General features: G+C 42.6%; 1 protein-coding gene, 3 long non-coding RNA genes, 4 other non-coding genes and 12 pseudogenes across 23 annotated transcripts, besides 15 other annotated features; 6 read left to right on the forward strand and 14 right to left on the reverse strand.

The window, feature by feature from the left end:
- Nucleotides 3104-3605: an enhancer, noted in NCBI's record as "H3K4me1 hESC enhancer chr1:149205365-149205866 (GRCh37/hg19 assembly coordinates)". NCBI's record gives its function as "activates a minimal SCP1, AML or CMV promoter by ChIP-STARR-seq in naive H9 embryonic stem cells {active_cell/tissue: H9 hESC(naive)}" and the evidence as "EXISTENCE:reporter gene assay evidence [ECO:0000049][PMID:30033119]".
- On the reverse strand, nucleotides 9678-9751 carry TRN-GTT22-1 (tRNA-Asn (anticodon GTT) 22-1; annotated as a pseudogene).
- On the reverse strand, nucleotides 12897-13031 carry RNVU1-23 (RNA, variant U1 small nuclear 23; annotated as a pseudogene).
- Nucleotides 20405-21336: an enhancer, noted in NCBI's record as "H3K27ac-H3K4me1 hESC enhancer chr1:149222669-149223600 (GRCh37/hg19 assembly coordinates)". NCBI's record gives its function as "activates a minimal SCP1, AML or CMV promoter by ChIP-STARR-seq in naive H9 embryonic stem cells {active_cell/tissue: H9 hESC(naive)}" and the evidence as "EXISTENCE:reporter gene assay evidence [ECO:0000049][PMID:30033119]".
- Nucleotides 21337-22273: an enhancer, noted in NCBI's record as "OCT4-NANOG-H3K27ac-H3K4me1 hESC enhancer chr1:149223601-149224533 (GRCh37/hg19 assembly coordinates)". NCBI's record gives its function as "activates a minimal SCP1, AML or CMV promoter by ChIP-STARR-seq in naive and primed H9 embryonic stem cells {active_cell/tissue: H9 hESC(naive and primed)}" and the evidence as "EXISTENCE:reporter gene assay evidence [ECO:0000049][PMID:30033119]".
- Nucleotides 21794-21957, reverse strand: RNVU1-18 (RNA, variant U1 small nuclear 18). Its single transcript, NR_004400.1, has one exon. It is a non-coding gene; the product is annotated as an RNA, variant U1 small nuclear 18 (small nuclear RNA).
- On the reverse strand, nucleotides 28307-28380 carry TRN-GTT6-1 (tRNA-Asn (anticodon GTT) 6-1). The gene has a single exon. It is a non-coding gene; the product is annotated as a tRNA-Asn (tRNA).
- A 53-nt stretch (nucleotides 28381-28433) lies between these two features.
- On the forward strand, nucleotides 28434-29517 carry LOC107985108 (uncharacterized). Of its 2 annotated transcripts, none has more exons than NR_197590.1 (2): nucleotides 28434-28510; nucleotides 29277-29517. It is a non-coding gene; the product is annotated as an uncharacterized LOC107985108 (long non-coding RNA). The 2 variants fall into 2 exon arrangements; NR_197591.1 differs by having other exon boundaries at nucleotides 29280-29517.
- Nucleotides 31088-31587: an enhancer, noted in NCBI's record as "H3K4me1 hESC enhancer chr1:149233351-149233850 (GRCh37/hg19 assembly coordinates)". NCBI's record gives its function as "activates a minimal SCP1, AML or CMV promoter by ChIP-STARR-seq in primed H9 embryonic stem cells {active_cell/tissue: H9 hESC(primed)}" and the evidence as "EXISTENCE:reporter gene assay evidence [ECO:0000049][PMID:30033119]".
- LOC105369140 (NBPF member 6 pseudogene) lies at nucleotides 37222-49052 on the forward strand (annotated as a pseudogene). 4 transcript variants are annotated; one of them, NR_160531.1, is made up of 6 exons: nucleotides 37222-37387; nucleotides 37604-37813; nucleotides 40058-40160; nucleotides 42787-43022; nucleotides 48257-48718; nucleotides 48819-49052. The product of NR_160531.1 is annotated as an NBPF member 6 pseudogene, transcript variant 4 (transcript). The 4 variants fall into 4 exon arrangements; NR_160529.1 differs by having other exon boundaries at nucleotides 48580-48718; NR_160528.1 differs by lacking the exon at nucleotides 48257-48718.
- On the forward strand, nucleotides 58866-64209 carry FAM91A3P (family with sequence similarity 91 member A3, pseudogene; annotated as a pseudogene).
- Nucleotides 83741-84365: an enhancer, noted in NCBI's record as "H3K27ac-H3K4me1 hESC enhancer chr1:149285989-149286613 (GRCh37/hg19 assembly coordinates)". NCBI's record gives its function as "activates a minimal SCP1, AML or CMV promoter by ChIP-STARR-seq in naive H9 embryonic stem cells {active_cell/tissue: H9 hESC(naive)}" and the evidence as "EXISTENCE:reporter gene assay evidence [ECO:0000049][PMID:30033119]".
- On the reverse strand, nucleotides 83929-84074 carry RNU1-143P (RNA, U1 small nuclear 143, pseudogene; annotated as a pseudogene).
- Nucleotides 84366-84989: an enhancer, noted in NCBI's record as "H3K27ac-H3K4me1 hESC enhancer chr1:149286614-149287237 (GRCh37/hg19 assembly coordinates)". NCBI's record gives its function as "activates a minimal SCP1, AML or CMV promoter by ChIP-STARR-seq in primed H9 embryonic stem cells {active_cell/tissue: H9 hESC(primed)}" and the evidence as "EXISTENCE:reporter gene assay evidence [ECO:0000049][PMID:30033119]".
- LINC02591 (long intergenic non-protein coding RNA 2591) lies at nucleotides 84882-89495 on the forward strand. Its single transcript, NR_111933.1, has 2 exons — nucleotides 84882-86648; nucleotides 88956-89495. It is a non-coding gene; the product is annotated as a long intergenic non-protein coding RNA 2591 (long non-coding RNA).
- Nucleotides 84990-85614: an enhancer, noted in NCBI's record as "H3K4me1 hESC enhancer chr1:149287238-149287862 (GRCh37/hg19 assembly coordinates)". NCBI's record gives its function as "activates a minimal SCP1, AML or CMV promoter by ChIP-STARR-seq in primed H9 embryonic stem cells {active_cell/tissue: H9 hESC(primed)}" and the evidence as "EXISTENCE:reporter gene assay evidence [ECO:0000049][PMID:30033119]".
- TRF-GAA9-1 (tRNA-Phe (anticodon GAA) 9-1) lies at nucleotides 85011-85282 on the reverse strand (annotated as a pseudogene).
- Nucleotides 87928-88428: an enhancer, noted in NCBI's record as "H3K4me1 hESC enhancer chr1:149290176-149290676 (GRCh37/hg19 assembly coordinates)". NCBI's record gives its function as "activates a minimal SCP1, AML or CMV promoter by ChIP-STARR-seq in naive H9 embryonic stem cells {active_cell/tissue: H9 hESC(naive)}" and the evidence as "EXISTENCE:reporter gene assay evidence [ECO:0000049][PMID:30033119]".
- Nucleotides 88429-88929: an enhancer, noted in NCBI's record as "H3K4me1 hESC enhancer chr1:149290677-149291177 (GRCh37/hg19 assembly coordinates)". NCBI's record gives its function as "activates a minimal SCP1, AML or CMV promoter by ChIP-STARR-seq in naive H9 embryonic stem cells {active_cell/tissue: H9 hESC(naive)}" and the evidence as "EXISTENCE:reporter gene assay evidence [ECO:0000049][PMID:30033119]".
- A 2932-nt stretch (nucleotides 89496-92427) lies between the features above and the next one.
- Nucleotides 92428-92498, reverse strand: TRV-CAC8-1 (tRNA-Val (CAC) 8-1). The gene has a single exon. It is a non-coding gene; the product is annotated as a tRNA-Val (tRNA).
- Nucleotides 92499-96380: 3882 nt separating this feature from the next.
- On the reverse strand, nucleotides 96381-96453 carry TRV-CAC4-1 (tRNA-Val (anticodon CAC) 4-1). The gene has a single exon. It is a non-coding gene; the product is annotated as a tRNA-Val (tRNA).
- Nucleotides 96568-96777: an enhancer, noted in NCBI's record as "active region_1607". NCBI's record gives its function as "activates an Ori minimal core promoter by ATAC-STARR-seq in GM12878 lymphoblastoid cells {active_cell/tissue: GM12878}" and the evidence as "EXISTENCE:reporter gene assay evidence [ECO:0000049][PMID:35858748]".
- Nucleotides 103789-132690, reverse strand: PDE4DIPP3 (PDE4DIP pseudogene 3; annotated as a pseudogene). Of its 5 annotated transcripts, none has more exons than XR_001737706.2 (7): nucleotides 131525-132165; nucleotides 130756-131291; nucleotides 113224-113459; nucleotides 112076-112127; nucleotides 110729-110916; nucleotides 106722-106944; nucleotides 103789-103960 (listed from the first exon to the last, which is right to left on the reverse strand). The product of XR_001737706.2 is annotated as a PDE4DIP pseudogene 3, transcript variant X1 (transcript). The 5 variants fall into 5 exon arrangements; XR_001737707.2 differs by having other exon boundaries at nucleotides 131471-132165; XR_001737708.2 differs by lacking the exons at nucleotides 130756-131291; nucleotides 131525-132165 and adding an exon at nucleotides 124377-124742.
- Nucleotides 130487-131419: an enhancer, noted in NCBI's record as "H3K4me1 hESC enhancer chr1:149332654-149333586 (GRCh37/hg19 assembly coordinates)". NCBI's record gives its function as "activates a minimal SCP1, AML or CMV promoter by ChIP-STARR-seq in primed H9 embryonic stem cells {active_cell/tissue: H9 hESC(primed)}" and the evidence as "EXISTENCE:reporter gene assay evidence [ECO:0000049][PMID:30033119]".
- Nucleotides 138371-138926, reverse strand: UBE2D4P2 (UBE2D4 pseudogene 2; annotated as a pseudogene).
- On the reverse strand, nucleotides 139289-197037 carry H2BP2 (H2B histone pseudogene 2; annotated as a pseudogene). Of its 3 annotated transcripts, NR_160914.1 has the most exons (3): nucleotides 196614-197037; nucleotides 172080-172596; nucleotides 165682-167696 (listed from the first exon to the last, which is right to left on the reverse strand). The product of NR_160914.1 is annotated as a H2B histone pseudogene 2, transcript variant 2 (transcript). The 3 variants fall into 3 exon arrangements; NR_160915.1 differs by lacking the exons at nucleotides 165682-167696; nucleotides 172080-172596 and adding an exon at nucleotides 139289-140456; NR_160913.1 differs by lacking the exon at nucleotides 172080-172596.
- TRR-CCT7-1 (tRNA-Arg (anticodon CCT) 7-1) lies at nucleotides 140901-140971 on the reverse strand (annotated as a pseudogene).
- Nucleotides 160031-160589: an enhancer, noted in NCBI's record as "OCT4-NANOG-H3K27ac hESC enhancer chr1:149362195-149362753 (GRCh37/hg19 assembly coordinates)". NCBI's record gives its function as "activates a minimal SCP1, AML or CMV promoter by ChIP-STARR-seq in primed H9 embryonic stem cells {active_cell/tissue: H9 hESC(primed)}" and the evidence as "EXISTENCE:reporter gene assay evidence [ECO:0000049][PMID:30033119]".
- Nucleotides 167130-176120, forward strand: FCGR1CP (Fc gamma receptor Ic, pseudogene; annotated as a pseudogene). The gene is made up of 6 exons (NR_027484.2): nucleotides 167130-167210; nucleotides 167606-167626; nucleotides 168439-168693; nucleotides 172824-173078; nucleotides 174500-174783; nucleotides 175682-176120. The product of NR_027484.2 is annotated as an Fc gamma receptor Ic, pseudogene (transcript).
- Nucleotides 177420-177609: a silencer, noted in NCBI's record as "silent region_1255". NCBI's record gives its function as "represses an Ori minimal core promoter by ATAC-STARR-seq in GM12878 lymphoblastoid cells {active_cell/tissue: GM12878}" and the evidence as "EXISTENCE:reporter gene assay evidence [ECO:0000049][PMID:35858748]".
- Nucleotides 193918-194553: an enhancer, noted in NCBI's record as "NANOG hESC enhancer chr1:149396107-149396742 (GRCh37/hg19 assembly coordinates)". NCBI's record gives its function as "activates a minimal SCP1, AML or CMV promoter by ChIP-STARR-seq in naive H9 embryonic stem cells {active_cell/tissue: H9 hESC(naive)}" and the evidence as "EXISTENCE:reporter gene assay evidence [ECO:0000049][PMID:30033119]".
- On the reverse strand, nucleotides 194773-198364 carry H3-7 (H3.7 histone (putative)). Of its 2 annotated transcripts, NM_001355409.3 has the most exons (2): nucleotides 197942-198364; nucleotides 194773-196977 (listed from the first exon to the last, which is right to left on the reverse strand). In NM_001355409.3, exon 1 carries the CDS (start codon nucleotides 198351-198353, stop codon nucleotides 197943-197945), a length of 411 nt encoding a protein of 136 aa, NP_001342338.1. In that variant the 5' UTR covers nucleotides 198354-198364; the 3' UTR covers nucleotides 194773-196977; nucleotide 197942. The 2 variants fall into 2 exon arrangements, with proteins under 2 accessions (NP_001342338.1, NP_001359034.1); NM_001372105.2 differs by lacking the exon at nucleotides 194773-196977 and having other exon boundaries at nucleotides 197897-198364.
- Nucleotides 196696-197196: an enhancer, noted in NCBI's record as "H3K27ac hESC enhancer chr1:149398885-149399385 (GRCh37/hg19 assembly coordinates)". NCBI's record gives its function as "activates a minimal SCP1, AML or CMV promoter by ChIP-STARR-seq in naive H9 embryonic stem cells {active_cell/tissue: H9 hESC(naive)}" and the evidence as "EXISTENCE:reporter gene assay evidence [ECO:0000049][PMID:30033119]".
- A 1408-nt stretch (nucleotides 198365-199772) lies between the features above and the next one.
- LOC105371209 (uncharacterized) lies at nucleotides 199773-227178 on the forward strand. Its single transcript, XR_922028.2, has 2 exons — nucleotides 199773-199813; nucleotides 226987-227178. It is a non-coding gene; the product is annotated as an uncharacterized LOC105371209 (long non-coding RNA).
- RPL22P5 (ribosomal protein L22 pseudogene 5) lies at nucleotides 222323-222789 on the reverse strand (annotated as a pseudogene).
- Nucleotides 227179-245206: the final 18028 nt, after the last annotated feature.

Here is a 245206-nt window from a genome sequence, read left to right on the forward strand (position 1 = left end):
GATTATAGGCATGTGTCACCACACCGGCTAATTTTTGTATTTTTAGTAGAGACAGGGTTTCACCATGTTGGCCAGGCTGGTCTCAAACTCCTGACCTCAGGTGATCTGCCCGCCTCGGCCTCCCAAAGTGCTGGGATTACAGGCATGAGCCACCATGCTCAGCCCACTTGTACTTCTAAAGAAGTCTTCAATGGGTCATAAGTCAGCAAGGTCATTTTGAGAAGTTCTGTGTCTGATGTCACCTTCAGAGCTGCATTCTTAGCTGCAGCGTCAGCAAAATGGTTGCCCTTGCTCTCCGGAATATCTAATTTTGAATGACCAGGAACTCCTTTGATGATGGCCAAAGATTCAGGTTTTCAAATTGCTTCTAAGAGGTCAGAGACTTACTGGTCATTTTTCATGGCTTGAACTGATGAAATCAGAAACCTATGTTGCTTCTAAAGCATTCCAAAATCATCACCTACTCCAAATGCACCTCTGCTGCCAGTGTAAATGTTAGGCTGAGGTGAGAGGATTGACTGAGCCCAGGAGTTCATTTAGGTCCAGCCTGGAAAACACAGCGAGACCTCATCTCTAGAAAAAAAACAAAGAATTAGCTGGGCATTGTGGCACGCACCTCAGCTACTTGGGAGGCTGAGGTGGGAGGATTGCTAGAGCTGAGAGATTGAGGCTGTGGTGGGCCATGATGGAGCCACTGCACTCTAGCCTGGGTGACAGAGTGAGAATCTGTCACAAACAATCAATAAATAAATCTCAACCGTTTAAAATATCAATGACAGATTTGCTTGGCCTTTTAAGTGCATTGCTGAATTCTCCAATCTACATTTTTAGGAACAACCTGGGGAATGGCAACATGGAGGTATTTGGCCAAAATGCAGACCCTTTCATTGTCTGCTTCAGTCTGTTTTTAAGAATCCTCTAAAGGATTATTCCAATTTGCCCTTTTCAACCATTTAATGGCCCTGCCTTCTTACCCCAGCATGTGAATTAATTGATAAAGATCAGAATGTCCAGGCTCAAAAGTTTGGGCAATTAAGTCAAATTACCTCCCAAACACTATAGGATCTTGGAGGCTGCTTTAGAATTAGAAGGGGAAAATGTATTTAAATTTCAATCAGGGAAATCTTTTTTTTTTTTTTTTTTTTTTTGATATAGAGTCCTGCTCTGTCACCCAGGCTGGAGTGCAATGGTGCAATCTTGGCTCACTGCAACCTCCATTTCCCAAGTTCAAGTGATTCTCCTGCCTCAGCATCCTGAGTAGCTGGGATTACAGTCATGTGCCACCATGACCGGCTAATTTTTGTATTTTTAGTATAGATGGGGTTTCACCATGTTGTCCAGGCTGGTCTTGAACTCCTGAACTCATGATCTGCCCACCTAGTCCTCCCAAACTGCTGGGATAACAGGCGTGAGCCACTGCACCCGGCCCAGGGAAGTCTTTTATGATATTCTTAATTCACATTTTGGTGAAGCAGTATACAGAATGGTAGGCTCCCTTCTTCCTGTGGATTTTACCTTGAAAGGGGCTGTCAGAACAGAAGTTTCAGGGAAGGGACCAGAGCCCTGGGGACTTTCCTTAGGTGATGGTGATGGAAGAAGAGGCAAGGCAGGAAAGGAGGGCTCAGGTAAGGGAGACTATGCAGGTACAGGGGCAGGAGAAGAAGGAGCAGTTGGGGGCGAAAGAGACAAAGCCTCCTCAATATTTCTCAGTTCAGAAAACATGTCAGTTTAGCTCCTTCAGCTTACTTCCTCACTGGAGATAATTTTCTCAGTTCTTTTAGAAATTTCTAGGTATAATTGGAAGTAAGTCTCCCATTTAATTTGGTTCTAAAACCAAATTTTTCCAATTGTGCACACTAATAAATTATTTTAAGCATTTCAAAATATCCCCATTTTCTTCATTCTGCTTATGATTTTTCCTGGTTAGGTGGGTCCAGTTTCTTGGATATTTACAAGAGAATGCCTCATAAGTGTTATACATAAACCCAGCTGATGTTTCTAAAGGTGGTTGTTTCTTCGCAGTGTGCTAAATTTTGAAGCTTGATTTCCCATAATTCAGGAGCTTTTCAGATGACCAAGGCCTGCGATGTGTTTTGGGTCACAGTGTGGTGCTTATGAAGTCACTCCTACAGATAACACCGGAGTTGTGTATTGCTGTCTCAGTGGTTCCCACTGTTTCTAACCACCAGGTGGCCACAGAGTGCATGTGCTATGAGGGACCCATCCCACATATGCCCTCCCAGAAGAGCAGGAAAGGGGGTTCATAAAGATGTTCTTCTGATAGGGAGTGCCCTATGAGGCCACCTTCACATGGTGAGTAATGACCCCGACACCTCTGCAACATCCCCGATCACTTGGAGCACCTGAATGGATCAGCGGGAGCAGATCACTTCTTTTCTTCAGGGCAAGGGAACACACCTCCGTGCACTTTCCAGTTAAGAACAGGAACTAGTCACAAATGAAAAGCTAAGTCCGAATGTTCAAAACAACATGCTACATAAAACGAAACCACCAGAGCATACCTGCCAATACCTTGGCCCAGATCTTCCTGCTGAGGAACAGAGGCAGAAAAGGCAGAAGCTCTCTGGGGAGCTCTTTGCCTGACTGTGACCCAAACTTTCTGTCCTGACGCAGAGGTGGAAAAGGCAGTTATTTCCCCCTGAAACTCAAATCTCTTACTCACAGGGTAAAGACAGAAAACCTCCGTTCTAGAAAGGGAGAGCTGGAAAGGACACTCAAGCAAACTCCAGGCCTTCAACCAAAGAGTGGGAAGGTCCAGATTTCAGGAGGATTCACCACTTACTACTGCCCAACTCTTTCTCTCAGAGTCAGAACTCAAGGGCTTCAGATCTGGCCAGGCACCCAGTCCAGGAGGAATGTGGTGTGATCTGAGAGATGAAAATACATGCCCCCTTAGAGACTAAGGCAGACTCGAAAGTTAAGGAAACAAAAGTTAGCTACTTGTCCAGGGTTCAGGGCTCATCTGGCATGGCAACTTCCTGAATTCCTATGGCTACAGGAAAAACCACACTCTTGCTAAACTCCTTAACAATAGAACTAGCAAGCAAATTGTCAAAACCTTCCCAGCCCTTCTCAACTGGATTTACAACCCAGATCACTAGACCTCTGATGGGACAGAAGAGTGGCCTTCCATTCTCTCCTGATAAGCAACTGCGGATATCAAGCCAGTTTCAGCCATGTTACAGGGACTGCACACAAACCGACTTGGTGTCCAGCAGTTCACCTTTTGACATAAAAAGCCAATTTCCACCTTATTTTAATGCTAAAATCCCTTCCCAATGTGAAGATGGGGTGCATGTTACATATATGTTTACCCTTTGCACATGAGCTCAATACCCCTCAGAAATGGCGTTTCTCCAAACCTGCTGAATATGTATAACTCCATTGTGTGATACACACCCTGTGAGGCACTAAAACCAAACTGCCCTCTCTCTCTCTCTGAAGAGAAAGCACCTTTTCAAAGACACACACCAGAGACTGTCTCTTCCTGGACTGCAAACTGATCTCACCAATGAAATTCTTACTACTATGTAGCCACCCTGGAGGCCTTTGAGAGGATAGTCAGATGGTCAGAGATGAGTTGCTCTGAATCCTGCTCCCAGGGCCAAAAACGTCAACCTAGAAGGAAGGGGCTTAAGCACAAAATATGATTTAAAGAGTTTATTTGAGCCAATGTGAGGATAGTTGCCTGGAAGGCTGAGACCCAAGCAATCTTGGATATGGGTTCTGTTTGGCCTTTGTTACAAGCAGGTTTGTAAAGACCAAAAAGGGAGACAGGGAGTTGGCTGGTAGAAAGTTGCTTATCAGGAACTCCCACTGGTTTACAGAAATAACATTGATTAGGGATTAGCTATACATTGTTCAGCTACAGGGAGTGAGAGATGGTGTCCAGTGCATGTGATTAGGTTACTTTATAGCTAACTGTGGCAATAGCAAGCAGTTTCAGTGGATGAATACATAGCTCAAAAGTAGGGAAGTGGCCAGTGGCACTGGCCCATGCCTATAATTCCAACACTTTGGGAGGCCGAGGTGGGCAGATCACCTGAGGTTAGGAGTTTGAGACCAGCCTGGCCAACATGATGAAACACTGTCTCTACTAAATATACAGAAAAAAAAAAAAAAAAAATAGGCAGGCATTGTGGTTCATGCCTTTAGTCGCAGCAACTCAGGAGGCTGTGGCAGGAGAATCACTTCAACCCGACTGGAGGAGGTTGCAGTGGGCCAAAATCCTGTCACTGCACTCCAGCCTGGGCAACAGAGTGAGATTCCATCTCAATACAATAAATTATTTTTTAAAAAAATTTAAAAAGCAGGGAAGTAGGATGTGGTTGGTGTTTCATTTTAATGCCTAGCTCTAGGCATGGTAACTTGAAAGCGCCCATTTTCCTCACATGAAAAAGTTCTTTTCTTTCTTTTCTTTTCTTTTTTTTTTTTTTTTTTTGGAGACACACTCTCACTTACTGTGCCACCCATGCTAAAGTGAAGTGGCATGATCTCTGTTCACTGCAACCTCCACCTCCAGGGATCAAGCGATTCTCATGCCTCAGCTTCCTGAGTAGCTGGGATTAGAGGTGCCAGCCACCATGCCTGGCTAATTTTTGTATTGTAGTAGAGATGGGGTTTCACCATGTTGGCCAGGCTGGTCTCGAACTCCTGACCTCAGATGATCCACCCGCCTCAGCCTCCCAAAGTGCTGGGATTACAGGTGTGAGCCACCATGCCCAGCCAAGACCATTAATTTAATCTACAGCTAAATCTATTATATTTTCATGTTACAAATTCAGCAAGAAAAGTTTTCCCTAATGAAACATCACATTTAAAGCATAAGTAGTTAAAAAAAAAAAAAAAAGTAAGAGACAGGGTGTTGCTGTCATCCAGGGGAGAGTGCACTGGTGCAACCACAGCTGACAAACCTGGAAATTCTGGGCTCAGGCTGTCCTCCCAGCTCAGCCTGAATTTTAACTTTTTAGACGTGACATCTTGTCCTGTTGCCCGGGCTGGTCTCCAATTCCTTGCCTAAAGCAATCCTCCCACCTCAGCCTCCTGATTTGCTGGGATTACAGGTGTGAGTCAACCAGCCTGGCATTGCAAAAAAAAAAAAAAAAAAAGTCAAGAAATTATTCTTATTCTTTATTTTATTTTATTTTGAGTTGAGGTCTTACTCTGTCACCCAGGCTAGAGTGCAGTGGTACAATGATAGTTCACTGCAGCCTGGATCTCCTGGGCTCAAGTGATCCTCCTGCCTCAGCCTCCCAAGCATCTGGGACTACAGACGTGAGCCACTGTGCTGACTAGTTTTTCTTTTAATCAGCTCATTTTTTAAAATTTGTAGAGACAGGCGTCTCACCATGTTGCCCAGGCTGGTATCGAACTCCTGGTTTCAATCCTTCTTCCCTCCTCAGCTGCCTAAAGTGCTAAGACTACAGGTGTGAGCACCACGCCCTGCTTAATTTTCATATTTTAATTTTATATACGTAATTATTACTGTCCTTAAGATAACTGGGGCAGTAATCTCCTTAAAGTTTTAGAGACTTAATTTATCTGTTCACTCCACTGGAAGAGTATGCCAATTGGTTTCATAAGAAGATTTATTTATAAATCAGAAAAATTCTTTCCACCAAACTAGGGGTCATTCAAAAGCAAATAATTGCCTTAAGTAACATCATTTAAGGTGAAAACAGATGCAGTGGTATCTATTAATAATGCTTCTCAGTGTGGGAAACAAACTGAAAAAATGAACATCATTAGATCCTTGGAAAACCCTCACTGCTGAAAATCTGAGTAATTCTGTGATACCCTTTTGAGTCTTCCAGGACATTCTCTTTCCGGAGCACATAAAAGTGAGTAAATCATTTTTCATCCATTTTCATTAAGAGCTGAACTTCCTTGATGTTCTGGAGATTATTAAATTTGATTTGTGGCCAGGCGCAGTGGCTTATGCATGTAATCCTAGCACTTTGGGAGGCCAAGGTGGGCAGATCACTTGAGTTCAGGAGTTTGAGACCAGCCTGGCCAACATGGCAAAAACCCATCTCTACTAAAAGTACAAAAATTAGCCAGGCATGGTGTTACATGTCTGTAATCCCAGCTACTCAGGAGGCTGATGCACAAGAGTCACTTGAACCCGGGAGGCCAAGGCTGCAGTGAGCCAAGATCGTGCCACTGCACTCCAGCCTTGGTGACAGAGCGCGACTCTGTCTTAAGCAAAAAAAAGTTTTTATTTGTATAGTTGTGAGAAGTGCTTATATTGCTGACTCCATTGCTTATTTGTGATCATATAAATCTCTTTTCTTCTTTCTCTAGTGTGATTTAAACTTAATCCTTAAAGAACATGTATTTCAGCTGGTTAGAGTTTTTTAGCTAGTAGAAACCTGAGTATATGAATCAAAGAAAACTGCTCCTTACATGCCACAGACTTAGTTTTCTTTCTTTCTTTCTTTCTTTCTTTCTTTCTTTCTTTCTTTCTTTCTTTCTTTCTTTCTGTACTAAGATTTATTTTAGGTATAGTAATTTGTTAAAGCCAAGAGCTCCTATGGAATGAAGTTAGATGGGAGGGGGGCATTGAGTAGTAAGGTCATCCTTATAATAGAGATGCCACTCTTGCAGATATTGACAGCTATTGGGCCCAAAAAATTGTAACCAAATGTTGGAAAGACAAGATATGAGCAACTTCTGATTGCTGCAGTCTCAAATATCAAGAAATACCGTTATCCTCAGGACAATGAATACACAATCAAAAAAGACTCACAGACTAGATTAGCTGTCATGTATCATCAAACAGGGACTGGATCCTTGTCAAACACCACCCAACAGAGATTGTCCCCAGAAATTCACTTCATAACATCAAAACCAGAAACCCACATTGATGCCACTGATGGCAGAAATCAGTGATGCAAAAATGAGAGAGAGAGAAAGAGAGAGAGATAGAGGAAGGATTTGTCCAATTACAATGCTTAGTATATAAAAGCAAATGAGATCAATTTTTGCTCATGAACACAGAAGAACTGAGGGAACAAGAGCCAATAGCTCTAAGGATCCAAGTCTGCACCAGGGGCCTGCAGGATTCTGTTGGCTCCCATGATGGGTCTCAGATGGGCTAATTTTTATGGACATAGCCTCTGAAAAAAATTAGTCAAGAAATAATATACAGACACTTATCTGCATGCCCATTCTCCATTAATATAGAAGGGAAACTGGCATTAGATGGTTTTCATCAAATAAAAGTAAAATCAAGATTTATAAATAAAAGAGGAAAGAGGAGAAAAAAATGTCTGGGACCATTGTGATTTTGCTCCCTTTGGATAAGTGACTTGGCAGAAGGCTGTCAAAGAGGTCACTGTGACCTGTCTTCTCTGGACCAATGTGACTTGGTCACCACAGGAAACAATTACAGGCTGGGCACAGTGGCTTATGCCTATAATACCAACACTTTGGGAGGCTGAGGTGGGCGGACCACTTGAGCTCACGAGTTGGAGAGCAGCCTGGGCAACATGATGAAACTCTGTCTTGGAGAGCAGCCTGGGCAACATGATGAAACTCTGTCTGTACAAAAAATACAAAATTTAGCCGGGCATGGTGGTCCATGCTAGTAGTCCCAGCTACTCAGGAGGCTGAGGTGGGAGGATCCCCTGAGCCCAGGGAGGTCGAGGCTGCAGTGAGCCATGATTACACCACTGCACTCCAGCCTGGGTGACAGAGTAAGACCATGTCTCAAAATACATAAATTAAATTTGAAAAAGAAACAAGGCCAGGCACAGTGGCTCATGCATATAACCCCAGTACTCTGGGAGGCCAAGATGGGAGTATCACTTGAGCTCAGGAGTTCGAGACCAGCCTGGGCAACATAGTGAGACCTCATCTCTAAAAACTACATACATATATATATTAATAAATATGTATAATAAAATATAATATATAATCAAATATATACATATTATACATAATATATAATTGTATATATTTACTTTCAGATAATTATAATAAAATATGTATATATTTTATTATATATACAATAAAATAAAAAAGAAACAATTACAGATGTTGGAGGAGTTTAAAATATCTCAGCCAGGTGCAGTGGTTCAGGCTGGTAATCCCAGCACTTTGGGAGACTGAGGCAAGAGGATCACTTGAGCCCAGGAGGCTGAGGCTTACAGTAAACTATGACCATACCACTGCACTGCAACCTGGGCAACAGAAAAAGACCCTATCTCAAAAAGTAAAATGTCTTAGAAGTTTAGCTGTCCATCCTATGCAACTGAATACCTGTGTGTGATGTCCACCATGTCCTCCTGTTGTACCTCCCCCTTACTTAAGCCAGGAAGGCACTTGTCCCGTTATTAGAATATCATTGGCACATGGCCAGGCGTGCTGGCTCATGACTGTAATACCAGCATGTTGGGAGGCTGGTCAGGAGTTTGAGACCAGCCTGGCCAACATGATGAAACCTTGTCTCTACTAAAAATACAAAAATTAGCCAGGTGTGATGGTACAGGCTTGTAAGCTGAGATCACTACAATGCACTCCAGCCTGGGCAACAGAGCAAGACTGTGTCTCAAAAAAAAAAAAAAAAAAAGAAAGAAAATAATATTATGGGCACATATATAGAAAGTTTGTTAAGCCGGGTACGGTGGTTCACACCTGAAATCCCAGCACTTTGGGAAGCCAAGGCAGGCGAATCTCCTGAGCCCAGAAGTTGGGGTTCCTGGGGCCAACTTGGGCAACATTGCAAGACCCTATCTAAAAAAAAAAGAAAGAAAAAGAAGTAGGATTTGATGGTGCACATCTGTAGTTCTAGCTATTCTGGAGGATCACTAGAGCCGGGGTGGCAGGGATGGGCGGTGAGTTTGCAGTGAGCTGAGATCACGCCACTGCACTCCATCCTGGGTGACAGAGCGACACGTAGTCTCAAAAAAAAAGGGAGGGGGGGGGAGAAAATCTGTTGTGTCGGCAAGTAAATGAAGAAAGGGACGTTATTAGAGTTGAGAAATAAATTGGAATATGATTTGGTACCTTTCCCACAGAAGATAAGTTTGCTAAATGTGCTGAAATTAGAAGCATTATATAAGACCCGGTGCAGTGGCTCATGCTTGTAATCCTAGCACTTTGGGAGACCTCGGAGGTGCCTGAGCCCAGGAGTTTGGGGACCAGCCTGGGCAATATAATGAAATCCTTTCTCTACAAAAATACAAAAGTTAGCTAGGCCTTTCGGAAGCGACAACTGATTGTGCCACAGAGACACAACCCTAGTGGCTTAGGACTCTGGGAAGATATAATCTCCCCCACTTATCTAGTGATCGATAATGCACGAACGCTTTAAAAGCTGGAGCAGGCGGCTGGGCACGGTGGCTCACACCTGTAATCCCAGAACTTTGGGAGGCCGAGGCGGGCGGATCACGAGGTCAGCTGATCGAGACCATCCTCGCCAACAAGGTGAACCCTCCCTCTCTACTAAAATACAAAACATTAGCCAGGCAGGGTGGCGTGCGCCTGTATTCCCAGCTACTCGGGAGGCTGAGGCAGGGGAATCGCCTGAACCTGGGAGGCAGAGGTTGCAGTGAGCCGAGATCGCCCTACTGCACTCCAGCCTGGCGACAGAGCAAGACTCTGTCTCAGAAAAAAAAAAAAAAAAAAAATCTGGAGCAGGCTTGGAGCAGCAGCCGTCCCTCAGTGGGTTCTAGCCACCAACCTTTAGATTAACAGCCGAACGCTCTAACCGATTGTGCCACAGAGACACGTAGTGTACCTTCTTCTGGGCGCTATAGGAAGGGTGCACTCACCAAACATTCCCCAACCCTCCCATCCTCAGAGCCCACCAGACAGTAGGACTGTGCAAGGCCTTGGAAAACCGGAGAGATTACAGCGGTGAATTGTGTTGGTCTCGTTGGAGACCCGCAGGTTGGGAGATTCTGGAACCAGGACGACCTTGCCCCTAGCCTGCTTTAGAAGCCCCCGGAAACGCCCCGGCCCCGACCCGGACCTGAGCCACCTGGGGGCCTAAGGGAAGCTGAATGCCCAGTGGGCTCCCGGGATGGCTCTTCCCGTTCTTTGCGCAGCCTTCACCCAGTGAGGGAGCCTGTGCCCACCCTGCCCAGTCACTTTCGAGGCCGCTGCGGAACTTCCGCTGCCATCTTCCGATCCTGTGTCCCGCACTGGGACACAGAGCAGGGATTGTGGTGAGGGTGGCTCGTGGGTCCTCTCGCGGAGAGCAGGGTCTGGCACTTACCAGCGCGCACGACTAGGACTTGTTGAATTAATCCATTGCCCCTTTAGCTTTTAGTCCTTTGAAGGGCCCTGAAAATGGAAATCATGAAATATTTTTCCACGGGGAAGTTTTGTTTTGCTTTTGAGATAGGGTCTCGCTTGGTCGCCCAGGCTGGAGTGCAGTGGTGCAAACACTGCTCACTGCAGCTTCGACCTCCCGGGGGCCATCGTCGCCTTTAGCTTTTAGTCTCTTGAAGAACCCCAAGAATAGAAATCATGAGATTTTTCCATGGGGAAGTTATTTTTTCAAAGGGTCTATTCACGTTGATTTCTCAGCATCCCCTGGGGCGGGCAACGGGCAGGGCCTCCAGTGCACCTTTCTGCCGCGGTGGAGCCGCGGGGGCTCAGCTGGGCGGTGGTAGGGTCCTGAGGCAGAAGGGCAGGAGCGGGGGAAGGGAAAAGTAAAAGCAGGGAAAGAAGCCGGGGAGCGGTGGACCAGACATCCAGACCTCCCGAAGGCCTCTTGCAGAGGCACAGGCTGGATCTTCTGGAGGTGAGAATTGTTTTTTGTTGTTGTTGTTGAAGCAGAATAGGGAGGAACTGAGGGGAAAATTGAGAGAGAACACGGAATAGCTCCAAACGCGAGGACCTATAACTCCCAAACAATAACATCTTCCAGAAGAACTAGACAGAAAACTAGGCATCTGGGAACCCTGAAATCCCAGGAGAAGTAGCATCATCATGACCCTCTGTGTTCCTTTTGGCAAAGGACTTGCTTCGTTTGTACAATTGTTTGTGTTTGTTAAATAAATAAAACCCTTTTCATGTATCTTTGAAAGTACATTGGCTCTATTATTTTATGGTTACAAATAATGCTGCAGTCATCATTCTTGTACACTTCTCATTGGCCACTGGTGTATTTCTATAGTGTAGAGGCCTGGAGAGCAGTTGCTCCAGCATAGTGTTTACATGGTTTTTATATCATTCCATTTTCTTTCCTTTCTTGGCTTATTATCTATAACTGTTTCTTTCATCTGGTCCACCGCTCCCTAGCTTCTTTTCCTGCTTTTGCTTTTTCAGTGATGGCTTTCGGGTTTCCAGAATACATCTTCATCAGTGCCATCAAGTGACATTATACCTCCCCTTCTGGCCATTATGCTAGTGTTGTCATGTAATTTGATTTTAGACATGTTACAAACCCCAGAATCCATTATTATTGCTTTTGTTTAATCGGTCAAATTATTTTAAAAGATTTATATAATAAGAACATATATATTTAACTATGTACATACCAATTTCCAGTACTCTCCATTTCTTTATGTAGATCCAGTTTTCTGTCTGGTATCCTTATCCTTAGGCCTGGGGGACTCCTTTTGCATTTCTTGCAGTGTGGGTTGCTGAGTTCTTTCATTTTTTGTATGTCTTTAAATGTCCTCATTTCAGTCACATTCTGGAAAGATTTTTCATTTCGACATAGAATTCTAGGAAAACTTTATTTCTTTCAGTACTTTAGGATGTTGCCACTTTGTTTTTGTAAAACTGGCATAAAGTGGGCTTCCTGTACTTGTTATACAATTTTTGGAATGTGTATTTAAATTAAAAACATTAAAATGGGCTGGACGAGGTTGTTCATGCCTGTAGTCCCAGCACTTTGGGAGGCGAACACAGGAAGATCAATTGAGGCCCAGAGTTGGAGACCAGTGTGGGCAAGATAGCAAGACCCTGTCTCTCATACACACACACACACACACACACACACACACACACACACACATACGTACATACATTGTGAATGTCCTAGATTCATCTTAAGTTCCACCAACAGTGCACTTAAAGTAAAATGTGCCCAACCTGAGGGTCAAACCTATCTGCTGATGTGCAGTCTGTGTTTGTGAGACATTCTCAACAGCATTTGCTTTCCCTAGCATAGCGGTTTTCGTGTTTTCCTCATACCTGAATGTCTTAAGTGCAAAACCTGTCAGAAATCATTTCCTTTGCCAAAAGATTCTAAAATACTTTTTTTTTTTTTGAGATCAGCTCACTGCAACTTCCACTTCCCACGTTCACAGGATTCTCCTGCCTCAGCCTCTGGAGTAGCTGGGACTACAGGCTGCCGCCACCATGCCCGGCTAATTCTTTTGTATTTTTAGTAGAGATGGGGTTTCACTGTGTTAGCCAGGATGGTCTCGGTCTCCTGACCTCCTGATCCGCCCGCCTCAGCCTCCCAAAGTGCTGGGATTACAGGCGTGAGCCACCATGCATGGCCAAGGTTTGACTTTTATACACTCTTCTGAAAGGGGGGGTTGGCTAGTTTGAATTGCGTCGCGGGAATTTGCTGGCGCAAAACTCGCTGGGCAGGCTAGAGGGCTTACAGAAGCAGAAAGAAGGCAGTTAATCAAACTGACAGGTCTTGCAACGCAAGCATAGCTGGTGACCTTGCAGCTGCACTGAAGGGAAGTCAGGAACTTACAAAACCAGAAATGGTAAGGGGGAAAGAGAAGGTAGTAAAGGCATTTGTTGTTTTTTCCTCTTATCCTTATCCGTGCTAGGGGCGGACTGTGTAGACAGAGTCTCTGGAACTCATTCCCTGGGGCTCTGTCTTTTCAGACAGTGTTATCAAGGATCTGCTAGGGCTCTATCTATTGCTGGTCTTGGAGTAAGTCAAGTACTGTGAAGCTCAGTTATGCAGCTGAGCTTCACACATTAGGGGAAACAACAAGAGAACAGCACATCTGGAGTGCAATGGATGAGCCTCAAACTTAGGACGAATCACTTTGGTAACCATAGGATTTCCCCTGCCAGATAAGTGGCAGTCCACATACCTCCGCCCTGCCACAGCTCCATATGCCTCACCCTTTACACCCACGGTTACTTGCCCTGAGAACCACCCCCGCCTATCCCCAACCACCCCAAGCCCTTCTAGCCCTAACACACAGCTGGGACTCTCACATCCACCAGCGGTCCTGGACTTGCTCCTACAGCACGGGGAATTCTCCCTGGCGAAGCAGCAACCCTGTGCTGCCTCATCTACACAGAAATGCCCTATCGGTGATGTCACCGACAGTGCCTTTCCCAGTCCCCTTCTGTTCTTCCGCCCCACCCTCTGCCACTCAGCCGACCAACACGCTGCCGGAGCAGGCGGGGGAAGTGACGTCTGCCTGTCCCTCCTTTCCTTCCCGCCTTGTCCTTTGGGGAGGTGCGCCAAGACCCTGCATCTAGTCTCTCCCAAAGAGGTGACTACTTAACCTGTGCCCTGCGGAGGAACCTTCTGGCGGCCAGCTGGAAGCCTGTGCACCCGTCTTCAAATAAAGGCTTTTAATTCGCAGACTAGAACGTTTAGGATTACAAAGAAAACTGGTTCCTTTCAAATCTGGTTATGTTTGTGAAATAGCATTCCGCTTAAAATTGGAAGCCCTTCAATATCAGGGAGAAATCATATCTATGAAACTAGAGAGGCAAACCAGCCATCCTTACTGGTTTTACCAGTAGTAGTGTTATAAAGAAAGTTGTCCAATTTCATGAATCTTGTAGGTTTGGTTTTTTGTTTTTCAAATACAGTACTGTACAAAAAGGAAGCGGAATGTGGTTGCAGTCTTAATGTAATGCCTCTCTGGGCCTGAGAATTTGAAAAGGTTCACACTCCTCATAAAAGTTCTCTTCTTCGCCGGGACGGACAGTGGCTCACGCCTGTAATCCCAGCATTTTGGGAGGCCGAGGCGGGTGGATCACCTGAGGTCAGGAATTCGAGACCTGCCTGACTAACATGGTGAAACCCCGTCTCTACTGCATGGGAAATATTTATGTATATGCAACAAAAGGTATTTGCCACCACACATACATCTCCCTGCTCAGCTAAATATGTCATCTAAAGTGATGTGATTATCTAGTACAACCTTAGCCAGTGAATAAATAGCTTTTTATTGAGCTGCAAAAGAGGCTGCAGTTTCAACAGCAGTGTTTTTCTTTCTTTTTCTTTCGAAGACAGTGTCTGGCTCTGTGGCCCAGGCTGGAGTGCAGTTGTGCCAGCACAGCTCACTGCAGCCTCGAACTCCTGGGCTTAAGTGATCCTCCTGCCTCAGCCACAGAGTCACTGGGATTACAGGCCAGAGCCACCATGCCTGATTTTCATCAGCAATGTTTCCTGAGGTTACAGAAAGATTTGTAATCCTGGGAGGAAACAGTCCCCTGAAGCAAAGTGTTCTCCCCCAAAAATGCAAAGAGCTATCTTCTTGATAGCGAGGCAGATAATTCTCAGGTTTTGCCCCACAGAATCTCTATCTAAAATAGAGCAGTGGTCATGACTAGTGAAAAGTTTGAGGGAACTCGCCCAATGTTGGGTTTCTTCAGAAATATATATATATTTACATAAATATATATTTATATATATATATAAATATATATCCAAATATCCTAAAAGACACTGCCCTTCATCATTCCATGCTGTTAGACATTTATAGGACCATGGATGGTGATCTCCTCCAGACAAAAATAAATGCTGGTGCAGAACAGGTAAGTGTACTATAATTTGAGTACATCAGCTTTTGGGCATTTTAAACCATGGGTCAGACATGTTAGAGCAAGGGACCAGGTTGATAGCAAGAGGGAGTGTTTTCCTTTTAATTTTCCAATAGCAAAGTGATGTTTGCCACTGTCATTTCAGAGTGATATGACAATTTGTTGTTGTTGCTTGGTTTTGTGGGGTTTTTTGTTTGTTTGTTTTTGAGACAAGGTCTCACTGTCACCCAGGCTGGAGTGTGGTGGCATGATCAGGGTTTACTTCTGCCTTGATCTCACGAATTCAAGCAAACCTCCTTACTAATCCTCCCAAGTAGCTGGGACTACAGGTGCGTGACACCACACCCTGGGGTGTGAACTGGGATTTGATGTTTTCAGTTGGCTCCCTAATGGAATAGGTTCCTTTACTATTCTGGAATACAGATTGTCATTCTCGTGTGCATTATATTTCTACTACCCTGCTAATTTTTTTCTTTTTTTTTTTTTTCTTTTTAAGATGGAGTCTTGCTGTGTTGCCCAGGCTCTATTGCAGTGGCAGGATCTCAGCTCACTGCAACATCCACCTCCTGGGTTCAAGTGATTCTTTTGCTTCAGCCTCCTGAGTAGCCACCCGGCTAATTTTTGTATTTTTAGTAGAGACAGGGTTTCACCATGTTGGCAGGCCAGTCTCTAACTCCTTACCTCAAGTGATCCACCTGCCTCGGCCTCCCAAAGTGCTGGGATTACAGGCATGAGCTACCACGCCTGGCTCTCAAACCATTTTGAGTAAGCAAAGACAGATATGTCTGGCTTTTTAGTACGTTGCTGAATTAGCCTCCAATCTATATTTTTAGGAAGGACCTGGGGAATGGCAACATGGAGATATTTGGCTAAAATGTGAACCTTTCATGTTCTGCTTCAGTCTCTTTTTGAAAATCCTTCCAATTTGCCTTTTGCAACCAGTTAGTGGCCTTGCCTTCTTCACCATCATGTGAATTAATTGATAAAGGTCAGAATATTTGGGCTCAAAGATTTCAACAGTTAAGTCAAATTTTCTGCCACACCCTGTGGGATCTTGGAGCCTGCTTTAGAAACAGAAGAGCGAAATGTATTTAAATTTAGATCAGGGAAGTCCTTTATAATCTTAATTCACGTTTTGGTGAAGCGGTATACACAATGGTAGGCTCCCCTCTTCCTGTGGGTTTGGGTTTTACCTTGAAAGGGGCTGTCAGAACAGAAGTTTCAGGGAAGGGGCCAGAGCTCTGGGGACTTTCCTCAGGTGATGGTAATGGAAGAAGAGGCAAGGCAGGACAGGAAGGCTCAGGTAAGAAAGACTATGCAGGTGCAGGGGCAGGAGGAAAAGGAGCAGTTGGAGGCGAAAGAGACAAAGCCTCCTCAATATTTCTCAATTCAGAAAATGTCAGTTTACCTCCTTCAGCTTATTTCCTCAATGGAGGCAATTTTCTCAGTTCTTTTAGAAATTTAGAAATTTAGAAATTTAGAAATTTCTAGGTCTCATTGGAAGTAAGTCTCCCATTTAATTTGTCTGGTTGTAAAACCAAATTTCTCTCCCTTTTTTTTTTTTTTTTTTTTTTTTGAGACATGGTCTCACTATGTCACCCAGACTGGAGTGCAGTAGTGTGATCTCAGCTCACTGCACACTGCACTCACTGCTTGCTGCATGACAGCCAGTAAGTCCAGGGACAAGGTGTAGGGGCAGGGAAGGTGACTTTATTCCAGAGAGCCACCAAACTGAAGAGATGGTGAACAAATATTCTAAAGAACCATCTTAAATTAATATGATTTTCAGGCTCCTTGTACGTTAGGGAAGGGAGGAAGAAGGAGGTGGTTGAGGTGAAGAGGTCTGACAATGACAGACTTATGGGCTGCAGTGAGAGCCAAAGGGGATGGTGAAAATTCTTTGTCTTTTGTCAGGTCACAATGCTCTTATAAATCTTCAACATAACACTGTTACTTGTGCATACAACCTCTTTATCTTTTCAGGAGTCAGTTTGGGGAAGGGATTATGATCATCTGTGTTTTAAAGTTAAACTGTAAGCTAAATCCCTCCCATAGATAGCTCGGGAGGGGCCTATCTGCAGAAATAAGGAAAAGCAGTTGGCCTGAAAGATATCACCACAGGGCAGGAAGGGTTAGGAGCAAAATGCAGTTAGTCATGCTAAGCCTCCTTTTCATTGCTATGTATTTAATTTACTTGAACACATAATTTTAATTTTATATATATATATATATTTTTGAGACAGAGTCTCACTCTGTCACCCAGGCTGGAGTGCAGTGGCATGATCTTGGCTCACTGCAACTTCTGCCTCCCTGGTTCAAGCAATTCTCCTGACTCAGCCTTCTGAGTAACTGGGATTACAGGAGCCCACAACCATGCCTGGCTAATTTTTGTATTTTTAGTAGAGACAGGGTTTCACCATGTTGGCCAGGCTGGTCTCGAACTCCTGACCTTGGGCTCCCAAAGTGCTGGGATTACAGGCATGAGCCACTGCGCCCAGCCTAACTAAGATCATTAAACCATTCTAATTTGTCAAAAGAGTCACACTGATTTTTGAAAAATAATGTAATGGGCTGGGTGCAGTGGCTCACGCCTGTAATCCCAGCACTTTGGGAAGCCGTAGAGGGCAGATCACAAGGTCAGGAGTTTGAGACCAGCCGGACCAACATGGTGAAACCCCGTGTCTACTAAAAATACAAAAATTAGCCAGGTGTGGTAGTGTGTGCCTGTAATCCCAGCTACTCAGGAGGCTGAGGCAGGAGAATCACTTGAACCCGGGAGGCAGAGGTTGCAGTGAGCTGAAATTGCACCACTGCACTTCAGCCTAGGCAACAGAGTGAGAGTCCATCTCAAAAATAAAATAAAATAAAATAAATTAAAAAAATAATAACATAATGAATTTTTTCATGTCTTTATATATTAAATATTTACATTATTTAAATTGTTCAAAAGCATCAAAGATTCCTCTCTATCAACTTCATTTCATTTATTTTATTGTACCAAACTATCAAGACCATTAATTTAATCTACAGCTAAATCTATTATTTTTTCATGTTAGAAATTCCACAAGAAAATTTTTCCCTAATGAAACCTCACATTTCAAGCATCCTAAGTAGGCTGGGCGAGGTGGCTCACACCTGTAATCCCAGTACTTTGGGATGCTGACAGGTGCATAACTTGAGGTCAGGAGTTTGAGACCAGCCTGGGAAAAATGGTGAAACCCTGTCTCTACTAAAGCTATAAAAATTAGCTGGGCATGGTGGCATGCGCCTGTAATCCCAGCTACTCTAGAGGCTGAGGCAGGGAAATAGCTTCAACCTGGGAGGCGGAGCTTGCAGTGAGCTAAGATCGCACTACTGCACTCTAGCCTGGGCTACAGAGCAAGACTCTGCCTCAAAAATAAATAAATAAATAATCATAAGTAGTAAAAAAGTAAAATGAAATAAAAAATAAGGCACAGTGTCTTGCTCTGTTATCCAGGCTAGAGTGCAGCAGGACAATCATAGCAGACCAACTTGGAACTTCTGGGCTCAGGCAATCCTCCTGGTTCAGCTTGCCTTGCATTTTTTTAGAGATGGGGTCTTGCCCTGTTGCCCAGGCTGGTCTCCAACTGCTGGCCTAAAGCAATCCTTCTGCCTCAGCCTGTTGAGTTGCTGGGAGTACAGGTGCAAGACATGCAGCCTAGCATTGTAGTAAAACAATTTTCAACAAATTCTTAATTTTCTTTCTTTTTCTTTTCTTTTTTTTTTTTTTTTTTTTTTTTTTTTTGAGTTGGGCGTCTTACTCTTTCACCCAGGCTGCAGGGCAGTGGTGCAATAATAGTTCACTGCAGCCTGCCTCAGTCTCCCTAGTAGCTGAGATTACAGTCATGCATTATCATGCCCAGCCAACTTTAAAAAAATTAGCTAATACTTAAAAATTTGTAGAGACAGGGGTTTCACTATGTTGCCCAGGCTGGTCTTCAACTCCTAACCTCAATTGATTCTCCCTCCTCAGCCTCCTAAAGTGCTGGGATTGCAGCCATGAGCCACCATACCTGGCTTAATTTTCTTATTTTAATCTTATGTAAGTGATTATTATTGTTCCTAAGATAATTGGGGCAGTGACTCCTTTAAAATTTTAGAGACCTAATTTATCTATTCACTTCACTGAAAGAGTATGCCAATTTGTTTCATGAGAAAATACCCTACATTCATAAAGCAGGAAAATTCCTTCCACCAAACTAGGGGGCATTCTAAAGAAACAAATTTTGCTAAGTAACATCACTTAAGGTGAAAACAGAGACAATGGTATCTATTAACAATGTTTATCAGTGAAGGAAATAAACTGAAAATATTAACATCATTAGATCCTTGGAGGGCCTTCATTGCTGAAAAATCTGAGTAATATTGTGATACCCTTTTGAGTCCGGCAGGACATTCTCTTTCCAGGGCATATAACAATGGGTGAATAATTTCTTTTCATTCATTTTCATTAAGGGCTGAACTTCCTTAATGTTCTGGAGATTATTAAATTTGATTTGTATAGTTGTGAAAAGTGCTCATATTGCTGATTCCATTGCTTATATGTGATCATATAAATCTTTTCTCTCCTTTCTGTAGTGTGGTTTAAACTTAATCCTTAAAGGACGTGTATTTGAATTTTTCAGCTGGTTAGAAACCTGAATATACCAATCAAAGAAAACTGCTCCTTACATGCTACAGATTTAGTTTTCTTCTTGTACTAAGATGTCTTTTAGATATAGTAAATTTGTTAAAGCCAAGAGCTCCTATGGAATGAAGTTGAATGGGAGGGGGGATGTGGAGTAGTAAGATCACCCTTGTAACAGAGATGCCACTCTTGCAGATTTTGACAACTATTGGGCCCATAAAACTTTTACCAAATATTGGAAAGACAAGATATGAACAGCTTATTATTGCTGCAGTCTCAAATATCAAGAAATACCATTATTCTCAGGACAATAAATAGGCAATAAAAAAGACTCACAGACCAGATTAGCTGTCCAAACAGGGAGTAGATCCTTATCAACACAACCCAACAGAGATTGTCCCCAGAAATTCACTTCATAACATCAAAACCAAAAACTCACACTGATGGCAAAAAATAATGATGCAATAATGAGAGAGAGACAGAGAGAGAGAGAGAGAGAGACCTGTCCTATAGCCATACTTAGTGGGTAAAAGCCAAAGAGCTCAATTTCTGCTCATGATACTTAATAGAACAGAGGGAACATGAGCCAATAGCTCAGTGGGTTCAGATACGCACCAAGTGCCTGTTGGATACAGGATTCTACTGTCTCCAATAATATGTCTCAGATGGACTAGTTTTTTTGTTTTTTGTCTGTTTTGTTTTTGTTTTTTATTTTTTGTTTTTGAGAGAGAGTCTCCCTCTGTCGCCCAGGCTGGGGTGCAACGGCACGATCTCGGCTCACGGCAACCTCCGCCTCCCGGGTTCAAGCGATTCTCCTGCCTCAGCCTCCCAAGTAGTTGGGACTACAGACGCACACCACCACGTCTGGCTATTTTTTTTGTTTTGTTTTGTTTTGTTTTGTATTTTTAACAGAGACAGAGTTTCGCCATGTTGGTCAGGCTGGTCTCGAACTCCTGACCTCAGTTGATCAGAAGTAGGTGAGGTCAGAAAACATACCCTGGGAGAGGCTGGCACAATGCCCAGATCCGCCATCGCTAGGCCTGGGGTTTTCTTCTGTAGTATTCATGTAGTGCAGGGACAAAACCAATTAGATACTTCTGGGAGTTAAAAAGAGATTAATTTGCCGGGCGCGGTGTCTCACGCCTGTAACCCCAGCACTTTGGGAGGGTTCACGAGGTCAGGAGATCGAGACCATCCTGGCTAACGCGGTGAAACCCCGTCTCTACTAAAAATACAAAAAATTAGCCGGGCGTGGTGGCCGGCGCCTGTAGTCCCAGCTACTGGTAGGAGGCTGAGGCAGGAGAATGGCGTGAACCCGGGAGACTGAGCTTGCAGAGAGTCGAGATCGTGCCACTGCACTCCAGCCTGAGCGACAGAGCGAGACTCCGTCAAAAAAAAAAAAAAAAAAAAAAAAGATGAATTTACAGTGTCATTTGAGAAGGGGTATTAAGGAATTTGCCAGGGTACTGACGCGTGTCAGGTGCAAACTGCAGGTTGAGAGAGAGCTAAGTATTTTCTGTCCATGAAGGTGATAAGCGAGGGCCTGAAGAAAGAGGAAGGGGGGAGGACACTGGCGCCAGAAATAGGAAAGGGCTGCTTGGGGGTGGGAAGGATGGGTCGGGGTGCTATCTAGAAAGCTGCCTGGCAATGGCTGTGGGATGCGGAAGCGAGACATCAAACAAGAAGCTGTCGCTTAAATAAAGTCTGAAGAAAGACTAGATATGTAAACGGCAGGAGATAGTAGGGAAACTGGACCCGTCTCCTCATAAAACTTCCCGCCTTATATTTCAGGGAGGATCGCAGCGCATTTCGGCCAAGACAGGTGAGACTGCGGTTTTGACCTGCGGGCCTCGATGAATTGCGTTAGGACACCTGGGCTCCGGGAGAGCCGTTCCACTCCGCAAAGTAAGCGTGTTATGTCTACAACCCAACGGGGACGCGCTAAGAGCCCTAAAGGCCCTGCTTTCATCCCAAAGAACAGCCCCCGCCTGCGTAGTTTGTAGCCGGCTCTATGAGGTGAGAACACATTCCCCGCTAGCACAGAAATCCTACAGACTCCTGAGGGGGCTGCAGCTAGAAGCAGAGGCTGTGTGAAATGTGACTGGGGGCTAGGGAAAAACACGTAGATTTTCACAGACCCTGAGAACCCAAGAGACTGCAGACCATGGGCAGACAAATCTCTGCAAAAAGCAGCCCCGCCTAGATAAAGGAAGAGCTGTGCGGCCTTCGCGCTAGCTAGCTTGTGTAAAGGTCGACGATTCTTATTTCTCCCGGGGCGGGGAGAAAGCGACATATTACTACTATTTCTCAGCCTTCGACTGTGAGAGTAACGATTAAGACTAAAACACAAGCCAGTAAAAAAAACAAGTAACCCTTGCTGTGTAGACTATTCTTTAAACTACAAAAAATCAGGGGAAAGCGCGAACGCAGTCCCCCACTACCACAAATTATGCAGTCGAGTTTCCCACATTTGGGGAAATCGCAGGGGTCAGCACATCCGGAGTGCAATGGATAAGCCTCGCCCTGGGAAAACCACCTTCGTGATCATGGTATCTCCCCTGCCAGGTAAGTATGAGATCTTGCACCTCCGCCCCGCCACAGCCTCACACGCTTCACCCTTTACACGCACGGTCACTTGCCCCGCGCAGCCCCCCCCCCCCCCCCCCCCACCCCCAGCCCTCCTAGCCCTGACACACAGCTGGGACTCTCAGGTCCGACCAGCGGTCCTGAACCCGCTCCCACGGCACGGGAAATCCTTCGTGGCGCAGCAGCAGGTGGGGAAGCAGCAGCCCCTGCGCTGCCTCATCTACATAGAAGTCGCCCTATCCGTGATGTCACCGACAGTGCCTTTCCCAGTCCCCGTCTGCCTTTCTGCCGCTCAGCCTACCAACCCGCTGCCGGAGCCGGCAGGGGGAAGTGACGTCTGTCTCTCCCTTTTTTCCCTCCCGCCCCGGCATCTGTTCTCGCCCGAAGAAGCTGGTCCTTAGCCTGCGCTGCGGAGCAACCTTTCAGTGGCCAGCTGGAGCCTGGGCACCGTTCTTCAAATAATGGCTTTTAATTCTCAGACGAGAACGTTTAGGATTACAAAAGAAACCGGTTCTCTTCACATCCTTATCCTTGTCATGTAGCATTCCGCTTGAAATTGGAAGCCGTTCAATGTCAGAGAGAAACCATATTTATGAAATGAAAGAGGCTTCTCAGATGACTGCAAACCAGCCTTCCTTACTGGTTTTATCACTGGTAATGTTATAAAGACAGTTGTCCAGTTTCATGAATCTTGTAGGTTTTTGTTTGTTTATTTGTTTGCTTTTGATGTTGTTGTTGTTGCTGTTGTTTTCCAACTTCAGTATTGTAGAAAAATATGCTGCCCCAGAAGAGATGATTGGACACTCTCCAGCGTGGTGTTGGACTTTGTCATCTCTTGCACAGCCATCTCCAGACCTTAGTGTTTACCTCACGTTAGTTTTTTATATTCTGCAAAGACAAAACCAAAATAATCCAAATTTGACACAAATACCTGGGATACATCTTATTTGAGATGTTTAACAAATGTCTGGATCATCTTTTCTTACATTGGATTATAACGCAGGAAACACTGTGAAGTAAGTAAAGTTGGAATTCCCAAGTCAAAGACCATTTGAATATTTACAAGTAGATTTGAGGCAGGAATAATACAGGGTGGCCGCAGGGTAACAAATTCTAGGCAGCAGATTTACATGACTTGAGGCTATGGGCTGATAAGACGCTGAAAAACCAGGGTGTGGACCAAGCTGGCTAAGACTGACTGGACCCAATGTGGTGCTGGATTTGATGTAGGTTTTACCGAGGCCCTCATTATATGCTCATTAACATACTAAATCACACACCCACCAGTGCCATGACAGTTCTGAGACCAATATGTGATGTAAAAATGGATGGCACCACAGTTCCGAGAAATCTCCACCTTTACCCAGGAATTTTCATGACTATTCCACTCCTTGGTTAGAGAAACCAATCAAGATGAAACCCCAGAACCCATTGTTCTCTGTCGGGTATGCCCGAACTCCCCTTTCTTGAGTGTGTACTTTTTGCTTTGCAATAAATCTCTTCTTTCACTGTTTGCTGACTCATCCTTGACTTTGTTCTTGAGATGGTGTCAAGAGCCTGGACACCACAGCTGGGGTCGAGATCCCACTAGTGTCCGGGGACTTTCCCCAGGCCACCAGTATCAGATTCTATTCCATTGCTCAAATCACAAAACATCGAGTGGAGAGTTCTCCTTGGAGACCATAAAGTAAAGATTCTGTGGCATGGTGGCCAGTTAGGCCACTGGAAGGCATGGCAAAATATTGAAAATGAGAGATTAGGTGACAGTGTAGTAATAACTGCTGAATACTAAATATTTGAGCCAGGCCCCATTCCCTGGATACTGACAGGGAGACACATTGTCCAGGTAGTAGTGGAGAAATACTTTCTGGGTATCTGACCAGCCTTTGTGGAAAGAACTGGCACCATCCTGCAGATGTAACCGCCTGATGGGTTCTTCCTGCCCACTGTACATACAAAATCAATTCATGGAGACCATGGCATTGAGGTAAAGAGTTTAATTGACACAGGCCAGCCACGACATGTGGGGGACAGAGTTATTACTCAAATCGATCTCACTGAAGACTTGGAGGTAAAGGGTTTTCAAAGACAGTTTGGTGGGGAGGGGGCTAGGGTTTGGGCGGTGCTGATTGTTGGGGATGAAATCACAGGGGTGTGGAAAATGCCCTCCTGCATTGAGTCAGCTTCTGGGTGGGAGCTAAGGGACTGGTTGATTTTTGGGCCAAATGGTGCCATCCAGTAGTCAGAAATGCAAAAGCCTGAAAAGACATCTCAAGAGGCCAATCTTAGGTTCTACAATAGTGATGTTCTTCACAGCAGTAATTGGGGAAGCTGCAAATCTTGTGACCTCTGGAATAATGGCTGGTAATTATTTAACGAGGCATACATCTTAGTAGAATTCAGGCCCCTTTCATCCTCCTAACTTGGTGGCCTTTCATTAGTTTTATGGGGTAATTTAGTTTTGGGGAAGGTTATCATTTTAACCAACATTTTTGGCTGTCCCCAACCTTTTTGGCACCTGGGACTGGTTTCACGGAAGACAATTTTTCCATGGAAGGGGGTGGTGGATGGTTTCTGGATGAAACTGTTCCACCTCAGGTCATCAGGCATTAGTTACAGTCTCATAAGGAGTGCGCAATCTGGATCCCTCACATGTGCAGTTCCCAATAGGGTCCGAGCTCCTATGAGAATCTAATGCCGATGCTGATCTGACAAGAGGCGGAGCTCAGGTGGTAATGCTCCAAAGCCTGCAGCTCACCTCCTGCTGTTCAGCTGGGTTCCTAACAGGCCATGGACCAGTACCTGTCTTGTGGCCCTGGGGGTTGGGGACCCCTGATTTAAACTATAAACTCAATTTTTCCCAAAGATAGCTTGGGAGAAATTGCACAGGAACGAGCAAAGACAGCTAGCCTGTGAGGCTAGAACCAAGATGGAGTCAGCCATGTCAGATTTCTCTGATTGTCATAATTTTGCAAAGGTAGTTTCTGAGGGACTACCCTGACACTTGTTAAAAGCATGAGGTGGATTTTATTGTATGTACTACAGTAGGCAAGAGAGACCAGCAGAGAACCGAGCTCAACCTCAAATACAGCAGGAAGAGTTGAAGATTATAGCCAATTGGCAAGATAAGAAAGTCAGTGGATGGAAAATTACTAAGAGGAACTTGATTAGCTATCAAAGGTGGTTGGGAGGACTCTTGCTAAACTAGACTCAACAGTATTCTTTTCTAAAACTGGACTTAGCAGGCCAAGAACTAATAGAGAAAAGGGCTCAGAGGAAACTACTAAGGTTTGGTCAAAGATGGAGTCCTTGTCAACTCTAAATTGAAGCTTCTGCAAATAAACGAAGACCAACCAAATGAAAAAAAGCAAAAGCTATTTATTCTGAGCTTGCTATGGCAGGGAGTCAGCCACTGTTACTTGTGTTTTGGCAGAGACTTGAAGGCAGTCAGAAGGGTGAGAAAGCTTTTTAAAAAGAAAGGCTTCAGGTATGCTTGGACTGGAGGCTGTCAGTATGGTGACGCTGTAGATAGATGAAGAAAATAAAAATATTTTACCCCAGAATATATTTCTTTGGTATATTTTAAGATGGCTGTCAGAGAGCCAGCAAACAGAAGTAACTCTGCAAAACTGTCTTTTGTAGGGGAAATTTACACCTGCAGAGAATCTGCATTAATCCAGCCTTCCCTTGTCAGGATTGAGAAATAAAAATAAGCCCTAGGCCCTACAACCAACTGAACAGACTCCCTCTTGGCTGACAGGACCACAGAGAAACCTTGAAAGCTGTTTCTGGCTGTGACAGGATAGGAGGTCGGACGTGCCCCCTTAAAACCCCTCCCTCACTAACTGCCATTATGAGGCAGGAGAATAGCAGAGGGAATTGGAAGTTGGATAAAAGGCAGAATGAGTAAAGGCAGAAACAGAAGCACGGTGATGGGGCGGGAGAGCAAGAAGCAAAATAAAAGGCAGAAGTTGAGCAACCTAAACAAAAAGTAAGATTAAAAAAAGCAAGGAAGACCGGGCACGGTGGCTCACGCCTGTAATCCCAGCATTTTGGGAGGCCAAGGCGGGCAGATCGCCTGAGGTCAGGAGTTTGAGATCAGCCTGGCCAACATGGCGAAACCCCATCTCTACTAAAAATACAAAACATTAGCTGGGCATGGTGGTGCACTCCTGTACTCCAGGCTACTTAGGAGGCTGAGACAGGAGCATTGCTTGAACCCAGGAGGCAGAGGTTGCAGTGAGCTGAGATTGCACCACTACACTCCAGACTGGGCAACAGAGAGAGACTCTGTCTCAAAAAAAAAAAATAGCAAGCAAGGACCCCATTGCTGGCAAGATCCAAACCAGTAAAGGGGCAGCTCCTCAGAGACAGACATGTGCATTCAAGAAAAAAAGCATCCTTAACATGACTCCATATGATAATCAGCTCATTAAAACTCATGCATATGGACTACATATCTTGCATGTACTTAAAATTATGGGGTGGAGACAATGTGCAAGCACACGAGGGCCAAAGTAACTAAGCAACCCACCCATCAATCTAAAGGCAAACACTGGCTAAAGATTAGGCATCCTTGGGAAGAGAAGAAAAAAAAACACACATAAAAAGACCCAAAGTACACCAAACTAATACTGATCTCATCTGCCACAGGTCAGCCCACTCTCCCCACTCCAAGAATGTTACTGTGCTTAATAAACTTTTGCTTTGCTTTGCTGCTTTGTGTGTGTCATGTACATTCTTCGTTTGGGACACCAAGAGCCTGGAACTGCATGGCACCATCTGGTAAGAATTAGGATTTTTTTTTCCTACGGGTTAACAAACCAACTCTTTGGAAAGACTTGCTTCACTACTGTTATCAATCAACAGCCTGATACTTTCCCTCCCTTTTGTGGTTTTGACAAAGCAAGCAAGCAGCATTCCCTCCTGATAAGAGACCACCGACCTAGGAATGATTCTGGCCAGACTACAGAGGATGTACAGTGAGAGTTTTCATGTCTTCTGCTTCAGCTTTTGATGTCAGAGGGCCACAAACTCCACTCTCAGATGATTGCTAATGCCACCATTTTATGAACATGGGCCCCATGGAGAGGCACAAAGCTCAACTGCACTTCTGCACATTTTTCCTCTTATAAATATTCATATTGGAATATTATTTGGTACTGCTTCCATGAAAGACACATTTGCAGAATGTACTCAAATTAGAAGCATTATATAAACACTATAATGTAGCAGTGGTGCATCCAGTTCTCTCTTTTTTTTTTTTTTTTTTTGAGACAGAGTTTTGCTCTTGTTGGCATGATTTCAGTTCACCGCAACCTCTGCCTCCGGGTTCAACTGATTCTCCTGCCTCAGCCTCCCGAGTAGCTGGGATTACAGGCATGTGCCACCACACCCGGCTAATTTTGTATTTTTAGTAAGGATGGGGCTTCTCCATGTTGGTCAGGCTGGCCTTGAACTCCTGACCTCAGGTGATCCGCCCACCTCGGCCTCCCAAAGTGCTGGAATTACAGGCATGAGCCACCATGCCCAGCCCCCAGTTGTCTATACTATACAAATATCTGCAGTGTAGACATTTCCACAATGACCAAAGATATGTGTACAAGAATGGTGACTGCAGCATTCTTTGTAATCCTAAAACCAAAACAACTTCATCCCAAAAACATTTTTTCTTTTTTTTTTTTTTTTTGAGATGGAGTCACACTCTGTTGCTCAGGCTGGAGTGTAGTGATCTCAGCTCACTGCAGCCTCCACCTTCCAAGTTCAAATGATTCTCCTGCCTCAGCCTCCCAAGTAGCTGGGATTACAGGTGCATGCCACCACGCCTGGCTAAAACATTTTGAAAAGGGTTAAATAAATCATGCACAAACTGAGGAAAAATACTGTTTTCAAAAATGGTGGAGAAGATCACTATGATGATGAATGATTCCACTGGTCACATTATTAATAGAACAATCAGTAAATCCAGGCACATCCTGGAGATAGTACTGAACTCCTATTACTAAAATATGAAAAAATGGAGGCACGTACATTACTCGTTTAAGCGCATAAGGGACTGAATTAGAATTTATCACACCAAAAGTGGGTTCCTAGGTATCTGTTTCAGGATCCTGAGTTACACAGGTGTAAACCCGCCATTTCAGGAGATACCCGGTTAAGAATCGGATGGGGGAGGGGGGCTGGCCCTTGACATGGATCAGTCATAAATTAGGGGTTTGGGGCTGGCCCTTAACATGGATCAGTCATAAATTAGTGGCTTGGTACTCCGGGAAGATAAAATCTTCCCCATTTGTCTAGTGATTGACAATGCGTGAATGCTTTAAAAGTTGCAATCAGCGTCCCTGGATGGGCTCGAACCACCAACCTTTCGGTTAACAGCCGAACGCGCTAACCCATTGCGCCACAGAGACAAGCACTACCAGTTCTAATAGGCAATATAGGAAGGGCACACTCACTAAACTTCCTCCGTCCCTTCTATTCTCAGCGCCCGCCTGGCAGGACGACTGAGCAAGGCTTTGGAAAACCAGAGAGATTAGAGCGGTGAGTTGCGCTGGTCACATTGGATACCTGCGCGTTAGGAGATTCTGGAGCCAGACGGAGAGCCGAATGGCCTTCGCCCGCCCTGCCCCTCTCTTGCTTCAGAAGCCCCCAGAAACTCCGCGGTCGGCGACCCAGCCCGAGCCGCCTGAGGTCCCAAGGGGAAGCTGAACGCCTGGTGGGCTCCCGGGATGGTTCTTCCCGTTCTTTGTGCCGCCTTCACCCAGTGAAGGAGCCTGTATCCACCCTGCTCAGTCGCTTTTGGGCTGCTGCGGAGCTTCCGCTGCCATCTTCGGATCCTGTGTTCCCCACCGGGGCTCCACCAGGGCAGGGATGGTGGTGAGGGTCGCTCCTGGGTCCCCTCGCGGGGAGCAGGGTCTGGCACTCACTAAGGCGCACGACTAGGACTTGTCGAATGAATCCATCGTCTCCTTTAGCTTTTAATCCTTTAAAGAGCACTGAGAGTGGAAATCAAGAGATTTTTTCCATGGGGAAGTTCTTTTTACAAAGCATTGATTTCTCGGCACCCCGCGGGGCGTGCAACTGGCAGGGCCTCTGGTGGGCTTTCTGCCGGGTGGAGCTGCGGGGGCTCAGCTGGGCGGGGGTCGGTTCCTGGGGCCGTAGGGTGGGAGCGGGGGAAGGGAAAAGCAAAAGCTGGGAAAGAAGCCAGGGAGACATGAACCAGACATCCAGACCTCCTGAAAGGCTCGTGCAGACGCACAGGCGGGATCTTCTGGAAGTGAGAATTGTTTTTGTTTATCTATTGTAGCAGAATGGGGAAATGGAGAGAGAACCTGAAAGAGCCCCAAACTCGAGGACCTATTGCTCCCCAAGAATAACATCTTCCAGAACTAGACAGAAACTAAGCGTCTGGAAACCCTGAAATCCTTGGAGGAGTAGCATCATCCTGACCCTCTGTGCTCCTTTTGGCAAAGGACTTGCTTCCATTGTTTGTTTGTTCAATTGTCTGTTTGTTAAATAAATAAAACTCTTTTCATATATCTTTAAAAGTACGTTGGTTCTATTATTTTATGATTACAAACAATGCTGCAGTCATCATTCTTCTACACTTGTCATTGGCCACTGGTATATTTCCATAGGGTGGAGGCCTGGAGAGCAGTTGTTCCAGCATAGTGCTTACATAGATTTTATTTCATTCCGTTTTCTTTCCTTTGTTGCTTTATTAGCTATAACCCTTTTCTTATTTCAGTGGCTGCTTTAGGGTTTCTGGGATATGTCTTTAATTTATCACAGTCTGCTTTCAGGTGTCATTATGTCTCCCTTTCTGGCCTTTATCCTAGTGTTATGTAATTTTACTTTATACATTATAATCCTTGTGATTCATTATTATTACTTTTATTTATTACACCAAATATTTTTTAAAAGATTTAAATTCTAAGAAAATGTGTAGTACATGCTTTCTAAATGCCATTTCCAGTATTCGTTTCTTTGTATAGGCCCACATTTTTATCTGGTATCCTTTTGCCTCTGCCTGGAGGACTTTTAATAAGATTTCTTGTAACGTGGGTTGGTGAATTGTTTTAGCTTTTGTATGTTTTTCGATGTCCTTATTTCACTCACAGTTTTGAAATTTTATTTTTGCATAGAATTCCAGGTTAACTTTTTTTCTCTGGGTACTTTAAAAATGTTACCATTTATGAAGCATTGCCATTATAATATCATCTTTCTTTCCTGTGTTTGTAAGAATGGCATAAAGCCGGTTTCTTGCGGTGGTTATATAATTTTCAGAATGTGTACTTAAATTTAAAATATTAAATTTTACTAAAAAACTAAAAATATTAATCATGAACATCCTAGATTCATCTTAAATTCCACCAACAGTGCACTTAAAATGTGCCCAACCTGAGGGTCAAACCTACCTGCTGACGTGTAATTTGTGTTTGTGAGACATTCTCAACAGCATTTGCTTTCCCTAGCTGAGTGATTTTCCTCACATCTGAATGTCTTCAGTACAAAAGGAAACCTTTGTCTTTGCAAAAATACTTTCAAATATTCTTACTTCAAGTAAGTGCATTAAAAACAAACTTCTCAGTTGCATCCCTGGAATCCGTGGAAAGCCCGGGAGAGACAGTCAAGTGGTTCAGGATCAAGAGCTAAACAAGGGAAGACAAAGCGTGGCTTCTTCACTAGGAGTCCAGCCAAAGTCAACTGATTTGGTCTCCAGTGGAGGTCGGAACTCGGTTCACCAGCGACGTGAGGACCCGGCCCAGAGGAGGCGGACTTTCTCTTCCTGGTGCCTTCAGATAGGAAATCTAGAATTTCTTTCTTTCCCTTTGATCTACTTCTAACTCTCCCGTTCTATTTCTTCAAGACCTTTTTCGGATCCCTACTGCGAAGGACCTAAGGGGCCGATGCCCTTCCCTAACGGTCCCTCCCTGGCTGAGTGTCTTCGGAGCCCAAGCTCACCTGTAAGGTTACTGCCCTCCGGAGACAGCGAGAGGACCAAGGAGGGCGGCGGGTGCGGTGGGAACCACAGAGTCACCGCGCACCTGCGCCTCGCGGGCTCCTAGCAAATTGAATAAATGATCCCTGAAGCTTCTCTGCAGGTCACAGGGAAGGGGAGGGTAGGGGTCGACCCGCGGAAGAAGCTTCAAGAAGCATCGGGAGGACCTGGCCCTGCCTCTGGGCCTTGAAAACAGGCCTGGCCAGGCTGATTTTGTCGCGTAGGCCCAAAGAAAAGTGTCAAGGGCGGCCCAAACCCTGACCTCGAGATTAAGGCTCTTAAATGTCTGACGGTTTTGAGACTCGTCTGTAGAATCGATCCCGCCTGTATCCGGAGACCGGAGACTCCTTTGCCAAAATTCAGAGACCAAGAAAGAGAAAGATTGGGCAGATCAAAGTCTGTAATTAACCCAAACAGGAAACGTAATTTTTCTGACAAATTGTATGTGTGCTCTGAGAAAAAGACTAGCCTCAAGGAGAATCTGTTTTTTTGGCTTGAGTGTAGGGAAGAATGGAATTGCCACCAACAATGTTGCGTTGAAACGGCAGGTGCATCAGGCTGTAGATGTGAAGGAATTAAAAATATTTCACCCCAAAATACATTTCTTTGACACATTTTGAGATGTCTGTTCAGAAAGCCAGCTGCAGAAGTAGCCCTGCAAAGTTGTATTTTGTTGGGGAGATTTGCATCTGTAGGGAATCTGCATTGATGCAGCCAAGTCTTTCTTTGCCCAGATCTAGGAAAGATTAACTGAGAGTCTGACAGCTGTAAAGGTCTCAAAGAAACTTTTAGGGTTTACTGTCTCTGAGAGCTGCTACCTGTAAGGTTTCATTTACATATTAAGACCACCTTTGCTAGCTAAGCCTCCTCTTCTCTCCCTCCTATAACCTGTCTTGCCCACAATAAATGGATATACATCTGACTCTGATGGTACCTGGTTTTGGCCATGCTTTGAGCCCTCATTCATTCTGTTACCTCGAGATGGTGTATAAGCTTCTGCATCCCATTGTGGGTAGGGTAGGGTAATCACTCTGTGGCCCTCCCCAAGTACATGTTAGTACATTTTATGCCTTTTCTCCAATTAATCTGCCTTTTGCGAGTTGATTTTTGAGTGAAACTTCAGAGGGTTAAGAGGGAGGGTTTCCATTGGCCCCTACAGTTTTGGAGCTGTAAGCAGGATAGTAAAGCTCTGCTCTTCTGGAAGCTGCAGTGAAGAACCCAGGATCTGATCAGCTGTCATAAGGGTAAGAATTTTTTACCAGCCAGGCTCCCAGCCTCCTTCTCTGTGTGGAATCTGATCAAGTGCACAGTAAAAATCACTGCTTCTTTTCCCTCTCCAAAATCTTGATTAATGGGAGAAAAGGATTGACTAGTCTTGGGTGTAGTGACTCTGGTGTGCTTTTTTGGTACTTTGTGGTACCAATTCATATTGTTTAATCCCTTTCTTCCCAGAAAATGTCTGTTCCTTTGTCTTTGTCTCTACGTGTTATTCTGTCATAAAAGGGGGTACTGGTTGAGGTTCCTTCTTATCTTATTTTATGTCCTTGAGAGCTTGACTTGTGACAAAGTGGGAGCACTTTCTCTTGGTTTCCGCTATCGGGTAAGAGGTGGTAATTTTCAGGTCATATTAGGTGGCCTGTCTGAAAATGGCTGGAAACCCGAGTACACTTTTTGTTCTAACTATGTCAAGCTCTTGGGGTTTGTCTTAAGAAGTCCCATCCCTTCGAGGCTTTTGCCGTCTCAACTCTTGTTGCCTGATTAGTCCTAGAAAAGCTCAGTCCCAAGAGGGCCTACCTGGTATCACAGATTCACAGGTCTGTGACTGGAAGCCTCCACAAATTTGTGGGTTACTGGAGGCAATCATCATCCTTAACTATCTGTGGCCTACTCCTTACATTGAACTTTTTTCTTGGAGGGGAGTCTTTGGGATTGCCTCTTCTATGCCCTTCCCAGGAAGTTAACCTGGAAAATGACATCCTGGGCTTTCCACAAAGAGGCTATTTGGTTGAATTGCTATTGGAATAATTATACCATTGGATATTCTAGTTGCCAATGGCCTGAAGATGGATCCCTTAAATTAGACACCTGAATTAAAAAAAAAAAATTAGAGATCTCTTATTTGAAACAGTTGATAGGAAGATCAAATTAAAAGAAAGGCACATACTAGTGTGATAGCTACCCTTAAAAATTCTCTTGACAATATTATCTGTCTTGTGTAGGGAAAAAATTCTCTTGACTAAATTAAAGAGCAAAATTTGATCCAAAACAAAGTTAAAATTCTTCATAAGCTCAAACTGCCTGCTCTGGATCCCTTCCAGGATTCACAATAAAGTCTGCTCTACCTTGCAGTTTAGTACTTAAAGTTCTGTGCTTTTGCTGCCATAGCCTGGGTTCAATTTCCAGTCAGGGAACCAGTTTATTTTGGCTTGATATTTGTGTGACTTTTGACTTTTTGGAATACCCATTTATTGATCCTTTTCCCGTTCATGGGCAGCTTTTTTTGTTCTTTTTGTTTGTTTGTTTATTAAGACAGATTCTCACTCTATTACCCAGGCTGGAGTGCAGTGGTGCAATCTCGGCTCACTGCAAACTCCGCCTCCCAGGTTCAAGTGATTCTCCCACCTCAGTCTCTCAAGTAGCTGGGATTACAGCCACCCACCACCATGCCTGGCTAAGTTTTGTATTGTATTATTAGTAGAGACAGGGTTTTGCCATTTTGGCCAGGCTGGTCTTGAGCTCCTGACCTCAAGTGATCTGCCCGCCTTGGCCTCCCAAAGTCTTGGGATTATAGATGTGAGCCACCACTCCTGGCCATTGGCAGCTTTTGATTTCCTGTCCTCCCAACTTCCAAAGTTTATGAAGAGAAATCTGTTGATAATCTTATTAAAGATTTCTTACGTGTGATCAGTTGCTTTTCTCTTACCGATTTAAAGATTCTCTGTTTTTGACTTTTGAAAGTTTGATTATAATGTGTTTTGGTGTCGGTCTCTTTAAGTTTATCTTACTTGGAGTTTGCCTGGCTACTGTGTTTGTATTCAGGTCTTTCATCAAATTTGGGAAGTTTTCAGCCATTATTTCTTCAAATATTCTCTCTTGCCCCTCTCTCCTTCTTCTTTATAAATTCCACAATGCAAGGCTGGGTATAGTGGCTCATGCCTGGAATCTCAGCATTTTGGGAGGTCGAGGTGGGAGGATCACCTGAGGTCAGGAGTTTGAGACCAGCCTGACCAACATGGAGAAACCCCGTCTCTGCTAAAAATACAAAATTACCCAGGCATGGTGGTGCATGCCTGCAATCCCAGCTACTCGGGAGGCTGAGGTGGGAGAATCGCTTGAACCCAAGAAGCAGAGTTTGCGGTGAGCCGAGATCACGCCATTGCATTCCAGTCTGGGCAGCAAGAGCGAAACTCCATCCCCCCACCCCCCACCCCCAAAACAACAACAACAAAAAAGGAATTCCACAATGAATATGTTGGTCCACTTGATGGTCACTTAGGCTCTGTTCACTTTTCTTCAATTTTTTTTTATTTCTGTTCCTCAAACTGGATGATTTCCATTGCCTTATCTTCAGGTTCACTGATTGTTTCTTCTGCCTGCTCAGCTTTCTTCAAATTTGACTTTGAATCCCTCTAGTTAATTTTTTATTTCACCTATTTTACTTTTCAGATCCAGCACTTTTTTGTTTCTTTTTTGATTTTCTATCCTTTATTTATATTTTCATTTTGTTCATGCATTATTTTCTTGTCTTGTGCTACATCTTCCTTTAGTTTTTGGGTACCTTTAAGACACCTGTTTCAAAGTCTGTCAAGTAGCACATCCAGGAGGTTGTTTTTTTCTCTCTCTCTTTAATTATTTATTATTTTTCTTTTCATTTTCTTCCCCCATGACCAAATCTTAACTTGACTATCAGGCATTTTTCAGTGAGAGTTTCTGTTGGTTCATTTTTTTTTATTTATTTTTATTGTTGTTGTTGAAAACTGGACATTTGAATCTACTAGTGTGGTTAATTCCAGAAATTAGATTCTCCTCCTTCCTCAGGGTTTGCTGTTTTTCTGTTATTGTTTTGTTTTTTGATTATTGTAGGTTGTCTCTATGCCAAGGATCAGCCTGAGGTATAAACTTATGGTCTTCACAGATGTTTTCTGAGCCTGAACCTTTCCCTGGGTGTGTGGTCACTCCCTAATTTTACCTATATATGCAGTTATTCTTGAATATTTTATCCTTTAATGTCTGGCTCCCAAAAGGGGAAAAAGAGAAAAATTGAGGGAGGGTGAAAAAAGGGCACCATCCCTTTAAACTTTCTGGAAGTTGCTTCAGCTTAGGGTGAGGAGCTTGCTACAATGGGGGAAGGTACAGCAGTAGCTGCCAGCCTCTTTGTCTCTGTGCTGCAATCAGACATTAGAGAACAGAGCCCCAATGTGTGTGTGTGTGTGTGTGTGTGTGTGTGTGTGTGTGTGTGTGTGTGTGTGTGTTTTGAGATGGAGTCTTTCTCTGTCACCCAGGCTAGAGTGCAGTGGCATGATCTCAGCTCACTGCAGCCTCCGCCTCCTGGGTCAAGTGATTCTTGTGCCCCAGCCTCCTGAGTGGCTGGGATTATAGGTGCCTGCCACCACACCTGACTAATTTTAGTAGAGACAGAGTTTTACCATGTGGGCCTGGCTGGTCTTGAACTCCTGACCTCAAGTAATCCACCCACCTCGGTCTCCCAAAGTGCTAGGATTACAGGCATGAGCTACTGCACCTGGCCCAGACCCCCAGTGTTTGGAGACAGCATTCTTTTTGCCCATTCTGGATCCTGAAAGATGTGTGCAGCTTACTGTAGGAACACAAGCTGACTGCCTTGGGGGTAGTGTTGGGTAGCTGCTATTGTGCTAAGGGCCGAAATTGACTGAAATTACCTACAATTTACCATCTGGGCCTTCCTCTGGAAGTTGCAAGCCTTCAGTAGGCTCCAGAGTTCTGAAATATTTACATCTGACAGATCCTGCCCATGCAGTTGTTGTGTAGATTCCAGGTGCTTCTCATTCCACCATCTTCCCAGGATACCCTCTGACCTTCTGGATTTTGAATTCAGTCAAGCTGTTCTCTAACAGCTGGGGTGAAAGCCAACAAAGATCCTGCTAAGAAAGCTCCCTGGAAAAAAAATGTTCAAAAGTAACACAAATATCAAACTGGAAAGAAATTGATTTAGGAACCGAACCCAGGTTGTCATGGTGAAAAAAGGAGCAGAACCTTAGCTACCGAACTGCAGCCTGGGGTATGAGGTGACTACCATCACTTTTTTAGTTTGGTTTGGCTAGCAAAGGTGGCCTTGTTATACAAATAAAGCCACTCAGGTAGTCAAAACCTTTATTTTCTGTTTTTTTTCTCTCTCTTTTTTTTTCTTTTTGAGAAGGAGTCTTGCTCTGTCACCCAGGCTGGAATGCAGTGGCGCAATCACGGCTCACTGCAAGCTCTGCCTCCCAGGTTCATGCCATTCTCCTGCCTCAGCCTCCCAAGTAGCTGGGACTACAGGCACCCGCCACCACGCCTGGCTAATTTTTTGTATTTTCAGTAGAGACGACGTTTCACCGTGTTAGCCAGGATGGTCTCGATCTCCTGACCTCATGATCCACCTGCCTCGGCCTCCCAAAGTGTTGGGATTACAGGCATGAGCCACCGTGCCTGGCCCTATGCCTGGCTAATTTTTAAAAATTTTTTGTAGAAGCAGGGTTTCGCCGTGCTCCCCAGGTTGGTCTCAAACTCCTGAGCTCAAGTGCTCCAACCACCTTGGTCTCCCAAAGTGGTGGGATTACAGGTGTCAACCACTGCACCTAGCCTCTAAATCCATATAAATCAATTATTCACGCACTGAGCAGAATATTCAGGATTTTTTTTCTTATAATATAAATGATGTGGAAAACTGGAGAACCAAAGAAGAACACCAAGACTATCTAAAAGTGTTAAATTTTTCATTAGAAAGAAAATGACTTCATGACAGTTCTTAAGACAATGATAGAACTTGGGGAAATATGTATTCCTTGATGTTTCTATGCATTTGCAATAATAAACAATGAAAATATGGTTAAATTTTAGAAAGAGATAGGCCTGTGGTATTGTCACAAGGGTATACAAATACTCAGAATGACTGCTGAGGCAGTGCTCTCCATTGGTGGTGACCTTCAGAAGAGACCTGTGTTTCCACATGGCCTAGACACCTGGAAGGCAGAGATCCTAACATTCCATGACACCCCCACCTTCTAATTCTGTTATTGTGACTCCAGACCATTACCTGGCACCGGGTCTGATTTCTGGCATTCCTATCAGAGCCTGAGTCACAGACAGTACCTTAGACTCTAAGCTTAGGCACCTTGTGCCTTGTTTTTGTGGCTAAGGATTCTCAGAGTTGTAGGATGCTGACAAAGTTTATCCCAAAGGTAATTTATGAATCAGATCTGCTTTCTTTTGACTTGTTTAAACCCTTCATTTAATGTAAAGAAACTTTATTGAGGTATAATTTACATACTATAAAATTTACCCATTATAATTGTACAGTTCAATAATTTTTAGTAATTTACCCAAGTAGTGCAACCATTACCACAATCCATGCATTTGTTTTTAATTTATTAATTGTCTGGGTTTATTCTCCCTAGGCTCTGATTGTACTTTCTCCACAAGCTTCAGCATGGCAGTATCTCTCACCACTTGTTTTGGTCCAAGGGCAGAAATGAGCATCCTGGAAACCAATCAGTACTTGCTCTCTGAACTGGAAAAGTGCAAAGAGAACTTCCGAGACCTCACAGAGAAATTCCTGACATCCAAAGCTACTGCCTACTCCCTGGCCAATCACCTGCAGAAATATAGTAGGTCCCATAGGGGCATGGTCACCAAAGTGATAAATGATTGTCTGTCTTTCCTCTGTGAAATGAAACACTGCAGACTTTATTCTTTATCAAAATTAATTTTATCCTAACTACACTCCCAGAAAGGTAGAAGTGGGCCTTTTACTCTCAATTTGCCAAGGACAGAAAAACTGAGGCACAAAGGTGTAAAGTTTGCAGGGCGAGTGTAGTGAGGAATAGAGACTAAAACCTTGGTTTAGGCATGAAACTGTCTTTCCCCTCTCAGCAATGAATATCAGATTCTACAAACATGTAACATCACTGTTGGTTAAAACATCTCAGGATTCGATTTAAACTTTTTTAAGAGCGCCCATTTGCAAAGCACTGTGCCAACAGCACCAGGGATGAAAGAAGTAATAGTATACCCTATCTGCCTTGAAGGAACTTAAAACTACCTATTCTCAACTGAGTCACAGATATGTGGAGATGCAAACTTCAATAGCAGACACGGAGAAAAATCTTTATGATACCTGGATCAAGATTCTCTTCCCACATAAGTTCACATAAGCCATTCCTCATGTTCTGGTTAGATTGAGGGTATTTCCATAAAAATCAGTGACTTTGTTACACCCTTTCTGTCTCTCTCTGAGTATCAACTTTACAGACAGCAAGCAACTGCAGGTGGATGTCCAGGATAAGAGCTATGAGACATATGGCCAAAATGAGAACAAGGCCAAGTGGAAGAGACCGCCATTCTCAGTAGAAGGCCAGGCCAGGTTAGGGGCTGGCCCTTTCCTCTCCACAGTTAGCTCTCACATTTTTAAATCCAATGTAAAATCCCAAACCTGTTACTAATAGTCGGAGAAGGGGGAAGCTATAATGACAAGGAAACATGGGAACAAGGGCATGAGAGGAACAGGGATATTAGAAGAGGATTCTGGTTAACATTGAAATTGAGTTTGCTTTCCAATTTCTACAATTGTTTTTAAATAAATCATCGTGTGGGGGGTGGTTAAATTTGCTGTCTAACTTACTGTCATAGAAAAGTAAAGCCAAAAGCCCACTTATTAAAGAAGTGAAAAGATGAGCTTTGGTTTGTTGAAAAACTAGTTAAAAAAAAAAAAAACTTCATTCATTATAATTGTAGGAAAAATATTTCTCAAGCTAGAGAAGAAGAAAGATATTACCTAAGACCTTAGTATAAAGGTATTATTGTGCAGTGATTAAAGAGCATATACCCTAGGGCCAAATCTCCTGGGTTCAAATCTAACTTATTGTCTCTGTGCCTCAGTTTTCTCATCTGTAATGGTAACAGAGTAGGAACTACCTCTTTGGATAGTGGTAATGATCATATGATCATAATTCTTAAAAACCTACTGCAACAGTACCATGACAAACACTATGTGTTGGTTCTCCCTTTAAAACACTATTAGCATTTGGGCATATATCATTTGGATCTTTCTCCTCCATATACAGTTTTACACAGTTGTATACAGATAAATGTTTAAATCTTTGAAATATTTTCGAATTATTGAAACTCTTGAAACAGGAGAACCATCAGTTCTACAGTTCTTAGTATCTTCCTAAATACACAGGAAGTCATTATTTCATGCCCTTATGTTCATGTTTTACTTAAGAGGCTGTAAGGCTTGGTGAATTGGCCTTAAGATTTGAAGTCATGGCCGGGTGCAGTGGCTCACTTACTGTAATCCCAGCACTTTGGGAAGCCAAGGTGGGCGGATCATTTGAGATCAGGAGTTCGAGAGCAGCCTGGCCAACATGGTGAAGCCCTGTCTCTACTGAAAATACAAAAACTAGCAGGGTGTGGTGGGGCACACTTGTAATCTCAGCTACTTGGAAGGCTGAGGCAGGAGAATAACCCGGGAGTCAGAGGTTGCAGTGAGCTGAGATCGTGCCACTGCATTCCAGCCTGGGGAACAAAGTGAGATTCCATCTCAAAAAAAAGAAAAGAAAAGAAAAGTAAAAGATGTGGAGTCAGACCCCATGGGACGTGAATTCTGACTGCTTCATTCCAGTTGAATCATCTTGTCAAGTTACTTTATCGGCCTGTGGGCTTTTCTTTCCTCATCTCTAAAACAGGGAGTAGTTGAGAGACTGAGGAATAAAGATATGGAAATCCCAGTGTAAAGCCTGGTACCGGGGATACTTTTATCCTTGAGATAGACCCTGCCTCCTGCCCTGCAGGCAGTGACCACAGCAGCATGGCCAGCCTTCCATGATGCAGGCATGTCTGTCTTCTCTCAGAGTGTGAAGAGTGCAAAGACCTTATAGAATCTGTGCTGGAGGAGGAGCTGCAGTTTCAGGAGAGGGAGCTGACCAAATTGCCAAGGCCAGCAGCAAGGCTCCGGTAAGGAGGTACCTCTGTGGGAAGTGTATAAATACTGTTTGAGGTGGGGCAGCTCAGGCAGGTAGAACAAAGAGCAAATTTGTGCAAGGAGAAGGGCAGAAATGTATGAGGCAGGTACAGAACTAGACTAAGACACAATGAGGCTATAGTCTAGTTAGGTCTCTAGGGTTTTCCATTAAAGAACATATTAGTAAAATGGAGACAGCTGCCTGCATTGGAATACTAGCAACGTGGCTTCTATTTGTGTATCCTTGGTCAAATTTACTGCACTTTTCTGCATGTCATTAACCTAGGCTACCTCATTTATAAAACGGAAATACTGACAGTATCTACCTTAGAGGGTTATGAAGATTAAATGCACAATTGCAAGTAGTTAAAACCATCTCTAACACATATAAAACTCTGAACAACTATTTTCTGTAATTATTTTATTTGTTCCCATTTATAGATGTGGTGATTGTCATTAACATTTCCTATAAGAGATATTTTCAAACTTTCCAAAGTGCCTTTCATGATAAGAAAGTTTCTCCTCCAAACTTTTTTAAAAAGTATTATACTAGGTGAAGTATTAACTGGTAGGGCTATTGGGTAGATAGATGATTGAGCAGCTGTTGTGTGGAAAATGAATTATTAATTCACTCAGGACCAGCATTGACTATCCTTAGAGGGTTTCAGACATAAGGTAGATTGTAGCATTTGAAACTTCTTTTAATCCTTTGTTGAAATGAAATCATAGAAGCTCAAATGTGTAAAACTCACCAAAGCAGAGATATTTGATTGAAGGAGGGATAGGTCTGGAGCCCCTGTTTCTCGCCAGTATGTGTCTTTACTTCCCCTGACACTGTCTAGTAACTCTGTCGAATAGAGTTTGAAAGAGGACCTGCAGATAACAACTTTGAAGAATAGCAGGGAGAAAATTCAAGCATTAGATGGGGTAGATGACTGTAAATGTTCAGTCCAGCTCTGGGATTACATGGTTCTAAACATTAACTGAATAACTACTTGTATGTGTACATACTACCAGGTGCTGTGAGTTGGGTAATAGGTGGCACTGTCTTTAGACTCACAGAGCTCACACTCTACATTGGAACCCATGTGTATTAGTCCATTCTGACACTGCTATAAACATGTACCTGAGTCTGGGTGATTTATAAAGAAAAGAGGTTTAATCGGCTCATGGTTCTGTGGGCTGTACAGGCTTCTGCTTCTGGGCAGGCCTCAGGAAACACAATCATTGCAGAAGTTGAAGGGGAAGCAGGCATGGTCTTCACATGGCCAGAACAGGAGAGAGAGAGAGAACAAAGAGGGAGGTGCTACACTTTCAAACAACCAGACCTCATGAGAACTCACTCACTACCACGAGAACAGGAAGGGGGAAGTCCACCCCCGTGATCCAGTCACTTTCCAGCAGGTCCCTCCCCCAACATTGGAGATTACAATCCAACATGAGGTTTAGGTGGGGACACAGAGCCAAACCATATCACCATGAGAAATATTTGAACAATAATTAGAAAGCAATGAAATCCCACATAGAGTAATGAAGTTACTACTCAGAACATTACTTCTTTTTTTTGAGATGGAGTCTTACCCTGTTGCCGAGGCTAGAGTGCAGTGGTGTGATCTCAGCTCACTGCAACCTCCACCTCCTAGGTTCAAGCGATCCTCCTAGGTCAGCCTCCCAAGGAGCTGAAAGTACAGGTGCACACCACCACACCAGCTAATTTTAGTATTTTTAGCAGAGATGGGGTTTCGCCATGTTGGCCAGGCTGCTCTCAAAACTCCTGACCTAAGGTGATCCGCCTGCCTTGGCCTCCCAAAGTGCTGGGATTACAGGCATGAGCCACTGCACATGGCCGGAACTTTAGTTTTAACTGCCTTCTTACTGATTATGGTCTACCTTCATGTCATTCAAAAGAATACTGCCCTTCTTGACCTTTTCACTGATTTTTCTTTTTAACTTTCAATTAATACCAGAGATACCTGCCCAACACTTTTGAATCTGGCTTTTTTTTTTTCTGCCAGTTACTGCATAATGCTTGATGTATATTGTATGAAAATGTACTTGGGCTAAAGTGGGGAACCAAAGGGGCATCTTTTTAAAGCAAAGGTAGTAAAATAACAGACAAACCCAAGGCTGGTTCTTCATTCCTTCTGCCACAGGCAAGTCACACAACTTGTACAAGAATTAATCTTGGGCCAGATGCAGTGGCTCATGCCTGTAGTCCCAGCACTTTGGGACACCGAGGTGCACGAGTCATTTGAGGTCAGGGGTTCGAGACTAGCATGGCCAACATGGCAAAACCCCATCTCTACAAAAAATATATAAATTATCCTGGCATGGTGGTGGGCACCTGTAATCCCAGCTACTTGGAAGGCTGAGGCAAGAGAATTGCTTGAACCTGGGAGGCGGAGGCAGAGGCGGAGGCTGCAGTGAGCCGAGATCTTGTCACTGCACTCCAGCCTGGGCGACAGAGTAAGATTCTGTCTCAAAAAAAAAAAAAAAGAAAAAAAAGAATTCAACTTGGGAGTTCCTTACAGGGATTCTAAGAGATCTCTCCTCTGAAACTTCTATAACCTATTATTCACTACATTCCCTCTTACATTTTACTCTTCTTTCCCACCTTAGGATACATGATCCCTTAATTCAGGCTCAGGCTGAAGAACTGACCCACTTACGACAGAAGATACAAGAAGGGAGAGGTGTCTGCTACCTTTTCACCCAGCATGTGAAGAACACAGTCAAGTCTTTTGAGGGCCTTCTCAGGAACACTGGCATTGCCTACTACCAGAGACAGAGATTCTGTGAGCAAATGGTACAAGGAAGCCAGCTAACAGAGATCCTTGTCAGAAAACTTGCCACAGGTAAGTTGGCTACAGGCTCTGAAGACCCTTAGCTCCTCCCAAGTGCCCCAAAGTGGGGAGAAAAAATGCAAAGTTATCTCCATTGTAGATTTTATTTTAGTTTTGACTATGGTCCTTAATCTGCATTCTATTGTTTTCTCTTTAGAGCACTCAGGTAATCACTTTTCATATTCTTTCAAGAGTCCTGAGTTTTGTTTTTTATTTTGAGACAGAGTCTGCTCTCTAACCCGAGCTAGAGTGCAGTGACGCGATCTTGGCTGACTGCAGTCTGTGCCTCCTGGGCTCAAGCAGTCATCCCACCTCAGCCTCCCAAGTAGCTGGGACTACAGGTGTGTGCCACCACACCTGGCTAATTTTCATATTTTTTGTAGAGACAGGGTTTCTCCATGTTGCCCAGGCTGGTCTTGAACTACTGAGCTCAAGTGACCCATCTGCTGTGGCCTCCCAAAGTTCTGGGATTACAGATATGAGCCACTGTGCCTGGCCTGAGAGTTCTTAGTTTCAATCAGTAAGAGAGGTAGAGTATAGTGGATTACTTCATCTTGATGAGCATAAGAACTCACCTTCATTTCTGGAAGATATTTTCACTGGATGTAGGATTCTAGTTGACAGTTTGTGTTTTTAAAAAGTGTTTGAAAAGTGATATTCCACTGTCTTCTGGCTTACATTGTTTCCAACAAGAAGTCTTCCATAATTCTTATTTTTGTTCCTCTGTACATAATATGTCTTTTTCTCTGGCCGCTTTTGAGATTTTCTGTTTATCACTGGTTTGAAGCAGTTTGATTAAGGTAAGACCATGTATAGTTTTATCTTTTAAGTATTGTTTTACTTTATTTAGTTTCTTGCATCTGCATGTTTATAGTTCTCATCAAATTTGAATAGTAATGACATATATAGTCTTATCTATGGCATATACAGTATATTTGGCACATATATATCAAATATATATAATGTATATTCTATTCTTTCTCTCTATCCTCTCCTTCAAAGACTCCAGTTATATTTGTATTAGCTGCTTTGAAATTTTACCATAGCTGACTAATGGTCTGTTCATTTTTGTTGTATCTTTTTTTTCTCTCTTTGTTTCTTTCTATTTCCATGTCTCGGAATTGATTAATCTTTCTTTAGCAGCATCTAATCTGCTGTTAATCCTATCCAGTGTATTTTCATCTCAAACTTTATTTTTCTTTTTTTTTTTATTTTCCACTTTGTCATTGTGTGTTGGTTTTTTTTGTTTTTTTTTTTATTATACTTTAAGTTTTAGGGTACATGTCCACAATGTGCAGGTTAGTTACATATGTATATATGTGCCATGCTGGTGTGCTGCACCCACTAACACGTCATCTAGCATTAGGTATATCTCCCAATGTTATCCCTCCCCCCTCCCCCCACCCCACAACAGTCCCTAGAGTGTGATGTTCCCCTTCCTGTGTCCATGTGTTCTCATTGTTCAATTCCCACCTATGAGTGAGAATATGCAGTGTTTGGTTTTTTGTTCCTGCGATAGTTTACTGAGAATGATGATTTCCAATTTCATCCATGTCCCTACAAAGGACATGAACTCATCATTTTTTATGGCTGCATAGTATTCCATGGTGTATATGTGCCACATTTTCTTAATCCAGTCTATCATTGTTGGACATTTGGGTTGGTTCCAAGTCTTTGCTATTGTGAATAATGCTGAAATAAACATACGTGTGCATGTGTCTTTATGGCAGCATGATTTATAGTCCTTTGGGTATATACCCAGTAATGGGATGGCTGGGTCAAATGGTATTTCTAGTTCTAGATCCCTGAGGAATCGCCACACTGACTTCCACAATGGTTGAAATAGTTCACAGTCCCACCAACAGTGTAAAAGTGTTCCTATTTCTCCACATCCTCTCCAGCACCTGTTGTTTCCTGACTTTTTAATGATTGCCATTCTAACTGGTGTGAGATGGTATCTCATTGTGGTTTTGATTTGCATTTCTCTGATGGCCAGTGATGGTGAGCATTTTTTCATGTGTTTTTTGGCTGCATAAATGTCTTCTTTTGAGAAGTGTCTGTTCATGTCCTTCACCCACTTTTTGATGGGGTTGTTTGTTTTTTTCTTGTAAATTTGTTTGAGTTCATTGTAGATTCTGGATATTAGCCCTTTGTCAGATGAGTAGGTTGCGAAAATTTTCTCCCATTTTGTAGGTTGCCTGTTCACTCTGATGGTAGTTTCCTTTGCTGTGCAGAAGCTCTTCAGTTTAATTAGATCCCATTTGTCAACTTTGGCTTTTGCTGCCATTGCTTTTGGTGATTTAGACATGAAGTCCTTGCCCATGCCTATGTCCTGAATGGTAATGCCTAGGTTTTCTTCTAGGGTTTTTATGGTTTTAGGTCTAACGTTTAAGTCTTTAATCCATCTTGAATTGATTTTTGTACAAGGTGTAAGGAAGGGATCCAGTTTCAGCTTTCTACATATGGCTAGCCAGTTTTCCCAGCACCATTTGTTAAATAGGGAATCCTTTTCCCATTGCTTGTTTTTCTCAGATTTGTCAAAGATCAGATAGTTGTAGATATGCAGCATTATTTCTGAGGGCTCTGTTCTGCTCCATTGATCTATATCTCTGTTTTGGTACCAGTACCAGGCTGTTTTGGTTACTGTAGCCTTGTAGTATAGTTTGAAGTCAGGTAGTGTGATGCCTCCATCTTTGTTCTTTTGGCTGAGGATTGACTTGGTGATGCGGGCTCTTTTTTGGTTCCATATGAACTTTAAAGTAGTTTTTTCCAATTCTGTGAAGAAAGTCATTGGTAGCTTGATGGGGATGGCATTGAATCTGTAAATTACCTTGAGCAGTATGGCCATTTTCACGATATTGATTCTTCCTACCCATGAGCATGGAATGTTCTTCTATTTGTTTGTATCCTCTTTTATTTCCTTGAGCAGTGGTTTGTAGTTCTCCTTGAAGAGGTCCTTCACTTCCCTTGTAAGTTGGATTCAAACTTTATTTTTCATCTAAATTTAATTTATGTCTTTCTTTAAGGTCTTCTATGTAACTCTTCATCATTTCGTATTTTGCTCTAGCTTCTTTATTTTATTTTATTCTATTTTTTGAGACAGAGTCTCACTCTGTTGCCCAGGCTGAAGTGCAGTGGTGAGATTTTGGCTCACTGCAACCTTCACCTCCTGGGTTCAAGTGATTCCTATGCCTCCTGTGCCTCAGCCTCCTGAGTAGCTGGGGTTACAGGCACATGCCTCCACACCCAGCTAATTTTCATATTTTTCAGAGAGACGGGGTTTCACCACATTGGCCAGGCTGATCTCAAACTCCTGACCTCAGGTGACCCACCCGCCTTGGCCTCGCAAAGTGCTGGGATTACAAGCATGAGCCACCACACCAGCCTAGCTTCTTTAATACAAGGAATATAGTTATGTTTGTTTCAATGTGCTTGTCTACAGATTCTGTCATCTGTGTCCTTTTTATTGTTTTTTAATTCTCACCTGATGTGTCCTTTCTAAGTCAGTTTAAGTAGATTGATTTTTTTCCCCCTTCTTATCATGGATTATAGTTTTCTGTCTGTCTGCATTCCTAACATTATTTGATTTGGGGTTAGACGTTGCAAATTGTAACTTACTGAGTTCTGGATTTTTTTGAATTTAGTGTTAAAATTATTTTAGCTTTGTTTTGGTATACAATAAAGTTACTTAAAAACAATTTTCATCTTTTCAGGCTGGCTTTTAAATTTTTTTAGGCAGGATAAGAGCAGCTATTAGTCAACTGCTATCTTTTTCCCACTGTGGAGGCAAAATGACTTTTAAGAAAATAGACCTTATTTTTTAGAGTAGTTTCAGATTCACAGCAAATGAGCAGGAAGTACAAAAAGTTCCCATATACCCCCTGCCTCCACACATGCATAGCCTCCTAGATTATCAACATCTCTCTCCAGAATGGCACATTTGTTACAGTTGATGAACTTACAATGACATGTCATTATCACACAAAGTCCATAGTTTACATTGGGAGCAATAATCTTTTGAAGATTCTAAGTCAGTGATCTCCCACAGATTTGGCACCAGGGACTGGTTGCATGAAAGACAATTTTTCCACAGACAAGGTGGGGGTGGGGTGGTAGGGATTGGGAATTGGGTGGTTTCAGTACGAAACTGTTCCACCTCAGATCATCAGGCACTAGTTAAGAGTCTCATAAGGAGCGTGCAACCTAGATCCCTGGCATGTACAGTTCACAATAGGGTTTGTGTTCCAATGCTAATCTAATGTCATCGCTGATCTGACAGAAGGCTGAGCTCAGGTGGTAATGCTTTCTCGCTGGCTGCTCCCCTTCTCCTGTGCAGCCCCATTCCTAACAGGCCATGGACCAGTGCTGGGGGTTGGGGACTCCTGTTCTAACCAATGCTCCCTCTATTAAAAGGGATTTTCACTCTAGCTGATGGAAACACCAAGTGTTGCAAGCTATGTGTGAGCTACAGAGATTATTCCTTTTGGGAAGTTCTTTGCCCTGCTTTGCATAATTTCCTCAAATACATGTACTAATCAGTACTTAGCTGAAGATTGAAGACAGATATCCAAGGCATTCTATCTGTGCAGCAACCTATTCTCTAGTCTGTCCTGTGATGTCTAGCCACCCTGACTTCTTCAAACTTACTACCAGGCTCTGCCTGGGTCCTCCCTCCCTGCTCTACAGTTGACAATCTCAGGCAGCAAACTGGAGCAATTATAGGGCTCACCTCTTTTATTTATTATAGTACTGCACTATATCCAATGTTGAAGGTAGAGTTTAAAATACTTTTTCCAGTTTCTCAGTTGTTTAAGGTGGAGGACAAATCAGGTCTCCATTACTCCAAATTGGCCAGAAGCAGAAGTCTCCATTCCATCTTTGTGGTCAGAAAGAACAGTATGACAGAAGGCAGCTTGTTAGAATGGGAAGACCCATGGGCTAAGAATCAGCATTACCTAGGCTCTAGTCTCAGCACTGTATTTACTAACTTTGTGCAAGTGATTGATCCTTCTTGAATTTCTGTTTCCCCATTTGTAAAGTGGGTCAAATCATAATTCCATGGCTGCTGTACAGATCAGTTGAAGTAGTATCTTAATGTTCATGAGTGTATTTCTCTTTCAGGGTTATTTATTTTTTTATTTTTGGGTCCCAATAAACCGTCCAAATCTTTTGGGGTTAGTTCAGGCACTGTATATAGTAGAAGCTGGTGTTAGAAAAGTTGATTTATACTGGAATATTTTTCACAGAATCAACCCCAATGCTCACTAACAAACTGAGAAGAAAAAAAAAGAATTACCCCCAACAACATCTGAGGAAGTAGAACAGGGACAGACTTGAAGGCACCTGGGCAGTCCTCTGGTTTTGGAGTAGAGGTAGGACAGGGCTATTTGTCCTCTCAGAGACTGGAGCAGGTTCTGTGTGTGAGTAGCAATGGGACAAACAGTCGTGGTCTGGCAACCAGCCTGTAGCAGGAAGGAAGGTTACAACGGGAGAAGTCCAAAGGGCAGCCAGGCAAGTATTCTTTGAGCTGGGGAACAAAAGGCATTTTAAACTTTTTGCTCTGCTTCAGGCAGCTGACGTCTGGTGATGATTCACCATATCAGGAACACCCTGTCCAGTGGGCTCAGGCAAGCCTGCCAGGCCACTTCTCTAAAGACACAACCTGAGGCCTCCTGCAATAATTCTCACAGAGCATTCTGAACATACATGTAAGGTGTTATGTCCCTGATCATATAGGGCCCATGTGTGCAATGTGTGAAATGGGACCTGCTTAAATTCTGACTAGCTCTTTCTAATTTTGGCTTGCAGAAAATCACAATGGTAAGAAAATGAAGACAGGCAAAAGCCACTGGCTCCCAGGTAACTCTACATGATGAAGGGGCTGATAATGGACTGACCAAATCTAGAGAGAATTCCAGAAGCAAGGACTCAAGAGGTTAAAGGTCCCAGATCTAGAAAAAGCAGAAACTGCTGATTGTTCCTTTTTTTGTTGACTGATTATACAATGTGTCCTTTTAAAAATGGTTCTCTGTTCTCTTTGCAGTTGTTGTATTGGTTCCTAGTTCCTAGTAATTTCTCACACTTAGTTAACCAGTCAGTCTTACCGAAAAGTAAACTAACCAGGGATCCCTGGTTTCTGTATCTTTAAAACCTATAGGGTTACAAACCAAAGTGAGATGCCTATCTGGTTTCTGCACAGTTGTCCTGAATTATGTTGGCAGATATTTTATAGCCAGAAATTTACCTTGAAAAATAAATTGAAACCATACCAAGTATTTAGAGCTAGGGGTCTAAAATCTGCAAAAGCCCTGGGAGGTTGTGTTGTCTCAAGAGCCAGTATTCAGTGGACCACTCCACATCATATTAAATAAAATTTAAACAGCATTTTGAAGCCGACAGTATGGGTCACTGTGTGTCCTGTGTGCCGTGAGCGTATTGTAGAGTAGTTGTTGAGTCTGCTGCCTTATCTGTGTGTTATGAGGTCAATGCACTGAGCACTTGCTTTTTTCACTTCTATACTAACTCTAGGCACACTTTACTCCCAGTCAAAAGTGGACTGTATACTTCCTCTTTGATGTGATGGTCCCTTTGGTTTTGGTGCCTCTTCCATGAGCTTCAGATCAGAACTAGCTATGTGGTTCCAGGCTGCCCTGGTTTAATCCCTTGTCTTGCCTACTTCACCTGGCTCAAGAGGGAAGTCCAGGAGGAAGAAATGGATGAAGTCCTGGAGGACTCACTAGATGAACAGTATTTGACTCATTCCAGCTGCCATGACTCCCACCAGCTTCCCAGCAGCAATGCCTTCCTCTTTGATGCACAGGAAGGCCCCTCGGCTGTGGAAATAGCCAGTAAGTGCTCCTTTGATAAGAAAAATAAAGCTCCATCAATCTCTCAGTAGCTCCTACATTCTACATGCTCACCACCTCTGTCTAAACTGAGAGATGTTATTCTCTGCAGGCAGGCCCTAAACATTCACTTTAAAAAAGTGATTAGGCTGAACACAGCTCTGGGATCAACTCTCAAGTACAGGTCCCTGGTGGGTCAGGTAATTTGCTCTGTTCCTGTCCTCACCTCAGTCCCTCTGGTCCAGACGGGCATCTGCAAGCCGGTATACTCAAAGCAGGCCAGAATGGAGAGAGTGAAGAGATTATGGCAGACTCTCTGCCACTACTGCCACACATGTACAAATCTGTTTAACAGATCTTCTTCTTTAAAATGGGACATCTCATCTTTCCTGAAATATATATATTTTTTGAGACAGGGTCTCTTGTTCTGTCACCCAGGCTAGAGTGCAGTGGCATGATCTTGGCTCACCACAACCTAAAACCCAGGGTCAAATGACCCTCCCACCTCAGCCTCCTGAGTAGCTGAGAACACAGATGCATGCCACTACTCCTGGCTATTTTTTTTTGCCTTTTTGGTAGAGGTGGGTTCTTGCTTTTTTGCCCAGGCTGGCCTCAAACTCCTGAACTCAAGCAATTCACCCACCCCTGCCTCCCAAAGTGCTGGGATTACAGATGTGAGCCACTGCACCCAGCCTTCCTGAAATATTCTTGGTAATTATAGTTCCTGAACAGTTTTCCCAAGCTGTTCTAGCCATCCCAAGAATGTTGGCAGGCTTGTCCATATGTTTGGAGGTGCAATTATAATGGTTCCTGGGTTTCAAGCTCCAGTCTCCATCTCCCCTCAGGTGCTTGCTTTCCCATAAGGTTCCATCTGACTACTGGAATATCAGGGGATTTCCATAAAGACAAGACTTTGATCTTGGCAACCCTTTGGTAAATAGCCAGGGTTCTCAATCTTTGTGCAGCACCAAGGTATTTTTAAGATGTCTGTTAGTTTAGTCTCAGTGTTGTAATTCCATCTAAATAAACAATGAGGCTATCTGCTGGAGAAAAGGCTGAATCTAAGAGCAATGCTGCCAGCATGCCCTCTTCCCAGAATAACTCCACGCTAGCCATTGGAGCTTCATTAGGTATATAAGAGCCCTTTGGTTTGGTAGCCTCTCTGGTGTGTGTATAGATTAAATCCTTGACCTATATCTCCTCTCCCTTACTTGAATGTTTGACTTTACTTTGGGGGCAAAAGTTTGGATTGTTAGGAGACTATATGCTTTATATACTCTTCTATGCAATAAAAAGAGATTATATTAATTCACTCATTGAGCTTTCACAGTAATGTAAACCATATTAGGCTTGTCATTCTGTCAGTGATGGGTGTAAGTTTGTGGCTTTAATTAGTCATACCATCTTCTGACAAAGGCATCCTTATTTCTCTTTCCAATTTCACAGTAAGGTGCAGAAGAAGGTCTTTACCATCTGTTAAAGATGTTCAGGGCCGGGCACGGTGGCACACACCTATAATCCCAGCCCTTTGGGAGGCCTAGGTGGGTGGATCACTTGAGGTCAGGAGTTCAAGACCAGCCCGGCCAACATGCTGAAACCCCGTCTCTACTAAAAATGCAAAAATTAGCTAAGCATAGTGGTGCACGCCTGTAGTCTCAGCCACTTGGGAGGCTGAGGCATGAGAATCCTTTGAACCTGGGAGACGGAGGTTGCACTGAGCCAAGATGGTGCCTCTGCACTCCAGCTTGGGTGACAGAATGAGACTCTGTCAAAAAACAACAACAAAAACAAAATATGATCAGGAGAGATATTTTGTAGAGAGGAAGATATTCCCTAGTACCTATAAGTCATCTCAAGGAGGTGGTCATACCTTTTCTAGTGCTAGAAAAGGCCTACTCAGAGACCTTCAGTGTTTTCCCACCTCCTGTCAACCTGCCTTATACTTCCCATATCTCCATGTGGGAGGCATCCCTGTGGAGTTTGCTTAGCACTTGGCCATGCTTTCTTTGAAACCTTAAAAGCTCGTAAAGAAAGTTGCCTTATGTTCCCTGATGAGAAGATGAAGTTGGCAAAAGAATGGTGAAAGGCAGGGATCTTGATGAGAGGCCCCTGACTATCCCTTTAGTGATCAGCATCTTCACTTCCCATCTCATTCCATGTCCTGGTGGAATGGCTGCAGAAGATGAGATCCAGAGCCAGTGGCAGCACCTGAAAGAGATCCTTTTCATCAACAACTGCCTGTGAGAAAAGCTAGAACATCATCACAGCAGCTTTGACGAAGAAAATGGTAGGAGAGGCCCAAGTCAGCCTGCTTCTGGCAATATGTATTTTTCTAAAGGCATGTGACTGGGGCAGAGTTTTATAGATTTCAAGCACTTTGACATACTTTACTTCACTTATTCATTACAAATGTCCCAGCTAGAGAGGTAGGGCAGCTACTATCATTCCTATTTATAGGTAAATAAATAGGCTTAAAGATTTGCCTTCATCTTAGTGGTATCTACCTCTAAAATCATTCTTGTGATTCCTAGGCTGTCTTCTGTCTTCTGTCTGCTGCTGTACACTGCCTGCTGTCTCTCTGCTTCTTATGTGATTGGCATTCAGTAGAACCCAGGTTTCTCAGCACCTCACGTAGCAGAATGAGAGTCTCCTCTGCTGCCATCCTCATCAGTTTCCCTTATGTCTTGGTGACTCTTCATTCTACCACCCCAAGGTGGTTCTCTCCAACCCCCCTCCTCTTAGATTGTTCTCACACAGAGGCCGTCATTTCATAACATTGTGCTGGGCCAGAAGAATCATAAGCAGGTCCCTTCCCATACCAAAGCAGTAACTATTTTGGAAAAGCCTCCTTCATATTGCAGCCATTGGACATGATAATACATGTGATGTGCTGGCATTTGTTGAGAATCATGTGAAAATTAAGCTTCCACCCCATCACACTAACGTTCCAGCCCTCCACGGTTTTCTCCCTAGGCTAAGATAGAGAGGAAGAACATGAAATGTGCAGAAAGCATTCTCTTAAGCAAACGTGTATAACTTGCGTAAATTGTAATTATTTCCTGGAACAGGATGCACCTCTAACCTCTACAGGCAAATCATAGATTCCATTGTCCAGCTGTAAAATGAAAACAGAGTTCTCAGAGAAGAATACCGGAGACTCCCCCGACTTGCCTGAATCAAATTTCCAGAGGTAAGTGGTGAAAGGCTACAATATGAAGTCACTCTCAGATGGGTCCCTTCTCTTGCCACACTCCACTGTAGAAATAAAAGAGGACGGGGAGGCCAGAGCTGCTCAAAACCTTATAACCCACAATTCTCATAGTCATTCTCAACTTAGAGAGGGCTGCTTTCTAGACACACCCCCTCCAGGCCCCCAGACTGCCAGGCTCCAGGAATAAGTAGCTCTAAGAAATACAGTATTTCGATGCGAGCCACACCCCACTATTGCAAATTGGAGAAGAGAAGGACAAACTTAAAAGGTGAAAAGATTTAACAGAACAACAGGGTGAAACCCCATCTCTAATAAAAATACAAAACTTAGCTGGGCGTGGTGGCATGCACCTGTAGTCCCAGCTACTCAGGAGGCTGAGGCAGGAGAATCATTTCAACCCAGGAGGCAGACGTTGCAGCGAGCCAAGTTTGCACCACTGCATTCTAGCCTGAGTGACAGAGCATGACTCCATCTCAAAAAAAAAAGAAAAAAAGAAAGACAGAAAAGATTTAAGAGAACAATTATTTTAATTGAATACATTTTGTCAAGATTAAATCAACTTTCCCCTAGAATACTGAAAGAATAAGCAATCATAATTTAGATTCTAAGTTACTGGCCTTTGAGAAAGTGTGAAATCCAAAAAGATGCCATGAGCCAAAAAAGAGCAAAAGTCCTAATTTTCAAACTGATGAAAATAAAGTACTAAATAATTGAAATCATCGTAGTTCATCTTGGTCCTTGGCAAAATAAAAATTTATTGATTGAAATTATAATATCCTAGCTACCTTTTTGTGCCTAGCTCTTACCACTGAGGAGAAAAACCAAACACAAACAAAAGTATGTTCAAATTGGCAAAAATGTTTACAAACCTGCAAAATCTCTTCAGCCTATCCCTTAAACTGCAGACTTGGTATTTACTAAGCTCTGCTGTGTACAATACCCACCTTAATATCCATTCTTGCACAAGTTCTGTTAGGTATAAGCCAAAATCACATGGGATTTTTTTTTTTACCCTCTCATGCCTATGTTTGCTTTTGCTTCCAAAGACCCTTCTGAGTAAGGACTGTCCTCAGACTACTGGAGTCACTTAGTCACAAGCTTGCCTGAGGCTCAGAGCTGGCAATACCTGGCAGTTTATGTCAATCCCACATGCAACCCTGCCTGCAAAGTATTTACCCATGATTGACAGGTGCAGGTGTATGAAAGCCCAGCTCCTTGACTTGAGGGGTGCGTTTGTGGTGAATTAGCTTTGGGAAAAGGGAATCCAGAGGCCAACTTTGTAAAAATCCAGATAGGTAAATGGAGAGAAATCTTTGCCTTGGAAGTCCAATTGAGAAAGATAGTGATTTACTTCGGACTGTGAAAGGAGAGACTAAAATCTTTACTTTCTCATGGGAAAGAAGCCTATGGTGAAAGAGAAACAAAGAAAATGGTGGGAAATAGGGTAGGTCTACTCAGTAGCTTTAAACCATTCTGTCATATTATAAAGCCTGGTAAGGTTTTAACTAACACAAGTGCCTGGACTCTACACATAGATATTCTGATTTAAATGCTTCCAGGTGGGTGGAAGACACCAGTAGTCTTAAAAAGCTCCCAAGTAATTTTAACATGTAGCTAAAGATGAAAAGGACAATCTATCTACTAGAATGTCAAGTCGTCAGCATAGGAGTGTCCCAAATGTGCAGCTACCTCATAGAAAAGGCTTAACCCCACCCATTGATGGAATTCGCCTTCCTCTCTCCATGGTCTTGTTTGCATAGCATGGAAAAAAAGAGAAGAGAAAAAGAGGTAGATGGATAGATTGAACCTATAATTTGCCAATGTGGAGCAGTTTCTCAAACTTTTCTGACCACAAGATGCAGTGAGAAATACACAATTTTTTGTGATCAGTTTTTAAAAAATATTTTATTATGTGTAATCCACCCTTCCTGGTATTTAAATAAAGCCTGTAGTAGTAAGCAGTCCACTATATTGATTTCACAACCCATAAGTTGTTCAGAATTGCAATTAGAAAATTTTTAATTTTGGCCAGGCGTGGTGGCTCGCACCTGTAATCCCAGCACCTTGGGAGGATCACCTGAGGTCGGGAGTTTGAGACCAGCCGGACCAACATGGAGGAACCCTGTCTCTACTAAAAATAAAAAAAAAAAAATTTTTAAATTAGCTGGGCGTGGTGGTACCTGCCTGTAATCACAGCTACTTGGGAGGCTGAGGCAGGAGAACTGCTTGAACCCTGGGGGTGGACGTTGTGGTGAGCCAAGATTGTACCATTGCACTCCAGCCTGGGCAACAAGAGCAAAACTGTCTCAAAAAAAAAAAAAAAGAAAGAAAGAAAGAAAAAGACAAAGAAAGAAAGTAAGAAAGAAAGAAAATTTTTTTTCACTTTTGCTCGGCCTTTTTATCAAGGAAAATCCCAAAAGAACATTTACTGTAAAAGAACATTGACTATAAACATCTTTCTGTGAATCCTTATTTCTGTCCCAGCCACCATGACCCAATAATCTCTAAAACCTGTTAGTGTTCTCCAGATTGAAGCCTTCCCTCTAACTGCTCCTAAATCTGTGATGTAGTGGAAAAGGTTTGAGGCCTTGATTCTCAGCCCAGGTTTTTCACCTACAGATCATATGGCCTTAGCCTCTTGACACCATTGTCTCCTTATGGCCAAAGATGGAACTGTACTTGGGTGGTATCTGAGCACCCTGTTGGCTTTGACATTCTAGGGCTCTTCCCTTGGCACCACTCTCTTATTTAAAAGGAATAGGATGTGGACTTAGAAGGGTTATTTCTCTGCAAACTATCCTCTCTTTCTTATGACAAGCTATTTCTGAATGTGCACATTTGAGGCTAAGCAAATCACTTCCTGGGAGGTGTGAAAGACCTTTATTTCTCTCCAGAGGAGTATTATGGAGGTGGTAGAGACCTAGCTAACTCATCTGCAGCGGCTTTGAGCAAGGCTTTTAGAACCATAAGGTGGCTGGGGTCCTGTGTCCTACACCACAGGCCAGCTAGTTCATTTCAGGAGACTTTCTTTTCAATCTATTATTACTATCTTCTTCTAGACTGTAGTTCACTACCAGAGATTATCCATTTAGCTGCACTCAGTTTACACCTGGCCTGTATCACCACTTAGCTCTCACTCTAGCCTCAGTTAGGTATCAGCAAGACCTCACCAAAGATTATTGTTTCGTTGTATGTGTGTGTGTGTTTTTGTTTGTTTCAAGTAGCAACTAATGTTGGAACTATGGAAAGTTCTTCTCTACTTTTAACAAAGCTTAGTCACAAACAGTTCCCCAGTTGATGAGAAAAACTAAAACAACAGAACAATTGAAAGTCCAAATCTGAAAGCTCCATCTCTGAGAAGCAAATTTTATAGCCACTCCAGATTTGTATTCCAAATGGATAGTTTGATTATAGAAATCACATCCCTTCAGTCTGCAAATGTGATAACTGACCAAGAGACAGTGATGCCTAGATCCATAAATAATCCCCTTTCCCCCAACCTATATATAACTGGAGTCAACAGCAGCTAGAGGAAAATGGCAAGGACTTGGAATCAAGATTAAGTTAGAATAACACTGCTGTAGACTGTTCATCAGCTCTTCAGCATATGTCCATTTTCCTTGAGGGATAAGCCTTTAGAAACCTCTGACAATAAAGTTTATTTTACACACATTCTCTTGCCTATGATTTTTTTGTACAAATCACAATTACAAAACTTTCTTGCTCCAGCTAAAAGCAGGAAACTCAGTCACAAATGTGTTCACTACATGTATACCACAGAATGATAGCAGCCAGTCTGAATGCATCACTTGATTCCAAAATTAAATGTTAGCACTCAGTAGTGAAACTACATGTATCTCCAACTCTGGAAGCCCCAGGCAAGATACTCCTGTTTCCTGCAGGGAAACAGATCTATAAGCAGGGCAGCAGTCTCACACATGTACATTCCTGGGAAACCCAAGGAAACAATGATAGTGATGCAGGGCAGGCGAGCCTCAAAACTGGTTTGTAGCCCGGGAAATTTCTTCCAGACTGTAGTTTCCTTGGCTTTGCCAAGGAAAGAATTCAAGGGCAAGCCGCTGGTGAAAGAAAGCAACTTTTATTGAACTGGTGCTGCTACTTGCAGAGCAGGGCTAACCCATAGGCAATGTGCCCAGAGTTGGTGCCTGTGGGCTGCTAGCTAGTTGTTTTTAGACCCACTTTTAATTACATGCCAATTAAGAGGTAGGTTATTCAGAACTTTCTGGAAAAGGGGCAGGGAGTTTCCAGAACCGTATAAAGTAACTTCCAGGCCATTGCCAAGGTGTGTTGCCATGACATTTGTAAACTGGCCATGGTCCCGGTGGTAGTGTCTTTATGCTCATAAGTAGTGAGAGCAACTAGAGGTCACTTTCATCATCATCTGCTGGTTTCAGCAGGCTTCTTCACTGCACCTTGTTTTGACCAGATCCTGCTCTGTTCAATGGGGTTGTGACTGGAAAATAAGTCCTTCTGGTCTCCTACCTCATTTCCCCATCAGAGATTATATACTCCTCCTTAATCTTAAGGGGCTTGTAGAAGGGTGGAGGTTCATCTTCTGTAACTGCTTCCTGCTGATGTTATGGGCATAGAACCTGCCTAGCACTGGAGAAGTAAAATCTCTGGATACCTGTTCTAAAAGACCCAAAGGCAGGATGTCTTTATTTTCTGGGTCAGAAGAGGGGATGGGTTGAAAGCCTTGTGCCAGCATCGTCTTTACATGGAATTATTGTAATCTAGAAGACACAAACTTTACAAGGAGGTTAAACAAGCAAGGACCAAAGATTAGTAATAACAAGATATCTGTTAAAGGTCCTAGGAAGGGTAAAAATCAAGTGTCTGCTGGTAGAGATTCCTTTATTGAATTCCATCAGCAGGGCAAAGCGGTAAGAGAGAAAACATTATAATTAGGAGTAAGAGAAAAACTTTCATGCTCATCCACAGCATCATGTTATTAATATTTATCTGTGCATTTGCAAAACAATAGCTTTAAGTCTTCTGGGAGTTTGCAAGTATAGGTCATGGCATCTTCCTCTGACATCTGTGAGGACTCATAAGAATCTTTGAGGCTGGGCACAGTGGCTCATGCCTGTAATCCCAGCACTTTGGGAGGCTGAGGCAGGCATTTCACAAGGTCAGGAGTTCAAGACCAGCTTGGCCAACATGGTGAAACCTCATCTTTACTAAAAATACACACACACACACAAAAAATTAGCCAAGCCTGGTGGCACGTGCCTGTAATCCCAGCTACTCAGGAGGCTGAGACAGGAGGATTGCTTGAACCCAGAAGGTGGAGGTTGCAGTGAGCCGAGATCGAGCCATTGTACTCCAGCCTGGGCGACAGAGCAAGACTTCATCAAAAAAAAAAAAAAAAAATTAACTTTGGAGTTTAACAGCAGTGGGAGTGCTTAATAATGCCTGATAGGGGCCCTTTCTATTTTGGTTGTAATTGATTCTTGGGGGATCCTTCTTTCTAAGTTTTTAGTAAGACTAAGTCTCCTGGTTGAATGGGGGAGTTAATCCTTTTCCTTGTGGGAAGTTACGTTTCATTTCCATATGATTGAAGGGCCTTTTGAACCTGGCCTAAGTTGATAATCTATGTGTCTCTTCATCAAACAGAAGGTCTAAAGTTAAAAAGGGCCTTCCGAGCTGCTCAGGCGACCCAGTGCTCGGTTGGCCCGGGCCGCGCTTAACTGTCCCAGGTCAGTTAAGCCCGTGGGAGCCCAGGTCATGGGGCAGCCAAGGCCTCTGCAGTGTGAGGCGCCGGGCTGCGGGCGGGCAGGCGGGAGGCTTAGGGTGGGTCGCGGTCGCGGCCCCCGCCGCAGGCCCTGGCGGCGGCATCGTGAACATAGACGTGGAGTTCCACATCCGGCACAACTACCCCTGGAACAAGTTGCCGGCCAACGTGAGGCAGTCATTAAGTGGAGATAGCTCATCATGGAGGTCTTCATCTTTGTCTTCACATCAAGTAGGCTGAGGAGGAGGAAATACAGGAAGTATTGGTCTTGCTGTTCAGAGTGGCAGAGGAGAAAGAAAATCCCAGCCGTCTTGGAAATTCACAGAGAGAATATGAAAATCAGGTTGTCCTGTACAGTATCTGCAATCAGTTACGATACAGAAATAACTTAAACATGTCAAGAAAGATGAACGCAGATACTATGAGGAACTGCTAAACTACAGCCGAGATCATCTCATGCTGTACCCTTACCGTCTATTGGATATTATGGTGAAGGGCTTGAGCATAACACCATTTTCATATTACACTGGGATTATGGAGAATATTATGAACAGTGGGCACAATTTTACTGCTGCTGACTGTCTAAGGCTTCTTGGCATAGGAAGAAACCAGTATATTGATCTTATGATTCAGTGTAGATCATCAAAAAAATTCTTCAGAAGGAAAACAGCCGGTGATCTTCTACCAATAAAGCCAGTGGAAATTGCCATAGAGGCATGGTGGGTGGTGCAGGCTGGATATATCACAGAAGATGACATCAAGATATGCACTTGGCCTGAGAAATGTGCTACTGATAAGACCGTTGATTCAGGCCCTCAACTCTCTGGATCACTAGATTACAATGTAGTACATAGTTTGTATAAAAAAGGATTTATTTATCTGGATGTACCAATGTCTGATGACAGTTGTATAGCAGTTGCACCCCTTGAAGGTTTTGTAATGAATCGAGTGCTTATTTTGATTATTTTGAAACTCTACTCTATAAGATATTTGTTTCAGTAGATGAGCACACAAATGTGGCAGAGCTTGCAAATGTCCTTGAGATTGACTTATCCCTGGTTAAGAATGCTGTTTCAATGTATTGCTGATTGGGCTTTGCCCATAAGAAGGGACAAGTAATAAATTTGGATCAACTTCATTCATCATGGAAGAATGTTCCATCCATAAACAGATTAAAGAGTACCTTAGATCCATAGAAGATGCTCTTGTCATGGGGTGGAGGGGAAAGTAGGAGGCCTGTACAAGAAGCTTCATCGGCAACTGACACTGATACAAATAGTCAAGAAGATCCAGCTGACACAGCCAGTGTAAGAAGCCTGAGTCTGTCTGCAGGACACACGAAGCACATCGCATTCCTGTTTGACTCCACTCTTACTGCCTTCTTAAAGATGGGAAATCTTTCACCAGTTCAGAGCACTGGTGAAAGAGAAGCACAGAGATATTTTGATCATGCGCTTACTCTGAGAAACACAATACTGTTTCTGCGTCATAACAAAGATCTAGTTGTGCAAACTGCACAGCCAGACCAACCCAATTATGGTTTTCCTCTGGATCTCTTACGCTGTGAAAGCCTTCTTGGTCTGGACCCTGCAACTGGCAGCAGAGTTCTAAACAAAAATTACACACTGCTTGTTTCCATGGCTCCCCTCACCAATGAAATCCGGCCTGTCAGCAGCGGCACCCCTCAGCATATTGGACCAGCTATCCCAGAAGTCAGCTCTGTCTGGTTTAAACAGTACATTTACGTTTATCATATCACTGGACAAGGACCACCATCCCTTTTATTATCCAAAGGTACAAGACCTCGAAAACTGCCAGATATATTTCAGAGTTATGATCGATTGCTAATAACATCTTGGTGTCATGATCCTGGAGTAGTTCCTACCTCAAATGTGCTCACGATGTTGAATGATGCTTTAACACATTCTGCAGTTTTAATTCAGAGGCATGGTCTGCATGGGATAGGAGAAACTGTCCATGTCCCATTTCCATTTGATGAAACAGAACTACAAGGAGAGTTCACTCGTGTCAATATGGGTGTTCATAAAGCATTGCAGATACTAAGGAACAGAGTGGACTTACAACATCTCTGTGGATATGTCACCATGTTGAATGCTTCCAGCCAACTTGCAAATAGAAAACTCAGTGATGCTTCTGATGAGAGAGGAAAACCTGATTTGGCTTCTGGCTCAGATGTTAAATGGGAGTACAGAGTCATTTGAAATGGTCATTGAAGAAGCAACTATAGATTCAGCAACAAAGCAAACCTCTGGTGCCACAACAGAAGCAGATTGGGTTCCTCTCGAGCTGTGCTTTGGAATTCCACTGTTCAGTTCCGAATTAAACCGGAAAGTTTATAGGAAAATTGCTACACATGGCCTTTGCAGAAAAGAGAGCCTTCAAAACCTCTTACATTCCAGTAGAAAACTCTCTCTGCAAGTCCTTAACTTTGTTCACTCATTCCAGGAAGGTGCTTCAACATTGGATATTCACACAGAGCCCAGTTTTTCAAGTTTGCTTTCACAGTCATCGTATGCTGACATGGGTGTTCCACTTCCTGCAAAAAATTTAATATTTAAAGATGGTGTCTTATCAGAACGGAGTGGATGGTCACCTTCCTCACTTATTGCTAATCTCCATTTGCAATAATTTGGTTACACCATTTGCTGCTCACACTTTCTGCCTTTTTTCTTTCTTAACGTTAGCTTTATAGTGTCAGCCACTAAAAAGCATCCTGCTGCTGTGGAGCAATTCTTGCTTTACTAATATTAAAAGTTTGGGGAACATATTCATGTTTTCTGAAGTTTTGCTCCTTATTGCACATCTTATTGCAACAAAGTGCTTTTTAGCATCCAGCACTGTATTTTTTACCTTGAGACAATCTGCATTTCTTTTATAAAACTAAGTATATACTTTATAGGCTTTATGATGACTGTTATGTTTAAAAGCAGTCACTGTGAAAATTGCAATGATAATTTTATATGTTAGTTTATCAAACATCAATCTTGTTTAACTTTATATTTTGTTACCTATACTTTGGGGGATCAAGGGAAGAGATGGAACTCTTCCTCTGAAAATGCTTCTTGGTACTTAAAGTAGTAAAACTATAAGACAGTAAACATCCAGTATTGGGAGATGATATGATAGGGCATTATGAATTCCTATGGGTATCTAAATTATGTATGTCAATTGGACATTGTAGAAGGTATGTAAATCATCATGGTTATGTATAACTTAACCTTGATTTATAAGGTCTTAATTCAGATTATGACTATTCGTTGACATCTCATGAGAAGCTTTAGAAAACTTTCTATTTTTAAACACCATTTATATGTGGACTTCTGTTGTCACTGACTTTGGGCTTTATATTTTCACAGAGTCTTTATGGAAAAAGTAGAATTTATTTTCCACTCTTGTAGCTATAGCTGCTGCACATTTTCATCCTGATTTATTTTTTTGTTTCTTACCTTTGATGTTTTCAAACCAAGGATTGTGATTTTAGGTTAGAATTACATATTAGAAACATTAAGACTATGTCTTTGGATCAAAATGCTTTAGTGATTAACCTACTTTGAAGACATACTCTTAAGCAATCTGTATCTTAAATTTATGTGAATACATTTTTAGAAAATGATAAAGAAAAATGGAATTACTTCAAAGTGTTTCTTGAGTCATTGATTCTTTTAGCATCTCAAATGTTAATTAGAATAATTGGAATCACTTTTTAGACTTTTCAAGTTACCTTCCTTGGGAAGTTTGTGTAGTGTTACAGTTTAGTTTAGCTCCTCTTATAGGGCAATGGTTTGCTAGTTTAAAACTGTAACCAAATGAACTGGTCAGACAACTCATATCTAAAACACTTAAAATGTTAGAACGTTTGGGAATGTTATAACCTAAGCGTTTTTGCTGATAACTTTTTGTTATTTATAGACATTTGTGTATTTAACATACTTACTTCTGGAAATATATGCCTTTCCTAAAACTTAACCACACATCCACTACCATGGCCTATGTATAGAATTGAATATTTTGGACCATGTTATCTGTGGCACAGTCAGTGCTGTGTTTGAGGTAAATGCAGTAACGGTTAGTTTTCTACTTTGCCTTATAAAAGGTAGAAACCATGTGTATGTTATGTTTGTCTATAAAAGAAAAATACTAATATTAAATTATTTCTTATGACTGTGAGTCACTCACTTATTTTTCCAATAATTGATATTGTACATTCTTAGTGCCATTAGGTATGTATGTATGTAACTTTTACAGTTTTTCAGCTGAAAGTTGTATTTTTTTTTAATCAGGGCTCTTTAATCTCATTTTAATTTCCTTTGTTTGAATGAACTGTAGTTATTTTCTGTATTCCTATATTAACCATCTAAACCAACTGTAATGACACGTACACTAATAAAGAATTGAACATTTGTATTTGTTGGCAGTGAGCCCAGTTGTTGGTGAATTTAAAGCTTAAAATATGGGAGTGATTTGCTGCTATATTTCTTTTGAGAGATAAAGGAGGAAGAAATGGAACCTAATGGTAATCATGAATTTTAGGGAAAGTACTGAAAAACCATGGGGTCCCCTCTGGTTTCTTGTGTTGAATGAGGCAAGAGTAATCATCTGATTCTTAGCTGAAGACTTCTCATACTCTCAAGGAGGGAGAGTGCATTTTTAGAGCTTTTAGCAAAAATGTGAAAAGTTCATGTTTGCACTTTGCTTTGTGAATTTGGCTTCATTTTACTTATACATTAACTCATGTAATGTCTTCAATCTTACAAGTATTGATCCATTTCAACAAAAAGGTAAATTTAAAATGCAGACTTTGTTACTTGTCAAAGAAGATTCATGAAAAATTTATATCCAATTATTTTCCAAATAGTTAACTTAATTTGGCTTTTTACCACATTCCTTCCTTTCTTTCCCGACTTCTTTAATGTAATTTAAACCCTGGAAAACATTCTTTAGAAACCAAGAGGAAAAGAAGAACACATATCAAAAAAGACATATAACTTAAAATGGTACATTTCACATCTAAAATGGGTTTGAAGAAACGCAACTTTATATCATTAAAAAATAAGATCATCTGATTTCCTTTATTTCTTTTTTAAATTATGTAATCAGATGATTTTATATTTTTTGGGGGGGGCGGAATATTGGTTTCTTTTACTTGATGTTTTCAGTTTTCTCTGGCATTCAAGTTTCTTTTTTGTGTTCAGTGTTTCAAATACAATTTGTATTTAAGGATTTTAAAATACCAAACTGTAAATGAGTACAGTGGATCTTTTTCTGTTAGGATGTTAATATTATACAATGAAATCTATAAAGTGTTGTCAATTTGATCATTGACACATATGACACGTTTACAATTAAACTGTGGTGTTGATCAAGTTAAAAAAAAGGCGGAGGCCTTCCATAAGTCATTTCAAATGGACTAAGCTTTAAAGTTCTCTTTGGAGCCATCCTCACATGCAAAAGGGTTATGAGTAGGAGGAAAACTCAGGCCTCTGAGGTCTCCTGAAAGAGTTTTGCTAATGTCACAACTGGCTTTCTATGTTATCTGAAGATTGAGATCTCCATGAAGAGTGAAGATAGGTAATGCTTAAGGCTGAGGCATTACCTCACTGGGTCACCTTAGCTGGGAAGGGAGGTCAGTTATCCCCTTGCAAACATTTTGGTAATCCAAATCTTGGGATGATTTCTTTAAGTAAGAATTTAGACACTTCCAATACTTTTCTTGTCCTTGTGGGGAAAGCTTCTATCCACCTGGTGAAAGTGTTTATAAATACTAGCAAATATTGTAGTCCCCTGTAAGGTGGCATCTGGGTTAAATCTGTCTGCCAGTCTTCACTATGGTATGTTCCGTGGTGTTGTACAAGTTTAAGCAGGGAGCGGGGTATGGGGTGGCTTCCTGATTGGTAAATCTTTTTATAGTTTAGAACAGTCCCTTCCCCAAGAATATTTAGGAAACTAATTTGAATGGAAAATCCTGTCCCAAATGTGAGGAATCATGAAAATGTTAAATTATTTCCCATTTGTCAGCCTCAGGAATAGAGTTTGTTCTTTTCTAGCAAGCGTCTAGAGGGGTCTTACTGGAAGCCTTTTACTCAGTCCCTTTAATTTCCTTGGGTGTATAGTACGGTTCCACTGACATGGATGACCTGGTAGTAGCGCAGCAGCCTGAAATACCAGGGTTTCCTTAGCTGTGGCCTTAGCTGCTCTTTCCAAAAGGGAATTTCCTCTAATAAGAACAGTGTCTCCCTTCTGGTGTCCCCTGCAGTGAATACTTGTTATTTCTTTGGGAATTGGATGGCATCTAAAAGTTCCAAGATCTGAGTAAAGTTGTATGGGGGATCCCTTGGCTCTTGATAGTCCCCTTTCCTTCCCTATGGTTGCATGAGCCTGAAGCACCCGGAAACCATACTTAGAGTCAGTAAACACATTGACTCTTGAGGGTTTTTTTTTTCTTTTTTGAAACGGAGTCTTGCTCTGTCGCCCAGGCTGGAGTGCAGTGGCATGATCTTGGCTCACTGCAAACTCTGCCTCTCAGTTTCAAGTGATTCTCGTGCCCCACCCTCCCGTGTAGCTGGGATTACAGGTGCCCACCACCATACCCGGATAATTTTTGTATTTTTAGTAGAGACAGGGTTTCGCCATGTTGGCCAGGCTGGTCTCGAACTCCCAACATCAGATGATCCACCCACCTCGGCCTGCCAAAGTGCTGGGATTACAGGCGTGAGCCATCCAACCCAGGCTTAAGTCTTTTCACAGTTGGAAGGTCCTGATTAGAGCAGCTAATTCTGCTTTTTGAGCAGAATTCTGAGAAGGTAAACCCTTGGCCTCAATGACTTCTTGTTAGCTAACCTTCCTTTCTTACTCCCTCATGAATAAAGCTATTTCCATCTCTAAACCACTCAACACTGGGGTTAGACAAGGGCTTGTCTTCAAGGTTGGACCTTCTAGAGTAGATCTCTTCCATGGTTTCCACCCAGGAGTCAATGAGTTGGGGATCTGTTTCTTGGGATGTGAGGTCCAGCAACAGAGTAGCAGGGTTTAAAAATCAGCATACTTTAAGGGTAACATCTGGGGTGTCAAGCAGAAGAGCCTGATATTTAAGTAACTGGCCCCCTATTAGCCATGGGTATACTTTTGCCTCTAGGACCCTCTGTACTGTACTTCATGGGGTGGTGGGGGGCGGGGGTGGTATGGCATCTACTTGTTGTCCCAAGGTAAACTTACTGGCTTCTTCCACCAATAGAGTGATGGTAGCCACAGATCTCAAGCTTCCTGGTCACTCAGCTGCCACCTGGTCTAGCTGTTTAGAGAAATAAGCCACTGGTCTGAGGCAATTCCTGACCCTTCGAGTTAGAACATCCAAAGCTGTCCCTTGTTATTCATCCACATAGAGGATGAAAGGTTTTTCTAAGTTCGAGAGTCTTGAAGCAGGGGCTGTCCCTGGCTTTTCTTTTAAGGCTAAGAATGCCTTTTGACAGTCTCCATTGCAATTCAAAGGCTTATGACCACTCACTTTTGGAGGTTCATAGAGTGGTTTTGCTATGAGCCCAAACCTGGGAATCCAAACCCAGCAGAATCCAGCTATTCTCAAAAAAGAATTTGAGGGACCTGGAGTGCCAGGATGGTCTCTTTTCATCCCTGGGTCAAGATCCTGGTCCCAGGAGTGAGAATGTGTCCCAAATACGTGACCCTTTGGACAGAAATTTGGGCCTTTCGGGGGGATACCTGATACCCTTGTTTTGTTTCAAAATTAAGGACTTGAAGTTGTATGTTTCTCAGAGTCTTCCCCTAGTAGGGCTGGAAATTAATAGGTGATACACATATGGTAAGAGGGATCCATTAATTAACTGTAGTTCCCATACCTCTTTTGCCAATGCATTGCCAAACAGATGGGGATTGTCCTAAAACCTTGGGGACAGGACAGTCCAGGTAAGCTGAGATGCAGCATGAGTGTCTGGATTAGTCCATTCAAATGCAAAAATGTATTGGGTGTCCAGGTGTAAAGGTGTGTGAAAGAAAACATCTTTTAAATTTAATACTATGAACCAATAAGCATCTTCAGGGACTTGAGTTATTATTGTATAAAGATTAGGAACTATTGGGTGACTGGAACTAATGCCTCATTAACTGCCCTAAGATCCTGAACAAATCTATATTCCCCGTTTGGCTTATTAACAGGAAAAATGGGGGTGTTACGTTGGGACTGATAGGATTGCAATAATCCATACTTCATTATCAGGGGATGGATGCCCCTTGGAGCCAAAGGTCTAAAAGGATACTGGATTTTTCTTTTTTTTTTTTTTTTGAGTCAGAGTCTTGCTCTGTTATCCAGGCTGGAGTGCGGTGGCGCAAGGCTCACTGCTACCTCTGCCTTCCGGGTTCAAGCAATTCTCCTGCCACAGCCTTCTGAGTAGTTGGGATTACAGATGTACACCACCATACCTAGCTAATTTTTGTGTTTTTAGTAGAGATGGGGTTTTGCCTTGTTGGCCAGGCTGGTCTCAAACTCCTAGCTTCCAGTGATATGCCCACCTTGGCCTCCGAAAGTGCAGAGATTAAAAGCATGGGCCACCACACTTAAAAGGATATTTTTTTCCCCATAGATAATTAACACTGGGTTTCAAAATAACCTGGACTGGGAGAACATTTGCAGTTCTTCCAGGAACTACCATGTCACAAGCAGACGGGTCTACTTGAGAAGTAATATTTGATGGAAGGAATGACTTTTCTTTATCTGTGTTAAGACATGAACTTAGAGCTAGGAGAAGTGTCCCTTCCCAGCCTGTGGCCTTCTCTTGAGGTGCTCCAAATTGAACTGCAGCCTGTTATTGGGAAAGTAAGTCTCTTCCCAGCAAAGGAATAAGGCACTCAAGACTAAGCAAAAATCTGTGGAAAAACATGGTTCCCCACAGTGCAACTAAAGGAATGGGTGAATCTCCTAGCTTTTAGCTGGTCATCAATCCTCATTACAGTACAGGAGTGGGAAGACAGTGGCACCAAGGACTAGATCAGAACTGAGAAGGCGGCTCGCATATCCAATAACTCAATATTTTTACCCGCCATGTCAAGAATTACCTGAGGCTCTTCTGTAGAGATGGCAAGGTGTCTGGTGGAAGCTGTAGGGAATCTTGGGCCCTGTCAGTCCTCTGTTCTCTTAGCCATTAGGGGTCCAAGAAGCTCAGACTCCGTTTGGAGACTGAGGCAGTCTTTCCTCCAGTGGCCCTCTTGCTTACAGAAGGCACACTGATTCCAGCCTAGGGGATGATGAGCTGGCTTTTGTCTGGGCATCCCAAAGCCACTCTTGCAACACTTTCTGAGGATGGGCAGCTCAAAAGCAGTAGGAGGCTGAAAGCAGCTGCAAACAATTGCATTTTTTGGCTATTTCTTTTGGTTTTATCCTCTTCCTCTGCCTTGTCCCTATTGTTGTAAACTCCAAAGGCCATGTTTAAGAGTTGGCTCATGGAGTTTGGGGTCCCATTCCTGCCTTTTGTAACTTCCTCCTAATGTCAAGGATAGATTGAGTAATACAACGCATGCCCAGAAGACCCCACCCTTCCGGGTTGTCTGGGTCTACATTAGTATATTTCCTGAGTGCCTCAACCAAGCAGCCCTAAAACAGAATGGGATTTTCATCCTTCCACTGAGTTACTTCTCTATCCTTGTCATAATTAACTGGCTTAATCACACACCTTTTCATACTTTCTATTAAACAAGTTAGCATGTGATTTCTATGTTCAAGTTCTTGGGAACCCTTCTGGTAATCCCACTGAGGGTCTCTATGTGGAACTGCATCTCCCCCTACATAAATGGTATGGCCTTGGATATGAGCAGCTACTCTAACTGCATATTCACAGGCCAGTACCCAGAATCCCTCTCTTCTCCTCTATAATACAGGAAGAGGACAATAATATTTGCAAGTTGTGCCAAGTTAAATCAAAGGACATCATCAACCTGACAAACTCCTCTATAAACTTCCCTGGATCCTTCAAAAACCAGCCATATTTCTCCTTGAAGAAAGCCAATTTGGACAAAGGAAATGGCACATATACTCTGATTGTTCCCCTATCTCTGCCAGCTAACTCCAGCAATGGACACAGATTCAATTTCAGGGGCTGATAGAGAGCTCCACTCCTGGTGGTTCTGGTTGGGCTTACTTCCTTGGGCAGTGGGGGATACAGGCTGGAGCTAGCTAAATAAAAGGGAGGGTTTTCTGATGACATTGGGGTGAAATCCCACACTGGAGAACTGGCAGGACCCCTCGCAGAACTGGGGGACTGAGAAGACCCTGGAGAGGGCATGGGCCCTCCAGGGGGTGCCGCCAGGAAGGGAGCATCGAGGATATCCCACGCGGTTTCTTGGTGCCTGGAAGTAACATGAGCCAGACACATCCTGCAGTTGACTCTTAAGTCAGAATCCTGGTAGGGGGCCGTAGAAGCCTGTACGTAAGGAACTTCTCCCCATTTTCCTTCCTTTTTACTGAATAAGTCCAATTGTAAAATAGTATGATAATGTAAAGAACAAGTTTCAGGCCAAATTTCTTGTTCTCCCAAGAAAATTGTTTCTTTTTCTTTGAGCCATCTCATTTGAATTTGCTCCAATTGCCTTAAAGACACCCTAGTGGGGAGTCCTTTGGGATGCTCGCCTTTGTCCCCATGTCTAACAAGGATCTCTACTACACCCAGAAGTTTTTCTAAGTCTAGCAAAAGCTCAGTTACTTTCCCTTTCAAATTCCCACCTCCTGCAGAGATGTAAGTACAGTTAGCAAAGTGTTATGAAAGTAGATTATGAAATATGAATGCGAAGTAAAATGATGGGTCTGAATTCCACAGAGTGAAGAAAGCATTTTAGTTTGGGCAAAGAGGGGTTAAAAGAAACAAGGTGATCATGGAAGGGAGGAAGGGAAAGCATGAACAGCGTTGTCCAGACTGAGGTGCCAGAAAATCTACCCAGCAGCCACAGAGACTGAGGAAAATTATTTGGGCAAAATGTTTGGGTGGCTGCTGCTTGTCTGCCACTATGGGTAGTTGTCACTTGGGCCAGGGGTCCAGGAATCCCTGGTCCCTGTGACCAAGAGTTCAATATGGGCTTGAGCAAAGTCACGTAGGAGGGGGCCCACAACTGGCTGTTATGGAAAATCGTAATCTTTTAATTTAAGGGCGGAGAAGATGACATCCACACTCCTCCAGGGAAGGAGCTCTAATCCACAATCCTATAGGGAATGTCAATGCTGAAAACCCCAGAGCATCCAGGGAGAGGCCAACAGTGACAGTGGAACTCTCACCACAACGAAATGCCAAAAACCCAGAGTACCCAAGTATCAGCCAGTGATGGTCCCCACACTGAATGCTGAAACTGCAGGGGAGGCAATGGTGAACCCCAAAGGCCAAGTTAGGGGCCACTGAACAATGTGACTTTGGCATCTCAGGGTCAGCACAGTAAGGGACTTTTCACGACCAAGTGTCCTGCCTTAAACAGTTCTTGACTCTGTCCTGTCCTGTCCTGTGTTATATCATGTCCTGTCCCATCTTGTCTTGTCTTTGTGGTCACCAGATGATGCAAGGAAGGACAACCCCAAAATTGGGGCTTAGCCAAGGAGAGTTCTTGGCTTTGCCCAGGTAAGAATTCAAGGGCAACCCAGCGGTGAAAGAAAGCAACTTTTGTTAAACTGGTACTGCTTCTCGTGGAGGAAGGCTAACCCATGGGCAGTGTGTGGGTTGCTAGCTAGCTGTATTTATTTAGATGCTTTTAATTAGATGCTAATTAGGAAGTGGGTTATTCAGAACTTTTTGGAAAAGGGATGAGGAGTTTCCAGAAGCATATAAGGTAACTTCCTGGCCATTGCCATGGCATGTTGACATGGCATTTATAAACTGTCATGGCACTGGAAAGGAGTGTCTTTATGCTAATGAGCAGTGAGAGCAACTAGAGGTAGCTTTTGTCTCCATCTGCTGGTTTTGGTCAGCTTCTTTACTGCACCCTGTTTGGACCAGATCCTGCTCTGATCAACTGGGCCACAACCGCAAATAAGTCCTGCCACTTTCCTACCTCAGTAGAATCTCTGCCAAAGAATGATCTTGAAAGTTTGCTGTTTACTCATCATCTGGAAAAATCTTCCTGTATAGGCCAAATTCCCACCCTTGAGATTTCTGAAGGACCAACAAGTAAAAACAGTATACTCCAATGGGACTGTTAGATTTCAACTAACTTACTCTCCTTTGGATTTCTTTTTCTGAAAATAAATTCTTCACACACACTGACTTGTCTTTTGCAATCCAATGTAAAAGTGGGACATCTTCTTCAGAAGCTTTGAAACATACAAATTAGCCTCAAACTTACCTACCAGACTTCCAGGCTAGAAGGCTGATTCATGTAAGAAGGACTAAGAAGACACTTCACCCATATCCTGGGTAACAGGAGGGGATCCTTTAGATAGGTTTGTACACCAGGCTGGTAACCTACACTTTCTTCTAGCAGTGAGAGGTACTGAGATCCGTCACCCCCTCCTGCAAGGCCAAGACCCAGAGAGAGCCAAATTTTAGCCTAGAATTCAGCCAGCTCTTCACAGTCTCCTATGTTTTACATTTTCCTCCACAATCATTTACTTTGAAAGACTTCAAACCTATAGAAAAATTGAAAAAAAAAGAACTCCTCTACACCATTCACCCAAGTTCAACAGTTAACATTCCTTTACCTTTTTTCTCTGTCTACACACACCTACACACACATTCATATTTCATAGTAAATGCAGACCAAAAAAACTCCACTTCATCCCTAAATAGTTCAGCATGTATTTCATGAGATTAAGGACATTATCCTATATAATTATAATACAATTCAATTATCAAACCTAAGGATATTAACATTTATTCAATAACATTATCTAATATATAGTCCAGATAGAAATTTTCTGTTTAGAAAATGTCACATCTATACACATATATGTGCATGTATATAGATATTTATGCATACATAGTGTGTGCATGTGTGTATGTATGTGTATATATAACACACATGCACATTACATATGCATAAATGTTTTAATTTAATAATATTTATATGCATCAATATCTTAAAGATATATACGTATCATTAGCTGGAAGCTGCCTCTATCCATATATTAAAGGTTTCTCCATATGTAGTGAACTGTAACCTAACTGGATGTGTAAACAACCTGTAACCTACTCTTGAGCCAATGACTGAGTTTTAGCCAATCAAAGGTGGCCAACTGTTCAAACTGGGTTCAAATAAGACAAACTCAGAGCTGTAGCCAATCCGATTATTTTTGTACCTCACTTCTGTTTTCTGTAAGTCACTTTCCCTTTTCCATCCATAAATCTTCTTCTACCACATGGTAGCACTGGAACCTCTCTGAACCTATTCTGGTTCTGGAAATTTCTGATTCAGGAATTCTTCTTTGCTTAATTAAACTCTGTGTGTGTGTGTGTGTGTGTGTGTGTGTGTGTGTGTGTATTATATATTATATACACATGTAATATATATATGTATGTGTATATATAATATTTATTTAAGAGAGAGAGAGAAGTGACTTGTGGTACTGATGTTGCTTCCCTAGGTTCCAAGTAAAGTTCCTCAATTGCACTTTACTTACCTAGAGCTGTCCCTCCATTTCTTTGTCCTTGTTGCTAAGTTTTTGAAGTGGATAGGCTAGTTATCTTGTTCAACATCCTGCATTCTGATCAAACTAAACATTTTTGGAAAGAACAGAATATAGGAATTTGTGCTTCTTACCACTCAACCTGTCAGAAAGCAAGTGATGCAAGAACAAAATATTGTGAATATGTTTACATCGAAAGTGTTAAAGAAAACTCAGCATCTGCCAGCAAGTTTATGGCGTGCCACGGTGGTATAGTGATTGGCACTTTGTGTTGTGAATGCAGAACCTTGATTCCAATCCAAAATGGCAGTGTGTGGCATCTTTTTGGGGAGAAACTGAGCTGTCTTTTGGTTTGTTTTCAATCCGTGCACTGACTGAGTCCTTTAGCAGGGTTTACCACTGACTCCTGCAATGCAGTGCAGTCAGGCAAAAAGGAGACCCCACATTGCACATACCTAGGGCCCAGGACATGCCCTATGTCTCACCATTGAGCAGAAAATATCCCAAAGGGTAAAATGTCACCTTTCAAACCGCCATGTTGGTAGCTTCCACTAATGCAGTGGTGTGGTCATAACTGGTTTTTACTGTTCCTTACAATGGCTGCAACCCTTATTTGTGACTAGAGAACAAGGCTTACCACTGAATTGCCAGCATGATACAGCCAGGGCCATCAAAAACACACCTGCACTAGATCATTGGGAACTTTGGAGGTGCCTTACATCTGGGCATGCATTGAACCACCACACAAGGTGAAATGCCTCTTCTCAAAGAGGCTTGCCTGCAGTTTCCACTAATGAAATTGTGAGTCATAGCTGTTCTTCTGTTTGAGATATTAGGAGGGATTTTGTGGGGGGTGAGGGGGGATGAAAGTGAGCTTTTACTGAGTTTAAAATAAAATCCAAACTCCTTACCATGGTCTACACTGGCTTGTCTCCATCTTCCATCCCCCACCCCCCATGTTTATGCTAAAGAGCAGACTATTGAAATGTAATTCACACAGTGTAAAATTCAAATATATTAACTAGGACAGGTTATTAAATATTGACAAATGAAATCATCACCCAGATCAAGTTATAGAAAATTTCCATCATCCCAAAAATGTCTGTGGATGCCAGGCACGGTAGCTCATGCTTGTAATCCCAGCACTTGGGAGGCTGAGGCGGAAAGATTGACTGAGCCCAGCAATTTGAGACCAGCCTGGGCAACATGGCAAGACCCCCATCCCTATAAAAATTTTTTTTCAAATTCAAAAAATAAAAAATATTTAAAAAGGTCCAAGAGTCCCTTTCCAGGCAATCCCACCCTTCTCCCCTTGGTTTATCACTATTCTGATGTTTATCACCATAGATTATGTTGCTCTCTTCTTGAAATTCATATAAATTCACTTTTTGTGTTAGCTTTTTTTCACATCTTTGAAATGTATCCATATTATTATATGTATCTAGTTTATTTGGGTGTAACTGGTGAGTGTTATCCAATATGTGAATACACCACTGTTGATGGACAATTTGGTTATTTCTAGTTTGGACTATTATGAAGAAGGCTGCTGTGCATGAATATTATTGTACGAATCTATTTATCAACAAATATTCTGTGTTTTCTTAGATTTTGTATTTGTCTCTATTTGGCATCTATTCACCGCAGAACAATTATAATAACTATATTTTCTTATTTTCTTTATTTTTTTCTTAAAACAATTTATTGATGTATGCCTGGTATACTAAAAGCTGTACATATGTAATGAACACAATTTGCTGAGATTGGAAATAAGTATGGACACATTAAATCATCACCACAGGCCGGGTGCGGTGGCTCACGCCTGTAATCCCAGCACTTTTGGAGGCCGAGGTGGGTGGATCATGAGGTCAGGAGATTGAGACCATCCTGGCTAACACGGTGAAACCCTGTCTCTACTAAAAACATACAAAAAAAAGATTAGCCAGGCGTGGTGGTGGGCGCCTGTAGTCCCAGCTACTTGGGAGGCTGAGGCAGGAGAATGGCGTGAACCCGGGAGGCAGAGCTTGCAGTGAGTGGAGATCGCACCACTGCACTCCAGCTTGGGCAACAGAGCAAGACTCCATCTCAAAAAAGAAAAAAATCATCACCACAATGCATACAATAAAACTATTCAGCTGGGCACAGTGGCTCACACCTATAATCCCAGCAGTTTGGGAGGCCCAGGCTGGTGGATCACTTGAGGTCAGGAGTTTGATACCAGCCTGCCTAACATAGTGAAACTCCATCTCTACCAAAAATACAAAAATTGGTACAGAATAATTATACATGTTTATAGGAGTACATATGATATTTTGATATATGCCTACGATGTGTAATGATCAAATCAGGATGTTTAGGATATCCATCATCTCAGACATTTTATCATTTCTTTGTGTTGGGAACATTTCAAATTCTCTCTTCTTAGCTCCTTTGAAATGTACAATATACTGCTGGTAGCTGTAGTCACCCTACTGTGCTGTTTCTTTTCTGAGATTCCACCTAACCCCTTGATGTTCCAACTGCTGTGGTTGTCTAAAACTTTGTCCTCTGTTCCTTTAATCTAGGAAGACAGTTTGGTTTTGTATTGTAATTTAGCTAATCCAAGTAAGGGGGAGCAAAGTTTGTTCTATAAACGAAAAATAAAATCCTAAGTCCCCCAACTGACTAAATGGACCCCCCGTTGGCCAACGGGACCCTAGGCAAACCTTATAAACTGAGTCCCAGGCCAAGAAGGAACGGGAGGCCAGACAAGCCTCATTATATTCCCACCCTTTTGCAATTTAGACAAAACTGACCAACATTAATGTTATCACGGAGATCATAAGACTGACGGAACAGACTCTTTATGGCAATAAGACACCAAATTATAAATAGGACTTAGGACCATTCCGGGCAAGGATTAACTCACACACCCCATATATGCAAAGAATAAACTATGTTCTAACTGCCACAAGGATTTTCTCTAGCAGCTAAACAAGCACTGGCCTTGAGAATAGGGAGTGTTGAAGCACTTGCTGCTCACCCCTCACCAGATACCGAACCCCGCTGTTCCACAAGCCATAACTACAGCCTTGACTGACAAGAGACTGATTTCAGTAACTTTCTTCTGATGAGAAGACCAGCGACCATGGACTGGTTCTGTCAGTTTTACAGTATCTGTGCATTTGAGTGCCTTTGTGTCCTGAAAAGACCTTTGTGTATAGGGCCTAATTGTAATGCATTTAAATGCTAAGTATCCATAACAAGGTGAACAAGGTTGTATATTACGTGAATGTTTGTTCAATAAGCATGCATCAGGACCCCTTCACAAATATTCATAAATCCTCCTATAACTTGTTGAATATGTATTTTAGGCCCACCCATTCAACTTAAATTCCTGTCTTGCCCCTCCCTCCCTCAAAGTGCCTGCTTCTGGGCTTCCCGCGATTCCCAGCCTGTCAGGATGACCACCTTACATGCTGTAACCCTTTAGAAGAAATAAATTCTCCTCTGTAAGCTCACAAATTGTATGGTTTTTCAGTTAACAGCCCTCTGCTGAAAGTTTGCAAAATGGGATACTCACTACCTGCCATTCTTCCATATGTCCGCCTGCTTTTGTTCAGTCTTCCAGCACCTTCAAATTATATAATATATATATGAAATAAATTTTTCTAGTTTATAGTCGTTATCTGTGGGAGAGTTACTCTGAAAGCAGCAAGAAGCCATTACCAGATGCAGATCTCATTCTGTCAGTAATGGCAACCCAGCAAATAGGGCAGGAGCCCCACCCAGGTGTGGATCAATGCATGGCTGTATAACCTTGAACAAGCTGCTTAGTCGACCTCTGAAGTCAGTACTGCTGTATGAGAAATGGAGATATGAAAAGAACAGGAGTGCTAGGGTGCCCAAGGGAGAAAAGAGTAGGTAACAAGATTTTCGGTCAGGAGCATGAGAAACAGGGAGAGGGTCGCCATTAACTCCCCTTCTTCACCAGAGTTTTCTGGCACCCAAGACTACAGAAACTCTCCTGCAGTGGGCTTTGGGGCACATCGCAAGTTCCAGTAACAAGGGCTAAGGTCGCCCGCTTTTGGAGACCTTACAAAGCATGTATTCCCTGACCAGGAATCGAACTCGAGCTGCAGGCGGTGAAAGCGCCGAATCCTAGCCACTAGACCACCACGGAAACAACAGCAAGCACTTTTCATTCCTCTTGCCTTCCAAAGGTTTCTCTAAAAGGTGAACCTGTCTGCAATGCTCACGAAGCCCGCCAGATGCACAAGTCAAAACTGATCTAGAGATTCTGAAATACGCTGTGCTCCTTGAGAAGTGCGGAGCCACTGGAACCACAAGCAGCTTCAGACAGGAACCAATGAGGCCATCAAAACCCTCAACAGAGGCATCTGTGAGTTCATTGTGGTGGCTGCAGACACCACGCTGCAAGAGAGCATTCTGCACTCCCACTGCTGTGTGAAGAGAAGAATGTGCTGGGCCTGCCTGGAATGTTTGCGCACTCCAGGCGGGCCCTGGGGCGGGCCTGTGGGGTCTCCAGTCCTGTCATCACCTGTTCTGTCACCATCAAAGAAGGCTCACAGCTGATCCAGTCCATTCAGCAGTCCGTTGAAAGGCTCCTAGTCTAAACCTGTGGCGTCTAAACCCGTGGCCTCTGCTGCACAATCTCTGCTGACTCCTCCCCCTGAGGTTATTCTCAGCTACTTTCTATTGCTATAAAATATTATAGTACTAAATCTGGTTTCTGGGGTTTTGTATAGTTTTTGTTCTGTTTTACAGGGTTGTTTTCCCCCTTCTCCATGCCCACCCTTTCTCTGCCATCCTGCATCCTCTTCAACTCTCTATTGAAAAATGAACAAATGTTCAGAACAGAGGAAGTAGAGTGGTGGCACCATCAAAGGCAGGAAGGGCCAGGAGAACCTGATGGGAGCGGGGATACAGACCTGGTTCTAGCTTCCAGTCTTCCAGTCACTAACTTTCTGCTGTGTGCAGGGCACAATGGAAGTAAACACCACCCACTATATATCCCCTGTGCCTGGCATACAGAATCATTCATACATGTTGACCGAAGGGTTTCCTTTGCTTCTAGGGGATTATGTATCATTTTGGGAGGAAGCATGTATTCTGTGAGGTTGTTTAGTTTATGTCCAAGCGCCATTTACTAATGTATCCCTGCTCTTTGCTTTCGGTATGTATGTTCTTCCTCCACCTGACAATTGTGCCCCCAATGGTGGCCAGGCAGCAGCATACCAAAGAGATGTGCTGCAAGATTTCAGAGGTGGGTGAGTGAGACATGGGAAAGTGCACTCAGGTCTTGAAAGAGTCAGGAGTGGCCAGGGCAAAGAACATGAACTGGTGCTGGAATGAAGGATTCTGGGAAGGTTGTGGAGACCTGGCTGGTAGCTAGAGCAGAGATGATGGAATCCAAGGAAACAACTTCTCTCCGGTGAATCAAGATTTCTTCAGTGGACACTTAGTCCCAGCTCTGATAGCCCTTACCCCTGTTTCCTGCCACAGTGTGGGTCATATGTATTCTTTATCATATGAGGAGAGTGCTAATTAATGTGTCATTTATTTTGTGAGCATGCTAATAAATATATTCATATTCCAATTTAGTGAAAAAAAACTGATCTAGAGATGCCCCTTTTCGAGGTGACAGCATGGCTCTGGAGAGATGGCCACAGGAACCATGGCAGTGGACCAGGTTGCTGGGAGAAGGCAAAAGGGGAGGCACCCAAGCTGAGAAGGGGCTAAGCACTCAGCCCCTGGGACCACCAACAGCAGGCCTGAGACACATGCAGGAAACCAGACAGCCTGGATGAAATTTCTTTCAAGAAAGGCCAGTGGTCCCTGACAGAACACCAGAGGTTTCCCCCTAAATCCTTTCGCATCTGTACCGTTTCCATCTTAGTTGGAGCTCTTTGTTCTCATCCTTGCAATACGCAGAGAAAAAAAAATCACAGGTTGTTGATTGTTTGAAGATAGGGTATTGCTCTGTCACTCAGGCTGGAGTGCAGTAGCATGATCACGGCTCACTGCAGCCTCGAACATCCGGGCTCAAGTGATTCTCCCACGTCAGCCTCTGGTGTAGTTGGGACCAAAGGTGTGCCACCACAGAGGCAGGGTTTTGCCATTTTGCCCAGAATGGTCTCAAACTCCTGAGCTCAAGGGATCAGCCTGCCTAGGCTTCCCAAAGTGCTGGGACTACAGGCATGAGACACCTTGCCCAGCCAACCAGAGTTCTTTTTGATGCCGATATTTTACTCGGACTCCACATCTAGGTAGGAATTCATGTTTTCAAGTACGGACATTGCTCTACACAATCCTCTCCTTTCCTGATCACTAAATTAGAGTAAATCACTGTCCTGAAGAAGGTACCCTTGGGAGAGTGGGTTGGCCTGTCTTTCCACCCTTTCTTGACTCTGCCCTCACCTTCAAGCCTCTTTCTGGCCTGTGTTCAAGGTCCAGAGGCATGCTTAAGACCTCTCTGTGTGGCTCTTCTTGAAGAGTCAGGAACCCCATACTTCCTGTTCAGCGGGCAGAGAAGCTTCAAGCCGCACAGTTTTGGGTATGCTAGGATCCCACAAGGCACAGATGTGCAGTGGCCCACGAAGTGAGTTTGTGGGTCTCCAGTTACCTGCAGCCCTTTCTGCTCCTGTAGGTTAAAGGGCAATTGCCTTTTTTTTTCTGTCCAGGAAGGACCCCAGAATGTTCTGAGTTAGAAAGACAGTGAATCCTCTCCTCTGGGTCAGTGGGGAGGGAGAGAGAGAGATTTCAGAGGGAAGAAAGCAGAAAAAGATGTCACAAAATTGCCTAATCAAAAGTTACCATGATGCCTGCCTCATCTGGAACTGGGCTCCCAGTCTCTAGTGAGGGAGACATAGTCCAGTCCAGTCCCAGTCTCCAGTCTGAGCCAAAGCAGAACAAAGCTGGACACTGCAGCCTGGCATCCAACGAACATTTTGTCACTTTCCCCAGGGTGGGAGCATTTGAACTTTGGATGTGAAGGAAACATGGTAACCACTGCAGTAAGAAGAGCAACTGCTGGAGAAAATGGCACTTTCTTCCCCAAATTTGTTTTTACACTCATGTCTAAGGAACACCTTAGAAACCACATTAACATCTTTCAGCAAAAGGAAATTCTGCCTGTTGATCTTTTGCTGTGAGACAAACTTGAAAAGTTCACAGACACTGCCTTTCTCTGAAAACTGCCCTTACCTCTTTGTTATAATTCACTTCAAGATCTGTTGAGTAGGAACATCAAAAATGCAAATAAAAAGTTTCAAGTATTATGAAAGAATGCAATAAAACTGCCTTTAAAAAAAATCTCAAGATGGAGGTGGAGATCCTGTGATCATGAAATCTGAATAGGCTGCTCTTGTGTCCTTCAGTGGTGATGGCTCTGAAACCCTTGTGTTTTATGAACTTCACGCCCTGGTCTTCAAACGAATTCAGTGCAGGCCAAGAAGCACAGTTTGGCCTGGGTTGGATGCTCTATATTTTCAAAGAGTGAAATGCCTTGAGACACAGCCTTTGCTATAGTACCTGCTAAAACTTCAACGTGTGGATAAATATAGCTTACATTGAATCGAATAGACTCAGCGAGAGTGGCAGTGAAGGATGCCCTCTGGAAGATTCGAGGTGCTGAGGCCAAAGGGCTAGCAAGGAAAGAGCGTGCGGGTCAGGCCCTTCAGCCTGGTGGAAGAGCAGGCAGGGAGGGTCCTATGGTTCCTGGGAGGACCCGAAGCATGATCGCCTGTCAAGAGCCAAGAGCCCTAATGGCCAGCGCCGGGGAAAGGGCCCCCGAGGGGCAGTCAGCAGCCCTGCAGGGGCGGCGTTCACACTCCTGTGTGGCACGGGACACTCATGGCTCCACCAGCTCCTGAAGCTTCTGGGAGCCAGAGAGTCAGCAGGGAGAATCCCACACACGGGCACTCAGTTCCTGGAAACCCTGCATGAGATGCGGGATCCCGAAGCCAGATTGGGGGTCCCTAGGGTCTTGGCTTCGGGGCTAGGCGCGGAACCGTAAATGAGGGTTCAGCCTGTCTGCCTGAGGGATTGTGTTTCCTGGCGTATTTATCACTCAAATTTTGAAAAGCAGTCGAATTTGTTATATTGGAAACCCTAGTAGTTAAAAACAGCAGATGGTAACATTTCAGGAATATGTCTTGTGCCAGGAACTGTGAGGGGTTTCTGTAGTGTAGTGATTACATGTTCCCTTCACATGTGAAAGGTCTCAGGTTTGGGACCTTTCATCATCAACATGATGAAACCCCGTCTCCAGTAAAAATACAAAAATTAGCCAGGCGTGGTGGTGCATGCCTGTAATCCCAGCTCCTCGGGAGGCTGAGGCAGGAGAATTGCTTAATTCCAAGAGGTAGATGTTGCGGTGAGCTGAGATTGTGCCATTGCACTCCAGCCTAGGCAGCAAGAGTGAGACTACGTCTTAAAAAAAAAAAAAAGAAAGAAAGAAAAGAAAACAGAGGACTTTAAAACCGTTATTATGTCAATATTCTATGGGTCCAAAGAATTAAGCAGAGGTATCAAACATATAAAAATGGTCAGAATCAAACTTTGGAGATTAAAAACTACAACATCTGAGATAATAAATTCACTGGATGCAATTAACAGCAGATTAGACACTGCAGAAAAAAAGATTATGAAACACAAAGCCGCCGGGCACCGTGGCTCAGGCCTGTAATCCCAGCACTTTGGGAGGCGGAGGCGGGTGGATCACGATGTCCAGAGATAGAGCCCATCCTGGCTAAAACAGTGAGACCCCCGTCTTTACAAAAAAAAAAAAAAAAAAAAAAAAAAAAATATATATATATATATATATATATATATATATATATATATATATATAAAAATTAGCTGGACATGGTGGCGGGCGCCTGTAGTCCCAGCTAATCGGGAACCTGAGGCAGGAGAATGGCATGAACCCGGGAGGCGGAGCTTGCAGTGAGCCGAGATGGTGCCACTGCACCCCAGCCTGGGCGACAGAGCAAGACTCCCTCTAAAAAAAAAAAAAAAAAAAAAAAAAAAAACCGCACTGAGGGGAAAAGTCAATGTGAAATTCTACAAAAGCTGAAAATTCACTACCACCAGCCATTACCACAAAAAAAAAAAAAAGTTGAAGGAGTCCTCCAGGCAGAACGAAACTGACATCGGATGAAAATCTGGTTGTACAAAAAAAAAAAAAAAAAAAAACTAGACATGACATCTAATAGACGAATATATAATTTTAACATCTGACTGTTTAGCTGGGCGTGGTGGCTCACGCCTGTAATCCCAGCACTTTGGGAAGCTGAGGCAGGCAGATCACTTGAGGTCAGGTGGTTGAGACCAGCTTGGCCAATATGGTGAACCCCTCTCTCTACTAAAAATACAAAAATTAGTCCGGTGTGGTGGCCCACGCCTGTAATCTCTGCTACTCAGGAGTCTGAGTCAGGACAATCGCTTGAACCCGGGAAGCAGAGGTTGCAGTGAGCCAAGATTGTTCCACTGCACTCCAGCCTATCTGGAACCTAGTTTGATCTGGAGGGATCTTATTTTATAGGAGGCTTGGAGGGGGACCTTTTGCTTTATGTACTTATAGGATGCACAAGACACAAGGGAACAATCTCTCACTTTTTAAATACAGTGATAGGCCTGAGGAGAAACAACTGCAATTTTTTTTTTTTTTTTTTTTTTAATGAGATGGGATTCTCACTGGTCTTGAACTGAGCTCAGGCGAGGCTTCCCCTACGTCGGCCTCTCAAAGTGTTGGGATTAATAGGCGTGAGCCACCGCGCCTGACCACAACTAACCAACATTTAAAAGCACGTCCCTGGGTAGGCTCGAACCACCAACTTTCCGGTTAACAGCCGAACGCGCTAACCAATTGCTCCACGGAGATAACCTCAGTTGGTCGCTTTCATCTCAACATAGATTAAGCAATCACTAAACTCTAGGGGTTGCCATTCGCTTTCTGCAGGACAACTGTGCAGACTACAAAGCTTCGGAAAACCGGAGAGGCTGAGTCGACTAATCGTGTTGTTGCACGTTAGAAACGCTTGCATTGCCTGACTCTGAAACCAGAAGGGCGGCCGAATGGCCTTCACCCTCCATTAACCCTCGCCTCCTTCAGAAGCCAGTGCCTCTGGAAATGCCTGGATCTGCGACCCCAGCCTGAGCCTAGTAGGGCCCAAGGGAAGCTGAACGCCCCGACGGCTCTCATGGTAGGTAGCTCTTTCTGTTTTTTTGCGCCGCCTTCAGGCAATCATCTACTCCGCTTGCTATCCCCTCACTCAACTCGGCTTCAGTAGATGGGGTTGGTGGGGCGGGAGCGGGAAAGAGGCAGGGGAGTCAAAAGGGAAAACCTGAAAAGAAGGAGGGAGAAGAAGCAGGGGAGACCAGGACGAGACAATGGGACAGCCCAGGATGCCGGTGCAGAGGGCAGCGGCTGGATGCAGAGAAGATGGGACACGTATCAGAATGGACTGGAGAAGACGTGAGGGAAAATCACAAGAACCTGTAGCTGCCCAAGAATAAACACGTAAAAATCGCATAAATGTTTTTACATTAAAAAAAAAATCGGGGGACCGGGCGCAGTGGCTCACGCCTGTAATCCCAGCACTTTGGGAGGCCGAGGTGGGTGGATCACTCACTTGAAGTCAGGAGTTCGAGACCAGCCGGGCCAACATGGTGAAAGCCCGTCTCTACTAAAAATACAAAAATTAGCTGGGTGTGGTGGCGACGCTTGTAGTCCCAGCTACTCAGGAGGCTGAGGCAGGAGAATCGCTTGAACCTGAGAGGCAGAGGTGGCAGTGAGCCGAGATCGCGCCACTGCCCTCCAGCCTGGGCGACAAAGCGAAATTCTGTCTCTCAAAAAAAATGCATAAATAAATAAAAGAGGGGTGGGGAAGCAAAACGACGGGCAGTAGGTGTGGGGCGCATTGGGATTCTATAGTGGTTAGTACCCTGCCTTGTGCCTGCAGCAACCTCTGTTCTAATCTGAATCCTGGTACAGTCAGACTCTATCTTGGACCCACTGGGGCGAACCCACGAGTCTTTTGGTTTGCTTTTAATTCCTGCACCAGCTGCGGCCTTTATCTGCAGCCAGAAAGCAGGGTTTACCGCTGGCCCCACAGCGCCATACGGTCTGGGGAAAAGAAGGAAACCCAATAGTACACAAACAAAGGCCCAAAGAGAAACCTTCCAAGTGCTCTATGCCTCACGGTTTAGCAGAAAATATCAAGCAACTCTCAACCTAGCTGGTCTGTAGCTTCCACAAATGAAATACTGTATTCATTGCAGCCTTTCTGGTTGAGATATTTCAAATATTTGGTGGGGCTTTTAATGAGACGGAGAGACACTCTCGAGTGTGGAAGAAAAACATGAGGGGGTGTGAGGATAAGGCGACTTTAGGACAGAAAAAACAAAGAGACAAGGAAGCCACGTAAACGTTTTCGGGTAGGCGTGAGGCGATGTCAGTTTTGAACCCCGTTTATGTTAGGTAGAGAGCGCAGCCCTCTTCTAGCACAAACACCGTTTCCCACATTGAAGAAATCACAGAGATCAGCAACTCTAGAGTGCGATGAAGAAGCTTCACTCTGGGAGAACCCCCTTCGTGACCACGGTCTCTTTCCTGCCAGGTAAGTGGGAATGAGCGCATGCCCTGCAGGGACAGCACAGCGTCCTCGCCCTGGTCGGACGCTCAGGTTCACCACCCTACCCACTGCCCCCTTCGCCATTCTTCCAAACCACTCTCTGCCAAAGATTCCACCGACAGTCACCCCACACGACAACCCAGGCCGCCTTTCAGCAGTGGCTCCCGCCCCGCAACCACGCGCCCTCTCACCCCCGCGGTTCTGCCCGCCGCCTCTGTCCAGTCTGTGCACTTCACCTCCCTGGCTCCCGCTCTCCCCTGAGCTTACAGTGGACGCGGGGTTCTTCCAAACCCCTCTTGGGAATACTGAATGGAAAAGGGGGAGCGTGCGCAAGTGCTTGGTAGAGTGTAGACATTGTGGGATTTGACTGTGGTACCATCGCTTTGACGTCCTAGTGCTGATTTTTACACCTGCATTCTGCTTAGGGCACTGGCAACAGTTTTCCGTTTGTGCCTACTCCACCTGCTGTCTTTGTTGGGTCAGCGAACATCGCCTCCCTCTACCGCTCAATCAGCAAAAGGGACCGCCCTTGAGGACCTCACCCGCCGCTCACTCCCCTCCCAACTTCGCGGGCATCGCCTCCGGTCGCCTCTTCCGAAGGCCTAACGAGCATGTTAGCTGCGAACGGAGGTGAGGAGGCTCCGCTGACTGACCGGTGCCCACGTCCAGGGCACGCACAAACGCCATGACTTGGCTTGGCCTCTCTCTTAGTTATTCACAGCTCAGCCCGATAGGCACCTCTGGGGCGGCGACGGCAAAGAGGGTGCGCTTATTAAGTGCAGCTCCACGGGGACTGGCCTCTCTGCACGGCTGTGTACACCTGAGCGAGACGCTCAGTCGCTCTCTAAAGCCGCTTCTGCGGATGACAGACACGGAGATAAACGTGAGAGGTGGCCCACCACGACTTGCCCTCCTTTGCCCGGGTTTGCCCCTCGCTGCGGAGGCTGTTCTACATCTGGCCCTTGGAGCAGGCCGGCTGACAGCGTGGTAAAGGAAGATTTCTGCGGGAGGGCGGCCAGTGCAAAACAATTCCCTGACCGGGAATCGAACCCGGGCCGTGGCGCTTTCAGCACCGAATCCTAGCCACTAGACAACCATGCAGATGCGGAAAGCTGCTTTCTCTCCCTTCTTCGACCTGAAGCGACACTTTCCTGTGCTCTAGGAGGACTTGGGTCTTGTGAGAGTCGCCCTTTGCTCCTGGAGTCGTCTCACAAGGCCGTTCACTCCCTGCTTTCTTCAAAAAAAGAACCTGCAGGCGACACACCAAGGACTCCACGAGGGAGTCCTGAGTACTGGAGCGAGTTGCGGCCACGCGGCCGCAGCTCACCACTGGCCTAGAGATGCCCTTTGCGAGGCGGCAGCAACTGACAAGATGGTCGCGGGTCGCCGGGTCCGGAGCCGCCCACCAGGTTGCCAGGAGGAGGCGGGAGCGGGGAGGCGCCCGAGGTGAGACAGGGGCACCCTCTGCATCATAAAGGACCCAGACCCCGGCACCCTCAACATCATAAGGAATCAGACGGATGCGGAAACCGAGACGGGCTGGATAGGAAACTCTTTCCAGGAAGGCTCCGGGGCACTCAACTGGTCTCCAACCTTCCCCTGCAACCTGTGACGCCTGCCATTTTCCCATTTTAGGCGATGGCAACGCAACCCCTCCGTTTGCTCTGGGCAAAACTTCGAGAGTTCCCTCTGAAGCTGGAGCTTTTTCCTCAGATCCAAGATCCAATTGGTCACCAATTCGTGATTTCCGTCGGCCAAGTGCGTGGGCATTGATCTACACGCGAGTTTCTCCACCTCTGCCGAATGGCTACTTCGGGGTGGGGGAGGGGCCCTCCCGCCGTGGATTGCAAGGTGTTTAGCAGCATCTGTCTCCTCCGCTGACTAGACACATGCCAGGGGGATAACATTCTCCCTCCCGCTTCCCCCAGCCGCGGCCTAGTGTCCCAGCGGGGTTGGGAGAGGCATGTGAGGGCCAAGTTGCCCCCTGTTGAGAACCATTGCTGCGCGTAGTCCTTCTCTCTGAACTTGTGCAGAGGACTCTCCAGGTGAAGGCTCAAGGGTGGATCCAGCTCGAGACACCCTCGCTCCCCCTCACAGTCGGACCTTAGGATTTAGGCTTTAACATCTCCACATCATGAGATTCGAAACCTTTAGGTCTTGTCTTCCGTTCTGTCCTCCAAATCGGCCTCTTCCGAGCCTGTTGACCAGGGCCAGCCGGGCAGAGGGCTGGGCTCGCTCAACGAGGCTCCTCTCGCACCTCCTGGAGCTTCAGGCTTCTTTCCGTTGCAGAGAAGCTTTATGGGCCAATTCGTTCGGCATCCCCGGGGGCAGGTGCGCGGTGCGCGGGGAAGAAGAGGATTTGACTGCGGTTCTCCACCCCCGGCGCCCAACCTCCACCCCGGTGCGCGCGCTCTTCCAGGCTCCTGCTGGTCCCACTTGCCAGGAGTTAGGTCTCAGGTCAGCCTGAGCTCCTGAGACGCCCAGGCCCGGAAAGACACGTAGGGGAAACCATCTGCTCACTTCTGTCCTGTCCGGAAGGGATCCCTTTCTGACGGGAAAGAAAGGCGGTGAGTCCTGTCCTGTTGAGTAGGCGGAAGAGAGATCAAAGGGAAGACAAGAAAAATCCTGTGAGTTTTCAGGATCTAAAGTTACCATGAGGTCGACCTAACCTCCTCTGGAGGTCCTCCCGGTCCTCCCGTGGCTGTCGAAGGTGAATCTAGCTTCCGTCTCCAGTTCGCCAAGGCGGACAAAGCCGACGACAATGGGCCTGTCCACTATCTTCTTTCATATGCACAAAATGTCAGCTCTTCTTGTTTCTAACTTGCAACATCCCACCTGATGACCAGCTCAGCAAATTAGAGACCCTCCATGGGATTCCATCTCTGTCTTAGTTCGGGCTTCCATAACTATATACCATAAACTGGGTGGCTAATTCACGACAGAAATTTATTTCTCACAGTTCTGGAGGTTGGAAGTCCGAGATCAAGGTGCCAACATGGTAGGGTTATGATGAGGGACTTTTTTCTGGTTGTAGACTGCCACCTTCTCATTGTATCCTCAGGGGGCAGAGAGAGCTCCCTGGGGTCCCTTTTATAGTGGCATTAGTCCCACTCAGACTAACGGGACTAAATCCAGACCCAGTTATTGCAATGTGTGCAAAAGAACAAGGACTTGTACTATCTGACTTCAAGGCTTACTATAAGCTATTACAGACAAGGCATCAGGAGGGACAAATAGATAAACAGACTGAGTTAAGAGACCTGAAACTGATCCACAGCCATACAGTCAATAAATGAGCTTTCAATGAAAGCAGTTCAATAGAAGAAAATAAATCATTTCAATTAATGGACTTTCATATGGAGGTGGGGGAGACCAACAATGTTATTCTCCCTCACACTACATACAAAAGTAATTTGAGGTGCATTATACACCAAAACTTAAAAGTTAAAGATATAAAGCATTTCAAGGATACTCTGTAGGTAAAGATTAGCCTACCAACAAGTAGGACACTGAAAAAATATATATAAAAGACATGATAAATTAGACTTCATCAACATTAGCCATACCTTCTCATCAAAAGATACCACTAAGAAAGTGAAAAGGCAAGCAAGCCACAGACAGAGAGAAAATAGTCACAAAACGTATCTGACCTCCACATCCTGTAATTAGAATTATTGTGGTCTGGTACACTGCACCCAGTTTCTGCAGGAGTACTTTCTGGGTGTCTCTAATGAGTAAGAGAGGGCCCCATGGGATATTCCTACAGTTCCCAGATGAACAGTGGGAAAGACTCTACGTTGACAAACCCCGGGGACCTGAAAACTCAGGTCCTCAAGGAGGGTAGAGGATACCTGGACCCTGACCCAGACCCCTAGATGGGCTGTGCCAAGAGACCCAGCAAGGGAAGGGATTCCCTCCTGCCTCAGGTTCTCTGTTCTTCTGTGGTTAGAAGACCTGAACCCAACTCCCTCTCCAAGCAGTGGAGATAGGGCTTTTCCAAGGGCTGGGGATCTTGCTGTCCTAAGGACAGCTGAGCAAGGGGGTCGAGGAGGAGCTTGGGTGGTGGAGGAGAGGAAACCGGGTAAGATGTGTGAAGCAGTCGGCTATACCAGGCACAGAGAGGACCCACTGGGACACAAGAGCCTGCATGTGAAGCCAGGCCTTGGGCCACCTTGTTCCTCAAAGGGGTGCTTACTTCCATGGGATCTTCAAAGGGACTGTGGAAAGAGAAGCCTTCAGCCCACACCTCTGAATGCTTTTCCACCACAGCATGCCCTGTGGCCTGTATCCTGCTGGTGTGGAACAGTCAGACCCCTGCAGGGCTGCAGAGCCTCTGTACTGGGCGGCATCCCAGCCTGAGTGCCAGAGCTCAGTGGGCAGGCCCCCGAGCAAGCAGAGAGGAGGGCACCTTTTGGACAGAACCTGTGGGACAAGAGCGACGTCTCATCCTTTCAGGTTCCTCACAAAATGACAGTCAGGAAGATCAGGGTGCAGACCTGATTTCCCACGAAGGGCTGAAAGCAGACAACCGGAGGGAGAGCAGCACCTGGGTCAATGAGGTAGAAGACAGAAGACCACAGTGTACTTCTGCCCTCAACCTCACCCCCTCCCACCTACATCCTCCACACCCCCTGACCACCTTCTTCAGAAACGTAATAGGAATCAAGATCCCCCCTGGCCTGGTTGCTATGGGAGGCACAGTGGCCTGATGGAGCCTGAGGCAGGTGTGGGAAGATGTGGATTGTCTAACTGGAGGTTGGGAGTCCAGGGTGCAGAAGGAGAAGCTTGGAGTGCAGGATTTGGTGGTATGTGTGTGGCAGTAGGCACTATGTTCTAATTGCCAGTTTTTTTTTCTTCTTCCTTTTTTTCTCTAGCTAAACAAGCACTGGCCTTGAGATAAGCAATGCTGAAGCACTTGCAGCTCACCTATTACCATAAACTGACTGAGCCCTCCCTACACAAGCCGTAACTACTGCTTTGATTGGACAAGAGACTGATTTCAGTAGTTTTCTCTTGATAAGAGACCACTGGCCGTGGGCGGGTTCTGGACAGTTTACAGAAGCTATGCACTTGATTGCCTTTGTGTCCCTGCTTCACCTTTTGAAGCATAGGGCCTAATTATAATGTATTTAAATGTTGTCTCCACCCCAAAGTGAACATGGGTTGCATGTAACAGGCATGTTTACTCAGCATGCATGCAGCAGGATCCCTTCACAAATATTCAGAGCTCCCCCTATTCCCTGTTGAATATGTATATGTGGCCAGCCAGATCAACGTAAATCACTATTCGCCCTCCCCTCCCTGGAAACCTACTTTTCGGGTTTCAGCAGGAAGCTATGCCTCCCCGTCTGTCAGAATGGCCACTTGCAGGCTGTAACCCTTTATAAAAAAATAAAATCTCCTTTCTAAATTTATAAATTGTGTGATTTTTCAGTTGACAGCTTTCAGTTGTCAGTCAAGTCATTGACTGGGAAAAGTCATTTGCAATATATTTATTTGAAAAATGACTCAACTCCTGAATATATAAGAGAACTTTCATAAATCAGTAATATAGAGCTAAGCCAAATAAAATCGGGCAAAATATTCGAATAGGCCTTTGCAAAGGAGAATTTCTTATATGCTGGAAGCCATAAGAAAATATGCTTCATAGTATTGCTCATTAGGCAAGTACAAATTAATTCCACACTGAGATACCACTAACCAATCACCAGTGTGTGGCTACTTTTTTTTTTTTCTCTGAGACAGGGTCTCTCTCACCCAAGCTGGAGTGCAATGGTGCGATTGGTGCAATCTTGAGTCACTGCAACCTCCCCCTCCTGAGTAGCTGGGACTACAGGTGCATGCCACCATGCCTGGCTAATTTTTATATTTTCAGTAGAGACGGGGTTTCGCCATGTTGGCCAGTTTGGTCTGAGAGCATAGCTACATTTTAAAAAGTTAGTACACCAAATGCTGACAAGAATTTGGTGCCACTTCAACTGTCATTGCTGGTGAAAAAACATTCTAGAAGACTGGCAATTTATACTAATGTTAAACTTGTACTCAGGTCGTGACCCAGCAATTGAAGTACTTCCATGAATCTCAAGTGCACAAAAAGACCTGTAGAAGAATATTCATCACAAGAATTCAATAACACCAAAATTGAGAAGTGATCTATGAAACTACGTGGATATATCTCATGAGTATAATGAACATACCTGCAGAAAAAAGGCCAGATACAAAAGATATGTCCATTCACTCATGTGAACTTTAAGAACAGGCAATTGTAACCTATGGGAATAGACATCAGAATAGTGATTAACTAAGAGGACACAGGGTGGGAATTGCCTGGAAAGGGGCTCTAACAGGCCTTTCTCAGATGATGGCAATTTTCTATAACTTGAGCTGGGTGGTGATTACATTCATCAAAAGTAAACGAACTGCACTAAAGATTTGTGCACTTTATGTGAACTGTAGTTTATTTACTGTTCTCATTGCTTGAACCCGGGAAACGGGACGTTGCAGTGAGCCGAGATTGAGCCATGGCACTCCAGCCTGGGTGACAGAACAAGACTACATCTCAAAAATAATAGTAATAGTAATAATTTACTGTTCTCATAAAAATTAGCGGATGGGGAATGGAGGCAAGCCGGTGTAGACCATGACAACTAGTTTAGATTTTATTGTAAACTCATTAAAAGCTCGTTCTCGTTTTGTGTTTTTAAAAAATCCCACTGATACAGCCGTTTTCTCTACCAGATGAGACTATAACCGTATTATTTCATCGGTGGAAGCTACAGACAAAGGGCCCTTGAGAGGCGGCATCTTCACCTATGGGAATTTTTTCTGCTCCATTGTGAGACAAAGAGCATGTCCGAGTTTTCATTTTGGCCAGGCCGCCCCCTAGTTTACGCACTGTGGGCTAAACTCCAGAAGCTGGCGCCCTTCCGGGCCAGCGGTTTACTCCGCTCTCTGGAGGCTGCTAGGATTAAAGGCAAAGCAAACGACAGGTCTTTTAGCTACAATCGCAGGAGAGAAAACACTACTGTGACTCAGATTAGAACCCAGGTTGCGGCAACCACAGCTGCAAGTATTGACCACTACACGACCAAAAAGCCTGCTGACAACCATTGTACTTCTTATATTTTTTTATGTAAAAACACTCATACTATTTTCTCTGCTTTATTCTCGAACGTCTGCAGATTTTCGTGCTTTTCTCTCTTTCATGCGCTTCTCCGTTACTCTCTCCCCATTCCGCTACATAATTTAAAAAACATCTCATCTCTCAGGACCTGGCCACTGCCTCTACAACAAGCCTCCTGGGAAGTCTCGTTGTCCCATCGACATCGACACCTCTCCCTTCTTTCGCTCCATTTTTTTTTTTTTTTTTTTTTTTTTGACGGAGTTGCTCTGTCGCCCAGGCTGGAGTGCAGTAGCGCGATCTTGGCTCACTGCAACCTCCGCCTCCCGGGTTCAAGCGATTCTCCTGCCTCAGCCTCTCAAGTAGCTGGAATAACAGGTGCACGCCACCACATTCGGCTGATTTTTGTATTTTTAGTAGAGACGGGATTTCACCATGTTAGCCAGGCTGGTCTTGAACTCTTGACCTCAAGCGATCCATCCGCCTCGGCCTCACAAAGTGCTGGGATTACAGGCGTGAGCCACCGTGCCCGGCCAAATTTCAGGCCAACACCTGTTGACACACATTGCCAGACACACGGAATCCCTCACTGAACACCGATGGGCCCACAAAACACGCGGAGGCCACGGTGGCTGAAGATGTTAGCAAATTCGGTTCGCGGTGTCTGGGGTACAGCCTCGAGGGTCCATTGGCTACCTCTGTGCAAGGACCACTCTGCGCAAGGACCAGTCACCGCTGCTCTCCTCATCTCCATTGAGATTCTCCCGCACACACCTCCCCTTTCTTTGGGCCGCTGAGGCCTCTTGGACCTCCGAGGTGATTGCCCCGCCCGCAGCTTCTCTCCTTCCGGGAGCTTCATTTCTTGTTCCTCTCCGTAGTGGCTCAGCGGTAAGCCCAAGGTCCAGCACACGAATCAGGAAACTGATGGTTCTTGGGTTTGCAGGAATCCGCCCAGAGAACAGATGAAAGTAACAGGTACCAATATCAAAACTGCAGTGACTCACCAGAAACACTACGTGCTTGCCACTTTGCTTAGCGGTTTGTTGAGTCCAACAACTGCGTGGGTCCCGGGTTAGTCTCCTGAATGTCTTTTGCTGCTACTTTGGTCAGCGTTGTTGTCAGTTTAGCTTGTGGTGGCCAAGCCCTTAAATGCACTATTAGGTTATGCAGTGTAATTCTGCAGGGCAGAAGGGTAAAGAGCCATAGTGAAGAGCAAAAAAACCTCTTGCCTTGACCGGGAATTGAACCCGGGTCTCCCGCGTGTGAGGCGAGAACCCTACCACTGAACCACCAGTGCCTCTCCCCAGCAACCCTTGGAGAATTACCGGAAAGAGTATCCAGAAAGACTTAGAAACTTCCAAGCGGCCTTTTCAAGTGTCGACTCAAAGCTAACAAAGACATCCAAACCAAATGTTTTTATAGGAAACTTTTGCTAAACAAAGTTATAAATATCAAAATAGCTCATTCATCCAAACCAAATGTTTTTATAGGAAACTTTTACTAAACAAAGTTATAAATATCAAAATAGCTCATTTGTCGGATCAAACTCTTAACTCTGAAAAAGGTCTTTCTACCTGCATTACATACCCCTATAATAAAACGTCACAAATTCATTCATGTTTCTTTTTTGTAATCCTAAATCTTCAATTGTCAACGTCAAACTGCTGCCTTAGTGGTTCTGAGAAGGTAACCTAACTGGTAGCTTAGGTAAGTAAAGTTCTAATCCAGGGAGGAAATAAGAAGCAGAAGCAGAATTAGAATTAGAGGAAAGAGGAAATAAAAGGACAGAATCAAGGTAGAGATAATGAAGAAACAAAGGTTGGTCCACTGAGTTAGTCTTTTGTCGCTGGTTTTTTTGGCAAAAGAGTAATGATCGGTCTTGTAACCATAATACTGTTATTTGTCTGCTTGAAGATGTATAAAGCATTTAAAGGAAATGTGATATAAAAAGATTAATAATGCCTGCAGTCAATATTTCATTGTTAGAGAGAATCCAATTTCCTAAGTTAATATGCTTTGATGTATTAGCTATGTAAGGAGTAGACTAGTTTAAGGAAATATTGATGGTCAAAATATTAACATATTAGTCTTTTGATGAAGTTCAAATAGAGAGATTTCTTTTCTCAATTTTCCCTGGAGAGATTAAACTGAAGAGAAAAATTCAGAGAGTTTGCCCCACATGTTGGGTCTGTGAGTCATTATGACTTTTTCAAAGACAGGAGTTGTGACATGGAATCATGCTTCTTCTCTAGCTGAGAAGCCAAGCTAGGTCCAGGCTGGGTCATAAACTTGAGCCCAACAAGGAAATCACCCTTCACATTGACCTCACAGAGCTTTGACTGTTCTCTGTTCTTTGCCCAACACCCAAGACACACACCAGCTCTGGCCAACAAACCTTAACATATTATCTATATCAACCAGAGCTACATTTATTCCCAAATCTCCTTCTAAAATACAAACCTGTACTTTCTACTCTCAACTTCTAAATTTACAAAGGCCTCATATGCATCTCAGAGTCACAGATGCTAAAACTCAACACACCGGTGAGTTCCCTGTCAGCAATATGTACCACCCTCTACCTCAAAACCCAATGATCAGACTCAAGCACAGCATCTCCCAAAGAGTAGTGCACTGCCCTGGGTGTTTCAATGATCACTAAAACCTGTTTCTAGCCCTGCCTAGCACACTTATCCTCACCACCATCTATCCTATTTGCCAAGCCAGATCTTTCTTTGGATAAACTCTCTCATTTTCATAACACAACAATTTCAGTTCAATTCAAAAAAAATAGCGTTTAAGTTTATTGGATACTCCACAAGCTTACTGCCACTTTATTACCACACTTTTCCATCTATCGGCTCTTGCATCCATTAACATAAGCAGACAAAAAACTGGACTCCTGGCCAGGTGCGGTGGCTCAAGCCTGTAACCCCAGCACTTTGGAAGGCCAAGGCAGGCGGATCACGAAGTCAGAAGATTGAGACCATCCTGACTAACATGGTGAAACCCCATCTCTACTAAAACTACAAAAAAAAAAAAAATTAGCCAGGCGTGGTGGCACCCATCTGTAGTCCCAGCTACTCGAGAGGCTGAAGCAGGAGAATCGCTTGAACCCAGGAGGCAGAGGTTGCAATGAGCCAAGACCACACAACTGCACTCCAGCCTGGGTGAAAAAGCAAGACTCCACCTCAAAAAAAAAAACAACAACAACAACAACAAAAAAAAACTGGACTCCCTACAGCCAGTGTAGTATGCACCACTCACTTGCCACACTGTATGCTGAGTGACCCTTCCACAGCTTAAATCTGCACATAACTTCAGCCTAGAACCATATAATGTCCCTTTATTTCTTCAGTACAATGATTAATACCATATTCTCTGTACCCTTCTTCACTCTATGCTCATCATTCTAACAGCTCTTGCCAATACTCAAATCCAGGAGCAGCAAACTACTTCACATGTCACAAACTTTTCACAGGTTCACACCAGTGGATTCCCCAGTGAACCAGCTGTCTTAACTCAGGCTTCCATAACAAAATACCACAGACTGGGTGGCTTAAACACGAGGAATTTCTTTCTCACAGTTTGAGAGGCTGAGAAGTCCAAGATCAAACTGCCAGCGGATTCACCTCCTTGGTGAGGGCTCTCTCCCTGGCTTGCAGACTGCTACATTCTCCTTCTGTCCTCGCATGGTGGAGAGAAAGAGAGCACTTTCGTCTTTCTTCTGTTTCTTATAATGACACTGATCTCATCATGGAGATCCCATGGTCATGACCTCATCTAAACCTGATTACCTCCCAAAGGCCCTACCTCCAAAATACCTTCACATTGGGGGTTAAGGCTTCAATATATAATATGAAGGGAACACAAACATCCATTCCATTACACTAGCACCTGCATTTGCAATCCAGCCTCTGGGCCAGGCTTAGCAGTGTAGAGCCCAAGGCTTCAATTGACAGGATTTTTATGCTCTCATGCTCTGGCTCCTTGGCTCCAGAAGCTTCTAGAACCAGTAGGGTGATACATCCTTTAGCAACTATATTGTAAAACACATGGTGGGTAAAAGAGTGCCCTATTAAGTATTTTGGTTATGCCCCCATTAGTGTGCTTGGCTCAATATATTAATAGTAAGTAGTGGTTCGCATCCACCCTCAGTACCACCCTCTGCAGTCATCCTGTCAGTTTCCATTCCATTCTCCTATCCCTGGCTTGCTGGTTCAATACTCTTAAGTGATTTACTGCTGGTGCTCTTCTTTTTCCCTCAGAGATACCTTGTGATTTCTTTGATTCTCTCCATCTCTACAGGTTAATAAGTCTAATATTTAAAAACTCTGTAGAGGGATGTTGGGAAGCTGTGGGGAGAGCCCTTGGGCTTTTCGCCTGGGTAAAGTGCAGATTCCTGAGAATTCTGGGCCTTGGCTTCCAGCTGCACTAGTGCCGGCCACTCAGCTGTTCTCAGCAGCGTCACCTGGCGCAATGGTGCTGAAGCGCACTGCCGAGAGGCCAGAAGGCAAAGCGAGAGTCGGTGGCTATGGCCTGGAACCCATTTAGGCAAAACAGAGGGCGCGCGGGGACAAAGCAATAGAGAAGGGTGGGCAATACAGGATCTGTACACCATACATTAGCAATTGTATTTATTAAATTGTTGATTACCTAAGCCTCCGGAGAGTAGTTTGGACGCTTACCGGTTTTCTGAGGATTATTTGGGGAAGGGGTATGCATGCAAATGTATGTACATAATTCGTGTGATTTCGGAATATTGACTCCATGAGTTCCAGATGCAGATTTGGAACGTTTTTAAAAAACATTTTGTTTTTGTTGTCTCGCAAATCAGCCAGATCTGCAACTGTATCAGAGTAAAGCGAAGCCAAGCTGGACCCTTAGGAAATGCGCTAACATGTCATCCACTTTCGGTGTCTGCCTGTGAAAATTCAGGCGATAAAGAGAATGAAGAGAACCTTAAGGAATTGCTGGAACCAAAGTTAATATTAAGCAGGCCTGCTGTGACGTCCTCTTCCTGGCAGACCAGTGGAAATTGTAGCCTGGTCGACAATCTGTATAGATTGATGAGGTCTAAAATGTAGTCACAGGTTCAACTACTTTTCTGTTTTCCAACCTCGAGTAAACTCACTAAATTTAAGGGCTAACAAAAAAAAAAAAACAAAACAAAAAAAACCTCTGTTTCCGCCCAGTTTCGAACCGGGGACCTTTCGCGTGTGAGGCGAACGTGATAACCACTACACTACGGAAACCACACGCGGAACCTGCGCGGCAAAACATAACCATGAAAATCTTAGATCAGCCGTTTCTATTATAGTTTCCAAATCTAAGATCGCACCACTGCACTCCAGCCTAGACAACAGAGCGAGAGTCTCAAAAAAAAGTTAGGAGAAGAAGGTGCCATTTTCCCTAGTTGCTTTTCTTACTGCGGTGGTGACCGCATTGCCTTCACACCTGAAGTCCAAGTGTTTGCACCCTGGGGAATATGCAGACAGCTGGGTCACTGGACGCCAGGCCGCAGCGCCGGCCTCGTTCTGCTTTTGGCTCTAAATGCAGTCGGGGGACGCGACTGGATCTCACCAGAGACTGGTGGGCTGTTACCCTTACCAGCGACTGGAGGGCCAACCTCCCAAAGAGGCATACTTCATGATCGCCTTAAATCAGGAAATTTCATGAAATCCCACCCCTCTACCGCCCCATTCCCATATTGTATCTCCTCCCCTGCCCACTCTGAGAGGATTCGCCCCCTTTCTGTCTCGTCTGGACCCTTTGGAGTCCCACATAGACAAGACAAAAGGGGCATTGCCTTTTCCTACAGGAGCGGGAAGAGCCGTCACAGCGGAGGAAACAGAGACTCACAGCGCGCATCCCCACATACTTGCGCCCTGCCGAGTTCCAGCAAACCCAACAAAGCACTCTGAAGCTTCTCTGGAAAAGGAAGGAGTGTGAGGTTTCTGATACGGCAAGAGGAGCCAAAGAGAGGGGACCCAGGCCTTCCCCTAGCTCGAGAGAACAAACCCAGAAGAAGGGCAGATCCGAAGGAAAAGCGCAAAGGCGGCCCAACCCCACGACCTGAGCGAGCCAAGGGTCGCGGGTTAAATTGCGTTTATCAGAACAATTGTTTGCTCACTGTCCCAAAGCCCTCCTAGGGACAAAGAAAACACTGGCATGGCACCAATCGCAGAAGGGGGCAGCATTGACACCCAGGAACAGGCGTGGAAAAGCAGGAAAAGCAGGGATCATCTCTCTCCTACCCCGTATATGGCTGCAGACATAGCAGTGGTTCTTTTCTCCAGGACCCAGTGAGTGTGCACCAGGAGAGAACATTATGCACGTTATTCATGGTGGCACCACCCAGGCTGAAAGTGAGCCTGTGCTGCTTGGGCTTTCAGGAAGGACGGGCCCAACTCTCCCTCCCTATACAGAGCTGCAGTGCCCTGGCAATGGAGGACAGACCATGGAGTTGCCTGCCCTGGACTCGGGGAAGAGGCTTTGCCCTAAACCCCATTTTAGTGGTAGCTGTCAGAGTGCCATATCCACAGACTTCAGCTGCACCACAGCCAGGAACCAAAGGACAAAGTCTTTATAAAATGAAGGTTGTGAGCTCTGTGACAGGGCATGATAGGGAAGCGGATCACATTCTTGCCTACTCAGGAGGAGGAGCTAGTGCACCTCTGCCCCTTCCCCTGAGACCTCAGCACACCCCGACATGATCTCTTTCCCACCATCCTGTCAGGGCAGGTTTTTCCACTGGACACCAGCCTACGTAACAGCCCTGACTCTTAAGCACCATCTACTGGACTGCATCCTAAACTGGACCACTGAATTCAAAAACCCTGCTACCAAAGGGCTTAGTGCTAGTCCATGAGATAAGTTTCCTGAGAATTCCGTACCCTCAGCCCCCAACAAGGGTTAGTGTGTTAGCTTTTACTTCCAATACATCACCACAACAAGCAGCATCTGAGAAAGCTACTGCTCAGAAGCTATCCACAACCAAGAAACCCATACAAAGCTAGGGCTCCCTGAAAGCACCCAGAAATGAAGCCAAACAATCATACACAACATACACCACAGTCATACCATCAAGGGAAAAAAAGAATAAAAACATTAAAAATCCTCATCCAAACAATACCAAATTCAAAACTAAGAAGCAACAGCTTCCTCGGATGAGAAAGAATCAGTGCAATAACTCCAGTGTACCCAGAGTATTTACACACTTCCAAAGGATCACACTAGTTTCTAGCAATGGATCCTAGCCAGACTGAAATGTCGGAAATGACAGATAAGAATTCCAAATACGGATTGCAAGGGAACTCAATGAGATCCAAGAAAAAGTTGAAGTCCAATGCAAAGAAATCAGAAAAACAATACAGAATATGAAAGACAAGAAAACTATATTAAGAAAAATACAAATAGAACTTCTATAATTGAAAAATTCACTAAAGGAATTTCAAAATACATTGAAAGCTTTAATAATAGACTAGACAAGCAGAAGAATGAATTTCAGAGCTTGAAGGTTGGTCTTTCAAATTCACCTAGTCAGACAAAAGTAAAGAAAAATGAATTTTTAAAAATGAACAAAGCTTTTGAGAATTATGGGGTTATGTAAAGCGATCAAACCTATGACTTATTGGCATTCCTGAGAGAGAAGAAGAAAAGTAAGCAACCTGGAAAACATATTTGAAGGAATAATTCAGGAAAGAATTTTCCTAACCTTTCAAGAGAGATTGATATTCAGATACAAGAAATTCGGACAACTTCTGCAAGATACTATACAAGATAACCAGTGAAAAGCATACAGTCATCAGACTTCCCAAGATAAATGTGAAAGAAAAAATCTTAAAGGCAGCTGAAGAAAAGGGCCAGATTATCTATAAAGGAAATCCCATCAGACTAACAGCAAACTTTTCAAAGGAAATCTTACAAGTCAGAAGAAACTGGGGCCTATTTTTAGCCACCTAAAAGAAAAAAAAAACTGCCTGTCAAAGTTTCATACTCTGCCAATTTAAGCTTCATAAATGAAGGAGAAATAGTTTTTCCCAGACAGAGAAATGCTAAGGGAATTCATTAACACCAGATAGTCTCTATAATAAATGTTCAAAGGAGTTCTAAATATGGATGGTACTTGCTACCATAAAAGCACATGTAATTACAAAGCTCGTACACCTTATAAAGCAATATATAATTGGGTCTACAAAGCAACTAGCTTAACACTATGACAGAAATAACACCTCACACATGAATATTAACCTTGAATGTAAATGGCCTGAAAGTTCCACTTAACGGGCATAGAGTAGTCCAGGTGTGGTGGCTCACACTTGTAATCCCTGCAGTTTGGGAGGCCAAGGTGGGTGGATCACTTGAGGTCAGGAGTTCGAAACCAGCCTGGCCAACATGGTGAAACTTCATCTCCACTAAAATACAAAAATTAGCTGGGCGTGGTGGTGGGCGCCTGTAATGCCAGCTACTCGGGAAGCTGAGGCAGGAGAATCACTTGAACCCAGGAAGCAGAGGCTGCAGTGAGCCAAGATCGCACCACTGAACTCAGCCTGGGACTCCATCAAAAAAAAAAAAAAAGGCATAGGGTGGCAAATTGGGAAAAAAAAAAAATCAAACTTTCCATGGCCTTTAAGAGAGACCTATCTTACATGTTATAGCCCCCAGGGGCTCAAAGTAAAGTGATAGAGATCTGTTATGCAAATGGAAAACAAGAAAGGTCAGGAGTTGCTATTCTTGTATCAAGTAAAACAGACTAAACCAACAAGAGTTAAAAAAAGAAAAAAGACAAAGAAGGGCATTACATAATCAGAAAGCATTCAATTCAACAAGAAGATTTAACTATCCTAAATATATATGCACCTAACATTGAAGCACCCAAATTTATAAAACAAATACAACTACACCTAAGCAAAGAAATAGACAGCCATGCTATACTAGTGGAGGACTTCAACATCCCACTGACAGCACTAGACAGATCACTGAGGCAGAAACCTAACAAGGAAACTTTGGACTTCCATTGGACTCTTGACCAAATGAACCTAATAGATGTCTATAGAATACTCTATCCAACAACCACAGAATATACATTGTTCTCATCTGTGCACAGAACATTCTCTAAGATTGACCACATACTCAGTCATAAAGCAAGTCTCAATAAATTTTTTAAAAAATGAAATTATATCAAGTATCTTCTCAGACAACAGTAGAATAAAAGCAGAAATCAATGCCAAGAGGAACTCTCAAAACCACACAAATACATGGAAACTAAACAACAGAATCATTTTTGGGTAAACAATAAAATTAAGGCAGAAATAAAAAAAAATTGAAACAAATGAAAGTAGAGACACAATGTGCCAAAAACTCTGGAATATAGAAAAGCAGTGTTAAGAGGAAAGTTTATAGCACTCAATACCTACCTTGAAAAGATAGAAAGATCTCAAATTAACAACATAATACCACACCTAAAGAACTAGGAAAAGAAGAAGAAACAAAACCCAAAGCTAGGAGAAGGAAAGAAATAACTAAGATCAGAGCAGAACTAAATGAAACAGAGATAAAAAAAAAAATACAAAGGATCAATGAAATGAAAAGTTGGTTATTTGAATGATTGATAGACCACTAGCTAGATTAACCAGGAAAAAAAGATCCAAATAAGCACAATCAGAAATTACAAAGGTGACATTACAACTCATATCACAGAAATACAAAAGATCCTCAGAGACTACTATGAGCATCTCTACATGCACAAACTAGAAAAACCTAGAAGAAATAGTTAAATTCCTGGAAGCACACAGCTTCTTAAGATTGAACCAGGAAGAAATTGAAATCCTGAACAGACCAATAATGAGTTATGTAATTGAATCAGTAATAAAAATTCTACTAATCTGAAAGAGCCCTGGACCAGACAGAATTTTACAGCTGAATTCCACCAGACGTGCAAAGAAGAGCTGGTACCAATCTTACTAAAACTATTCCAAAAAATTGGGGATGAGGGATTCCTAACTCATTCTATGAAACCAGTATCATCCTGATACCAAAATCTGGCAGGGACACAATAAAAAAAGAAAACTACAGGCCAATATCCCTGATGAACACAGATGCAAAAACTCTCAACAAAATACTAGCAAACTGAATCCAGCAGCACATCAAAAAGATAATTCATCATGATCATGTGGGCTTTATTCCTAGGATGCAAGGATGGTTCAACAGACGCAAAAAAAAAATGCTATTCACTGCATAAACAGAATTAAAAACAAAAACCATACTATTATCCCAATAGATGCAGAAAAAGCATTCAATAAAATGTTACATCCGTTGCATGATACACACCTTCAACAAACCAGGCATCAAAGGAACATAACTCAAAATAATAAGAGCCATCTATGACAAACCCATAGCCAATATCATACTGAATAGGCAAAAGTTGGAAGCATTCCCCCTAATAACTGGAACAAGACAAGGATGTCCACTCTCACCACTCCTATTCAACACAGTACTGGAAATCCTGGCCAGAGTAATCAGTCAGGAGAAATAAAAGCAATCCAAATAGGAAAAAGGGAAGTCAAATTATCTCTGTTCACCAAAGACATGATCCTCCATCTAGAAACCTCTAAAGATTCCTCCAAAATACTCCTAGACTTGAAAAACAAGTTCAGTAAAGTTTCGGGTTACAACATGAGCATACAAAAATCAATCGCATTTCTATACACTAAAAATGCTCAAGCTGACAGCCAAGTCAAGAACTTAATCCCATTTAAAATAGCCACACACACACACACACACACACACACACACACACACACACACAAATAAACAAAACACCTAGGAATATATTTAACCAAGGAGGTGAAAGATCTCTACTGGGAGAACTACAAAACACTGATGAAAGAAATAATAGACAACACAAACAAATGGGAAAACATTCCATGCTTGTGGACTGGAAGAATCAATATTGTTAAAATGACCATTCTATCCAAAGCAATCTAAAGATTCAACGCAATTCCTATCAAGTTACCAATGTCATTTTTTACAGAATTAAAAAAAAAAATTATAAAATTCTTATGGGGCTGGACATTGTGGCTCATACCTGTAATCCCAGCACTTTGGGAGGCTGAGGCAGGAGGATCACTTGAGGTCAGGAGTTCAAGGGCAGCCTGGCCAATACGGTGAAACCCCATCTCTACCAAAACACACAAAAGTTAGCAGGCGTGGTAGCACACACCTATAGTCCCAGCTAATTCAAGAGGCTGAGGTGGGAGAATCACTTGAACCCAGAGGCAGAGGTTGAAGTGAGCCGAGATCATGCCACTACACTCTAGCCTGGGTGACAGAGTGAGACCCTGTCTCAAAAAAAAAAAAAAAAAAAAAATCCCCATGGAACCAAAAAACGGCCCAAATAGTCAAGCAATCCAAAGCAAAAAGAACAAATCCGGAGGCATCACATTACCTAACTTCAAACTATACTACAAGGCTATAGCAACAAAAACAGCAAGGTACCGACACAAAAATAGACACATGAATCAATGGATAAGAATAGAGAACCCAGAAATAAAGTCACACACCTACAACCAACTGATCTTTAACAAAGTTGACAAAAATAAACAATGAGGAAAATGATACCCTATTTAATAAATGGTGCTGGGAAAACTGGCTAGCCAAATGCAGAAGAATGAAACTGGACCCCTACCTCCCACCATATACAAAAATTAATTCAGATGGTTTACAGACTTAAATATAGGACGTCAAACTATAAAAATGCTAGAAGAAAACCTAGGAAAACCTCTTCTTGACATTGGCCTATGACTAAGACCTCAAAAGCAAATGCAACAAAAACGAAAATTGACAAATGGGACTTAAACTTAAAAAGCTTCTGCACAGCAAAAGAAATAATCAACAGAGTAAACAGACAACCTACAGAATGGGAGAAAATATTTGAAAACTATGCACCTGACAAAGGACTAATATCCAGACTCTATAAGGAACTTAAATCAACAAGACAAAACCAAATAACCCTATTTAAAAAATGGGCAAAGGACATGGCTAGACACTTATCAAAAGAACACATACAAGCGGCCAACAAACATATGAAAAAATGCACATCACTAATCATCAGAGAAATGCAAATTAAAACTACAGTGAGATATCATCTCACAGTAGTCAGAATGGCTATATTCCAGGCTCGAGGCAAGCGTGCTCTTCACGAGTTCTGTCATTCTCTTGAGTGAAGCTCACCTGGTATGGTAAGTTGTCCTCATTTTAAAACATTCAGATTTTATTCTGCAATCCTTTCACATGTGACAGTTTTTCTGTTCTTCCTAAGCATGTAATGGAAGTCAAGGAATTCTACATCCTCACTATCTATTAATATTTCTTACCTTCCCACAGCAGTGAAATTCCCATTCTAGTCTTCTGAAACAGAGATAGCTAATAAAGAAAACTCATTTCTCCTTTAAGCTTTTCCACACATTTCAGACCATTCTGGTTTTATTCTTTTCTACACAAATTTTACTCTTTATAGGTGTTCAATAAATAAATATAAACACTAATTTTAAAAATAATTTATTAATTTGATCTCTTCATTTAAAGATAATATCCAATGCCTCCAAGTTCCCACCCAAGAATTCTGTTGGATAGGGCTGGAAAAGTTCTGGAGAACATTCTTCCAGACTCTCTAGGCATCATGTCACAGGATGTCCTCACCACAGCCAGAAGAGTGACTCTGAGTATATGAATGAGGGGCTACAGTGGACTGTGCAGTACCTAGGGAGGGAGAGACAGGGCTGCAATGAAGTCTGGAGGGATTTAGGAGATTCATTGATTGTACCAAACAAAAACTTAATTTCTTCTCTCCTATTCCGTACCCAGGTGAAAGTGGGAAAGACAGGAAGAGAGACACCAAGCTTTCTAGTTGACAGCTAGTGACTCTCTGATTATCTGCAAAGATTGGGAAAGGAACTTAAACATGACATGTAGATTTTCCAGAGATATTTACTCCTGGAGCCAGGAGTCTGCGAACATGTAGGTGGGATCTTTTAAGAAGCAGCCTTATCTAGATTGGGAATAAGCTATTATAGTTTTAGGCTGTGTGGATCTGGTCAACTTTTGTGCTGCCTACTTCTCTTTGCTTCTACAACTGGGCATCGCTGCAGAAAGGAAGAAATATGGAAGTGACTTCAGCTTTGATTTTTTCCTTCTGGAAGCCTGAAAACTCCAGTTTGCTTCCCTGAGCCCTTTTCCTGTTGCACAACTAGGGTGTGGACTACAGGTCCTACCCATGGAAGATGGAGGTAGATACTTCACAGGGAATAAAAACAACCCAGACAAGTCATACCTTTAGGTAACAGATACTTTCAAAGATGTACTTTCCTGCATCCATTAAAGTTTTAGTCTCAGCTAATCTGAAAACCTGAGGTCCTCCTGCACTGGGATAGCAGTGCAATATGGCTCAGGCTCAGGTTTTGCTGGGCACACCAGAGTAGGCAACACACTCTCATGTGCAGTGGCTTCAGGTATGGATCAGGGTCTTTCCCACTAATTGGCTTCAGTTATGATGTTGTAGGTCATCATTCTTCTGGCTTTAATATGAGAGAAGAAGGGATGGGGAAGAACTGGTCTCCAAGTGAGAGCATCCAGGGTGAAGAGTGTGGAAATAAGGGTCATTAGCACAAGAGAAGAGCCAGGTGATATCAAAGGCATGTAGTAATGGCATAAAGGTGGAACGTTGCTCTCATTCTGCTGAAGTGGGCACCATGGAAACCTTGGTGCTACCACTCGCCAGTCAGGCCACAAGCCCAAGAACAGCACCAGGCAGTATAAGGACATATAAGAATGACATCACTTCAGATAGTCCTGAGAATTAGACCTATCCCTGCTTGGGGCAAACCACTCAGTGGGAGCAATAGTACCCTTCTGCTTCCCTATCTGGGCTAATTGTAAGGAACAAGTGAAATCATGCACACCAATGTGCTTTAAACCGGTAAAACTCTGCCCCAAGAAGCTATGTGCCCTTTTGAGACTCCCTAGACGTGGACAGAAACATAAAATTTCTGCCTTTCTACCTTTTCCTTGGTCACCATTGCTAAGCACATGCTGCAGCCTCTCCCTCAGGCGGTCATTGAGACTGATGGACTCCTCCAGGCGCTGGCGCAGGTTCTGTATCTCAGCAAGATTCTTTTCCAGCAGGTCTGCCCCTACTGCAAACACCAAGACATAGGAGAGGTAGGAGGTAGGGAAGCCTGATCATCCCTGGGCAGCTGTGGGGCCTGCGTGGCATCTCTCTGCAAGATCCCTACCTATCTCTATCCTTCTGTCAGCTTCTTCCTCTCTCCTGGGCATTCAGGAAGCACCAGGCAACTTTACTTAAAAGTCCTGGGCTTTCAATCACAGGGTGGCCCCCTGTAAGGAAACACCACAGGCCTCCTCCCAGACAGAGACCACCAAGTACATCTAAGGGAGATGGACACAGGGTGAGAAACTGCTAAAGGCCTCTAGGCAGAACTGGCCTAGTAATGGGAAAGGCTGTCTACCTCCTTGGTATGGAAAACAATCCAGAGAATCTCCCTCTCTACCTCATCCCTCTCCCCGATGATGATCCCGACTCAACAGCCTTTGAGATTTCACTCACTCACAGACAGAAAGACCAAGGTAAGTGCATATGAAATTAAACCAGGCTGTGAATAATGAGTGATAGTGAATGTTCTCCTTTAACCAGTTTTGGCAAAGAGGAACATGGAAGAGCTTGGGAAGGTATCAGGATCTGAAGTGGGGGAACAGGAGAGAAGGGAACAATCTCCAAGGAAGGAAAAAGATGCACAGAGAGAGGAGGCTGAGAATAGGCTTCACCCACTGGGAGATTTTGCGTAGGGTCAGGCTTTTCTCTGAGAATTTAAAATGTCTTATTGTTACACTACCTGGGACACAGAAATGGAGCTGCTTCAAGCCATTCCTCTAAATAGCTGCACTCCTAGCTGCCGGGTGCCAGGATGTTTGGTTCCAAATCCAAAAGCAATATTTATGGGGGCAGGATTGGCACGTGGTTGTATGCACAGTGTGTGTGAAAGATGTGTGTGAAAGAGTGGAAAGAGTGTGTAGGGCTGGGTGACTCTGTAGAAATAGTTTCCCATCCGACAGTAGCTCCTGACCTAAGGAAGACCTTCCCCATGGAAATCTGAGCTTAGCATTCCAGGACAGTCTTAATCTAGGCCTAAGAAGGTTGTAGCACAGAGAGAAGGCAACATTTAAGTGTGAGGTAACTTATCCTCCTTGTAGAGCACCTCAGAATGTCCCTGACTTCTCCTACTCTCCTGCCCAGAGTGAGTTCCTAGGTAGGGTGGCTAGGAGAAGGCACTTTCAAAGAACAAGCACTGAGCTGGTTCTCACTGTCTGGCTGATCTACATATTGTCCTGTCATTTTTTATGAACCAGGTTCTAACAGAGGAACCAAAAAATCCTCTGGCCAGGAAAGGAATGTGTCATTCCTACCAATGGGCTCGATTTCACTAAATGCTCCTTTGTGTTTTACCAGAGGTTTCGGAGTTGGGTTGGTACAAAGAGGAGAAGGAGGCTAGGTCTCCAGATGCATTCATTTTTTGAGGCCTCATCTCTTCCCATGGGCCACTGCTACCGTGTTCTAGTGTCCTGCTCTGCTGGGCCAGTGCCGCTCGAAGGATGGAAGGGCTGGGCAGACCTGGTTCCTTGGTTGCTGGGCAAAGCAGCTGAATCAGCAGAAATGGCAGGGCTGGCATCTGTCCAGAAAGGAATGTGAGTGAGAAACCAACAGGGAAGTCATAAAAGAGTATTTTAAAGGTAATTATAGTGAGTTGAATAGTGTCCTCCAAAAATTCATTCAGTTCACTTGGAACTTCAGAATGTGATCTTATTTGTAAATGGGGTTTTTGTAGATATAATAAGTTAAGATGAGATGATACTGAATTGGGGGTATGTCTTAAATCCAACATGACTGATGTCCTTATGAGAGGAGAGGAGACACAGAGATAAAGAGACACACAGAGAAGGAGACCATGTAACAAGAGAGGCAGAGATTGGGGTGATGTGTCTACAACCCAGAAACCACCAGAAACTAGGAAGAGGCAAGGAAGGATCCTTCCCTGGAGTCTTCAGAGGGAGCATGGCCCTGCTGACTCCCTGATTTTAGACGTCTTCATCTCCAGAACTGTGAGAGAATACATTTCTGTTTTAAGACGCCCGGTTTGTGTTTTTTTGTTTTGGAAGCCCTCGAAAGCTAATAAAGCAATCCACGGAATGAAGACTAAGGCAGATGTCAGCAGACTCATTTCCCAAGGACTTCCCATTTCACCCTAAAGTAACTGGCATTTCTCAGCCTATGACATAAGCAGTAGTGTTAGTTGTAATATCTGAGCATCACAGCGCACATACAGGAAAAATATGGGGCCCCTCTCCTAGCTCCCTTTATGATTCCCAATGCTGGAATGATCCTGGGGAGGTACTTCAGAAATGTTTCTCCTAATAGCAGGACTCACAGCCAATCCTAGGAGTTCAGACAGTGAGGGGTGAAGCATTTTGTTGGTCTGTAAACAGGTGACTATTTATTCAACATTCTATGCCCTTGCCAGAAACACACCAGCTACTCCTTCCTGGGATTGTTCTACACTGAGGCTGTTGGAGGAGGAGGAGAAAATGGCCTCCACTTCTGGACAATGTGCAGAGAACCTAGAGAGTGTTGCTTCCACTCCTGGTGGTTCTCTCTCTGGCCTCGGCTGACTCTGGACCTGCAGTGAAGCTGAGGGGGTGTCTGTCTAAGGCAAGTGGTGATTTGGATTCCACCTAGAATGGCTTTTGACACTGCAAAAATAATTCTTATGTACAGCTCACATTGTCTGGCTCCTGTCCATAGAATAGCTAGTGTACTCTTGCATAGAGGATTGTAGAATCACAAAATACATGGCATCTTACAGCTCAATGATGCCATGAGAACATGGCCAGATCCTCTGGGCCCTTCATTACTGTCTCCCTTTGAGAGAAAAACCAAGCTGGGGTGGCAGGGCCATAATTCAGAGAAAAGTTTTAGAGTCTTTCCCTTTCGAGGATTATTATCAAGGGCTAAAGAATAGACAAGTTTCTCCTCTGAGCAGGTGGGAGTGAGGTTTCTGTTTGCCCTCAACAACATCACGTTCTTTTAGGAACTGTATATTTAAATCAGTATCCAGTAGGTCTCTCCTTCTCCAATTTATAAAATATCAGATACTAATTAGAATCACTGTGAGATAAAGAGTAACGACAACTATGTTAAGTCTTTAATAAATGCCTGACTTAAAGTAGGAACTCAATCAAAATGTGATTACCACCCCCTTTCAAACCTCCTTTATCTCAGAAAATCAGTTTACTCTCAACCATGGCCATAGGAAGCTCTAAGTTTTATCAGTAACAGTGATCAGTGTTTTAACGTTCCCTGGCCATACCACATGGGGAACATGCCCTACACTGCAGATGGAAAGCAACAGAGACTAGACTTTTGTGAAGGAAATTTGGCCTCACAATGTAGCTGTCATGCCAGTGCACTACAGGTTGACTGTTCTAGAAATTTTGGTTCAAAAACCAAAGAGGAAGTGGTGATAAACAGTTGCCCCTGTGAAAGGACAGTGACTTCAAGTGGGAAAGAGAAGGGCTTCGATCTCCCTCAGGAAAGACAGTTGTGGCAAAAAGTAAAGCTGGTGCTCTCCAGAAGCATCATTCCAGAGGCCACACCTCACTGCAGGCAGTGGCAGGGATTGCAGGTAAGGGAAGCATGGGCTTGCCCTTCTGCCATCTCTTGGGGCAGTGCTGAGGTTGAAACAAGTGCCTCTGGGCAACTGAATCAAGGATGCACATAAAAGTCCCATTGGCCCCTTGGAATAGGTGATGTACATATCAAGGGCAGCTCATCTATTTACAAATTCTTAGATAGAAGTGTAATATGTGTAAGGTCTTGTCCCATCTTCAGAGGCCAGAACTCTGCTGGGTGCACAGAGCAGAAAAAGTGGAATGAGAAAAACCCTGGCTCCAGAAGCCTAGCAAAAGAGGTGCTGAGAAGGAGTGAGCACCCTTTGTACGCAGCCCCTGACTTCTCAGGCTGCAGAGTGAAATGCTCACAACCTGAGCTTTGAGTCAGGTAGACTCAAAGTGTATGTTACCCCAAGCTGCTTTGTCTTCAGTAAGTTCCTTAACTTTGCTGAGCCTCAGTGTCCTCCACTATAAAAGCAGAACACCACTACCTATTTGAGGGGATCACTGTGTCAATTAAATGAGGAAATATATGTATAGTGGTCAATATTGTGAGCATAATAGGTGCTCAATCAATGAGAAGTTCCTGTCTTTCCTTGGCTGCTATAATCTTAGAGGAAACATTTTGCCGCTTTGCTCCTCATTGTGAAATGAGAAACAGGAATAGTACCAGATCAAAACCCATTATGGGCCGGGCATGGTGGCTCATGCCTGTAAGCCCAGCACTTTGGGAGGCTGAGGCAGTTGGATCACCTGAGGTCAGGAGTTTGAGACCAGCCTGGCCAACACGGTCAAACCCCATCTCTACTAAAAATATAAAAATTAGCCTGGCGTGGTGGCAAGCACCTGTAATCCCAGCTACTTGGGAGGCTGAGGTAGGAGAATCACTTGAACCTGGGAGGCAGAGGTTGCAGTAAGCTGAGATTGTGCCACTGCACTCTAGTCTGGGCGACAACAGCAAAACTCCGTCTCAAAAACAACAACAACAACTAAAAACCATTATGGCTCACTCATTACTTAAAATTGCCAATTTAGAAAAAAACACCAGATACAGCCAGGGACTAAAAATAATTTCTTGGTATTGTCCACATTAGGATATGATTCATACTGGCCTAAAACTTCAAACACTTTTCTCAAGAGGAAAATTAAAGAGAAAACTGAGCAGGAGAAAAATGAAAGTCTGGTTTAAAACTTAATCTCCTCTTCCCGTCTCTATCAAGGCTATCCCAAGGACCCTCTCAGGGAAATTCTCAGGAGGGACACGCTGGTTGGTGATGGACTCAGCTTGAACCTCACAGCATGGCCCCATTCACTGATAGTTTAGAGGGTGTTGCAGCAAACTTATTAGGATGATGGATGGGATCTGTAAATGCATAAATGATAAAGATGATTTAGTGATGAACAAAAAATAGGAACTGTGGCTGTTTACCCCAGGGATTCCAGGATTAGGTGCACAATGTTAGCAACACTCATGTCCCTAGTTTGAAAGATGACATAACTGTGTGCAGTGAAGAGGAACTATTTGCCCCCTTTCTCCCCTTCCCAACCCATGCCCCCCAAGACCAACACCATGTATGTGCCAGAGGGGATCTAGTGACTGATGACATGTGGGACTGGGAATGGAGAAAAGCTACCTGAAAGCCTTGGGGCTTATGCTCAGCACTGAGTCCTGGAGCTGTGCCCGACCAGCTACATCACGGTGGATCTACAGGGCCCGGCTGCAAAGATGCCACCTCTTGGCCTAGACAATGCATGAGCCCCAAAAACTGGAGCCATGTGGCTACTCACTGACTACAGTCACTGAAGGATGCACTTCCTCCTTGTCAAGCTGTGGAGACGTGCTGCTCAGGGAGTGATGTGGGGTAGACCGGGTGTGGTTGCTGCACCAGATCTGGGGCTGAGTCTGGGACCGGGCATCCCACTTGGTCTCTAGGACTTCTGTCACTTTACTCATATTATGCATCTTCCTCAAGATACTAGTGGGGTAAGAAAGAAGAAAAAATAAAGGTCACCTAATGCCACAGCTGTACTAATCTGGAGGCTCACAGGAGATGTAAAGGGGAGGTCAAGAGGATCATTCCTTCAGAGGAGAAGCCAAACAAATCATTTCTGTTTCAGGATAGAGTATGGAGGGAAGGCAGGGACAGAGAGAGCAACAGTTGTCTGGTGCATTGGCTACAAACATCCTGAGGAAAAACGAAGCCGTAATGGGCCCCTTAAATAACACTCATGATTCCTTCACAAAACAGCCAGAGACCCATAAGAGTTCAACTCCAGGTATGGGTATGGCGGTACATGCCTGTAATCCCAGCAATTTGGGAGGCCAAGGCAGGAGAATTGCTTGAGTCCAGGAATTCAAGACCAAACTGAGAAACATAGTGAGACCCTCTGTCTACAAAAAATAAAAATAAAAAATGAGCTGGGTGTGGTGGTGTGCACCTGTAGTCCCAACTATTTAGGAGGCTGAGGAGGATCACTTGAGCCCAGGAGGTCAAGGATGCAGTGAGCAGTGATCGTGCCACTGCATTCCAGCCTGGGCAACAGAGCAAGACCTCATCTCAAAAATAAAATTTTAAAAATGTTAAAAAAAAAAGAATTCAACTCATTCTGTGAACATAATTTTTAAAATAGTATTTGCTATAGGCCATTTAAAACAGATTCCCCAGGCAATGTAGCCTCACTGGTGTCTTGCAGTTTCTAGATCTCCTTCCCTAAGTATAGAGACACAGTATAAACTTTTGTTTGCAAGGAAAATTTGTAGCTGTTTTACATCTTCCAGCACTCCTTGGGTCACCCTTGAAGAAATCAGATATAATCTTACTCTGGTCTTTAAATAAGGGAAACCAGAGGTGATCCCTGGAGGTTCAGAAGACTCCTAAGACCCAGATAGGTTAGAGCAGCTCTATGTTACTAAATTGGTGAATTAATTGGTGAAAATAAAAGAATAATATATTTTTTAAAAAATTTTAAAAATGAGACTGCCTTATCCCTAAGGATACATAATGGTTTAATGGATAAATAAGCTATTTGTTTTTTACTGGCCATGTATGTTCCTGTTTCTTTGAGCTTCTGGCTCTTGCTTCTGGATCCTTCACCAGATTACATCTTCGACAGCCCCTGAAAATTTGGAGTTACCTGAGAGTCGAAGACACCTGTCCTACTTGATTCTTCTTACTTGTACAGTCATCTGAGAACAAAATTCAAAAAGGCCAGTCATGCTTTAAGCAGGTCTCATTTCCCAGACTGCAAACAAACATGGAGGTCTATCTGGGAGCAGAGACTTGACTACCTGATGCTTGCCTTGATTCCAGGATACTCTGAATTTTCTCAGATCTTGGGTTGAGTCTTTAGAGAGCTTGCCTGGCAGGCTTTCCTGAGCCCACCATGAAGGTCATCATCTCCACTTGCTTTGCCCTGAGTCACAGCAAAAAGCTAAAAATGTCTTTATTCCCACATATCATGGAACACATATCCACTCCAGCCAAAGCCTCCAAGTCCTGGCACAAGGCCAGCACCCAAACCCATGGCTGTGTGTTCCACCATAGCTTTCATGCAGAACTTCCTCCCTTCTCCAAGGAGATGATAGACATCCGTGTCCCACCTACCATCAGGAGACAGCACAGTGAACTCAAGCCTTCTGCTACTATGGGCCCTTGGGTTCTCAAGGGGGAATTTCATGTAAAATGCTCCTGAAACAGCTAATTATCTCACCACCGTGTACTAGTACACACAGTGCCTGAACCATGCCAAAGTCAGCATGATTCTTTATCATTTTTTTGAAGTGCGCCGATTAATGTTACTTATTTAATCCCTAGAACAATCATGCAACATTCAAGGGCTGGAATTATTTGACTTAATTTTTTAGGTAGAGAAACAGAAATCAAAATAAATATTAACCTGTCCAGAGCTGGTAAGGAACACATATAAGCTAGAGGTAGGGTTTTTGGATTCCCAGTTCAGGGCCCTTCACAAAAACCAGCTGCCCCTGCTCCTTCTGTCTTTCTGCCAATTAGTTTCAGATGAATACCATCATCCCTGGGGATGCCTCCTGCCCTAACAGTCATATTCCATGAGGGATGGAGGTGCTGGTGATCATCATGGCATCCTCAACCCTTCTTCTTGGAGCTCCTCTCCAGCCAGTCCTGACTCTGTCATGGTCATAAGGTGGTGATTACAAAGCAGGACACCAGGTTGAAAAGTGACATGTGAATGGGGGTGGGATCCTGTGAACTTAGGACCTTGGGAGAGACTGAAAATCTTCCTAAGCTCTGCGGCCAACTTACCTGTGCTGAATTTTCTGGCAAGGCTCTCTGCCAGCTGGCTTCCTTTGGCCAGCTGCTTGCAGTAGTGCTGCTCCATATAGTGGTCAATGTTATTGCTCTGGAGTAGCTCCTCAAAGGTCTTTAGTGTGTTCTTGACATGCTGGATGAGAAGAACAGAGGCCACTCTCCCAAGCTTCATCTTCTGCCGTAGGTGGGTTAACTCTTGAGCCTGATCCTGAATCAAGGAATGATACTTCCTAAAGTAGAAAAAAAGAAGTAAAGGTAGATAGGAATAACTGATAGGTTATAGCAATTTAGGAGAAGGAACTTGAGAGTATCACCAAAGGAGGCCACACACTGAATTCTAGCATATGTTTAGTGTCCTGAATATGGTAAAAGGAATGAAGGAAATGAAAACAATCTTTATGTGAAAGATCCCTTCTAAGATTGTCATTTTCCCTGCCACTTGCTAAAGAAGAAAAATCACTTGATCATATTAATAGATGAAGAAAAAGCATTTGACAAAATTCAACACTCATTCATCATAAAAACTCTCAACAAAGTGGGAATAGAGGAGACCTTCCTCAACTTGATAAAGAACATCTATAAAAACTCTACACTAATGTCATACTAGAAACTAGAAGCTTTCTCACTAACATCAACAATAAGGCAAGAATTTCCCCGCTTACCACTTCTTTTCACCATCATACTGGAAATCCTAGCTAATGCAGTAAGATAAGCAAAGGAAATAAACGGTATACAGATTAGAAAAGATGAACTAAAACTGTCTTTGTTCACACATGATGCAGTTATTGTATTATAGAAAATCTCCAACATGGTGAAACCCTGTCTTTACAAAAAATACAAAAATTAGCCGGGCGTGGTGGCATGCGCTTGTAATCCAGCTACTTGGGAGGCTGAGGAAGGAGAATTGCTTGAATCCGGGAAGCAAAGGTTGCAGTGAGATGACATCGTGCCACTCTGCACTCCACCCTGAGTGACAAAGTGAGACACTGACTCAAAAAAAAAAAAAAAAAAGGCCGGGCGCGGTGGCTCATGCCCGTAACTCCAGCACTTAGGGAGGTCGAGGTGGGCGGATCATGAGGTCAGGAGATCGAGACCATCCTGGCTAACACAGCGAAACCCCGTCTCTACTAAAAAAACAAAATAGTAGCCAGGCTACTCAGGAGGCTGAGGCAGGAGAATGGCTTGAACCCAGGAGGCGGAGCTTGCAGTGAGCCGAGATTGAGCCACTACACTCCAACCTGGGCGACACAGTGAGACTCCATCTCAAAAACAAAAAGAAAAGAAAAGAAAATCTGAAAGAATTGACAACAAAAATCTCCTGGAACTAGTAAGTGATTATGTCAAGGTAAAATCTAACAAAACATGTACAAGATCTGTATGAGGAAAACTGCAAAACTCTGTTGAGAGAGATCAAAGAAGCACTAAATACACAGAGAGATATTCTGTGTTCATGGACAGGAAGACTAAATATTGTCAAGATGTCAGTTCTTCCCAACTTGATCTAAAGATTCAATGCAATACCAATCAAAATCTCAGCAAATAAATTTTGTGAATATCAACTAACAGATGCTAAGGTGTACATAGAGAGGCAAAAGACCCAGAATGGCCAACACAATATTGAAAAGGAACAGAGGGCTGATATGACCTGACTTCAAGACTTACTGTAAAGCTACAGTAATCAGGACAGTATAAGATTTGTGAAAGAATAGACAAATAAGTCAGCGGAACAGAATAGAGATTCCAGAAGACTCCAAAATATAGCAGATTGATCTTTGACAAGGGGACAAGGGCAATACAATGGAGAAAAGATAGTATTTTCAAAAAATGGTGCTGGAACAGCGGGACATCCACATGCAAAAAAAGTGAATCTAGACACAGACTTCACATTCTTCATGAAAACTTACTCAAAATGGATCATAGGCCTAAATGTAAAACATAAAATGATAAAAAAAAAAAAACCCTAAAAGATAACAACAGCTGAAAATCTAGATGACCTTGGGTTTGGTGATGACTTTTTATTTATTTTATTTATTGATCTAAAGATTCAATGCAATACCAATTTTAATTTAGAGACAGAGTCTCTAAATAAATTAATTATTTTATTTATTTGTTGGAGGGCATGATCATGGCTCACTGAAGCATTCCTTGGGCGTGATCATGGTGTGATTATGGCTCACTGCAGCCAAACTCTTGGGCTCAAGTGATCCTCTTGCCTCAGCCTTCCAAAGTGCTGGGATTACAGGTGTGAGCCACCGAGCCCAGCTATATGATTACTTTTCAGATATAACACAAAAGGCATGATCCACAAAAGAAATAATTGATAATCTGGACTTCATTAAAATTAAAAACTTCTGCTCTGCAAAAGGCACATCAAGAGAATGAGAAGACAACACACTGGGAGAAAATATTTGCAAAAGACATATCTGGTAAAGGACTATTAAGCCAAATACACAAAGAACTCTTAAACTCAACAATAAGAAAATGAACCACACAATAAAAAATGGGCAAAAAACCCTGAACAGACACCTCACCAAAGATGATGGCAAATAAGAATATGAAAAGATGCTCAACATCATATGTCATTAGGGAATTGCAAATTAAAACAACAAGATACCACTCTACACCTATTAGAATGGCAAAATCCAGAACACTGATAACACCAAATGCTGGTAAGGATGTGGAACAACAGATATTCTCATTCCTTGCTGGTGGGAATGCAAAATAGTACAGCCACTTTGGAAGACAGTTTGGCATTTTCTTGTGAAACTAAACATACTCTTACCAAATGACCTAACCATCTGCTCCTCAGTATTTTCCCAAGCGAGCTGAAAACTTAAGTTCACACAAAAACCTGCACATGATGTTTATAGCAGCTCTATTCATAACTGCAAAAACTTGGAAGCAACCAAGATGTCCTTCAGTAGGTGAATGGATAAATTTTGGTACATGCAGTCAATGGAATATTATTTGGTACTAAAAAGAAATGAGTTATGAAGCCATGAAAAGACATGAAAGAACCTTAAGTGTGTAAGTGAAAGAAGCCAACCTAAAAAAGCTACATACTGTATGACTCTGACTATATGACACTATGGAATAGGTAAAACAGTGGAGACAGTAAAAAGATCAGTGGTTGCCAGGTGTTAGGAGGGAAAGGAGAATGAATAGGCAGAGCACAGAGAATTTTTAGGGCAGGGAATAGTCATTCTTTATTACAATGGTGGATACATGCCATTATACATTTATACTTGTGTCAAAACCTATAGAATATACACCACCAAGAATGAACCCCACTGTAAACTGTGGACTTTGGGTGATGATGAGTCAATGTAGGTTCATCAGTTGTACCAAATGTTATCACTCGGGGGCAAGATGTTGATAGTGAGGGAGGCTGTGTCCGTGCAGGGGTAGGGGGCATATGGGAACTCTCTGTTACTTTCCACTCAATTTTGCTGTGAACTTAAAGCTGCTCTTAAAAAGTCCATTAAAAAAAAGAATGATCACAGAAGTATAATTTTTAAAAATATATTTGATGAAGTGGGTGTAGTGTAGCCTTTGTGAATCGAGAGCACAGGATTCCAATGTTATCTCTGCCAGAGGCTATTATGCAACTTTGATCAAATGACTATCTCTTAGGGCCTAAGTGTTCTCAGTTCTAAAATGAGGTAATGAGACTAACTGACTCTAGAGTTTTTTGGGTGTTTTGTTTTGTTTTGTTTTGTTTTGTTTTGTTTTGTCTGAGATGGAATCTTGCTCTGTCATCCAGGCTGAAGTGCAGTGGCGCTATCTTGGCTCACTGCAATCTCCACCTCCCGGGTTCAAGCAATTCTCCTGCCTCAGCCTCCCAAGTAGCTGGGATTACAGGTGCCCACCACCATGCCCAGCTAATTTTTGTATTTTTAGTAGAGACGGGGTTTCACCATGTTGGCCAGGCTGTCTCCAATTCCTGACCTCAAGTGATCTGCCCACCTCAGCCTCCCAAAGTGCTGAGATTACAGGCGTGAGCCACTGCGCCTGGCCTAGCGTTATTTTAGCCCTAACTAACATTATTCTCTGGGTCAGTGAAATTTAAGTGGAATATATTGGGCAGTGACCTAATGGAGCATGAAGCAGGATTTGAATCACTTCCAAAGCTGTGCACCAACCACTTAGGCAAATTAGTGATTTCAGTAACTTAGTATTTCAGTAACTGGCGCTCACAGGCAAATGCGTAATGGATTAACCCCATATTATTTAAATGCTTCCAAAAAGCTATAGGAAAATGGCCATGAAAAACAAACTGACAAATTTAGCCAACAGGCCACTATTTGACAATTCTGCAAGCTTATTTTTAAAATTCAGCTTATCAAAACTGCCATTCCAGAAGCCAGGGACCTGAGTTTCCATAGAGGATGGAGTAGAATGGAGGGGCCTCTGTATAAATCTACCTCCTCGGGAACTGGGACAGTTCAGCATTCACCAGAGTAACATATGAAGAAACAGGAGATTCCTACATGCTCCTGGGGATCCAGAAGAGAGACCACTCACATGACTGGAAGATTTCCAGCTCAGGTAACCACAAAGGCCATATATTTGGTGAATACATGCAATGTTAGTTAGAATAAAACCAAATTTCTCTGAATAATATAAAGTCATTACTAATAAAACTTTTATAGATTTTTCTCTGAAGAAATTTCCAGGAAGGTGTTAAGAGAAAGCCCTACAATTAAGGTATGGAGGCTGGCTGCAGGCCCTGAAAGCTACTCTGACGAGCAATGACTTAATGCTGATAGTGGGAAGTCTCTTGCCCACTGCAGGATACAGAGAATTCTTCCTCAACCCGAGGCTTCTGCTCATTCACTCCCTTCTCAGCAGGTCCCTTCTTCTCTGAGGGCTGATGCATCCCAGCCTTCTGCTGGGACATTTTCTCATGAAGAGCTCTCTTACAGCCGTCTTTGAAAGGAAGGACAGAGAAGAAAGATGTCTATGTCTTCACAATGGCCAGGCTTTTCTCCAAAACTACCTAAAGCAATTGAAACAAAATTATGGCTTACAGAGGTTAGATTATTAGTGGAGATCCCGTAGGACGATAGAATCTCAAGAGCAGAGCCTACCAGGAAGTAGAGTGAAGCCTACAACTTCCTCAGCCATGAGGACCCAACAATCCACTGGGTAAAAGAAAGATGCAGCAAGTGCTGGGGTGGGGTCGGGGTGGGTGCTGTTATGAGAAGGAAGGGGAGGTCCCACAGGTGTTTAGAAGAAAAAACAGGCAATAAATGAATGAAAACAAATGGGGTTTAAACTAAGCTAAGGGATGAGTATTTTTGTTTCTTATAGCTGAGATAAGGTTCTTATGAAGTTCCCAGGGAATGTCCCTTCAGAGGTCAGGAAGCATTTTGCTTCCACAAGTTTTGAGAGTCATGAAGGCAGGAACACATTTTGAGATGCCAGAGCTCAAATCCCATGTCACTGGGACATCAACAATAGTGCTATGGGGAAGACTCAGGGTGCCAGCTCTTGAGTCACAATCACAGAATTAGAATGTGGAAGTAGCTACAGAACCCAAGGAAGCCCTGCCTTCTGATAGCCACACTCAATGCAAGGCTGCGTATTTCACCCTGGAGGTCTCTATAACAGGGGAGGCCACCCCCTCAATAGCCAGCTTTTTTACCCTTTTGCTTATGTTGTCAACCAATTTCTAACCACAGCAAAATAACCTAAGTATACCTCTCCTTGAAAACATCAAAACATTTTCTCAGCAGCTTTTACTTTCTTGAAGACAATTTCAGTAAAAACAATTCTTGTGGCTTTTCCTAAATGATTTTTTTTTTAACTTCTAGTGATTCTTACTCTTCGTTTTTAGGAACTCTCCAGGTTTTCACTTCCTACATTCTTTCAAGAGTATAGTGACTAAAACTGGAGAATAATCATTTAAGTCTGACTAATAAATTTAGCCTCATGTTGTATTACCTTTTAATACATAATAAATAATATATCCCAATGCGATACTTGCTTCCTTTCCCTTGCAGTAGCAACGTGTAGGGGTTTCATTTAATATGAGGTCGATTTTAACCTTCCAAACTCCCATTCCACCCACCTTTGCTTGCACTCATGGGAAGGCTCAGTCTATATCTGGTTTGCCCACATTCCTAGGCTATAGACCTCTAGGACTCCCAATTTGAGAGGCGCCATTTTTTTGGAGGGTAGTGAATTTTGATTTCTGTCTCCTTTGCATCCTTCCCAATGAAAACTGCTTTCAGCCACTCTCTGCTAGCCTCTCACCAGCACAGAGCTGAATTCACAAATGCCTTGAGGGGAAAACCTTTACCAAGTGTTCAGTTCACATCTCAATTCATTCTAGAATCTTGGCTTTTCAAGTCAAAATACCTGGACAGCTCCACATGTCTACCCACTCCCCACCCCCATGAGGTTACTTAAAGTGCTGCTGTTTTCTCTGGTTTTTAACCACTGCCCTCTCCCCAGCTTCTCAGCCTCTTGTCCCTTGCCAAGAACTAGCAAATACCCTGAGGGGGAAAAATTGTTTCATTCCAATGATCTTCTTTCTCTCTCTCTCTCTCCACCCGCTTTCTGTAGCTGGCCCTGTGGGTCCTAGCTTTTCAAAGACTTCAAACAGAATTCCTTTAAACCAGATTTTATCTACTTCTTTTCGAAGGGAGTGCTGGTTTGCCACAAAACTCCATCGTAACTGAAAGAGGAAATCTTCTACAAATTCCAGGTAAATCAAATTTTCCTACCTTGATTTCTGAAGAAAACAAAAAAAAAGAGAAGAGGCCATTGGTAGGTATATACTTGCATTTTTCTTGTAATACTTGCGTAAGTCTGAATGGGTATTAAAGGCTCTTGCTAGAATCATGTGCCAAAGATTGTCTACCATGACCTAAACAATCAGGCCTGTCCAAGGTCCAAGAATTTGATCAGGTTGGATCCAGTCCTCTGGTGCACTAACAGAGATCCTGTTGGAGGATAGAATCCTGCTGTAGGATTCTACGTCTGTACTTTGAGTAGACACTTCAAGTAACCAGTTTTTCAGACACCTGGCCACTAATATGGGGAGAAGAGGTCAAAAAAACCATTGAATATTTCTAATTTATTTTAGGGAATGTTAAAATTTCTCACTGGTACAGTTAGAAATGAAAACAAAGACATAATAATAATAGTAATAATAATAATAACTGTTTCAAGAGCATTATTATGTGACTGGCATTGTTTCTAAGTGCTTTACTGTGTAGTAACCTATTTAGTCCACATAACGACCCTACAAGATAGTGTTGATTTTTTTGTTTGGTGGTTGTTGTTGTTGTTGTTGTTGTTGTTGTTTGAGATGGAGTCTCTCTCTGTCATCCAGGCTGGAGTGCAGTGGTGTGATCTCAGCTCACTGCAACCTCTGCCTCCCGGGTTCAAGCGATTCTCCTGCCTCAGCCTCCTGAACAGCTGGATCACAGGCCCCACAACCATGCCCAGCTAATTATTGCATTTTTAGTAGAGGCAGGGTGGTTTCACCATGTCAGTCAGGCTGGTCTCAAACTCCCGATCTCAGGTGATCCACCTACCTTGGCCTCCCAAAGTGCTGGAATTCCAGGCTGAGCCACCCCGCGCAGCCGATAGTGTTGATTATTACAACCCCTTGTTGCAGATGAGAACATTGCACTGAAAGGCTGAGCTTACCTTTCCAAGGTCCCATCATCTCTATGAGAGTGAGAGCCAGGACTCATCCAGACCCTTGCTCTGAGCCATTAGGCTTGGTGGTAACTAAGAAGATCTCACTAAGATGCGCATTCCCTCCTTCTTGCTCAATCTCCAAGATTTCGAGGACAAAATGGAAATTAAAAGTAAGGCCTACAAGATGGCTATTATTTTAAAAAGAAGGAAAGAAAATTATCAGTGTTGGTGATGATGTGGAAAAATTGAAACCCCTGTGCACTGTTGTTTGGAATGTATTAGGTTGGTGCAAAAGTAACTGCGGTTTTTGTCATTACTTTTAATGGCAAAAATCGCAATTACTTTTGCACCAACCTAATAAAATGGTACAGCCACTGTGGAAACCCATATGGTGGTTCCTCAAAATATTAAAAATAATTATCACATGATCCAACAAATTTACTTCTGGCTATATACTCAAAAGAACTGAAAGCAAGGATTCAAAGAGATATTTGTGCACCTACATCAATAGCAGTATTACAATAGCTAAAGAAGGGAAACAACCCAAGTGTCCAACAACAGGTAAATGAATAAACAAAATGTGGCAAATACATGCAATGGAATATTATTCAGCCTTAAAAAAGAAAAGAAATTCTGACACATGCTACAACATAGATGAACATGAGGATATTATGCAAAATGAAATAAACCAGTCACAAAAGGAAAAAATACTATAGAATTCTGCTTATATGAAGTACCTAGAGTAGTCAAATTCATAGAGACAGGAAATAATGGTGGTTGTGCCAGGGGCTAGGGAGGGAAGAATGGGAAATTAATGGGTATAGCGTTTAGGAACTTTAGTCTAAGAAAGTAGAATATTGGATGCCAGAAATTCAGTTTTCTTTCTGTTCCAAGATCCCTTTAGCTAGAGCGACATATTGAAGTCAGAGTTCCTAAGGGAAAATCATTGTGCATGGAGATCATCCTTGTGGATCAAATGTGAATCAATAGTAGATCAAAAGATATTCCACTTTTGCAGATATTGACATTTGTTGGACCCGTAAGATTTTATCTAGTATTAGATAGATAAGATGTGAACCACTTCTCAACACTGCAGACTCAAATACTAGGAAATACTAAGAACCTCAGGACAAACAAATAGCCAGTCCAAAAAGACTCACAGACTAGATAAGCTGTCATCTACCACCTAACAGATAATGTATCCCTGTTAACCACTATCCCCAGATGTTCATTTCATAAAATCAAAAACAGAATTCCATGTGGATCATGGAAAAAAATGGTTGACAATGTACAAATGAGAGAGAGAAAAAATACTTGTCTAAGAATTACATTTAGTGTCTAAAAGCCAAATAGCTCAATTTCTGCTCATGAGATTCAACAGATGAACTGAGGGAACATATGCCAATAGCTCTGAGATTACAGGTCCGCATGGGATGCCCATAAGGTGCAGGATTCTATTAGCTAAGATTATATGTCTCAGGTGGGCAAATCTTTGTGGACATAGCAAGAAAAAAGAAAAACTGTCAAGGAATAATATAGAGACAGTGTGATGGTTAATTTTATGTGTTAACTTGGCTAGACCACAGTGCCCAGGTATGTGGTCAAATATAATTCTGGAGGTTTCTGAGAAAGGGTATTTTGGATGAGAGTAACATTTGCATTAGTAGACTTTGAGTAGAGCAGGTTGCCCCATGTCATGTGGGTGGACCTCATCCAATCAGTTGAAGGCCTGAATGGAATGAGATTGACCTTCCTGGAAGAAGAGGAAATTCTACCAACAGAATATCTTAGGACTCAAATAACAACTCTTCCCTGGGTCTCCAGCCTGCCTGCCTTGAACTTTCACAATCATGTGAGCTAATTCCTTAAAATAAATCAATAAAAATAGATGATAGATGGATGATTCTGTTTCTCTGGAGAACCTTGACTAATACAGATAGCATACGAATTCACCCTTGCCATTTATAGAGGAAAGAGTGGAGTAATAAATATCAGAATATCTTCTCCAGACCTGGTCACCACAGAAACAAATTATAGCTATGCAAAATATCTTGGAAGTTTAGCTGAAGAGATGAGGAGATACTCTACTGCTCCATGTGCGCCATGTCATCTGTTGTACCTCCCCTTAGTTAAGTCAGGAGGGCAACACTCCCTTTATTTTTTATTTTATTTCGTATGTATGTGTGTGTGAGATGGAGTCTCGCTCTGTGGCCCAGGCTGGAGTACAGTGGCGTGATCTTGGCTCACTGCAACCCTGCTTCCCAGGTTCAAGTGATTCTTGTGCTTCAGCCTCCCGAGTAGCTAAGATTACAGGCACAGGCCACCACCTGTGGTAATTTTTGTGTTTTTAGTAGAGATGGGGCTTCGCTATTTTGGCCAGGCTGGTCTCGAACTCCTGACCTCAGGTGATCCGCCCACCTCGGCCTTCCAAAGTGCTGGGATTACAGGTGTGAGCCACAGCTCTCAGCCCCTCTATTTATCAGACAGATGTATAGAAAGTTTATTGTGCTAGCAAGAGTATGAAGAAAAGGATTCTCTGAGTTGAAAAAACAAATTGGAATATAAATTGGTACCACTTCTATGGAAGGCAAATTTACAGGGCTTATTAATTAAAATAAAAAATGTGTACTGTAACCACTATGATACAGCAGTTGCGCTTCCAGAACTCTACCCTATAGAAATCCGTGTACAAATAGCAAAAGATATTTGTACAAGAATGATGACTGCAGCATTATTTGTAATCGTAAAATCATGGAACAAACTTAATTTAAAAAACAACATGTAAAGGGTTACATGATGGAATAAACAAAAGAAGAAATGCCTTCATCAAAAATAATGCAGAGGATAATAATAATCTTGAGTCTACTGATAACATTATTGATTGAGCAATTATTAAATCTAGGCACATCCTGCAAATGCGGTATTATTACCATCCTCATATTACAGTTGAAAAAATATTGAGGTACAAATAGCTTGTCAATAGCCCAAAGGCACAAAAAGAAGCAAGATTTCACCCAGAACCCGTGAACAGATCACACAAAATTTCTCTTGTTCCCTGGTCCAAGGAACTTCTGTACCTTCCAACTGCATTTCTTTCCAACAGAGACCTTCTTGGAGGATGAGAAGCAGCCACTAGTTGACAGGAGGGGAAGTGAGGCATGTAGTCTTCAAGGGAGCAGACCACCGTGGGAGTTATAAAAGATCAGCGACGCCTCTGGGTGTGTTCGAACCACCAACTTTTTAGTTAACAGCCAAACGCGCTAGCCGATTGCGCCACAGAGACATGGCTGAGCTCCTGATTTCGTTCTAAAAGAGGGTAAGCTGTCACTAAACGCTAGCTAGCACCATCCGCCTTTTGCAAAATGACTGGGTAATCTCCAAAGCCTCGGAAAGCCGGAGCAGTCAGAGCGACGAATCTACTTGTTTGTCAAGCTTGAAACCTGTGCACTGAGTGATTCCGAAACGCCCCGCACCCCGCCTTGCCCCCTCACCTGCCTCAGAAGCCGGCGCTTCCGGAGATGCCGGGATCGCGACTCCTGTTAGAGCGACTTGGGCCCCAGGGAAGCTGAAACGCCCAGGGTGCTCAATTAGGACTTGTTGAATTAATAATACATTTCAGAGACAGAATATACAATCGAACAATGGCCGGACTGTACGTAAAAATATAACTCTGATCCACAACCTGGGGCCACCTGCCCAAGAAATCAACTTCCTTATCTACGAATAAACAACCGGGGAAGCCAGCCTGCTATTACATAAGTCAGACTCACAGGGAGCCAGGCAGTTATCTGTAGTAACAAACAATAACATCCATAATAATCGGCTCCAAATGGCAAGAGCTTGGTTAGTAACTGACACTTTCCCTAATTTATGTTCCCACTTGCAACTTAGGACCAACCAGGGAAAGCCAAATATGCACCCCTAACCAAGCACACTGGATGTCCCCCTTCTAGTTAGCCCACAGGCAGCTTCCCCACACCAGCAGTCTCCAATCAGGGCACACCTGAAGCCTTCCCTTTCCTCAGCTATAAAGCTGTCCCACTCCTCTACCTGCCTTCTAAGCTCTGTCAAAATGCAAGTGCCGGTGGCTGATGCCGGTGGCTGTCGCCCTTGCGTCAGAATAAATAACCATTGCTTTTTTCATTTGATGGGCCTTCGTTTTCACACTTTGTCATCTTTAAGCTTTTAGCCCTTTGAAGGATTCTGAGACTGGAAAATAAATGAAAGGATTTTTCAAAGGGGGAAGTTCTTTTTTTAAAGGCTTTATTCTGGTCAATTGATTTCCAAGTGTGCAATGTCCCATGGGGTAGGCCACAAAGAGGCCTAGAGTGCGCCATCTGTGCGGCTGCAGCTCCTGGCTCTCAACAGAACTGAGATCTAAGTCCTCATGATCTGATCAGCTTCCGAGGGCCTAAACCTCCTATTACCACCAACTTGGGGATTAGGAGTTCAACAAATAAATTTGGTGAGGGGACGCAGACACACAAACATTCAGACCATAGCAATGCATAAAGGTAGCTCATCACTGAAGTTTTAATTTGTGTTTCCCTAACGAGTAATGATTTTGAACATTTTTCTTACGTCTTTTGGGGTCAGTGGGCAAGATCAGGAAAGGGGCAGGGACCAAAGGAGACATGAAGAGGGAAACAGCAGGGACAATGACACCTCCCAGGAGACTTGTGCAGAGGCAAAGGCTGGATCCTGAGAGATGAGAATTGTTTTTGTCATGTATTTGAATGGGAAGAAATAGAAAAAGGACATGAAAGAGAAAAAACACAAGAACTTGTAGCTATCCAAGAACAAAACAGGAAAATATCGTGGATATTTTTTCATCAAAAATATTAAAAGCAGCCCACTGGCAACCCCAGGTTTATGGTGCACCATGATGATATAATAGTTAGTGCTCTTCATTGTGACCGAAGCAACCTTGGCTGGAATTGGAGCCACAGTAGCATCTGGCTTCCTTCTTGGCAAGATTTGGTATGTGTTACAGTTTCACTTTTTAAATCCCCTTACCAACTGCACCCAGTAGCTGTGGTCAGAAAGCAGAGTTTACTGTGTCTCCCTGTGACGCAGTCAGGACAAGAGAAGGAAACCCCCACAGTGCACTAACCTACGGCAGAATCTTTGGGGAAGGTTAGAAGGGACCGTGTGTCTGAGCATGTGCAGGAACCATCTCAAAAGGTAAAGCCCTGACTCTTCAGGAGCCTTGTCTGTAGCTTCAACTGACATAATGGTGTGGTAATAACCATTTTTCTGGCTGAGATATTTCAAAGGTCAGTAAGGCCTTTTTAGATGCAATGACAATGAGCTTTGTATGAGTTCTCATTCAACAGGGTATTTTACAATAAAATCTGATCATATAAAACCCAATAAATGTAATAGAACCTAAACTTGATGCCATCCTCCACCTCCCCCACCTAATTATTTGGCGGGGGAACGGGAGCGCTAATAGTACATTATTGAAGTATAATTCACATAGAGTAACATGCACAAATCTTAAGGGCATAGAAACGTAACCATCGCCTAGATCAAGTTATAGAAAATTTCCATCAGCCCAGAAAGGTCAATAACCTCCTTTAGATTCCCATCCACCTTCCTTTCACTTAGACAAACCATTCTGATTTCTATCTTCACAGACGAATGTTGACTGCTTCTGAAATTCACATAAATGAATATACTTTTTTGTGTCTGACTTCTAATTTCCTGCAGCATAATGTTTTTGAGATGCATCCATGTTTTTAGTATATTATTTTGGTGTTATTGATGACTGTTATTTCTGTGTGGATGACTGGGTTATTTCCAATTCTGGCTCTCGTGAACAAAGCTGCTATATTCTAGTACAATTCTTTCTGTAGACATATGCACCCATTTTTCTTCAGTTTATACCTGGAAGTGGAGTTGCTAGGTCATGGAGTAGGTCTAAATTTAACTTTATTATAAACTGCCAAACAGTTGTCCAAAATGGTTGTGCTATTTTACCTCCTCACCAGCAACGAGAGTATAGTTACTCCACATTCTTGTCAGTACTTCTTGTCTTTCAAATTTCTTCTATTCAAGCTGTTAAAATACCTTAAACTGAGTAGCTTACAAACAACAGAAATTTATTTCTCACAGTTCTAGAGGCTGGGAAATCCAAGTTCAAGGTGCCAGCAGACTCTGTGCCTGATGAGGGCTCACTCTCTGGTTCATAGGCTGTGCCTTCTCCATGTGTCCTCACATGGTGGAAGGGCAAACAAGCTCCCTCCAGCCTCTTTTATAAAGATACTAATCCTATGCATGAAGGCAGAGTCCTCATGATCTGATCAGCTTCCAAGGGCCTAAACCTCCTATTACCACCAACTTGGGGATTAGGAGTTCAACAAATAAATTTAGTGGGGGGAGGCAGACACACAAACATTCAGACCATAGCAGTGCATAAAGGTAGCTCATCACTGAAGTTTTAATTTGTGTTTCCCTAACGAGTAATGATTTTGAACATTTTTTCTTATGTCTTTTGGCCATTTAGAAATTTTGTGTGTGTGAAGAAAGCCTATTCATGTATTTTGCTCATTTTTAAATAGCTTGGCTTTTATTATTAATGTCTAAAAGTTCTCTCTAAATATTCAATATTTGAGTTATTTTTCAAATAAGCATACTGCAAATATCTTCTCCCAGTCTTAACAAGGCTTGCCTTCTTTCTTGTGGTAATTTTTTGATAAGCAGTTTTTAATTTTGATGAAATCCAATTTTCTTATTTTTTGTGACCTCTAAGACATCTTTCCTACCCTATGATTGTGAATATATTTTCCTACATTTTCTTCCAGAAACATGTTTTTATTTTTATTTTTAAATCTATAATTCTTCTTAATTTCATCTCCTGATCTCAGCACAATGCTTAACCACTATAAAATCCACAACTTGCAGACCAACAGTTCAATCTCCCAGAAACTTGTATAACCCTTGATGTAACATTTACAGTAGTTTCCTGCTGTGCTCTTTGACAACTATAGATCCTTGCGCTTCCACCCCACTGCCCCCTTGCCTTCTCCCTTCTCTCTCCTCTTTTCACCCCTACAAGGTGAGAAAACCAGAAAGACCTAAAACTGAGGAGAAGAAAGACCTGGTCTAATCTGTGCTCAAGATATTAGAGCACAAGAAGAAGAAAGACTGGGTCTGATCTGTGCTCAAACCACACCTGTATTCTGGTTTGTAAGTCTAGTTCTGCCCCTGTGTGGCCTTGGATAAATAACTTAAACTTTATGTGCCTCAATCTTTCTTCTGTAAAATGGGGCTAATAAGAGTAGTCTTAGGCCAGGCGCGGTGGCTCATGCCTATAATCCCAGCACTTTGGGAGGCCGAGGCAGGCAGATCACTTGAAGTCAGGAGTTCAAGATGAGCCTGACCAACATGGTGAAACCCCATCTCTACTAAAAGTACCAAAATTAGCTAGGCATGGTGGCAGGCACCTGTAATCTCAGCTACTCAGGAAGCTGAGGCAGGAGAATTGCTTGAACCTGGGAGGTGGAGGTTGCAGTGAGCTGAGATCACACCACTGCACTCCAGCCTGGGCAACAGAGCAAGACTCCATCTCAAAAAAAAAAAAAAAGAAAGAAAAAAAAAAAGAAAAGAAAAAAGTAGTCTATTTCAGTTTGCCATTGTTAGCTGTGTCTGGATATGGTTGACGATTAATTAGTAATCAATCAGAATGATCTTCCTCATTGTCATTTTCCTCTGCATTATTTTTGAAAGCAACTATGCTGATGTTTTGCATCTTAAATTAGTTTTTCTTCTAAGAATTCCAGTAGATGGACTCATGGAGTATGCCCACTGTTATGTCCAGTTCCTTCTTTCTGCATAAAGTCTCTGAGTTTTATTCACATTGTTGAGTATATCAGATGTTCATTCCTTTTTATTGCTGAGTAGTATTCCATTGAACGAATATACCACAGTTTATTTGCCAGTGTCCTGATAATAGACACTTAGATTGTTTGTAGTTTTGGGTATGTGAATAAAACTGCTATGAACGTTCTTGTTATAATGTGTGTGTGTGTGTGTGTGTGTGTGTGTGTATGTGTATGTGTGTACATATGTTTTAAAGTCTCTTGGAAGAATATCTAGGTGAAGAATTGCTAGGAAAAAAATGTTTATGTTTAAATGTATAGGAGACTGTCAAACCAAAGTGATTATAACATTTTACATTCCCTCTAAAAATGTATGAGTTCTGGGTGTTCCACATCTTCACCAAGATTTGGTGGTTTCTGACTTTATAATTTTGCCATGCTAAAATGGCGGAGTGGTATCTCAATCTTGTTTAAGTCTATTTCTCTCACAACTAATGATATTGAGCACTCTTTTATGAACTGACTGGCCACTAGTATATTTTCTTCTCTGAAATGTCTGTTTAAGCTTTTGCCCATTTTTAAAAATGGGTGTAGGAGCTAATTGTATACTCTGGATACAGGTTCTTGGTCAAATATGTGTTGTGAATATTTTCTCCTCGTCCATGGCTTGCCTTTTCAGTTACTTAATGGTGTCTTTGGATGAAAAGACATATTTCATATCAACAAAGCCTAATTTATCATTTTTCTGTTTTATTTATTTCTCTGTGTAATATTTAGAAAATATTTGCTTTCTGCCAAGTCTTAAAGACATTTTCATGCATTTTCTTCTAAAACTTCATAGTTTGTATGGTTTGTTCTGTGATCCAACTCAAATTAGCTTTTGTGTATGTTGTGAGGTAGGGATTGAGATTTTTTTCCTCACTAGTAGATATCTAGTTGGTCCAGCACTACTCGTTGAAATGACACTTCTTCCCCATTGTATTACTTTAGTACCTTTTTTGAAAAAAAAATCAATTGACCATATAACAAGGATCTGTTTTAGGTGTCTCACTTCAGTTTCATTTATCAATATGTGTATCCTTTTGCCACATTCACACTGTTTTGTTTATAGTAATAAACAGCTTAATAGTAAGTCCTCTAGGTTTGACACCTCAATAAACCTGAAATGTGTACATCCTATGGTGCCACCATGAAAATCAAGACATGCTGTCACTTAATCTCTCTCATTTCACTAGAGGACACATGCTCTCATAAATAATGGTTGACCCCTTAGCCAAAGATCCTCTATTGTACCCTCTGGAGAAAATAAATCTCTAGTTACCTTAAGAGCTGATCTAGAGGTAAAATGTCTGCAACATTCAGCAATGAATTTAGATTTTCTTTGAAAAAAAGTTCATTTTCAAGGTAGTTTTTTTTGTTTTGTTTTGTTTTGTTTTTTTTGCCAAAGAATTTCTTTTTTTTCTGTTACTTAGTAGCGTGAAGTACAATGTTTGGTTTGCAATTTCTGTTCTTTGTAGGAAGAAAAACTTTAGTGGAAACAACCAGTACTTAAAGACCATTTTATGAGGCTGTCATTTACATATTATCTCTTTTGCTGTTTTTGTTAAAATGATATAAGGTGGGCTTTATATGCTTTCTGTATAACCTTTGGAATGTGTATTTAAATTAAAAACGTAAAATTAAAATATTCATCCTAGACTCAGGTTAAGTTCCACCAACAGTACACTTAAAATAGGATGAGCCCAACCTAAGCGTACAACCTACCTGCTTCAAGTGTGTAGTTGGTGTGTGTGATACATTCTCAACAGTATTTGTGTTCCCTGGTGTAGTGATTTTCGTGTTACTCCCACCCTTGAAAGTCCTCGACTTAAAACCCATCTAGAACATTTCCTTTGCTAAGACTTTAAAGTATTCTTTCTTCAAGTTAAGGGTAGTTTTTAAATAGTTATCAGTTGCATTCTTGGAATTCACAGAAAGCTTGGGGAGAAACAATCCGACGGCACAAGTTCAAGTGCCCAACGGGGTGGAGAAGGGACTGCATACTCATTGGTTGCCAGGCCGAGGTTGTCCGCCTTGCCTGCTTTGGCTGAGACTGGAGACGGAAACTCCATTCAACAGCGACTGGAGGACTGAAACGGCGCAAGAGGGCGGCTGCCCTTCACCTACTGGTCCCTCCCTGCCTTGGCGCCTTCGGAGTTCGGACTGACCCGGGATGTTGCTGGAGCCGGCAGGAACTGCAAACTCACCGCGCGCGTCCCTGCACACCCGCACCTGCGCCTCGAGAACTCCTGGCCAGTTGAATACCCGGTCTGCCGCCGAGCTTCGCTGCAGGTCACAGGAAAGGGGTGCAGGGTTGCGTACCCGGCGGGAGAAGCCGCGCGGAGAGGACCAGGTGCTGCTACTGGCCTCCGAGAAGACAGGCCTAGAGTAGCTGATTTTGACCTGCAGGGCCAAAGTCTAACGGCGGCCTAAAACCCTAACGTCTGGGCGAGCCGCGGGTAGCGAGTTGAAGCGATCTCTATGCCTTGCTTGTCGTTTGCCAAAATTCAGACCAAGAAAGAGAATAGTTGTGTGGATCAAAGTCTGCAATTAACCAAAAAAGAAACATGATCCTGTGTTAGCTTACTTAGGAAAAAAGGAAGAAGGAAGGAAAGAAGGAAGGAAGGGAGGAAAGGTTGGAGGGAGGGAAGAAAGATGAAAAAATCAACCAAAAAAAGAACATAATTTCCTAACTAATCGGATGTGGGTCATGAGAGAAAGACCTGCGTCCAGTTTTTGGCCTGAACGTGTGGAGGGTGGAGTTGCCATTAACTAACGTGAGAAAAGGCAGGTGTAGTACGTTGTAGAGAAAATATCCGGAATTCCGTTCAGGGCCCTGGGGTCTTCCTTGAAAGAGTTTTCCATCCAGGCCGTCTCGGTTTCCGCATCCGTCTGAGTCGTTTATGATGTCGGGAATGCAGGAATCTGAGTCCTTTATGATGTTGAGGGTGCCACGGTCTCACCCCGGGCGCCTCCCCGCTCCAGCCTCCTCCCGGAAGCCTGGTGCGCTCTGGCCCCGCCGACCAGCGACAGTCTCTCCACGCGCTGCCGCCTAGCAAAGGCGCATCTTTAGGTCGGTAGTGAGGTGCGGCCGGGACGCTGCAACTCGCTCCGGGACTTGTAAACCTGGCAGGTGTTCGAGGAGCGCCACTGGCTGGAAGGAAAGGAGAGAGCTCTGCACGTCGCGTGTGGGCTCGCAACTTGGAGAAAGCAGGGAGAGGACAGCCTTTTGGGACTATTCCTTGGATGGGCGGGTGGCACCAGGAAGGGTAGATGGAGCTTTCTAGAGGTCAATGTCAGCGTAATTTCTGCTGAAGCAATTGAAGGAGGAAAAAAAAAAAGTATGTGCTTTGTGGTTCCCTGGTAGTCTAGTGGCTAAAGTTTGGCGCTCTCACCGCCGGGACTGGTTGATTCCAGATCAGGGGACTGGGTCTCAGCCTCACTGTGAGGTATTGTTCTTTCCTGTGTTTGCCATCTACCACCGCTGTGGCTCAATTATTTCAAGACTGCTGGAGAAATGGAATTAATGTCGATCCTAACATTTAAGCTATTTATCTAGGATAAATTCCAAATAGTGGAACTGCTAGGTGAAATTTATTGTGAATTTAAGATTCCGATGTATACAGCCCTACAACGTATAAGCACCAATTACATTCCCCAAAGTGTGTGAGACTGCGTCTTTTCCCCAGAATTTAAAACCAATGCTAGAAATTATCAGTCTTTTAGAGATAATTTTAAGCTTATTTATCATCAAAGGATTTCTTCATAGTCAATTTCCCCTTAGACTATAAATCCGCAAGAGATGGCAAAGCTGGAAGAACTGCCTAGAATTTCAGCAAACTTGAATTCAATAGTCTCTCTGTTCTTTCCTGTTTTGGCACCTACCCTTTTCTTCCAGTTAAGATTGGACACAATAGAAAAATAATTAATAAATGTAATAAAAATGTAAGCCTGGACGTTTTGCTCACAGTGTTCTCACTGGGTCTAAATTTTGTGAATGTGGTTCCTTGGATGGTCTCATGGGTATGCTTGAGACTTTAGGCCCTTGGGACACCTGGTGCACAGAAGGGTCCCAAAACCCATCTTTGGAAGTGTTGGCAGAGTAAATAGGCACCAGTAATAAAGGCAACGGCGCCTGAATACGTAAGGCTGGTTTAAACCAAAGCAGATTTTTCAAAACCAGAGAGGGCTTGTGTTCATAATTTAATAATTTAATTTTTATTTTGATGAAATTTAAATTTGATTTAAATTTTCATAATTTAATTTTCATTTTGATGGCCACTTTATTTTGACAAAGACACTAGTGGAGGAAAGTCTCTTTATCGGATCATCAATTTCCCTATAAATCTTTGTCTCAGAAAAATTTAATAATAATTTCATAATAAATTATAATAAATAATGTTTCACATCTTACATTATTCACTTTTGATTTAGTTGGCTTGTGCTGTCAATATGTTGCCCACTGTATAACACTACCTGATGAATTACATTCAACTATGTAGTAATACATATTACTACATATACACACACACGTATACATGTGTATATACATATGCATATACACACACACATGTATACGTGTGTGTGTATATATGTATATATAACCATATATAATTTCAAAAGGTAAATTAAATATAATGGGACAGTGTTGGTAACCTCTTAGATAGTGTAGGGATAAGATAGCTGAATTTATGGCATGGTGTTGTATACTTCAGATATCTATGCTGTAATATTAAAATGGCATTTCCTTGGCCCACTAAATTGTCCACTTCCTGGCCCAATATGATACACGAAAGGAATGAAAATGGGAAGAAAATAGCCTTCTGAAGGACTTGCCTAATAAACTTCTCCCTTAGCATTACTTGGAGTGACATCAGAAAATTGGAATGAAGTAATTGTGTAAAAAAGACAAATTCTCTGCTGTCTTTCTCCCCCAATCCTTAATAAACAAAGGAGGAAACCTAGACTCAGGTTAGGTTTTCTCTTCTTATTCTTTACATACCAGGACAAGTACTGAGCTTGTTTGTTACTATATGGGGACTTAGTGTATTGTACAAAGGGGTGTGGCTATTACTGTCCCTTTTCTACCAGAGCATCAAAACTGGTAACTTGGCTGGTGTTAAGGGGAGCTTCTAACCTTGAATTCCCACTCCATGTGACTTCTTTCTGGTTCTCTCTTCTCAGAGAACTTGCAGCCATCAGATTCATTTGGAGAAGTTTGATAAAGGTGACTTTACGCTTAGACAGAAGAAAAAACCCTAAGGTCTTGAACTAAGCCTTATCCTCTGATACAGTTTACTGGAATTCCCTCCACTGTGGCACAAGCCCTGCCATAAATTGTGATTATCTATACCTTGTCAGTTTTATCTGTGTATATATCTTTTACAGTAATCCCCACATCCACCAGAGAACCTAGGTTATTGGCAGAATGAGGTTTGGGAATTTTGGTCCTCTGGCCAGACACTATCAGATAGTACTCTGATTCCACCATTTTTGAAATTATATACAACAAATTTTAAGTATTGTTTATTTTGGAGAGTTCAGGTTAAAGGAAATGAAGACTATTATTCAGTATTATTTCTGTAATTTTGTAATTTTAACCATAACATAGGTTTCTTATCAAAATGTATGGAAGCCAGAAAGCAGTGAAGCAACAATATTTTCTCCAAAACAAACAGGCCAAACTTTGGCAGGAGTGACAAATCTGGCATGCAATGGTGGCTTCTATATCAGAAATCAAGTCTTTTACTTTGTGAGAGGCCGGAGTTTTTAGTTCTTTGTCTTCCTTTTGGCTGCCAGAGGAATTGAACATTGTGAATTCATTGGCATAGTCCCAAGAAACTTTACTTGGCAAGCAAGCTATTGATTTTGGCGGGGGTGGGATGGTGTTTATCAGTCACCCCTACTAGCAGAGATGTGATAACACTGCAGTCAGAGTAGTTGAGTTTTAAAATTTTGACTTGCCAACCAACAGAACATTATTTATATGGTAAAACTTAGACATCAGAGGCTACAGGCACTCAGGCTAAATTCTGACCCATTCATTGGTGACAAATGTTAAGGGATTTTTGCCCCATTAGCCCTTTTTTTACTCATGATGGTACTCTGAACAGAAGAATCTCCTCTAACAATTTAAGACCATTCATTGTATAAGCATGTAAATCATCAATCTCAATGACACATTTTCACAACTATACACTGAATTGGCTCAGAGGCTTCACTCATAACTTTAACTTTTTTTCCCCCTTTACTACAAGTTTTACCCAAACTCTGTCAGTTGAATTCACACTCTACAGGAACACATATCAAGAAGTTTAACACATGCACTTTAGTTACAGCAGCACCTGCCAGGAGAATATCTTACCTCCTTGACTGAGAGTTCAAGGAGTGCAGGGAGATGTGACCAGCCATCAAGAAGCAGTAGAGAGACTTCTTTCTTTAAAGTACCTGAGTCAGGTTGAGGGGAAGAGAAGAATTAGGAGCACAAAGAGAGCAGGCACACAACAGAAAGCACAACTCTGCAATTGCTTTTGGTTTTAAGAGGCTGTCCATTCAGTTTTTTTTTTTTTTTTTTTTTTGAGACGGAGTCTCGCTCTGTCGCCCAGGCTGGAGTGCAGTGGCGGGATCTCGGCTCACTGCAAGCTCCGCCCCCCGGGTTCACGCCATTCTCCTGTCTCAGCCTCCCAAGTAGCTGGGACTACAGGCGCCCGCCACTACGCCCGGCTAATTTTTTGTATTTTTAGTAGAGACGGGGTTTCACCGTTTCAGCCGGGATGGTCTCGATCTCCTGACCTCGTGATCCGCCCGCCTCGGCCTCCCAAAGTGCTGGGATTACAGGCGTGAGCCACCGCGCCCGGCCCCATTCAGTTTTTTGGTTTTTTTTTTTTTTCCTTTTTTTGAAACGGAGTTGCCCAGGCTGGAGTGCAGTGGCATGATCTCAGCTCACTATAACCTCCACCTCCTGGGTTCAAGCAATTCTCCTGCCTCAGCCTCCCGAGTAGCTGAGATTACAGGCTCCTGCCACCATGCCTGGCTATTTTTTCTATTTTTAGTAGAGATGAGGTTTAACCATGTTGGCCAAGCTGGTCTCGAACCCCTGACCTCAGGTTATCCACCTGCCTCGGCCTCCCAAAATGCTAGGATTACAGGCATGAGCCACCATGCCCAGCCTGTCCATTCAGTTTCAATGAACTTTAAACAACAAAAAATGCCATTTGGGTGGCTGGTTTCAGTCTTCCCTGTCAATGCTCAGCCTCCAAATATTCACTAACACACAGAACAATAGGAGGACTGTTACTCTCCTCTCACACCTACTACGTGGGAGAGAACATCTGCTACCAGATCCTGGAGGCCCTTCTCAAGCCCCCTAACCTGGCCCCATGTGGTTCTTTCTGTTTTTTCTCCTAGAAGGCATTGTGACCTTACTGGTCCCATGTTGGGCATCAAATCTGTGAATGGCTCACACTTGGACTTACGCACACAGCATAAGTAATAGGGGATATCTATGCATAAGAAAGATTAGTATGTTGTCAGCTCCCCACATCCATAATTCCACAGCATGACACCAAACTGGAGTTACTAGATGACAACCCAAGTGGTGGGTTGCTCTGTCAAGAAGGGGCCAATTTTATATTGCAGCTAGGCAGTTACAGTCTGTAGCTGTACCATTGAGGGGATCGGGGCAAGATGGAAATTTCCATGGTTTACCAGAAACAGGTGAGAAACTGCCTGCTGGTAGCCTGCTGCAAGACAAGGAGGCCCCCAAAAGAGATGAGTAAGAAATAGTATTATGATAATGCCTCACAAGACTACTTCCCTTACCATGGTCCAGGAGGGCATTTGGTCAAGGTTTGAGTCATAGTATGGTTGAGCCTTACCTATGTAAAGTTTAAGCAAAGCCATTCCCTTGTACCTTGTACCTTGAAGAGAGTTTCATTGGATATAATATCCTTAATTTGCACTTTCTTCTTTTTAATGAGTAAATTGCATTTTATTTTATTTTATTTTATTTTATTTTATTTTATTTTATTTTATTTTTTGAGATGGAGTCTCACTCTGTCGCCCAGGCTGGAGTGCAATGGCACTATCTCGGCTCACTGCAAGCTCCACCTCCCAGGTTCACGCCATTCTCCTGCCTCAGCCTCCGGAGTAGCTGGGACTACAGGCACCCGCCACCATGCCTGGCTAATTTTTTGTATTTTTAGTAGAGACGGGGTTTCACCATGTTAGCCAGGATGGTCTCGATCTCCTGACCTCATGATCCACCCAAGGAGTCTCTCTCCCTCCTTGTGTTCTGGTCCGTGAATGGCTCACACTTGAACTTACTGTAGGCTCCTAGTGGGAGGAGCGGGGGTGGTGAAAATCCTCATCATATGGATAAACATAACCCAAACCTCTAGAGGTTTCATAATTTTCCTCTTGCTTCTAAAAACATAGTCATGTCTTATGGGGTGTTATGTACTTTATATCTTAACATTTTCCACTTGCTGCTTCTTGGTTTGAGGGGAGAAATGCCAGCATGTGGCAAATGGAGAATAAGACTGATGGAAGCCTCAGGGCAAGGCCTTCACTTCCCAGTGACACTGTTCCCAATTCCCTCCAGCATGAGCTGAGCCTCCTCAGGCTGTGGTTGTGCAGCAGACAGGGTGTGAGGAAACCCTGCTCAGCCCTGGTTACCCAGGATGGCACTGAGTTCTAAAACGCAAAGGTTATGTGGTGAGGGGCCTGGCTGAAGACCTGGTGTGGTACTTTTGTGAGCAGTGGCACCATTTGAGGCTGGGTAGGAGAGAGGTGCAGGGCCTAGCTCCCCAAAAGACCAACAGATAAACTGGGGCAGAGAGAGAGATTCCAGTGTAACCGGGAAGGCTGCAGATCATAACAACTATGGCTGCTGATTTGGCATCAAAGATGTGGCATTGTCAAAGCCACAATTGTTGAGAATGGCACCAACATGCTGCAGCTGGAGAGAGTGGGTGACCAACATTTTGAAGTGGCATAGTTGTCTGGGGTAATTACCCAAGGTTTGTTGCCTCACACCAAGGGAACTGAGGATGTGGACACACAAGAAGTGGGTTTAGGAGTGGAGGTTTACTAGGCAAAAGAAAGAGAAAGGAAAATAGCTCTCTCTCCTGAGAGAGAGAGGGTTGCCAGAGTGGAACTTCTGGTTTTGTGGTGAAGTGCACAGGGTTTTATAGGCTGGCTTGAGGAGGCAGTGTCTGATTCACATAGGGCCCAAAGATTGGTTGGACCAGGTGTGACATTTACATAGCGCTGGAAGAAGCTGGCCACCCAACCCTAATCTTCTTCTTATGCAAATGGGTTTTCTACTTTACTCACGCCATGTTGTCTGCTCCTTACTGTACACGTGGTTAGAAAGGAAAAGGGAAGATGGAGCCACCATGTTGAACATGCCTATCCCCCAGGTAGCCTTGTCCTATTGGCACAGCCGCCAGCAGTCACCTGTGCAAGCTTCCAGCTTGCTTATCTATGTCTGCAGCTCCATTTTACAGGCTGCTTTTTGTTAGAAAAGAAATTATTTGGGGGCTGCTTTTCATTAAAAGGGAACCTTACCAAGGACTTCCTTACCCTAATGCCTAAATAATTTCTTTTTAACTCCTATATCAATTTGTTTGAAGAACAGATGACACTTTGAATGGCCCAGCCCACAGCCCAGAATTTCAAGGGAAGACCTTGAATTCAAGGGAGACAATGTCTCCCGTAAAATCACCTAGGCACTTACATAGCATATTTTTCTGTCCACTGTCTTGCTAGTCTGTTGTAGTTCTCTCTGTTGGCCTTGTAGGTGTGGGGTATCTCTAGCACCAGAGGATCATTGAGGTTGGGGATGCAGGGCAGTGAGCAGATGGACAAGAGAACTTTTGACAGTCAATGCTGGAGACCACTGAGACCATAGGATGTCGAAGCAGATGCTGTCATTGCTATTGATATTGGGGTGATAAATTTTGGTTGTGAAAGCAACCTTGGGGGCTTGAACAGGCAATCCGTAGGAAAGTGGATGGTCAGGAAGAAAACACCTCCTTGGCAAGGACTGTCATTAATTATCACCCAGAGGCCCCGTGGAGCACTGGGCAGGAGGATTCATCTGCAAGTTGGTTAATTCCTTCTGGATCCACTTTAGTGCCATCCTACCCCACTGCTGGGGGCTGGGGTGGCCCAGCCACACTGCACTTTCTATATATAAGTTTTTTGAAAATGCTGCTTCACTGTTACCTTGCCTTGTATGTTAGTGCCCATCTAATTCAGTTGCTTTTGTAACTTGTTCCACAGTGATGCCTGGAGACCTGAGTATGTTTTATCTTTAAAATCTAATAATTTTACTAGGATATTGTCTTGAAGTTGATCATCCTGGTTTAATTTTTGCTGCCACTTTATGGGCTCTTTCAATGTGCCTCATCACATAAGTAATGTCATTTTCATTTTTGTAAATCAAGTCTCCTAGATTGTTCACCTGAAAGCCTGATTCTCCTTTAGAGAAAAAAATGCTAAAAAACAAAACAACAACAAAAAAACAAAACATTATATATCGCATTACAATTTTATTCAACAAATACAGAGATTTCCAGAATAGTTAAAACAAAGTAGAAAACAACTCTGGTGTTATAAGAGCAGTAGGTTCATATGCCCACTGTGCAGTAATAGACCAATACACTAAGACAGCAGTTTGCAACAAAGAATTTAATGATCACAGGGCAGCCAAGGGGAGAGATATGAGTAGACCCTCAAATCCATCTCCTCAAGAACTTCTGCATTAGGGTTTTTAAGGGGATTGTGGAGGGTGAGGGGTTGGAAAATTAAGGTTGTTGATTGGGCAGGGGAAGGGGGATGAAATCATTAGGATTTGGAAACTGCATACTGAGTCAGTTCCTCAGTGGGGTCCTTCAGACCAGCTGACATCAGTAGTTTCACTGGTACACAGGATCTGAAAGAATATCTCTAATGGGAAACTTAACATTTCATAATGTTCAGGTTGTTATCTATAGAACAGTTCAGGAGAACTATAATCTAGGGCCTGCCTGATTCTAGCACAAACAGCACCAAACAACTGTGAGGAAGCAGGTCCAAGAGCAGGCTGCTCTCAAGAGTAATGCAAAATTGCTGCAAGCTTGTTTATTTTTGTTTCTCCCCTTCCCTTCTTCCCTGATTAATTTTATAAAGTTTATAGGGACAGTTTCAATGGCTTCAACACAGTATTGCCAGGTAAGGACTTGAACCCAAGAGGCGGAAGTTGCAGTGAGTCAAGACCAAGCCACTGCTGCACTGCCCAGTCTCAAAAAATAAAAATTAAAAAAAAATCAGGCCAACACCTGTTGACACACATTGCTAGGAATCCCTTTGGGAAAGCAAATGGGCTCACGGAACACACGGAGGCCATGGTGGGTGACAATGTTAACTAATTCTGTTCATGGTGTCCAGGGTACAGGCCTGAGGGTCCACTCGCCACCTCTGCCCAAAGCCACGTCTCCACTGCTCCCCTCATCTCCGCACGGATTCCTCCCCACGTGCCTCCCCTTTTCTTGGACTGCCGACACCTGACACCACCAAGGTGACTGCTCCTCCCCACAGCTTCTCTCCTTCAGGGGACTTCACTTCTTGTTCCTTGCTCCATAGTGAGGCGTGACCCAGCGGTCAGCCCAAGGTCTAGCATGCGAATCAGGGACGTGATGGTTCTTTGGGATTCTAGGGATCTACCTGGAAAATAGATGAAAGTAACAAAAGTTTTACATACCAATATTCAAAACTGCATCAAACTACCAGAAACACTTGCCACTTTCAAAGATAGACCATGCTAAGTAGCTCCAGGTGTGTGCCACCATGCCTGGCAAATTTTTGTATTTTTAGTAGAGACTGGGTTTCACCATGTTGGCCAGGCTGGTCTCGAACTCCTGACCTCAGGTGATCCACCTGCCTTGACCTGCCAAAGTGCTGGGATTACAGGAATGGCTCTTGACTCTAACTGCAACGTCCCTAAATCATTAGATCATTTCCTGAATATCTTATGCTTCAGGCATTGGCCATCACTTGGGTTACCATTGTCATAAGTCAAAAGCCTCCACAACCAAGGCCCTTAAACATGGGATAGCCTGTGCAGGGCAGAAGTATAAAGAATATAGAGAAGTGAAGCACAAAACTTGTTGCATTGGCCAGGAATTAAACCAGGGTCTCCTATGCAGGCGGTGAGAATTCTACCACTGGACCACCAATCCGGCTCTTATGTGTGGTCCTGGAGAAACAATTGAAATACAATACTGAAAAAGACAGAAATTGTTCCAAAAGAAGCTTTTTGCAGTATTGACTAAAAGCTAACAGTAGACATCCAAAACCAAGGTTTTTATAGAATACTTTTACTAGACAAAACTATAAATATTAAAATAGCTTATTTGATCAAACTTTAATTCCTAAAAAGGCTCCTTCCAACTGCGTAACAGACTCCTATAGAAAAACATCAGAAATTCATCCGGGTTCCTTGTTTCTGATCCTAAATCTTCAATTTAGGACCTCAACCTCAAACTGTTGCTTTAGTGGCTCTGGGAAGAAAGCACTAACTGGCAGCATAGGTAAGTAAAGTTTTAATCTAGGGAAGAAATAAGAAGCAGAATCAGAATTAGAATTAGAAGAAAGAGGAAATATGCTATACCAGAATATCATAGGCAAAAAAAGAAGATGAAGAAAGAGGAAATGAAAGGACAGAAGGCAATGCTAATGGAGTTAGTTATTTGTGGCTGTTTTTTGTAAAAGAGTAATGATCAGTCTTGTAATCATTATAATACTATTATTTGCTTTCTAAAATGTCTAAAATATTTGAAGGAATATATGATATAAAAAGATGAATAATGCTTGCAGTCAGTGTTTCATTGTTTGGGAGAACCCAGTTTCCTCAGTTAATACATTTTCGTGTAATAGCTGTTTAAGGAGTAACATGGTTTAAAGACATTTTAATGGCTGAAATATTAACATGTTGGTCTTTTGATGAAGTTCAAATAGAGAGATTTCTTTCCCCAATTTTCCCTGGAAAGATTAAACTGAAGAGAAAAATCTGGAAAGTTTGCCCCACCTGTTGGGTCTGGGAGTCATTATGACTTTTTCAACGACAGGAGTTGTGTATGACATGGAATCATGCTTCTTCTCTAGTTGAGAAGCCAAGCTAGGTCCAGGCTGAGTCATAAACTTGAACCCAACAAGGAAATCACCCTTCATATTGACCTTGCAGAGCTTTGGCTCTATCTGTTCTCTGCCCAACACCCAAGACACATACTAGTTCTGGCCAACAAACCTTCACATATTGTCTGTGTCAACCAGAGCTACATTTATTCCCAAATCTCTTTCTAAAATACAAACCTGTACTTTCTACTCTCAACCCCAAAATTTACAAGAGGCCTCATATGCATCTCAGAGTCACAGATGCTAAAACTCAACACACCAGTGAGATCCCTGTCAGCATCATGTACTACCCTCTACCTCAATGATCAGCCCCAAGCCAGCATCTCCCAAAGAGTAGTGTGTTGTCGTGGGTGTTTCAACAGATCACTAAAACCTGCTTCTACCGCTGCCTAGACACCTATCCTCACTGCTATGCATCCTGCTCCTCAAATCAGATCTTGATATCTTCTTTAAACACTCCCAATCTCCCAACATGACAATTCATTTCCAAAGAATTATAGTATTTAAATTTATTGGACTCTATACAGACTCATTCCCACTTTGTTACTACGCTGGTCCATCCATCACCTCCATTAACATAAGTAGATCAAAAACTGGCCTCTCTACAGCCAGTCTTGTCTATTCCAACCCATTTGCCACACTGTGTCCTGAGTGACCTTTCCACAGTGTAAATCTGGACATACCTGTAGCCTTAAATCATATCTACCAACATAGTAGCCAAGCAACAGCAATCTCTTTTCCTTTGGTCATTAGAGTCCTAGAGACCAAGAGGATGTTGGGAAAAGAATTACAATGGATCAGCTCTCAGAGGCAGTGGGTTCTGGACTCGTGCTGGCTTTGATACGTGTACATTGGAAAAGCTCAAGTACCTGGCAATACTTGGAGATTAGGAAGAAAGGATGAAAGTAAACCACTGCACTAAATAACATGACAATAATCACTTATACAAAAATTTTAAAGATAAGGAATATTTAAAGATTTATTAGTTTATTATAGCTTTATAGTTGGAGAGTGGAGAAGAAAATACCAAAGCTTTTTGTCTTAACAAAATGGTGCAGACAGATTAACATATATTGTCACCTATGATAACCAGTCAGCATAAAAAGTATTTAGAAAGGAATGGTTGTATTCTCTAAGAGGGATATTCTGATGTCATGTTTTTTGCTTTAGAGTCTATTAATATAGCCACCTTTTTGTTAATGTTTTCAGTCAAGCTCCTTTTCTCGCCTTTCATTTCCAACCTTTCTCTCACTTTCTGGTTTAGATACAACTCCTAAATATGTCATATAGTTAATTTAAAAATCCAGTGTAGCAGTATTTCGGGGGTTTGTTTTACTGGATAATTTGGTCCACTTACATTTAATGTAATTGTTGATATATATTAATTTTAAATCTACCATCTTTATTTTTTCTGTTTGTTCTGCTTGTTCTGTTTCTATGTCTTTTCTTGTCTGTTTTGGATTGGTTATTTTTAACTATTATAACATTATATTTTTTTACTTTTTTATATGCTTTGCTTCACTTTCTTCCTTATTGTATTTCCTTTAATTGTATTTAAGTTGCTTCTATTCTTTTGTGGTTACTTTAAAAATTACAATCTTAATCTTTAATTTTTTTTTTTTTTTTTTTGAGACAGAGTCTCACTCTGTCTCCAGGCTGGAGTACTGTGCCGCGATCTTGGCTCACAGCAACCTCTGCCTCTCGGGTTCAAGTGATTCTCCTGCCTCAGCCTCCCGAGTAGCTGGGACTACAGGTGCAGCTAATTTTTGTATTTTTTTAGTAGAGACAGGGCTTCACTGTGTTGGCCAGGATGGTCTCCATCTCTTGACCTCATGATCCGCCCACCTTGGCCTCCCAAAGTGTTGGGATTACAGGCGTGAGCCACCGTGCCCAGCTAATCCTTAATTTATTAAACATAGTAGTAATTGATACCGTTATCCTCTTCCTGGACAATATATGGATGTTGGAATACTTTTATTCCATTTAGTCTCATTCTATATATATGCTGTTATCATTTATTAGGTCTAAGTATTAATAGTTTTAAACCCCAGAAGACTAGACATATATTTTATGTAGTTAATGTTAATTTAGATTTATCAACATATGTGCTGCTATCTTGCTCTTTATTTCTGCTATGTCTCTGAATTTCCATATGTAATCATGGTCCTTCTGCTGGAGAAACATCATTTAGAATTTCCTTTTGTGTTGGTCTGCTTGTGAAAAAACTGTTTCAGCTATTTTTCTCTGAAAGTGTCTTTATTTTGCTTTAATTAGTGGAGATTATTTTTACTAAGTATGTAATTCTGGAGGCAGTTATTTTCTTTCAGCATATTGAAGATATTTGCATTTGATTGTTTCTTTCAGAAGGCAGCCAATTGTCTCGCTGCTGCTTATTTGAATGTAATGTTCCTTTTTTTCCTCTGTTTTTTGTCTTTACTATTTTTGTCTTTTTTTTTTTTATTGTCTGCAGTTTTACTATTCTGTCTTTAGGTATGGAGTTCCCTTTATTTATCTTCTTTGATTGGTAGGCCTTCTAGAATCTGTTGACTTTTGAGTTTCATTTTGTCTGGAAAACTCTCAAGTATTATCTCTTCAGTTATTGCCTCTATTTTCTCTCTCTTCTACTTTTGAGCCTCTAACTAAAAATAAAATAGACTTTCTCACTCTATTTGTTATATTTTTGTGTTTGTGTATTAAATATTATTTTTTCTCCTTGTTATATATTCTGAATTTTTTTCTTCTTCCTCATCTGCCATTTTACTAGTTCTCTTTTCAGTTGTGACTGCTCTCCTGTTAAACTCTTCCATTGAGCTCTTAATTTTGTTTTGTTTTGTTTTTTCCGAATTTCTATTTGCCTCTCTCTAAATCTATTCTGTCATTTTTTTGTTGTTTCCAATTGGTGTGTAAATTGTTAACAAAACCCTTTTCTCCTTCTGCATGATAATTTGACCTTAATTAACTTTCTAGCTCTGTCCACCTAGAGCCTTCTAATGACAAAATGTCAACTATGTTACTAAGCAAACATTGCATATCATAAAAAAGACTCCTAACTGATGGACTACACTTGGACTGGGAAAACTAAGTATCTGGAAGAAGCCAGACTTTGAGCTTCTCTGAATGCAGTGACTCCTATAACTTGCATACACCTGGCATGGGCATTGGAAACTACTCTATTAAGTTCTTAACAAGAGATAATGGCTCCAGGATGGTGCCACATGCACCTCAGCTGTCCCCAAGTAGACAATGAGGGGTGGAGAGTCAAGAGACTATCTCCTAGGTACTGTGTGGACTGCTGCTGCAGGGACTGCTCCTATAGAAATATCATGCCTGATGCTGCCCTAATAGCAAGCTATAATTCTTATCCTACATCTCTCGGATTAATCTGGTGCCAAGTATGGCCTCTGAGATTCTTGTGAGCCTGAACGTTAAGTTGAAGCTAAGAAAACATCCAAGTGGGCAAAATTCTTCCAAATTTTTGTTTCATGAATAATGTAGACATCATTGTTTTGCAGTCTTTCTAATATATCTAATATTTGGGGGCTTGATTTCAACTGCCTGACATGTCTGCTGGTTTTCACACCTGGTTTAGTTTCTTTGGGTTCATTATTATTTTTGAGTATGTGCCATATCTTGTATCTGGAAAAATATTTTTGGAATAATCTGAGATCTACAATGAAAGCTTTCTTGCCCAGCACCTGGGGGTACTTCCAGCCCAGAACCACCTTTAATCAAGTAAAAGGTGTGAAAGATGCTCTGAACTTAAACTGTGTAACATAAGGGATGTTTCTTTTATAGTCCATTTTTATCCCAAGATTATAGAAATGTAAGGTTCTACCTTATTGTAGGATTATTCTCCTGATAAACTCCCCAACTTGCGCAGACTCTGGTCTTCTATTTCTGTCCCATTAGTCACAGAAGGCTGTCAAACCCTAATATGCAGGTCAGGAAATGTCCTTAGCCAAAAAATGGTTCCTCTGCTTGCTTACGGCTCTGGGATCCAGTTTTTCCTTTACTTCAGGCCTCGTAATTCTTCAGTGTTAATCATCATCTTGATGCTTTTAAAAATATTTGTTTCCTATATATTACCTAAATAGCTTAGTCAGTGTTACCAGAAATGTATCATCAACTTTTAAAATATACTAAATGCTTAAAAAAATAAAGTCATATTTTACTGCTATGGCTCTGACTTGAAACTAAGTTGATGAGGCCATGAGCTGGAGCACAAATCAGTCCCCCCACTGTGAAACTGTCAGGTCACCACAAATACAGATTTTATTAGCAATGCAGAATTTTTCTTTTCCCTCTTAAGTCATCCAGTGACCAATCGGTTCTAGGCCACAAGATCAAAAACTCCGGTCTCAAAATCTAACAACCCCCAGCTGGTAATCTCACACATGCTCAGATTTTACTTTGTAAAAGAGAATCAAGCCACATCATATAAAATTAAACATTTATTATTTTTCTTAATAGTCTAATAGAGATATACATTTGTGTATATTGGCCGGAAATTGGGCTAAAATTTTCACAAATGGAAATCAAGAATGTTACCATAGAACTATCAATGCCAACTTTAACTATCTGAATCAGATGGCATAGCCTAGTTTCCTCTACAACTGACAGCACACTCTTTGGTATTTTGGTATTTTTCAGTGTCCTTGAAATGTTTAACTACCCACTAAAGAACAGGTCACATGGAATTAATAAACAAAGGGCTTCAGTTTCCATCAAGCACCTTCAAGTGACAGGAACAGGGATTTAAATAAAAGGATCTAAGTCAGCACAGGAAAGTGACTGTGCTGCCAAAGTGACTCAAACTCAAAAGGACAGGATGAGACTTACTCAGAACTTCGAGGAAGTGTAGAGAAATTATCCACCACTTTTTATCCTAGAGGTGCCTTTGTGGTTGTGACCATACCGTAGAATGATTTGGGGATCCTTTCCAACTGGAAGGACATCTTAGACTGAGGGAACCCAAGAAACCTGATTTCGGTCACCCCTGACCATCATAAATCCCACGCAACAGGTCCATGCATTATCTAATGTTGACTCTGGGAATGGTCATTGTCATTGTTTCCTATTTGAATGGTTGTCACATTTCCTGCTTCAAATGATATCCAGAAATGATGGCTTGGGACCATATTCTCAATTTTTAGGTGGCAAATAGACTCCAGAGACATCACACATAATAAAATACTTGGACTTTGAAAGGAAACAGTCAAGTCTATGACTTACAAGCTTATAAAGATCCCTCAGATGAGTTATGTACATGGATTGAGAATCAGAAAAGGAAGGATGCTCTCTCAGGAGATAGAAAAACCAGATAAAAGGAGCAACTGAAATTATCTGACCCATCCCCTCATCGCCTATGTAGAAGGGAAATGCTCACTTTATCTAACCAGTGGATAACAGACAGCCTCTTTCATTTTGGAGCTACCAAAAAGAAAAATAAATTGTGGTTTGGTTCAGTTCCCTTTTGACCAGTATGTTCTTGAAATTTTGAAAACATTTTACTCTTTTTCCTTTTAGTGTTTCAGTGTGGATAATTTCATTTGATCTATTTTCAAGTTCATTTTTTAGGCCAAAATTTGTCAAATATTGGCAATTTCATATGATTCAACTTAATATATTAACCTAATGTGCAAAATTCAAATTTGTTTCTATACTACTAAATAATATCCCCCTGAAACGCTTTGCCAATTTACTCCTACTGACAGTGTATGAAAATATCCATTTTATTTCATCCTTTACAAGGTGCTATTATCAATAATTTATACTTTTACCAATCTGGGAAGTGAAAAAGACATTTAATTGTCTTGACTTGCATCTCCCTTATTACTGGTTAGTTTAAATTTCTATTCTCCGTTCATTTTTCTGTTTATTTTCTTTCGTAGTACCTACTACTTCTTGATATCTTTGTTTAAGCTTTATATATTTACTTTTTACCTGTTAATTGTTGTAATCACCCACTAAAGAGTAAATTCTGGCTGGGCACAGTAGCTCACACCTATAATCCCAGCACTTTGGAAGGCCCAGGTGAATGGATCACTTGAGGCCAGGAGTTTGAGACCAGCCTGGCCAACATGGTGAAACCCCATCTCTACTACAAATAAAAAAATTAGCCGGGCATGGTGATGCACACCTGTGATCCCAGCTACGCAGGAGACTGAGACACAATAATCGCTTGAACCAGGGAGGCAGAGGTTGCAATAAGCCGAGATCACACCACTGCACTCCAACCTGGGCGAGGAAAAAGAAAAAGAATCAGTTCCATCAGAGCATGGATTAAGTCTCATTCACCACTCTAGTGCCTAGAACATTTTATGTACTCAACATATAATAGTTAAATGAATGAATGAAAGTTAGACTGTAGGGGTGTCCATGAAAGTAGATATTAGCTAAGTTCCCAGAGATTGACTCCTCTTTTCCTGGTTCTCACACTTCAAGCTCTGTTAAGCCTGGAGGAGGGTGTTTTGTCTTTAAAAAGATACAGCTCCAGGTTACCCCTTTGGACCAGTTCCTGTTCTTAGGTCTCAGACTTCCTCTATTCATGAATGGTGGATATATATGATTTCCTGTGATGTTTCTTTACATTATGACCATAATGAGCGTTGATTTTTAGTTCCTGATCCCCTCATGTAATGACTGTTCAATTAATGACTTTTTGCCATAATGGCTATTATAAAGCTATGTCACTTTTTGGACAACTCCTTTTTTATTATAATGATTTGTCACCCCAAAATAAATAAACATGCTATAAGAAATTATATTTTGACATCATGGTTTCAAGCAGACACTATATAGAAGGATGTGGCCGGGCACGGTGGCTCACGCCTGTAATCCCAGCACTTTGGGAGGCCGAGGTGGGTGGATCATAAGTTCAGAAGATCGAGACCATCCTGGCTAACAAGGTGAAACCCCGTCTCTACTAAAAATACAAAAAATTAGCCGGGCACGGTGGCGGGCGCCTGTAGTCCCAGCTACTGGGGAGGCTGAGGCAGGAGAATGGCGTGAACCCGGGAAGCGGAGCTTGCAGTGAGCCGAGATTGTGCCACTGCAGTCCGCAGTCCGGCCTGGGCGACAGAGCGAGACTCCGTCTCAAAAAAAAAAAAAAGAAGGATGTGTATGAATGAGCAAGTAGGGAAGTGGCCAAAGAGGGGCCCACCCTCTGTAATCTGCTTTTTGATGCTAAGGTGAGGACTCTGCAAACCACATCTTTTTTTTGCTTGCTGGCTTTATTAGTTTCTGTCAGTAAGGGGTGTTAAAAAGAGACTGAAAGGCTGGAGGAGGGATATAGGTCTGGCTGCTTCCTATTTTGTTTCTTGTTTCAATTAGCATCATCCCAGCCATAATTTTTTACTCTGAGAGTGGTCATTGTTTCCAGTTTCATTTCTTTTCTTTTCTTACAATCCCGGAGCCTCGTGGCCCCCTCTCAAAGGCATGAGCATCAGCCAGTGGACACCTCTTCTTCAGAGGTCTGAGTCCCTGCTACACTAGGTACTTCCTCTGAGTTCCAAGGCCAGCAGCAACCTCCTTCTCAGAAGCCATCCTCCCAGTTATGTGTGGCCCTTCATCCAAGTTACCAAGTTCTAACAACCCAACCATTTTACCTTTGTTTCTACAACCCTAGGGTTGATCACTGCTTCGCTTTCTACACTAACTATCTCTGTGTTACATCAGTTCCCCTTTTGCCTTCTTAGACCTCCAATACCTGTATAATTCCTTGTGTTAAATTCCCTCTGGTATACTGTTCATTTTCTATTTTTTTTTTTTTTTTTTTTTGAGACAGGGTCTTGCTCTGTTACCCAGACTCAAGTGCTGTGGTGCAATCATAGCTCACTGAAGCCTTAAACTCCTGGGCTCAAGTGAGTGTGCCACCATGCCCAGCTAATTTTTATTTTTTTTAGACACAGTGTCACTCTTTTTCCCAGGCTAATCTTAAACTACTAGATTCAAGTGATTCTCCCATTTTGGCATCTCAAAGTGTTGAGATTACAGGTGTGAGCCACCATGCCCAGCCCATTTTCCTTTTAGACCCTGAATGACACACAGTACTACTCACCAATTTACCTGACATGACCATTTGTAGTCAGAGAATATTGTGTGAAACAACTTTGAATTGCATGACTGTATTAGTCTGTTCTCACACTGCTAATAAAGACATACCTGAGACTAGGTAATTTAAAAAGAAAGGAGACTTGATTAACTCACAGTTCAGCATGGCTGGGGAGCCCTCAGGAAACTTACAATCATGACAGAAGGAGATGCAAACACATCCCTCTTCACATGGCAGCAGCAAGGAGAAATGCAGAGCAAAAGCGGGGAAAAGTCCCTTATAAAACCATCAGATCTCGTGAGAACTCACTATCATGAGAACAGCATGGGGGAAACCACCCCCACAATTCAATTACCTCCCACTGGGTCCCTCTCATTATGTGGGGATTATTATGGGAACTACAATTCAAAATGTGATTTGGGTGGGGACACAGCAAAACCATATCATTCTGCCCTGGCCCCTCCCAAATCTCATGTCCTCACATTTTAAAACACAATCATACCTTCCAAAAGTCCCGCAAAATTTTAACTCATCCCATAATTAGCTCAAAAGTCCAAGTCCAAAATCTCATCCAAAGGCAAGTCCCTTCTGTCTATGAGCCTGTAAAATCAAAAGCAAGTTAGTTACTTCCTTGATACAATGAGAGTACAGGCATTGGGTAAATACAGCCACTGCAAATGGGAGAAATTGGCCAAAACAAAGGAGCTACAGGCCCCAGGCAAGTCCAAAATTCAATAGGGCAGTAATTAAATCCTTAAGCTCCAAAATAATATCCTTTGACTCCATGTCTCAAATCCAGATCACACTGATGCAAGAGGTGGGCTCCCATGATGTTGGGCAGCTCTGACCCTGTGACTTTGCAGGGTACAGCCCTCTTCCTGGCAGCTTTCACAGCTGGCATTGAGTGTCTGAGTCTTTTCCAGGTGCATGGTGCAAGCTGTCAGTGGTTTTACTAGCCTGGGGTCTAGAGGATGGTGGCCCTCTTCTCACAGCTTTACTAGGAAGTGTCCCAGTGGGGACTCTGTGTCGGGGCTCCAACCCCACATATCCCTTCTGCACTGCCCTAGCAGAGGTTCTCCATGAGGGCTCTGCCCTTGCAGCACACCTCTGCCTGGGCATCCAGGCATTTCCACACATCCCCTGAAATCTAGGTTCCCAAACCTCAGTTCTTGTCCTCTGCACACCTGCAGGACCAACACCATGTGAAAGCTGCCAAGGCTTGGGGCTCGCACCCGCTGAAGTCATGACTCAAGGTGTACCTTGGCCCCTTGTAGCCATGGTTGGAGTGGCTGGGACACAGTGCACCAAGTTCCTAGGCTGTACACAGCAGGGAGGTCTCTGACATGCCCTGAAGACCTTTTCCCCACTGTCTTGGCGATTAACATTTGGTTCCTCATTACTTATGCAAATTTCTGCAGCCAGCTTGAATTTCTCCCTAGAAAACAGGTTTTTCTTTTCTACCACATAGGCTGCAAATTTTCCAAATTTTTATGCTCTGTCACCTCTTGAACGCTTTGCTGCTTAGAAATTTCGTCTACCAGATACTCTAAATCATCTCTCTCAAGTTCAGAATTCCACAGATCTCTAGAGCAGGGGGTAAAATGCTGCCAGTCTCTTTGCTAAAGCATAACAAGAGACCTTTCCTCTAGTTCCCAACTAGTTACCATTTCCATCTGAGACCACCTCAGCCTGGACTTTATTGTCCATATCACTATCAGCATTTTGGTCAAAGCCATTCAACAAGTCTCTAGGAAGTTCCAAACGTTCCCACATCTTCCTGTCTTCTTCTGAGCCCTCCAAACTGTTTCAACCTCTGCCTGTTACCCAGTTCCAAAGTTGCTTCTACATTTTCAAGTATCTTTACAGCAGTGCCCCACTACCCAGTACCAATTTACTGTATTAGTCCATTCTCACACTGCTAATAAAGACATACCTGAGACCGGGTAATTTATAAAGGAAAGAGGTTTAATTGACTCACAGTTCTGCATGGCCAGGGATACCCCAGGAAACTTACAATCGCGGTGGAATGGGAAGCAAACGTGTCCTTCTTCACATGGCAGCAGCAAGAAGTACAGAGCGAAGTGGGGGAAAAGCCCCTTATAAAACCATCAGATCTCGTGAGAATCATTCACTATCATGAGAACAGCATGAAGGTAACTGGCCCCATGATTCACCTACCTCCCACTGGGTCCCTCCCATGACATGTGGGGATAATGGGAGCTACAGTTGAAGATGAGATTTGGGTGAGGACACAGCCAAACCAAATCAATGACATATTTAGATGAACCCAAAATACTGTTTTTCATACACATGCCAAGCAAAGTGAATGAGAGGGTTGCATCTTCTATGACTCTTCAATCTGCTGTACATGTTCACCATTTCAATATTCTATAAAGCCTTTTTGTGTTTAGCTTTTATTTGGTCAAAGCCTTAAGGTAAAGGAAATTATTAATCACATTAAATTTGATATTGAATGCTGGTCTGGCACTGAATCTTCACTGACTTTGAAAGAATAATCCCCTCCCAGTCCTCCTCTATTGACCATCACCTATAACCAAGTCTCCTCTTCCTCCTTTGATGAATACAATAAAAATTCATATGTGAAAACTGTATTTATTTTATTTTTATCTATTATTTACATAAATTTAGTTTGTTTAATCTATATGTTTTCTATCTTTTGGGTATCTTGGGTTAATTTTTCTGTTTAGAATAACAAAAACTTTTTATTCACTTCACATATTTTCACTTAGTTGTAAGATTTTCAAACATAAAGTCATTAAGCAAATGTTTGTGTACAAGACACACAGATACAGAAACTGCCAGGAGAGACTCTGATAACTTCCATACTTCTAATTTTGCATATAAGCTGTCTTCAGGATACACAAAGACTGAGGGAAGAGAAGATGCTAAATGTAAATAATATACATTTATTTATGTATTCATTATCAAGCATATGTTATCTGAATGTCTTTATAAAGCAATATACAAATAGAATAGGAACGTGATATATTTACTTCCCCAGTTGTGGTGTAAGCATCCTCTAAAAATGCTTACACCACAATTGGGGAAGTAAATATATCATGTATATAACGAATAGACTATAAAAAAGAACACATGGGGCAGGTACGACGGCTCATACCTGCAATCCAGAACTTTGGGAGGCCAAGGCAGATGGATCACTTGAGGTCAGGAGTTTGAGACTAGCCTGGCCAATGTGGTGAAACCCCATCTCTATTAAAAATATAAAAATTAGCCGAGCGTGGTGGCACAGGCCTGTAATCCCAGCTACTTGGGAGGCTGAGGTGGAGGATCCCCTGAACCTGGGAGGTGGAGGTTGCTGTGAACTGAGATCACACCACTGCCCTCCAGTCTGGGTGACAGAGTGAGACTCCATCTCAAAAAAAAAAGAAATGAAAAAGCAGGAACACATGATAGGGTAGTCTGAGCTCTGTACAAATAGGAACAGTAACATAGACAAGGAGTAATTAGAGTAGGCTGAAAAAAAAATCGAAAGATCTTCTTGAAAAAGATCCTGAAGAAATTTATGAAACTGAGTTGACTAAGGGAATAAGGAAGCACGTGAGTAAATACAGCAACATTACCTAAATTCCCTTTCCAACATCTCTCTGTCATCTTCTCCCACCTCTCCTAACCAACCCACAGGGATTTAAAAATATTATTGAATTTTTATCTAAATGTGATGGAGGATGGACAGGAAGAGAATTACTGATTACTCTCAGTCAGGATTCATCCTAGCAGCAATTATTTGTAATTTAACTGAAATAAGTCCATTTGACTGAACAGACAGCTTGGAAATCACTAAAATGAGAAAGGAGATGTTTTAGAGAGTATGACTTCTATAAGTGAATGAAAGAGAAATCACCCTTAAACTCACTGGTTTGGGGAAGTGAAGTTCCCACAAATGTGACACACAGGAAATTGCCTTTCCACATGTGAGTTTTCTGAACTGAACCAACTGCCATCGATTTGCACTAGTAAGACAGTATTCCTAACCAAAGCAGGGAAAACAATGATGTGATCCCAAGAAGTCCTTGCACTCCCAGACTTCTAGTCTCATCTGTTTAATTTGACATTGTAGGGACCAAGAAAAAGCTTCCCCTTCTATCCTCTGAAAGTTTGCTGAAAATGGACTATAGACAAATTAATAGGAGAAAAAGCCATACAAAATGTATTTAACATGTATAGCTCAGGGGAATTAAAGGAGGATGGTTACCCAACAACCCAGTAAGGTCCAAATGGTTATACGCCCTTCCTCATAGAGAAAGGGGAGATGAAGGGTGTAGCAGTAAATGGTTTTCAGGGGGAATGAGTGAACCCAAAGAACAGTGATCTGGGACAAAGTTCCTCTGAGCTCTGGGGTCAGTGGCCAGAAGGTGAAGGACAGAACTTTACTGTGAACAAAGGTTGTTTTATTATTCAGATAAAGCCTCTCAGGTACTCTCTCTGAGCTGCCCTTGGAGGAATACATGAAAAGTCTGTCAGGGCAAGGTGAGGACTCCTAGTTTCTTCTCTTGTGGTTAATCTTTCCTGGTTATTTCATGAGATTCCTAGGGAGGGAGTTTTAAGACAATTGCATTTCTATTTTATTTTATTTTATTTTATTTTATTTTATTTTATTTTATTTTATTATTTTATTTTATTTTATTTTATTTTTTGAGATGGAGTCTTGCTCTGTCACCCAGGCTGGAGTGCAGTGGCACAATCTCAACTCACTGCAACCTCTGCCTCCCGTGTTTAAGCAATTCTCCTGCCTCAGCCTCCTGAGTAGCTGGGACTATAGGTGCATGCCACCACACTCAGCTAATTTTTTGTATTTCTAATAGAGATGAGGTTTTGTCATGTTGGCCAGGCTGGTCTTGAACTCCTGGCCTCAAGTGATCCTCCTGCCTCAGCCTCCCAAAGTGCTAGGATTACAGGCGTTAGCCACCGTGCCCAGCAATTCTTTTGGAAAGAATCTTTCTTAGTCAGCTGAGGAAATTCCATAGAGAGTCCCTGCTAGTGCTTCAGGAAAGTAAGAGGATGGGGGTGAGGTGTAGGTAAGGGTGAGGAGAGGTCAGAGAGAGATACCTTGAGGCTGCTTCTTTAGTTCAGCATGTCAAAGTGCCATATTTTGGGGTATTGTTTTCTGAGCCCCAGCAGCATCAAAGGTCATAGTTCCTGAAACTGCAGAGACAGCACTGAAGACTTCCATGTAGGAAACAGGATGTCTCTAAAGTGCAAAGAGCCAGGACTTGGATCTAGAAGTGAGTAGTAGAATGGGAAAGAATCTAGTCGTAACTTAGAAACCACCTCAGTCCTTCCTGGGTTAGCATTTGTCATCGTTTACTTAGGCTGCTGCTGAAGGGATTTGATTCAAGCCTCTGTGACTCAGCAGTGGGCACAAGCATTGCTATCCCCCTTTTTTCTAGGAAAATTGTTCAAAAGAAAACCTTGACACGAACTACGCATTAACCCTATATTACAACATCTTCATAGAGTCAGGTGAGAAGAAGGGAGGCCAGAGGATCCAGTCTTGAATGCTAACGGTATCTTAAACAGGGTCTTTATTGAGTTCTACCTTAGTATGGTAAATTATAGTTGTAAGGAGAATGGTCTCCCCTTTGTCCCTTTTGACTACAAGAAGCCGGTGCTCACCCTCTGAAAAGTCAGAAGATGTACAACATCTGCTACTCCTACCAAATGCTAAGCCACTATGAGGATATGATGCTTTATTTTTATTTATTTATTTATTTAGAGACAGAGTCTCACTCTGTCACCCAGGCTGGAATGCAGTGGTGCAATCATGGCTCACTGCAGCCTCAAACTCCTGGGCACAAGTGATCCTCCTGCCTCAGCCTCCCAAGTAGCTGGGATTATAGGCATGAGCCACCAGGCTCAGCAATGCTTATGTTTTTTTGTGCGTGTGTGAGACAGAGTCACCCAGGCTGAAGTGTAGTGGCACAATCTCAGCTCACTGCAACCTCTGCCTCCCGGGTTCAAGCAATTCTCCTGCCTCAGCCTCCCAAGTAGCTGGGACTACAGGCACAAAACACCACGCCCAGCTAATTTTTGTATTTTTTTAGTAGAGACGGGATTTCACCATATTGGCTGGTCTTGAACTTCTGACCTCGTGATCCACCTGCCTTGGCCTCCCAAAGTGCTGGGATTACAGGCGTAAGCCACCGTGCCCAGCCAACAATGCTTTATTTCTTGACTCTCTTTCTACACCCCTACTGCAAAAGACTAATTTTCCCCAAAGAGGACCTGATTTTGACTGAATTTTAGCCTCTTCCTCTTCCACATGATAAAGCTGCTAATTGCCTGAGAGAAGACTGCTGAGTTACAGTGTAGAGGGAAGCATACTCAGGGACAATTAGCAACAATTCTGTTTCTGTTAAACCTTATAATTCTTATATCACTACTGCACAGAACTAGACATGGAGCTAGTTTATGTCTCACTGTACCATTTACTAATTTTTTGACCCTGATGAAGTAACTTAACCTCTTGTAGCTTTATCTCATGTACAAAATTGAGACAACAGTAAGATGTTCTCATCTAAGTAAAATGTTGAAATGTTGGAGTGTTCCAGGCTTGTTTAGATAGATGGAAAACACACACACACTCATTCACTCTCTCTCTCTGTTACTCTGTCTTTCCAATACGTCTTGTTTTCACTTCTTAAGAATCAGCCTAGAGGTGACTGGAGGAAGAGAAACTAAGTTGTGGTGACAAAGAACAAGACTATGAGTAAGGATCACTATTACCCTTACAGACTGGATAAAACCCTAAGAAACAAAATCATTGTGCAAAACCTTTCAGGCCAGGCACAGCTGCTCATACTTGTAATCCCAGCACTTTGGGAGGCCAAGGTGGGAGGATCACTTGAGCCCAAGAATTCAATGCCAGCCTGGGCAACATAAGAAGACCTTGACTCTACAAAAAATATAAAAATTACCCAAGCCTGGTAGTGCATGCCTGTAGTCCCAGCCACTCAGGAGGTGGGACGATCGCTTGAGCACGGGAGGTCAAGCCTGCAGCGAGCCATGATCATGCCACTGCACTCCAGCCTGAGAGACAAAGCAAGACCCTGTCTCAAAAAATTTTTTTTTCAAGGAATAGAACCACTGCACATGCTCCTCCTGATCCCCCAAAGTGTAAGATTTTCCTGCAAATAGCTATCTCCCAGGACTTACATTAGTAAGGTATCTGGATATAAAAATCAGTGTTCCCTAAATCAGCTGTGTTTCCATTATATCAAAAATAAACTTTTAGAAATTACCATTTGAATTAACAAAGATACACACACACACACACGCACACACCTAGAAAGAAATCCCGTAAGATTTGTGCAGGGCATTTATGAAGAAAACTGTGCAATTTATGGGAAGTTATTAAGAAAGACCACATAATTTAATAGACACATTAAGTTTATGGTTTAGAAGACTCAATGTCATTAAGTACAAATTTTCTTCAAATTTGTTTACATATTCAATGTAAATCATCTAAATCCCAACAAATACTAAGAAAGCTGACAACTTGATTCAATGTGTACATTAATGAGCAAAAATCCAAGAATAACTATGAAAATCCTGAGATGATTAAGGAGATGTGCACTACCATATATAAGGATGTATTATAAAGCTATAATATTAAGACAATGTGGTATTGAGACAAAGATAAGCAAATTGCTGGTCAAATAGCCTAAGCTCTAAAAACACATATATATGAAACTTTGTGATAGAATTGTCAGTTCATATCAAAAACAGGATGATTAGGTCTTTTAAATGGTACTGACACAACTGCTTATACACAAGGGAAAAAAAAGAAATTAGATACCTGCTTCACATCACCTACAGACATGGACTTAAGACTTAATTGTAAAAGGCAAAACTTTAATACTTTTAGAAGAAAATACTTTGGAATCAGCAAAGATTTCATAAGCAAGACAAAAATACTAATCATAAAATAAAATACTGACAAATTAAACCTCATCAAAATTAAGAACTTTTGTACATGAAAAGACAACATAAAGAAAGTCAGGAAATGAGTTGCCAATCAGAAAAAAATAATTTCAACAGAAGTAAGCCATGAGGGTTTGTATCAGACTAAATTTTTAAACCTTTATAAACCAATAAGAAATAGACAAAAGTGCACACTATGAACAAAATAAAAGCCACAAACAGATATTTCATGGAAGAAACTGCATAAATGGTAAATTAACATATGAAAAAGGACTCAACCTCATCAGTAATCAGGGAAATCTAAATTAAGTCTACCATAGAGTACTATTTTATAACTACAAAAATGGAAATGGGGACTAAGAAGTCTTCTTACATTATATAAACCAAAAATAAAATTGTAAGACCCCCCAAGCATCTTAATGGACCCCTCCTCTTGGCCAAGGGCATTCCAAAGTGAACCTGAAAAACTAGTTCAGGCCATGATGGGAAGGGGGAGCTGAACATGCCTCATCATACCCTCCTCCCTTTTGGAATTACTGGTAGAACAGACTCTAAGTCTGATAAAAAAAAAAAAACATTTACAATCTATTCTCTCTGAAGTCTGCTGCCTGGATACCTGGAGGCTTCATCTGAATGACAAAACCTTGGTCTCCACAACCCCTTATCACAAGCCAGATCTTCCTTTCTATTGATAATAACGAATTGCCAATCAGAAAATCTTTGAATCTGCCTATGACTTGGAAGCCACCCCACCCCTGCCTGCTGCTTCCAGTTGTCCTGCCTTTCCAAACTGAACCAATGTACATTTTACATGTATTGATTGATGTCTTATGTCTCTGTAAAATGCATAAAACCAAGCTGCATCCTGACCACCTTGAGTACATGTTCTCAGGATCTCCTGAGGGCTGTGTCACAGGCCATTGGTCACTCATATTTGGCTCAGGATAAATCTCTTCAAATATTTCACAGAGTTTGACTTTTTTGTTGACAAATACTAAGTGTTGACAAGGGATTTAGTGACATAGAAATCCTTATATCCTATTAATGACAGGGCAAAGTAGTATAGCCATGTAGAAATTAACTTGGCATCATCTTATAAAATTAAAAATTTACACATCTATAACACCTTATTTTTCTTTCGGTACCTTTTAAAGATGTTGTTGCTACATTGTCTTCTCACTTGCATTATTTCCAACAAGAAATCTGGTGTTTTCTTTGTGCCTCTGTGTGTAGCATGTCTTTTTATCTCCGATCACTTTTGAGATTTTCTCTCACTAACTTTCAGTAATTTGATTATTAAATCCTTATGCTGTTTTCTTCATGGTTTTTGTTGTTTGGGGGGTGTTTTTATTTGTTTTTGTGCTTGGGGTTCATTGAGAATCTTGGATTTATAAATTTATAGTGTAGGGGAGAAAAAATAATTTTTCTTCTACCCTTCTGAGTTCTCAGCTGGGACTTTTATAACAAGACAGATTAACAAGAGAAAAGCAGATAATCAGGGAAAAATGAGTAACTCTCAAAGAGGTGGCCTAGAATTTTGGCTTATGTAGCATCTTCAACTAAAAGAAAGAAAGAAGGGTGTTGGGAAAGCAAGCTATGGGAAAGCGTTCAGGAAAATCAAACAAGAGTAAGGTTTATTATGCAGATTTAAATTGGTGCCTTCTCCATTGGTAAGAGCCTTTTGTGATTTAGTCCTCCTTCTTTTCCCAGCCCAGAGAGGGAGATAGCCTTAGAAATGGAGATTTCTTTTAAAAATGTAAATTTCCCTTACAGAAGGGTAACTTCTACTGTGTTTTTAGAATTCTCCTGTGTCTACTGTTTCTCAAAATAATCAGCTCAAAATAATCCTTATGCCAAAAAGTCATATTTTAGGGTGGCACATGCCTGTCTCCTACAAGTTTTCATCAAGTTTGAAAACTTTTTGGTCATTCTTTGTTCAAATATTTTTTCTATCTGTTACCAGGAAGGGGTCCCAATCCAGACTGCGAGAGGGTTCTTGGATCTCATGCAAGGAAGAAGTTGGAGTGAGTCCATAGAGTAAAGTGAAAGCAAGTTTATTTAAGAAAGTAAAGAAATAAAGAATGACTACTCCATAGGCAGACCAGCCCCGAGGGTTACTGGTTGGCTATTTTTGTGGTTATTTCTTGATTATATGCTAAACAAGGGGTGGATTATTATTCCTTTCCAGGAAAGGGGGGGGGCAATTCCAGGAACTGACAGTTCCTCCTCTTTTTAGACCATATAGTGTAATTTCCTGACGTTGCCATGGCACTTGTAAACTGTCATGGTGCTGGTGGGAGTGTCTTTTAACATGCTAATGGATTATAATTAGCATATAATGAGCAGTGAGGACGATCAAAGGTCACTTTCATCACCATCTTGGTTTTAGTGGCTTTTGGCCAGCTTCTTTACCATATCCTTTTATCAGCAAGGTCTTTGTGACCTGTTCCTTGTGCTGACCTCCTATCTCATCCTGTGACTAAGAATGCCTTAACCTCCTGGGAATGCAGCCCAGTAGGTCTCAGCCTTATTTCACCCAGCCCCTATTCAAGATGGAGTTGCTCTGGTTCAAACGCCTCTGACATATCCACCTTCCTCTTTTTTCAAGGACTCCAATTGTAACGCTAAAGATTTTTGCCTTAGCCAGACCAAAGAATTGGTGTGGCGGCTGCCCGTGGCGATGGAAACACGGACCAAGAGAAAAAAGGCTGTAGGCTTTATTGAGCAGAGTGACAGTACAAAGCTTTTCAGCGTGGAAGGGGTTTCGAGCGGGTAGTCAGAGGTCGATGATGCAGTTGCTTTTGAAACTCTTTAAGGCGGGAAATACGTGTAGAGGGAAGATGTTACCAGAGCGAGAAACAAAGGCAGTAAATTATTTTGTGACATGTTTTAGATTTTGAGGAAAACCAGAATTGTAACTTAGGTTTTATTTATTTTATGACCTTGCAGCAGCATGGCAAAGGAAACAATCTTACAGGACTTTATAAAGTATGTTTACAAGGAATTGGAATTGGGAGTATAGATAAAGTTCGCTGGTCATAGAAAAACAGGCATTTAATATTCCTTTTAGTTTTAGGGGAGGGGGAAGGGAGAGAGGGAGAGAGGACACAGGGAAGCTTACAGCAAAATTTTTGCTGTTTATAGTTTTTTTTGGGAAGAAAACACATGCACAAATCCTGGTGTTAGGAATATTTTAAGCATATATCTTTAATATTATTCATTCAGGACCGAAGTAAGTTCTGATGCAGAAAATGAGTGAGTTTTACAGCTTTCTGAGCCCCTGTTTGACTCAGGAAGCCCAGCTGGCCCCCTCCTTTCAAAATTACACATATATTAGGCCACTTGAAGTTGTCCCACACCTCACTGATGCTCTTTTCATTTTTTTTTTAACCCTCTGTTTCATTTTGGATTGTTTCTATTGCTCTGTCTTTGCATTCATTAATCTTGTTTTCTGTGGTCTAATGTGCTCTCAATCCCATCCAGCATACTGGTATTCATCTCTAGAAGTTGGATTTTAGTGTTTTTCTATTTTCCATGTCTTAATTGAGGTAAGACCCTTCTGGGTTCTCTATCACATGCCTTGTGAATTGTGCTCTCCTTTTTTGGGAACTGGCACTATTTCCAGCCCTGTGTGACTGTTGGGTACTGTTCTAGCTAATGCTTTCAAGTGGTTCTTTCCTGGGGTAGTTTTTTCACACACGTGCACCTGTGAAATTAAAAAAAAAAAGAAGAAGAAACTTTTTATCTGAGGAATGTGAGCCCCTTTAAATTATCAGGCTCAGAGAGGCATTGGAATGAAACTGCAGTCACATCACTCCCCCTTGAGTGATTATCTTGTAAAGCCACTTGCTATACGGGCTCCAGACTAACTGATGCCAAGCAGCCATAAAATAACATATGCTGGACACCACGACTCATATCCTATAGTTCAACAGTGTATAACCAATAACTAATCCATGTCATCTCTGTAAGCCAATGAAAATTTCTATCAAAGAACTTTGTATCCATCCACTTCTTCTTACCTTTGCCTTTAAAAACCTGCTTGTAACAAAAGCTGATTGAGCACTCCCTGAGTTAACTTGGAAGTGTGTCCTGGGCAGCTGTGCTCACTTTGGCTCAAGTAAACTCTTTAAATTATATCTTGTGCTTCAGCCCCTTCCTTCTAGATCAGCACACTGATTACTACTCTGCTGAATACTTGGTGGGGACCCTCAGCAGATCTCTGGAATTCTCTCTGTGTGCAGCTTTTTCATTTCCATTTCTTGGATCCATGAGCTCTAGCCACCTTGGTCTCTCCAGACTCAGCTCTGTCTCCTCAATTCTGGGACTCCACTGGGACCTGCCTGAGTTCCCCTGTACCACAGCCTGGAGACCCTCTCAATGCAGTAGATGAGGCAATTGCAGGGCTCATCTTTTTTCTTCCCTATCTCTCAGGGGTGACTGTCTTTTGTTGCCTGATGTCCACAGTTTCAAAAAAACATTGTTTCATGTATTTTGTTCTTTTGTTTAATTTTGTTTAGTTTAATTTTGTTTCAGGTGAGAGGATAAATCCAGTCTCTGCTACTCCATCTGGGCTGGAAATCTGGTATATCATTAATAATATTCTTGTTGTTAATTTGGGTTGTGGGTTTATAAATGTTCATTTTCTTATTTTGCATCATTAACCATATACACATATATATTACACATTTTTTCATTTGCGTAAAATATTAGTCAACTTTTTTAAGTTCTAAAAGAAAGTGAAGAGCCCTGGGGCGGAACAAGGGCAAAGAAGTAGGAAGAGTCTGTGGCCAACCTCTTAACTCACGTACCTTTCTGACCCCTCTACCTCTTCTACCTAGAGCCCTCCATCTCAGCCAGCTCCCCCTGTCCTTGTCACCATGACTCTGAAGGTGCCTTTCTGACACACCAAGATGGTCAAGGAAAAATGGTGCTGGGTTAGGTGACAGGGAAGATCATGAGCTTTCATACTTTATGATCTGACAAGCCACTGTAGCCTCTCACATTTATATACTAAGTGAGGGTCTTTCAGAATAGCGCTTCAGTGTCTGCACCTGACTCACACTATTAGGCAGTTAAAAGCTGGGGAATGAGCTCATGTGAAGAGTTTTTCCATTTCAGATCATAGCTATTTTTAGGAACACAAGCTACATAAATGTTTTAACCCTTTTCCCATCCTTTTCCTCTTGCTGCTGTGATACAGGAAGGAAATCAAAATGGAGTGACCTTGCTATCTGGGGAAAGATGAAAACTGCATATGCAAAAGCAAACAGACTGAGATTTATAACGAGTTGATCCCTTAAAAGCTTAGGAAAGAATCTCAAGGGCACATAGGAAAATAAGCAAAGGGCTTGATAGACATAATCATGACAACACAAGAAGGTGAAGTCGGGAAGAGGAAATGGACAAGGTCATCCCAAATTGAAATAACTTATAAAAGATAAATTATAATATCTCCAGAAATTAACTGTAAACATTCCTATAAAATCATAGATGATAATTTTTTAAAATAAAAGATTGAGTAGTAAGAATAACTAAGAATAAAAAATTAATGAGTTCCTAGTGGAAACTTAAAATTGAACCACTGGGGGACTTTCTATAATGAATGGCAGTTGAAGAAAAAAATTGGGTAAACTTTATATGAATATTTGAGAAACACCTCAAGCATTAGCAACTACATAAAAGTTATACATTTCACCTGTCCAAGAGCTGTTACAACAGTATACAAAACATATTAAGCAAAATTGTACTATAGACAATTACTTATATGCAATTCTTTACTTAAAATTTAGCAGATACATTTGAATAGTTTCTAAAACACATGATCATCAAAGAAGGAATTGAGTAGGAAATAAAGCATTACTGTTTTTTACTCATAAAGAGATGAAAATAAAATAAATTATTGGTCAATTCTTTATGAGATTTAAATTATCTTAGCATTTATTTGTTTGTTTTTGAGACAGGGTCTTGCTCTGTCACTCAGGCTACAGTGCAGTGACACAATCACAGCGCACTGCAGCCTTAACCTCCCAGACTCAAGCAATCCTCCTGCCTCAGCCTCCCAAGTAGCTGGGACCACAGGCATGAACTACCATGCCCAGCTAATTCTTTTTATTTTTAGTAGAGACAGGATCTCACTATATTACCCAGGTCAGTTTCAAATTCCTGGGCTCAAGCAATCCACACACCTTGGCCTCCCAAAGTGTTGGGATTACAGGCATGAGCCACTGCACCCAGCCTATCTCATCTTTTAAAAAAAACATATCAAATAATTGTTCATAAATCATTTTCTATAGTAGAGAGCAATTTTTCTTAAAATTGGCAAATAAGATTTTGCATCTACCTTTGAGAAAATTGTATTTGTAAAGTGATTTTAAAAGAATGAAGCCTATGAGTATGATGGCATTATAAAAGTATCAGTGGCCAGGTGCAGTGGCTCATGCCTGTAATCCCAGCACTTTGGGAGGCTGAGGCAGGCGGATCACAAGGTCAAGAGATTGAGACCATCTTGGCCAACATGGTAAAACCCCGTCTCTACTAGAGATACAAAAATTAACTGGGCATGGTGGTGTGCACCTGTGATCCCAGCTACTGGGCAGGCTGAGGCAGGAGAATTGCTTGAACCTGGGAGGTGGAGGTTGCAGTGAGCCAAGATCGTGCCACTGCACTCCAGCCTGGGTGACAGAGCGAGACTCCATCTCAAAAAAAAAAAAAAGTATTAATGTATGGAAATACAAATGTCATATATAGATGTAAATTCTCCTAATTGTTCTTCTGAGCATCATGATTTTTTTCCATGAATTTTTATTTTAAGTTCCAGGGTACATGTGCGGGATGTGCAGTTTGATTACATAGGTAAACGTGTGCCATAGTGATTTGCTGCACAGATCAACCCATCACCTAGGTATTAAGCAAAGCATTTATTAGCTCTTCTACCTGACATTCTCCCTCCCCCAACCCCACCCGACTGGCCACAGTATGTGTTGTTCCCCCACCATGTGTCCGTGTCTTCTCATCGTTCAGCTCCCACTTATAAGTGAGAACAGAGCATCATGATTTTCATTGTCCATCAAATGCTAGAAGACTACTCTGCTTTTGTTACTATGTTTGCCCCATTTTTCTAGCTCTTCTTACATGAATTTAAACCTACATCAATGGCTATTTCCTCAACATTTGGAAACAACAATACTTATTAGAAAGAAAGTATTTTATCCTTCCAGGCTATAGATCTTACATTCCTCTTACACAACAATCCTAATTCCCTCATGTTATCCTGATCAATGAAATGATTTCACTTATTTTTCAAAGAAGTAGCTATTTTACTACAAAGCAGGAATCGCAAGGCATGGGGTGGGCACTGTTATACTCCATCAGTGAGTATGTAAAGGAAATCAAACTGTCTGATTTTGAATCCTGCTTCTATTTTTTACAACCTTGGACAAATTACTGATTTCCTCTTTCACTAGGTTTATCATTTGTAAAATGGAGATACTAGTGTCTACTCATGGATTATTGTGAGGCTTAAATAAGAAAACATGTATCAAGCATATTTGTCTGGCATGTAATAAGCACTCTAAAATTTATGCAGCGATGAGGATAATGATCCTAGACAATCTGATAGCATCTTATCCAAAGGAAAAAATGCGCATTTCCTTTGAGTAAGCACTACTGATTCTAGGAATGTGTCCTAAGGAAAAAATAAGTCAAATGTTTAAAGGTAGTCACAAGACTATTTTGGTAGTAAGCAGTCTTTTTTACTGGTCACACAGTAAAAAATTAGAAATAACCTACATGTTCATGAAGAGAAGTTGGTGAAATAAATTATGGTACATGCATACAGTAGAAAACTTTGGAGACAAAATAGTAAAATAGTTACAGATATAGGCTTTGAATATAAATTTTAACAAGCTGAGGCTTCTCTCGTCTCTTCAGAACACCCTGAGTTCTTCCCGGCCTTTCTTCCTTGCTTTTCATTTGTGTCAGTCAGCTCTTGCTTGTACAGCAATCTTCAAATCTCAGTAGCATATAAAGGTAAGCATTTAGTTCTCACTTACAAGTTTGCAGGGCAGGTGAGGCAGCTCTGCCTCAAGCCACAATGTCTAGGACAGCTCTGTTTCGCACGGTGGCTGACTAGCTAAAAAATGTTCTTGTCTCAGCAATCACAGGAGAACAAGAGGGTGAGAGATAATGTGTGAAGCTTCCTAAGTGCTAAGTTTGAAATTAGCACCATGTCATTTCCATTCACATTTCGCTGGCCAATGAAAGTCTCATGATGAGCCACAGTCAAGAGTCAGAGACGTACCCTCATGAGGCTGTGGAGAGAGTGTAGATTCAGGGAGCGGTGAGAAACTGGGGCCAGTACACCAATCTACAGCATGATTTGTCATCATTTTTCATTCTCTGCTAGTAAGATTGCCAAAGTCTCTCTGCACTCATTGAATTCATCCTAGTTTCCATTTAGCTCTCTTTCTCTCTTACCACAATACCTAAAAATCTTTTTATGGGGTTACAACTCTGTCTCAGGAGCCACCTCAGTTTGGTGGCACAGAGCTCCCCACTTGTACTCTGAAACTCTTTTCTTGAAGATATTGTTATCCATGTGCATGAGTTATTTTTCTTCTCCATAGCATCCACATTAAACAATTAATTACCTTGGATTTAGCCAAAATAAACACTCCAAATTCATGATGTCTTTCAGGAAGAGAGTTTGTTTTCTTTTTTAACCAAAATGGGAGATTGATCCTGTCTGTGTCCCCTAGAGGAGCAGAGGCTGGTTTGTATTAGGGCAGCTCTTGTAGATGAGTAACTTTTCCCATGGCCTCATAGAGGCTGATATAGATACTTCTGGATTCAAATGATTGTTTGGAGGCATTAGCCAGGCATTGAACCAATTATAAAGAGTGAGGTTTTGCCATATTCTAACCGTAAGAAACAGAAACGGTAGAGGGTAAAAATAGAATAGAATGTCAACACAACTTTAGCCTTTTCCCTGGATTCTGAGAGTTCATAACCTGAAAATCAGAGATTCAAACTGGGAGAGATGGGCTAACAGGTATGAGCATGGGAAAAGCATGTTTCAAGGATTTGAGATGTATTTCCCAGAAAAGGAACATGATGAAAATGGTCAGAAAAGGCAATTTCCTTCCTCTTTTCTAATTTGGCTCTGGAGCCACCAGCAGAACCTCTTCAATATCTTGCATGTTACAGATTTCACTGCTCCCACCAGCTTGGAGACAACATGTGGTTCTTGACAACTCTGCTCCTTTGGGGTAAGTTGGACTCAGAGGGGACAGTTAGAAGGGTACAGGCTGTGGCTGTTGTGAGTCAAGAGTTTTGTCTTCCTGTGGTAACTCTGGGTAGAACTCATGAGTATGAAGCAACTTGTATCTGTGCTTCCACGGTTTATTAGAGCTTATTTTATGAAAAGGATGGGAAGGGCAACCCTGAGGTAGCATTAAGCCTGGACGCACCGCAGTGAAGTTTCCTTGATAACCACCTGTAGCTTGTTCAGTTCTGTTAGTACTGGATTTTGAGAAAGAGAAATAGAAACTCAAGAGATCTGAGTTGATCCCTCAGAGTCTACATTAATTCTGTCTCCCCAATTCTCTCTTCCTCATTATTTTCCTTGGACCAACTGATATCTTTATTCTCTGATCTCTTGCAGTTCCAGTTGATGGGCAAGTGGGTGAGTGATCTCTAACTCAGCTTCTCCTTCTATGCCACTTTCCTACTTCCAAAGGATGGGTCCTATTAACCTGCAGAAGAGCATATAGGGAAAGCAGAGAAAGAAGAAAGATTTATAAATTATGTAAAATCTCCCATATTCAGAGCATGATTTTCATAAAAACTATGATTTGTAAGCTTTCTTTCTAAAGTTTTCTGAATGAGCTCTTTCCTCTGAGCGAAATGCCTGAATGTATATATAACAGCAGGAAAGGGCCAGAATTGCACAAACACTAAAGTAGTCTGCTGACACTGAAGTAGTCTGCTGGGTTTCCCAACATCCCCTAAACCAGTCCCCTTTACAAGAAAGCAGAGTGGGTTTTTTCTCCTCAGAAAGAGCCAGGCAAATACTGAAGGCTTCAAAGAGAGGAGTTTGAACCTCCGTTTCCAATGTACAAGCTGCTGAAGCCCTGCAATGTACTCTCAGAGACAGTATAGCTCAGAGGATAAGGAAAACAGCTCCGCTTGGCTTGCCCAAGTCTAAAACCCTGCTTCATTGCTCCCAACAGAAAAACCTACATCAGTAATTTAATCCTCAGGAGCCCCAGATTCCCAACACCCAGATGAGGATTTAATAACAATGAACAGAGGTCTCTGCAGCAGGAGGACACTCTTAAAGGCTGGCTTTTGTAGGTTTCCACTTGCCTATTTTTCAAATAAATCTAAATATGTATTTTTCCCTTGTGCTATCCACAAAAGCCTCACCAGTTGCTCAGAGCCCTCCCCTTTACTCCACTTGATCTTTTTCTTTTTCTTCTTGTAATCTCCAAGTAGACACCACAAAGGCAGTGATCACTTTGCAGCCTCCATGGGTCAGCGTGTTCCAAGAGGAAACCGTAACCTTGCACTGTGAGGTGCTCCATCTGCCTGGGAGCAGCTCCACACAGTGGTTTCTCAATGGCACAGCCACTCAGACCTCGACCCCCAGCTACAGAATCACCTCTGCCAGTGTCAATGACAGTGGTGAATACAGGTGCCAGAGAGGTCTCTCAGGGCGAAGTGACCCCATACAGCTGGAAATCCACAGAGGTAATTATGACTTGGACCAGGAGGGCCGGAAACTACAAGGTCTTCCTCTGCGTTCTCTCCTTTCTGGATGCCAGATGTGTGTGTGTCGATTTATCTGGGTGCAGGTCTCAGCACTACGTACCTACCAGGTGACACTAAATCAGTATACTCAAAACATCACAGCAGGGTCCTTAAACTGTGTACCAACAGTACCTCAGCTGGGCCAGCTCTAAGTAGGATGTCTAGAGTTAAGACTTCGGCCCTAAGATTGTATCATTATTCCAAATGTATGCCTGTACATAGTAAATAATAATAATTCAAACAAATGAGCAATAATGAACAATGAAATATCTTCCTCCCACCCAAAACCCTAGATCTGCAGTCACCTTCCACAGAAACAAAACTGCTAATATATATATATACATATTATGCATATATATGTATATATTAGCATTATTATATATAAACTATATATATATATATATATATATATATACACACATATATATAGTTTTAAAGCTGTGGGTGGTAGAACACTTTCTAAGTATTGTCCTATATCTTACTTTTATCACTTAAAATACCTTGAAGTTCTGTTTATATTAATAGAAATCCACTTTAAAATGTCTGCTGCACAGCTGTACCAGAATTAATTTAACCATTCTGCCTATTAGCAAATTTATAAGATGTTTCCACTCTTTTGATTTTACAAGCATTGCTGCAATAATTATCTTTATACATACATTCCGGGGGCACATTTCATAGGGTATCTGTAAGATAATATTCTGGACATGGAATTATTGTCATATTTTAATAAGTGGAAGCAGAAAAGCCCACCACCCACTTAAACCTGTAAGGAGTTTCTATTCATCAAGAGATGGAGACTGCAATATTCTTCAGGGAAAAATGCTTCATTCAATATGCAAGACAAAATAACCAAATGTATTATTTAGTTATTCAGAAGTGATGAGTTTAAACTTCTTTAAAAATGATAATGCAAAAGTTAATCCACACTGGAGGCAAAATTGCCTTTATGCAGACATGGTTGCTGTTAGAGGAAATGTGTTTTAGCCAAGGAAATGTTGAGAATGTCTGAGGGAAGGCTTGATGTTCCTCATGTGTCCCTTAGGTCTCTGTAAATAAGTTCTTAGGATGGAGAGGTTAGGGAAGCTGACAGAGCTGTTTCCCTTTTTTTTTTTTTTTTTTTTTTTTTTTTTTTTTTTTGAGACAGAGTCTCACTCCGTTGCCCAGGCTGGAATGCAGTGGTGCGATCTTGGCTCACTGCAACCTCTGACAGAGCTGTTTCAACAAGACACTTTGGGTAATTCAAGCAGAAGTGTTTCATGGTTCAAGTGACAACAAAAGGACTAGGGCTGGGAAGAGCCCATTTTCTTTACCTCTACACAGACTCTAGGACACTCAGCATCAGTGACTTACTGAGAATCATATCTTTTTTACATTACATTTTAATGTGAATTTTCATTGAAATATAACTTATGTACAACAAGCCATAAATGTACGCCACAGTAAATTTTTTCAAAGTAAACAGCATCCAGATCTATTTTAGACATTTCCAGCACCTCAGAAACTCCTTCTTGCCCATTTCTAGTCCACCCCTGACACTGACTTCCAGCACCATAGGTTTTTTGCCTATTTTTGAACTTCATATAAAGGGCTACGGTATGGGACAGGATGTACTCTTTTGTGTCTGGTTTATTTTTCTCAACATTATGATTGTGAACAGTATACATGTTGTAAATTGAAGTTCATTTGTTCTTATTACTGTATATTTCATATTTTCCCATTCTGCTGAGGGGCTCGGGTTGCTTCTGGTTTTGACCACTTACAAATAGTAATGCTGTGGATATTTTTGTTTACATGTTTCAAATATTTTCTACCATTACTAATGTTCGACAGTATCTGATGGAGGTATGTTACAATTTCCCACTCTTTTGGATATACAAATGCAAATTAAGCATTTCCCTAATGACTATGATATTGACCATTTTTCACGTTTATTACCTATTTGGGTATCCTTTTTTGTAAGCTCTTTTTGATAATTTTTCTATTGTCTGTCTTTTTCTTACTGACTTATAGGAGTTATTTATATATTCTGGATATAAGTCCTTTTTCAAGTGTCTTAAATATCTTCTCCCACTCTGTGGCTTTTCTTTTCACTATAATATTAAAGTTTTGTTTGTTTTCAATGAACAAGACTTGTTAATTTTACTACAGTACAATACACCAACATTTTTGGTTGGTGCTGTCTATGCCCTATTTTAAAATGTTCCGCCACAGTCAGCCATGGGGAATTCAATTGCAGCTCACTGACTCTTAGTCATTTCAATTTAATCAGTATATGCTAAGACCAAGAAAATGCAGCTGGTTGGTGGACCCGAGCCCTAATCATATGGCTGACACCAAAGTCATGAAGGTAGGGGAATGATTGTTGAGTAGGAAATTAGTAATGTCTGCTAAAAGCTGCATCTCGTGAGTTTTGATATATAATACTACCATTACCATTTAAGTTTAAAACTCATAAATTTCTGTTATACATTATTTTATTCATGAATTACTTAGATGTTTTTTGGAGGGTAGTTTTTTGTTATTGATTTCTAATGTTATAGCACTTTGGTTAGAATTTGTGTTAAACATGGTATCAGTTCATTAGTATTTGTTGAAAATTGCTTTGTGGCCTAGTTCACACTTAATTTTTCTAATATTGCATGTGTGTTTGAAAAGCATATGAATTTTCTTTCTAAAGTAGAGCATCCACAAAATCAAGCCTATTAATTGTGTCATTCAGATATTTTCTACCATTACTAGTGTTTGACAGTTTCTGATGGAGATGTGACAGCATTTCCCACTCTTTTGGATATATAAAGCAAAGATGGCAGTGTTTGGACAGTGCAGTCTTTCAGCATCTGCTGGCTGTGGGTGGGAATAAGGGAGGGAAGAGAATTAATTCTATTTGGAAGCATTATATCAGTATCCATGACTGTAAAATTCATGCTATGTATAGCATAGAAACACCTGCCTTCCATTCTTAGATAAGTTCTGGAGGGGAAAAAGGCACTATTGTCTCTTTTCCGCCTTAGTCTCCTAAGAACCCCATTTTTACTTAGCCAAACCAACTGCCTCTGGAGAAAAGAAAAGTAGTTGAAGCATTTTTGGTTATGTGTAGAGGTGTTTGTCGAAAGGAAAAACCCATTGACTTGGAGCTTGTTTTGCTAGTGATATCATTGATCTTACATATGTGAGTATTCATATCAATGTAGTAGGATGTTTATATCTGGATGTTTGCCCTTCTGTGTGTTTGTCTCAGGATGCGTGGTCCTATTAACAAATTTGTCAAGAGTTGGAGTGTATTTGTTTTCTATTGCTGTGTAACAAATTTAGCAACAACATACATTTAAGATCTTCCAGTTTCCATGGGTCAGGACTCCCATCACAGCTTAGCTGAGTGCTCTGCTGAGAGTCTTCCAAGGCTGCAGTTAGGGTGTTGACTTTGCTGTGTTTCTTTTTGCAGCTCTTCCAGGCTCACAAGGTCACTGGCAGAATTCAGTTCTTTGTGGTTGTAGGACTGAGGTTCCTGCTTTCTTGCTGCCCATCAGTGGGGGGCCACTCTCAGCTCCTAGAGGCCCTTGCCTTGTGGCACTCTTGTAGGCCCTCTCCTGGCGTGGCAGCTTACCTCTTCAAGTTCAGGAGGAGACTTTCCATCCAGACTGCTAAGATAGAGTCTTACATAATGTAGCAATCCCAAGAGTGACATTTCATCACCCTTGTCATATTCTGTTGGCTAGAAGCAAGTCATAGGTTCCACCCACACTCAAGGGGATTATGCAAGGGAGTGAGTCATTGGGATCATTTTAGAATTCTGCCTACCATGCTGTATGAACTGTTTTTGTTTCAACCAACTTCTGAGATCTGGAAAGGGAAGATAAGAAAGGGCTGTGTACGCAGTTGCCAGTAAAGATTGCTTTTCTTTCCACCAAAGCTAAAGATATTTGAGGAACTGGATATAGGCCTGAGATTTAGCAGAGCTCTGAGGCTGGATGTTGCAAGGAGAAAAAATAGGAAGCCCACAGGGCCAAGCTTGGGCCTCCTTGTACCTCCTCCACTGTATACATACATTTTGGGTTCATATTTTTCAGGCTGGCCACTACTGCAGGTCTCCAGCAGAGTCTTCACGGAAGGAGAACCTCTGGCCTTGAGGTGTCATGCGTGGAAGGATAAGCTGGTGTACAATGTGCTTTACTATCGAAATGGCAAAGCCTTTAAGTTTTTCCACTGGAATTCTAACCTCACCATTCTGAAAACCAACATAAGTCACAATGGCACCTACCATTGCTCAGGCAAGGGAAAGCATCACTACACATCAGCAGGAATATCACAATACACTGTGAAAGGTATTGTATTGGAATAGTCATAGAACTGATAGTCCCTCCCCCTGAGGGACCATCATAAATATTCTAAACTCCTCACTTTAATTTACAAGTGAAGAAACCGGGCTCCAGAGAGGTAAACTGCATTACTAAAGGCCACACCATGACCAGTAGCTGGAACCAGAACTGAGGTCTCTGGGTCCTAGTCCAATACTCTTTCCAGTGTACCGCAAGCCCCATCAATAATCACAGGAGCTAATGTCAATGTCAGGGCATAATGGTGATCCATTTCATCCATCATTATTTTAGTTGTAAAGAATACAGACTCACTCTAGGTAGATAGGAGAGTTAGAAAATAATACCATGGAATCTCATGGAAGCCCCATAGAAAGAGAAACCTGGAAAATATGAGGAACGGGCTATACTGTCCATCTACCTCTCAGGGACAAAGCAGCCTCTGTGGTGCCACTTCTTCCTGAGCATCTGCAGGCTAAGCAGTTTGCATATGGCCTTGTTCTGACCCTTTCACGGCCTTTCCTCTTAATACAATCACTAGCAACCTTTCTCTGTCTGAGAAAAAAAAAAGTTCACTCCTGTGGGAAAGAAATTATTGTCCCAGATTATCTTTTAAAGTCAGGAACAAAAATAATGAGTCACTGAAATGTGGCGGGCACCTGTAGTCCCAGCTACTCGGGAGGCTGAGGCAGAATAGCATGAACCCGGGAAGCGGAGCTTGCAGTGAGCCGAGATAGCGCCACTGCACTCCAGCCTGGGCAACAGAGCGAGACTACGTCTCAAATAATAATAATAATAATGATAATAAAGTCACTGAAATGGCAAGTGTGTGAGTCAGGGTTCACTCCTAGTTGACCACTGCCAAAAGGGCATGGTTATTGACCAGATGACATGGTCATTCAGGGAAGGATGGACCATGTAGGGCAGGGGTTCCCAACCCTTACTGGTCCGTGGCCTGTTAGGAACTGGGCTGCACAGCAGGAGGTGAGCTTCTTCATGAGCCAGCATTACGGCCTGAGCTCCTCCTCCTGTCCAATCAGTGGCGACATTAGATTCTCATAGAAACATGAATCCTATTGTGAATTGTGCGTGCCTGATGATCTGAGGTGGAACAGTTACCTTCCAAAACCGTCCCCACTTCACCCCCCGGCTGTGGAAAAGTTGCCTTCCACAAAATCCATCCCTAGTGCCAAAAAGGTTGGGGACCACTGGTATAGAGGTATCCTCAGTAGGACTCAGCAAGCTGGCAACCCTAATTATGTCTATTAGGACACCCCAAGAATGGCTCTCTGCTGGAAGTAAAAACGGTTAATGCCTTATGGATTCATTTTCTAAGGCCAGGTTTCCCAAGGGGGTAAAGGGCATGTCTTTTGTGAAAAGGACCTGGATGCTAAACAGGCAACCCTTTCCCCCATCAACTTTCTCCTTAGAGCTATTTCCAGCTCCAGTGCTGAATGCATCTGTGACATCCCCACTCCTGGGGGGAATCTGGTCACCCTGAGCTGTGAAACAAAGTTGCTCTTGCAGAGGCCTGGTTTGCAGCTTTACTTCTCCTTCTACATGGGCAGCAAGACCCTGCGAGGCAGGAACACATCCTCTGAATACTAAATACTAACTGCTAGAAGAGAAGACTCTGGGTTATACTGGTGCGAGGCTGCCACAGAGGATGGAAATGTCCTTAAGCGCAGCCCTGAGTTGGAGCTTCAAGTGCTTGGTGAGTGAGAATGATGGGAAGCCACTGGCACAGAAGAAGGGACTCCCTTATCTCCCATGGGACTGAGGTTTGTTCAAGGGTTTTTGGCCCAGACAGGAGGGGAAAGTCTCTTCAGGAAAAGCCCACAAGCAGGCCTTTCCATCCTTGATTCACAACATCACTCTTCTCCTCGCAAACTGTTAAATTTCCTTTCCTTTCTTTTTCTTTTTCCTTTGCCTTTCCTTCCTCCATTTCTTTCCTTCATTTTCTCCTCTGTCCTTCTTTTCTTCTCCTTCATTTTATTTTCCCCTCCCTCCCACTCTTCCCTCCACTCCATGACCCCCGCTTCTCTCTCTCTCTCTCCCTGCTTCCCTGCCTCCCTCCTCCTCACCAACAATCTCACCAACAATTTATCAAGTTCTTCCTATCTGTTGTCATACGTCTGGGGATATAAAGACATTTGAGTATAGTTCTTGCTTCAAGGAGCTCACAAGGTGGATTTATCAGACAGTGATTTTGTAAACTGCAAATCACCACCTCCCCAAGTATCTCTATTTAACTGAGGCAGAGGGATTGTGAGCTCCAGAACAAAGTCTCCTTGGGGGGGAAAAAAGTTCATCTTCAACCCAAATTCATTTCAAGTATTAAATGGCACAGAGATATCAGTTGTCTCTGGAACTAGGAAGTAAGTCCACTGACAGGGCCCAGCAATTAAGCTCTTCCAAGGAGCCTGTCCCTGTCTATACACCATATAGCCAGTTAGAGCTACCGCCAGTTCCTTCCTGCTCCCTGAAATGACCAGTGCCTCCCTGAGGACAGGCACATCAGGTCTCAGCCAACCTTCCCTTCCAAACATAACTCAGCCAGACCCCTCTGGTCTCTAAATAGTATCTCTTCTCTTTGTCTTTTTCTGTTTCAGGCCTCCAGTTACCAACTCCTGTCTGGTTTCATGTCCTTTTCTATCTGGCAGTGGGAATAATGTTTTTAGTGAACACTGTTCTCTGGGTGACAATACGTAAAGAACTGAAAAGAAAGAAAAAGTGGAATTTAGAAATCTCTTTGGATTCTGGTCATGAGAAGAAGGTAATTTCCAGCCTTCAAGAAGACAGACATTTAGAAGAAGAGCTGAAATGTCAGGAACAAAAAGAAGAACAGCTGCAGGAAGGGGTGCACCGGAAGGAGCCCCAGGGGGCCACGTAGCAGCGGCTCAGTGGGTGGCCATCGATCTGGACCGTCCCCTGTCCACTTGCTCCCCGTGAGCACTGCGTACAAACATCCAAAAGTTCAACAACACCAGAACTGTGTGTCTCATGGTATATAACTCTTAAGGCAAATAAATGAACTGACTTCAACTGGGATACATTTGGAAATGTGGTCATCAAAGATGACTTGAAATGAGGCCTACTCTAAAGAATTCTTGAAAAACTTACAAGTCAAGCCTAGCCTGATAATCCTATTACATAGTTTGAAAAATAGTATTTTATTTCTCAGAACAAGGTAAAAAGGTGAGTGGGTGCATATGTACAGAAGATTAAGACAGAGAAACAGACAGAAAGAGACACACACACAGTCAGGAGTGGGTAGATTTCAGGGAGACAAGAGGGAATAGTATAGACAATAAGGAAGGAAATAGTACTTACAAATGACTCCTAAGGGACTGTGAGACTGAGAGGGCTCACGCCTCTGTGTTCAGGATACTTAGTTCATGGCTTTTCTCTTTGACTTTACTAAAAGAGAATGTCTCCATACGCGTTCTAGGCATACAAGGGGGTAACTCATGATGAGAAATGGATGTGTTATTCTTGCCCTCTCTTTTGAGGCTCTCTCATAACCCCTCTATTTCTAGAGACAACAAAAATGCTGCCAGTCCTAGGCCCCTGCCCTGTAGGAAGGCAGAATGTAACTGTTCTTTTTGTTTAACGATTAAGTCCAAATCTCCAAGTGCGGCACTGCAAAGAGACGCTTCAAGTGGGGAGAAGCGGCGATATCATAGAGTCCAGATCTTGCCTCCAGAGATTTGCTTTACCTTCCTGATTTTCTGGTTACTAATTAGCTTCAGGATACGCTGCTCTCATACTTGGGCTGTAGTTTGGAGACAAAATATTTTCCTGCCACTGTGTAACAGCTGAGGTAAAAACTGAACTATGTAAATGACTCTACTAAAAGTTTAGGGAAAAAAAACAGGAGGAGTATGACACACACAGCAACTTGATTCTAGATTATTTGGTTTGATCCGTAAATGATGGGATGGGGCGTCGCGCTCCGAGCGTGTCCCGCGGCGGGCCCCTGGCGCCACACTGTGGCCGCATGTGCATATTGCAGCCTCCGCCCGTATCTGGGGGCCGCAGCCGCCAGCGCCCGGGGACCCAGCTGCGGCGAAAGCTGTCGGGCGCGCGCTTCGCCGCAGCTCCGCGCCCCCGCCAAAACCCAGTGAGAAATTATTTGCATTCCTGGAGCCTGCAGGAGCGAGAAATGAGCTGTAGGAGTCGGTGGGCAGCAACGGCGGCAGGCGGATGGAAGAGAGCAAGGGGTCGCCGTTCGTGTCCCATTCGCCCGAGTCAAGGGGCGGCCCCCCAAAATCCCAACGTCATTGTTTCCTCGGGGCCGGCAGGTGTGAAAACCCGGCGGCAGAATGGAAGTTCGGTAGTCTGCGAGGGCCCGCGGCCTCCCCAGGCGCGTAGCTGAGTCCCTCCAACCCCGCCCCGGGCCCGCCTGCTCCCGGGCCCCGGCGCGGCGCCACCTGGCGGCCGTCTGTGGAGGTTGCAGCTGCCGCCAAGCCACGGGGATGCTGCCGGCCTCAGGTGCCCCCGGCCGAGCCTCCGCGGAGAGGAGGACTGGTAGATCACAGGAAACGGGAGGACGGCGCTGGGCTCCCAGCAGGCGCCCCAGCTTCTTGGCTTGTCGCAAGAGCAGCCGGAGGCGGCGGCGGCAGGGAGGGAGCGGGTGGGGAGTGGGAGAGGCCGCCCGCCTCCCCGTCCAGCTCGGAGGACCTCCCAGCTGGTTCCCTCACCGTCAAAAGCAGGAAGGGAGCTGGCTCGGCGGGATCAGCAAGCCAGCGGGCAAGAAGGCTCCAGGCTCCGCAGGGGCCACCCCACATGGACTCGGGAACCGCCGAGCTTCACCCACAAGGGCCCACGGCCCATCCTATCACGGATGAAAAGATTACAGGACTGACAATGAGCCCCTGGAGGGATCTGATGCAGCTGGCGGGGAGAAAGGTGGGTCGGACTTAGAGGGGTGGTGGGGTGGAGGAATATCTTTCTTCTCCCTGGGACCTACCGAGGCTTCACCTGTGAGGGTCTTGGGCCCATCCTTCAATCCGAGAGCTTCCAAGCCAAAGCACAGCTCCCCAGAGTGGACAAGTGGAGCAGAACCGGCATTAGGTTGGGAGGGTGGGTCGTTAGGGGTAGTTCTTCACCTTGCAGGCTGGGTATGGAGACCTCTAAATTCATCCTAGGGCCACAAGAGCTTCTGTAAGAGTTCAGGCCCGTTTCAGAACACTCAGAGGTTCCTAGCCTGAGAAGTAATCCCCAAAGCAGACCAACCGGTTTGGGGTAAAACAGGAATAGTTGGGTCCATTCTGGATCTTTCCTAGCTAAATGCCTTCAGGATTTAGGAACATTTTCCTAGGAGGGCCAAGGATTAGCTAGACCTGCCCAGCGATTCCAGCCCTGAGAACCAGACAGAATGGAGGTATAGCTGACAGCTGGCTGGGAGGGGGCTGACGGTCCTCACTGCCACCAGGCTTAGTTGGAGACAGATTCCCCGGGCTGTAGAGAGACAACAGTAGAAGCAAAGAGACCAGTTAGGAGTCTAGGTGAGAGGCAGCGGCAGCCTGGACTAACATGGTAACAGTGGAGCTATTGAGAGTGGTCACATTTGGAAGATGTTTTGTAGGAAGTGTCAACAAAGTTTCTTATTGATTAGATGTAGGGAATGTGAGAAAGAGAAGGGGGGGGAACACGTAGATTTTGGGTCAAAGCAATAAATATTCCATTGACAGAATTGAAACAGCAAGTTGGTGGAGGAGGGGAACGGGGTAGCAAGAAGCGAATGTTTCATATTGGACATTTTAAGATTCCTATTTGACATTTAAGTGTAACTCTTGAAAAAGCAATGGATATATGAAGAATCCTAGACTAGAGATACAAATTTGCCAATCATCATATAGATGTGGTATTTAGAGTCAGGGGACTAGAAAGAACAATGTAAGGGGGAAGTACAGATAGAAAAAGGTCTAAGGCTGAGCCATGAAATATGCCACATTTTAGAGGTTGCGTAGAAGAGGTGGTAGCAAAGGATATTGATAAGGAGTACCAGTGAGGTAGGAGGGAAAACAGAGAATAAAACGTCTCAAGAAAGAGAGATCAACTATGTCAAATTCTCCTGAGAAAACTATTGGATTTGGAGTGGGAATGCACTAAATCTGTCGATCTTTTTGGGGCAGGGGCGGGAGGGAGAGGGTTAGGGAGGATTGATATCATTCCAACACTGACTTTCCAATCCATAAACAAGGTATAACTCTCATTTATTTATGTCACTGTTAATGTCTCACAACAATATTATAATATTCTCTCTAGATGTGTTAGATGTATTCTTAGGTCCTTCATTTTTGTGTTATTGTAAATGGTATTGTCAGAATCTTCAGAAGTAATTATTGGCCAGGTGCGGTGGTTCATGTCTGTAATCCTAGCACTTTGGGAGGCCAAGGTAGGCAGACACTTGAGCCAGGTGTTGGAGACCAGCCTGGGCAACATGGCAAACCTCATCTTTATAAAAAATACAAAAATTAGCCAGTGGCACACGCCTGTAGCCCCAGCTACTCAGGAGGCTGAAGTAGGAGGATCAATTGAGCCCAGGAGGCAGAGGCTGCAGTAAGCCAAGATCGCACCACTGCACTTCAGCCTGGGTGGCAGAGGGAAACCCTGTCTCAAAAATAAATAAATAAATAAATAAATAAATAAATAAATAAATAAATGAATGATTATTACCAGTCTCACAGCTGAGGCAGAAATTTAAAACAAATAAATAATAAGTACTGCATTTATTCACTCCAAGAAAAGTAAAAGCTAAGGCCCAGAATGTGGCAAGGCAAGGGTTAAAAAGAAGAGAACAAGTTTTCCTCTGCCTAGCAAGCTTACTTCAAGGACAGTTATAAGATAACGCTGTCCAAATAGCCAAGGTCAAAGGAATAGGCTCCAGACACCCCTCCCTTCCAGAGCAAGGTTGGAGGAAGAAAAAGAGAAAGATTCTTTTACTCTTACTCTTTCCCCAGGCCTCTTAAGCATTATTTACAAATGTCTGTATTTAGCCAGTTTTTGTTTTTCTTTCGATGCAACTACAAGGTCACCAGCTATGCAAGGTCACAAGTTATGTTATGCTATAGATTATGTGACCTGTCACTGTATGATTAACTGCTTTTGTTTTGTGTCTGTAAGGCCGCTTATAAAAACCCCACTCTGTCTTTGTTCAGTGCTCAGCTTTTTAGATGCAAACCTGCTGAGCCGTGCGTACCTAAAATAAACAACAATCCTCCTGTTTTTCCATATTGGCCTCTCCTTTCCTCAGTTTACCACAACATAGCCATAATAGTATAAAAACTGAAAGACCCTAAGACACATATACATTAAGCTTGGCAACGGAAAGCAGGATGTCACACACACACAAAGCTAGTAATGTGAAAATCTGGTCTTGCATAAGGTCTTTTAGGTACAGACTTCTTTGTTAATGCACATTGGCAGGAAAATGGGAACGAATAAAATTGCTTGCTGTCCTTCTCCCTTTATTCTCCACTTCTTGTTTTTTCTAAATGTGGGGTCAAAACTTCCATGAGGGTAAGAAGTTCAGTTTTCTGCCTTTCCCCTTCATCTCCCTATCACACATGTATACTACTCCTTAACACTTAGAGAAGATAAAAAAAGAATAAATTGTGGAGAGGGAGCATATGTGAAAGTAAAAGATTCCCAGACATAATACGGGAGTTAATGGAGAAAGAAAATCTCTAAGGAAGACTAGAAATAATTGGGTTAGGGATTCTCGAGAAGTAAATTAAATTCCCCAAATATGGTATTCTCTGAGAAGATAATTTTGAAGAAGCAATGGCGTGATATCCAGTGAAACAGCAGTCCTCTGGAGCCTGGCTGTGACTTCAAGGCCCAGTTCTTCTGGAAGGGCAGAAAAATACTTTGAAGAGGAGAAATGGGCATTTATATAGGTTTATAAGTACCATCTTTATTTTAGAAAATAATCATTTTCTACCTGGAATTCTAGTTTATTGTGACCAAAGATTGTAAAATTTCAGGATATGGCTGAATTAAAATCTTGGTCCTGCACTTAAATAGCTCCTTGAATTGCAATTTCTTATCCCAATTATTTTATCCTTTCATTCCACTGTGAAATCTATATCATGGCACTTAATAGTCAACTTTATTATTTTAATTTAACAAATGCTTATTTACCTTTCATGGGTTATTTCATTTAGCCTTCATAATATCTCTTGTCATTGCCTCACACTCAGTCGGTGGCTTTTAATACTATTCTATTATTTTGATCAATTTGTATAATATATTCTCTCCTCAGTGTTTGGTAAAGCTGTCTGGGCTTGCTTTTGTTTGTTTTTTGAGACAGAGTTTCGTTGTGTCACCCAGGCTGGAGTGCGGTGGCATGATCTCAGCTAACTGCAACCTCCACCTCCCAGGTTCAAGTGATTCTCCTGCCTCAGCCTCCCAAGTAGCTGGAATCATAGGCACACGCCACCACACCCGGCTAATTTTTGTATTTTTAGTAGAGACAAGGTTTCACCATCTTGGCTAGGCTGGTCTCAAACTCTTGACTTCAAATAATTCACCCACCTCGCCCTCCCAAAGTGCTGGGATTACAGGCATGAGCTGCCGCACCCGGCCTTGGTGCTATTTTTAAGGATATGTATATCTGATTTTTTTTTCTGTTTCTCTTATAGTTAATTCTTTAGTCAGGTATTTTACTTTTCTTAGCTCAACTTTGGTAATTTGTATGGAAAAGTCAACATTTTGTCTACATTTGCAAATATATATCAAAAATACACATCATTTTAATATCTTCTATATCTAGTATTACTTATGTGCTTTTTCAATAGTAAGTTTACGGAAGGATTAACTCTTAATTTTCTTTTCAGGGAACACAGTGTTTGGTTTTATAAATTCCATTTTGGTGGAATAGGAAGGTATGATCTGTTTCATTGACTATGCTTTCATCTTACTTTATGCCTTCTACTTTCCACAGGTTTTTGTTGTGTTCCTTTGTTAGCGTTGGAGTTAAAAGCTTAATTCTCTCTCTGTTGCTCAGGCTGGAGTGCAGTGGCATGATCTCAACTCACTGTAACCCTCCACCTCCCAGGCTCAACGATCCTCCTGCCTCGGCCTCCCTAGCAGCTGGAACTATAGGCGTGCACCACGACATCCAGCTAATTTTTGTATTTGTTGGAGACACAGGGTCCTGCCATATTGTCCAGGCTGGTCTCCAATTCCAGAGGCAATAATTGGGAGGCCAAGGCGATCTGCCTACCAATTATTTTCTCTTAAATGCATTTTAAAGCTACAAATTTTCTCCTGACTGCTTCATGTAGGTTTTAATATTATTTGCCATGAAATATATTTCACAGTGGAATGACAGATAATTGGGATAAGAAATGGCAATTCAAGGAGTTATTTAAATATAGGGCTAAGATTTGAATTCTAGCTTACTGGGACCAAAGCTTGTGAAGTCTCAGGGTATGGCTGAATTATAGTGCTCTTGTTATTTCTAAAGAGCGTATAATTTTTATTCTGATATCCCCTTTAACCCATGTGCTTTTTCCTAAGAGTACAACTTAAGGAGGGCATGTTTGATTATTTTATTGTTTTATAATCAGTTAACTATGCCCTGGTCCTATATGGTTTCAGCTTTTCAGCACTTGTTGAGGCTTAATTTGCCATCTCACTTATGGCCAATTTTTGTCAATATTCTATGTGAATTTGAAAATAATGTAACTTTCCTATTTTGAATATAAGATGGTATAGGCATAATTATAGTTATGATTAATCTTATTAACCGTGTTCTTCAAATTCTCCATATCCTCAATAAGTTTCAGTCAACTAGATCTGTCAATTCCTAAGAAAGGTATATTAAACTTATCACTGTGATTGTTGACTTATATGCACATATGTGTATGTATCCTTGTTAAATGCAAACAATTCATGGTCATTCCTTAATGGAGCACTACCTTTATGAATATGATATACCCTTCTAGTGCCATATATAAATGTATTTTTAAACCGACTTAAAAAAAAAAAAAAAAGAGGAACTTGCTCTGTCACCAGGCCAGAGTGCAAAGGTGCAATCATAGCTCACTGCAGCCTCGACCTCCCAGGCTCAAGCAATCCTCCTGCTTCAGCCTCCTAAGTAACTGGGACTACAGGTGCATGTAACCATGCCTGGCTAATATTTTTACTTTTTGTAGAGACAAGGGTCTTGCTTTGTTGCCCAGGCTGATCTCGAACTCTTGGCTTCAAGTGATCCTCCTGCCTCAGCTTCCCAAAGTGCCAGGATTACATGTGTGACCCACCATGTAAGCCCACATTTTTCTAACTTCTACAGTAATAATATCTATATCCTATTTATTTATAACATAAATCTTACTTAGCTTGTTTTACTTCTCTTCACTCTTGCTTTCCCTACCACCCTTCTACATCACCTGGAATTTGAATTCCAGGTTTTCTTTTTAATTTTCTAGAATCTAAATTCACTTTGTTTAGCAATATCTTTTACCAAATACATGACCACCTTTGCTTCCATTATCTCACATCTTCCCTTATGATCTTTTTAAAATTATTGCTGGAATAGAATTCTGAAAAGTCACCCACACTTAAATGATAGTTTAATTGAATTCAAAATTATTTTCCCTAGATTTTAAAAAATAATGCTTCGTGTCTTCTTATATCCAGTGGAGCCCAAATGAGTTGGATGTAAATTTGACTTCCATTTCTTCATAAGCATTTTCCCTGAATATGTTTAGAAATTTCTCCTTGTTCCCAAATTTTGTCACTGTGAATCTAGGTGAGGGTCCTTCTCATCCTGTATGCTCAGAATTTAATAGGACCTTGCAATCTAAGGATGTATGTATGCATTTAGATCCTGTGAAATATCCTCCTTTTATTCCTTTATTTTCTCATGACTATGGTTGCATACTACACAATAGTAGGTTGTACACTACACATTGGCAAATCTTACTATTCAAATGACAGCCCCTGAAATTGTGCAGTGCACAATCAGCAAATCTTATTTGGTAGATCTGTATTTTATTTCTTACTTGTTCTCAATTCTCCCCTCCTCTCTAACTCCTCATCCTGTTACATGAGTTTGGAACATCTGGATCTATTTTTCATATCATTTAACTTTTCTTTCATCTCTGCATGCATCTTTTTATATGGCTTTGTGGAGGAATTTCTGGCTTATCTTGATCATCATGAGGAGGGAGAAACTCAAACTATGTGTTTCCTGTGCTTTCACACTACAACAATCAACACAGAAGACTGACGGCGGAGCGGGGTTCTCCACACAGCAAGCAAGCAATCAGTTCTGCAGTGGACACCAGCTGAGTGTACTCCAATTCAGTTTTTACACTATTTATCAGGAGATCCCACAGGTTGAGGACTGAGTCTACCAGACTGCCCCCACTTCAAATGACAGTTCCAAGTCTGGGCCTCCAGAACTTCTGACCAACCATTTCCAAGCTGGGGTTCCCATGGCTTCCTCCTTTGCATTGTATTAATTTGCTAGAGCAGTTCATGAAACTCAGAGAAACACTTGGGTTTACTGGTTTATAACAAAAAATACAGATGAAAAGATGCATAAGGCAAAGTATGGGGGAAGGAGCATGGAGCTTCCATGCACCTCCACTGGGTGCGCCACCCTTCAGGAACCTCTACATGTTCAGCTATCCAGAAGCTCTCTAAGCCCTGTCCTTTTGGGTCGTTATGGAGGCTCCATTGCAAAGGAATCACTGATTAAACCATTGGCCATTGGTGATCGGCTTAACCTTCAGCCCCTCTCCCCTCCCCGGAAGTTGGAGGTGGGCTGAAAGTCCCAACTCTCTAATCCTCCCCTTGTTCTTTCTGGTCACCAGCCCCCATCCTGAAGCTACCTAGGGGCTGCCAGACATCAGTCAACTCATTAATAAACAAAACGACATCACACTTTGGTGTTTCTAAGGATTTTAGGAGTTGTATGTCAGGAAATGGGGTTGAAGACCAAATATATATTTCATAATAGCACAATCTTTCAGCTTATTTATTTTCTCTTGGCTTTATCTATCCTGTTCTGGATTTATCCCTTGTTGAATTTTTATGTCAATAATCAAATTTTAAATTTCCAAGATGTGGGAGCGCCCAGTTACTTGGCACATTTTCCTGCCTCCTTGAACCAAATGACCGCACTCACTGCTGGGGTCAAAGATGTCAGTCACCAGCCAGACATGGTGGTTCACACCTGTAAACCCAGAACTTTGGGAGGCCAAGGTCGGTGGATCCCTTGAGCCCAGGAGTTTGAGACTAGCCTGGGCAAAATGGTGAAACCCCATCTCTACAAAAAATACAAAAATTAGCTGGTTGTGGTGGTACCTGCCTGTGGTCCTGACTACTGGGGAGGCTGAGGTGGGAGGAGAGCTTGAGCCCAGGAGGTTGGGGCTGCAGTGAGTTGAGATCGTGCCACTGCACTCCAGCATGGGTACCTGAACTGTCATCCTATCAGTTGCCCCAAGACCAACTTTTGTCTCCTGGTTCCAAAACATGTGGATCATTTTTTGGTCCACTCCTGTCTTCTGCAGAAGTCCTCCTTGGCACTCTTCACTGTTACCCCATCTGCCATCTTTGTCAATTTTTTATCATTTCTAGGAATTTGGGGTGGAATATGAGAAGAAAGCAACATATCTTCAGGACACAATCTTGAATCAGTAGCTATTTTTCACCTGTGCATTAGAGACGGGAAACTTGCAGAGCACTTAACAGGACTTCCCTACGATCACCAACTAGTATTTATTGAATTGTTTATTAGTGGAAACATTAAGCAATTATCCTTCATAAAAACATTATGAAGTAAGCATTACTATAGTCCCAGTTTTAAGATGAGAAAACACAGATTAAAAACATCCTAAAGAGCAGAGCCAAGTTACACTCCAGGTGGTCCGTCTCAGAAGCCTGAACTCTTTACTAATACACTATACGATGGCATATCCGGGTGATTTTGGGAACACATTATACTTCTACCCTGCCAGGAGGGCCAAATGTATTTACTTTGTCATCTCTGTGCTGTAAGGGGCCACATTTCTACCCATCAACTCAATCTACATTACTCAAGCATGCTTGTAATTCATATGTTATTTCCTCATGCCAGGAAGAACAGTCACAGTTCTGTTTCACTATGCTTTTATCTTTGAGACTCAAATTCCCCCCTCCCCACTATAAATTATTTGCACATACTAGTCTAGAAAAATTTAATATGCCACTTTCCCCCACAAACACATCTCCACAATCATAAACATCATGAAATAAACTTCTCTTAGACAAATGAAAAAGTTTCTTACCTTTTTCTCCAGGCTAAGGATCAAAATTCAAGTTTTACTTGGTTAACTCTCCTGCTAATCTGAAAACTGTCTTCTTCTCTATAGATGCTTGCTGTTTCAGGGGGGCAGGCGGGAGTTATTTAAGAATAATTTCCATTACCTAATACCTTGATACTAATGTGAAAAAAATTATGAAAATCAGAGGTCAACACTTAAAAAGATCCACGAAAAATCTCCTACAAAGACACTTAAATAAGTAAAATCATCAAATTTTCATAATGTAACAGGGAGAAGATTGAAGAAACCAAAAAAAGCAAGTATGTTCCTTTGCTGGAACTAATTCTATGGCTAATATATATACAAGTTAATCAGCATACCTTTCTCCTGCTCATTATTCTACATATAATATGGGTCTTAAGTAAGTAAACATTCCAAACTAGATGAAATACAGTTCCAGAGAGAAATTATAAGTAGTTTAAGACTTAACCCTTTGTATTAGTCAGAGTTCTCCAGAGGGACAAAACTAATAGGGGAGACATATATCTATAGATATAGATAGATGATAATAGATTAGATATAGATATATTAAAAGGAGTTTATTAAGGAGAATTGGCTCACATGATTACAAGGCAAAGTCCTACAGTGGGCCGTCTGCAAGCTGAGGAAGAAAGAAGCCAGTAGTGGTTCAGTCTGAGTCCAAAAGCCTCAAGAGTAGGAAAGCCCATAGTGCAGCCTTCAGTCTGTGGCCTAAGGCCCAAAAGCCCCAGGCAAGCCACTGGTGTTAAGTCCAAGAGTCCAAAGGCCAAAGAACCTGGAGTCTGATGTCCAAAGGCAGGAGGAATGGATGGAGGCATCCAGCACAGGAGAGGGATGAAAGCCAGAACTCTGCAAGCCAGCTTAGCCCGCCCACCTTCTCTCTCCTGTTTTGTTGTAGCTACCCTGGCAGCCGACTGGATGGTGTCAACCCCCATTGAGGGTGAGTCTTCCTCTCCTAGTCCACTGACTCAAATGTTAATCTCCTCTGGCAACACCCTCACAGACACACCCAGAAACAATACTTAGCTATCTAGGCATCCTTTAATCCTATCAAGTTGACACCTAATATTAACCATCACACCTTAGGATTTAGAATTTTCTTAAGAACACTGAATGACCCTTGCCCAGGATCGTATCTGTGCTGTGTCTGAAGTCTTAGACTCCCTCCTGGCCTAAAGAATTTTCCTTCAATGCAATGAAAAATGATAATCCCACAAACTAGAAACCAAGACTTGTGCAAAATCAAAACATTGCAAAGGTGGGTGTGGGGAAATCAAGCTATTATCTTTAGGTATATTCTATTCCTAGGTGTTTAAAACACTAATATTAAAAAGTGATATGGAGCTTCACCTACCCTCTGGCAATTTGCAGTTATTGTCCTTTGATCATGTAAAGCAACTGAGATCATTTGCTCCTGACTTCACTTCACTAATCTATATCCTTCATTTTTTGCTCCAAGTGTTCCTTCTTCTGAGTGCCTAGTGCTGCTCCAGTACCTAGATATCTCTCTCTCCCCCTCTCTTTCTGTCTCAATATCCAATCAATCCCAAGCTGTATTACCTCTTTACCAACTTTGGGAAAGTGGACCAGTATTCAGGCTTGGATAAGCCAAGGAAAAATACTAAGGAACTGCTTAAAGCTCTAGTAGTTCTTCTACTTTGCTGTTTCTGGCTTTGGCCATCTAAAGCAAAGTTCCTTGGATTGGTTGACAGTGAGATAGTCTCTAGATTCTTGTGTCTCTTTTTAGTAGGGCCACCTAAGATGTATCATCCATTGTGTAATGAGTTCTTGACCAAAGAAAAGAAATCTTAAGGTCTTCCGACTCTGTCATCTTTCTTGTTTGCCACTCTTTGGACTGTAATTTGAAGAGAAAAAACCTTGTTTTCTTGTGAAAATTTTGGATGCTGAGTAGTTGACAACAACAGTAACTTCAGCTAGAAAATGCTGGAAACAATTTAATACGCAGAAATGATTAACTCCGAAATCATCAACATGACTCCACCAGCCCCATTTTTAAATTTCTATTTAAACATTTCCCAAATTATTTGCACATTCTTCTTTTGGCTGTAAGTCTTGTTTTTCTCTATGCTAGCTAATAGTTTTCTAGATAATTTCTATTCCCTTGACTTGTTCTTATGTTAAATCCTCAAAATTAAGAGCTTTCAACTCAAAAATCAGAAATAGGAAAGAAGTGTTTAATGAAATGATTTCACTTTTTTCTGAAAGTATTGACATGAAGTATTAAAAGCATCATCTGATAGAAAAAGAAGGTACTTGCCAAATGTTATATCGGCCTTTATAGAGCACTAGTAACAGACACTATAAAGTCTTTTGTTTCCTAATTTATTATTTTCCTAATGGGCCACATAGCAGACACTGAAGGTTCTACGTAACAAAGGTCCTACAAGTAAATTGTGAAAATCCCTTATTGGATGGTGTTTTTAGAATACAGAAGGTCCTATTTCCTTAATGCAAGGTGCTTAGGGAAGTCACTCTCAAGTCACTAGAAATCTATTAAAGCACCACTTGCTGGAAAATGGAATGTGCTCTGGAAGTACAATGGTGCTCTTGCTAGCGCCTTCCTAACCATAACAATAATAAGAACAACACTGATCAAATATTTACCATGTTCCAGCCACTGTACTAAGTGCTTTGGGTACATTACCTCATTTAATCTTCATATCAAGCCTAGAAGGTAGTTTCCATTATTTTTTCCACCTTACAGGGGAATAACTTGAGGATCAATTTGCTGTAAGGAAGTTTATTTATCACAACAAGTAAAGAAAGTTTTCCAAGGTCATACAGTCCTTACGTGGGGAAGCTATACTCAAAGCTGATGTTCATCGCCACTACAGGCTAGTGCCTTCTCAGCAAGAACTACTCTTACAGTGCTAAGAGGAGAAATGGGCAAGGTGGTAAGAGCCAGAATATCTGTTGTTGATATTACAGATACAGCTCTGAACTTAAGACCCTAAAAATGATCTCCAACCTCAGTTGCCTCTGAGAGCCTTCAGCATGATATGTGATCATGTGAGAGCCACGTTATGTGTATTCTTTTTACCACCTCTTCTGTATTCATCTGGAGATAGTTCTCTTTTCTGTTTTTTCTAGAGGAAAAAAACAACGACAAAAAAACAGGGAGATCTTAGCAGAACCAAAGCAGATTAGATATTAGCCTTGAAAATGGTGACAGCAATCAGTGATATTGAACCTGAAATAATTTAAATAATTATCGGGGACTTACCAGAGCTAAGTTCGTGGACCACTGGGATTTCTCTTATTTGGGTCTCATAGTCTTCCATAAAGTGATGGGACTATAATTGTCCATCTTCAAGTATCCTTCTATGACTCATGTATAATCCCTTGACTCTTTTAGGAGATTCCTGGCAGTTAATGTCAATACTGCCCTTCATAATGCTTCTGAGTTAGCTTAGGTAAGGTCCTTAAATACCCAATGACTTATACTCTGAGGCTTCTAAACTGGTATGTGGAACTCGGTGGTTGCAACTTCACCCAAATCCTCATTCTGTGTTGTGCTGTCCCTAATTTAGAGGGCAAAAGATTTCAAACTCAATCATTTCTTGTTAAATTCAACTCTTGGAGCTCCACCTGTCATAAACACAATCGCATTTCCCATGTACTCAATTACTTCTGTTTCTCGAATCCATCATTCATCCCATAGATATTGAGTGCCTAATGTATTCCAGATATAGTTCTACATAATAAGGATAGAGCAGTGTATGAAACAAAGCACCTACCTTCATAGGACTTATTCTGAGGAGGTAGGAGGGGAGACAAATGATATAATAACTTAGACTATATCTGAGTAATACAACAAATAAGTCTTTAAAAACAGTGGCTTGAATAAGATACAAGTTTATTTATCTTTCATGTAACAGTCCAGGGCTAACAGAGCAGTTCTGCCATCCTCATCACAGGGCTTCTGCCTCTGGGTCCAAAGTAGTTGCCCCAATTCCTGCCATCACATCTGCACCCCAGCCAGTGGAGAGGGTAAGAGGGCAAGGGTAACACATACATATTCTTTTTTAGGGCACAAACTAGAAATAATACATGCAACTTCCATTCACATCTCATTGGCCCCAAACTTTGGACAAACCCAGATGCAAGAGAAGCTGGTAAATTAGCCTTTAATTGAGAAGCCAAGCGCCCAGAAAGCAGGGAGTTAGAGTATACAAGGAAAGATCATTTTTATGGATATCAGTCTCATTCAGAAATAAACAAATAAATAAATACATTAGTATTCAGATGGTATATGGAGAAAAATTAAGAAAATTATGAGAGGCCGGGCGCACTGGCTCACACCTATAATCCCAGCACTTTGGGAGGCCGAGGTGGGTGGATCACAAGGTCAGGAGATCGAGACCATCCTAACACAGTGAAACCCCATCTCTACTAAAAATACAAAAAATTAGCTGGGTGTGGTGGCACTTGCCTGTAGTCCCAGCTACTCGGGAGGCTGAGGCAGGAGAATCGCTTGAACCCGGGAGGTGGAGGTTGCAGTGAGCCGAGATTGCACCACTGCACTCCAGCCTGGACAACAGAGCGAGACGCGAGACTCCGTCCCCCCCCCAAAAAAAAAGTTACGAGATAAGGAATACCAAGAAGTGAGGAAAGGAAAGGAGGGGAGCTTGTTATCTTACCTAAGATGTTCAGGGAAGACCTCAATGACAGTTGGTAAAGTAACTTCTGAGCAAAAGCTTACAAGAAATTAGGAAGCCAGTCATGCAAATATCTAGGGATGAGCCTTTGAGAAAAGGAAATAGCAAGTGAAAACATCCTGAGATAGAAGGGCCTTGATGTATTCAAGGAAGTACAAGGAGAAAATTATGATGAAATGGAGCAAAACAGGTAAGAGAGAGGGTCAGAGAAGTGAATGTGGGCCTTGATGCTGAAGCCATTGGAGGGTTTTCTGTTGAGGAGGAGTATGGGAATGATATGATCTGACTTATGTTTCAAAAAGTGTACTCTAGCTGCTTTGTGGGAAATATAGGAGGGAGAGAGCAGAATCAAGGAGGCCATTTAAAATGCCATTGCAAATATCCAAGAGAGGTGGAAGCTTGGAGCAGGGAAACAGTGGTGGAGGTGGTGAGATGTGGTTGGATGCTGGACATATTTTGAGCCAAGAGGATTTTCTGATAAATTGCATTTGGAAAATAAGAAAAAGCTTATTCACTCACCACTCTAACAGTCACACCAGTCTATAATCCCAGCACTTTGGGAAGCCAAGGCAGGTGGATCAATTGAATCCAGGAGTTCAAGACCAACCTGAGCAACATAGTGAGACCCCATCTCTACAAAAAAAAAAACTCTAAAAATTAGCCAAGCATGTGGCATGCACCTGTAGTCCCAGCTACTCAGGAGGCTGAGGTGGGATGATCACTTGAGCCTGGGAGGTCAAGGCTGCAATGAACTGTAATCATGCCACTGCACTCCAGACTGGGTGACAGAGCAAGACCCTGTCTGGGAAAAGAAAAAGGCATGGCGGGGGGTGGGGGGGCGGGTGTGGTGTTTCACACCTGTAATCCCAGCACTTTGGGAGGCCGAGGCAGGCAGATCACCTGAGGTTGGGAGTTCGAGACCAGCCTGGCCAACATGGTGTAACCCCATTTCTACAAAAATACAAAATTAGCTGGGCATGATGGCTGGCATCTGTAATCCCAGCTACTCGGGGGGCTGAGGCAGGAGAATCGCTTGAACCCGAGAGGCAAAGGATGCAGTGAGCCGAGATTGTGCCACTGCACTCCAGCCTAGGTGACAGAGCAAGACTCCATCTCGAAAGAAAGAAAAAGAAAGAAAGAGAGAGAGAGAAAGAGAGAAAAGAAAGAATAATCACACCCCAAGAACATCAAGCTAGGACCATGGTGAACAATGCTCCAAGAGTGTTCTGATGCTGTAAACTGAGTGTGATGTGCATAAATTGTTTTGCACTCTGCAGGTAGGAGGGTGGGATAGCCAAAGCTGTTCAATATAATAATATTAAAAAATAAAATCTCAATTGAAGTAAAATACAAATTTTCTTAAGCAATATTTTAAAGTAAATGGAAATGTTACAACCTGGATGAGGGGTGAGGAATTAATAACCTCTAATCACAGAATAAAAATGGAATGAGAATTCCATCTACCCAAATCAGACAATTAAAAAGTCGAAAGAGGTTACAGTAAAAATTGGGTAAAACTAAAACTTAAAAAATAATTTCAGAGGATACATGATATACTCGTCACACAGAAAACTCCAGTTGAACCTTATGGACTTGAGGAATGGATACCTTTGTTTCTCCATCACTTAGCACAGTAGCTGGCACCATGTCAGTTCTCACAGAATTTTCCTGAACTCTCCAACCAGAGGCAACCTTTCACTCTCCATTCACATAACATTTCCTTCTTTCTCTTCTTTTGGGAATAACGTATCTTGCTTGAATTATATTTATCTTTATGCCAGTTTAATTCTCTCTTTTAGATTCATTTACATCTTTGTATCCTCTAGCTCATTATTTTTTCAAAATAAAATGGATTAACATAAACAATTATTAAAGAGATAAACTAAAGGAAAATATTACAACCTGGCTGAGGGGCAAAAATTATATGTTCAACATATATTTGATAACACATACTGAGAAAACACGGTCTACTTTTACTTTTCAGAAGTTTGTTCATGTTGACATTGTGGGGCCTAGAAGATTTTTATCAAGTTTTCTATTTTTGCCAAGTCATATGATCTGCTATAGTTCAGCTATAGTTAACCAAATGTAGAAAAGAAAAAAATTTTCCATAATATCTAGTAATTCTCCAAAACAAGCTTGTTCCTTGTTATAAACACTGACATTCTTTGATAACTCTCACTTTATCCCACAGAGGTCATGTACTTATTTCCCATCTGTTGTCCTATGCTTACATTCCAAATTCAGTTGCATTGACTTTTAGAACAGCTTTAGGAACTGCACCCAGTTTTAAAATACATTATTTGTCTAAAAATTATGACATGAGATTAAACTGTCATCTTTGTAGGTTTCTACACATACTCCAACTCATTCACCAATCCTTGAAAAGATTATGTAACCAATCTCAATGCCCTGACCCAGGCCAAGCCCATTTCTACATGTGCAGTGTTCTCTGGATCTGATATTTAAAGCCCCTTATCCTGATACTACACACCTTTTGTCTTCTGGAATGCACCTCTCTTCTCATCCTTTTTCAAGGCACTAGAAAAGCAGACCATTTCTGCAGCACCTCAAACCAGGGTGAGAAAGCTCCACTCTAATCTCATCATTTTAGCTACATAGATACATCGGCTCAAGGGAAGATGCCAAGTGTAGTACTTTACCACTCTGAGGATTTTTGAATCTATAACAGTTGTTTCAACTGGGCCAATAATTATGAAGGGCAATAATTAAAAAGAGTATCCATAGTAAAGGAGTAAGAAAAAAAGTTAGAAAAAAAGTAGAGAAAAATATTTACTAGAGTATTTACTAGAACCCACCACTCTCAGATCAATTTTCTAGTGTTCTGTTGACTGGCAACCAGTCAACAAACTTTCATTGAGAAGCTATTTTATAGTAGGCATTGGGATAGCCTTTGTGGAATAAATACCGAGAAGCATATGTCTCTAGCAGAAGACAGACAAGAAAATGTAAAAACAAGAAAAAGAAATTGAGGAATAAGCCTACAGTTTACAAAGCTACACAATTATTCGTTATGCAAGGAATGAGGACTTAAGAGAAAGACTTCCCTGTGAACTACAATGAGATGAAAAAGCTTCTCAGAGTGAGATTTGAGCAAGAGTTTAAAAGAACTGACAGACTGATAAAAAGCTTCAAGTAGTCCAGAGGACTGAGTACTAAAACTCAGAACAATGTAACAAAAGCACAGAAGACAAAGTTAAGATGCTTTACATGACAGTAGAACATTTAGGCTAAGCTGGAGGACTGGGGAGAACAAGTGAAGAAGGTAAGTTTTGGCTAGATAATAGGTGGCCTTTAGTGTCAGGATGAGGATTTGGAAGTTAATCTTTTGGTCAGTGGGTAATAAATGATGGCATTTGTGTAGTTGAGCCAGTTGACAATGCTTTAACAACTTCAAAAGGCCCTGAAAAACATGGTCCCTAATCCTTAAGAAAAAAGGAACTCCTGACTTCAGGACCCTAAGCTAGGAGGAGATTGGAAAAATTCTCTTATGGCCCAACTGTATAGAAAATAGACCACCTCGGCCGTCTCACTTACTGAGTAACCTTTCCTACCAGAGAATGTGCTATATATGATTTCTTTACTTTCAACGGAAATTTTGGATTCTCAGTTATCTTTCCCTGACCTCTTGTCTGGTGATCAGAAAAAGATGACTAAACTGGGAATCTTTATTTTCTAGTGGAAAAATAATCACGTATACCACATTTTATATCTTTTAATTGGGTGTAAATTTGAACTTCAACATCATAAAAATTAGTAAAATTCATTTTAAGCACAAAGTTGTTAATTCCCCCAAGATTTATCAAGAATGGCTTAATTTCAAAGGCTGTCAAGTTAATTATAAGCTAAGATTTTCCAGTTGCACCAAGGGTATATTTTATTTGGCAAAAGAAACATCCACTGGCTTTTGTCAGGATGAGTCTTGAGTTATTCAAGTTTTGAACTGAGAGGTCTTCAGAAATTCACCCCACATATTAACTGTGGCCTTCTCTACACCACAAATTCCCCTCCACTCATCCTCAAATTGTTTCCTTTCTCAGAACATCTGTGACACAAAGACTGTGACACACCCACAGGTCGATTAACATGAGGACCCAACACCTATTAAAACATCCACACTCCTGAGAACACTAAAAACCAACCACCTCGTCAGGTCCCACCTCCAGTCTCGCTGAATCAGGAAACCTCAAGAGAAGCACCTGGAAGCAGGTTTAACAAGCGCAAGGCCGGGCGCGGTGGCTCACGCCTGTAATCCCAGCACTTTGGGAGGCCGAGGCGGGCGGATCACGAGGTCAGGAGATCGAGACCATCCCGGCTAAAACGGTGAAACCCCGTCTCTACTAAAAATACAAAAAATTAGCCGGGCGTAGTGGCGGACGCCTGTAGTCCCAGCTACTTGGGAGGCTGAGGCAGGAGAATGGCGTGAACCCGGGAGGCGGAGCTTGCAGTGAGCCGAGATCCCGCCAGTGCACTCCGGCCTGGGCGACAGAGCGAGACTCCGTCTCAAAAAAAAAAAAAAAAACAAGCGCAAAGGTGACTCTTATAATTGGGAAAGTTTGGAACCAAGACAGGGTTCTTGTCCTGGAGGAAGTATTTTCCTGTGGAGAAGGACCTGTAAACAGCCTATGAAGTGCTCAGCTTTCACCAAGAAAAACATGGGCTGATAGGGTTAAGGAAAAGTTTGACTGAAGAGGATTAAATCCTGAAGGTTAGGGATGTCTTTGGGCGCTGGGGTCTCTCAATCACCAAAGATAGACATTACAGGCCAGGTAGCTCTTTGTCCCCCCAGAGGACTGTCCTGTGCCTTATGCTTAGCACTCCTGGCCTCTGCCCATTGGATACTTCTAGCACCTCCCCCCCAACACACACACACCTGACAACCCAAAACATCTACAGATATTGCCAAATACTCCACAGGGGGTGGGGTGGTGGCAATATATCTCCCTGTTTGAAGTCACTGGAATGGAAGTTAGGGGAGGATGGCTAAGTCAGGACTTGCAAAAAGGCTAAGGGACGAAAGCACATGGCTATATTAGACAAAGTTTGTGACAGACGCCTGTAGGTATATGGTAAGGAAAACAGATTAAAACACTAAGAAATAGTAAGAGGTTGGACCGAGGGTTTCTCATCTGTATGGGAAATCTCATCTCGTTCATTACTTTCAGAAACAAAAAGGAAAACGACTTTAAAGATACAGGTTAAAGGCTGAAGGGGTGTAGAACCACCCCCCGCCTCCTTCCCTCCATCCCTCCCAAATATCCCAGAACGAGTCAAACCTTTCTAATCTCGTAGCACAGATAACAAGCAACTCAGTAAGACTAGACGGGGATGACTGAGGGCCAACTCATTACAGGACTACAGGAAACTCCTTAGTCCTAAACCCGAATGCATCCGTGACCATGGTAACACTCCCTACCTGACCAAAAGCTATCAAACGCTCTGACAAGTGTTTACAGCTGCTTTCTCGATTACTGAAGTGGCTCTGAAAAGAGCCTTTGGGGTTAGGTGGTTGATCTATTGCGTCCCTTGCACACTCTTACTTCGAGCTGGTGTACTTGGTGACCGCCTTGGTGCCCTCGGACACGGCGTGCTTGGCCAGCTCGCCGGGCAGCAGCAGGCGCACGGCCGTCTGGATCTCGCGGGACGTGATGGTGGAGCGCTTGTTGTAGTGCGCCAGGCGGGACGCCTCTCCCGCGATGCGCTCGAAGATGTCGTTGACGAAGGAGTTCATGATGCCCATGGTCTTGGACGAGATGCCGGTGTCGGGGTGGACCTGCTTCAGCACCTCCTACACGTAAACGGAGTAGCTCTCCTTGCGGCTGCGCTTGCGCTTCTCGCCGTCCTTCTTCTGCACTTTCGTAACAGCCTTTTTGGAGCCCTTCTTGGGAGCAGGAGCGGATTTCGCTGGATCCGGCATTTTTGCGCGAAAAAAGAGAACAGAGACTTAAAGAAGTAATCCGAACTACCGCAAAACGGGCTGGTTATGCGCTACTTATAGAGCCTGTATGCAAATGAAGACTCGCAAAGTGCTGCGCTTTAATTGGTTAACTTACAACGGTGTCGTCAGAGGGGGTGGAGTCTATGTAAATAATAGATTCTAGTCTTGCTTCCTTAATGGTCACTGTAACAAAAGTCTTGTTATCCAATCAGAATGGTCCATTTCACACTAACCAGTTTTAAGCTAGGTGAAGCGATAGTTTCAACGGCTTGAGGTTTTTTTCTTGGTTTTCACTTTCCATTAGACTTGCATACGGAAGAAATCTTAACGCCAGCTAGACAAGTTAACTCTCTTGCCTCGTTTTTGCATTTTTATTCTATACTTTGTGGAAATTTTTTTCTCTTCCTTGAAATACTACCTCACCCACACATTTTTAAAAATCGCCAGATATTTACTCCCGCCCGCTTAAATTACTATTCTGGCTTGGACACCGCCTGTAGTATGCAATGAGGAAGATGCTGAGCTTTAATTAAGCTTATAGTTCCTAAATAAACCAGGAAACGAGTTTATAATTTTTAAGGGACTCGCCCCACCCTTACACTCAGGATCTTCCACATCTAGAAACTCCCCATAGTCTCTTGCCCCCATGCAAAACTTTACCCACAGAATTGGGAGCCGGACCTCTAGCCTTAAACCAGCGTGAAAAGGCTCGGCCGGAACCACAAGGACCATGCCTCTGCGGCTTTCTCTACTGCCGGCCAACTCACGGCTGGGCTTTGGGTTCTGTAACGTCACCCACCACGAGTGCCCCTGGCCCCTGACCGCTGCGCAAGGCAGACGCACATCAGATGGAGAGCCGGTACAGCTGCTCTTGATGAAAACGGCAGTGGCTCTGAAAAGAGCCTTTAGATCGACCACTTAAAAATATACCTTAGGCCCGCTCCCCGCGGATGCGGCTGACCAACTGGATGTCCTTGGGCATGATGGTCACGCGCTTGGCATGGATGGCGCACAGGTTCGTGTCTTCGAACAGCCCCACCAGGTAGGCCTCTCTGGCCTCCTGCAGCGCCATCACGGCCGAGCTCTGGAAGCGCAGGTCCGTCTTAAACTCCTGCGCGATCTCGCGTACCAGCCGCTGGAAGGGCAGCTTGCGGATCAGCAGCTCCGTAGACTTCTGATAGCGCCGGATCTCCCGCAGAGCCACGGTGCCGGGCCGGTAGCGGTGCGGCTTCTTCACCCCGCCCGTGGCCGGCGCGCTCTTGCGGGCCGCTTTGGTAGCCAGCTGCTTCCTCGGGGCCTTGCCGCCGGTCGACTTGCGGGCAGTCTGCTTAGTACGGGCCATGCTGTCTCATTGATACGAGAGGGTCTAGGCAGTCGTATTTATAGACATAGCCTCCTCTTGATTGGGCCTGAAAAGGAAATTTTCAAACTTGTGATCTCATTGGTTAAAATTCAGTCCTCTTTACTGGGGCGGAAGATTGTTCTGCTAATCTTTCTTCCCTTATTATTTCCCCCTTTCCTGATTTTTTTCTGTAATTTTATCGATCACGGATTGCTTTTGAAGACTTTCCTTTAAATTAGTCTAACTTTTGTAAAAGCAATGTATAAAGTGTTTTGCATCCCATTTTAACAGAGATTTTTTTTTTTCCCCGAATTCAAGCATGCCCTTCTATGAGCTATCAGCCTGTTTCAGGTTACCTGTTACTGAAGCTCTTCTACCATAGCTAACATTTATTTCATGTCTAGCATTTTGCTCAGCAAGTTAGATGCATTGTATACCATGAATGACCGAAGCTTAGCAAAAAAATATGTAATTGAAGGAATGAAAAAATTGATCTTATTTACTTGACCTTGGAACCCAGCCAAAGCCATTTCATGTGGGTAGTGTGCTGACCTATATTGACCTGATATTAGAGCCTCTGCCTTCCTTTAGTCTTTTCTCCCTGCGATGTGGTTCCTTCTTCCTCACCCTCACATCAATGGCCAATTAGGTCCTGCAGATGTTAAGCTTCTAAATCAAAGAAGGACAACACCAGAAATTCATTTCTCCTTTACAATGTAGAATAGTTTGTAAATTAGTGCTAATTAGCCAGATTACAAGTTAAAGTTTCAAAGCAAATTATTCATCAATTGCTGACTTGCTAACATTTTATTCAATAAAGTATTTTATAATGCTTAAAAGTTTAATATTTTTTTCTGTTCTCTATGAAGAGAGTAAAGATGCTTTGCTTTTTCAATTTCATGTGCTTTGAAGTATGTATTGTTCAGAACAGTAAATATAGTGGTTATGTAGAAGCAACTGATACTTAAAAGTTGTAGTAGTTAATATAAAACTTTTAATCATATGCTTATTTTACTAAAAAAATCATTACAAACTATAAAAACTCAAACCTGAGAAAAGCAGGCCCGAAACGCTTAAAACTTACTTTGATGGTGTCATTATGAACTATCTTCCTACTGAAGTCAAAGTAAAGTAAAAGTGATTTCAAGGGGACTTCCTGAACACTAAACACAAAGTAGAAATCTGTGAGCTTAATTAATATCTTCAAGAGTCTCTCATGGGCAGAAGCATCCTCCTCTCGAGAGATCTAAAATGTACAAAAGTGTAACTGATGTGAACAAATGTTATCCCTCTCTGTGGTAGTTTTGTAATAATGCCTTACAGACAGCAGGCACTACTCAGTGTTTAAAGTTCTTCTACATACACTTTATCATTTAATCCCTACTCTGTGAAATAGATCTTACTCTTCTCACTTTACAGATAAGAAAACTGAGTCTCAGAGAAATTATGGCTTGTCCTGGGTAAGTAACAAAGCCTGTGTAATATTCTAAAGCAAAAGAATGAAACGGTAATGATGAAACTTTCTATTTCATTAGGCTTAGAGGATACCTTTTTTTTTTTTCATTTGAGATGGAGTCTCACTCTGTCACCCAGGCTGGAGTGCAGTGGTAGGATCTCTGCTCACTGCAGCCTCCGCCTCCTGTGTTCAAGCAATTCTCCTGTCTCAGCCTCCTGAGCAGCTGGGACTATAGGCGCAAGCCACCACCCCCAGCTAATTTATTTATTTATTTGTATTTTTAGTAGAGACAGGTTTTCACCATATTGGTCAGGCTGGTCTCGAACTCCTGACCTCAGGTGATCCACCCTCCTCGGCCTCCCAAAGTGCTTGGGTTACAGGCATGAGCCCCACACACCCAGCCAACACAGTTTAAAGCACAAAAGCGTTTTCCCATCATGCAATCACATCATCTAGTATTTCTCAAACATCTACACCCAACTATTCCCATTAGAAGGGAAAACTACCCCATGGAATCTGGATGATAGCCCAAAGCAGCCCACCCAAGCATCACTTTTCTTTGCAATATACTTTCTCTATGATGTATGCAGTCTTGACCATAATGTAGGATGTGTTCATTTAAATAAGAAAATGGCATTCAATCAGACTTTAATGGCTATAGGTATCATTTCTCAGAATAAAACAATCAGATGTATAGTTGCCTTAAAAGTCATCTTTAATAACAGAATTCAGATCAATTGTTAGTTCAATTTCACCTAGTCCCCACATTGGACACTAGAGTGACATTTCTGTGAAAGGTCTCAATCCACCACTATATCAGAAGCAGCTTTATGGTGCAAAAGAAGCTCTGCTTTTCTTCAGTTGTAACAAAGACGGAATATTCCTCCTAAAATTTTTGAAGTGTCCTTCAGCAGAAATTATAAGGCTGTGCAGCTTGAATACTGAGAACAGAAATTTCATTAGGTAGCACGGGGGAATAGACAAGAGAAGATTAAAATTTACCTAACAAGAAATAAGCAGGCAAAAGAAAATATTAATAAATGAATTATTAGGCACATAATGTTTTGTATGTACATGTGTTTACTTTTAATACAAAAGTAACGGACTAAGTTAACATAGATGTTCCAATAAGATAATTTATGTTTCATTTTTTGGCTTCAAGTATCCTCAGGGTTATAAGTATCATAAGCTGAGACCGGCTGAATTGGTTTGTGGGTTGATGAAGCCCTATGCCTGATTTGAATTTCTCTTGAATGGTCTGCAGCCCTGGACCAAGTTGAAGAAGCCATGAGAGTCTCAGCTTTTTTCCTTACCCCATTATGAGATAAACTCATTCCTTAAATATCTTGCTCATTTGATAAAACTTGGCACCCTTCTCCTTTCTACTGGTCCCTGATACTTACTACCTGTACTGTAAGCTCAAATTTTTTACAATTTCTGCCTTTATTATGTAACGTATTCCACTGGAATATGTGTTACAGGAAAGGGGTCCCGATCCAGACCCCTAGAGAGGGTTCTTGGATATCCGGCAAGAAGGAATTCAGGGCCAGTCCATAAAGTGAAAACAAGTTTACTAGGAAAGTAGAGGAATAAAAGAATGACTACTCCATAGAGAGAACAGCCCTGAGGGCTGCTGGTTGCCCATTTTTATGGTTATTTCTTGATTATATGTTAAACAGGGGTGGGGGAGGTGGACCACGCCTATAATCCCAGCTACTCCAGAGGCTGAGACAAGATCATTTGAACCCGGGAGGCAGAGGTTGCAGTGAGCTGACATCGCTCCACTGCACTCCAGCCTGGACCACAGAGGGAGAATCCGTCCCCCGCACCCCACCCCCCCAAAAAAAATCACTGCCAGTAAGGAACAAACAGCCAAGACGAAGAAGTACTAAGATGTAAAGAGATGTAAAATAGGCCGGGCGCGGTGGCTCACGCCTGTAATCCCAGCTCTTTGGGAGGCCTAGGCCGGGAGATCACGAGGTCAGAAGATAGAGACGATCCTGGCTAACACGGTGAAACCCCGTCTCCACTGAAAATATTTTTTTAAAAAAAATTAGCCGGGCGTGGTGGCGGGCGCCTGTAGTCCCAGCTACTCGGGAGGCTGAGGCAGGAGAATGGCATTAACCTGGGAGGCGGAGCTTCAAGTGAGCCCAGGTCGCGCCACTGCACTCCAGCCTGGGTGACAGTACGAGACTCTGCCTCAAAAAGAAAGAAAGATGTAAAATACTGTGATACATTCTGCAAGAGTTATGACAGAGTCAGAAAGGGGCAAGCGTGTTTCTTCTCTACCCTGAAGCAGCCAAGGGAGAAGAAGGTATCTGTTGCCAACGCTGGGGTGTTACAAGTGCACACTGTCATGCCCGGCTAATTTTTTGGATTTTAGTAGAGACAAGGTTTCACTGTGTTGCCCAGGCTGGTCTCGAACTCCTGAGCTCAGGCAATCCACCCGCCTAGGCCTCGCAAAGTGCTAGGATTACAGGCGTGAGCCACCACGCCCGGCCTATATATGCATATTTTTTTCTAACACTTACATACTTTTTCTTGGTGCCAAGAATGTTTTAAACACTTTACATGTATTAACTCATTTTATCCTCACAAAACCCTGTCAAGTAGGTAGTATAAGTATGTCCATTTACAGATTGGGAGATGGAGGAATCACAGAGAGGTTAAGAAACTTTCTCATAGTCACACAGTCGGTGCCAAACCAGATTTCAACTCCAGAGTCTTCCTTTAGTCACTATACTACACTACTAATATCAAATAAGTAAGATGTTGATGCAACATTGATAGTAATTTAAAAGATTAGAAACAACCAAGAGCCGGGGTGTAGTGGCCCATGCTTGTAATTCCAGCATCTGGGAGCCCGAGGCGGGCAAGTTTGTTGGGAGTTGGAGACCAGCCTGACAACATGGCAAAACCCTGTCTCTACAAAAAATATAAAAATTAGCTGGGCGTGGTGGTGCGCGCCTGTAGTCTGAGCTACTTGGGAGGCTGAGGTGGGAGGATCGCATGAGCCTGGGAGATTGAGGCTGCAGTCTGCAGTGAGTTATGATCACACCACTGCACTCCAGCCTGGGCAACAGAGACCCTGTCTTAAAAACAAAACAAAACCACCTCCGACAACGTAGGAATGCTGAAATGAGTTATGTTAATTCTAAGTAAAAACTCAACCTATCCCAATTAGCCCAAGACCACTACTTAGTCTACCTAAGCCAAGTCTGTTGACTTGTTACAATGAGGGAGAACACACAACAGAGAAACTGGTGGCAGGGTGGTGGGAGGAGGGTGCTCACCAAACAAGAGGAAAATTAGAGTTATCATTGATTTTGGGGGACGAGTGGAGTGTAGTTTTCATAGGCTCAAAGCAAAGCAGGGCTGTGTGAAAGGGTAGGCATAGGATGGGACTTTGAAGTGGATCCAGGGTCTTGTTTCCTCAGAAACTACAAAGTTGAGATAGAGGTGGAATGCTGTGTTCAGAAACCCCTTACTTGAAGTTTTTGCACCTGGGTTGAAAATTACTGCTGGTTTTTTGTGTCAAGGTGGCTTAGGTCCTCCAGACAGGAGGGGGATACTGCATTGTTACTGATTGATAGGATTTCAAGCAGCCAAAGTTCTGATAGTCTGTGATTTTGAGTACAAGTTCCTCAGTGAATAAGAAAGGAGTGGTCACTCAAAGAGGGGAGTTATGAGCCTTTATAGCTGTAGCATGCCCTTGGGAAAAGAATGTTTTCTGTCATTTCTAGTCTAGCTTTATCTCTGTTAGTGCAGCCTAATGAATGGCAGAACAGGTTTTGATTTTCTCAGTCCTAGCGAATTTCTGCTTCTCGAAGTGCATGTTAGTGGTAATGTGTTTTATATCTTACTTTATTTCTTATTTTCCCCCCCTTTAATCTATATTTTATTTTATTTATTTTTTATTTTTTTGAGACGGACTCTCGCTCTGTCCCCAGGGTGGAGTGCAGTGGTGTGATCTCAGCTCACTGCAACCTCTGTCTCCCGGGTTCAAGCGATTCTCCTGCCTCATTTTCCTGCCTCAGCCTCCTGAGTAGCTGGGACTATAGGCGCGCGCCACTACGCCTGGCTAATTTTTGTATTTTTAGTAGAGACGAGGTTTCACCATGTTGGCCAGGCTGGTCTTGATCTCCTGACCTCGTAATCTGCCGGCCTCGGCCTTCCCAAGTGCTGGGATTACAGGCATGAGACACCGCGCCTGGCCTAATCTATATTTTAAAAATTGAACTCTTCCATGTACCCCTGAACCTAAAATAAAAGTTAAAAACGAACAAACATACAAAACAACAACAACGACAAAAAAAAAAAAAAAAAACAAAAAACCAGGCCGGGCATCGTGGCTCACGCTTGTAATCCCAGCACTTTGGAAGGCCGAGGCGCGCAGATCACGAGGTCAGGAGTTCGAGACCAGCTTGACTAACATGGTGAAACCCTGTCTCTACTAAAACTACAAAAATTAGCCGGGCGTGGTGGCACGTGCCTGTAATCCCAGCTACCCAGGAGGCTGAGGCAGGAGAATCCCTTGAACCAGGGAGGCGGAGGTTGCAGTGAGCCGAGATCATCCCACTGCACTCCAGCCTGGGAGACAGAGCGAGACTCTGTCTCAAAAAAAAAAAAAAAAAAAAAAAAAAAGAGAGAATTCTGTACTTTGTAATTAGAGGGGTAATTCATTAATTCATGTCAGGGGCATATTATTTTATTTTTCCAAATGCTAGGAAGCAGGTATCCATTTTTGATAATATAAATTTTGGGATAATTGGCAGTCATCTGGCTCACAGGGAAAACAGGAAAAACAAGAAACCTAAATAAACTTCATATTGATTTCCCAAAAAAATTACCTTTTATTTTCAACCCTTATAGAACCCAACCTGCATCTCTTTGCCATCCATGTTCTTTTTTTTTAGAGACTGGGTCTCATTCTGTCCCCTAGGCTGGAGTGCAGTGGCATGATCATAGCTCACTGCAGCCTCAATCTCCCAGGCTCAAGTGATCCTCCCACTTCAGCCTCCCAAGCAATTGGGACCACAGGCGCATGCCACTGTGCCTGGCTAATATTTTATTTTTTTGTAGAGATGAGGTCAATCTGCATTAAACTTCATGTTGCTCCAACACCACATTTTATCTCCCCACTTTCCCAGCAATGGACAACTAGGCTTGTGCCAATTCTCCATCACCACCAGAAATGCTGCAATGAACATTGTTGTATATATTCCCTTTTGGACCTATATAAGAATTTCTTTTGGATAAAAACTCAGGAACAGAACTGCTGAGAAGCCAGAAACCAGCAGTTCTGTTCAGAGTTTTTATTTATATCTAATTGAACTAAGGAGTGTCAGCCTCCCCTCCAGAATGCTTGTCCCGGACTTCCAATACCAAGGTAGCTGGACTCTGAGCCCACATCCAGGCCCAATCCTCGGGTCATCCAACTTTCTAAGTTTTGCCAGACTGCCTGGTGTAAAGTGGTATCTCAGCATTGCTTTCGTTTTCATTGTTCTGGGTATTCATGAGTTCAAGCATCTCTACCTGAGCTTGATAGTTTTCGGATTTCTTCTCCTGTGTATTGCCTGTTCATATCCTTTGCTCCAACATTGTTTATAGAGCACTCCCTCCCTACTTTGGCATTTGGGGTCCCCTAAACCGGCCCCCATTGCTAAAGCTTACTTCTCATGACTGACCTTTGCCTATGCTGCATGTGGTCCAGGAACAATTCTTCTGTCTTTGTTTTTGCTGTCCCCTCTTGCCTGGATTACATCATCTTCTCCAAACCCCCAATCTAAACATGTCCCGAATCCTAAATATTCTTTAGAACCAAGCTCAGATATCACCTCCTCCTGGAAGGGTTCCTTTATTTGCTCAGCTGGCCTTGGCCTTTCCCTCTTGGCTCCCACAAAGCTCAACCTGCATGTATTATTTATTTATTTATTTATTTATTTATTATTTTTTTGAGACGAAGTCTTGCTCTTGTCCCCGAGGCTGGAGTGCAATGGCACGATCTTGGCTCACTGCAAAGTCCGCCTCCCGGGTTCAAGTGATTCTCCTGCCTCAGCCTCCCGAGTAGCTGGGATTACAGGTGCCTGCCACCATGCCAGACTACTTTTTGTATTTTTAGTAGAGACGGGGTTTCACCATGTTGGCCAGACTGGTCTCAAACTCCTGACCTCAGGGGATCCGCCCCCCTTGGCCTCCCGAAGTGCTGGGATTACAGGCGTGAGCGACCGCACCAGGCCTCAACCTACATTTCAAGTCACCATCTGTCACAGGATACCTTCCACTCTGGCTCTGGATATGGGGGTCACCTCCTCACAAAGACAGACAGGTTGTATGTGCATACACAGAAAGATTCAGAAGAAATATGAAGACTTTTAAAATCAGTCGGATGATTTTAACTTTCTTCTTTGTAGTTTTCTCTAGCCAGTTTTAAAAACTGTAAATTGTAGGCCGGGCGCGGTCACTCACACCTGTAATCCCAGCACTTTGGGAGGCGGAGGCGGGTGGATTACCTGAGGTCAGGAGTTCAAGACCAGCCTGGCCAATATGATGAAACCCTGTCTCTACCAAAAAATACAAAAATTGGCCAGGGGTGGTGCCGCATGCCTGTAGTCCCAGATACTCAGGAGGCTGATGCAGGAGAATCCCTTGAACCCAGAAGGCAGAGCTTGCAGTGAGCTGAGATTGCGCCACTGCACTCCAGCCTGGGCGATAGAGCGAGACTCCATCTCAAAAAAAAAAAAAAAAAAAAAAAAAAATCCAGAAAAACAAAAACAAAAAAACCTCCCAAAAAACCACAACTATAAGTTGTAATCCATAGTGCAATTAATTTACTTGGTAGAGATCATCTTTTCCTTTCATTTTGCCCTTTTGTAAGAATCATAAAACGGGAAAATATCACCAATAGTAATTATCATTTTGTGAAACTTGTTGCAATTTTTATTTTCCTGTGAATGTGACTGGGAGGCAATGTAAATGTATTTCTTTTTTCTTGTTTTTGAGACGGAGTCTCACTCTGTCGCCCAGGCTGGAGTGCAGTGGCAGATCTTGGCTCACTGCAAGCTCCACCTCCCGGGTTCACGCCATTCTCCTGCCTCAGCCTCCCGAGTAGCTGGGACTACAGGCGCCCGCCACCCATGCCTGGCTACTTTTTTTATTTTTATTTTTTGTATTTTTAGTAGAGACGGGTTTTCACCGTGTTAACCAGGATGGTCTCGATCTCCTGACCTCGTGATCTGCCCGCCTCGGCCTCCCAAAATGCTGGGATTATAGGCATGAGCCCCAGCGCCCGGCCAATGTAAATGTATTTCTTACTGTAGACTTGAGGTCAGGAGAGTGGGCTGTACTGTACACATATTGATATTATTTGTATCTATTCCATGTATCACTTTCTCCTAAAGCATCAAATCTAATACAAAAAAAGAAAAGCAAAACACAAAACCTAGGCTCAAATTCCACCTTGGCCATGTTTTAGCCGAGTAACTCACGTTCCCCGGTGTCTAATCTTTACCAGAAACTTCCTTATCTTTAAAATAGGGAAAAAGCCTTTTCTTCTTTCCAGGGTTGTTGTGGACTCAAACGAGAGGCTGTTAGTGAAAGGTTTTTGTGAGTTATAAAGCTCCTAGGAACCCAATTATTTCTGCTGCCTTGGCCACATAGTCTAGAAGAATCTCTACATAATTAGCATCTAGAGACTGGATAATTTACCCATTATTTTCCATGTGCTTGTCTTATTTCCCAGCATGATGGTAATATTTCCAAGGGAAAGATCTAGGATATATATCAAGTAACGTTTATCATAAAAATAATGAAATTGCTAATAACTATTAATTTATTGTCATGTTGAGACTCTGCTCTAAGTACTTTGTATGGACTGTATAGCAATTTATCCCTGCACGAATCCTATGAGGTATGTGTATTTATTGTTACTGTTTTACAGATATTGAAACTAAGACACTGAGCCTCTATTTTAGCCTCATGTCTTCTTTCCTTCCAGCTTTTCCCAGGCAAGTAAATGCAGGCCACAGTCTGCCAGCTGCCCAACCATTCAGGCTTTTCATTATTATAGGAAGCATCTGGCCAAGGACCACCAACATCTTCCTGTCCTGCCCCTGAAGCTGTGAGTTCCCCAAGTGGAGACACAGCCTGTTCCCCAACACCTACACTCATGAACACGGGAGGGTTGGTCAAAATTGCACCGCTATCATGCTTAGTTTTATACTCAGGTGTAAGTGACTGATAGAAGGGCCTTTTGGAGGTGGAGAGTGCGCAGGTTCTGAAGAGGCAAGACTGGGGAAGTCTGGACCTGCTTCCAGAGTGTCCTCCCACAAGGCTTAGTGCTCAGGACCTGTAGTGGGTTGAATATGTTCCCTAAAGTTCGTGTCTATCCAGCATCTCAAAATGTGAACGCATTTGGAAACTGGGGCTTTGAAGACGTAAGTAGTTAAGGATCTTGAGATGAAATCATGCTGGATATAGGATGGGCCTTAAATTCAATGACTGGTATCTTTATAAGAGAAAGGAGAGGGAAATTCGGACACACAGAGATGAGTAAGAAGCCATGTGAAGATGGAGGGAGAGATTGGAATGAGGCTGCCACAAGCCAAGGAACATCAGAAGCCACCAGAAGCTGAAAGAAGCAAGGAAGGATTCTCCCTGAGAGCCTTTAGAGGGAGCATGGTACTTTATTTCAGACTTCTGGTCTCCAGAACTGTGGAAGAATACAGTTCTGTTGTTTTAAGCTACCAAGTTTGTGGTCATTTGCTATGGCAGCCCTAGGAAACTAACACAGGTTGAGTATCCCTTATCTGAAATGCTTGGGACTGGGACTGTTTCGGGTTTCAGATTTTGGAATATTTGCATATATATAATGAGATATATTGGGGATGGGACCCAAGACTAAACACAAAATCCATCTATGTTTCATAAATACCTTATACACACTTACACTGTGCCCCATTTTCTCCAACAACTTGACTTTCTGTACTATAGATAAACATAAATGTTTTCTCTCCCTTTTTTTTTTTTTTTTTTCTTTTGAGACAGAGTCTTGCTCTGTCGCCCAGGCTGGAGTGCAATGGCACAATCTCGGGTCACTGCAACCTCCTGGATTCAAGTGAGTCTTCTGCCTCAGCCTCCCGAGTAGCTGGGACTACAGGCATGTGCCACCACGCCTGGCTAATTTTTGTATTTTTAGTAGAGACGGGGTTTCACCATGTTGGTTAGGCTGGTCTTGAACTCCTGACCTCAAGTGATCCAGCCGCCTCGGCCTCCCAAATTGCCGGGATTTCAGGCATGAGCCACCGCGCCTGGCCTTGCTTTTTCTCTTTTAAAATCACTGTTACTCATGGGGTATCTGCAGGCCTTTTTGATATTTTCTTTTTTTTTTTTTTTTTTGAGACGGAGTCTCGCTCTGTCACCCAGGCTGGAGTGCAGTGGCGCAATCTCGGCTCACTGCAAGCTCCGCCTCCCGGGTTCACGCCATTCTCCTGCCTCAGCCTCCCAAGTAGCTGGGACTACAGGCGCCCGCCACTACGCCCGGCTAATTTTTTGTATTTTTAGTAGAGACGGGGTTTCACCGTTTTAGCCGGGATGGTCTCGATCTCCTGACCTCGTGATCCGCCCGCCTCGGCCTCCCAAAGTGCTGGGATTACAGGCGTGAGCCACCGCGCCCGGCCAACCTTTTTGATATTTTCAACAATATCTTTATACCACAGAGCAGAGAATAAGCAAAAAAACCCCACAGTGAGTAAGGCACGTAGGTCTTGGCTCCTACATGGGGCATTATGGGGAACGTGCTGTTGACGACACTGGCCTGCACACATGCCATTTTATGACCCTTTGTGGGTGTGTGCACGTTGGGGAAACCGGGCATGTGCAGAAAAGATATATCTCAGCGGAAAGGGGCTGGGAGGGCCTTTTATTTCCTTGGGGGAAATACTGTGCATTGTATGACCCGTTGTGTGAGGTCAGGTGTGGAATTTTCCACCGAGGCACCACATTAGTGCTCAAAATTGTTCAGATTTTGGAGCCTAGGGTTTCGGATCTTCAGATTAGGGGTGCTCAACCTGTACAACATCCTTGCAACAATCTAGGTGTGAGCTTTCCTCAAGAGCAAGAAGAGCTTGCCACTTCTGCTATATGACCACGGTGAAGCCAGCCTGTCACCCTCCTGCCCTGGATGACCCCAGGGAGCTCTACAGAGGTCCATGGCTGGGGGAGGCCAGCAATTGTCTAGGAGAGCTCAGTGCCACTTGCAAAGACGACAGATCTCTCTACAAATTCTGGGCTGAGCAGGTGAAGGAGGCTGGTCAGGCCCATGAAGGAGCCTAGTCAGCCGTAAGGAAAGGTTCACTGTGGGGCCCCCGACTTCCCATTCCTGATCTCCTTTGTACCTCTGCTGCCCACTTCCTTTCCTCTTTCCCTCCAAGTATACCTTATACTCTGCTCCTGATGACACTCAGATCTCCCCCCGCCCCCCCGCCCCTGTCAAATAAAAAGAGCCTAGTGACTTTTGTAAGAACGGTGTATTCATTTCCTAGTGTTGCATTAATAAGTTACCATAAACTTAGTGGTTTAAAACAACACAAATTTGCCGGGTGTGGTGGCTCATGCCTGTAATCCCAGCACTTTGGGAGGCCAAGGCGGGTGGATCACCTGAGGTCAGGAGTTCGAGACCAGCCTGACCAACATGGTGAAAACCCGTCTCTACTAAAAACACAAAAATTAGTCGGGTGTGGTGACGCGTGCCTGTAATCCCAGCTACTCAGGAAGCTAAGGCGGGAGAATTGCTTGAACCTGGGAGGCAGAGGATGCAGTGAGCCGACATCACGCCATTGCACTCCAGACTGGGCAACAAGAGCGAAACTCTGTCTCAAAAAAAAAAAAAAACATGAAACCAAACAAAACGAAAAAAACCACACAAATTTATTCTCTTATCATTCTGGAGGTCAGAAGCCCAACATAAGTTTTAAGGGGCTAAAACAAATGTCTGAAGGACTGGTTTGTTCTGGAGGCTCCAGGTATATAATCCACTTTTTGACTCTTCCAGCTTCTAGAAACTGGCATTTTTTAGCACCTGGACAGATCACTCTAATGTCTGCTTCTGTCATCACACCCCCTTCTCCCTGATTGACCCTCTCGTCTCTCTAAGGATTCATGTGATTATATTAAGGGCTCATCTCAATAATCCAGGATAAGTTCTTTATCTCAAGGTCCTTAATTTGTTCACATTTGCAAAGTCCCTTTGCCATATAAGGTAACATATTCACAGAGTCCAAGGATTGGGATGTGGATATCTCTGTGGGGCTATTATTCAGTCTACCACAAATGTGCATTCCTTTCTAAAGTATTTATCTTCGAGCACTGAGGGGAACTCTGCCTTCAGCTAAGGCTACACAACTATCCTGATGGTGGACTGTAGCAACTTGTAGGCAAGGGGTACAGCTCAGGGCAGCTACCTCTCCCTCTTCTCGGGCCAACCTGGAGGAAGTTCCTTCCAGAGTCCAGGCTATACTTGCTTCTGGCCTGCAAATTCCTGAGAATTCTTTGAAACCTAGGAGGGGCCTGGGTATTATGCCCTTTTGAGTGAGAATTCAGAGGCCAGTGGAATTAGGGCAATCAGGCATTTCCTGATCATCTGCTATGCTCCAGGATGCTGACTTGGAGAGATGAACAAGGCAAAATGCTCATTCTGACGGCACTCAGAATTTCACGGGGAACTGGAAGGATAAATGAATCTGGGAGGAACTGCTAAAACAGGTAGGAGAGGGTAAGCTTGTTAGAACCTGAGCAGAATGCTGTCTGAAAAGGTAGAGAAGTCAGGAGAAGCAGTGAGGCCCTCAACCCTGTGTGTCACAATGCCTCCTGTCATTTCCTCTCTGAGTTTCCAGTACAAGCTTCTCGGTGGCTGTTTTCTGCCCAAGCACATGAACTTTGGAAGACCTAGCACTTTGGACAAAGTCCCTGGCCCTGACACTTAATAGTTTGGGGAACTTGGGCAAAATACTCAAAGCTTCCTAGTCTGTAAAGTGAGAATGACAAAACATCTGCCTTCCTTGCAGGATTGTTGTGGTGATGTGTAAGACATAAAATATCAAGCATAGTCAGCAGTCACTGAGCTTAAGGAATGTTAAGTTATAATCATTATTTCTGAACTTCAGTGCCCAATATGACCCTGTTGACACCTCCTTTGCCTCCTTGGGACATACTCTCTTCTGGTGGTCCTCATCCCTTTCCAGCTATCCTCTGTCTCTTGGTATTCTCCTAATCTACCAACTCCCATCAATGTTCCTGCTTGCCCAGGGTGCCTGTCTCAGTCCTCTTCTTTTCTCCCTAACCCCTGGGAAGATCTCATCAAATTCCCTGCCTCTCGTTTTCCTTATCGATTTGCTGAGGGCTTACTCACAAGTTTCTCCAGCTGAGACCCTTTACTGATGAGAGTAATAACAACTGGTGGAAGTGTTCTCCTAGGTAGAGAACAGGAATCTCAATTTTTAATGTTGGGAGGGACTTTATGCATCTTTTTGCTTTCAAAAGCAATTTCTGCCTGGGCGTGGTGGCTGATGCCTGTAATCCCAGCACTTTGGGAGGCCGAGGTGGGTGAATAACTTGAAGTCAGGAGTTCGAGACCAGCCCAGCCAACATGGTGAAACCCCGTCTCTACTAAAAATACAAAAAATTAGCTGGGTGTGGTGGCAGGTGCCTATGATCCCAGCTACTTGGGAGGCTGAGGCAGGAGAATTGCTTGAACCTGAGAGGCGGAGGTTGCAGTGAGCAGAGATCTCGCCACTGCACTCCAGCCTGGGCAACTGAGAGAGACTCTCTCAAAAAAACAAAAACAAAAATAAAAGCAATTTCTTCTCTCTGCATTCTCCATGTTACTGAAACCTAACATCAACCCCATAGCTCCTCAGGCCAGAAGCTCCTTTATTGCATGCATTCTCCAAATGCCTAAATCACCAATTTTTTTTTCTTTCTTTCTTTTTTTTTTTTTGATACGGAGTCTTGCTCTGTTGCCTAGGCTGGAGTGCAGTGGTGCGATCTCAGCTCACTGCAAGCACCGCCTCCCGGGTTCACGCCATTCTCCTGCCTCAGCCTCCTGAGTAGCTGGGACTAGAGGCGCCCGCCACCATGCCCGGCTAATTTTTTTTTTTTTTTTTTTTTTTTTAGTAGAGACGGGGTTTCGCCATGTTAGCCAGGATGGTCTCGATCTCCTGACCTCATGATCCGCCTGCCTTGTCCTCCCAAAGTGCTGGGATTACAGGTGTGAGCCACCGTGCCCAGCCTTTTTTTTTTTTTTTTTTTTTTTCGAGACGGAGTCTCCCTCTATTGCCCAGGCTGGAGTGCTGGAGTGCAATGGCGCAATCTCAGCTCACTGCAACCTCCGCCTCCCGGGTTCAAGCAATTCTTCTGCCTCAGCCTCCCAAGTAGCTGGGACTACAGGCGTGTGCCACCACACCCAGCTAATTTTTTTGTATTTTTAGTAGAGACAGGGTTTCACCATGTTGGCCAGGCTTGTCTCTAATTTCTGACCTCATGATGCGCCCACCTTGGCCTCCCAAAGTGCTAGAATTACAGGCGTGAGCCTCTGCGCCCAGCCTGTTTCTTAAAATTAATATGTCTTATTGCATATGTGAGGTCAAGGTGTCATACTGTCTCATCATTTCCACCTCCTCTTTCACAATTCCCATTCTCCATTTTATTAAAAATGAATGAATGAATAAATGATTATCACATGTTTAAGGCTTCCTGAATTTAATTATGGGGCATTCCATTGGGGTGTAATTACCTGCAGCATAATATTGTAGAACAACTCAATATATGGAAGCCTCCTTTAGTCAAGAAATTGTAATCCTACACTAAGGCTACATGTTTTTGTCTTTATATTTTTGATAAGGGTGCAGCATAATATAGAAACAAGGTATTTGGGGACATCCTGAATTCATGTACATTGAGGAGTGAAGTGGCAGGAGTTATGGCAAATTTTGTTGAAGGGTCTTGCCTTTTGCATTGCCTAATTATGATCAAATAATGCATTGCTACTATAGGAGAGTTCTGAGAGGGCAAAGTAGAGAGGCTCAGTACAAAATACAGAACTTATCAGAGCTCATTCCATCCTGGAGACAAACTTATGACAAGACTCTGTGCCTTATCCACCTCCCTGCCTCCTTTCCTTCCTGTCTTTTTATCCATCTTAGAATTAAGATATTTAAATTTTGTCTGAAGCATGTCAGAGAATAACAACATGCTATAAAATTTCACTTGTGTTCACCCATGTGTCAGCTGAGTATTTTGCATTGTTACATTTTTATTTTACTGTATTTTATTTTATTTTTTTTTGAAATGGGGTCTAGCTATGTTGCAAACTCCTGGCCTCAAACTCCTGGGCGCAAGCAATCCTCCTGCCTTAGCCTCCCAAAATGCTAGGATTACAGGTGTGAGCCACTATGCCCTGCCTATTTTGCATTACTTCAAAGAGAAGGTGAGGTCACACATTTACTTCCAACAGATCAACATTATATCTTCAAGTTAGCAAAAGCAATTGAAAGTAGGTAGTGGCATTCTATATTTCCATAAATGCTCCTTTAGACTTGTAAAAAAATTGTCATTAATTTTGGCCAAAAGCTTATTGATGTCATAAAACCATACTCAGTTTTTACTTGGACACATTCTCCTGCTGTTCCTCATCAACCACTTTGTGGGTTTAGTCATTCAAAGTATGTACTTACTAGATTTAGATTAATTCAATGGAGATATGTTGTGAATTCAACTGAAAATAATGCACTTAAATAATAATTACTGTATCTTTTGTAATCAGCACACTTACCAGAGCTTCAACACCTGCCTTTCCTTTTGCTATTTATTTCCACAAGATAGATTAAACTACATTTTTAACAGTAGAACATTTACTTATGTAGAACAAAATGTTCCTAAGCTGTAAACTACTGTGTAATGACCTGAACACTCTAGAAAGCCAGCTTCATTACATTTGTTTTGGGAGTGCGCACATAAAATGTTGAAGGACCACTGTATTAAAAGGCTATTAGCATAATCTCTAGGAGACACAACCAGAAAACCAAGCATAGAGGCTGAGCAGCCAGAACCAATACTGCTACCGCTGTCCCTGCCACTCAACACAGGCCGAATAGTGGGCAGGGATGCTATGCCAAGCCCCTGCCTTGATTCTCTCTGGAAACTGGATGTATCTTTGCTGCCTCTCTGCTGTCACCTGAATGGATTCCCTCAGGACCCCGTCTTCATGACTTCAGTCTTCCACACTGAAATCACATGCAGGAGCACTGATTGGTGGAGTCTGTGCCACAATTTTTCCTCACTTCAAGGGAATCTGGGAAAATTTGGCCTCTATTTTCAAAAGGCAGACTCACTAGATGGGAGAGTCCCAAATATAAAGAGTATTCAAAGCAACTAGAGAGCTTAGAAAAAAAAAAAGAATGACAAATGCTATCACACAAAGTATATAATAACATATGATTTTAAAAACAAATATTTTCTTTAATTCATTACATGATCGAGGATTGCATTTATGATGTTCATTTTACTCTAATGCTTTACTATAACACTGAGCCAGTTTTATGTTTCTCCCTATTCAAAAAATGATGCATGCTCCTCAAATTTACTTTAAATTAATTGCATGAAAAAGGATGATTAATCAATAAATAAGTCTTGAAAAGACATATTCTATAGTGTTCGGTTTGGGGTTTTCAGATTAAAATACACATTGAAATTTACTACATGATATAACAAGAAAAAAACTACTTTCAAGGCCTGATATTTGATTCTTCTATCTTGTATTTGAGAAACCAATGTATTTTACAGATTTTTACAAAACAAAGTAGACGGCCGGGCGCGGTGGCTCACGCCTGTAATCCCAGCACTTTGGGAGGCCGAGGCGGGTGGATCATGAGGTCAGGAGATCGAGACCATCCTGGCTAACAAGGTGAAACCCCGTCTCTACTAAAAATACAAAAAATTAGCCGGGCGCGGTGGCGGGCGCCTGTAGTCCCAGCTACTGGGGAGGCTGAGGCAGGAGAATGGCGTGAACCCGGGAAGCGGAGCTTGCAGTGAGCCGAGATTGCGCCACTGCAGTCCGCAGTCCGGCCTGGGCGACAGAGCGAGACTCCGTCTCAAAAAAAAAAAAAAAAAAAAAAAAACAAAGTAGACATTAATTCCACTTTTAAGGATGTAAAGCCCCCAGGGTAACATGGTAAACCTGTCACGGATCATGACCCACTGGATAGGAAACACTGTTTTACTATTCTCTGGGAGGTATGTGAATCTCAACTTCCTGTTGCTTCCTGAATCTACTTGTGACACAGTCACAACTGGAGTGGCAGTAGCTAATCCCGGACTGTCCCTGCTGCTTGAGATCATCTAATCAGTCACTCCTCCACCTCATCTTTGTCTGTTTGATGTTGAAATTGTATTACATGCTTGAACTGATCAACAATTAGATGGCTAGAGACCATTTTGACTGGCTGCCTCCCAGTCCTGCAATAAAACACAACAAAACTGTAAAACTAACCCAACCCAAGAAACCAGAGAACTAACCCAACCCAAGAAACCAGAGGACTCCCTGCGCAAGAAATCCACACTGGCCCTAGAGTGTCCCACGCAGGTTTGAACAGCAACCCTGGACCTGTGCCACAAACTCAAGTGCAAGGGGACTCCGGTGGACCCTGTAATGGCCTATCTGATTTGGCTTCTCATTTACAGAGAATGGAGACTTTACACACCACAATGTATTGTTTGCTTAAAGGTGCTTAGAAAGAACAACCTGAAACCTTTTAATCTTATTTGTTCATGTAGAAATGAAACCGTTGAGACCTTATCTTAATGCATATAGTATTCCAGTTGTAATCAGCAACCTTTTAGTTAAAGGAAAGTAACAGCCGGTTGAGATTGTTACTTTTCCTTTTACCAACCCATAAAATGGAGACAAGGGACTAGATTAAATACTAAAACAGGGAACTAATCTTTCAGCAGCCCTATAGGAGTTAGAAGCAAAGGCTCCTGGGCCGGGCATGATGGCTAATGCTTATAATCCCAGCACTTTGGGAGGCTAAGACGGGTGGATCATTTGAGGTCAGGAGTTCAAGACCAGCCTGGCCAACATGATGAAACCCCATCTCTATTGAAAATACAAAAAATTAGCCAGGCATGGTGGTGCAGGCCTGTAATTCCAACTACTCGGGAGGCTGAGGCAGGAGAATCGCTTGAGCCTGGGAGGCGGAGGTTGCGGTGAGTCGATATCTCGCCATTGTACTCTAGTCTGGGTGTCAGAGTGAGACCCTCTTTTTTTTTTGAGAAAAAAAATAAAAGAAGAAGCGGAGGCTCCTGCTGTTGAATAGACACCCTTTGAGGCAATGAATGACACATGTTAGCAAGGAGCCCATCTTATCTACGACTCATCCTCAAAAGGTCCCCAACCTGAAGCAGCCAGTGCCTGTGGTGGTGTAGATGGTGTCTGGAAAGGCTGAGAGGACCTCACTTCTTTCACTCACCAAATTGAGTACCTGTAATCCCAGCACCTTGGGGTGCCAAGACAGGAGGATCCCTTAAGGCCAAGAGTTCGAGACCAGCCTGGGCAACAAAGTGAGACCTTGTCTCTATAAAAAATCAGAAAATTAGCCGGGTGTGGTGGCAGGTGCCTGTGGTCCCAGCTACACAGGAGGCTGAGGCAGGAGAATCACTTGAGCCTAGAGGTCGAGGTTGCAGTGAGCCATGATTGCACCACTGCCCTCCAGCCTGGGTAACATAGCAAGACCCTGTCTTAAAAAAAAAAAAAAAAAAAGATTCGAAGATCTTTGAACATTATAGAGAACATTACAATGGAATGTTATAGTATTAGTATTGTTGATATTTTAAAACCCAGGAGCTGTTAGCTCCTCCTCTCTGGCCTCTTAATCATAAATCCCTGTCCCTTCTCTATTGGGTTACAAGTCAACTGAGGCACCAGCATGTAAGCCTCATCTATACTTACTCAACTAATTCAGACAGGTCTAGGCCTGTAGGGGGTGGCGTGGGGTGCAGTCTGGGTGCAGGGGAGAGATGGACCCACCAGGGAGAGCTAATTATATCACAAGTAGAGGAACCTGTGGGAAGAGTATAGTGTTGGACATGTGGGTGCTGCTTTATAACCTCTTCATTTCTCAAATTCCTCAAGGAGAACCTACATTAAGGGGTGACCAACCAGCTGAACAATTCCCTTTGCTGTCAATCTATGACGAGGGGTAAAACATGACTAGTGCACTAAAATATCACTGGAAATAGAACTTCAAAGATGAAAATTTTTTTAAATCAGAAATCTCACAGAGAGTACTCAATAGGGTTGGAGTAAATACCTTGATGAGCCACTTGGGGATGGGGGTGGAAGGTAAGACCCCAAGGGGTATGCCTGGATGACAACAGATGGTCCTTCTAAAAAGGATAGTCAAGTGAACTATGAGGCTGTTGTTTTGGAGAGAGGTTGTAAGTTTGGGGCCAGAGTTAAAGCCCCTTGGATTTTGGAGGCTTTGCAGCTGATGGTCCTCCTCTTTATCCTTTTTCTACAGGGCACTGAGGAACTATTTAAAGAAAATACAACCCAAGTATCTGCAGGTCTCATTCTGGTCCAGCCCCAAAGCAGTGTTAGCTGCAGGGGAAGGCCTTACCCTGAGGAGAGGGAGATAGGATGTACCAGCTGATGTGGGGGAGTGAGGACACAGGATTAGAGGGGAGTGGATACTGTGAATTGCACCTAGAAACAACAGCGCTAAGGCAGGCTTCTTCCCCTTGAACTATGCTTCCATTAGGGGAAGAATGCATAAAATGAGTAAAATAAAAGCTGCAGACCAGGCATGGTGGCTCATGCCTATAATCCCTGCACTTTGGGAGGCCATATTGTACGGATTGCTTGAGCCCAGGAGTTGAAGACCAGCCCTGGCAATGTAGCAAGATCCTGTGTCTACAAATAATAATTTAAAAAAATTAGCCTGGCATAGTGACACATGCCTATGGTCCCAGTTACTCAAGAGGTTAAGGCAGGAGGATTGCCTAAGCCCAGGAGGTTAAAGCTGCAGTGAGCCATGATCATGCCACTATACTCCAGCCTAGGGGACAGAGTGAGACCCTGTCTCAATTAAAAAAAAAAAAAAGGTATATTCCCTGGGCCAGGTTTTCTCTCTCTGTTTATCTGGCTAACTCAAATTTAACCTTTAGGGTTGAGATTAGATCTTACTTCTCCCAGGAAGCCTTTTCTGATCTCCTAAGTCTGCATTAGATGTCATTCCTCTGTGCTCCGACAGATCCTGTATTTCCCCCATCATCACAGCATTTACAGTGTGCATTGTCATTGCTTGGTTACAAGGCAATTTCCTTTGCTAGTCTATAACTTCCATGGGGTAGGGACCATGTCTGTAGTTCACTGTCGTTTGGTGCCAAACATAGTACCTGATACCTGGTAGGCACTCAATTATTTGTTGTTTGAATGAAATAATAGAGGCACAAGAATAGTGCTGCCATGTACCTAGAAGAGGTGGAAAATTTTCATGGTGGAGGGTGGCTCCCTGAGGCCAGGCCTTGGTATAGAGGCTGATGGACAGAACAGTAGCTCGTGGATTTCGGGGGCAGTGATGGCTTCAGACAGCCTGATACGTTAGGAGGAGAGAGGATACCAAAACAGCACCTTCGAAGTCAGGAGCTACGTGGAAACAGAATGGAAGACATCAGCTAAAAGACACCCTAGGGACTTCTGCCTCTCCTCACCCTCTAGCAATATAAGTGCGGAAGGAGAAAGTCCCCAAATACAGTGATGCACCACTTAAAAATGCATTCTGAGAAGTGCATTGATAGGTGATTTTGTCATTGTGTGAACCTTATAGTATGTGCTTACACAAATGTAGATGGTGGAGCCTACTACACACCTAGCCTGTATGGCGTTGCTTATTGCTCCCAGGTGGCAAACACGTATAGCATGTTACTGTACTGAATACTGTAGGCAATTGTAATACAATGGTCAGTATTTGTGTATCCAAACATATCTAAACATAGAAAAGGTACAGTAAAAATATGGTATATGTGATATTTTGGTATACATATTGGCTTTCGTCCGCAGCTCCTGACTCATAACTCCCATAGCCCTTGTTATATAATGTTGGGGTGCTTCAGGCCTCAGAAAACAGAATGTCTGTCTCTCTGGCCTTCCGACCACCTCCTGCCCTCCTTTTTCTCCCCAAGGCAGGACTCTTCTCTCACCTCTCTTGGAGCTGACCATAAAGAAATTCTCTTACCTACCCTATCTGACTGTAGGTCATAAGAACCCCCAATTCAGAAGGAGTCCTGCCCCACACCCAGGAAGAACAAATGCTGCACAGAGATGCCAAGAAGAATCTGAACAGACAGGCCTTGCTGGGTTTCTCCACTCAGTCTATTAGTATTAGACCATACCCTTCTTGCCCATTTCTGCATGATTGTCAATCATGACTACCCAATGAAGTCTCCACAAAGGCACAAGAGGACTGGGTACAGAGTATTTCCAGGTAGCTGAGCACATGGAGGTTTCTGGAGAGTGGCACACCCAAGCAGGGCATGGAAGCTCCGAGCCCCTTCCCCATACCTCGCCCTGTGTGTCTCTGCATCTGCATGCTTTGTGGTATTCTTTATAATATATCATTTTTTGTGTATTATAAAGAATATATAAATGTGTTTCCCTGAGTGCTGTGAACAGCACTGGCAAATTAATCGAGTCAAAAGAGGAGGATGTAGGAATCTCAACTTAAAGCCAGTTGGTCAGAAGTTCCAGAGGTCCAGACTTCTGACAGGTATGTGAAGTAGGGGCAGTCTTGGGGACTGTATGATCTGACACTATCTCCAGGTAGAGAGCATCAGAATGAATTGAACTGGAGGACACCAAGCTAGCGTGTCTGTAGAATCGACTGCTTGCTTGGTGGTGGCAAGAAACCGCCATACATTTGGTCTCAGGAGTCTTTTGTGGTTGTGATGTGAGAGGAGAGTAACAACAGTTTTTGTTTTTTCCACTAAGTATAAAAGATAAAAACGTATACTCCTGTATAGGGCACTTACCATAAATAGAGTTTGCAGGACTCAACGCTGTTCTGGGTGAGTCAGTGAGTGAGTGGTGAGTGAATGTGAAGGGCTAGGACATTACTATACACTACTGTGGACTTTATAAACACTCTATACTTAGGCTACACTAAATTTAACACATTTTTTTTCTTTAATAAGAAATTAATCTCAGCTTACTGTAAATTTTTTACTTTATAAACTTTATAATTTTTTAAACTTTTTGACTCTTTTGTAATAACACTTAGCTTAAACACAAACACATTGTACAGCTGTACAAAAATATTTTCTCTGTTTATATCTTTATTCTATAAGCTTTATTCTATTATCTTAAATTTTTAATTTTTTCTTTTTTTTTTTGTTAAAAACTAGGACACAAAGACACACATTAGCTTAGGCCTACACAGGGTCAGGATCATCAATATCACTGTCTTCCACCTCCACATCTTGTCCCACTCGGAGGTCTTTAGGGACAATACCATGCATAGAGCTGTCATCTCCTATGATTACAATGCCTTCTTCTGGAATACTTCCTGAAGGACCTCCCAGAGGCTGTTTAACAGTTACCTTTTTTTTTTTCAATAAGTAGGAGTACACTCTAAAACAACAAAATATATAGTAAATACATAAACCAGTAACATGGTCATTTATTATCATTCTCAAGTATTATGTACTGTATATAACTGTATGTGCTAGACTCTTATATGACTGGCAGCAAGTGGATCTGTTTATACTGGGCATCACCATAAACACATAAGTAATGCATTGTGCTAGGACTTTATGACAGCTACATGGTTATTAGGCTACAGGAATTTTTCAGCTCCGTGATAATCTTCTGGGACCCCGTCATATATGTGGTCCATTTGGCTGAAATGTCACTATGCAGTGCTTGACTATAATCCTGCTTGCAGCATTTTGTACCCCAACCATACCCTCAGGATGATATGCCTGGAGAAATGCCAGTTACACCTGGCCGTAACACCCACAGTCTTGGTTCATGTTCTCATCATCACAGTTGCATTAGATGCCTTAATGATCACCCTCCTCTATTTGGGCCATGGAGCCCTTTGAGAATCCAACAATAACTCTGAACCTCTCCACAGAAGAATCACATGGTCACACAAGCACAAAATTTTACATATAACAGACAACCCTTAAAAGCTAATCTACAGACCCTAGCTCTCATCTTAATCTTTTCTAAATTTTTCTCCATAGTGCTGCCAGGGTGAACTTGAAAAATAAATTTTATTGCATTGTTGGATTTTTATTACCTTCAGGGAAGACTTCAAGCTCCCTAGTAAAGTACATGAGACACCTCCCACATACTGCTCACGTTCCTTACCTACCTTTTTTACTCCACCACTGCTGCAGCAATGAGCTGGTGTGACCCATTTCTTTGGAGAAATGTCTGCTCAGATCCTTTGCCCATTCTTTTTGGTTCCCAAGTTTTATTCAAGAATTCATTCAAAATATTCCAGATAAATAAAATTTAATCCTCATCTTTCTCTTCTTCTTTGTCCTGGTTAATTTGGAAATAACGTAATTCATAACTCTCTTTACTGTTAGCAACTATGCACAACCAATCACATAGATTATTGTTCTTCAAATATTTTTTGGTGAGATATTTCAAATACCTTCTGGAAAAAGGCACTTCCGGTGTTACGGTGAGCTTGCTCTTGCTCCTTTCGATGGTCACCACTCCTCCAAGATTCACAGCTTTTCTGTTCACTTTGATCCTCTCTTGCAAAAACTGCTCAAAATTGGTAGAATGGCGGCATCCATGATTCCATCTTCTATGGGGTGGATGCAATCAAGAGTGAACTTCAGAACCTGCTTCTTTTTTGCCCCCTTTCACCACAAGCTTTTTCGCGGGCGCCATGGTGGCAATGGAGGCAGAAAAGCCCTTTGCCCATTTTTAAAATTGGGTTATTTGTTCTTCTGCTATTGAGTTGTAAGAGTTCCTTATATTTTTTGGATATTAATTCCTTATCAGATATGTGGTTTGCAATTATATTTTCCTAGTCCGTAGGTTGCTTTTCAAGTTTGTTGATTGTTTCCTCTCCTGTGCAGAATTTTTTAGTTTGATGTAGTCCCTTTATTTATTTTTGTTTTTGTAGCCTGAGCTTCTGATGTGATATTAAGAAAAAGAAAAATCAGGCCGGGCGCAGTGGCTCACACCTGTAATCTCAGCACTTTGGGAGGTCAAGGCGGGTGGATCATTTGAGGTCAATAGTTCGAGACCAGCCTGGCCAACATGGTGAAACCCCATCTCTACTAAAAATACAAAAATTAGCCAGGCGTGGTGGCACGTGCCTGTAGTCCCAGCTACTCGGGAGGCTGAGGCAGGAGAATTGCTTGAACCCGGGAGGCAGAAGTTGCAGTGAACCAAGATTGCGCCACTGCACTCCAGCCTGGGTGACAGAACGAGAGATTCCGTTTCAAAAAACAATCATTGTCAAGGCAAATGTCGAGAGGTTTTTCCCCTGTGTTCTCTTCTAGGAGTTTTATGGTTTCAGGTCCACAGTACACTGTTAGTGGGAATGTAGATTGGTACAGTCATTATAGGAAACAGTATGGAGGTTCCTAAAGAAATTAAAAATGGAACTACCATATGATGCAGCAATCCCTCTCCTGAGTATATTCCCAAAGGAGAGGAAATCATCACCTTGTAAACATGTCTGCACTCCCCTGTTCATTGTTATGTTATTCACAATAGCCAAGATAAGGAAACAAACTAAGTGCCCATTGACATTTAGGATGGATAAAGAAAATGGGTTTTGTGGTGTACATACAAGGTATTTTCAAAAAGTTCATGGAAAGTCTGTATTATATAAAAAAAAAAAAAAAACTATGTGGCCGGGCGCGGTGGCTCAGGCCTGTAATCTCAGCACTTTGGGAGGTCGAGGCGGGCGGATCATGAGGTCAGGAGATCGAGACTATCCTGGCTAACACGGTGAAACAATGTCTCTACTAAAAAATACAAAAAAAAATTAGCCGGGCGTGATGGCGAGTGCCTGTAGTCCCAGCTACTCCGGAGGCTGAGGCAGGAGAATGGCGTGAACCCGGGAGGCGGAGCTTGCAGTGAGCCGAGTTCGCTCCACTGCACTCCAGCCTGGGCGACAGAGCAAGACTCCGTCTCAAAAAAAAAAAAACAAAAACAAAAAAACAAACAAACAAAGAAAACACTGTGTATGGATTTCAAAATTGTTCACAACAAAATAAACTAGTACTAACTTGTTTATAACATGTCTGGTCAGGATCTAGTTAGAGACACTAAGGACAACACATCAGTTTGAAAAGAGTCCCCTGTCGGAGCAACATGAATTCTGCTAAAATTGAAGCAAGAACAAGCATCAAATGTATGGTGAAGCTTGTGTGAAAGAATGATCAAATCACTGATTCTTTACAAAAAGTTTATGGAAACAATCCCCAAAGAAATCAGCAGTTTACAAATGGATAACTTGTTTTAAAAACAGATGAGGCAATGTTGAAGATGAAGCCCATAGTGGCAGACCATCCACATCAATTTTCAAGGGAAAAATTAATCTTGTTCATGCCCTAATTGAAGAGAATTGATGACTAACAGCAAAAACAATAGCCAACACCAGAGACATCTCAACTGGTTCCACTTACGTAAATCTGACTGAAAAATTCAAGTTGAATAAACTTTCCACGCAATGGGTGCCAAAACCGTTGCACCCAGATCAGCTGCAGGCAAGAGCAGAGCTTTCAATCCAAATTTTAAAGAAGTGACATCAAGCTCCTAAAGCAAAACAATTGTAATGGGAGATGAAACATGGCTTTACAGGTACGATCTTGAAGACAAAGCCCAAAGCAATGGCCACCAAGAGGTGGAAATGGTCGAGTCAAAGCAAAAGTGGATTGGTCAAAAGAAAAGGTCATGACAACAGTTTTGTGGGATGCTCAAGGCATTTTGCTTGTTGGCATTCTGAAGGGCCAAAGAACAGTAACATCTGCATATTATGAGAGTGTTTTGAGAAAGTTAGCCAAAGCTTTAGCAGAAAATTCCCTGGGAAAGCTTCACCATAGAGTCCTTCTCCACCATGGCAATGTCCCTGCTCATTTCTCTCATCAAACAACGATAATCTTTTTAGAGTTTCATTGGGAAATCATTAGGCATCCACCTTACAGTCCTGATTTGGCTTCTTCTGACATTTTTTGGTTTCCTATTCTTAAAAAAACCCTATAAGGTACACCCATTTTTCTTCAGTTAGTAATGTAAAAACGACTGCATTGATGTGGTTAAATTCCCAAGACCCTCAGTTCTTCAGAGATGGACTAAATGGCTGGTATCATTGCTTTCAAAAGCATCTTGAACTTGATGGAGATTATGTTGAGAAATAGTTTATATTTTCAATTTTTATCTTTTAATTCCATTTTTCCGTGAACCTTTTGTAGCTCCCCCCATACAATGGAATATTATGCAGTCTTAAAAAAAGAAAAGGAGACCCTGTCATTTGCCACAACATGGGTGGACTTGGAGGACATTAGGCTAAGTGGAATAATCCAGATACAGAGAGAAAAACATTGCATGACCTCACTTATACATGGCATTTTAAAAAGGGCTCAAATACACAGAGAGAATGAAACAGTGGTTACCATGATTGGGTGGTGGGGAGAGGAAATGAGACACTGTAAGTCAAAGGATACGAAATATGAAAAGTCTCCACATCTAAGGTCCAACATGAAGACTAAAGTTAAAAAAAACTGTATCATATTGGGAATTTGTGTTAAATAAGTAGATTTTAGCTGCCCTTGTCACAAAAAAGTAACTATTTGAGATGATAGAAACATTAATCTGCTTCATAACTGTAACCATATTACTATTTATATGTATCCCATAACATTGTGCTGTAAACCTCAAGTATACACAATTTAAAAAATTTTTTGGCTGAGCACAGTGGCTCACGCCTGTAATCCCAGAACTTTGGGAGGCCGAGGTGGGTGGATCACCTGAGGTCAGGAGTTCGAGACCAACCTGATCAACATGGCGAAACCCCGTCTCTACTAAAAATACAAAAATTAGCCAGGCATAGTGGCACACGCCTGTAATCCCAGCTATTCAGAGGCTGAGGCAGGGGAATCGTTTGAACCCTGGAGTTGGAGGTTGCAGTGAGCTGAGATTGCGCCATTGCACCCCAGCCTGGGCAACAAGAGTGAAACTACATCTCAAAAAAAACAAAAGATTTTTTTTTTTAATGACCTCTCCCCAATTTTCATTACCTGACCTTCCTCTAGGATCTCATGGTCCTGGGCTCCCCTCTTCATAGCACTTACTGCTGAGCTGTAAATATCCATTTATGTGTTGCCTCCCTCACTGGACTGTAAAATTCTTGAGGCAGAACCAGTAGGTTTTATCTATTTATCCTTCTCAAGCCTAGGACAGTGCCTGAGACCTTGAAACTCGGTGATTGTTGGTTGACAGGTTGAATGAGTGATCTATGAGATTTCTGAATCAAGCCTGGTGCATTTAATCTTTGGGTCTTGATAACATCTGGATCTGAATGAATCTGGGGGAAAGTCTAATTGAGCTTGATTTCCCTGTGACCTGCAGAGGCAGGAGTCCCAGCTTGACTGGTAGAGTGGGTGGGGAAGGCCTCTTCTACAGCACAGCCATAAAAAATCTGGAATTGTGACACTTTCCCCTAATGGGCCTCCTGGGACTTTACATGTCCTGTTGTGGGGAGTTGATTTTAACACAGAATCTGTCAATGCTCTATCCTTTTCAGGTCCAGCTTCATAAAAATATTCAAGGAATCATGTCTTCTGATTTTGCTTGATGATCCCTCTTGGGAGCCATATTTGAAAGGTTACAGTTTGCATTTTTGACATTAAAGTTTACTTTTTAATTTTAAAAAAAGTTACAAAGATGTAGGACGTTTGGCTTCTTCAATACTTATTTGCTAGAAGACTTTGGGCAAGTTACCTAAACTCTCTGGGCTTCAATGTCCTCCCATACATGTAAGCTAAATGTTCCAGGGCCACCTATGCCCATGGGTAACAGGCCAGCACAAGAATATGCTGACCAATTGATTCCTGGCTGCATAACCACAGAATCTCCTCTGTTATTTCTAGGTGCCTAGAGGAGGTCTCTCATAGATGCCCACGTTCTCTTGACAAGATATTTGGGGAGGACCCCTGGCTACTGTCACTGCTGCCATGCCTGCCAGGAGGAGGCACCTTCCTGACACTTCACTGCTGCTGCTCAGCAGGCCTGCCAAGTGGTTCTGCTGTGTTCTAGGAGAAACAGGAAAAATGCCTCTCCTCCCACTTTGCACTGTGCTTTGTCACCTGGGCCCTAAAACACCATTGCCTGCCCCTGACGCCCCAACAGCTCCCTCTACCAAACTGAGGCTGGGCTGGGAGACTAGGCACTACACCATTCCATTCTCCCTTCTCTTCTTCCATTCTCCCTTCCCTCCCTCTCTTCTTCCCACTGCCTCCAAGACACCTGTACTGGAACTTTGTCCATTCTTACACTCACACACACACACATGCACATGCATATGTGTACACACAAAAGTCTCTTGTCCATCAGATCATACAAATATATGCTTGGGACAGGGGTGATCACATGCCCCACATGCCCAGTGGACATTTAGGCTCAGATAGGACAATTCTTTCACAAGGATGACAAAACCTACCTTCCGTGGTTGCTGTGAGAACAAGAAATTGTACATACAGTGCCCATTCTACAGCAAACCCAACAATGATTTAAAATCCACAATAGGCCGTGCGGTGGCTCACGCCTGTAATCCCAGTACTTTGGGGGGCTGAGGCGGGCGGATCACGAGATCAGGAGATCGAGACCATCCTGGCTAACACGGTGAAACCCCGTCTCTATTAAAAATATAAAAAATTAGCCAGGCATGGTGGCAGGCGCCTGTAGTCCCAGCTACTTGGGAGGCTGAGGCAGGAGAATGGCGTGAACCCAGGAGGCGAAGCTTGCAGTGAGCCGAGATCGTGCCACTGCACTCCAGCCTGGGCGACAGAGCAAGACTCCATCTCAAAAAAAAAAAAAAAAAAAAATTCCAGAATATATAGAGAGCACCTTAAGAGTCAATAAGAAAAAAAGACAAACCAATATACAAAAAGTGAGCAAAAGATATCAACAATTAATTGAAAATACAAATAACCAATAAAAATATGAAAATATATTCTTAATCTTATTAAGTATGCAGGTAAAGACAAATTAAAACAATGAAATACCAATTTTTATTCATCAGATTGGCCAAAACTAAAGCCTGAAAATATAAAGTGTCCATCTTGCTGTGTGTAAATGGGAAATCTGAATCTGATGGTGGAGGCGTAAATTGGACAGCTTTTTGAAAAGAATGATTTAGCAGTATCTATTACAATGAAAAACATAGATACCTTTGCCTCAGTAAGTTTACCTCCAGGTGTGTATCCTAAAGAAATACTTAGAAATGTACCTCCAAGAGACATGTACAAGGAAGTTCCCTTATGCATTGTTTGTAAAAGTAAAACAGTGATGATCTCAATGCCCACTGATAGGGGAAAGGTTTAATTCACCATGATTCATAAATAAAGAGAAATTCTATATAAAGTGGAATAGATTTGTGTGGCATGGAAGGATCGCCAAAAAGTATTTTAAGATTAAAAAAAAAGTAAAAAATATGTGCAGAATTATGCCTTTTTTTCATAGAAAAAAGTCTAGGGGATTCACCGCTCAGCAGGCCATCCTGGCTATCTGGGCATAACCACCACCCAGAGTGTAATTTCTTCTAAGGCAATCACCCAAGTCTTTCACATTTTATACCTTCACAGCCCTGACAAAAACTGCTACATAATAAACACTAAACAAATGCCTATGAAAGGCAAGAAGGACGTAAGAGAGGGAAAGAAGCAAAGAAATGAACAATCGTAGCACCTGAGGCCGGATTAAAGAAAGGAAAAAAGCTTGTAAGGGTCTTTTCATATTGACAAAGCTTTAGTGGAACACTCTTTTGGTGGGTTTTCAAGGGATCAGAACGTTTGGGCAGAAAACAGAAAAATACAGACATAAAGAAGAGACCTAAATATATAAGCATAACATTGGGAAAAAGCCTTTTCAGAACTGCAACTCATGCCTTATTCGAACATGTTCTGAACAAGGTCTCTTATCTAAAGTTGTTTCTGGCTTCAGACAGCAGGTGGCAGCAGAATCAAGCTTTCTGGTTGCAGAAACTTCTGGAGCCAGCCAGCTGTATAAAGTTTCAAATGGTTTTCGGAGGAGAAGCAGCTTTTGAGTAAAAACCTTTAATCTAAAAATCTAAACTCGACACAAAACAAAAACAAAACAGAGTGAGGAGCTGGTGCCATTGGCCCCTGCCATGACAGATCCTGATGTCATTCCCTGCCTGCCATCTACAGAGCCACACCTTGTCCTTCGAAGAAATTCTGGGATTTCTACTGGCAGCGGCCAGGAAAGGAACCCAAGGTTGGTCTGTCCTGTTCTGACGTTGTCCTTGTCACATGTGGAAGCTGGTTCGCCAGGAAACAGGCTCTGGTCAAGGCTGGGCTCACTGGAGAGGTCAGCCCAAACTCAAAACACATTTATGGGTAAAGGAAGGGTTTTTTAAAAGGAGACTTTGCAGGCAACAAAAAGAAATATAGTATTGATATATGCCACAATGTGGATGAACCTCAAAAACATTATGTTAAGTCAAAGAAATCAGTCACAAAAAGACCACATAATGCATGAAACCATTTATAGGAAATCTTCAGAATAGGCAAATCTAAAGACAGAAAATAGATTAGTGGTTGTCTAGGGCTCAGGAGGTGGTGACTGGGGAATGACTGCTAATGAGTACACAATTTCTTTGGGGAGTGATGAAAATATTCTATAATTAGATTACAGTGATGATGCACAATTCTTTAAATATACTTAAAAACCATTGAGTTGTACGCTTTAAATGCGTGAACTTTATGGTATGTAAGTTATCTCAATAAAGCTATTAAAAAAGGGAAAAAAAAAAGGGCCCAGCACTTTGGGAGGCTGAGGCTGGAGGATTGCTTGAAACCAGGATTTCAAGACCAGCCTGGACAACATAGTGAGACCCCCCATCTCTACAAAAAATAAAAACTAGCTGGGCGTGGTGGCTCATGCTTGTATTCCTGGCTACTCTGGAGGCTGAGGCTAGAGGACTGCTTGAGCCCAGGAGTTCGAAGACACAGTGAACTATGATTGTGCCACTGCACTTCAGTCTGGGATAACCATTCAATGCTGGGGGGGTGGGGAGAGAGAGAGAGAGAGAGTCTATGCAGTTGCTACAGAAAAGAATTGGAGATTGGTTAGAGATATGACTGGTACATTGATGAATTTTACTTTTTGATCAGATTGTGATATGATGGTAGCATAATTCGCTTCCTGATTTGGTCACACACACTTCCTATCCCTAAGAACTGCAAATACTTACCTGAAAGAGTGGATGAGGTGCGTTGCCATCTCACTTTTTTAGGGGATGGTGCTCTCCCTGGAAAGAAGGCAATAACAGGCCAGTGAAATAGCAGACATCTGAAGTCACACAGACGTGGTTTCAAATTCCGGTTCTTCCTCTTATTAGCTATGAGCCGTCAGCTTCTTTTCCATACCCACATCTCAAGGTTAAGTAAGAATTACAACATAAAATATAAAAGTGCCCAACCCAGAGTAAACTTGAAATTTATTTAATATTCTTGGAATTTCCATCCTGACCAGTAAGATGACATTTTATCTCAAAACACAGCTGTATCATGTTTTGCTATTGGTACACCTCTAAAGATCTTCTCCACCGCCCTCTGCCCCCACCCCAACTCCAAGTGCCATGAATAACCTAACTTATTATCACTTTTTACAACGATGAGCAGCCTCTGAGAATGGAAAAATAAGTCAATGGTAATACTGTGTTAGGAAGGATCTGAGTAGGAGGGAACCTGTCCCCTGGCTACCAGAAACACAGGACTAGACCCAGTAATACACACCTAGAATATAAGCCTGGATAACAACAGTGCAGGAGAAACACTGTCCTCACCAGGATAGCTTTTATATGCAAGAATTTAGGTATTATAATCAGAAAGATTTCTAGAAACTATGAAATATTAGGGAAAAAAGCCAACACATTAGCCAACATTGTACTTTACATTTATGCAAATTTTAAACTCTATAGGCACCTCCTAGTAGCTTTGGGGGAAAATAATACTCTGTGCATCGTGTAATGGATAAGAAAATGAGTTAAAGGGCCGGGTGCGGTGGCTCATGCCTGTAATCCCAGCACTTTGGAAGGCCGAGGCGGGTGGATCACCTGAGGTCAGGCGTTCGAGACCAGCCTGACCAACATGGTGAAAACCTGCCTCCACTAAAAACACAAAATTAGCTGGGGGTGGTGGTGCATGCCTGTAATCCCAGCTACTTAGGAGGCTGAGGCAGGAGAATTGCTTGAACCTGAGAGGCGGAGGTTGCAATGAGCTGAGATCGCACCCTTGCACTCCAGCCTGGGCAACAACAGCAAAAACTCCACCTCAAAAAAAAAAAAAAAAAAGAAAAGAAAAGAAAATGAGCTAAGGAGCTAGGCTTCCTTATTTCACAACCTTGGCTCTGTCTCCTATGAAACCAGGGCAACTATTTAACCCCTCCATGTCTGAGTTTCCTCATGTATAAATGAAGGGAGCAATAGTACCTAGCTTATAAGGCCATTATAAGGATTTTAAAAGTTAATCTAAAGTGCTTAGGACAGTGTATGGCATAGAGCAAGCACTCAGTAAATCCATTCATTCAATAAATGTTTATTGAATATAGGTGTGGCTGCTGTTTTGGCTGATGAGTATACTAAAGTCAGTGAAACAGACGAAATCTGTGGAGCTTTCTTCCTTGGGGGAGGAGGCCAACAACAACAACGAATACACACAGAGGAAGAGCAATGGAATGAATTGTGTTCCCTCCCCTCCCAAATTCATATGTTGAAGCCCTAACTGCCAACGTGATGGTATCTGGAGATGGGGCATTTGGGAAATAATTAGATTTAGAAGAGATCATGAAGGTGGGAGACTCGTGATGGGATTAGTGCCCTTTTAAGAAGAGAAAGAGTCAGGTGCAGTGGCTCTTGCCTGTAATCTCAGCACTTTGGGAGGCCAAAGCAGGAGGATCGCTTGAGTCCAGAGTTTGAGACCAGCCTGGGCAACATGGTGAGACGCCATCTCTATAAAAATAAAAATAAAAAATTAGCCCAGTGTGGTGGCACACACCCATAGTCTCAGCTACTTGGGAGGCTGAGGCGGGAGGTTGAGGCTGCAGTGAGCTATGGTTCTCATCAGTGCACTCCAGCATGGGTGACAGAGCAAGACTGTCTCAAAATGAAAGAAAAAACAAGAGAGAGAGAGAGATACACCAGGGCTCTCTCTATGTCCTGTGAGGACACAGCAAGAAGGCAGCTGACTGCAAGCCAGGAAGAGAGCCCTTACCAGGAACTGAAGCTGTCAGCACCTTTATCTTGGACTTCCCAACCTACAGAACTGTGAGAACTAAATGTGTGTTGTTTAACAGACATTTTGTCTATGGTATTTTGTTTGTTGTTGGTATTTGTTGACATTTTGGTATTGGTGTGTTGTTTGTTGGTATTTTGCTATCAGCAACCCGGCAGACTAATATAGATTTATATGTAAACATATATTTGAATAGGAACCCTGCAGAAGCCACATAGCTGGTTTTACTGATGCAAAGAGCCCTATGCTATAGTATGATGAGGTGAAGGGCTTACATTTCCCTTTCAGCAGTGGTATCCACTCTCCACAGCATAGACTTGGAGAAGCCACTTGACTCTCATCTTAGATTCCTGCATCTGTAAAATGATGAACTAGATGATACCCAAAATTTTAGATTCTATCCATCTTATGGTTGGAATAACAGCCCACCTTCTAGGTCAATTACACACACAGGTGTGCTGATGCTTAGGGTGGCAGAGAGGGTGTCCCACAAGTAGACACTGATTATCCTAACTGTAACTTTCAAATGGAAAATTAATTAAATCTCTAAATTTGGATTTGGCTTCCTAGTTAGCACTGTTTCCTTCCTGGAAAAGAAATAGTTATGTGTCAGACAGAACAGCCCCCTCTGATCATTTTTTTCCTTCTTCCTTGCATTATTGTTAGCTCTGACTGTGCAGCTCTCCTGGTGTCTCTCCCTTTCTAGATAACAGCCTAGAAAAAGGAGCTTATGGTTTCCCTGAGGTTCTTTTGATAAATGGCTGACATTTGATTGAACCATTCTCATTTCACTTATTTTTCACTTTCACAGAAAAACTGTAGTAGGTATAACAGCACAAGGTAATCATTTTTAAATTATTCAGACATTTTTAAAAATTTGATTCTGCTTCTCTCACCTCTGAAAGATGTTACTGGGGTGTCTTGGTTGCAAAGATTCATTCAAGTTCTTTTGCTTTTGGATTCTCCATATTCTCTGAGGAAGTGACTGCATCTAAGACTGTGTCCAAGGAAGCATCTTATCACTTTCATCCTTTGATCCCTGAGTGCCTTTCACTACCAGATATACTAAAACAAAAATCTTCTCTTAGCTCCCTGGTGCAGTGGAGTTGAGGGATAACCACAAAGAATTCAGAGTACATCACATAACGGAACTGTCAGGAAGCTTTTGATGGCAGAAACATATTTTCCTGGTGATGAGATTAGAAGGATCTTCATATAACCATCAGATATGTTATTGTCACTTCTGAACAATGCTTTTTATAGCAGATTGTTTCTCAAAAAGGAAATAGAAATGCGATTTTAAAATATGAAAAATATGTTCAATCTCATTATTAAGATAAATGCAAATACAAATTATAAGAGGACTTAACAGATTGGCAAACATCAGAAAAGTGAACAACCTCCTCCACTGGCATTCTTTTTTTTTTTTTTTTGAGATGGAGTTTCACTCTTGTTGCCCAGGCTAGAGTGCAGTGGTACGATCTCAGCTCACTGTAACCTCCACCTTCCAGTTTCAAGCGATTCTTCTGACTCAGCCTCCTGAGTAGCTGGGATTACAGGCTCCTGCCACCACACCCGACTAATTTTTGTATTTTCAGTAGAGATGGGGTTTCACCATGTTGGCCAGGCTTGTCTTAAACTCCTGACCTCATGATCCGCCCGCCTTGGCCTCGGGAGTATAATTTGCTGTATGGAGGGCAATTTGACAGTATCTATCAGATTTTATAATGTACAGAGCCTTGAATTCAGTAATTCTACTTTTAGGAACTTATCCCACAGATATTCCAGACATGCTCAAAGATGTAGGTACAAAGATTTTATTGCAGTATTATTTGTAAGAGTAAAAAACCAGTCCATGAGGAAGACTAGTTCAATAAGTTAATAATCTAGAATATATCGATATAATGGAATACTATCAAAGAACAATTTTCACAATGTATTTTTAAGAGGGGGAAGGTACAGAAACATATGTAAGGAGTTTCATTTGTTTAATATACAATTAGTGACACAGGTTGCATCTGGGGAGGAAAATTAGGGAACAATTTTTTGTTGTACACCTTTATCTTTCATTGTATCTCTTTCAAAACCTTTTGTACCATTTGTGTGTATTGTGTATTTTAAAAATTAATTTAAATTTCAACAACCGTTATAGTGATGCAAAAAACCCTATAGAAATAACAGTTTACATTCAATTTTGCTATATGTCAGGTACTGATTTTTCAACCACAACCTTGTAAGATACGTGCTATTATCATCCCCACTTCACAGGGGGAAACCTGTGGTAGAGAGAAGCTGAATAACTTGTACAAGGATTCATACCTAATCAGTAGCAGAGCTCAGATTTGAACCCAGGCAGCCTGTTTCCAGAGACCATACTTTACCCACCATTCTATACTGCTCTGAGGTCACAGACCTCCATGATGAACTCTTAATTGAGTGCAGTCAATAGGAAACTCAGATAAACTCAGATGTACAAGAAATATCTCACTTCTTCATTTGCTTTTCACCTACTTAACTCTGACTCTGAGTCCCCATCCAGCTTGATTGGCAGAAATTGTAATCTCAGTCATTATTTGGACTCTCCACTGCAAGGGTTTTTCAAGGTCCTGGAATCTTACATGGCACCAAAGCTTGGCAGAGATCCTGCCAGTTGTCAATACATACTGGTTACCACTGACATGTCCATTGCAGTCCAGTACTCTCCTGCGGCCATGTGTAGTCCTACTCACCCTCACCCATAGACTGAAAACTTCCTTATATTCTTGGGAAATTTTCTCCTTTCCTTTTCCTGCTGCCTTCAAAGACATTGATAATACTATCTTCATTGAGTTCAGGTTTTATCTACAGACAGCTAGATCATTCTGCAAAATATCTCTAAGGTAAGAAATTACTAAGGGCCTACCTAACTCACTTAGATCAAAGGGGTAGAGAAAGTACAGAAAGTAGACAAAGAAATTAATATTTCAATAGATTATCCTGCCACAGAGTCATAGCCATGAAAAACAATAACTTTGGATTTGGAATTTACCTCCTACCTCAAGTTTCCCTCTGCAAGTGTTTGGACTTGCATGTTATGGAATGATGATTGTAATGAACCATGCCTTCTATTGGTAGCAGATTTTGACTGAGATATAGGACAGTTAACAACTGCAGTTTGAATGCAAAGGCAGACAGAGTACACTTTGCACAAGGGACAAAGAACTGATAGGGAAACAAGGACAGTCTCCTTTTACACCTTAAAAATCCTCAAATAAGAACCTGGCTTCTGCTCAGCTAACCGACACATAAGTGCAGAAAAAAAGACAAGATTGGAATCCAAGGAAGGAAATGTTAGAATCCAAGGGCCAGGAATCAAAGAGAATATATTTAAATAGAAACCAGGTTGATACTAGAACTTTGGGATGCCTAGAGTAGGCGGGAAAAAGATGTATGATCTAAGCACAGGATATTTCGAATACAGGAGCTTGGATAAGAAGTCTATCCCAAATTCCATCTGCCACCAATGAAAGCAGAAAGGAAATACGTAATGAGAGCCAAGCCATGGGGAAATAGTCCAAGATGGGTGTGCCTCCTGTGTATTTAGTAATCATGTCCAGCTCAGCAAATCTGAGTTTCTTTATTCCTTGAGCCACTGTCCATTTTAATGAACAGGGAACATTTGATCTCAAGCAGCTTCAGAAACTCAATTTTCCCCCAGCCTTTGTCTAGGTTTTATAGAGGAAAAGGTATAGTTGCAGTACTGGTTGATATTTGCTTGTGAGAGCTCTTGGGCAGGTAATTCTTGATCCTTTGCTCCACCTAGTGGATTTCCAGGCTAGAGAGACTCTGGAAAAGAGATCAGTGATCAGAAGGGTGTACATTTGCTGATAAATGAGACTTACCAGTCAGTTTCTGGATTATCGTCAGTTTCTGGATTATCGTCTGTTTCTTTACTGACGATACCCGATTCCATCCCAAAGTGTCCTTGTTTGAATTGATTGAAATCTTTCATTTATTTCCATTAATGCCAGATGTGTAGCTGTAAGTCATCAAAATCTAATGCATTCCTTTTCTCTCTTCTTAATATATAAATAACATTATATAATCAGGAGACCCATATCAGCACAAGAAAGCATATTCTACTTATAATTATATCCTCTGAGGGCCAAACACACTCAAACCTCAACAGAGTCATTTAATTAAACAATGACCTACCTGCTTAACACTTTGGGGACTCCTTTGAACAATAATTGGTTAAAGAGTCATAGGACCCTTTCTCAAGAAGTTTCACATCCAATTATAAAAACAGATGAAATAACACTGGAAAGCAGGGCGACGCTGAAAAATTTCAGGTAGAAGAGAATTCAGAGCTGACTCTTACACAATATCCATATGTGGAGATAAAATTAGTGTTAATGTAGGTTTAAGCCATTAGAGTTACAACATAAATTTGACAATCTATGCTTACTTGCTGGCTGACCATGTCCCTGTCAGTTACCAGCCTTAAAGGCTACCAAGGCATTATTCTTTATTCCTTACCTATATTTAATACTTACTTTTTGTTATGGGTTGAATTGTGTCCCCCAAGTATTCATATGTTGAAGTGCTAACCCTCAGTCCCTCAGAATGTGACCTTATTTGGAGATAGGGTCTTTATAGAGGTAATCAAGTTAAAATGAGGTCATTAGGGCATCTCTACTCCAATATGCCTGCTATCCTTATAAAGAGGGGAAATTTGGAGACAGATGCACACAAAGGAAGAACACCATATGAAGATGAAGATGGCCCTCTACAGGCCAAGGAGAGGAGCCTGGAATGGATTCCTTCCTCACTTCCCTCAGAAACAACCAACTCTGCTAATACCTCGATATTGGGTTCCCAGCCTCCAGAACTGTGAGAAGATAAATTTCTGTTGCTTAAGTCACCCAGTTTGAAGAACTTTGAATGGCAGCCCTAGTGAATTAGTTCAATTGCCTCTGGCAAATGAATAAGAAGCTCACTGCAAAAATGAAATTAATCCACCGAGTGCTAGAGTTGGACGGGATCTCAGAAAATGTATTGCACAATCCCCTTGTTTTGAAATAAATGCCCAAGGTCACACAGCAAGTTGGTGACTTAGTCACTCTTTTAGCTCAACTTTCAGTCCATCAACGTTCTATCACAGTCTGCCAACTATTTCAAAGATGGTGGCAAAATCAGCCAATGATGGTGATTAGATCCAAAACTTAGTTGCAAATAATTTTTCGGGGAACTATATGCAAGCATAGGTCCTTCCTAAATATTTGCTAATGGAAGCATGTGCTAAATAGGATGCCTACCAGAAGACTGATACCCAGCAGAATAGCTAGACAGGTAATTTGACCTCTGGCTGGGCCCGTAGGATTCATCATCCCTCCAGACAAGCACTTGGTTGTGGTAAAGATCTGGCTCTGGTTGGAAGGCTGTCCCATCCCACTGAGGGTGATTCACCAGAGCAACTTAATCATCTACGGATCAGAAGCTCAGGTTCATGTGAGCAGGGTGGGGGTTAAGGGAAAGAGAGTCTGAGTAATGCTTCACAGTGGGTGTGGGGACTTGTTATAATAGTAGGCACGCTGTTGATTAAAGTACATGACAGAAGTAATTGCCAGAGATCCCAAACCAGCCATCACCTAGCATTAGAGATGTATCTAATATCAGACAGAAAGCCTAGTTTCAACTCTGCAGCAGAGGCCTTTGAAAAGTCTCCAGAAGTAATTGGCACTTAATCAATGCAATCATTATTACAGCACATGGCTACTGCAGCTTCAGGCCCTCTTGCAACCACTGAACTGCAAAAGAGGAGACTATGTCTGTAGAATTTTACCACCAACACAACATTTGATTCACAATCTCAGACTAGACAGGAGTGAACATATTTTCATATTTATATATTTTAGAAATACAGGTTCACTGTCAATAAGAATTCAGTCTTGTATAAATGATGGTATAAACAGGGAGGGGCATTTTCCCTTTACAGAGGCTTAATCAGCATTAATTTTGAGAGATAGGAAAGCAAAATCTACCACAGGCTGTTAAGCATTTGTTTTTCATCTAATCTTCTCAACCCTCCATTCAATATTTGGGGGAGTATGACTGTTTATCACTTGCTGAGATATGCAAGGTGCACATGCTGCTTATAATTAAGGAACAAAGAAATGTTGACTTTGCTCTTGGTCTTGCTTCATAAAGTGTTACCACTGGGCATCAAATTGGGTGTTTAAAGGAGAATATACCTCTCTTGGAGAGTAGACACGATTTTTAGGCCTAGATCGTCTCTTCTTTTCCCCGCAGGAGTTCGTAGTTAACTTTCCATCACTCTGTAAAAGGCAATTAGAAAAAAGAAAAAGCCCAAGTTCCCCTCTTGGCATCTTGCAGAAGTCTTTCATGCATAATGGATGAGAGGAAATGGGGAGAAAGAAAAGAAACATCCTGAAATTTAAGCACCCGTAAATGTTTTCATAGATGTTGGTAGTCTATTTCAGTGTTTTTCAAAGGATATTCCCAGATTACCCACTTCAGGATAAGCTGCATTGTTGACAATGCAGATTGCCAGGCCTCAATATTAGACCTGAATCAGAATTTATGGGACTAGGACCCTGGAATCTACATTGTTAGCAAGTGTCTCCAGGGATTCCTGTATACACTGAAATGGAGCCTACTCATCTATCTTCCATAGTCTAAACAGTGCTGTGCTCAGTATCTCCCTCCCTACACCTCTCCCTTGTTAATCAAATCAAGTCTCTCATATTTAAATGTCTTTTTGTATGCAGATGGCTCTCAAATTTATATCCACAGCCCACACCTCTTCCCTAAAACTCCAGAATCCTATACCCTACTGCCTGATTGACATTTAATAGGCATATTCAAAAACAAACTCTTGAATTTTCTCTCCAAACTTGTCCTTCTTCATCTCCATAAATAGCACCATGATTACCATAAAACCTTGAAGTCACTGTTGACTGCATCCTTGGCATCTTCCTCACTTTCTCTCATATTCATTTCCAATCCATCAGAGTACTGTCAGCTCTACTTTCAAAATATGCCCCAAATCTTCCTCTATCTCGAAGACCAGATAGGAGGCTGCTATCAAAATATGATGTTTTGATTATATAATATATATTATATTATAGACTTGATATATTGTATACTCACAGCTACACATTTGGCATTAGTGGAAATAAATGAAAGATTTCAATCAATTCAAACAAGGACACGTCGGGATGGAATAGGGTATCGTCAGTAAAGAAACTGACAATAATCCAGAAACGGGCTGGTAAGTCTCATTTATCAGCTAATGTACACACTTCTGATAGCAGCCTCTTATCTGGTCCCACTGCATGTTTTCTGTATCAGCCAGAGTTCATTTGCAGATAACAGAAGCCATTCTAGCTATTTGAAGCAGAAAGGGATTCAAAACAGTTGTGGTAGATTGATGTTACAAAAATCCTTCCTGTTTCACCCACCTTTTTGCAATTGCCACAACTCCCATAAAGAGATGAAGTCTATTTTTCTCTCCTTGTAAATCTGGGCTAGCCCTCGGTTTAATTCTGACCAATGGAAAGAGGCAGAACTGATGCTGTGTCACTTCCAGACCTAGCCTTAAGAGGCTTTGCGGCTCCCACTCTCACCCTCTTAGAAGAAAGCAGCCGTCCTGTAAGGAAGCTCAGGCTAGATTACTGAATGATGAGAGACCATAGGAGAGAGAGGTCTCAGCCTTTCAAGGCATCCCTGCCAAAATCCTAGACATACGAGTGAGACAAAGTAGGGCCACTGACAGCTGAATACACCCACCTGCCTGTGGAGCCAGGCAGGATCAGCAGAATTGCCCAGCCAAACTAAGTTTTTGGGGTGCTTATTACACAGCAAGAGATAACTGAAATGTCACTAAATTTAGGGATTGCAAAACCATTGGAGGGTTGGTGGGGCAGGCTGTAAATGTGGCCTCCAGGAATGACTCACAGAATAACACCACAGAACTGCCCTGTTAGAAGAATCGCCGCTCCTACCATAGTCTGAAAGCTAAGGATCAAGAAGCCATCAACCACTTTCTAGCTTCAGAAACACACTATCTTAGTCATGCTCTGGACATCAGGAAGTCTCCACAAGTCTGTTGGCTTCAGAATCATACCACAGATCAATTTTAGATAGCAAAATGGATAAAGTGCTGTGACCACCTTTTCCCCACTGAAGTTTGTTCTGAAATCAAGACTTATGCAAATGCATATAACTAGCAAAAAGTAAATTATATAAACCCCTAGCTGCAAGAGAATCTTTTTAGCTTTTTTATTTTTTATGTTTATTTTTTGTGGCAGGGTCTTGCTCTGTTGCCTAGGCTGGAATGCATTGGTGCAAACATGGCTCACTGCAGCCTTGAGCTTCTGGGCTCAGACCTTCCTCCCACCTCAGCCTCCCATGTAGTTGGGACCACATGTGCATGTCACCATGCCCCGCTAATTTCTTGATTTTTTCTAGAGACTGGGGTCTCACTTTGTTGCCCTGAATGGTCTCGAACTCCTGGGCTCAAGCAATCCTCCTGTCTTGGACTCCCAAAGTGTGGGATTAACAGGCATGAGCTACCGCACCCAGCCCACTTTTAGCTTTTTGGCCTAGGCACTGTGGGTAGGCATAGAAGAAAGAATTTTTTTAAAAATGCTTTGTTCACTGCGTAACGCTCACAATAGTGTTCACACAAAAGAGATGCTCATTAAATATTTGTTAAATGATTGAACTAAAGTTTGATAAAGCAAAGGCATAACTTAGAAATGACTGTCTCTAGTTCGCCCAAAGTATGAAATTCTGTATGCCTAAAACTCTCTTTCAGTAATTCTCTTTTATGAATATATTCTGGAATATCAAGAAAGATCTAGGATTCAGGATTTTTTTCAGCCCAATATTTACCATCTTTACTATAAGTGTACAACCATCCCAAGTCAGACAAGCTGAGTCTATTTGGTTTTTTTTTGTAATAAATTTTAATTGGAAAAGATGAATTTGGGAGAATGGGAAGAAGGTTTTGAAGGGCAAGCCCTTCAGTCATTTCTGCTTCCTATGGCTTTGGCCACCATCTCACTTTGAGGGCTTGTTCTTCAGGATACTGACAGCTTGATTTCTCTGGGTAATGTCACACAAAGGAAATTAGCTCAGTATGTCTTCTACTGAATTCCATCTGTAGCTCAATGTTTGAAGGTATTTGTGAACATGACTACAGAGCAATTTTGATAAGACAAGGCAATGTTCCAGTCTCTGAGAATATTTTCCCCAAAGAACTATTTTTTAAAATACCACTGAACAGCCTGAAAACCCACCCACACATGAGCAATCTCCTGCAATATACAGAAAGCTTTTCAGGTGTCACAGCCATAATAGCAGGTGGTTCCTTTGGGTAGAAAAATTATGGCAAGAATATAGCGACAGAAAGCAAACTGTTTTGATATTCTGGGTACAACTTTCCCCAAGTGAATCATTCCCATATGCCTACTTTTACCACGGGCGCCTTTCCAGAGGAAGTGATTTGTGTGAACGGAGGTGTAGAGATGCATTCTGGTGGGTACACTTCATTGGTGCCCATATTTAGCAGATCCAATTAATCGTCAGCTATTTGTCAACCCATTCCTCTGTAAGTCTCAAAATGCAAAATTCGAATATGAATTTGATACCTATTTTTGCTTTCCACATAACAAATACATAATCTTGTTATGAAGATTCAGTAGTGCTCTTTTAAGGCAAGGCTGCTTCTGAAATTCCATATGAATAGATTTTTAAATACAAGCTTATAAAGAAGGCTGAGATTAGAGCAATTTGCAAAAGGCAGTCATTTAATTCACTTTTTATTATGAAATATTTGAGACATACAAATAGCTTAAAGAGCTTATTTACTCTGCTGTAAACTTTTGTTGCTTGTAAGATAAAAATCTGGACTTGTAAAAAAGACTTTGTTTCTAGATAGAACAGCAAAGTTGCAAAGTAAGAGTTTTGCATAATTTTTTTCTTTCTCTATAGTGTATAAGACTAGCATTTTTATTGTTTACAGATAAACCAAATCTCCCTTACTGAAAAGGGAGATGTTGTTGTCCCCATCTCAATTTAAAACAAAAATCAACTAAGCTCTAATAGGAAAAGATGTGTACAGGAAGATTGCTAATGGAAAACTTTTATTTTTACATTTTATTTGTATTTAATTTTTAAATTTTTATTTGTTTTATTTATTTGAATGGAAGACAACTGCATTGAAAAATAAAAAGAACCGGGTACGGTGGCTCATGCCTGTAATCCCAGCACTTTGGGAGGCCGAGGTGGGTGGATCACTTGAGGTCAGGAGTTCAAGACCAGCTGGGCCAACATGGTGAAACACCGTCTCTAGTAAAAATACAAAAAAATTAGCCGGGCATTGTGGCATGTGCCTGTAATCCCAGCTACTCAGGAGGCTGAGGCAGGAGAATTGCTTGAACTCAGGAGGTGGAGGTTGCAGTGAGCTGAGATCACGCCACTGCACTCCAGCCTGAGCAACAGAGGAAGACTCCATCTCAAAAAAAAAAAAAAAAAAAAAAAAGAAAAGGAAAAAAAGAAAAAGAAAGCACAGTTATTAAGCTACTTAATTCTGGGCTTTCCAAATCTTAGAGTGGTGTCATTTGCTAGCTGGGTGACCACGAACAAGTTCTTTAACCTCTCTGTGCCTCAGTTTCCTGATCTCTATGGGGAGGATAGGATCCATCAGTTAGGGGTTACATGTGAAGCACTTGGAACAATGCCTGGCACACAGTAAGCCCTCTATCAATGGTAACTCATTTTCTTCTTTACCCTCAACTAGAAAGTCAGCTCCACATGACAGCAGCAATTCTGTCTTGCTTAGTTCTGCAGCCTCAGCATCTATTTTGCCCATAGTAGGCACTGAATAAATATTCGTTGAACTAACTGGTTAATGAAAAATAACTGGGCTTTGAGGTTGAAAGTCAAAGGAAATTTCTCCTAAGTTTTATAGCTAGTGAGGGAAAAATGGACAGCAGTTTAGAGTCAGGGAGGTAGAAGAAAACCCTAAACTAAGATGAGAAGCCTGATTGAAGTTCAGATTCTTCCAACTCTCTGGGTATTGCAATCAGGATTTTATTTCTTAATTTGCTCATTTATTTATTTACTTATTATTATTATTTTTTGAGACAGGGTCTCATTTTGTTACCCAGGCTGGAATGTAGTGGCACAATCACAGCTCACTGCATCCTTGATGTCCCAGCTCAAGTGATCCTTCCACCTCCGCCTCCTGAGTAGCTGGACTACAGGCACGCGCCACCACACCTGGCTAATTTTTAAAATTTTTGTAGACACTAGGCCTCACTTTGTTGCCCAGGCTGGTCTCAAACTCCTGGCCTCGGGTGATCCTCTGGCCTCAGCCTCTCAAAGGGTTGGGATTACGGACGTGAGCCACCATGCCTGGACTCTTTCTTAATTTGTAAAATGGGAATGATAGCTCCCAAGGTTATTCTGAGGAGTAAATGACACTGCATGTGAAAGCTCTTAATAAACTGTAAAGGAATATACAAAAGCATGATATAGTTAATTTCTATCTCAGTAAGTTTTTCCATTGGATGACAATAAAGGGATTCTTTGAGAGTGTTGGAAAAAGGAATCTTTAGCTAAAGATTTCGGTACTAAAAATATTCAACCCCAGAGGTACCACAGACATAGACTAATTTTTTCCATCTGTGCAGTTTAGGGTAGATTTGGCATACGCTCAATACCAGGCAAGAAAGAAACTATGGTTTAGGCTGCTTTTAAAGTTAAAAAAAAAAAAGGCAGAAAAGGAAACTATTTCCTTTTATAAGCAGGAATGTTAAAATAGGGAAAGCTTTCATCGAGCAATTCACTACTGAATCAAAACTATTTGATCCATATTCTCACCTACCTCCCCTCACTCCGTATTTGTGTTGTGGTTAGTTGTCTTCTAGATCATGGTTTATATATCATGGTCACTTCCTCACTAAAGTTAAACAATATAGATTATTCTTAACCAGCCACATGTGACTCAGAGGTCAAAAGAGTGTTCTTTTTGGGTAATCTCTCTCAATTGCTAATACTTAAGGACCTGGTTTTCAGAACCATTGATTATTTAAAATGTATGTCTTTAAGATTAGGCTCCACCCAAGATGCCTCCTCAGAGGCTAAGTTTGAGGTTGAGAAACTAGCTTAAGGAGAAAGATAAAGTAGCAGAAATGTCATGGCGGGTGAGCTGATGACTCACTGCCCCTTCCTTGAACTGCAAGAATGACAAAATGGAAAAGGGGAAAAAAAAAGGCAATGCCCTACTGCAGACTAGAGGCTCCATGAAACCCAAGAAATTCCGAGAACTTGAAGAACTACATGGGTTCTTAGGGTAAAGGCAGTAAGTTTAATTTCCATGGTCAAATTGTTAAGTGCATCAAAGAAAGGACATTAGGAAAGCTAAACTTGATTATACTTTACCATCAGAGCCATCATCCTCAATCTGATCATTTTATTCTCCTGCTTAAAAACTTCAATAACTCCACATTGCTACTGGACCAAGTCTAAACTTACAATCGTATAGTAGAATATTCTTCATAACATATAACCTTCCTTGTTAACTTCACCTTGTAATTAATTCTTTTTTTAAAAAAAATTTATTTATTTTTTAACTTTTGAGACAGGGTCTCACTCTGTCACGCAGGCTGGAGCGGAGTGGTCCAATCATGGCTCACTGCAGCCTCAGCCTCCTAGGCTCAAGTGATCCTCCTGCCCCAGCCTCCCAAGTACCTGGGACTACAAGCCTGTGCCATCACCCTGGGCTTATTTTTGTATTTTTTGGTAGAGATGGGTTCCCACTATC

Source organism: Homo sapiens, chromosome 1 (assembly GCF_000001405.40).
Source record: "Homo sapiens chromosome 1, GRCh38.p14 Primary Assembly".
Classification (NCBI taxonomy): domain Eukaryota; kingdom Metazoa; phylum Chordata; class Mammalia; order Primates; family Hominidae; genus Homo; species Homo sapiens.

Excerpts from the sequence above, each read along its gene's own strand:
- H3-7 (NM_001355409.3), bottom strand. The coding sequence starts at position 198,353 with ATGGCCCGTACTAAGCAGACTGCCCGCAAGTCGACCGGCGGCAAGGCC.